The sequence below is a fragment of the Vulpes lagopus genome, chromosome 10 (assembly GCF_018345385.1).
Source record: "Vulpes lagopus strain Blue_001 chromosome 10, ASM1834538v1, whole genome shotgun sequence".
Lineage (NCBI taxonomy): Eukaryota > Metazoa > Chordata > Mammalia > Carnivora > Canidae > Vulpes > Vulpes lagopus.
The window spans coordinates 2,165,165-2,385,153 of NC_054833.1; the positions used below are offsets into that span (position 1 = coordinate 2,165,165).

The following is a 219,989-nucleotide window of genomic DNA, read 5'->3' on the forward strand; positions in this document are numbered from 1 at the left end:
TTTATGAATTATATAAACTTGTAACACTAAAAAGATTGATTTTTCTTTTTATGTTATATGTTTTGGGGGCACCTGTGTGACTCAGTGGTTGAGCATCTGCTTTTGACTCAGGTCGTGATCCAGGGATCCTGGGATTGAGTCCTGCATCAGGCTTCCTGTAGGAAACCTGCTTCTCCCTCTGCCTATGTCTCTGCTTCTCTCTCTGTGTTTCTCATAAATAAATAAATAAAAGCATTTTCTTACATGAGAGTATATCCTTAATTGCTTTCTTCAGTGAAGTTCCAGAACCAAGAGCATGGAATCCATGAGGAGGATTGGTTTCAAATAAATCCGGGCTGACATAGTGAGCATCTAGCAACACTTGTATCTCCTTCCTCTACTCTGCACATTTCCTTTATAGGATGTTTACATGTAGCTAAAATTCATAACCACCACTGAGTTGGGGTACTGGGGGAAGGTGGAGAATGACTCTGCTTGGTTTACTCATCCCAAACTAGGCTCTTCCCCTTCCTCACCAAATCGTCTCCCTTTGAGGGGGCCCAGACAGACTAAGTTCAGGTCCTAGAGACTCCTTACCTGCATACAGAGCCTACTCTGAGGTGGAGTTTACCCCAAGATGGACTACAACCATCCCCTGACTCTCTTAGTATAGCCAAATTCAATCTCAGACAGCCTCCCTTTCCAGGAATCTCCCACCCCTAAGACACCTCAACATCTTCAACACCATTCAGGGTTATGGAGGTGCTGTCATGTCCTTAGCTCAATGCCCAAATTAGCAGTGCAGGGATGAGAAGGCCATCAGCCCTTGGATTGGACCCTTTTCTGTGACTCCTATGATCTTCCACCTGTTTTAAACTCTACAGCCAAGAAATCTTTGGACCCCAGGGCCGCTTTGTAATGATGTTTAAAAGTTCAAGTAATCTTCAAAACACCTCCCCCGTACCCTTTAAGAACTCACTATTGTGAAAGATGAAGGGGCTGAGGAGCTTTTCTAGATTAAAAAAGACTAAAAGAAAAATGACAACTAAATGCAGTGTGTGATCCCAGACTAGGAGTGGGGTGGGAAATGTTAGGAGAGAACATCATGAAAACAGCTAGTGAAATTCAAATTTGGAGATAAAATGTTTAAGGATAGAGGGTAATATCTGCAACTTTACCTCAAATGGTTCAGCAATTATATATAGAGACACAGATCTATAAATAGATAGATGGGTAGAAGGAAAGCTAAGGTGGCATGATATTAACAATTGGTGAACCTACATAAAGGGTATTGGATAATTCTTTATATTTATCTCGCAATTTTTCTGTAAATTTGAATTTATTTCAAAATAAGTTTTTAGGGGTGCCTGGGTGGCTCAGTTCATTAAATGTCTGCCTTTGGCTCTGGTCATGATTCCAGAGTCCTGGGATCAAGCCCTGTGTCGGGCTTCCTGCTCAGCTGGGAGTCTGCTTCTTCCTCTAACCTTCACCCCACTCTCATGCTCTCTCTGTCTCTCTCAAAATAAATAAATGAAATCTTTCAAAATAAGTCTTTTAAAAAACCCCAAGTCCCATTGACCTTTGACCTATATGACCAGGCTCACTTTCAGTGAGGACTCTGTGCCTTCTAGGCTGTGAGATGAAGGGATCCCAAGGAGATAGGCTGCTCGGTTCTTCCCTTTGAGACTAGAGTTCTGTCTCTCTGTCTCTGTTTCTCAAACACACAAACACACACACACATACACACACCCCTCTGAATATCAAATCTCACTCTCACTCCCATGGTCTGGTCTATATCTCTCTCTACCCCCAATGGTTTATGTTGCCTTGTTTGTTTTTTTTGCTTGCTTGCTTATTTTTGAACTATTTCTCACTCTCTTTTTTTAAAAAAAAGATTGTATTTATTTATTTATTTATTTATGAAACACACACAGAGAGAGAGAGAGAGAGAGAGAGGCAGAGACACAGGCAGAGGGAGAAACAGGCTCCATGCAGGGACCCCGATGTGGGACTCGATCCCAGGACTCCAGGATCATGCCCTAGGCCAAAGGCAGGCACTAAACCGCTGAGCCACCCAGGAATCCCCAAACTATTTCTCTTTTTGCAACTGAGAGGAGAACTTTCAGAACAGCATGTTGTACTTCTAATCCATCCTGGGCATGGATTTTTTTATTCTGTTTAAAGTTTTCTGATTATCTTGACTCTGTATTTCATTGTATTTCATTGTATTTGAGATGATTTCAGTCCATATTGGTTCAAATATTTTTTTCCACTCTATGCTATTTCTCCTTTACTTCCAAGGCTCTGATGAACCAAATGTTAGAGCTATTCAAAATTGTCCTGCTGGCTTAACACAATGCTGCTTTTTTTTTTTTTTTTTTCTTGACCGAGCTTCCATAAATCCAAAGTTGAAGCATGGCTTAGCTGGGTTCTCTGCTTCAGGGTCTCACCTTAATGCAATCTAGTTGTTAACTTATTCTGAGGTCTCATCAAAAACATAACTCAGGAAATAGCTACTTCTAAGCTCAGACTGTTGGCAAAATCCAGTTCCTTACAGCTGCAGAACTGAAAGTTTAAATTTCTTAGTAGAGGTTGCCCACAGTTTCTTCCTATATGGGGGTTCCTAAATACAACCACTTGCTTCCTCTGAGCCTGCAAAGGAGAGACAGAGAGGCAGATCTGTTAACAAGACAGGGGATAATATAACACAGTATAATTGTGGAAATGACATCTCATCACCTTTGTCATATTCCATTGGTTAGAAGCAAATCAGAGGTCACATCCATACTCAAGGACATAAACATAGACATGGACTTGAGGAGACATGAGGGATCATGGAGGCATGTTTAAGTCTGTCTGCCACATCACAAAGGAAGCTGCAGACCAATCTGTAGCCTGATATGTCTAGGGCTACATGCTTTAGCAAGACATAGTCCTGAAGAGGTAGAGAGGCAAATACAGACTGAGGCTGGCAGCTAGAATCTCAGTTAAGCTTCCTACAGGATCAGAGGCCAGATTTGTGATGGCTGGAATATCATTGCAAGACAGGAGACCTGGAATGTTAGTATAAAACCTGGCATGGTTCTAGAATATCAACCTTAAAATGCAGGTGAAGGCAACACAAAAAAGTGCTGGGTAAGCCCCGAGGGAGAGAGAGAAGGAAGAGGAAAGAGATTCGGAGACAGACAAGTGAAAACACTGAAATTTTGTTTGCACACCAAAATTTCAAAATTCATGAGTTAACATAAACCAAAAAGACAAGGGATCCCTGGGTGGCGAAGCGGTTTGGCGCCTGCCTTTGGCCCAGGGCATGATCCTGGAGACCCGGGATCGGATCCCACATCGGGCTCCCGGTGCATGGGGCCTGCTTCTCCCCCTGCCTGTGTCTCTGCCTCTCTCTCTCTCTCTCTCTCTGTGTGACTATCATAAATAAATAAAAATTAAAAAAAAAAAAAAACAAAAAGACAGTGATCAAACTCAACAAATACCCTATGAATCTATTCCAGATGAAAATAATTTTAAAGTCAGACAAAGATAACTATGGTTAGGATGCTTAAGGAAATAAATGAAAGATTCACTTCCACATAGACACCAGAAAATTATGAAATTGAAATAGGTCAAAGTTAAATAAGAAAAACTGACTATTCTAAAAATTTAGAAATACTAGAAAAAAATATAGACCTTGAAAGAAGAAAGCTTATTGCTGAAATAAATCTTAGGCTAAATATTATTCCCAGACTGAATTATAGACAAAATATAGTGGAAGAGAGTATAAGAGCATTTCTACACAAAGTAGCAATGGGCTAATAACTTCAGGATAAGCATCATTCTAGAAGTTTCATAGAACACAAAACTTCAGGCTCAACCCACACCCACTGAGATACTCAACACTTTCACAAATTCCCCAGGTAATTCATATGCACATTGAATTTCAGATGTGCTGCCTTAAGGCAGTGGAAGAAAATTTTGAGGAATTTGCTCAGAATGCAGAACAGAAGAGAAAGACAAGAAAAACATGTATATGCAAATGCAGTTAAGAGTCAAAGATAGATAAAGGATTCTGTATGCCTGTTATAGGTCAATCCAGTAAAGCAAAAGCAGAAGTATTTGGAGAGACAATAAGTAAGAATTTTTTGGAATCAGGAACCTGGATTTCTCAAATTATAAGAACATTGCAAGTCCTGAGCAGGACAAATACAGATGATTTCTGTCTCTCCCTTGCTGCATTCTACTTTATTGTTGAGGTACTCCTCCATTGGATAAAAAGTTGTTCCTTTCATAGATAATCTGTTAGCTTTCCATGGTAACTTTTAAGAGTCTCTCTTTATCTTAAAATTCTAGCAAAAGCTGCTTTTTTCTTGGTATACTTGGTTGGTTGGGTATACTTGGACTTGGTTGGTCCCTCTTTGTCTCTTCTTGCCACCTGGGGCCTCAAAAGGTGTGATCAGGTTGCAGGTCTAGGGAAAAGGTAAGAAAGAGGTTCCATAGTCTCCTTTTCACCTGGAACAATGAGGCAAAATCAGCCTTTTCCATATGGTGCATACTACACCTGAGGTAGAAGCCCCACCCATAGGCCTATGGCCTTATAGAAATAATATGTGTTTACTTACTCAGAGAGCCCCTGGGGATATTTGCTTTCTGGACTTAAGGCAAATGTGGGCGATTGCTTAAATCCTTGGAGACTTTGATCTGGAGGCCTCTCCATTTATCAACTTCTTTCCACCTCAGTGTTATTTTGCAGCCAGATATATTTTTTTAAGATTTTATTTATTTATTCATGAAACACACACACACAGAGGCAGAGACATAGGCAGGACTTGATCCCAGGACCCCAGGATCATGACCTGAGCCAAAGGTAGGCTCAATCACTGAGCCACCCAGGTGCCCCTGCAGCCAGATTCTGAGTAAGTTCTATGATGTTCACTTAGGGAAGTGAAGTAGAATGACATAATCTGAAGTTCCTGTGGTCCGTTGTGTGTCCTCCTCATTGCTTATATCCATCTGCCTCCTGCTTGAACACAAAAGTCTGGTTTCATTCTGTTCCTCTCACTTTGAGTTTCTCACTTTGTAGTACTTTTCAGTTAGGGATGTACATACCATCATTCATCAGACATAACCACCAAATTAAACTTCCTAAAAGTATACACCTGATCATGCCGCACACTTGCTTAAAACATTTTAATAATTCCCAGTCATTTTTCTTTTTTTTTCTTTTTTTCCACTAGATTATTTTTTTTAAAGACTGTATTTATTTATTCATGAGAGACACAGAGAGAGAGAGAGAGAGAGAGAGGCAGAGACACAGGCAGAGGGAGAAGCAGGCCTCATGCAGGGAGCCTGATGACTTGATCCTGGTGTTCCGGGATCATGCCCTGCTGAAGGCAGATGCTCAACCACTGAGCCACCCAGGTGTCCCTCACTAGATGATTTTTAACTACAGAGTGGATCTGGGTTACAAACACACAAAAAAAGCCCAGCATGGACTCTTTTTTAAGTCTCTGTATTTTTCCGTGTAGAATTCATACAAATTTTACATTGACCAAAACTATTTAAGACACATAAACACGTTTCTCAAAGTATTACATAAAATCTGCCTTTCAGAAAAATACTTTGTGCTTTTCCTGTGGTCTCAGCACACTCCCCATGCATTCCTATTTCTGTGTCCACATAGATTTTTGTGTTGAGGAAGTACAAAAACCACGAGGTAAAATTCATGCTCTTGAATATTATATAAAAGGCCTTTGTGACCTGGTCTTGCTGACTTCTCCCACAGATTTCCCACTATTCCCTGACTTGGAGTGACCTGGGTGCTTTGGGTTTTTCTAAAATCAAAATGGGCTTTTTTTCTTTTTCTGATTACAGAACAAATAAATGCCCTTTGTATAGAACTTTAAACAATATAGGAAAAACCTAAGTAAGAAAGTCAGGCTTATCTCTGTCCACAGAACTAATTATCTTAGATATTAGACTGTAACTCTCTCGCTCTCTCTCAATATATATGTGTGTGTACATGTATGCATAAACATACATTCCCGTACCTGTGTATGTACATGCACACATCAACAAATACATACACATGTGTATTTATGCACATATACATGCATAATTCTATAGGCATGGGCTATAAATGCTGATTTTTTTTTTTGTAGTCACCTTTTTGTGTAGTTTTATAGTTTGTCTTTTTGTTTTTTTACCAACACATTAGTTACCCAAACCAGATAACCAAAGTTAACAGCCAGGTCTGACTCATAGAATCTCATAAAAAGATACTTAGATATTGGGTTTTTTATGTGTAAATATTTAGATAAACATGGACTCCCTTGGGACACTTGGGTGGCTGAGTGGTTGAGCGTCTTGCCTTTGGTTCAGGGCATGATCCGGGAATCCGAGGATTGAGTCCCATATTGGGTTCTCTGCATGGAGCCTGCTTCTCCTCCCTCTGTCTAGGTCTCTACCTCTCTCTCTCTCTCTCTCTGCGTCTCTCATGAATAAACAAATAAAAATCTTTAAAAGAAAAGAAAATGGATTCCCTTCCTATGTACTCTGCATCTGATTTACTCACTTAAATTATATGACATTATACAAAAGCATCCAAATCCAATGGTTTAGGTGAAACTGATTCTTTTAAACTGTTGCTCACTTTTTTTAAAAAAGATTTTATTTACTTATTCATGAGAGACACACAGAGAGAGGCCGAGATACAGGCAGAGGGAGAGGCAGAATCCCTGCAGGGAGCCCAATGTGGGACTCAATCCCATTACCCAAGGATCACGCCCTGACCTGAAGGCAGATGCTCAACAATTGAGCCACCCAGGCACCCCACTTCTTTTATATATAAAGGTGTATTGCAATCTGTTCAGTTGGTCTCCCACTGATGGGTTTTCAAGCTCTTTCCAGGTTGCCCTTCCAGTTATCCTTTTTGAATTGGATTTTCACTGAATATATTTATTAATTCTGAGAGGATTAATACTGTTATATTAAGTGCTCCCACCCAGCAATATAATACATAGTTCCATTTAGCCAGATCTTGCTTTATGTGCTTTAGTAAAGTTTTATTGTTTTCTTTTCCTTGAGTCACACTTTTCTTATTTGAATGATGTTCCAAAAACTCCTGCAATTTTTGTTGCTAGAGAACGTTAAAAACTCCTTTCTATTTCCATTCCTGGTTAGTTATTTCTAGTACTGGGAAAAGCAAATGATTAAAAAAAATCTTTCCTATGTTTGCAGTCAGTTCTCCAAATCACTGTCATGCCTTTGCACTTTAATCTCTGGTCCTGTTGAACAATTGCAATTCCCCACACTGAACCTCTGGGCCTTTGCTCTTTCCGGCCCAACATCACTGACTGACCCACATCACCTGTGGAGACTAATCACAGCCGTGTCTCCTCTTGGAAGCCTTCCCCTGACACCCCTGTGTTGTTGGCAGGGTCCTCACCTCCCAGTATCTCTGTTCCTGTGTCTTGTTTGTTTTCTTCACTTTTCATCCCAATTGTCTGTCTATGTATAGTCTTACTCAGTGGACTACAACCTCTGTGGAGTCACGGGTCAGATCTTAAATAAATCAGTGTTATCACATCTGGAACAGTAAATTCTCAAAAAAGAGTGTGGAATTAATCTGCTCTGATTGGAAACAGCTGTTAATGCCAGGCCAGAGAGACCTAACTTTCTAAGGACATCTGATCTTTTCTGCTACATTACACTTGATATTTATAAGTAATTTACAGATACTTGTTCTTTCTATACAGATCTCCCAGAGGGAATTGATTTAACAATACTTTGTTATGTGAAAATCATGAAGAGGGTGAAGGGCTTGGAGCAGCTACAGAAATCTTGATTCTTGATGGGGAGCATGATTCAAGAATTCATCCTCTCAGTAAATTAATGTTTAATGAATACATACTATAAGCCAAATGCTGTGCCAGGAGCTGTGAATATAGCGGCTTTCGAAACACACAGGATCCCTCCAAGGAGCTTGCAAAACTCAACTACACAATTACACTATTTAAACAAAATATGCAGCTTGAAGAATACAGTTTGAATCTTACTTGTGGCATTGGACACTGTGGACCATTTCTTTTTAGCACATTTACCCCTATTTGGGGGATCCGCTCTTTTCTACTTTTTCTTCTAGAACTACTGCCAAGTCATGTTGTGCCTTCGAGCAAATGAGAAAATCTCACATCTTCTTCTTCACTAGGCAAAAAAAAAAAAAAAAAAAAAAAGTCATCCATCTTCTTTTTAACCATTTTCATTAAACATCAAGTACTTGATGTATTTATAATAAGTCAATAACCAAAATTTTCATTAAAGGAAGGAAGGAACTATCCTTTCAGTTCTCCCTGCTACTCCTCCTTGCCCTAAAAGTGGACTGAATAATGCCACTCAAAGATTTCCATGTCCTAGTCCCTGGAGCCTGTCAATATGTCAGTTTGTGTGGCAAAGGGCATATTACATGTGTGATTAAGTTAGGGATTTTGAAATGGGAAGACTCTCCTGGTTTTTCCAAGTGAGTCCAATATAATTACAAGGGTCCTTATAAAGAGGGAGGCAGTGGGGTCAGAGTTAGGTTTTTTTTTTTTAATAATAAATTTATTTTGTATTGGTGTTCAATTTGCCAGCATACAGAATAACACCCAGTGCTCATCCTGTCAAATGCCCACCTCAGTGCCTGCCACCCAGTCACCCCCACCCCCTGCTCCTCCCCTTCCACCACCCCTAGTTCGTTTCCCAGAGTTAGGAGTCTTCCATGTTCTGTCTCCTTTCTGATATTTCCCACTTATTTTTTCTCCTTTCCCCTTTATTCCCTTTCACTATTATTTATATTCCCCAAATGAATGAGACCTCACCTCAAAAGAAAGAATCAGAAACAGTCCTCTCTCCCACAGAGTTACAAAATTTGGATTACAATTCAATGTCAGAAAGCCAATTCAGAAGCACTATTATACAGCTACTGGTGGCTCTACAAAAAAACATAAAGGACTCAAGAGACTTCATGATTGCAGAATTTAGATCTAATCAGGCAGAAATTAAAAATCAGTTGAATGAGATTCAATCCAAACTAGAGGTCCTAACGACAAGGGTTAACAAGGTGGAAGAACGAGTGAGTGACATAGAAGACAAGTTGATGGCAAAGAGAGAAACTGAGGAAAAAAGAGACAAACAATTAAAAGATCATGAGGATAGATCAAGGGAAATAAGTGACAGCCTGAGGAAGAAAAATCTACGTTTAATTGGGGTTCCCGAGGGCACCAAAAGGGACAGAGGTCCAGAATATGTATTTGAACAAATCATAGCTGAAAACTTTCCTAATCTGGGAAGGGAAACAGGCATTCAGATCCAGGAAATAGAGAGAGCCCCCCCCCAAAAAAAAATCAATAAAAACCGTTCAACACCTCGACACTTAATAGTGAAGCTTGCAAATTCCAAAGATAAAGAGAAGATCCTTAAAGCAGCAAGAGACAAGAAATCCCTGACTTTTATGGGAAGAAGTATTAGGGTAACAGCAGACCTCTCCACAGAGACCTGGAGGCCAGAAAGGGCTGGCAAGATATATTCAGGGTCCTAAATGAGAAAAACATGCAGCCAAGAATACTCTATCCAGCAAGGCTCTCATTCAGAATAGAAGGAGAGATAAAGAGCTTCCAAGACAGGCAGGAACTGAAAGAATATGTGACCTCCAAACCAGCTCTGCAAGAAATTTTAAGGGGGACTCTTAAAATTCCCCTTTAAGAAGTCCAATGGAACAGAGTTAGGTTTAAAGAGGTTTTGAAGATATAGGAAGGGGCCAAGGAAAGCTAGTGGTGACCTCTAGAGGCTGGAACAGGTAAGGAAATGGATTATCCCATAAAGCCTCCAATGAGTGTGGTTCTGCAGGCCTCTTGATTTTTGGCCCAGTGAAACTCATTTTGGACTTTTGACCTCTAGAACTGTGAGGATAAATATGTGTTGTTTTAAGTCACTAAGTTTGTGTTAATTTATTACAGCAACAACAGGAAGCTAATACAAAGAAACAAAGTAGCTAAACTAAGGTGCTGGCCCCAGTAGACTATTCCAAGAAGTATGGTGGGACCCATCCCACAGGGACAACTCAACTAAGGCAGTTCATTTTATAAGAGTCAAGTTGGAAATATCCAGTAACAACCATGGACCACAAAATAAAATTCATAAATAAGATGTAATCCAAGAATCAAGAGTCAAGCAGAGATTGGAGCACTTAAGGCTCGGATAAAAAACAGGAAGGAAGACTACAGGGTGTTGGTTTGTAGCCCTCTTGGGAGCATCCTGAGTATTATCTGAAACTGGCCCCTGTACTCTGAGGACAAGGAAAGACTGAACACAGAAGCAGGCCACTCCAGGTCAGCAGGTGGCAGTTTTAATATTAGCAAAGGGAAAGACGCTTATCATAGGAGGCAGCAAAATGAATGGATTTCTGCACCCATCTTCCAAATCTTAGAAGTTTATAAAGAGGCCCTAACTGGGCTCAGTCGTGTATCCTATAGGTAGGCTCAACACCACATCACCATCTCAAGGCTATGTCCTTAGAGCAGCCTCTGACAGTGGAAAAGGCAAATGGGACCCACATTCCCAGGAGATGCTGAGGAGCCTCTGAGTGCCCAGGCCCAGCTCATGGGTCACACGTCTTTGATGATGTTCCCCAACACAGGATAGCATCATCATGAGAAGATAGCAGTTTAGCCAAAGTGTATTAGAACATAGGCACTAAAAGCTTAAGGAAAGTCTAGACAACTTACCAGAACCTCTTAGTGGAAACGTCTCATTTATTGAAGACTGACTACCAGTTAGCATAATAACCCCATGAGTTGAGTGTTATAACCCTTGCTTTACTAGTGAAATTCACAGGGGTTAAGTGACTTGTCCAAAGCCACAGAAAATTCTAGAAAGGGGTGCCTAGATGGCTCAGTCAGTTAAGCATCTGCTTTTGGCTCGGGTCATGATCCCAGGGTCCCAGGATAAAGCTTGGCATCTGGTTCCCGGCTCAGCAGGGAATCTGCTTCTCTCTCTGACCCTCCTCCCTCTCATACTCTCTCTCTCTCTCTCTCTCTCTCTCTCTCTCAAATAAATAAATAACATCAAGAAAGAAGAAAGAAAGAAAGAGAGAGAAAGAAAGAAAGAAAGAAAGAAAGAAGAAAGAAAGAAAAGGAAAAGAAAAGAAAAGAAAGAAGAAAGAGAAGAAAGAAAGGAAGAAAGAAAGAAAGAAAGAAAGAAAGAAAGAAAGAAAGAAAGAAAGAATATGAGGAAGTGAAGGTGGGGTTCATATCATCTCTCCAATCCCAAGAGCCTTGGTCTTTCATCCATACCATGCCACCTTCCTTTCAGGAAAAATGCTTGTTGACTTTTTTTTGGTTGTATGCACAGTTCAAAGCAGAAAAACATGATGTCACCTTTTGAGATACTCATATCAGTAAAAACTTGAAAATTAGGTTAAAAATTAATCAGCAGAGTCAAACCCGGGCGCTCTGCTCTGAGGATGCAGGGCTGGACCTGAGGCTATCTGACTGCCACGTGGCTCATTATTTATCCTTGTGAAACTCTGTGGAATTATTGGAAAGGGAGGAAGGGACAGAAAATTCTTCAAGTAGCCTTATAGTCTAGGGCTTAAAATACTGGTTTAATGGTGAAGGTAAGTGCTTTTCTTCTTTTTGGGTCGGAGGATAATTACTAATCAATCAGAGATCCATTAAAGGGAAGGAACAGTCCGAGGGGGAATCAGAGGAAAACCATTAACAGCAGTTTAAGGATTCCCACCTGGAAACGGTTTCTGGTTCCAAAATGAAGAGACTTTCTGAAACATGCAATCAATTCAATCGATACTCTAGAGAAAGGTTTGAGAGGCCACCAGTGCCAATGGACACTGGGCAATGATGCCTTCTCTGAGGATTCTGTATTAACTGTGACACCTTGATGAGTTGGATGGGTTTCACTGTGGGATGAAATACTGGATCAGAACGAACAAGGTTTGGGGTTGGAGGCTGTGGCAAATGAGTCTTCTCAGATTTCTATGTACATTTGAAATTGTCTCTCAAGGAAAGGAGAATATGAAGTCATGATTAAGATTAAGGGCAAGAGGGGCACCTGGGTGGCTCCATGGTTGAGCATCTGCCTTCAGCTTAGAGAGTGATCCTGGGGTCCTAGGATAGAGTCCCACACCGGGCTCCCTGCAGGGAGCCTGCTTCTCCCTCTGCCTATGTCACTGCCTCTCTCTCTCTGTGTCTCATGAATAAATAAATAAAATCTTTAAAAAATATTAAGGGCAAGAAAAACATGTATGCTTGTAGAGCTCACCCTGTTTGTTGCCCTCATTGGACAGCTCAGGAGAGGTACCCAGAGAGATTAGTATGATGGTGCTATGATGGGAAGCCCTAGGTGAAAACGTTGTGAAGTTGCCTTCTCCCAACCTGCCAGAGAAGGTCCCTAGTCCAAAGCACAGCTGGGCTCTTCTCCTGGAAGAGAAGCCTAAGGTTGGAGGAAAGGCCCACAGGCACTCCTACAGATCTCCCGCTGAGCTGAGCTGTGAGTCCCGGGAGGCAGTGACCCAACTACACTGATTTGAGCGTTAGCCTGCTTTCTAGGATCACCCTCTATTGATGCTTGATACACTTTTTCTTTTCTTTTTCTCATGATTAAATCCATTAGTGAATTGACAGCCTGACATAAATGACCTACTGGAATAACCAGTCTTATTTCAGCAGTACTAATCTTTCAGAAAGGTAGACAGGTGATAAAAAGGGCCCTCAGTTTTACTAACATGGAAGACATTGCTTCTTCCTGAGTTCTCTGATGTTTGTAGCAAGATACATCCCTTCTTCCCCCATTTCCCAAGGTCTCATTCAGAGGAACCTTATTTTATTTTATTTTTAAAAAGATTTTATTTATTTATTCGTGAGAGACATACAGAGAGAGAGAGGCAGAGACACAGGCAGAGGGAGAAGCAGGCTCCATGCTGGGAGCCCAATGCAGGAGTCGATTCTGGGACTCTAGGATTATGCCGTGAGCCAAAGGTGACACTCAACTGTTGAGCCACCCAGGCATCCCAGAAGAACTCTCTTTTAAAAGGAAATGTTTGAAACCAATTGAACAATCGATCAAAAGCATGTCTACAGGAATGTATTTTATTTCTTGTAAATCTGTACTTACTAACCTGAGAGGGCCTTAGTGCCAATCTTGACTGTTGATTATTATTGCTATTATTGTTAATATCAATAACATTTATGATGCATATTTTACATTTAGAAGGCATGCATCATACCTTTTTTTTCCCACTCACAACAGTCCCATGAAATAATATCATCTCCATATGTGCTGTTTTTTTCCATTTCCTATTTAATTAAAGCTCAGGTAGCTGATGAAACCTGCCTTGGTTTACTCAGATTGTGAATGGCACAGAAAAGTTTGGTCCCTGGATGCCCTTTGAACTGCATGTTCATACTCTTCAACCACATGTAACATTTACTCTGAGTAAACTTGGGGACTTGGCTAACAGAGATGATGCAAGATGGGCTGAGGATTAGGAGAAATCTAAGAGCAATAGAAAGACTACTATAACAAAGTAATGAATTCCAGATGGAGGCAAATAGGAAAAAAGCCCTATTCTTTTGCTTGTGTATAAGCCATATTGTCTACATTATTAATTTTATATAAAATACAATTCTATACTGTATCATAAAATTATTTTTAAAAGAATTTTCATTGAATGTCTATTCAATTTTTCTATATTTACTTACAGCTTTGACACTGGGACTCACTAGTTTTTAGAAGTGTCACCCCTGAATGGGCAGGTCCTTAACAGTGTTTATGACTGGGCTTAGACTCAACCCACTGTCTCTGAGTGCTAGTCATAACAGGGCTGAGACCCATCATTTCATATGCTTTTGTGATTATGTTAGCAAAATAGTTTCTATTACTACATCACTTAGAAACTCTAGTTTAGAGTGATTTGTGATATCTGCTCAATTTCTCTATTTGTCTAATGCAAAGGAAGTAGGAAATTAACAAGTGAAATCAGCAACTGAGGCAAAATTCAAAACAGTGTGTGAAATCATGAAAACTATGATAACGATGATGACAACAGGTGGAAGGGGAAGGACGAAGTGAGAGGTTTGTGATATAATTCCACTAAAAAAAAAGTAAGAAAAAGTCATTTTTATTCTCTTAAAATTCAAAGCTCCACTTGAAAGTATTTTATCATCAAATTTTGTTCTGGAATAAATGATTAAAACCATTTAAAGCCATATAAATCCCCCCTGTAGAATACCTCAAAATGAAACTACCATATTGTGTTCTAAGCTGAGCTTAAAATATGAACATAAAGGGAAAGTAGTGTTAACAGATAGGATAAGCACCAGTCTGGGCTTTAGGAGACCGGGTGCTGGCTCTGAAAACTGTGTGACTTGGTGTCAACTCCTCAGATTTCTGCACAGCAGTTTTCTCATCAGTAAGTTGAATGGTTGGGCCAGAGGATCTCTGAGCATTTTTCAGCTCTAGAGTTCAGATTGATTGGAGAAGTTGCTGGGAAAGCTGTAAGTAGAGTATGGATACTAGTAGCTGCATGTACAGATAAGAAGTTCCCTTCAGGTAAGTCTTGGGGAACTCACATTAAGGGAAATCAGATAGAAAATGGTCCAAACTCTGGGTAAACTAGGTGTCCATTCCATTTTGCTTCAGCTAGGATCTGAGTGAAAAAGCACTGAATCAGGCTCCTGATATCATCCAGAAGTTAGCAAGACTCGAAAGCCTTCCACAGCAGGACAAAAGTCAACATGTTTCCTGGTGCTGACCTTCTCTTGCTTAGCAGCTGGGCATTTATTTAGGTCCAGGTAAATAAAAAAAGAAAATTTCAAAACTTAGAGGGGGAAATCTTAGAATTCTAGAGACATTTGGCAAGCAGGAAGAAGGTTATCCTGTCTTTGCTAATGAAGGCTAATTATCATTCTTTCAAATTAGCTTCCTCTGGGTATAAAATGAGTATCTATGATTTGTTTAAAAAAAAAACAAATCGCTAGGTGGATCTGAAAAATCATAAAGAATAATGTGACCACCAAGTTCTATAATGCAGAATTAGCCACTGCTGGCATTTGTATGAATCTGCTTCTTTTTCTGTGGATATGCAGGTATCAACTCAAGCACAGCAACTGCTTTGTACACTAGAGTATCCACATGTTGGGGACATTATTTTAATAATGTCCATCATAAGGATCAATTAACATAGACTCACTAAAAACCTTTTTGTTACGTTAATTTGTCTCCAGTATTAAGCTGTAATAACTAATACTGCAAAGAAACTTTGGATAAAACTCTTCATTTTTTCATTCCTTATAAGCCTCTATTCTAAAGTCACAGAATATGAACATACCTAAGGGTGCAGATATTTCTCGTTGAATTGATGTGCAGAAAGAATGCAGCGTTTTGAGTGATGAAATATAAGCATGACATATTACTTATAAAGTCAGAGAAGCTTCAATTTAGGGATGGCTGCAAAACTAACAGTATTCTGAGAATAAGGATATCTCCTAAAAGAAGTAAGTATATGTATCTGCAAAAAGAGTTTGATCAGTGTACAGATATCAAATTAAACATGTCCACTTGGGGATCATGAATTATCTTTTCCTGTCAAAATAACTAGATTTATTTGTAATTGTAGCAGAAAGCCCCACTCACTGTAATTTTATAGATGGTTTTCTTAGAATTCTAGATATGTTTGTGTGTCATGTTTTGGATTGTTGTTTTTCCCACAGATAAAAACCAGTTGTGGTAAAAGAGATTCAGGGCAGAGGGAAAGTCCACCACAGAGTGTGCCACCACTTCCCAAAGAAGCCAAATGGATGAGAAGTCTTCCACCAGGAAAGGTAAACCCCCCCCTTCCCTCTTGTTTGCAGACTACTTTAATGAAGAGTAGACACTTGCCTCCAAGGTTGTTCTTTTCCTTTCCCTTCTTGTTTGTTTGTTTGTTTGTTTGTTTGTTTGTTTAAGTCATGTCACCCATTATGAAAACTCAAAGTAAACTCAGTGTAACATTGGACCAACTCTTGATTTCGGCTCAAGTTAGGATCTCAGGGTCCTGGGATCAAGACCCACATCAGGCTCTGAGCTCAGTAGGAAGTCTACTTGAGGATTCTCTCTCTCCCTCTGCCCCTTACCCTGCTCTCTCTCTCCCAAATAAATAAATACATTTAAAAAATATGTTGTTCTTGTAGCATACTGAATACTCATCCAGTGCCATATCACTTACAAACTCAGTAAAAATGGTTCTCCACATTAGTTTTTTAAAAGCTGAACACATGTGCAGGCAGAGTCTAGTGACACACAACAAAAATGTTTCTAAGTGAACATCACACTAAGGAGTCAGTGGAGGTGTTCACTTAGGCATACTCTCTCTCAGATTAGAGATTTGATTAGCTTCCTTCAAAAGCAGTTATCCAAATACAAACATCCAAGCTTTGCGGTGAATAGATATGTAAAACAGATAGGACCTCTGACTTGCAGCTGGGTGACTTGGGTTTTGTCACTGGCTTTGTCATGATCTCCGCCATTCATTTGATTTTGGGAAAACATGACTCTTAGATTTTCCTATAGTTACAGTCTGCTTCCCACACCTCCAGAAAAAGTCATATTTGCTTTACTTGACTGTAAGATCCCAGATTGATTTTCTTACAGCCAACTGAAGAATATGACAAAGGAGCATTATAGTCATGGTTTTTTTGGTGAAAAAGGGCAGTAGAGCTAAGTGAGGTCTCTGATGTCTTTTTCAGGCTTAGCCATGGGAGAAGTGGAAAAACGGTGGCCTCAGTCAGGATGCTCATTGTGTACTTTCATATCGTCCTCTAGGTCCAGAGTTCTGTTCATTACGCTATGGACTGGCTTTCATCATGCACTTCTCAAACTTCACCATGATTACCCAGCGTGTGAGTCTGAGCATTGCAATTATTGCGATGGTGAACAGCACTCAGCTGCATGGTCTGCCCAATGCCTCCACAGAAGGACCTCTTGCAGACACCGTCAAGAACCCCAGCAGATCTATGGAGGAATTTAATACAGAGGTAAGTAATTATCATGGAGAATGGTGCTCTTTGTTGAGAGGGAAAACTCAGTTTGAACGGAAAGATCTTGATTCTATGCTTTAGAGAAGCATGAGGTGCCAATGACAAACTAAAATAAGACTGGAATTTTGTTTTTGAGATATTGTTTACTTCTGTGATAAAAATAATTCTTCATTGAAATTGTTATGATTACAAGGTGGGGAGACTATAGAAAAAAATTGTGAAACCGTCTACAAAGGAACAGAATATTAGGTGTCTTCCATGAAAAACTTGGCATGGAGCGCGCCCTTCTGCCAGATTCTATGTAGATTTCTGCACCTTTCATTGTCTTGGGGCTATTCTGCAACTCTCTAAGTTCTATATAACAAGTAGTAATGCAAGAGACTTTTGCTCATAGCTCTGCAAATGATTTTTGTCCTGTGGAAAATCAACTGATACTCTCCTCACTTGCCCCTCAGTTGAGTAAGCCAATTTTGCCATATATTTAAAATCGAATTCAGCATTAATTCCTACTTCTGTGTCTTTGAATTCCCTTTGGACCAGTTGTAACATCTTACCAATTTCCTCATTGATTACTGAGATAAATAAAAATCTTAAAAAAAAAAAATTAAAAAAAAAATCTTTATCACAATATCATATGAGAATCATGATTATATCCTATTTTTAAATTTTTCCTTTAAACTATCATTTACTGTACATTCCTAATGTCACCCTTGTATTTCACGATTTTATTGCCTTGGACCCAGCTTATTTATAATGACCCCTCTCCCTCCAGTCTTTTCACCATCATTCATTCTATGCATTCAAATTCTCATGCTTAATGTTCCAGTATACCTTCGAGTTGCCAAACTTCTTTCTTGATGTGCTGTGTTCCTCCAGAATCTGGCCTCTCTTCTCAGCACACTCATATCTACTATCAGTGGCCCAAGGAAGGTCTTTGAGCAAATCAGAGCCCTGATTAGTTTCTCATCATTTGATATAATTTCAAAAGTGACAAGTTCAACTTTTGCTCCTCAATAAAAATAAATTTTCCTATTTCTTTTTGTACAAATCATAGTCATTCTTCAAAGGTTGGCTCAAGTATTGCTTCCTTCCTGGGACCTTTGCAAATTGTTCCCCCCTCTTCTCAAACTTCCTGTTTTACTGATGTTTTATCCTCAAACTTGAATTCTGATGTGAAGCATATATCTTGCATTATTTATAGTTATTATAAGTAGATAAAAATAGTTCATTTTCATATATATTTTTTTTGTTTCTTTGCTTCAATTTATAGCCTGATGCCACATATCTACTTGGCTACCAAAAATTATTTATTGGCTTGCATCATGAGAAGAATGTGATTTTATCAATGTGTAGTATGTGTTAAGAAGTCATCTCTCCCAGGGCAGACCATAATTCCTAAACTTGATTTTAAGGCTGATTTTGATGAGAGTTTAGTAAAGTTGTCTTTTTCTAATTTTTGAAACAAGAGTCAACATGTTACCTAACTTCTCCCAGAAGCAAATAGTTAAAAGAAACTCTCAGACAAAATATCTCCCAATGGCTTCTTATTATTTATGTCTTCCTATTATGTATTTATTTCTTAACTCTTTCCTTCTTCATTTCTTTTGTTTTTACTCTCCCTCTGAAAAAAGCAGAGTAGGGATATAATTAATTGGTTGTTTGTTTGGAAGAAGTGGGATATTTGTTAGGTAAAAAAATTACAACTGATGAATCACTAAATCACCTCTGAAACTAATAATTCACTATTTGTTAATTAAATTGAATTTAAATTTTAAAGAAAATAAATAAAATCTTTAAAAACAAACAAACAAATACAGAAAGGTGATTTCTATACTAGAATCCCACCAACCCCAACCAGCACTGGTTTTAAAGTAGATTTTCCTAACAGAACTTCTCAGCAAAGAATTTTCTTTTTTTCTCCCACCCAGGCCTCTGTCTATGAATGGAGCCCAGAGACTCAGGGTATCATCTTTAGCTCCATCAGCTACGGGATAATAGTGACTCTGATCCCAAGTGGATATTTAGCAGGGATATTTGGAGCAAAACAGATGCTTGGTGCTGGTTTGCTGATCTCCTCTCTTCTCACCCTCTTTACGCCATTGGCTGCCGACTTCGGAGTGATTTTGGTTATTGTGATTCGGACAATCCAGGGCATGGCCCAGGTACCCAGCAACTTTCTCATTCTGAGTGTGATACAGGTGCCTGAATTCTACTTGAGATCAAAGATCTTGATAATTTTCATTTTAGGGAATGGCATGGACGGGTCAGTTTACAATTTGGGCAAAGTGGGCTCCCCCACTTGAACGAAGCAAGCTCACCAGCATTGCGGGTTCAGGTAACGATGTACATGTGAATTACAGCTTTGCAATCTGCTTAGCCCCAACACATCTTTCCTTCTCTGTGATGTGCACAGAGGGAGAAAGTGGTACCAAGAAATTTAACAGTGTGAGAAAATTACATAACACCTGTGAGAGAAAGCCACTGAGGATCAGAAACAGGAGACCATTGTGAGCTAGGGTGGTCAGAAAACCATTGTCGGAAAACATTTAGACCTTGAATTGGCTTAAATGCAAAAAGTTCAAATAAAATTAGGGGTGCATGGGTGGCTTACTGAGTTAAGCGTCTGCCATCAGCTCAGGCCTTGATCTCAGAGTCCCAGGATAGAGCCCGTGTTGGGCTTCCTGATCAGCAGAGTCTGTTTCTCCAGAACTCTCCTCTGCTCCTCCCCCACCTTGTGCTTGCTATCTCTTTTTAAAGATCAAGTAAACATATATAATACTTGATGGTGTATAAAAACACTATTTTAGCAAAGCTATGCATGTGAGAATTAAGACTATCAGATTTCACAGTGTAAGGAGAGAAATCAGTCTGAAAAGTTGAGTTTAAAGAGCCCAACTGACCTTGAGTTCTTTGCTATTCCAAGCTAATCTTCACAGCAACTGTCTGATAATTAGTTATTTTTTAAACTCTCATTTTACAAAAGAGGGAATTAACATATGCAGGGATTAAATAAATTACCCAAATATGAATAGCAGTAGGTGGTAGAGCTGAGATCTCAGCCCAGACAGCTTGGCCCCAGAGTGCACACCCTCTGTTGCCCTGCCTTCTGCCTCTCCACTGCATGTGATCAGATCACACCAAGGACTCAATGACTTTATCACTGCCATTTGCCCCAACTGGTAGCACTGAAAGTGTAGACTTGCAGAACAGAAGTCAGGTTTCTTTAAGGCTTTCACTCCGAGCTCCAATGCACGGCTGCATCCTAAGATTTTTACTCCAAAGCAGCCCTGTGTTCTGGCTCCTTCCATTGCAGTTATGCTGTCTTCTTTGTTTATAAATGCTCTCAGCCAGTTTTCCCTCTCCTCCAGCTTTGTTCCCTGGTGACCTCTCTTCCCATCAAAGCTAAGTTATCTCCTTAAAGCACAGTTAAGGCATTTTTGCTCACTTGCTTGGACTCCCATGTATTCCTCCATGATTGCAGATAAAGACTGGTCTCCTTATTGTGTGGATACAAAGACGGACTGCCATCTGGTCCCAGCCTGCTTTTCCACTTAGCATACTGCTGTAAGCAAGGCTCTTGTCACACCACCTACAATCTGCACTTCACTTCTCTCCGGCCCTACTTTATGGGCCCATTTTCCTGGAAGGTCCTCTACTTCCAGCTTCGTTTACCCCAAATACATTCATTTCACTGCTTAGCTCATGTAAACAATTTGTAAGTCTCATTGTCAGTTTTAACACTCTCCTCATGTATACATCCATAGCATACTATAATAAATCATTATAGCTGTATTCCATATCCTCTCCCTCCCCCCGCAGAGTGTAAATTGAGACCCATTCAGGGAGTCATTAAATCAATGTAATAGGTCAAAACCAGTATTTAAAAACAAAAGTGAATAGAATAGAGTAGAATAGAACATAATAGAATGGAAAATGTTGGAGTGCATTGCACATGGTGAGTCTAAGTACTAATTCATGACACTTTTGTTTAAGGTTTATGTATGTGTATGTATTTGTATACATATGGTGTTTCTGTGTAAAATGCATTTCTTATTGTGGGTCTCTATAAAATATGTTCAAACTCCAAGGTCTATATTATATTTATAAAAGTGAATTTTGCTCATGCTTTTCTCTCCAACTGGACTAAAGGCTCCTTGAGGTCAGGGACTATGTCTTATTAATCTGTGTAATTTTCCTTCCCTGTCAACCTTGTATTGAACCCTGCCAGAATGCAACTCTAATTATAAAGAAATACTGGTGGCTATGATTGTAGAGAGTTTCTATGACAAAGTAAGGGATTTGTACTGGGCTCATTGGTGTTAAAGAGCCACTCAAGTGTCAGGAGGCATACTATTATTATTTATCAGTTCTAAGTACTTCACATGACATTATTGGGAGAGATCTGTGAGCAGGAAGAGAGACTCTCCTCACTTAGTAATTTGCCTCCTCTCTGTTGAGACAATGTCCAGGGAGGCCACTCAGTCTCAGCCCTTTCCTGTTTTCATAAGTGCTTTTTTGTCCCTCTTCTCTTCAGGGGTAGCATTTGGGTCCTTCATCATTCTCTGCGTGGGGGGACTAATCTCACAGGCCTTGGGCTGGCCTTTTATCTTCTACATCTTTGGTGAGTCACTTCCCTTATAATCCCAAACCCTCTGTTTGCCAGCCATTTGGTTGGATGCCCACATTACCTGTCACCCATTACCATATGAGAAAATGGCCATTACTGAACAGAAGGTGACAAAGAATGTTGAAGATTGGTAGCCCCCTGACTCCAGTCTAAGAGATGAGCTCTGTGTGGTGTTGACTTTTGAGGATTTGGGAGTGTAGTGTTCCCCTCCCACCCCTGGCATCTTCTGTAGAATCTCCACTACCACCTCTAAAATACTAGATCTAGTTGCTCTGTGGTTAAAATGTCAGTGTCACCAAAAGTTGGTGAAACACACGTTAAACATGTCTTCATATTTTATTGTAATTACTATTTCTGCCAAGATGCTCTTAATCTATTCTCTACTAGGTGAATCCTACAAAGCTCGATTTAAATACACCCTTCCTGAGATGCCTTGGTGGCTCAGACAATTAATTGTCTGACTTTTGTTCTTGGCTCAGGTCTTGATCTCATGGTCATGAGTTTGAGCTCTGCACTGGGCTGCACACTGGTGGTGGAGCCTACTTAAAAAAAAAAAAAAAAAAAAAAAAAAAAAAAAAGCATCTTTCCCTAGGGAAAATTCCAGGGCTTATCCCATCAAATTCAGTCTTTAACTTCTTTAAATGACAGATCTCAGCAATGAGATACATTTCTGTTTTGTTGTTTAACCAAATGATGTCATTCAATATGGTTCTTGTTTGTATGACTCTCTCATTAATGATGTTAATCCCAGGTCATTTTGATCCATACATGTTAATTAGGTACTGTCAAGAAATATGTCTTCTGGAAATCCATAATGAATGTATTGTTTGAATACAAATAATACTGTCTTTTGCAAATGTGCTAGAAATTTGCCTTGTCACATTGATTTTCTGGCAGGTTGTTTCATGTATGTATGACTACTATCTTCTTCAATCCTACTCAGATCTTCCAAAATAAGACAATAATGAATGTAATAAGAAACTGCTGCTAAAGTCATATAACATTATAACTGAGTCCTAAGAATAGTTAACCAGCTGTGCAATGGTATGTTCATGCTTATGTTCTCTCCAGAGGGCTCTGACATTGACAAGTGGCACTCTGTATCTGAGATGTGGTATCTGGAGAGTTTTAGTTAAACAGAGATTTGTAGCCTGGGTGGCTCAGTCAGTTAAGTGTCCAACTCCTGGTTTTGGCTTAGGTCATGATCTCAGGATCCTGGGATGGAGCACTATATCAGGCTCTGTACTGAGTGCAGAGTTCAATTAAGATTCTCTCTCTCTCTCTCCTTCTGCCCCTCCGCTGTGCTATCTCTCTCTCAAATAAATAAATAAATCTTTTTTCAAAAAGGAGATTTGTAAAAGAATTGAAATAAAGAACTGGGAAAGTTTAGTTCCTTATGGTGGCATAACCATGAGTTGATATGTATGTTTTGAAGGGAACAAACAGGTGCCACTTCGGAGGAAACTCCTTTCCTCCAGCACACAAATCTATTAAAAAATTAACTGGATCTCGGCTTCCCAGGTAGCATTGGCTGTGTCTGCTGTCTCCTGTGGTTCACGGTGATTTATGATGACCCCATGCATCACCCATGCATAAGTGTCCAGGAAAAGGAATACATTGTGGCCTCACTGGCTCAACAGGTACAGTGCATCCCTTCTACCTATGGACCATGCAGAGATCTCCAGGGTGGGGGTGGGGCTGAAGCACTCTCAGGCCTGTTCTAACCCCACATTGATTAGATATTTCCTTTCAGTCCAGTTCTCCCAGACGATCTGTCCCCATAAAGGCTATGGTCAGATGCCTACCACTATGGGCCATTTTCACGGGTTTTTTCAGCCATTTCTGGTTATGCACCATTATTATAACATACCTACCAACGTACATCAGCTCTGTGCTCCATGTTAACATCAGAGATGTGAGTATACTTCTGGTACTTCTATGAAAACAATAATGGCAATAAGGAGAAATCGTTCCATGCTGCCTAGAGCATTCTGGCCTTGCACATAACCACTCATTTAACCTTCACAGTGACCTTGTGAGAGGCATGGTAATGATTTCTATTGTCCAGACATGGACATGGGACATGTAGAGGTAAGTCAATGTGCCTTGGATTACACAACCACTGAGTGGTAGAGTCGCTGCAGGATCTATGTTCTGACAACACTGAGCAACATCACCACATCAACCAATCCTTCAATGTCCCTTAGAGATTAATATTACTTTTCTATAGAGACCAGTGTAATACCATGGAACTGGCCCTCTTACCTGAGGCAGTGTTCTTCTCCTGTGGAAAAGGATGCTAATTTCCTAAAAACAACCTACCTGGGGTGCGGGGGGGCATGGGGAGCATGGTTGCCTGTGGAACTGATAAACATTGGTGCTGTATGCTCATCTGCAGTCACTGTATGTGTTTCTTCCCTTCAGAGTGGGGTTCTGTCCTCCCTGCCTTTTATTGCTGCTTCAAGTTGTACAATTCTAGGAGGCCAGTTGGCAGATTTCCTTCTGTCCAGAAATCTTCTCAGATTAGTCACTGTACGAAAACTCTTTTCATCTCTAGGTAAGAATAGGTGCAGGTTCTTGGTTAACTAATCCATTTTTCCACATATGGTCTGAGAGGGGTCCTAATGGTGTGTTTCATTGTCTAGGCCTCCTCCTTCCATCGCTATGTGCCGTGGCCCTGCCCTTCGTGGCTTCCAGTTACGTAACAACCATTATTTTACTGATACTTATTCCTGGGACTAGCAACCTGTGTGATTCAGGGTTCATCATCAACACCTTAGATGTTGCCCCCAGGTAAGGCCTTTACCTGTTTGTTCCCCTCACCCAAATTCTTCTGAGGTGTTAGGCCTCAGCCTTCTTCTTGCAACTCCTTCTTGTTATGACATGCACAAAATGATAGTACAATGACGACAAATAACTAGAAATGTCAGTACATGCCATGACCTGTGCCATTTTTAGAACAACAGTTCCTAATCTTGCCCAGTAATCATTTAGATATAAAGTTTTCCAAGCTTCCCCGCAACCAGAGATTGAACTGTGTGTTCTGGGAAATGGTCCACACATGTGTGTTTTGGAGAAGCTTCCAAAGTATTGATAATATCAGCTACCACATATGTATGCACCTGCCATGAGACAAGAGTATTTGATAGACATATATCAACACGTCTAATCCTCACAACAGCATGAGGTAGGCCCCATTGTTATCCTCACTCTAAAGGGGAGAATACTGAGTCATGGCAAAGTTAATGGACAGGCCTAAGGTCACACAAAGGCAGAGCCAGGCACTTTGGGTTCAAACCCAGGCACTTTGAATGCACTGCACAAATGGCTTACCTTGCTGAGCGGCCTCAGGATGGGGGTGGGGGTGGATCCTGGGCTCCCCAGAGACCGAAGTGGCCCCTGGTTGTTGATTTGGCAGAGGTGATTTCAGCGTAGGCAAACAATTACCCCAAATGTTTCTAGGTAAATGAAAAACTGCATTAGGCAAAATGCCTTTGCCTATGATCATTGAACTGCATTAAAGTTGAATTGCTGAAAAGCCCCAGGCAGCTTTCTGTATAAAATCACGTGTAAAATCATTGGCCCACAGGTATGCAAGCTTCCTCATGGGAATCTCAAGGGGATTTGGGCTCATCGCAGGAATCATCTCTTCCACTGCCACCGGATTCCTTATCAGTCAGGTTGGCCAGTTTATTGAACGTCTGCAAGTGGCAGGTATTGTTTTAGGCACTGGGGACTCACAGCAGGGCCTCTGCTCTCCAAGACTGTGTGGTCAGACAGAGATGGCAAGCACAGATTTCAACACGATCATTCTATTCACAGGGGACTCGAAATGACACTCTGTTAGGTCAGATTTCCCAGGGAAAAGAAAACATAAGCCAAACTTCTAAAAATGAATGGATGTTACATGGATGAAACTGAACAGTTTAGGTAGAGAGAACAGCACAGGTGAGCTCCTGGAGGAACAAAAGCATGAAACAGTTGTGGGTTATGACCAGAGTGAGTGATACATGGCAAGGAATGGTAAGACATGAAGACAGAGGAACAGAAGGGAAAGATTATGAAGAGCCTGCTCAGATTAATGCTAATTAGAAACAATTACAAAATGGAAACACAAAGGGTCCCAAGACCAGTTTAAATAAGGAGATGTGAGGTCATGATGCCAAGAGCATGGCTGTGAGCACGGGCCATGAGGCTCACTCAGGGTGAAGTGTGAGCTGGGAGGACAGAAGATAAAGCAGAACCAGTCTGTGGTGGAAAGATGACAAGAGTCAACTTATAAAATTTTTATTTTATTTTTTTTTAAAGAGAGAGAACAGGGCAAGGGAGGGAGGGCAAGGAAAGAGAGAGACAGAGATAATCTTAAACAGGCTCCACACTCAGCACTGAGCCTGACTCAGGGCTTGATCTCACAACCCTGAGATCACAACCTGAGCTGAAATCAAGACTTGGATGTTTAACCAACTGAGCCACCCAGGAAAGCCACCCACTTACAAAAAAGTTTTATTTCATTTTTAATACATCTTTATGTGATCTAGTTTCCAGTTTCATTTTCAGCCAAAGTGCTAGGAATCCACTGTGACTAAAATGCCAGAAATGAACTATGACTTACCAGGGCTGGGGGAGGAAGAACATTCTGGACAAATACAACTCACATTGTATTGAGATGCCCATCCAAAGGGCATTGGTGCTGACGTCAACAGCCAAAAACAAAACTAAACAGAGAGAACACAAGGATGAGACCTTAAAAATGTCATTTTAGGCATAATTTTAAATGAGTAATGTGATATTTTTGTGAATGTTGGGATCCAAGTTTCTAGAAAGCCATTAGCATAAGTTAATTCATTTTGGTTTAAAGAAAAATCTATCTCGACCTAGAGCCCAATGTTCATTTGAGTCATTCTTTCTCCAATAATTTCACAAAATCTTCTTCAATAACTTAAGATGTTAAGTGACTATTTCATATTGCCCCTGCTATGCTTAGACATCGATGTTGCAACGCACAAAATGGAGGATTTCTAGAGCTGGTGGGGAAGAAGCTGTGAAATTGATAATTCTGTGTTTTCTGTCTCCAGGATTCTGTGTCGGGATGGAGGAATGTCTTTTTCCTGTCTGCTGCTGTCAACATGTTTGGCATGTTTTTTTACATCACATTTGGACAAGCAGAAATCCAAGACTGGGCCAAAGAGAAGACCCTTACCCGCCTTTGAGGATACTGAATTGCAAACTTAAATGCAGTACTGACTGTTAACTTTTGCAACGTTTTTTTACGTATCATCATTCTTCATATTCTTGGCCATAGGCTCGGCAGTTCTCAACTCTGGCTGTGTGCAGGATCTCCCTGAGGAGTCTCTAAAACACAGGGTTGATGGGGTCTGTTCGCAGAGACTCTGAATGAACTGGCCTGTGGGAGAGCCCTGTTGCCACTAGTTGTTAGACACTCTGCTGGGTCTCTAACACACAGCCACATTCGACAACTTCCGCACACAGTTGAAAAGTCAATTCCTGTTGCCTTTGAAGTTTCCTCTTTGGAAAGTACTAGATGAATAAAAATCTATGTGAAAATAATCACTGATAAGTACCTTCATGGGGGTGATTATGGACACAGAGAAGATCTGCTAGGAGCTATAGTCATATGTTATAGAGCTCAGCATGGAACAGAAATTTGAGGCTGTAATCCACAGAATTCACTTTTTTTATTATTTCTATACATTGTGTGAAATATGGATGTTTATTTATGTGGTTAAACCTTATTAAAATTCACATGCTAAAATTAAATATATAATTTTCAAATTATTTAGATTAGGATCATTTCCAACAGGTGAAACAGATGTCTACTTATCCTTAGCTTCCATGGGATTAAAGACTGGGAAATGACCAGACAGAGATTAAATGAATGAGGTTAACTAGAAATCAAAGGCTAGAAAAGGCAGAATTGAAAAGCTCAAGGAGGTTGGGGGGCAAGATGGGGACTTCCAGAAGATACAAGGAGGTAGTTTGGACCATATAATGAAAACTGAAGGGAGACAACAGAGGTGCTTTCAAATGAAATGATGATTTATAAGGAGAATACTGAAAGTATAACAAGATGGATGAAAGCATAGACTGATCTCCCATACCAGAGAAGTTACTTTTTTGGGATTGAGAAAAATCATTTGACCTCCTTCCTATTTTCCCAGGACTCAAATAGTCATCATTGTCTCCAACAGGAATTAATTGTGGTTCCTATCTCTCAAAACACATCCTCTAGGCTGTGAGAGCTGACTCATACACAGATCTGATGCCAATTTTGCTGCAACTGTTCTAGAAGAGAAATTCCCAACATCTTTAAAAGCCCCACAGAACCACAGGGACCTAACCTTGGGATACCCTAGTGGATGAAGACAATCTCCTAATGCAAATCAACAGGTATTTTTGAGCAGGTGTTTCAGAGAAAACAGCTGGCCAGGCTCTAAGGATGATGCTAAGATGAGAACACTCTGGCTCTGTTCCCTGGTATTTAAAATATAAAGAGGAAGGGACTTTGCAGAGAACAAAAAGAAGAGGAAAAGAGAAGAGTCATATAATGGATGGATAAATCAAATACAGGAAAAAATAATTTAAAAAATGGAAGACAACCCAACAGAAACATGGGCCAATGTCTTCAGCAGAGACTTCATGAGAGAGAAATTCTAAGTGGCCTAAAGATATAAAAGGTGGTCAACTTCACTAGGCAATAGAGAAATGAAAATCAAAACCACAGCAAGATAGCACCACACACTTCAACAGGATGGACAGAGAAAGTGAGAGAAGAGGGAAACAAAGATTGGCAAGGGTGTAGAGCCACAGAAACTCTTGCCCCTTGTGTGTGAATGCAAATTAGAACCTCTGGAAGCTGTTTGGCAACCTCCCCTAAAGCCAGACATAGACATTCCAGTGGCAGACACTTAGAAATGTCCCTACACATTCAGAACAAGATGTGCAACAATGTTGGGAGTAGCCCAACAGGAAACAACTCAATTGTCTACCTAGAGAAGAACAAGAAAATACATAATGGCCTATTCCCACAGCAAGGAGAGTAAGGACCTCAGTATACAACACCATGGATGGATCACATGGATGTAGTATTAAGTGAAAGAAGTTGAAAATACCTTCTTTCAAGTACTTGCATCAAGGTTTTAAAAACAGACAAAACTAGTTTATCCTCTTAAAAATCAAGTTAGGAGGGGCAGCCCTGGTGGCTCAGCAGTTTAGCTGCCTTTAGTCCAGGGCCTGATCCTGGAGTCCCAGGATCGAGTCCCACATTGGGCTCCCTGCATGGAGCCTGCTTCTCCCTCTGCCTGTGTCTCTGCCTCTCTCTCTCTCTCTCTCTCTCTCTCTCTCTCTCTGTATTTCTCATGAATAAATAAATAAAATCTTTTAAAAAAAATCAAGTTAGGGCTTCCCCTCGGGTAGGGTGGACATAAAGGAGGCTCCTGGGTGCTGGTATCTCCTATTACTTGGGTGCTAATCACATGGTGTTTTTCCTTTTGGAAAGTGTACATGTATGTAGATAAAAAGTAAAACATTTACCTAAAACAACTTCAATGTTTCCTTCATCTCAAAGCCTCTCTTCTCTCTTCTCCTTAGGTTTGATAGATGGAGTGGGCAGGAAGGAACCACTTTCATGTTCTTCCTGGCCTTCCTCCTCATCCTTCTCCATGGGACCCTCCAGCATCAGAGCAGAAGGGAAGGCAACCAGATTATCAGTGCTGTCAGCTTTTGGATCAAAGTGTAAGTTTGCAAACAACAACATAAATGAGATCAGACTTTTTCCTGGAAGCGTCCAGTGCCTCGGAGGTAAGAACAATGGCTGTACATGCCCAGGACTTTCAGAGCAGTTGCTGTGATTGATTCCTGGCAGACAACATCTCTGTGTCAGGGACTTTGTACTGTTCCCCATTTCGTGGTTTGAAGACGGGTTACCATTTATGTTTCCCAGGGGCATCAGAATAGGCACAATTGTGAGCTGATCGGAAGCATCTCTAGTCATCCCCTCTTCTCTAAAGAGCTTTTTCTAACATTAAGTCATGTGAATTAATTCACTTTTCTCAAATTGTTTATTGATATCTAACAATTATATAATCTGCTTTTTCTCTTTTGAATTAAATATTATGAAGTATATGAATACATTTCTTAATGCTGAGAAAACTGTACCTTGAGTATTCTTATGATATACCATCAGATTTCATCCACTAATAGTTTATTTAGGCCTTTGGCTCCCTATTGATATATGACATTGGTTCTGAATACACATATTTTTTTCAGTTTTAAAATGTTTTATTTCACAGGTTGTAAAAAAATATTTATATGTACAAGACTCAAAGTAAATAGAAAGGCAGCTCTCAATCACAAATGGATGAGACAGGAGTCATTCAAACTCTACTGTGGAAGCCTATTTAAGGCACACACCTCATAAATAATTTTAACTATGCCAAGTTCTGGTTTTTATATCAGATCTGCAAAATAGGACACTGTGGTCAAATTTTAAGATTGGTAAAGTCAATTTGAAGCTGCTCATATACAGAGTACAGGTTTCACTACTACAAAGAGAAGATGTTAACTAACAAAATAATAGTCCTCAAAGATCTCTTTGTCCCCATGCTCATACATTTGTAATCTAATTTTCCTTCTTGTAGTTATTCCTCAAATTATAGTCATTATGCATTGAGTTCCCTATGCATCTCACCCATCTCCTTTATCTCAGCCTTCTCATACTTTGCCATTCTGTTCTTTCTGGAAATAATCAGCACAACGATTCCATCAATAACTGCTAGTGTCACAACCACAATCTGGATATGAAGCTTACTCAGAGTTCAAGAAAAGAATGAGAAAAATTAGAATGGAAATTGTATTATTGATTTTATTATCTGAGGGCTTAAAAGCATTGCTTATAAAACTATGTAGGTTAAAAATCATTGTGAGGAGACTCTGGATAACTCCCTCTATTACCTTCATGGTTATGAGCCAGTGAAGGGGTTTTCTATGTTTTCTTCCATAAATTTTAACAATTTATTTTATCTTGGAGAATCATTCATTTTATACCTAATTTAAAACATTTTGCAAGATATTGAAATATTTTATCACCTTATCTTTTTAATAATATTTTCATTTTGTCCTATATCTGAGCTATGAGCATCTTTGGGACTTGGACATGAGGCATGTGGGCTTTCTGCTTCTTCATCAGACCACTTAGTGATTTATTTATTTTAAAGATAGTTGTCTTTATTAAAAAACATTTATCTATTTATTATTTAGTGAGGGAAGGGCAGAGGGAGAGAGAGAGAGAGAGAATCTCAAGCAAACCCCCCTGGCGAGTGCAGAGACTGACATAGGGCTCAATGTCATAACCCTGAGATCATGACCTGAACCAAAAACCAGGATGCTTAACTGACTGAGCCACCCAGGTGCCCCCAAGATAGTTGTCTTTTTATTTTAGAATCTATTAGCTTATCTTTCATCAGTCTTACCTCCCAATTCCTTTAGTTTTACTTCTTATAAATTTTGTTTTATATAGTTCATTTATTTTCACTTTTATTTAATTATGGAGAGAATTTGAGACTCTGAAGACTTCTCCCCTAAGTCCTAATCTTCTGTAGGAAGATTACATTTTGCTGTGTTGAGCCCCCAGATTCATTATTTTCTTACTGCTTTATTTAAGTCAATAACTCATGGAGTAAAATAAGCATCTGTTGAGTTCTACCTGAGACATCTGGGCATCTCACTCATGTACAATCCCCCTGATTTCATTATGTTCTCTGAAATTGTGCTCTGACTTGTTGCAATTATTAATGTATAATTAATGTATACTGTTTCATTAATTCCTTTCCATACCAGAATTACATTCTGTTAAGAATCATTTACTTGTTACTATGATTTGGGTTTTGGGTTTTCTTTTTTTAAGATTTTATTTATTTATTCATAGAAACACTGGGAGAAAGAGAGAGAGGCAGAGACACAGGCAGAGGGAGAAGCAGGCTCCATGCAGGGAGCCTGACGTGGGACTTGATTCCAGGTCTCCAGGATCAGGCCCTGGGCTAAAGGTGGCGCTAAACCACTGAGCCACCTGGGCTGCCCGTGGGTTTTTTTTTCCTTAAAGATTTTATTTATTTATTCATGAGAGACATAGAGAGAGAGGCAGAGACATAGGCAGAAGGAGAAGCAGGCTCCCTGTGGGAAGCCCAATGTGGGACTCAATCCCAGGACCCTGGGATCACAACCTGAGCCAAAGGCAGATACTCAACCCCTGAGCCACCCAGGCATCCCTGTTACTGTGATTTAGATGTAATTCAAAGGCCCTAGGGTGAGACAGGCCAGGTGTCCAAGGAGCAACATTTAAGGAGACATTCTTTGTCAGGCTCATGTAAGCACAGAATTGGCACATGAGAGTGGGCACCTCTTCATTGTCACATCCTGGGCACCTCTCACTTACTTTAGTCTGGTTCTGGCCACTGACTTTTTAAAATTATAATTATTACCACCCTCCTTTCTCTTCTTCTCCTCAAAATATTTCAATGGAGATTATTTTGGGAAAGTACTTGGATAATCCTCTGAGTTCCAGGGACACCTGGGTGGTTTAGTGGTTCAGGGTCTGCCTTTGGCTCAGGACGTGATCCCAGGTCTGGGGATCAGGTCCTGCATCCGGCTCCCTGGAGCAGCCTGCTTCTCCCTCTGTCTCTGTCTGTGTCTCTCATGATTAAATAAATCTTTAAAAAAAAAAAAAAAAAAAAAACCTCTGAGCTCCAGAATAGCAGATAACTCCTTTCTTAATATGCCATACTAACATTATGGAGCCTTATACATTAAAATATTAAGTTAGCTGGGGAAAGTTTTGTTTCACAAAAATTTCCAAGTCCTATTGACTTCCTGTGAGTCTCTGGTGTCTAATGCAAGAAAGAAGTCTGATCAGCCAACTAAGTTTTGTAGGACAGGTGTGTGTAGGTAGGTGTTCTTTACCTACCTACTCTCCACAAAAGGGTGCTCTCTTTTCCCTTTTCCCTAAAACTCTATACTTTCACCAAGATGTCGTCCAAGCTGTGAATCACTTTAAATTTGACATTGCCTTACATGTCATGAGTAATTTGCTTTCCAGCTAGCAGCTAGTAGTCTTGGAATTTCCTTCAATTTAAAAAAAAAAGTTAATGATTCCTCTCTATTTGTTAAGAATCCCTCATCTACTTATCTGTACACTGGAACCTTGTTATCTATCTCCCAGTTTCTGCTGACTTCATCCTTAGATCTTCACTTTGCTTTCTCCCTGGATTTCTCACTGCTGGAAGCACACTGACACATTTCCCAAGCTCTTCTCCAACTTCCATAAGTTACAAATTATTTCTTAAATTGCCTGAAAATATGCCTAAGTCCACACTATTCTTCTTCACATTAAAAAAAAAGAAAGGCATCCACAACTTATTGTGAGCCGATGCCTAGCGTGTAAACACCTCTTGGTTGTCAACAAAGGGATGATTCCAAGTATCAGATTGGGGATTACCTGTTAATGATTAATATATTCACCTAGCTCTTGGCTTTCTTACCTTTCGTTGCCTTTTTTGTGTGTTTTTATTATAAGTGAAGATTGACCAGAGTTGGAACGTTCTAAGTTCAGAACAAGAGAGCACAACAGAGAACCAGTTATTTGAATTAAAGCTGGAATAAGTTTCAAGACATATTTGGCAAAAACCTCAGATGAGAAAGTTATGTGATTACTTCTAGATTTGGTATGAATTTTACAGTAAGGTGGTTCAAACCTCTATTAAAATCAGACTTGTCATGAAGTGTTTATTCTAATTGTAATAATTTATCCTCTTTGTCATATAAAATGATTAAAGTTTTATTTATTAAACAACTCATTTATATTTTTGATGAAAAGTTTTAGATGTCAAATTAAAAATGTTCAGGGGAGTAGCTAAAGTTTTCAAAATTCTTTTATGCAGTACACAATCAAAAAAACTTGAAGACTGCTTCTCTTTATAAATGGCCTATTTTTAAGCAGTATCCATTCTAATGATTACCATTTCTGGCTTTCTTTAAAAATTTCCTTTTTAAAAAAAAATATTTTACTTATTTATTCATGAGAGACATAGAGGGAAAGGTAGAGACATAGGCCAAGAGAAAAACAGGCTCTATGCAGGGAGCCCCATGTGGGACTCGATCCCGTGACTCTAAGATCACACCCTGGGTTGAAGGTAGACACTCAACTGCTGAGCCATCCAGACATCCCACTCCAAAAATCTCCATAACACTATTAACAAGAGTATCTTGTATTCGATAACGTTATTGACAAGAGTATTGCCCCCTTTTCTTCTTAGTGCAACGTTATATTCTGATTTTTATAACTTGCTTCATAGGATGTTTATTTGTTTTGAGTCCTTTTACAAAGTTTTAGGATTTTACTCTTATTCCCTTGAGAAAAATCTCAAGAAAAACGTGTCCATTCTCTATAGTCCATGGTATTAATTTCCTTTTTTTCATATTGAGAATTTTTTTTAAAAAAAAAGTTTGTGTTAAAAGGAGTTTTGGATTGCAGCTATAGACACCAAATGTATCATTTATGCCATCATTGATTTATTTAGTCAAAGAAACTGAAGTGGGGCTGCTCCAAATATCAAAGTGAAACCCAAAGAAAGGTAGCTTCAGAATGTCTCGTAGCTATAGCAGCTTGCTCCATTGCTGAAATAAATGGTTTCAACTTCTATATTCCCCATTCTCCCATCCCTCTTCTCAATATTTAAGGTCTCAGGAGAGAATTTAATTGGTGGAAGTTAGGTGAAATGCTCAATCTTTGGCTTTAACAGAGCCTGAAGATCTGATAGTCAAAGTCTCAAGTGACCCCTTCAGCTCAGAGGGAGATCGGAACACCAAGACTCATCACCACAATATGTTCTCATACAATGCGAAAGACAATTCCTCAAAATAAAATTGCAACACTAGAAAGAAGGGGTAAGGAATCTTGAGAATAAGTTTATATGAAATCTATTTTGTTTCCTTTTTAATTATTGCAGAATAGAATGAGTTCTATCTGAGCCAGCTGCTTGCCAAAATAAAGTGAGGATGGTTTCTCCTTTGGAACCACCTCTCTTGCTACTCTGGGTGCCACTACAATGCTTAGGACCTGAGCTCTGCCCCAAGTGATATCAGTTTATGCAATGATTATTTCAAATTAATAAGTATGCAGAGGTTGCTGAGTGCATGGACATCGCCAACCAGAATGTAATGGCTTTTGGTTTGTGTTGAAACCATGTTCTGAGTGGTCATGTCTAATTACTTTTCTTAAACCAAGGGAGTACCCTCTCCCTGTTGACTTGTGACTCTTCAGATCCAGAAAGTGCCCCCTAGTTTTAAGGGTGAATTATCCTCAATGGTCTAACACTATGGATCCAAATCCACCTCTACCCTTGGTCTCTAGGGGACCCAGCATAGAATTTGGGTGCCACAGACATAGAAGTCTCAGTGAAGTAGAGAGGCTGAGCATCATTGAAATTGGTGCACAATATCCTTACTTACAAATCTGTTATCACCCAGGAGCTTGAAAAGGCCAATTTGGCATTTGGAGCTATAAATTTTGCTAGGGTTCTTGGACACAATTCTGAGGAATGATTTTTTAGCTGTTTCATTGTATGGTACATGTAGATGCTATCACTCCAAGGGTGGATGTACATGGGTCTTTGGCTTCACACACATATATAGGGAAGAACTAAAATGTGTCAAACAGGTTAGATTAGTGGCCTAGAAAATTATAAGTAAGATACAATGAAGTGAGAGGCTCTTCTTCCCATGCAGATATCATCACTATTCATATATATCCTTTTTAAGAGTGAGTGAGAGAGAGAGAAAGAGAGAGAGAGAGAGAGCGCATGAGCAGGGGCAGAGAGAGAAGCAGGCTCCCCACTGAGCCCATGTGGGGCTCGATCCTAGGACCCCGGGATCATGAGCCGAAGGCAGATGCTTAACTAACTGAGCCCCTGACGTGCCCCCATATATTTCTTCAAAGTCAGTTATTATCAATCTTTATGAGTTTTCAACAGTAATTTAATAGTTCCTTCTCAAGAGTAGCCTCTGGTCTTAAGGTTGAGGCTCTCCATGTCCTTTCAGAAAAAGATCGGCTATCTTGTAGCCTGGCCTCTGGATGAGCTTTTCTTTTTTGTTCTTCATTTATGTAAGCTTTGAGCAATTTCTCTGTGTCTCTGGGTGAAGTGCTAGAGGCACAATGACAAGTGATGTCAATATTCTCCTCACCGTGGAAGCCCACATCCTAAATGGAAACACATTCCACATTCCACATATCCACATTCTGAGGATATATATCCCATGCCTGCTGTGGAACTCAGACTAGAGTACTGAGCAAAACGATATCATCCACATCCATATGGAAGGAAGCAAGGCAGTCAGTAAACAAACCACATGTTGAGTGATGGTAATAAGTGTTAAGGAGAAAAATTAAAACAGGAAAGGAAGACTCAACTGAAAGAAGACATTTGGGTAAAGTCCTAAAGAGGGGAAGTGAAATTGAGGAATGGGTTTTACGGGAGCAGCACTTGAGATGTTAAGTGGTAAACTCCATCATCAATCCCATATTACAATTAGAATGAGCACTAATGGAAGACAATGTCAAACGACAGGAGAGATTTGAGGGAACTAGGTGGCCATGGAAGACCCCATCAAGAAAGTGACATTGGCTTGAGCCTAGCTATGAAAGTTAACAGGAATTACTACATAAAGAAAAACAGTGAGTGTGTTCTAGGCAAAAGAACCAGCATGTATAAAAAGAAGGTGAATAATAGAGATAATAATATAACATAACCAACATTTGTGCCCTGCTTATTACGGGCCAGTTATCCTTATGACAACCAACCCAGTGGTGAGGGAGCATTATTGCCCTCATTTTAAAATGAGGCAACAGAGACAGAAAAGATATGTAGTAAGATTTAGCATACAGAGAGATTAGCTGGATCTCAATGATCAGGAAATCTTGCAAGATGTGATATGGTTCTTTTCAGAAATTGAAGAGTCATGATTTTGAGGCACACATAAATGAACACAATTATGGAAGTTACTAGCTTTTCATGCAGGGTGTTGAGAGCCTTCCTACCGTGTGTTTTAAGGGAACTTATAAAAGAATAGCAAACAGCAAGGAGAAATTTGATCCAAGGATAAATCATGCTTTAGTTAAAATGACTCCACTTACAAGACAGAAGGTTATTATCTGGCATTTGACTTCAAATGAAGGCTAATAAGACTGATGAAGTAAAAGCTTCCAAAACACAACAAGGAACCATATAACCAGAACTGGCATGCTCTCCAGGAATGCACAAGAGGAATACTGGGAAGCAGCCTGAGGTTCACCCCCACTTACCTTGCATATTGCTCCATTTCTATCCTAAAATCAATAAGTCCCCAGCATATCAGTTTATCAAGAACTCTAAGTAAATACTGCCACATTTGTAAGGAGCTGCTCTCACTTGCCTATTGCTGAGTATACTGTGAGGTGAACAAGCTCTATGCCTGGATCCACCCTGGCCAACTCTCTCTCTCCCAAGTTCCTGGAATCTGGAAGACACCTTCGGCCCCCTAGTAAGCTGAGTGGGTTCTCTTGTCTACTTTACTACTGAAAACTCTCTTCCCTGGGTTTTTATCCAGCAACATTTGATTTGTTTTCCATTATATAATTTGGCACTGAATATGTCGCTGGTGCTGGTTCAGCAATTCCAGGGTCATCGTCCCATTGCCCCATGGAAGGGTTTCATAGCATCTGCCGCTGTCCTCTTTATTTATTCTCTGATTTCAGCATTGCCATCTATGCCCTGAGATCCTGTGGCTCTCTTTCCCTCTCCCCATTTCTTACTGGCTTCCAACTATCTTCCTTTCCCTAGGCTTGTAACTTCCTTGCTTACCATCATCTCATGTGTGTAGAAGCATCTGCAAACCTTAATCCTTTGTAGGCATCAAACCCCAGGACTCTCCGCTAATCACAGTAAATACTCCCTGATTCCCAAGCTAGCCAATCTTTCATATTTATTTCCCACTGCATGTGCTTTCCCACCTGGAAAACTCTTAGCAAACAATCCCTCCCCTAGGATTCCAAGCAAATCAGTGAGCATAGATAATCTTGTCACACTTTATTTTAAAGTTCTGCACCTTTCTCTGTTCTGTCTGAAGGCAATCTCCTAGAAGGTGGTAGCCATGCTTTTCTTCTGGGTTCTTAACAAATAGCCTGACACCAAATAGATGTGGGATAACAATGTGTTGAATGACAGCTAATTATTATTATTTCAAGAATCCCTGGTGCTCTTAAAGTTTTGTAATAAAAGAGAAAAGGAAACGTCTTAAAGTACTTGCCTTAAAATTTTTCTGTACTGATGTCCAAACAAGTAAAAAGACAAGCGGGGTAAAAAAGCCAAGAAAAATATATATAGTTGACTGTTTTTGGTAGGTTAGGATGATGAATTTTTTTGTTTCCAATTTTTCTAAATAACAAAAGAAAAAATATATGTGCATTAATTTACTGAAAAAGAGCATGCCATACATTCTCTTAGAAAGAAAAAAAATAAAAATAAATAAATAAATAAATAAATAAAAAGAAAGAAAAAAATACTTCTAATTGTCTCTGAAAGTTATAAGGAGACATGACTCTGTTTTTTTCAAGAAGGAACTAAAGAACTAGAGAATATGGCTAAGCAGAATTTGTTTGGTTTTATTTTGGTTGCTTGTTTTTTATTATCTTTTCTGTAGATTTGAATTCCAAACCCTGTGAATGTGTTACATGTGCAAAATAATAAATTGTATTTACAATGGAGCTTTTGTTTCAAAATATGTAATAGTACTGAAGAATTCTGAATTTTAGAGCTGACAAGTACTTAGAGGAAAGACAGTAGCAATTATCTCATTTAAAATAATTTTTGTTGAAGTATTATTTAATATCCAGAAAATTACACATATCTGCAAGCCTCATAGAGGTGGCAATTATAGGATATCAATCATGTACAATTGAGATTTATCCCAAAAGGCAAGAACTGTATAATCTCACTTATACGTGGAATCTTAAAAAAACAAATTCATAGAAAGAGAGTAGATTGGTGGTTGCCAGAGGCTGGAAATGTGGGGAAAAGGAGACATTAGGGGACACCTGAGTGGCTCAGTGGTTGAACGTCTGTCTGCCTTTGGCTCAGGACATGATCCCAGGGTCTGGGATCGAGTCTCACATCAGGCTTCCCGCAGGGAGCCTGCTTCTCCCTCTGCTTATGTCTCTGTCTCTCCCTGTGTCTCTCATGAATAAATAAATAAAATATTTTTTTTAAAAAAGAAAGGAGACATTGGTTAGAGGGTTAAAAACTCCCAGTTATAAGATGAATAAGTTCTGGAGATCTAATGCACAGCATGGTGACTATAGTTAACAACACTGTTGCATATACTGGAAGTCTCTAAGAGAGTAGATCTTAAATGTTCTTACCACACACCCACAAAATGGTAGTTATGTGAGGTGATATGTTAACTAATCTTATTGTGGTAATAAGTTCACAATATATTTGTATATCAAATTATCCTGTTGTGCACCTTAAACTTACACAATGTTGCATGTCAATTATATCTCAAAGAGGGAAAAAATACAGATAATATTACTATTTCAGGTCTACTAACAGCCAAGGGAAGTTTGAAAACACTATCAATTTTAAGTTGCCCATGGATTTCAGAAGTAATAAAAAATGATTCAATGTGTGACTAAGAATCAATTAAATATTCTTTTAATGCAGCCTGTTAGTACACCCAGAATTTCCTAAAAACATCAGTATAGGAAAGAAACATGCTTGTTTACATATTCCAAGAAGACAAATAAATAAAAGACCAATTTTGAAACATTTATGTGATTTGGGCTGTCTATACTTGCAGTCATGTCAAACTAAAGTTCTCGAAGCTGAATTTCTCAGAGAACAAGTATGAGTCCATTGATGAGAAAGGTATATTACTTTAACTGCAAAAGAAATTGAGGTGGGTGATAGAATAAAGAGATAGAATGTAGAAATGGACACATAAACAAGTGAATTTCATAAGGAACAAAATGAAAACAAAGTTTAGATTTTAAAAATAGATGGAGAAACTAGTATATGTATTCACTACACCAATGTATGCAATAACAGTAAAGATGTTATGTGAGTGAGCAATCATTTGATAACACAACCTTTTTGAAAGACTAAGAAATGGCACCATTTACTGTGAAGAATACATTAAAGTGCATTAATTATGGGAAACTATTAATATAACTGAAATATAAAAACTGTGCAGCAGATGAGTTTTTAAAAACTTTTCTGATAATATTGCATAGTATAATACATAGTATCTTATTTCCATCAAGATATATTCATAAACACAAATGTAACCATAACAAAAATATTTATTTTTAAGTATTTATTTATTTATTTTTGAGAGAGGGAGAGAGAGAGTGAGTGAGCAGGGTGGAGGAAGGGAGGAGCAGAGGGAAAGTGAGAGAATCTTAGGCAGACTCCACACTGAGCGCCATGTTGGGCTCGATCTTACCACCCTGAGAACATGGCCTGAGCAGAAATCAAAAGTCAGATGCTTAACCAACTAAGCCACCCAGATGCCCTGAAACAAAAATATTTATAAAATAATTACCTTTATTACATGAGATATACTCAGATTTTCAATTCTTTTGAATAAAGCCTTGGTCTTTCCTATTATAGTTCATTTATCAAGAAGGTTCTTCATAGCCGTGCAAATTGATTTCACTGGTGTGTCAAGATTTGTGCTTTGCAATACTCTGGATCTATGGTAACAGCTACCCAGAACCCTCTAGGTGACCAAAGGCACATATAAGATAGGCTCAGCTAATGAGAGAGCTCTACCTAATGCCTCAGCCCTGGTATTAGGTCCAAGAGTTGGGCATGCAACCGGAACTGGACCAGTAAGAGTCCTTCATGAGACTCTCTGATCTAGAGCCTGGACAGGACACTTTTTCTTGTCTTATGGTGAAGATGTAAGGGTAAGATTCCAGACTGCCAGGCAAAGGATTTTTCCCACTTGAAGACTAAAAGAAGGAAAGTGATATGTAAGAAGACAGTAGAAATGAGAGCCTGGGGTTGTGAGGGAAGAAGAGAGGTTGGGGAGGTAGAGGAAAGAGGGAAACGATAGAAAGTGAGAGAGGGTCAGAGAGAGGCAGAGAGAAGTGAAAAGAAATGGGTGCCAATGGGGCACAAATCCTGATTTCCAGGCATATTGTCTGCAAAGCTGTGCTAGTTCATCCATTGTCCTTTCCATTCCATCTGCTCTTCCACCCTAGCTGTTTTCTGTCCTGAAGCTGGTCTCACATGGCCTTCTGCATGGTGATCCATATAAGTCTAACATGTGAGCTCCAACCTTTCACTTGACACCATGAAAACCACCCCTAGCACAAGAGCCAGTGAAGTGGTCTTAACCTGCAATCCTGATCCTCCTCCTCATGATGAGATTAACTTTGCTCTTAATCTCACTCAGTTGCTAGAGTATACACAGAAAGTAAGGGAGAGATAGAGAAGAAGCTTAAAATCCAGTGAAAGGATGAATTTTTGCTCTTTGTCAAAGTAACATAAAAAAAATAAAAGTTTATGATTAAACAGGACCAGTCTCCTTAAAGAGCTTGGAGACACAATCAGAGCATTCCAAATTTCATTTTTTTTAAGTTTTTATTTATTTATGATAGTCACAGAGAGAGAAAGAGAGAGGCAGAGACACAGGCAGAGGGAGAAGCAGGCTCCATGCACCGGGAGCCCGACGTGGGATTCGATCCCAGGTCTCTAGGATCGCGCCCTGGGCGAAAGGCGGGCGCTAAACCGCTGCGCCACCCAGGGATCCCCCAAATTTCATTTTTATGGGCACAGCTCTCTAATATTTGCCTCTGTGGCTCTGAGTCCATTTAAGGGTATGAAACAGGTAATTTGCTCAAGTCTTCCTCATTTTCCACTATTTTTCTAAAATTGATCATGACTACTACTTCCAAGGCCCTTCTTATTTCTCTACATTTTTACCAAAAGTGTGTTATCCGACTCTTAGATTTCTGAAATCTGGACATTAAAAATAGCCTTGCTGTTTTCTCTTACTATACATTAAGTTAAACATCCTTTAGTAAGTCATCAAAAATTACAGCCTTGTCTAGAAATGTCTTTATCTCACCTGCCCTCTTGAATTATAGTGTAGATATATATGGAATTCTAGATTGAGAAGGGTTTTGCCTTTTTTGAAAACAAAGTGTTTTTGCCTTTTTCAAAAGCAATTTCATGATGTTATTCCATTGGTTTGGCTCCTATTGTTAATGCTAAAAATCATAAATGTATTTCATGATATTAATTAAAGAAGAAAAGAACTGTGTGTCATTTAGAAGTTGTTAAGTGGATAGTTACTAATATTTTATATTTAATTTTCATTAATATCTGTTAGTAACATATGTCAAATAAGTCTGTATATTATCCTTGAGAAACGCAAATCCACTATTATTTTTTTAATCATTGGGTCCAACTATTAGACAATACATTTTGAGAAGAAATTTAACTACTGCAAGCAGTAAGACAAAATAATCCTGTAGTTTGTATACAAGAGTGGTTCTGCTATTGGCACCCTGTGACTCCGCACATCCCCACGTGGGCCACCAGGTGGGGCTTTGGCAGGACTCAACTGCACTGTGATCCATCTTGGCAGACTACCCTGTAGTCCTCCTTAGAGCATGTGAAGAGGCATTCACCAGGAACTGTCTCAGGTCCTTTCTCATCAGCCTCCCCATCTACATGTTGAGGGAAGCCTCTATAAGGCAATTTCTTCTTATCTGCCTCTCTGGTTCCAGGGAGGCATAGGACTTTCTATCTCTACCCTTTGGGCACAAATACAGGCTATAAAATTTGCTTGGCCATAGTTTAGTTGGCTTTTCAATGACAGACCAACCCAGTACTTGTGTCATTTATCATATGGCCGTTCCAGGTCCCTCTCATCCTGTGAAACTAGGAAAACAAGAAGGTGACACCATATTGATCTTGCTTCTGGTATCTGTATAAGCAATAAGGTGTTTACATCCATTTGGGCTATTGTCTTCCTTCTGACAAAATATATTAAAATATATTTAAATATATTATATAAATATAAATATATAAATACTGGCTCAGTCAGTAGAGCATCTGACTCTTGATGTCAGGGTTTGTGAGTTTGAGCCTCACACTAGGTGTAGAGATTACTTTAAAAATAAATGAATATGGAATCTTGTCTCACATTTAGATCTCTCATCCATTTTGAGTTTATCTTTGTGTATGGTGAAAGAGAGTGGTCCAGTTTCATTCTTCTGCATGTGGATGTCCAATTTTCCCAACACTCTGGAAAACTGTGTGGAGGTTCCTCAAAGAGTTAAAAATAGACCTGCCCTACGACCCAGCAATTGCACTGTTGGGGATTTACCCCAAAGATTCAGATGCAATGAAACGTTGGGACACCTGCACCCCGATGTTTCTATCAGCAATGGCCACAATAGCCAAACTGTGGAAGGAGCCTCGGTGTCCATCGAAAGATGAATGTATAAAGAAGATGTGGTTTATGTATACAATGGAATATTACTCAGCAATTAGAAACGACAAATACCCACCATTTGCTTCAACGTGGATGGAACTGGAGGGTATTATGCTGAGTGAAATAAGTCAATCGGAGAAGGACAAACAGTGTATGTTCTCATTCATTTGGGGAATATGAATAATAGTGAAAGGGAATATAAAGGAAGGGAAAAGAAATGTTGGGAAATATCAGGAAGGGAGACAGAACATAAAGACTCCTAACTCGGGGAAACGAACTAGGGGTGGTGGAAGGGGAGGAGGGCGGGTGTTGGAAGGGAATGGGTGACGGGCACTGAGGTGGACACTTGACGGGATGAGCACTGGGTGTTTTTCTGTATGTTGGTAAATTAAACACCAATAAAAGTTAATTAAAAAAAATGAATAAATAAGTAAAAATCTTTCTTTAAAATAGTAGAAAAGAAAAGTTTTATTAACTGTTTCAACTTTACAGGACCCTGGACAGTCCACAAACAGGTAATACCAAGAGATATTTGTATTAGAAATACAAGCACATTGGTAACTATGAACTGAAAATGTTGATGGCTCTGAAAAGAACCTTTGTCTTAGGTTGTTCAAGTCCTCTTAACAGCAGTTCATTTGTATAGAGCTGGAGTATTGGTAATGGCCTTAAGGTCTTCAGATATAGCCTGGTTAGTGAATTCCTCAGGTCAGAGCAGATGCATAGACAAATTGGTCCAGCACCTGTTACAATGAGCCAAGTGGGAAGCATACGCTACTGTGCACTCGAAGATTTCTCTTACAAAATAGTTCTCAATACACACAACATTGGATGAAATGCCCATGGTGGGGTATACCCGTTTCAAGATGTTACTAAACTAGACAGACATCTACTTGTCTCTAGAATATCTCTCCTGCAAATCTTCTGAGTTTTGGTGAAAGTTTTCTTAGATTTCTTTTTAGAGATGGCAAAAAATTTATCTTGGAGTCATTTATTGAAATACTAAAATCCTGAAATAAAGACCTAGGCATCATTAATCCAGCCTCATCCCACTACTTTAAGTAAAGAGAATGACATTTGATATCAAATGAGATCTATTTACAGTTGCTGTATTCAAATGAATATTGGTGCAACCCAGTCTCTGATTGGATGAAAAGCAAGAATGACAACATGTAAATGAGCTGTTTGAAATTCACTCTGATTGGATAGTGTTAATACTTGTTAGGCACAACCCAGAAAGCAAAAGGCAACCAGAAAGTTACACACAAACAGCTGAGTGTGACCTCTACCAAGAGCACTTTGAGAGCGCATTCTCTCTCTCTCCCTCTCTCTCTCTAATAAAAAAAAAAAATAGTAAAGGATAATAAATAAATAAATAAATAAATAAAAAGTAAAGGATAGAGATTACCATTTCATAAGTGATACCTTAGAGCACATGCTCATAGTACTTATAATACAATCTTGGAAACAAAAAACTGCAAAAAACCTATTTACTCATAAGAAAAGCTATTAAAGTTGATAGAAATGTATGTTAATTTACTAGTTGACTGGGTAAATGAAAACCAATGAATTATTAGCAAAAAAGGCATTAACTAGAACTTTAATTTTAAAAACTGAGATGGCTCTAAAAAACATCTTTGGTTCATGATATTCAAGTTCTGGTCAAAGCAACTGATTTGTAGTCATTATACTTGTTGATGGCATTGATCTCCTTGAACACTGCCTGCTTGGCAAATTCTCCAGGCAATAGGAAGCATACGGTCTTTTGAATGGCCTGGAGGTAATGGCAGTCACCTGTGGTGATGTGCCAGGTGAGAGGGGCAGCAGCCATCCGCTCAAAGACCCATTGCAAAAGGAATTGATAATGCACATGGCCTTGGACAGAATGCTAGTGTACATGCTTCAACATCCCGATCTGTCGTGAGGAATGCAAAACTGGAGTCCAGTGGAGAAATGGGTATATCTTACCATTAATCCTCAGAGTATTGAAATGCAATTACAAGCACACTTTGGAGATATTGTGAGTTCTGTTCCAAACCACCATAATAAAGTGAATATTGCAACAAAAGGAGTCAAATTAATTTTCGTTTTCCCAGAGCATAAAAAAGCTATTTTTATACTATACCAGAGTCTATGAGGTATACAATTGCATTATGTCTAAAAATACAAAGTACATACCTCATTTAAAAAATACTCTATTGGAAAAAAAAATAAAAAATAAAAAATAATAAAAAATACTCTATTGGTAAATAATGCTAACCATCATCTGAGCTTTCAGTGAGCAATAATCACTGATCACAGATCATCATAACAAATATATGTATAATGAAAAAATTTGAAGTATTGCAAAAATTATCAAAATATGACAAAAATACCAAGTGAGCAAATGCTGTTGGAAAAATAACAGTGACATATTTGTTCTATGCAGGGTTGCCACAAACCTTCCATTTGTAAGAAATGCAATATCTGTGAAGTGCAAAAAGTGAAGTACAATAAAATGAAGTATGTGTATGGTTAAGCAATTATTTTTATTTATTTTTGAGAGAGTGAGTGTGAGTGGGGAGAGACAGAGGGAGAGAGAGAATTGTAAGCAGTCTCCATGCCCAGTGCAGAGCCTGGTGCTGGGCTCTATCTCACCACCCTGAGATCATGACCCGAGCTGAAATCATGAGTCCAACGCTTAAGTGACTGAGCCACACAGGTGCCCCTGTTAAGCAATAATGTTTTTGGAGGATTCTTTCTTTCTTTCTTTCTTTCTTTCTTTCTTTCTTTCTTTCTTTCTTTCTTTCTTTCTTCTCTTTCTTTCTTTCTTTCTTTCTTCTCTTTCTTTCTTTCTTTCTTTTTCTTTCTTTCTTTCTTTTCTTTTTCTAAAACTTTGTTTTATTATTTTTTACATGAATAAATTGAATTTTAATGAATTCACAGGGGTTTTTTATTTTATTTTATTTTATTTATTTATGAGAGACACAGAGAGAGAGAGGCCGAGACACAGGCAGAGGGAGAAGCAGGCTCCATGCAGGGAGCCCGATGCGGAACTCCATCCAGGTCTCCAGGATCACGCCCTGGGCTGAAGGCGGCGCCAAACCGCTGAGCCACCCGGGGTGCCCCACTGGGTATTTTTTTAAGTACACTTGACATGTAACATTATACTGGTGTAAGGTATATAACACAATGATTCAATATTTGTATATATTATGAAGTGATCATCACAATAAGTCTAGTTACCATTTGTCCTCATACAAAGTTACAAAAAAAATATTTTTCTTGTGATGAGAACTTGCAAGATCTATTCCAGGCTAATCTTTTTGAAATGCCAGAGAAAAACATTGAATCTGAGAGATTTAATAAAGCAGAGGCATTATAATTTTAAAAAGCTTATAAAATATGTGTACTAGAAAGAAAATTTCAACCCTTTTGACCTACAGTAAATAGTATACATTTTTACACTGTGATGCAGTACTAACATACAGGTTCATTATGTAGATATGTGTATGTGTTTCAGAACCAAAATTTCATGAAACAATCTTAACTCTTATTAAGTAGGATGCATTGTCAGTCATTCCATTCTATTTTATCATAGTCTATTTTGTTATTAAAAAAAAAAAAAACAACACCTACATATGCTGCTAATGAAGCATTAAATTGATTTTACCAGAGTAGTGACCTGTAATTTGAAAAATCTTGGGATGTTGGGAACAGCCAATCAGAGTACTTGATGCTTTGGTTGAAATGGTGGCACAGTATCTTGTGCTTAGCAAATCCCACTCTTTCTGGGATTTCAGACCTGCAGCTTAACCATGCTGCTTTTTCTTTCTTTTTATGGTTATGAAGAATGAGACTCCAGAATTGCCTGAAGACATGTCTGTTGACTCTTGGAGAAGATTAAGAAAAGGAAGTGGAAGAAGACAGAAAAAATGAGTTTGACGTGTTTTGTTTCATTTTGTTTGGTTGGGAGAGATTTAGATACTGTCAGTGGTATCCAGCACTGTGCTTGTTACTACTGTGCCTCCTATCACAGTCTTCACCTTCTCTTTTTCCTTTCTTCCAAAACCATTTTAGTTGGATTCCTGTCACTTCGAAGCACAAGTATCTGACAAATAGAAGCCACAACTAACTTTTTAAATAACATTTTTAATAAAAAAAAAAACTTTTAAAAGATTTTATTTATTTACTTGAGAGAGTGAGGGAGCATGCAGGTGAGAGAGAGCATGAGGTGGGGGGAGGGGCAGAAAGAGAGGAAGACATAGGCTCCCTGCTCAGCAGGGATGCAGGGCTTGATCCCAGGACCCAAGATCATGCACGATGTTAGCTGAAGGCAGACACTTAGCCAACTGAGCCACCCAGGTGCCCCAAAGCCACAACTAATTGAGTACAATCAAAAATCAAGTTTGCAGTGCAATGGTCAATAAATGAGTTTGGTCCCTAATCCTCCTTTGTAGAAACAATGAAGGTCAATGATCTTGGTCCTCATCCTGGCTCAGCACTGAAAAAGAAGTGAGAATCTGAGCGGGAGAGGGAAAGATCAAAAGGGATTGAACCAGGGGCACCTGGGTGGCTCAGTGGCTGAGCATCTGCCTTTGGCTCAGGTTGTGATCCTGGGGTCCTGGGATCACGTCCCACATCGGGCTCCCTGTGGTAGCCTGCTTCTCCTTCTGCCTATGTCTCTGCCTCTCTCTGTGTCTCTCATGAATAAATAAATAAAATCCTTTAAAAAGGGGGGGATTGAACTGCTTCAAAAGCTTTAATATAAATTTTGGAACCTAAAAGAAGCCAAGTCAATCCTGAAGCAAACTCCTCATCTTCATAAAGATAGCAGAGGGCAAAGTAACAACAACAAAATGAAGATAGAAACTACCCTTCACACTTTTCTCCAAGATTTGAAATCTAGCTACACATTAAATGACCAACACGGTCACTGAGGGATAATAAACAAAAATGTTTCAGATAATATTTAAAATGCCAGTGTCTCACACACCAGGCCCAGTGACACATCCAATCTCTGCCCTTCTCTCCCAAGACAGGCTCTAGGAATCAGGAAGCCTGTTAACCCACACATAAGTAGTAATTCATACTTAGGTTGTGGAAATATATTCTTCCATTTGGAAACAACACCATCAACAGAAATCATTAAGCAAGTACAATTTGACGTCCTTAAAGATAGAGCAACAAAGTTAATAGAAAAACTAGTGTCCCCTCCAAATAGATGAGTATTAGTATAAATATTTAAATTACATAAATGAGTAACAACAGAAATATTTGGTGAATAATATTCTTTTATTAATTTTTTTAAAAAATTCCAGTATAGTTAATATGCAGTGTTATATTAGTTTCAGGTACACAATATTCAACAATATTTAACAATTCTATACATTATTCAGTGCTCGTCATGAGAAGTGTGTACTCTTTAATCCCCATCACCTATTTCACCCATTCACCCCAGAATGTTGTAATATTCTTACACCAAGAATTGGATGTAGGAAAAACAAAGTTTTCTTAGAAATGACAAATATACCCAGATCCCCAGGGTGATTGGATTCCCAATTCTATATCTAGCAAGTTACTTAACCTCTCTGTAAAATGGGCATAGTAACAGTACCTTCCATAGAGATTTGTTGTGAGTGAGCAAGAAAAATGCTCTCATGTGTAAAATGTTCAAAACAGTGTCCAGTACATATTTAGTATTAAATAAGTGAATCCATCTAAAGGAATCACTGAAAAAGGTGTGAAGGGTGGAGTAAAATAAAAATTGGAAAGTAAGAGACAACCACTCTTTATTTGAAAATACATTTAGCTAGCAAGTACTATGGAAAATCATGTTGGAATAGTGATCAGAATTGCGTTAAACCTGTGGATTATATGGGGAGACCTGAGATTTTTACATTTTTGAATGTTACTGTCCATGGAAATGTCATGTCTCTATACTTAGTATTTAGTTCTACTTTAATAGCTTGCAATAAAGTTTTACAATTTTCTACATAAAGATGTGCCATATTTTTGTTAGATTTATTCCTAGGCCTTATTTCCTTTTGTTGCTTTTCCTTATGTACTTTTATTGTAGTTGTGAATTATAGCACTTTTTATAAGATTTTTTTTGGAGTGCTGGTAACTAAAAATGCAATATAAATGTCACGTTGATATCTGTCAAATTTGCTAAATGCTTATGAATTATAATAATTTGTGAATAGGATTTTAGTTTCCCATGTGGACAATCATATCTATCAATAATTATAGTCTTACTTCTTTTTCAATCATTTCACATATCTTTCTTGCATGATTGTATTGGTTGTGCTTTCCAACACGGTGGTGAATAGATGTAGTAGTGAGCACCTCTTTTATGTACCTAATTTTAACAGTGGGTTCACCTTTGAGTGGAATGTTTGTTCTAGGTTTTATACTCTTTAATCTGAATTTAGTTTTATTCTTAGTTTCCAGGGGAATGCTTTTCCTTTTCCTTTTGGTGAATTGCACATAGTAATCTTGTTGAAATATTTCCTTGTCATAGATTACTACCTCTAACTTTTTAATTTAATTATTTTTGATTCTTTTGGATAAGTTAGATTTTTAATACCTTTCAGTTATGAGTAGCATTACATGACAGTTCAGAGGTGTTGTTAATAATAATAATGATGATAATGATAATAACAATGATAATGATAATAACAATGATGGCAATTGACTTTTCCTTATTGGTTTTCTATTACATGCAAGGTACACTGTGTGGTTTTGCCTAGTTGTATGATTTATCTTTGTTTCTTTCAATGATCTCCAAGTAAATGAGTGTCAACAGGTAAAATACATTTGTTCCAAGTCCCAGGCAATAAGTAAAGATGCCTAGATAAAAACTTAGTGTGATATATAAAAATTTATAACCCATGCTGGTCAGAAAATGTGATAGTTATAATACAATACAAATAGCCATTTTATTTTGTTTGCTATCCTATCTGGAAGCACATAACATGTCATCCCATTAGCATTCTTGATTTTCTTCCATATCTTCTCTTGAAAATTATATTTGTCATAATTGTATTTTTTTTTCCTATGGATGCTATCCTTCATAGTATATGATTTTGCACTTTCAGCTAGGTACTCCTGGTACTGGAGTTGCTAACATAGGAGCCATTGAAGCTGGAAAGTAGACTGAAAGAAAGCCATGTCGAAGGAAAGGCAAGGAGTATTTGCCATGTAGCAATCCAGCACATAACTGAATTCGTTGTATAGCTGACAGACCAACCATGCTGCTCAGCTGATAAAAGACAAAGTAATAGAGATGAAGTCTCACTGTGCACTTGATGACCACATTTACCCCAAACAGGAGTTTGACTTGGAGAGAAAAGGACTTGCCAGAACCATGATGAGGACTTAAGGTTCTAAGCAGACATAACTATAAGCATGTGGGTTCATGGTTTCAAGTGTGCTTCATGGGTGGCTCAGTCAGTTAAGCATCTGCCTTCAGCTCAGGTCATGACCTCAGGGTCCCCAGGTGGGGCTCCCTGCTCAGCAGGGAGTCTGCTTCTCCCTCTCCCTCTGCCCCTACCCCTGCTCATGTGTGCTCTCTAGCTCCCTCTCTCAAATAAATAAATAAAATATTTAAAAAACTCAAAGCGCATTTGCAAAAGCAGCCAAGCTCCAGAGAATAACCATTATCATTTTTAGTAAAGTCTTTTGCTTCAGGATTTAAGCTCATCTGATGTGTTTGCTTGACAGCTGCTGCTGCACCCCCTGGGTCACTGCTGGACATTAAGAGGTTTGGGGCAGAGTGTGCACAGGAGAGGTTATTTCCTCTGCTGAGGCCCCTCCTGGCTTTCTAGACTAGAAACAACAGGCTTTTTATGATCATGAAAGGATGGTGCACTGGAGTCCTAATGAAATATTATCCAGAATCAGAGCCAATATCATGCTGCATTGTCATGCGGCTAATTATTAATGATAGTTGTCTAAGTCTTATGAGAACAACCCTGAGGATAATGTGAATTCATATCAAAGGAGAAACATGCACTTTATCTTCTCTAATAATTCGCATGACTAAAACAAAGTAATTTAAAAACCAATCTTTTTCAAAAGCAAAACATAAATTTGAAAGAGGTGGATATTACAATCTATAACTTGAAATATTTCAACCTATATTCCAATTTTTAAAAATTAATTATAGGCGTTAGCAAAGTTGGATTTTTCCCATGCAACAACAGCACGAGTCTACTTCTACCCAGTCAGATCTGTAGAATGGAAGAACAACCAACCCACAGACATTTTAAAATGAAGTTAAAAATTAAATCGCAAAACCAAAGTCACATTTTCTGACTTGGATACTGATTCAGAGTTGCAATATTTCACATGATATTTGAATTCAGAAGTTGTTACTCATTTATTGCAGGGTCCAGAGTCCCTCAAAAATGACTCAGGGAAAAATCTTTTATACAGGAAGGTGAAAGTGACATCCCCTCCCCTGGCATAATGAACTTAGACCTCTGTGCTAAAATTCCCAAAGTGCAAGGGACAAATCCATTTTTCTTTTCTCTTCTTATCTTATAAAGACTATTAAAAAACTTATCTGAAGGAAGTATGAAGATGACATATAATGAATGAATGCTTGGAAAACAGTAGCTGTAAATCCCCAAGACCTGGGGTTCCTCCCTCTGAATTCCTGAGCTCAGTGATGGACTCTGCCAGGCTCACACTCCTCCCCCCCCCATCCCCCCAGGGTACTGGGAGATGGTTTACTTCCCCACAATACACTTCAAAAGGTATAAAATCAGAAGGAGATCTCCTCTGGGAGATCTAAGAAGGAACTTAAAATCAAGGTGATGAACAGGATCTGAAGTAAGGCAGGCTCCCAGAAGCGCAGAACTGGGTTTAATTTTCTATGGCTAGAGATGGACTCGAATGTTCTCACAGAGAAAGGTGTGCAGGCACTGAGCTCACAGGGAGCAGGAAATGAACTATCTACATAAAGCTGGAAACCTGAAAGCATTGCCTCATCCCTGAGATGAGGATAAGCAAAACTACCAACAAGTGTGAAAAGCAGTGAGGATGTTTTCAACCACATGGGAGTATAGATGAAAACGAGCCAAGCAAAAGAAATTGAGAGGGCTTGGCTTCCACTCTGCCCATGTGGGTGTTCCGAATTCATGTTGCTTATTGTCCAAAGTGAGTTATAGAAAAATCCATACCGCATGACAACAGGTATACAAATTGAGAAACAAGACAAAGCATTCTTTTATATAGTTTAGGAACACACCTATAGGTAGTAAAAATCAAAGAGTATGGAGAAATCTCACCAAATTTTTGTGAAATGTTTTTATTGTTGTGTCTGTGGGCGCATGCACACGTCCATGAGCACAAAAGAGGACCAAAGAAAGCAAGAATGAAATCCAAGTTTATCTGTGATATTATAACTCTTGTATTTCAAAGAAAAAAAATCAACAGAATTTCAAAGGGAAAAAACATATGCAAAATAGAAAAAAAAGTATTAGACTTTTGTATTTATTTTTTTTAAGATTTTATTCATTTATTTATTCATGAGAGACACACAGAGAGAAAGAAGCAGAGACATAGACAGAGGGAGAAGCAGGCTCCGGGGGTCACGACCTGAGCCAGAGGCAGATGCTCAACCACTGAGCCACCCATGCATCCCTAAACTTTTGTATTTAATTATAATCTTTTTCTTTCTCTCTCTTTCTTTTTCTTTCTTTCTTTCTTTCTTTCTTTCTTTCTTTCTTTCTTTCTTTCTTTCTTTCTTTCTTTTTTCTTTCTTTCTTTCTTTCTTTCTTTCTTCTTTCTTTCTTTCTTTCTTTCTTTCTTTCTTTCTTTCTTTCTTTCTTCTCTCTCTCTCTCTCTCTCTGTTTTTCAGAACAGAACTATAGTCATTAAAGATACCACAAAGCAAAGCAAAAACTGCATGTCTCAGGTTTTGAGGAGACACAAGATGCTCTCACACCAGCAGAGAAGTAGGCAGAGCCGCAGAAGGGCTTCAGATTCCAACTTCTCCAGGCACACATTTCTGAAAACTTCCTCAGAGGCTGCTTGACATGGAACCACTTTTCCTTCAACTTCTAATTTGATAAATTTGTTAATGATTAGCAGTCCCAGCCCCAGGGTAGCAAGGAGTCCTCAGCGGGTCTGCCAGCGAGGAAGGGCCAGAGGGCGAAGGAGGAGCGGGTACTAAGTTGAAGTCATCCAGCAGATACTAAGTCGGTAAGTCACTTGCCCTGGTGTTGATATGAAAACTCTCTAAAGGTCCTTTCTGTATAACAAACTAACAATTTTATAAACTCCCAGATTCCCAGGCTTTCTCATATTGATATTTGAAAAGGTGAGTGAAGATGTAACAACCCCTATTTCCTTAACAAGGCAAAAGAGAGGTATAAACTGGGAGCTAAAGTTCTGTGTCTGATCATCTGTAAACATGCTTAAAATGTTAACTGTGCAAGACACTTCCAAGAAACAGGCACTCTAGTGAGGTGTATAAGGGTTAATTTAGGGGCACCTGGATGGCTCAGTAGTTGAGTGTCTGCCTTTGGCTCAGGTCATGATCCTGGGGTTCTGGGATTGATTCTGCATAAGGTTCCCAGTGAGGAACTTATTTCTCCCTCTACCTATGTCTCTGATTCTCTCTGTGTGTCTCTCATGAATAAATAAAATAAAATAAAATAAAATAAAATAAAATAAAATAAAATAAAATAAAAGCTGAATTTAGGGGATTACATTCAGGGGCTTGGAAACAAGTATCAGCCCTTCTATTTATCAACTGGCTGACCTGGATAAGGAGGTCAAAATCTCCATTTAGGGTGGATGTGAACTGTTAGGTACAGTAATTAGCAACAGCAGCTAGCATAACTTGTTATACCAATAGCCAGCGGGACACACTGGAAGAGCTGTAGGATGTGCAAAGATATATTTCAGATAAGAAAAAACGGGAAACCACATCTCCATCCCTTATGTGAAGATTCGCTGTCACCAAGAGGTCTGTACTGGGCCTTTCATCTGAGAGACTTACTGTGGCAACAGACAACTCCTGGTGTCCCAAAGGACTCTGAGCTTTTGTAATCAAGTCTGTCCTCTTGATTTTCCTCCCACATCAAGTAGGTTCCAGGGCTTTGACACAGATAGGGCTGGGGGTGGTTCCGGTCCAAAATGGCATCTGGAGGAATGCTGAGTCATGAAGCAAGGAAATGAGGGAAAGCTAACCAAACCAAGATGGCAGGGGATAGAAGGGGAAATGTAGAGATGAGGTAATGAAGGTCACTAAGATCAACAGAAGATGGAGGATGGGCTGAAGGTAACTGAAAGGAGACAATCAGGGAGAGTTCGTAAGGCAGGAATATAGAAGTTGGAACCTTCTGATGGTACTTGTGACCTTACAGAGGGTATAAGTATGATTTTGTTAGCAGGAAACCCATAGCCTTTAAACCTAATGGTCTGCAGGAAGCTGACCTTCAGTGTGATTCCCTATGAACACTGCTTCAGAGCAAAAACATCTCAGGATGCCATATATAGCCTCTGACCCAGGAAACCAGAAATCTTCTGGGTAGTAGTGAAAAATCAAGGCAGCTTAATGTTAAAAATAATTGCATATAGGGGTGCCTGGGTGACTCAGTGGATTAAGTGTCTGCCTTCAGCTCAGGTCATGATCTCAGGGTCCTGGATGGATCCTCAAGTAGGGCTCAGCATGGAATCTGCTCCTCCCTCTGCTTCTCCCCTCCCCCCTTCTCATTGCATGTTCTCTCTCTCTCTCAAATAAAACCTTTTTAAAAATTGCATATATACATCTATATGTGTGTATATGTGTATACTGATATCTACACATGTACATATATAAAACATTTACATACAACACACATATATGACACATTGATATATATGTGACACCTGTAAGTTGCTTCTTTTGTACAGCCCTAGGCCTTAGAGGTTAGCCAGGGTCCAACTGTGTTACCATTGCAACCCCACAGCTGGGGCATCCAGCCACAATATCTTTTTGAGGTCACCAAGCCTTCCTGGAGTTCACATGCTTCATGGGCAGCCAAATGCTCTCAGAACTTTCCCTTATATGAATTCCTATTCACTGCCTCTGCACAACCATCTGCTTAGCTACGTGAGTAAAACTTATAAAATCTCCTGGGAGAATGGTCATAGATATGATCACATCTGCTGGGATTGGACTTTCAGGTTTCCAGGACAGGGCATGTCCTGGTTGTCTAGAATAGAGATAGTAGAAGGCTAAAAGTACCTGAGATTACTTTATCCAAGTTATTACTTAAGTTTTTGCTTCTATGAAAGCTGATATTTTGATCACATTGTTAATAAATACTGAGATTCTATTTCATGTTTATAAGTGTTGAAAGTAACTTGAAAATGGACTTCTATGGAATTGAGAGGGTTCACTGGGGCTGCCATCTTGGATAAATGGACTCAGATGGAGAGTTTGAGAACTCAGTCCTGCCATGATAGAAAGGCATACCTTCAAGAATAGGCAAAGTTGTGATAAACCAGGAATATGGCATCCCATAGTATTTTCATTCAGTGGAACTTAGCATCAAACCCAGCTGATAAGAAATTAATCTCCATCTTAAGGCCTACTATTAGGTAGTCCCAGCATTAAGCAGAGAATAAAATAACCTTAATCTCTAGATCACTCCGGAATTACTCTACGCTTTTGCTTGTCTGTGAAATAATTATAGCATCATGTGCAAAGTTTGGCTAGATATGATGTTATGACAGACTTCAGTTCATGAGACTCAAGGACACAATTCTTATGATGTCCCAGGAAACAGTGCAGAGTACAGTTGAAAGAAGCCACATAGAGAAGATTGCAGGACATTAAATCCAGGTAGTTTGAAGAACCCTGTCCAGGCAGGTAATGCCCTGATTGCTCATAAACCAAAAGGATGGGCAGTAAATTACACAGATCAGATAGCATCAGCCCTGGAAATGCCAACAAGATACAGGTACTGGGAAGGATCTTTGTTTCCTAGAATTGGTCTTGGAGCCATGGGTCAGTGGAATTGAATAACACTTGGAATTTAATTATGGTACTTGTGTAGGATGGAATCCCTCCTTATTGTTCTTGTCAGTGAGAACCACCACCTCTGTGGGAAGTTGGAGGACCTAATGAATCTCCCAATATACTCATCTTTGTAAAGGAGTTTGGTCTGAGTATCTTATGCTAGAATACAAAATAGGAATGAACATGGAGCCTAGGCACCCGATTTCATATCTATTCTTTCTGTAGAGAAACTGGCCCTTTGCTTCCTAGGGTGGGTCAGGGAGTGGGAGGGACACTTCCCTATTAATTGTGTCTCTGGAATATCTGAAACACGAGTGTCAAGTGATAGAAAACCGTCTAGGAAGATGTTTAAATGCTGGTGGCCAAATAAAAAATGTGGGTTCATCAATAAATGACTGCACCAATACAAAGGCCCAAGGGGGCATCAACGCATGTGTGATGCGTTTTCTTACCCTGATAGTATGCTGGTGAATATTTTACAACTGGCTTTCTGGGAGGGGGGGGATGCACAAACACATACAGGTATATTATAAACACATACAGGTGAATATTTTACAACTGGCTTTCTGGAAGGGGGGGGATGCACAAACACAGGTATATTATAAATTTTACTGATACATAGAATCTAAGGCACCCAGTTTATGAATAATAATAAGATATACAATACTGTTATTATAAATTCTATATAGTCAATTGATTCTCATAGGATATTGTGCTTTTTTCCAGGTCTATTGAGCTATAATTAGCAAATAGACATTTTACATATTTAAGATGTAAAACTTTCATGTACTTTTGCTACACTCTGTGTCTGTAGGCAGCCAATGGTTGAAATTCAACCACAATTTGACAAATTAAATTGAATCTTCGTCTGCCAATTCTTCCCAATATATTTGTTGTGATTAAATGTAATAGATGATCTACTGTTGAATTATTTCTCTTTCATACAAACTGTATTTATCAACCTGAAACCATTATCAATATCAGCACTCTGAATTACAATAGTCCAAAATTTTAAAATTATTTTTACCTTTTTATAAAGTTGCAAGGGTTGATTCTACATTACTACCTACAAAATGCATAAATTGTTCAAATTAACTTCATGTTAATAAAATTCACAGTGCCACTTGAAGGTTAACATAAAAATTTTGATACTAGTATCTTAATATGTCATTTTTAAAATAACATGTTTTAAGCTAAAATATTTACATTGTTTTCTAGTCACATCTAAAACTTCCGTATGGGGCAGCCCTGGTGGCCCAGTGGTTTAGTGCCGCCTTCAGCCCAGGGTGTGATCCTGGAGACCCAGGATCGAGTCCCATGCCGGGCTCCCTGCCTGGAGCCTGCTTCTCCCTCTGCCTGTCTCTCTCTCTCTCTCTCTCTCTCTGTCATGAATAAATAAATAAAATCTTAAAAAAAATAAAACTTCAGTATGATTTTCTATTTCTTGCAGAATTCAATCTGGATTTTTGCAATTCTATCATCAACCATAGGGCCACAATATCAGCAAGTAAATTTTTTATTAATAATTAGCTAAACAAAAACATCACTCACATCATCAATAGTGAGTCTAGTTCTAACATAATATTGTTTAATAAATTTCTTAAGTCCAGGAAATCAACAAATCAAGCCCAAATCTGTAGCTTTTGCCTTTAAAAAAAATTTTTTTGGTGTGAAATCTCCAATTGTGGCCAATTTCAAGCTACCAACACGACATCACTTAATTTAGAATTAGGAAGAAATATGCAGCTGCATGTCTTTTATAGTATTTATACTATATAGATGCAAGAGATATGACTTATCCCAAGAGTATACCTGAGAAGAAAATGTAGTGAAATAATTATGGAGTCATGAGCTATAAACATTTCTTACCTTTTTAAAGTATTATTTATTTAATTCTGAATTTATTTAATTTAATTGCCAATAATGGCTGTTTTCAAAACAAGCTTGCAAAATTCCTAAAAATCTAAGTCTGCTTTTGCAGGCCCATGTGATCTAACTCCAGTACCCCACTGCCCTATGCTTTACTCTCCTCTCTGAGGGAGCCATCTTGGGTTCTCTTGTTTTCTTACCTCAGTTCAGGTTCTCCCCTGCCTTAGTCTATTTATACAAATTTTCCCTATATAAATTAACATTCCCGAGGATGCCTATTTGGTTGCCATATTTTTCTTTTTAGGACCTCTATATAAGGTGCTTCTACAAAAAGCCAACCACCCTCCCATTCAGAAATTATTGAATTTCTTGGTAAGAAATTATCAGATGCCACATGGCCCTCATCAGAGTCAAAGAAAGGGAAAACTAAGAACATGATCCAACATCAAAAACCAAGAGAACGCAGAGTCTTAAGCCTCCATTTGTGGCAGCTAAAATGGTATATATTCAAACATGTGGGTGTTATTTTTGCTCTCAGTCCCAATTGCTAAGGAATGACATTTTGATCATCCAGTTTTATCTCCTTTTTTCCCTGCCAGATTATATATATGGTTTCACTTTTTTTATGCTATAGGTCAGTTAAAACCAACTTCACAATCCCAACTACCTTTTTTCCCCTCTTTTAAAGATTTTATTTATTTATTTATTTATTTATTTATTTATTTATTTATTTATTTGAGAGATTGAGCAAAAGAGAGCACAAGCAGGGGGAAAAGGCAGAAGGAGAGGGAGAAGCAGACTCCCCACTGAGCAGGGAGCCCAATCTGGGGCTCAATCCCAGAACCCTGGGATCATGAACTGAGCCAAAGGCAGATGCTTAACTGACCAAGCCACCCCGGTGCCCCCCAACTACCTGTTAATTAAACTAGAGGATATTTATAACTTTATACTAAACAGATCCTGTTTGGGACAGAAACACTGTTCATTTGAGGCAGTTTTGGGTCCAACATATAGGGACCCCAAACAACTACTGAGTCAAGATCTCCATGTTAGTTTTTTCCAAAACTTTGTAGACCCTTCATCATCTGTGGCCAGAAAATATATGAGATTAAAATGGTATCATCATATTCTGCAAATATGATCTCCAAGTATTAGTGACATACATACAGCAACACTTACAGTGGGTCAAAACGGGACACAGTATAGGAATCAGGGCCACTAGAAGCCAGGTTCTCAGGTACAGTAGAGGATTCCAGAGGAGCATAGCTCTGAGGTGACCCACATCTCTAGTGGCTCCAACAACAATGACAGTAAACCGTGTGCCAACCACTTGTTGAGTGCCAGGCACATGCAGTCTATTGAACTTTTGTTATCCTTGATGTGGGTTCTGCTTCTGTTGTGGTACTGGTTATTATTAATAACAGATGAGAAACTGAAACACACAAATTTGTACCTGGTGGCACTTGGCACATCAGGTAAATCATGAGCCTGAATTTGAACCTGGCAATGCCTGGCTCCAAAGCCAGTGCTCTTAAATTGGCACATAGTGAGCATTATAGATCCTAATAATACACAGTTCCATACCTTAGGGGTGGTGCACCTGTTGTAGTAGGCCAAGAGGGAGTAATGATCCTCATTATACCCCACCCAGATGGAATGGCCTGGCTTTGGTTTGCTTGTTGCCCACTGTTTACATGTTTTAAAGGAATCTCTTTCCCTTGGCTGACACCTGTGGATTGCATATTGCCCTGATAGGTGGAAAACACCAGTGGGAAAAAACACAATGGCAGAGTTGAGTCCCACTGCAGGGGAGAGTAACTACTCCCAAGATATTCAAGTGGATGAGAAGCTTGTTCCCAAGAAAGGTAAACTCAACTGTGACTGCTTGGTTTTAGCTTTTTATGGTGGGTTCTTTATGTGCAGTATCATAATATAAGAAATGAATTTACATCTTATAAGTTGTTTAATTCTTCTTAAAAATCAGGTAATCTTAATGTGTGTTTTTCAAATATATGAAGGAAATAAATACCATTGTTCTTAAAAACATGTCTTTTATTTTTGATAATTAATTATCTTTTATCCATATGCATTTACATTTTTTTGACAATTGCTACCAAATTTGTATATACTTAGTATTGTGTATTCCACTTGTCATTGCATGTAATATTTTAAATGTAATTGGATTGTTCAATTAGGTAAAGTAAGAAAATTTTAATTTGACCACACATACTTTTCCATTTGCTTTATAATACTCAATCATTCTTCCAAAAATGCATAGTATTGTTCTAATATATCCAATAGATAAAGCATTGTTTACCTGAAAAATCTTCTTGTGGTTGGATATTTATGTTATAGACTCATAGGTCTTGCCCCCATTCAAGTAGAGGGGATTACACAAGTATGTGAACACCGTGAGGTGGGCATCATTGGAGTCACCTTAACGTCTATTTGTCACATCAAATTAAAAAACAAGTCTCCTGGGGATCCCTGGGTGGCGCAGCGGTTTAGCACCTGCCTTTGGCCCAGGGCGCGATCCTGGAGACCCGGGATCGAATCCCACATCGGGCTCCCGGTGCATGGAGCCTGCTTCTCCCTCTGCCTATGTCTCTGCCTCTCTCTCTCTCTCTCTCACTCTGTGACTATCATAAAAAAAAAAAAAAAATTTAAAAAACAAGTCTCCTGGACTCTGATTGATTAGAGTAGTATTGAATTATTTGATATAACCTTCCAGTTTCAAAAGTCCATGATTTCATGGTGTCAATGCTCTCTTACAGTGGTTAAAACTATGCCTCCAAGATATTTATTAATTTGCACACATTCTCACACATACAAACTCACACATTCTCATGTAGCTAAGGGTATTCCTAGAAAATATTTTACAGCCAGCATGAGATTGGCACCAATCTATTAGGTGGACATGTCTGGAACTATTCATTCAAAACTGACACAAGATGGAAATAATCTTTAAGGACACATGTAGTAGCAAGGAATACTTAATACCCAGTGAGCATCAGGCTAAGCCTTTTAAATACATCCTCTAGTTAATCTTTCAGGAATCTAATAAGACAGATACTCAACTCTCTTGTTTGTGAGCCTTTAGGCTCCTGGTTTGTTTATACTACTTTTCACTAGACTTTGGTTTCTAGTCCCCCAGGGCAACTTGGAGAAATCAGAGACCACGAGAATTCATACATTATTAGTTGATTTGATTGAGATAGGAAGTCACCACTCAGCCCTGAATCAAGAGGGAAAGCCTTTACAAAATATTGTATTTGAGCTTCTCACTCTAATTTCAGCATGTTTTATAGTTTCTTCCAAATTCTGCTCCCCCTATTCAATTACTACAAAGGCTTGTGTTCCACTTAAAGAAAAAACAGTATGGCCTTTGTTATCTCAAGGCACCTCTTTCCTTAAAGGTGCCCTTGAGGACTTCCTGAAGACACAGGGTGTTGACCTCCAATCCCACATCATATAGCCATATAAACCCCACAGATAGGTGTACTTGGGTTACAGCAAAGGTATTCTCATAGAGTCATCTAGGACAAAATAAAAGCTGTCATATACTTTCAGTACAATGGTCAAGAGCATAGATACCTGATCTACACTGTTAGCTGGTCTCTCTGTACCTATGTTCTTCTCACCTATAAAAAGGAGGATAGCAGTAGTAGCTTCCTCAAAGAATTGGTGTGAGAATTAAGTGAATTAATTCTCAGTCATTATGTTACATGAGCTATCAGGACCAGCTGACACACCTGCTGACTGCCTCCTCCCTAAAGCCACTTTCCCCTTGGCTTCCAGGATACCACAGTCTCCTGGTTTTCTTCCAAACCCACCGACAATTCCTTTTCAGTTTCTTTCTTTCTCCCCACTTATTTGGCCTCTCTAAACATTAAAGAGTTAGAGTCAGTCTTTGGTTCTTCCCCCTCTGTGTTCTCTTTTCCCAAATATCATGGCTTCAAGTATCACATGTAGCTTACTAATTCCCAGTCTTATACCTCAACCTCTACATCTTTTTTTTTTTTTTTAAAGGAAGTGGGACATAAACTAGAATCTAATGTGTTCAGTATATCTGTGTGTCCTTTCCTCCTTCCTTTTCTCCCTCCCTCCTTCCTTCCTTCCCTCCCTCTTTTCTTTTCTTTTTTTTTATTATTATTTATTTACGATAGTCACAGAGAGAGAGAGGCAGAGACACAGGCAGAGGGAGAAGCAGGCTCCATGCACCGGGAGCCCGACGTGGGATTCGATCCCGGGTCTCCAGGATCGCGCCCTGGGCCAAAGGCAGGCGCCGAACCGCTGCGCCACCCAGGGATCCCCTCTACATCTCTTCTAAACTCTAGAGTTGTGTATCCAACAATGTTCTCAACACCTTCCCTTGGGTGCCTAAAAGGTATCTCTGTGGGTCCAATAATCTTGATCATCCCTACTTCCCCCAAATCTGCTTTTGCCACAGAACTCCCTTCCTCAGTGAACCACTCTTCTAGTTCTTAGAACAAGAACCTCTCCAGGGCCCTTCCCCCACTGGTCTATAAAACTGAAACCTTGATTTAGTGCGGGATTCATCTGGGATCTGATTACATTTTCACTCTTCTACTGCTACCACACCCAACCAATATTCCTCACTTGTCTTCTGCATTATTGCAGTAGCTTCTTTCCAGCAGTAGCCAGCTTTTCTAGAAATACAAAACTAGATTTGAATGCTATGTTCATTTCTTTTTCCACTCTTTTTGCTATATTTTTTCATAGTTTGTGGTTGTCAGTTTCTCTGAGAAACTCTTCCTAAGGGTTTAATTTCAAACTTTATTTTTTTTGGAAAGAGAAAGAGCACATGAGTGGGGTGGGACGGACAGAGGAGAGAGAGAATTTTTCTTTTTAAAGATTTACTTATGGGAACCCCGGGTGGCTCAGCAGCTTAGCACCGCCTTCAGCCCAGGGAGTAATCCTGGAAACCTGGGATGGAGTCCCAACAACAGGCTCCCTGCATGGAGCCTGCTTCTCCCTCTGCCTGTGTCTCTGCCTCTCTCTCTCTCCTCTCTGTGTTTCTCATGAATAAATAAATAAAATCTTAAAAAATAAAGATTTACTTATTTATTGAGAGAGAGAGCACAGGGAAGGGAAGGGCAGAGGGAGAGGCAGAGAGAATTTCAAGCAGATTCTCCACTGAGTGCAGAGCCCAACATGGGGCTCAAGCCTACAACCCTGAGATCATGACCTGAGCCAAGATCAAGAGTTGGACAGTTAACTGACTGAGCCACCCAAGGACCCTTAATTTTAAACTTTAAATGAAAGCTTGTCCTCAATGCCTTAAGACATGAGAGAAGAATAATTATGTACATTAAGGAAAAATTCCTTCAGAGTTTAAAAAATTACATTTTATGTATATAATTTATAACATAGTACAAATAAATTACATAAATAAATTAATTAAGCTCCATAATTTAAATATGTACATATACATATTTTTATCTATATGTATATAAAATGTAACTTCTACTGTATATATATTTACCTCTGAATAATTTCATCAACTACAGAATACAATAAGGAATGGGAGAGACAGAATTATAGGAAAGACAGATGCCTCAGAGCAAGTCAGTGTCTATCTAGCTGTGGTATAAAAACACCTTTGGTGCAACTCAGTGATTTCCTCCTTTTGTATCTTCCTTTCCTAAAGCCAGTAGAGTGCCATTTAAACCATCAGGTGATGGTCTATGGTACCCTTCCATATTAAAACTTGTGAGAAATAAACAATGGCTTAATAAAGAGAGCACTAATGTCATGTTATATTTCCAGGTCTAAGCTTATGTTCCACTCGCTATGGGATAGCCCTCATCATACATGTCTGCAACTTCATAGCAGCGGCACAGAATACTGTCATAAACATCACCATGGTAGCCATGGTCAACACCACAGACCATCAGTTCCAGTTTAATGGCTCCACTGAGTGGCTGCCTGGTGGCCCAAATAATGCCCCAGACAGTCTTCCTGCAGAGGTAGCAATGCAAGATTTAAGCTGTGCTCTTGTTTTTGCTGTTTGTTTGTCTGAATGTTTATTTTTTTATAGCTTATATATTAAAAAGTTTTATTTGGGAAAATAGTGATTGAAAGCAAGTGAAAGATTTAAAGATGTGTTTTCAGTTATGTGAACACCTTCCTGCAAATGGCTTACTGCAGCATTCTCTGTTTCCTCAAGGCTCCTACGTATGACTGGAGTCCTCAAATCCAGGGCATCATCTTTGCTTCTGCTGCCTATGGCATGACTCTGACAATGGCTCTTAGTGGATACCTGGCTGGAAGAGTAGGAACAAAGCGAGTGGTTGGTGTTTCTTTGTTTGCATCCTCACTCCTCGTTATCTTCAGCCCTCTGGCAGCTGAGCTTGGACTAATTTCCCTCATAGCAACTCGAATGGTCCAGGGGCTAGTCCAGGTATCCAGATATTTTATAAATATGAGCTGGATAGGAATTTCTAAATGGCACCACACACACACATCAAAAGCTCTAACTATTTTGATTTTCAGGGGTCAATATTTGGGGGTCAGAATGCGCTTTGGGAGAGATGGGGTCCTCCACATGAACGAAGCCGACTCTGCACCATTGCTTTATCAGGTAAAAACACGTAACTGAAATGAGTACGCTGCAATGTGACACTCTCACCCTGGATTATTTGACAGTTTTTCTGTTGAATGCTTCTTTGTCTTCTCTTTAGTGTTGACTAAGTATTTATAAATTAGGGAAATGGATCCTTTGCGGCACTATTTTCAGTTGTTTCTCCCCAGTATCAGTTGTAATATGACTTTGCTTATAATGATTTTTCCTATTCTTAAAAAGATCATTCTTTTCTTTTTTGGCTTCTAGATTTTGAATCACAGTTGGAAAGGTTGTGAAGGCAGCCACCTATGTTTTTTTCTGGAGCTTGAATAATTTCATTTTTTTATAGTTAAATTTCTGATATATTGGAGTTCTATTTTAGTATTCTATGTATAAGGTATGGGTCCAACTTAATCTTTTTCGGAATTGTTTTCAGTTGTTCTGAGAACTGATTTTTGATCATGATTTCCCTAGACAGTGTATCTGGAATGAACATTCTGAAGAAAGAAGTCTACATTATATTGGGGAAGAATAAAAAACAGAAAGAATAGGGCTAATAAACACAAAACTGATGAAGTAGGTACTGGGTAAGAAAAGTGTAAATCTTCAGCTAATTTATGGATACCAAGAGAGCCCGAGACTCTTCAAGCCCAGAAAACAAGGCATGAGTGCATGCATGTGCACACACACACACACACACACACACCCTGACTGACCTCATACCCCTGTAGAGCCCTTTCCAACCCTGGAGGATTATTTTCTGTCATCAGAGCTTATATTCACTGATAGGGGACTAGTCCACCAATTTGAATAAAAGAAACTCGTATCACTTATCACAGTTGACTAATGGAGCTTCTAAGTATAAATAAGGACTAACATCCCCTCTCAAATCCTCAAACATTTGAAAGAAAGCAAGAGTACAAAAGAGAGAGACCAAACTAAAAACTACAAGAATGAATCCAAATGAAGAAGAAATTAAAAGAAAAGTTTACATGATTAACAAATAACATGGGAGAGATCCAAGGGAATATGTATAATAACATTTATTTAAAAAGAAAAAGCTGTCAGAATGGCTAGTTTCAAAAAGACAAGAAATAAGTGTTGGTAAGGATGGAAAGAGAATCCTTATGCCCCATTATGGGGAATGTAAATCGGTGTAGCAACCATGCAAAACAGGATAGAGTTTCCTCAAAAAAAATAAAAATAGAAGTGCCATATAGTCCAATAATTCCCTTTCTGGGTATTTATCTGAGGAAAACAAAAACACTCATACAAAAAATATTTGCTTTCATATATTTGCTGTAACAAATAGCAAAAGATATGGAAGCAACCCAAGTGTCCATCGATAGATGGATGGCAAAAGAAGATGTGGTGTATACATCATGAAATATTGTTTGGTCATAAAAAAAGAATGAAATCTTTCCAATTGCAACAACATGGATGGAGCTAGAGTGTATTATGCTAAGTGAAATATGTCAGACAGAGAAAGACAATTACCTATGATTTCATTTACATGTGGAATCTAAAAAACCAAACAACCAAACAACCAAATAACAATAACAACAGGAAAGAGAGACAGACTCATAAATACAGAGAACAAACTAGTGGTTGCCAGAGGTGGAGTGAGAGGGTGGGAAGGACAGGTCAAACAGGTGAAGGAGATTAAGAGATACAAACTTCAGTCATAAAATAAATAATCATGGGGATGAAAAGAACAGCATAGGGAATATATCAAAATATATTGTAATAATTTTGTATGATGATAGATGGCTACTATATTTACTGTAGTATTTTGCAATGTGCATAATTGTCAAATCACTATCTTGTACACCTGAAACTAATATATGTCAACTATACTTCAATTAAAGATGTAAAAAAAGTAATTTAGAAAACAGATTGCTATAAATATAGTTGCTAAAAAATACAATTGCTAATATAGTTAACTGCAATGAATGGTCTGAACACCTAAATGAAGGGAAATGACTATCAAATTAGCAAGGTAGACAAATAAGTTGAGAGATTATCCCAGAATACAATATAAGAATCAGGAGATGGAAAGCAAGTTTAAAAATCTTGGAAGAAAGATAGTGACTTTATGGAAGTGGCAACTCCCCTCTCATTTCCTGTTAAATAGGCATAGAGCTACTGGAATAGGTCAACTGACTATCGAGGAGACTTAGGAATCTACAAGTCTGCAAATTCCAGAGGCTTCCTTGTTTTTGGTGTTAGGGGAATATCTTAGTGTCCCCAAGCAGGTAGTCTCTACTGGCCTCTAGAAACCTTTTCTGGTTCAGAGAACACAAAGCCAATGGCTGTCTGAGGGGCCAAGAGGAAGCCACTGGCAGGTGGAGTCAGCTAAGGCTACCCGCCTGCCTCCGTAGTTCTTATAGAAATGGCCACTTTTAGGGATCTGGGGATTCTCACTCAGCAGGCTACACTGGTGAACAGGATGACTCATTCAGCCCATGAGATGGAAGGAAGACTTCTTAGAAGGACATTTAACAGTGGAAGGGCCCAGGTACTGCCAGCCTCTGGGACAAAACATATTAAATCTTCCTCTCTGGGGTACCACAAAGACACGTGTATAGGCAAGAAACTTTGTAGCCACTTAAGGCAAGCAAACTAAGCAGATAAAACAGAACTGGCAGCTCATAATTGAGGTGATAGAAACACATGCACACAGTCTGAAGATGATGCAACAACACACACAAGTGAAAATGAAAAAAAAAAAAAAACCACCTGCAATTACATACAGCAACATGGATAAGTGTTAGAAACACAAATGTTGAATGAACAAAATACTTCTGTCATGGTGGAGAATCACCTTGATGCAATGTTAGCCCCAAGTACACTACCTGGCAAGCTATCACAGTGGTCATGGAACAGATAGGCTCACAGGCTAAATTAGGTACTCTCATTGTACAATTAAAATGCTTTAAAACACAGAGATGTAAGATGGAAAACGGGGTAAATTAACACATTTAAGATACACATTGCAATGTCCTGAAGAGAACATCCAGGATGATATCACTTTAATAAAGGTCAGAAAGTAAAAACACAGACTTTAGGTATACACTTACATACCTGGTACAAATTGCATTGACAAAGAGAACAATTGCAGTGACATATTTGAGCATTAGTTTACAATATGTATAAATGAACCATTAGCTATGAACTATGAGTGGAGATCAAATTATAGTCTGCAATTCAGTAGAAATAGGACAATAACAAGACATACCAAAATTTCTCGGGATACAGATTGTATTCGAAGCCCTTGGTTGAGTGTGACCGCTCAGAAAAGAAACCCAAGGAAATAGCTCCATGACCCTCCAATATCTGGGCCTCAGACAGAGGAGAGGCAGAAGGGACTGGGAAGCCTCCCAGGGAGTACTTGGACAAAATCTGAGGTGATGGCTCAACAGAGCCACCTGCTGCTGGCCTGGAGAAAATCACTGTGGATCTGGCAAGTGGGAGGTATTTAAAGGCCTCACAAGAATGTAAGGGCAGGAAATGGAGGCAGTAAGCATAAAGTTTGGAGAAGTTTTCTTCTACATTGAAAAGGAACAGAAAAAAAATGTCAATGTATATGGAGGGAGCTCTGAAGAGGTGGAAAGTTTTATTTTGTTTTGAGCCCAGGCTGTACGAAGAAAAGTTTGGGAATGGATGGGTGAGATCAAGGAGCTGAGGAATTTAGTGAAGATATAGATGTGAGGGCACATCCTCACAGTGGCCTGGGCCTAGGCCAGACTGGAGGAGACATGGTCTTGGAAGGATGCAGGAACCTGTCCCCTACTGTAACAGGATTAAAGGCAGAGAGTTCAGGGGGGATATGAAGGTTTGGTGGACTTCGTGGTGGAAAAGGTACTGATTTCCATCTTCATCTACTGTGCTCCAATGTCAGGCAGCCTGTTTTCAAAGGCTGCCTTTCTTTGTTCACAGAAGAAATAACAATTATAAACAAGGAAAAGACACTCGACTTCATCCTAAATAGAAAATAATAAGATAACTGTTTGCATGCATATTTGGAAGACTTTTTAGAAACTCTGAGGATATCCAAGGGTCTCAAGGAGATCAGAAGAAAAAAAACAATTATTTTTGGCAATTTGGTTTGGTATAGCCTTTTAGCAAGATACTTCAACAGTATCTATCAAAATTAAAAATGCACATAGTGTTTGATCTAGCATATCCACTGCTGATATTCTATTGTACCAAAATAAATTATGCTTATGTTCAGAAATGATGATTAAATCTATGTTCAGAAATAACAACAGCCCCATTTTGAAAAAGTTGTAAAAAAGGAAGTGTGCCCTACTATGGATGAGAATACTCTGTGAAGCCAGAGAAATTAAAAGTGTTATTAGCACCCTCACAGACAAATCTAGCTGTCTGCCTGTTGCATAATGCCTTTACAAAGAGGTAAGTGTGCATGTAGATGTGTATTATAAATGAGAGGAAAGGCATGCAACTCTGTGCCAATGTGGAATGGGTAACATTAGAGACAGTGGAAATGGGTTGGGGGACAAATGAAGGGAACTTTGGTTCTTTGTGGCAATTTACTCTTATAATAAGCATACATCACATGACTTGTGTAGTTAAAAATTAAAGTAGCATGAAAGGAAGAAGCATGGCTATCATCTGCAATGTTATTAGGGAACTGCCAGAAAAATGGATTCTCAGGAGAACATGTGAAGTGATACATCTGAAGTTCACGTGTTCCAATATGCCTGTCTCGTTGTGGCTGCTGATGCTGCATGTCATCTGTCATTCTGTCAGTGTCTCTCCAGTGGTGGTCCAGAGCCCTACAGCTTACTCTCTGTCTGCAGGAATGCTGCTGGGAACCTTCACCATCGTCCTCGTGGGTGGCCTCATCAGTCAAACCCTTGGGTGGCCTTTTGCTTTCTATATCTTTGGTAAGCAACTATCTCCTCATCCCAGGGGTTTCTTCCCAGTGTCAGTCTCTGATGCTATTAACCCATCATAAGCATTATTAGCACAATGTGGTTGGGCGTGCTCTGCCTCCCCTGCAAGCTGCAGGTGACAGGCTTGCAGAGTGGTGGGTCCTGAGAAAGAAAGACATGCAGCCGCTGCTGTGGGCTGTGTCTCAGGGTAAGTGCATCCATGCTGGGGTCCCGGGTCAGATGCCAGCTTCCTAAAGAGAGAAAACACTAAACACCAACTGGATGAAGACCATGAGGAACAATGACCTGTGAGAGGTAAGGTCTAAGGCAGGGCACAGGAAAAGGGAACTCTGCAGAAAAAGAATAGAGGAGACAAAGTTCAAAGCCCAGAGAGCATGAGACAGCAAAGAGCACCCATGGGAGACTACTGTGCAGAGGAAACTCAGTTATCCGCAGGGTCCCTCCTTGATCTGCAACAGCACACTTATCAGGGCATCATCTGAGCCCAGAGGGGGGAAAATATCACGGGTATAGGTTACATAGAAACAGTTTTATCTTTTAGGTCTTGTGCCCTCATGTTGTCAGAGGGACCAGAGCTTCCTCTGGAGCTAATTATCTCTCACTACCAAGGAAAGTTGATGGTAGTGAACTATAAGTGTTTTCAGTTGTCTTGTGGCAACAGGTACTAAGTATAAATGTACTATCTCTGATTCTCTGTAAGTACTGGATACTGTTCTTTAATCTATACCCGTGATTAACTGGAGCCCAGATAAAACCTTGAAAATATGTATAGGAAGACAAAAATATTCAGCACCCAACTAAATATAATTCACAAGATTGTTCCAATCATAGATTACCAGGCATGGGGGGAGGCAGGGAAACAGGCAAACAGAATCAGACTCAGAATCAGAATCAAATCAGAATCAGAATCAGAATCAGAAGAAATAATCAGTGAAAACCAACCTGGAATTAACACAAATGTTAGAATAGCAGACAAGGGCATTAAAATAGACAGTTATTCTAACTGTGTTATAGCATAAGTCAATTTGTTTGGAAGATAAGTGGAGACATGGAAAATCTTTTTTTAAAAGACCTAAATCAAACTTTTAGAGATGAAAACTGCAATATATGGATGGAGTTAAAGACAGATTAGACACACCATGAGAAAAGATTAGGAACCTAAAAAGAGCAGCATAAATCAGCCAGAATGGATCACCCTTGAAAAAAACAATAATAGTGGATGAGAAACAGGACGGAGCAGCATGCTCAGAGAAGAGGAGTGGTATGGGGGAACAGAAAAAGTCTTTGAGGAAATCATGGGGAAAGAGGAAAACTATAAACTCACAGACCCAAGAAGGTCTCTTGGCCTCAAGCACGGGAAACATGAAGAAAATGACACCAAGTTACATGGTAATCAGATGGCTCAAAGCCAGTGCTAAAGAGAACATATTAAAAGCAGCCAGAGCTAAAAACTACATGACACACAGAGGACAGAGGCAATAAAGGAGTGCAGCCTTCTAGGAAGCAACGCAAGTAGGAAGGCGGCAGTGGAACATCTTTCAAGTCCTGAAAGGGGGGGGGGGGGGGGAAAGAGGGATCTGTCAACATAGAATTCTGGAGCCAGACCAAAAAAAAATTCAAAGACAGAGGCAAAATAAAGGCATTTTTAGACATACCAAAGTTGAAAGAATCAGACATATTTATTAGTTTTTAAAAGATTTTATTTTTTATTTGTTTGAGAGAGAGAGAGAGATCACAAGCCAGGGAAAGGGGGAGGGGCAGCACAAAAGGGAGAAGCAGATTCCCTCCTGAGCAGGGAGCCCTACACCTGGCCTGATCCCAGAACCCTAAGATCATGATGTGAGCCAAAAGCAGACACTTCATGGACTGAGCCACCTAGGCACCCCAGAATCAGACATGTAAATTAAAGATAGCAGTTCCATTTTCAGTAGCATCAATAAATATGTAACATAGGGATAAATAGGACAAAAGATGTGAAAGTACTATACACTGAAACCTAATTCTCATGAAAAAAAAAAAATCTAGAATAGCCAAACTATTTTGCAAATGACTCACAGAGTTGGAGGACTGACTAACAGTGCCTGAAGCCAAGATATATGATATGTCACCAAAACAGGGTAGTATTGGCATAGAGATAGGAAGTAGATCACTGCAGCAGAATACAGTCCTAAATAGACTCACTCAGGGAAGGTGGACTAATTTTCCACACAGATGCAATGGAAATTTAATGGAGAAAAGATAAATTTTTTAACAGATGGTGCTCAAAAATTGAATATTCATATGTCCCCCACCCCCAAAATAAACCCCACACAAAATGACCTTTGGTCCATTTTCTTGTATCCTATACAAAAATGAACTCAGGGGCACCTGGGTGTCACAGCGTTAGGTGGGAGACTCTTGGTTTCTGCTCAATTGGTGATTTGAGAGTCATGAGATCAGCAGGCTTGGACTCGGGCCTCAGCAGGAAGTCCACTTCAGTGAGTTTCTGTCTGGCTCTCTCTTCCTCTGCCCCTCCCCTCACTGACATGTGCACATGTGCAGGTCTGCTCACATGCTCTCTCTCAAATAAATCCATAAATCTTTATATATTTTTAAAGATTTTATTTATTTATTCATGAGAGACTCAGAGAGAGGGGCAGAGACACATGCAGAGGGAGTAGCAGAGTCCCGGATGGGACTCAATTCCAGGATCCTGGGATCACGACCTGAGCCGAAGAAAGACGCTCAACCACTGAGCCACCCAGGTGCCCAAATCAATAAACCTTAAAAATAAATAAAGGAAAAAAAAACTCAAAATAAATCCTGTACCTAATTTTAAAATCTAAAGTTGGTATCCTTCTAGAAGAAAACCTGAGAAAGTCTTTGTAAGTTAGGCAAAGATTTCTTAGACAGGACACCAAAGGCTTGATCCATAAAATTACAGACTGATAGGCTGGATTTCATCGAAGTGAAAACTTTGCCTTTATGAGCCATTATTAGGATAATAAAGGCAGGGTGAAAACACTTGCAAAATACATATACAATTAGGACTTTTATCCTGAATGAGTAAATAATGTCAAAGCTTAATCATAAGAAAGCAACAAAAAATGATTTAAAAAAGGACAAAGAAATTTTACCAAAGAAGATCTAGAGAGGGAAAATAAACACAGGGAAAAGTGCTCAACGTCCTTAGTCCTTAGGGAAATGCAAGTGAAAACAAACAGGATACCTCTGTATGCCTCTTAACAATGACTAAATGGGACACAATAAGAAATGTATATGTGGTCTCTGCCCCCAGTTTCTGACACAGAGCTTCTAAAACCCTTGCAATTTCCTGAGTGATACAAGCATCTTCTGTCCTAATGAGGCAACACTTGGTGCCCCCTAGAGAGCTTCAAGATGAGGGCTGGTCACCAGAAAAAATTAATCTTGCTTAGAAGCTTGGAACCTAACCTCTAGGCCCATCCTCCATCCTCCAGGAAGGAAGGAGGCTGCAGAATGAGTTAATACTCGATTATGCCTACCTTTTGTAGCCTCTATAAAGATCCTTAAACTTTAGGGTTCTGAGACCTTTCAGATTGGTGAACATATCCATGTGCTGGAAGGGTGACTCATCCCAACTCCATAGGGAATGACCCTCCCTCTTTTGCTCAGAACCCTTTCAGACCATGCTCTGTGTATCTCTCTTCATCTGGCTATTCATTTCTCTCCTGTATAATAGCCTTTATAACAAACTGGTAAACATAAGTAAATGTTTCCCCGACTTTTGTGAGCTGTTCCAAGAAATTATCAAAACTGAGAGTGGACTGTAGGAACCTCCAACTTTGTAGTCAAGTCCGAGTGGGTAATCTGGGAACCCAATGCTTATGACTAACACCTGAAGTGTGGAACAGTCTTGTAAGATAAGCCCTTACCTTATGAGGTCTGTACTAATTACCAGTAGTTAGTGTCAAAATTGAGCCGAGCTGGGGGATCCCTGGGTGGCTCAGAGGTTTAGCACCTGCCTTTGGCCCAGGGCGTGATCCTGCAGTCCCAGGATTGAGTCCCACGTTGGGCTCCCGGCATGGAGCCTGTTTCTCCCTCCTCCTGTGTCTCTGCCTCTCTATGTCTATCATAAATAAATAACCTAAAAAAAAATTTGAGCCGAGCTGGTGTCCACAGAGAATTGGAGAATTTCTCAGTGTGAAAAACCCACATATTTGGTATCAACGGTGTTGAAAAAAAATGGTTTTCCTTTGATAATATTAAAAAGATTGAAATACAAAGTTTTCTGCCATCACTAGGGTCTGTGCTTTCCATAAACACAAATAATTGAGATGTTTTAAAAAAAAAAAAAAGAGGCTTCTAGAAAACTGTTATGTTCCTGCTAATTGGGGGGGGGGGGATGGGAAGGGGATGTTATGAGCATAGGCTTTGCCCAGGACCTGTACTCAGAAATGTCCCAACACAAAAGAAAAGCAGAAACCAGCTCAGTTACCAATTTTATCCTCTGCTTGCAGGAGGCATCGGCTGTGTCTACTGCCCTTTCTGGTTTATTCTGATTTATGATGATCCCGTCTCTCATCCATGGATAAACGTCACAGAAAAAGAATATATCATATCCTCCTTGGCCCAACAGATACACGTAAGGACTCCAACCATCTCCAGAGATCTTGTGGCAGCCTCGGGATTTCTCGGGGTCACATGAACATTAGCATGTTTCGGATCTTACTGTTCTAATCAGTACATTTGTTTTCAGGTCAGCTCTCAAAAGCAGCCTCTTCCCATCAAGGCCATGCTCAAGTCTCTACCCCTTTGGTCCATCTGTGTCTGCTCTTTCGGCCATCAGTGGCTAGTTGCCATACTGATTACATACACACCAACTTATATCAGCTCTGTGTTCAGTGTTAACATCAGAGATGTGAGTGCCTTTCCTTCTGTGCCATTCTCCAGTATGCACCACCCACCAATCACTTTGTCTTCATGAACCATTCCGTTCAGAAAAGTTTATCCTTTACACTTACCACAAAACAATCTGATATTTAGCATTAATGCCAGTAGCTTTTTCTAAGGATATGACTGAAGAGGCTACCGACTTTCTTAAAAGAGTAAGATTTCAGGGTTTGCAGTATGATGATCAGTGGTTTAACAATAAGAGGTATGGGCTCATTGTCCCTATTATAATGGTTTACTCAATTTTTTTCCCCTCAGAATGGGCTCCTGTCTGCCCTTCCTTTTATCATTGCCTGGGTCATTGGTATCCTGGGAGGCTACCTGGCAGATTTCCTCCTGACCAAGAATGTTAGGCTCGTTACTGTGAGGAAAATTGCCACATTTCTAGGTAAGAACAGGGCTTGAAGATCAGATGATTCACAAAGCATACAACAGCCAAAGATGTATCTCATGGTTGAATTTGTCTGTTCCTCATTCCCTAGGAAATTTCCCATCTTCGGCGCTGCTTGTGGCTCTGCCTTACCTTCCCCCTAGCTACATCACGACAATGACCCTCCTAACAATCTCCTGTGGACTAAGCCCCTTATGTCAGTCAGGGATCTATATCAATGCCTTAGATCTTGCTCCAAGGTAGGATGGTAATTTCCACTCTTATATACACCTGAAAAAGGTTTAGCCTGAAGTTTTCTGGGAGCCCCAAACTTTGGGAAATAATAAACCATGGATGGTCCTGTGGCCATTTTTTCAGGTATATGAGGGGAGGGGTATTATGGATTTGTCTTAGTGCCTCTTATTAAACATACACAGTGCAAATCCTTTTTGATGTAATTCGAAGAGCAAGGCTGAAGGATACTGTGAAGCATCTCTGGATCTAGCCTGGAACATTCCTGTCACCCACAGATATTCCAGTTTTCTCATGGGAACCACAAGGGGATTAGCAAACATAGCAGCTCTCCTGGCACCCACTGTCAGTGGGTTTCTCCTCAATCAGGTAGAATTTTCTTGTCACGGACTCTTAAAATGCTCTGCCAAATCCATTTATAACGGTAGTACCTAAAGATTGTATTTGCATCTTAGAAAATACGATTAAATTGTGGGTTAACTTTGTCATGAAGATTGACCTAGCAAAGAAAAATGTAGAACAATTTCTTTCATGACCTCAGTCTTGACTCATTTTGAAGCCAGGGACCCAATGCTCTACTGGTAATATTCAGTCTTTGAAACTGAAGTCATACAGCCATACAGATGTCATGAGATGATGATTCCATGCATAGACGCAACTTGTCATGTCTTCTGCAACATTTTGAAATTTTCATTTGCACAACCATCCCAAAGCAAAGAGATAATAAAAGCAGATGTGCTGAAGTATGTGACATATACAGGCATGAGTATAAGTATATTGTATGCAGTGATCTCATTTAATTACTGATTCTCACACCACTTATGAAAATGGTATATTATTATCCTGACTTCCTGATGATTAAACTGAAAATCTGATAGAATAAGTCTCTCCACTAAGAGGATGTAGAATCAGAATTCTTCCTTTTTAGTCCTCTCTCCAAAGCCTGCAATGTTGCCACCATGCCGTTGCAATGCAAGAAGAAAGCACTCATAGCATATTTTGTGTCATGATGATTTGCACAAAAGAGGAAATGTATGACACTCGGGTAAACAGCGACCAGTGCAGTTCTATAGGTTAATTGTAGTGTCCCATTTATTAAGAATATTCTAAATGCACTTAGAAATTTATTAAGAATATTTGTTAAGAATACTCTAAATGCACTTTGAAATTATTATTTTGTCAACTTGTGCATGGAAACCCACTAGCAAACATGGTCTTCTAAACTATTAATATGATGTCATAGAGAAAATGATGATGAAAGAGGTAATATTTACTTGAGGTTTTGTGTCCTCAGGACTCTGAATTTGGGTGGCAAAATGTCTTCTTGTTGTTGTTTGCCATTAACCTCTCAGGATTGATCTTCTACCTTATATGTGGAGATGCAGTTGTCCAAGACTGGGCAAAAGGGAGGAAACTCACTCGTTTATGAAGGTAAAGGATAGTGATTTCATCTATGGATTTAACAAGGGAAGCACTATTGAAATTTTTAATTCCACATCACTTTTCTTCCTTAGTTACTCCATCTTGATATGATGGAAAGTCACCGGACATCTTTCTTCACAAATGAGAAGCCTATGGTGATGAACACACCCAAAGAATTTCATTTGCTGCAGTTCTTTTCAAATCTGAGATCAGTTCTTTATTTTACTAAGATTTCTTTTTGAGGAAAATATAAGACGAATGAAAATTCAAATAAAGTGATAGCCAAGAACAAAATTGTCATCTTCATAGAATCACCAGTGGAATCGGAGGAATGGCTACATCAGAGTCAATAGGCCAGACTCACAGTTTCTGGATCTCAAAACAGGAAACAATGTTTGGGAAGCTCTTAATCCAGGGCAGTAACCTCACTACGATGATCATGTTTCCTATTTTAAAAGTGAATATTAATTTCTATTTGTTGGATGGATATTGTCCATATGCCCCTCCCTTTCTGTGTTCCACTCTTCATCCTGCTTAGGCCCCAGCAGGCTGACCTGCATGGTTTGTCTCCACACTGCTTTGTCCAGTGGCCTCTGCTGGATTTTCAATAAAGGCCAAAGAGTGAGGACAGGGAATATCTATCTCTAAGGTCCTTCCCTGTGGGATCTGTAGGTGGTTGATTCTTCCCCTACAATTCACAGTTACCAATCCCTCCACACATTCTGGTCACTTCTCTCTTTACTTGTGCCTTCAGGCCTTTTTTTTTGTCTTTGCCACATTCCCAGTCCTGTGTAAATTGTCTAACAGTGTCTTCAAAATACCTACTGTGAATCTGCCATACTTTCCTTCTGGGATCCAACTACTTCAGTGGTTTAATCATATATAAAGCTCAAAACATAAAAAGGATTGGTATTTTTGTCAAATGGTAATGTATGGGTTTCATTAGGTCAGAGCACATGCAGGGAGGCAGGGCTATTTTCTTAATTGGTTCTCTTGGTGATCCTTACCACATAGACAGTAGAGATATCACGTCATTTCATGTAGAGGTGATGTGATGGGCACAGTTCTGAGTGGAAAACCAGGGCAAGCAGACACAGGCCAAATCTGAATAAACTAAAAACCAATTACTGAGGTCTTATTCTTGTCTAGAAACTAGGCTACTGGGACACAAAAGCAAGCTAGACATAGTCACTATTCCCCAGTCTGATGTGGAGGACAGACAGAATGGCTGCCACAGCACTGTCTTAAGCACAATAGCAGGGGACATACAGGCCATTAGGGGAGATGACACAAGCAGTTCTGATCCCAAGTGGAAGAGCGTGGGGTGAGGGTGGGGAGATCTCATTCCACAAGGAACTCTTGAGCTAAATGGGCAGTTTTATGGTAAGATTGCCCCCACTGGAGCCCAACGCGTACAAAAGCAAGAAACAGGATAGGTTCTGAAAGGAATTACCTGCCTGCATGGCCAGTTAGGAAAGAACAGAAGATGAGGTTAGGGAGGTGGGTATGACCAGTGCACAAAGGTTGTGTTTGCCACATTAAGGAGCTTGAGGAGCACCCTACAAGTAATAGTGGCATGGAGAGAAGAGACACATGAATAATGCTTAGGAGGGAAAGTTGAAAGGTCATGGCATTTGGCTACTTGGATGCTGGAGAAGAAAGGAGTTAGGTAGTCTGGATCTCTAACCTGAGACACTACACAGAGAGTGTCTGAACAATTAAGCTGGAGAATGCAGGAAAGGAGTTCTTTTTAAAGGGAAGATAATGAGCTGACTTTGGACCATGTTATGTTAATGCTAATAATGAGATAATCAAATGTATGCATATGTATTAGTTTCCTGGGATGGCCATAACAAAGTGCTACAAATTAGATGGCTTAAAAGCAGTAATTTATTATCTCACAATTATAGAAGTTTGAACATGTCTTCAGAGTTGGTTCCTTCTGAGTGTTTAGGGAAAATAGGTCCTATGCCTCTCTTTTGGAAGCCTCAGGAATTCCTTAGCTTACAGATATCTTTCCCCCTGTGTCTTCATATCATCTTCCCTCTGCACATATCTGTCTCTTTGTCAAAATTTCCCCTTCTTATAAGGATGTCCCATGTTTGTTTGTTTGTTTAAAGATTTTATTAATTTAATTTGAGAGAGAATAAGTGTGTACATGTGAGGGGAGAAGAAGGAGAGAGAGAGAGAGAGAGAGAGAGTCTTAAGCAGACTCTGTGCTCAGTACAGAGTCTGACCCAGGGCTGGATCTCATGACACTGAGTTCATAATCTGAGCCAAAATCAAGAGTTTGACATTCAATTGACTGAGCCACCCAGGTGCCCCGCTAATGACAGGTTCCTAATGTTGTTGCTGAGAGTACTAAATGGATATGACCAATATGCTGAAGTCCCTGAGGCTCTGAGGCTGTGCCATACATTTTTGAGTCTTCAGTGTAGACACTTAATAAGTATCTTGTGAGCATTAATATAGGTACATTATCATATAAAGAAAATTCTATTTATTAGGAATCCAGATGTTTAACATATGAGAAAAATTCAAAAGCATAAAGTCAAGAAGTTTTAAAAATCACTCTAACATTCAATTTGAATTGGAAATATAAGACAGAATTCTTAATTTTTTTCTGAAAAAATACTTCTTTTAAGTTCTTCCACTGAAAGGGCCTAGAAGCAATGAGACCTAGGAGCAAGGACCATCTCGATGTCTAGAGTGTTATTTGCTAAAAGAAAACAGCAGTCTGTAAGAAAGCCCAGGTCCAAGAACAGAAAATACACTAGAGGAGCCTGGAATAGGGAATGTGCACGCATGCATGTGGCGTGTGTGTGTGTGTGTGTGTGTGTGTTAGAAAACACAGAAGCTATCCCAGACAATTAGGGTCAGGTCTTAAGGCCAATAGAAAAGGGCTTGGGGCTCCTGTGGTTGAGCATCCGCCTTTGGCTCAGGTCGTGATCCTGAGGTCCTGGAATCAGTCTGGTATCAGGCTCCCCTGGGGAGTCTGCTTCTCCCTCTGCCTGGGTCTCTTTTTCTCTTTCTGTGTCTTTTAAAAGGAGCTTGAATAGCTTCCTACTGGCCAAAGAAGGGACAATTTAAGCATAAAAAATAGGGACTTGACATACTGAAATACATCGAGTAAAACCCATGAGGTCATAATTTTCCTTGGTCATTTTTGTTAAGACACTAAATTATTATTCTACAACTTCATAAAGTATCCTGGCTTTCCTATTTTTTTAAAAAAGACTATTATTTATTTGAGAGAGAGCACGAGCAGGGGGAGAGAGAGAAGCAGGTTCCCCACTGAATAGGGAGCATGATGTGGGACTCAGTCCCAGGACCCTGAGATCATGACCTGAGCCAAACCCAGATATTTAATCAACAGAGCCACCCAGGCACCCCTGGCTTTCCCATTAAATCTATATTTCAGACTAACCAAATATTCAATTAGGCAAATTTCCTATTTTGCAGAAAATTCCAGTTCCTACATGAGGAAGGCAGGATAGAATTAGAAACTTCTAATAAAACTTCTAATAAATTAATGGATCTAGGCAGCATTTACTAACAACCATTGAAGGCCATAGGTGAAGGCTAATGAGAACCTCATTAGTGGACAAATCAAGCTGAGAATATCTGAACCCACTAAGCAATCCTATCTTACTAAGTGAGATAAGCTGCCCCTGTGGAAGTATCCAGCACCCGCACAAAGTATTCTTATCCTGGATCTAAGCAAGCCACTCCATTTACCAGCAGTTTCTAGGGCATAAGGATAAAAAAAATTCATCAAATGAGGCTCAAGGAAGCAATTAGCCAAATCAGCCATGAGAGTCACTCTGCACATGATCTCATTTTATTCCTCTGGTTGTTGTTGTTACTAAGTAACAGCAAATATAAACTGAAGGAAGGAATGGTTGCAAAGTTAAAGAGAGGTGAAAGCCATAACAACACTACATGCCACATGTGGATCTTGTTTGGATCCTTATTTAAGTAAGTATTGGGCAGCCCAGGTGGCTCAGCGGTTTATTTTTTTTTTATTGGAGTTCAATTTGCCAACATATAGCATAACGCCCAGTGCTCATCCCAAGTGCCCCCCTCAGTGCCTGTCATCTAGTCACCCCCACCCCCGCCCACCTCCCCTTCCACCCCCCCCTTGTTCGTTTCCCAGAGTTAGGAGTCTCTCATGTTCTGTCTCCCTTTCTGATATCTCCCACTCATTTTTTCTCCTTTCCCCTTTATTCCCTTTCACTATTTTTTATATTCCCAAATGAATGAGACCATATAATGTTTGTCCTTCTCCGATTGACTTATTTCACTCACTCAGCATAATCCCCTCCAGTTCCATCCACTTCGAAGCAAATGGTGGGTATTTGTCGTTTCTAATGGCTGAGTAATATTCCATTGGATACATAAACCACATCTTCGTTATCCATTCATCTTTCGATGGACACCGAGGCTCCTTCCACAGTTTGGCTATTGTGAAACAAATAAATACGTCAAGTATTAAAGTATAAAAAGATAACTTTGATGCAATTGGAAACCTTTATAATGATTAGCTATTAGATGATATTAAGAGATTATTGCTTAGTAGATGCACTGATGGTATGCTAGTTATGTTTTTTAAAGCACTAATGAGTCATATATCCATGCTGTACTTTTTATGGGAGAAATAACATAATATCTGAGATGTACTTTAAAATACTACAGAAATGGCACCTCGGTGGCTCAGTTGGTTAAGTGTCTGGCTGATCTCAGGGTCCTAGGATCGAGCCTAGCGTAGGGCCCCTGTTCATTGGGGAGCTTACTTTGCCCTCTCTCTCTGCCTCTGACACTCACCTACTCATGCTCTCATTCTCTCTCAAATAACTAAATAAAATCTTATTTTTATTTATTTTATTTATCTTATTTATTTTATTTAAAAATAAAACTATCTTATTTATTTTATTTAAAAATAAAATAAAATACTACATAAAAACCCCTGGAGATATATATATATATAGAGAGAGAGAGAGAGAGAAACAGGCAAGATGGCGGCAGAGCAGGGTCCCCAAGTCCCCTGTCCTCAACTAATTACCTAGAAAACCATCCAATCATCCTGAAAATCTACGAATTCGGCCTGAGATTTAAAGAGAGACCAGCTGGAACGCTCCAGTGAGAAGAGTTCGCGCTTCTATCAAGGTAGGAAGACGGGGAAAAAGAAATAAAGACACAAAAGGCCTCCAAGGGGGAGGGGCCCCGAGGAGCCGGGCTGAGGCCAGGGCGAGTGTCCCCAGGGCAGGAGAGCCCCGTCCCGGAGGAGCAGGAGCTGCACCGACCTTCCCCGCGGAAAGGCCTCCCGGGGAATTGGAGCAGGATCCCCAGAAAGGCGGGGACGCCCTCGGGCTCCCTGGGACAGTAACAGAGGAACTGCGCCCCGGAGAGTGCGCCGAGCTCCCTAAGGGCTGCAGCGCTCGGCGGGACCCGGAGCAGCTCGGAGGGGCTCGGGCGGCGGCTCCGCGGAGGGGGCTGCAGGGCAGGAGCGCGAATCCAACAGCGCAGGCCCCGGGGCACAGGGAGCCGGGACACAGCCCAGGATCCGGCCTCCCCCGGGACAGGCAGAGGCCGGGAGGGCCCAGGACAGCGAGGACGCTCCTGCCCGGAGCTGAGCAGATCAGCGGCCCCGCCCGGGAGCCCCCAGGCCCTGCAGACGGAGAGCCCCGGAGCTACTGCGGGAGCTGACTCCAGGGTCCCAGAGCTGCCCCCGCCACTGTGGCTTCCTCCCGGCGTCAACACCCTCCACTGAGCCCTGCACCAGGCAGGGGCAGAGCAGCTCCCCCAAGTGCTGACACCTGAGAATCAGCACAGCAGGCCCCTCCCCAGAAGACCAGCGAGACGGACCAGTTCCAGGGGAAGTCAAGGGACTTAAAGTATACAGAATCGGAAGATACTCCCCCGTGTTTTTTTTTTTTGTTTTTTTTTGTTTTTTTTTTTTGTTTGTTTTGTTTTGTTTTGTGCTTTTTTTTTCTTTCTTCTTGATTTCTCATTGCTTCCCCACCCCACCCCACCCTTTTTTTCTTTTTTCTCCTTTCTTTTTCTTTTTCTTCTCTTTTCCCCCTTTTTTTTTCTTCTTTCTCTTTTTTCTTTTTCTCTTTTCTTTCCTTCTCTCTCTTTTTCTCCTTTTCCCAATACAACTTGTTTTTGGCCACTCTGCACTGAGCAAAATGACTAGAAGGAAAACCTCACCTCAAAAAAAAGAATCAGAAACAGCCCACTCTCCCACAGAGTTACAAAATATGGATTACAATTCAATGTCAGAAAGCCAATTCAGAAGCACTATTTTACAGCTACTGGTGGCTCTAGAAAAAACCATAAAGGACTCAAGAGACTTCATGACTGCAGAATTTAGATCCAATCAGGCAGAAATTAAAAATCAATTAAATGAGATGCAATCCAAGCTAGAAGTCCTAACGACGAGGGTTAACGAGGTGGAAGAACGAGTGAGTGACATAGAAGACAAGTTGATGGCAAAGAGGGAAACTGAGGAAAAAAGAGACAAGCAATTAAAAGATCATGAGGATAGATTAAGGGAAATAAATGACAGCCTGAGGAAGAAAAACCTACATTTAATTGGGGTTCCTGAGGGCGCCGAAAGGGACAGAGGGCCAGAATATGTATTTGAACAAATCCTAGCTGAAAACTTTCCTAATCTGGGAAGGGAAACAGGCATTCAGATCCAGGAAATAGAGAGATCCCCCCCTAAAATCAACAAAAACCGTTCAACACCTCGACATTTAATAGTGAAGCTTGCAAATTGCAAATATAAGGAGAAGATCCTTAAAGCAGCAAGAGAAAAAAAGTCCCTGACTTTTATGGGGAGGAATATTAGGGTAACAGCAGACCTCTCCACAGAGACCTGGCAGGCCAGAAAGGGCTGGCAGGATATATTCAGGGTCCTAAATGAAAAGAACATGCAACCAAGAATACTTTATCCAGCAAGGCTTTCATTCAAAATGGAAGGAGAGATAAAGAGCTTCCAAGACAGGCAGGAACTGAAAGAATATGTGACCTCCAAACCAGCTCTGCAAGAAATTTTAAGGGGGACTCTTAAAATTCCCCTTTAAGAAGAATTTCAGTGGAACAATCCACAAAAACAAGGACTGAATAGATATGATGACACTAAACTCATATCTATCAATAGTAACTCTGAACGTGAACCGGCTTAATGACCCCATCAAAAGGCGCAGGGTTTCAGACTGGATAAAAAAGCAGGACCCATCTATTTGCTGTCTACAAGAGACTCATTTTAGACAGAAGGACACCTACAACCTGAAAATAAAAGGTTGGAGAACCATTTACCATTCAAATGGTCCTGAAAAGAAAGCAGGGGTTGCCATCCTTATATCAGATAAATTAAAATTTACCCCAAAGACTATAGTGAGAGATGAAGAGGGACACTATCTCATACTCAAAGGATCTATCCAACAAGAGGACTTAACAATCCTCAATATATATGCCCCGAATGTGGGAGCTGCCAAATATTTAAACCAATTAATAACCAAACTGAAGAAATACCTTGATAATAATACACTTATACTTGGTGACTTCAATCTAGCTCTTTCTACCCTGGATAGGTCTTCTAAGCACAACATCTCCAAAGAAACAAGAGCTTTAAATGATACACTGGACCAGATGGATTTCACAGATATCTACAGAACTTTACATCCAAACTCAACTGAATACACATTCTTCTCAAGTGCACATGGAACTTTCTCCAGAATAGACCACATACTGGGTCACAAATCGGGTCTGAACCGATACCAAAAGATCAGGATAGTCCCTTGTATATTCTCAGACCATAATGCCTTGAAATTAGAACTTAATCACAACAAGAAGTATGGAAGGACCACAAACACGTGGAGGTTAAGGACCATCCTGCTAAAAGATGAAAAGGTCAACCAGGAAATTAAGGAAGAATTAAAAAGATTCATGGAAACTAATGAGAATGAAGATACAACCGTTCAAAATCTTTGGGATGCAGCAAAAGCAGTCCTGAGGGGGAAATACATCGCAATACAAGCATCCATTCAAAAACTGGAAAGAACTCAAATTCAAAAGCTCACCTTACACATAAAGGAACTAGAGAAAAAGCAACAAATAGACCCCACCCCCAGCAGAAGAAGAGAGTTAATTAAAATTCGAGCAGAACTCAATGATATCGAGACCAAAAGAACTGTGGAACAGATCAACAGAACCAGGAGTTGGTTCTTTGAAAGAATTAATAAGATAGATAAACCATTAGCCAACCTTATTAAAAAGAAGAGAGAGAAGACTCAAATTAATAAAATCATGAATGAGAAAGGAGACATCACTACCAACACCAAGGAAATACAAACGATTTTAAAAACATATTATGAACAGCTGTATGCCAATAAATTAGGCAATCTAGAAGAAATGGACGCATTCCTGGAAAGCCACAAACTACCAAAACTGGAGCAGGAAGAAATAGAAAACCTGAACAGGCCAATAACCAGGGAGGAAATTGAAGCAGTCATCAAAAACCTCCCAAGACACAAGAGTCCAGGGCCAGATGGCTTCCAGGGGAATTCTATCAAACGTTTAAAGAAGAAATCATACCTATTCTACTAAAGCTGTTTGGAAAGATAGAAAGAGATGGAGTACTTCCAAATTCGTTCTATGAGGCCAGCATCACCTTAATTCCGAAACCAGACAAAGACCCCACCAAAAAGGAGAATTACAGACCAATATCCCTGATGAACATGGATGCAGAAATTCTCAACAAGATACTAGCCAATAGGATCCAACAGTACAGTAAGAAAATTATTCATCATGACCAAGTAGGATTTATCCCCGGGACACAAGGCTGGTTCAACACTCGTTAAACAATCAATGTGATTCATCATATCAGCAAGAGAAAAACCAAGAACCATATGATACTCTCATTAGATGCAGAGAAAGCATTTGACAAAATACAGCATCCATTCCTGATCAAAACCCTTCAGAGTGTTGGGATAGAGGGAACTTTCCTCGACATCTTAAAAGCCATTTACGAAAAGCCCACAGCAAATATCATTCTCAATGGGGAAGCACTGGGAGCCTTTCCCCTAAGATCAGGAACAAGACAGGGATGTCCACTCTCACCACTGCTGTTCAACATCGTTCTGGAAGTCCTCGCCTCAGCAATCAGACAACAAAAAGACATTAAAGGCATTCAAATTGGCAAAGAAGAAGTCAAACTCTCCCTCTTCGCCGATGACATGATACTCTACATAGAAAACCCAAAAGCCTCCACCCCAAGATTGCTAGAACTCATACAGCAATTTGGTAGCATGGCAGGATACAAAATCAATGCCCAGAAATCAATGGCATTTCTATACACTAACAATGAGACTGAAGAAAGAGAAATTAGGGAGTCAATCCCATATACAATTGCACCCAAAAGCATAAGATACCTAGGAATAAACCTAACCAAAGAGGTAAAAGATCTATACCCTAAAAACTATAGAACACTTCTGAAAGAAATTGAGGAAGACACAAAGAGATGGAAAAATATTCCATGCTCATGGATTGGCAGAATTAATATTGTAAAAATGTCAATGTTACCCAGGGCAATTTATACGTTTAATGCAATCCCTATCAAAATACCATGGACTTTCTTCAGAGAGTTAGAACAAATTATTTTAAGATTTGTGTGGAATCAGAAAAGACCCCGAATAGCCAGGGGAGTTTTAAAAAAGAAAACCATAGCTGGGGGCATCACAATGCCAGATTTCAGGTTGTACTACAAAGCTGTGGTCATCAAGACAGTGTGGTACTGGCACAAAAACAGACACATAGATCAATGGAACAGAATAGAGAACCCAGAAGTGGACCCTGAAATGTACGGTCATCTAATATTCGATAAAGGAGGAAAGACTATCCATTGGAAGAAAGACAGTCTCTTCAATAAATGGTGCTGGGAAAATTGGACATCCACATGCAGAAGAATGAAACTGGACCACTCTCTTTCACCATACACAAAGATAAACTCAAAATGGATGAAAGATCTAAATGTGAGACAAGATTCCATCAAAATCCTAGAGGAGAACACAGGCAACACCCTTTTTGAACTTGGCCACAGTAACTTCTTGCAAGATACATCCACAAAGGCAAAAGAAACAAAAGCAAAAATGAACTATTGGGACTTCATCAAGATAAGAAGCTTTTGCACAGCAAAGGATACAGTCAAAAAAACTAAAAGACAACCTACAGAATGGGAGAAGATATTTGCAAATGACATATCAGATAAAGGGCTAGTTTCCAAAATCTATAAAGAACTTATTAAACTCAACACCAAAGAAACAAACAATCCAATCATGAAATGGGCAAAAGACATGAAGAGAAATCTCACAGAGGAAGACATGGACATGGCCAACAAGCACATGAGAAAATGCTCTGCATCACTTGCCATCAGGGAAATACAAATCAAAACCACAATGAGATACCACCTCACACCAGTGAGAATGGGGAAAATTAACAAGGCAGGAAACCACAAATGTTGGAGAGGATGCGGAGAAAAGGGAACCCTCTTACACTGTTGGTGGGAATGTGAACTGGTGCAGCCACTCTGGAAAACTGTGTGGAGGTTCCTCAAAGAGTTAAAAATAGACCTGCCCTACAACCCAGCAATTGCACTGTTGGGGATTTACCCCAAAGATTCAGATGCAATGAAACGTCGGGACACCTGCACCCCGATGTTTCTATCAGCAATGGCCACAATAGCCAAACTGTGGAAGGAGCCTCGGTGTCCATCGAAAGATGAATGGATAAAGAAGATGTGGTTAATGTATACAATGGAATATTACTCAGCAATTAGAAACGACAAATACCCACCATTTGCTTCAACGTGGATGGAACTGGAGGGTATTATGCTGAGTGAAATAAGTCAATCGGAGAGGGACAAACAGTGTATGTTCTCATTCATTTGGGGAATATGAATAATGGTGAAAGGGAATATAAAGGAAGGGAGAAGAAATGTTGGGAAATATCAGGAAGGGAGACAGAACATAAAGACTCCTAACTCGGGGAAACGAACTAGGGCTGGTGGAAGGGGAGGAGGGCGGGTGTTGGAGGGGAAGGGGTGACGGGCACTGAGGTGGACACTTGACGGGATGAGCACTGGGTGTTTTTCTGTATGTTGGTAAATTGAACACCAATAAAAATTAATTAAAAATATATATATATATATAAAGTTATGATTGGCCAAATATTGATAATTGTTGAAGCTGGTTAATGGGTATATGGTTATATTAGAGTGTTCTGTCTTTCTCATAAGTTCGAAAATTTCTATACAATGTTAAATTTAAAAACTTAATTAGGGGCAGCCCTGGTAGCCCAGTGGTTTAGCACTGCCTTCAGCCTGGGGTATGATCCTGGAGACTCAGGATCGAGCCCCACGTCAGGCTCCCTGCACGGAGCCTCCTTCTCCCTCTGCCTGTCTCTCTCTCTCTCTCTCTCTGTCATGAATAAATAAATAAAATCTTTAAAAAAAAAACACCTAGTTAGAAAAGTGGGGTACCTGCACCCTAATGTTTATGGCAGCAATGTCCACAGTAGCCAAATTATGGAAAGAGCCCAGATGTCCATGAACAAATGAATGGGTAAAGAAGATGTGGTATATATATATATATATATATATATATATATATATATATATACACACACACACACACACACAATAGAATACTACTCAGCCATCAAAAAAATGAACTCTTGCCATTTGCAATAACGTGAATAGAACTAGAAGGTATTATGCTAGTAGAAATAAGTAAATCGGAGAAAGACAATTAACATATGATCTCACTCATACGTAGAATTTAAGAAACAAAACAGAGGAGCATAGGGGAGCAGAGGGAAAAATAAAAAACAAGATGAAATCAGAAGAAGATGAACTATAAGAGACTCTTAATTATAGGAAACAAACTGAGGGTTGCTAGAGGAGGGGGGATGGGGTAACTGGATGATGGGCTTGAAAGAGAGCACATGATGTGATGAGCACTGTGTGTTATATAAGACTGATGAATCACTGAACTCTACCTCTGAAACTAAGAATACATTATATGTTAATTAATTGAATTTTTAAAAAAATCAAACAAAAAAGTGAAAAAAAAAACTTAATATGAAAAACACAGAATCCAGATGTAGAATCCAGAAGTGCCTTTAAAGTATATCACAGAGCAACATAAAGCTTTGGAGCCACACAGAGGAAGACAGTTCCCTCTGAGTAATCAGTAACTAGAACCTGAGACATTGACATCAGATGGGAATGTTGTTTATTTAAAATACGAACATTGAGCAACTGCTGATCTGGGGCTCTCAATCACTAAAAGGCCTGAGAATGCCAGAAACTTGTCAGCTTTGGCATCAATCTGTACAAACATGCTGTAATAGCCAGAGCCTGGATTTCTGACAAAACAATCCAGCTGACTATATAAGACATCAAAGTCCTTTGGTCAAATAGGCTAAAGGTTTTCAAGATTTCTCTAGAGAGAAAATAACTGGTTCAATTAATAGAGTATCTGCTATGTGCCAAACATTTATTATTATGCTTTAAGGGCTATGTTCCTATTTGATCAGTAGGTTGCCTTCAAAGAATTACGGGGTAAAAGCACCCCTGGGTATTGCTATGACAGGTGGCAGGAACCAGGAGAACTTAGTCACTGCAGAAGCCTCGGGGGAAGTCACTTCCTTTGGAGGATATGCCTTAATAAAATGTACCTCTCTCTGAGTAGTTTGAATGTCAGACAGATGCAGCCTTTGCAAAAGGGAAAGAGAGGGAAGGTAGGGAAGGGAAGAAATGGAATGGAAGGGAAGGGGAGGAAGAAGGCAGGCAGGAAAGCAAAACATTAATAGGGCATTTAGGGGCATTTAAACAGCCTTGGCATGCCTGTCAGAGAGTACTGTATACCCAGAGCCATGCTTAAGAGAAAACATTTACTCTGGGAGCACTGACACAACAGGCTGGTTCTCCCTCCTGGCAGGAGGAAATGAGTGATGTCTGTTTACTATGGTTATACGTTTGACTGCCTATTTCTAGGAGGTTTCTAGTCCATTGGGAGGTGGTAAGACCCACACTCCTCCCCAGAAGATTCAAGGAAAGATGAAAAGTGAAGTTAAAAATTAAGCTTTTGACAGAGTGAAGTCAAAGGATTTGGTGAAGGATTAATGGACTAAAACTGGAAATTCCAGAAATTCAGTACATTTTAAAGTTTGAAGGCTTCCCAAGGGAAGACAGGATTGCTTCTCCTAAATCAGGTCAGTCTTACTCTTCAATTGCTACTCATGACATGAAACGAACAATTCCACAGAGTGATAAGGGAGCTTCTATGTTAAAGATCTTACCAAATATGTTTAGCAAGCTGGGGAAATTGGGGGGGGGGATCTATTTCCACAGATTTTTTTTCCCAAGGAAAGGTAGAAAGAACATATTTCTAGGGATTAGTGTGAGGCAGACAAAGAAAGAGAGGCATGTGGTGTGTGTTGTATGATGCTTGTGTATCTGTGAGTGATGTGGGGTGTCTGGTGTGCATGGTGAAAGATATGCATAAGTATGTTTGCGATGTGTGCAGTGTGGAGTGTGTAGTTTATATATATATATGTGTGTTGTGTTGAGCTGTGTTTGTATGTGTGTACAGGACATATGTGTATTATGTGTGTGGGTACGGGTGTTTTCATGTGTGTGTATTTTGAAATAAACAGCAGCGAAAAAGATGCTTCAGCGTGTGATAATGGTGGTTGACCAGCTACTCATTCAAAAATATTTTGCAAATCCAACCTTTGAGAATCCGTTCACACAAACTGATGTGGCCAAAGCTCAAGGTGTTGATGAGCACATGATCAGTGCCTGTTGGCTGGCAGTGGTTGGTGTGCCCAAGAAGGAGGGTGTGTGAGAAATGACCTGGTTCTCCTTGAGAAGGCAAAATTAATAGGTAGACAGTTAACCTTCAGCCTTATTAAGATATAAGACAGCTAATTTATTTTACCTTTACTTATTCCTTTTCCAACGTTCTTTTTGTACATTCAAATTTCTGACCTTGAGCCATCTATTCTTGCCTAAAAACATGTTTGGCATTCCTTGCAGGGCAAGTTTACCATCGGTGAATTCCCTCAGTTTTTGTTCATTTCACTTTTGAGAGATGTTTTCACTGGACATGGAATTATGGGCGGGCAGAGTTTTTTTCTTTTTAAATAATTTTAAATTTAAATGTCCATGTATATTTTTAATCAACTAAAAAAGCATAAAAGTGCAATGTTAAGGGAAGCAGATGGTTGAGTTAAATGGGTACTGGTGAACGGAGGAGGCATCCCTTTGATGCATATTTTAAATCTTTCTGATTTAAAAGGAGTACTGGGTGGTTTTTGGTCAGTTCTTCCGTGGGTTATGCTGACATCAAAGTGTTTTATACTTACAGGGAGACCAAACCCTTCAGTCAGAAGAGGAGAAACTGGAACCCATTATGCAAATGGACAACCAGATCACTCCCAAGAAAGGTAGGAATTATTCACTATCCCACTACATAGGCTTTCTCTTTCTTAAATATGACATCATAGGGGCACCTGGGTGGTCAGTCGGTTAAGCCCTCTGACTCTTGATTTCAGCTCAGGTCATGGTTTCAGGGTCATGGGATTGAGCCCCACATAGGGTTCTTCACTGGGCGTGGAGCCTGCTTAACATTCTCTTTCTCCCTCTGCCTCTTCCCCCCACATGCATGTGAACTCCCTCTCTTAAAAAGAGAGAGAGAGAGTGAGAGAGAAAGAGAGAGAGAGAGAGAGAGAGAGACATCATAGATTCTAGGTGAGAAGATTTTTTTTCATAAAAACGTATAAAGGGTTGGGGTGCCTGGGTGGCTCAGTCAGTTGAGTATCCAGCTCTTGATTTCTGCTCAAGTCATGATCTAAGGGTCATGGCATCAAGCCCCATATCAAGGCTCCATGCCCAGCACAGAGTCTGCTTGAGCTTCTTTCTCTCCCTCTCCCTCTGCCCTTTCCCTCACTCTTGCTCTCTCTCTCAAATAAATAAATAAATAAAATCTTTTTAAAAAACCTTATAAAGAATCTTAGAAATGTTAGGAAAGGAAGTGAAAAAAAATAATTCTGCTATAGTTTCCCATTAGAAAAACCTCAAATAAAAAAATTCATATACTTTAAGTCACTGTGATTCTTGTATACTTAGTTTAATCATTTGGTGGAGAACATGAGACAGAAGTGTACTATTTTTGTTCCAGCTCAAGGAGAAAGAGACAGATCCTTGGCACGATGAATGTTCTTGAGATCCAGCTCAAGGAGAAAGAGACAGATCCTAGGCAGGATGAATGTTCTTGAGTCATTCTATCCTTGGGCATCAATACTTGCATATCCTGAAAACTTTTTTTAGGCAGACTGTTTATTTTGACCAAGGCAGGGGAAGGACAATAAGAAATTATTATTTTCTTAGAGCTATATGTATGTGTCTCACCCCTCCCAGAGGTGGGGGTGGGCAATGAATTATATTCTTTTTCGATTTATCTAAAGATGAGTGGTCTATTAACTTTAAAATTTCTTCTTGTATTATTTTTGATATTTATTGATTTTGATAGTTTTCTATTTCTGTTTAATCTATAGTCAAACTTACATACAAGCTTATAAAACGTATGAACTGATATATATATCAATTTATATCTATATATAATTTATATATAATCAATTTACATATACATAAATTTATTTCTGCCCTTTTGCTTAACATTTCTTTTCAGTTCTTGGCTAACATTTCTTTCAGTTCCTTTATTAGTTTTCGGTCTTCAAATTCTCTTCTTTTTTGATAAATATCCTCAGGATTTTATCTTTGGCTTTGAGTATCCGTGAGTTGGACACACATTATCTACTTTTGCTCATCCCAAGCCCTTTGGAATTTCCCTTGTAGTTTACTTTTTATTTTTTTTTTATTTTTTTTTTGTAGTTTACTTTTTAACTCAAGGCTTATTTAGAAGTAATTCATGTTCTTCCTGGAGCAATGTGGAGGAGACAAGTGGATAAACTCAAAAGGGTGCCCTAACCATAACATCAAGTCTGCCTCCTCTGCACATGGTGAGGACTGTCTCCCCTTTGCTCTATAGAGGGTTTTTTTTTTTCCCCCTCACCTCCAAGGATTCCCTCACCCCTGGCAAGCATTTCTGTTAGTTTTCCAGGTCCATTCACCTTCCTTTTAATTTTAAAGATTAGGTTTAGAAAGCTTTGAAACAAGCCATCCTACTTGTAGGATGCCTACATGTGTGGTTGGAGAAGTTTTTTTCTGATGGCCCAAGAACAGTGAGTTTTAGGCTGCAAGCCAAAGGAAGAACTGGCTGATGACTGAATTTTTTTTTCCCCTCTGCCTAGCTCCATGGTTCATTCACCATGGGCAAGTTTCCATGGTCCCCCGGCAAAGTGGGGGTCAATGTGTTTGGCCCTCAACAAGCCAGTAGGTCTTTGGCATCTAAATGTCTGGGAAGAGATTCTCTTAATAGACTCTCCCATTGCCAGGCCTTGGCACTTGACTCCTATTGTCCCTGTGCCCTGGGAGGCAGAACAAAAGCAAAAACAAGTAAAAATCTCTGAGATCAAACGTCTTCAGAAAAAAATCTGCCTTCAATGATCAGTTCATGCCTTGAAAGCCTATCTGCACTATACCCTTAGCCTGAATATTTCATTCTTTCTGGCAGATCATCCATACTTTCAATGAAATATTTTATTTGATTGACTGATTAATTGATTTTTATGGGAGAGGGAGAGAGAGAATCTCAAGCAGCCTCCACACACAGAATGGAGCCAACACAGAGCTCAATTTCATGACACTGAGATCACGACAAAAACAAGAATCAGATGCTTAACCAACCAGATGCCCTGAAATGTATTTTAAATATATTTCATCTAATGTTTCTATCTATTTACAAAGGGAGATTAGTCCAGAAAACTAGTTTTCCAGGTATTAGTGCTTTTTTTCCCTCACTTAGCAGTAAGTCCAAAATTTGTCTAGCTGAACTTTAAAACTCTTAGGAGTCAGCAATGCCCTTTTACCCTCCTGTTCCCCCTTCTGGAACGTCTACAGCAATTGCCCAATGCCTGCTCCACCACTGTACTACCAGGAGTACTGGGGCCATAGAGTTTGCCTCTCCTTTCACAAGTCCATAGATAGAGAAATATTGTGCCCCAGCATGGATTGTTTCTAGGAACGCCATTCACATCAGTTTTAGATCACTTAGATGAAGAGATTTGTGACTTTGAGCTAACAAGATTTTGAGGAGGCAATGGAGTTGAGCTGATATTATAAGATGAGACTTTCAAAGAACCCTGGAGGAGGAGGAGTGTGTTTTGTATGTGGGATGAACATGGATCTTTAAGGACCAGAAGGGGGAAAAGGGGACTATGGTAGTCAGAATCCTAAGATAACCCCCAAGATTCTGGCCCCTGGTGTACACGCACCTTCTGCCAGTTATTTAAGCAAACCCTAAGCTAAGTGCTGCCTGAAGGGATTTAGCAGTTTTAAATATGGTCCTAAATCAGCTGGTCTTAAAATAGGGCAATTATCCAGGAAATTACCCAGCCCTTAAATCTGGAGTAGAGATCAGAGACCAAGCAGTTAGAGATACTCAAAGTGTGAGAGGGTTCAAGATAAAAGATCCTTTCTGGCTGGTTTGGGAACTGGAGGAGGCCATGTGAACAGCATCTTGGAACTGTAAGCAGCTCCCAGATGATAGCCAGCAGGGAGACAGCAACCTCACTACTACATTCATAAAAAAAAAACTGAATTCTTCCAATAACCTGAATGAGGTTGGAAATTGCTCCTTGCTTAGAACCTTCCACTGAGAACTCCTCTGGGCTGGTCCCTTGATTTTAGCCTATGAGACCATGACCAGAAAACCCAACCACACTATGCTAAACTCTATGCTCACTATTAACTTTGTGAGTTAGTAAAGGGGTGTTGTTTTAAGCCATTACATTTGCGGAAATTTTTTTACACAACAATAGAAAATGAACACACTTTGTAAAACCTATCTACAACAGAACCTTCAACAAAGCATTATCTGAAATGTAGAAACATTAGAACCACTCCATGTAAATCAGGAACAATGGTATAAAAGGCATGGATATGTGGTGCTCTCCACAATATACTGGTGGTTCTGACCCAATGAGAATATGAAATTAAAGGTCTGAGGTTAGCAAAAGAAGAAATAAAATCATTACTGTTTGCATATTCCCTACATAGAAAACCTCCCCAAATTAGCAGACATATTTTTAGAAACAACTGTAACTTTTGGCTAGCTGGCTGGATATAGTAGCTATCTTTAATATAAGTCTAATTCGGTTCTTTACACCAACCACAGGCAATTAAAAAAATGTAACTAAAGAGACACCAAAGTATCCTCCATTGGGTTGTAATGTAGGTTATCTCTTCCCTTTGGGGCTGGCCAGCAAATGTGCATTTTGATCTATGCCAATCTGATATGTGATCATAATTTCTCAATAGGTTTTTAAGATTTATCAAAATATAATTGCACACAACAAAATCACAGCTCTTAGGTGCATTTTAGATGAATTCTGACAAATTCATAGACTTGTGAACAAGACTCTTAGAACACTACATTACTTTAAAAATTCCATCAGGTCCTTTCTGGTTCTCTTCACCCAGAAAGAATTGTTATTATGATATCTAACCACACACATTAATTTTGCCTGTTTTTAAAATCATAAAAATAGATCTCTCTAGTACGCACTTTTTGGTGTCTAGCTTCTTAAGCTGTATATTTTTGCTGACATTCATCCAGATTGTTGAGTGTGTATTTCCTTCCTTTTTATTTTTGAGTAATGTCCATTGTATTAAAATAAAGTATGTTAATCCATTCCAAACATTCAGCTATTTTGAATAAAGCTGCTATAAGTATTTTGGTAGAAGTTTTTTTGCTAACTTATGTTGTTATTTCTCTTGGGATAATGCCATTTGTTGAAAAAGAGTTTATTTTCCTCCTCTATATTGCATCTTGTGCATTTATTCAAAAGCATTTGACCGGCAGCCCTGGTGGCTCAGCGGTTTAGCGCCACCTTCAGCCTAGGACAGGATCCTGGAGACCAGGGATGGGGTCCCACGCCTGGCTGCATGGAGGCTGCTTCTCCCTCTGCCTGTGTTTCTGCCTCTCTCTCTCTCTCTCTCTCTCTGTGTGTGTGTCTGTCATGAATAAATAAATAAAATCTTTAAAAAACAAACAAACAAAAACAAAAGCATTTGGCCATGTCTGTGCATCTGTTTCTGGACTGCCTACACTCTTCCATTGATGAATTTGTTTGACTTTACACCAACATTACACTGATTATTCTAGCTTCACCCTACCTTAAGAAGTACATTATATTTTTATTGCAATTTTTCTGTGCAATGTGCTTATATGACAATTCATAGACCACTGATACAAATTAGAGAATGAAACAGTTTCCTTGAAAGAAAATCTTTGCTGTTATTAAGGGAGCTTACTTTCAAGACTAACCCAGAGTATTTGTAAGTAGTTCCTTTAAAATAGGCATGAACCAAACTATCTGAAGGACTGGTTTAATTTTCTGGGACATTCTTGTTGGGATTATATTTTAGGGAGGCATGGGACTGCTTCTTATTATATCATAATTTCTTAAAGGCCATTAAGTACAATGAAATTTTAAATTAATATGTAGGGTTCCATAACATACTACTGTATGTCAGCTACACTTGAATATATATATATTCATATATATATGTATATATAATACATACATAATATTGTATGTCAGTTATACTGGAATATATATATTTCCCAATTTCTGCTTCCCATATATATATGGTTCCAAATTTCTGAGTGCCCTTCCTAAAGTTGCTGTATGGTTTTATCTCAGCTGTGTTAACAATGGACACTTTGTTTTACTTCTTAGTTCAAAGTTTTTGTTCCTTCCGCTATGGATTATCTCTCCTCTTGCATCTCTGTAACGTTGCATTAATGGCACAGAACATGTGTCTGAACCTCACAATGGTAATCATGGTGAACAGCACAGGTCCACACAGTTTGCCTAATACCTCCACAGAGGAGCACCTGGAAAACATAAAGGTATATGAAAAATACTATCCATAGTCATAAGTTTAAAATCCTATCTTGCTAATTAATTTGTGTAGAGATTGAATGTTATCATAATTGATGTGACAGTAATTACTAGAAAAAGAAATTCAGATCTTCATCTATTTTGCTAGTAACCTAACTGTTTAAACATGTTCCATGATTACAGCATGCCTTAATATTTGTGAAGGGCTTTCTTATGTGAATATTTCTATATGAAGAAGAAGAAAACCGAGCATTAGGGTCCCTAGAGAAGTTTGACCAGAAAAAAAAAGAGAAAGCATTTCAAACCAGAGTAGAAGTGAAGATACATTGTTTATTTTTTTAAGTTTTTGAATAGACAATATATTTACATGTTTCACTAATATTCTCTCTGGAAGATAATGAGTTGCTACCAATCAGAATATGTAGTACAAGAAAAAAAAGGAAATGAATGGGAAGAATATTGTTTATCTACTCTTTCTATGTTCTGTTATGAACGCACAGGCAAACAAACATACTTTCTTATTTTCACCTTTTTCTACATTAAAAATAACTTGATGTGCAATGTACTGCACCTTAATTTTTTTTTACATAATCATCAGATCTAGGCTTAGATATGACACATATGTAGGAATTCCCAGACAGGGAATTTAAAATACCTATAGTTAATATGTTAAGGGTCTAATGGAAAAAGTTGGTAACATATAACACTAGATGGGTAATGTCAATAAAATGAAAACTATGAGAATGAATAAAAAAGAAATAGAAATCAAGGCAACTATAACAGAAATAAAGAATGCCATGACAAATTCATAAGTAGTCTCAACATAGCTGAGGGAAGAATCAATGAACTCCAATATGGGTCAACAGAAATTTCTCAAGCTGAAATGAAAGAGAACAGGTGGGGTGGAAGAAAACTTAACAGAATATCTCAGAATTGTGGATAATATCAAGTGGCTCAGTTGGTTAAACCTTAAATTCTTGATTTCGGCTCAGGTCACGATCTCCTGGTGATAAGATTTGGCTCCATGTCTGGCTCCATGCTCAGCTGGCATCTGCTTGAGATTCTCTCCCTCTGATCCTTCCCTGTTCTCTCAAATAAACAAATTTTTTGATTAAAAAAAAGGGCATGTTATATAAATGGCTGGAATACCAGAAAGAAAAAAAGAGAGCGGTAAGAAGTAATATTTGAAAAATTAATGACTGAGAGCTTCCAAAATTACTGGCAGACACCAGACAAGATCGGGCATGTTCAGGGTGGTATGGCCATAGACAAATTATGGCAGACACCAAACCACAAGCCCAAGAAGCTCAGAGAACACCAAACAGTATACTAAAAATATAAATAATTAACAAGAAAAACCAACTAGACATAAACATATTTAAATTGGAGAAAACCAAGATAATCAGAATATCCTGAATGAAGACAGAGGGAAAAATGTCTTATCTACAGAGGAGCCAAGTATAAGAATTACAGAAGACTTCTTACCAGAAACCATCCAAATAAGAAAAGGGGGGGGGGGGGATCTTTCAAGTGTTGAAAGAAAAAGAATCTGACAAGTTAGAATTCTATATCCAATAAAATTACATCAAAAGTGAAAGAGAATAAAGACTATTTCAGGCAAATAAAAACTGAGGTAATTTATTGCCAGCAGGCCTGCCATAAAAGAAATGTTAAAAGGTGGTATATTTTAATCCAACTATATCAATAACCACTTTACTTATTTGTTTGTTTGTCTTAGAGACAGCCTGCGAGCTGTGTAAGAAGGGGCAAAGGGAAAGGGAGAGAGAGAATCTTAAGCAGGCTCCACATGGAGCCCAACTCTGGGCCTGTTCTCACAACCCTGAGACCATGACCCTGAGATCATAAGCTGAGCCTAAATCCAGAGCTGGACAGTTAACCAACTGAAACACACTGGCACCCCTCAATAATCACTTTATTTTTATTTATTCTTTTAGAGATTTTTATTTATTTATTTCAGAGAAAGAGAGAGAGAGAAAGAGAGAGAGAACATGGTGGGGAGGGGCAGAGGAGGAGATGAGAGAGAAACCAAATGCAGGGCTCAATCCCCCCTGACCCTGAGATCAGACCTGAGCTGAAATCAAGAGTCAGATGCTCAACAAACTGCATCACCCAGGCACCCCTCAGTAATCACTTTAAATGTGAATGGTCTGTATATGCCAGTTAAAAGACAGAAATTTTCAGATTTGATAAGAAAGGTCCTCAGATATGAAGTCTACGAGAAAAGTCTTCTTAAATACAAAGACTCCGATAGATTAAAAGTAAAGAGATAAAGAAAGATGCAAACATTATGCTACCATGAAAACACTAATCAAAAGAAAATTTAAGTAGGCATATTAATTTCAGACAAAGCAGAATTTATAGCAAGGAAGATTATCAGAGATAAAGGAGTACTACCTAATGATGAAGGAGTCAGTTCTCCAAAAAGACTTAATAATCCTAAACATGCATGTTCCTAACAACAGAGCAGCAAAATACAGAAGGCAAAAACTGTTCAAAATGAAAGTCGAAAGAGACAAACACAAAATTGGTAACTGTTTTCTATTTGTTACATCTGTTCTGTTTCCATTTTTTTTCATTTCATTTTTTCTTTCTCTGGGTTTGAGTATTTTATGTGATTCAGTTTGTAGCATTGATACCTTATAACACAGTATTCCCAATTTTGCTGTCCCATCTCTTATCACAATGCTGTTATTCATTTCACTATCTACATGCTATAAATACCCATATATGATTACATTATTACCTTAAATAGTTATCTTTTAGATCAACTCAAGATAAAATATTTTATGTTTTTTATTCTTTTCTGATGCTCTTCTTTTATATATATATATATATATATCCATGCTTTCAAGCTATCTCACTTTCTGTCTGCAGAAAGAATTTTTTTCTTTTTTATCTTTTTTTACAATTTTTTAAAAGATTTTATTTATTTACTCATGAGAGACAGCGAGAGAGGCAGAGACACAGGCAGAGGCAGAAGCAGGAGCCACACAGGGAGCCTGATGAGGGACTCGATCCTAGGACCCCCGGGGATCACGCCCTGAGCTGAAGGCGGGGTTAAACGGCTGGGCCACCGGGGCTGCCCTGCAAAAAGAATTTCTATTAAAATTTCCTTTGTTGGTAATGCTTTTGTTTTTACAAATAAGAAATCTTTGCATAGCCCAAGGAAAAAACTTTTTTTTTTTGCTGTGTTTTCTTCTAGAGGTTTTATAATTTTAGGTTCTACATTTAAATGTAGGATTTATTTAGACTTAATTTTTACATACATTGTCTTGAAGATTCTTTTTCACATATAGATATACACAATTGTTCTAGTTGAAAAGACTCTTCTTTTTTCACTGAATTGTCTTAGAATGTCTGCTGAAAAGAAATCAGTATTTATAGGACTAATACTACCTACTTGATTTTAAGACTTGTCATAAAGCTATAGCAATCAAAACAGCATGGTATAGCTTACAAAAAATAGTTGCTGAAATAGAATAGGAAGTTCAGAAATAGATTCACACACATAAGAAATCCTGATTTTTTTATGATCCACAAAAGAACAAACATAAAATTGGACTCCATCAAAATTCAAAAAAACTGTTGAGAGAATAAAAAGACAAACAGGAGATAGGGGTAAATGTTTTCAAATCATCTAATATAGGATTTCTATCAAAACTGAATAAAAATGAAACTAAAAGCTCAATTAAAGAAATGGGAAAAATGTGAACAGATGCTTTACCAAAGAAGATACATAGATGGATGGCAAATACTCATGAAAAGATGCTTTTCTACATCATTAGTCATTAGGAGCATGCAAATTAAACCACACAGGTTTATTACTACTATATGCAATTCAACTGGCTAAAATTATGAAGATTGGACATTCCAAGTGTTGGCAATCTCTCACATTGTTGGTGAGGATACAAAATGGTAGACTCATTTCAGTTAAGCATATGAGTACCATATGATCCTGCCATTTCATGCCAGGTATTTATTTATTTTTTTGTTTTGTTTTGAATTCTTGGGTCTTGTGCTTTATTTTTTTTTATTAATTTTTATTGGTGTTCAATTTACCAACATACAGAAAAACACCCAGTGCTCATCCCGTCAAGTGTCCGCCCATGCCAGGTATTTACTGAAGAGAAATGAAAACCTATATCCATACAGAGACTTATACATAAATGTCACAGTTGCTCTATTTGTAATAGCCAAAAACTAGAAACAAGTATGTTCACCAATAAATGCATAAACTGGTACATCTATAAAACAGAGTACTACTTAGCACTAAGAATAAATGAACTAAGGACACACAGAACATCATGGATGAAACTCAAAATAAGTAGGCTGAGTGGATTAAGCTTAAACAAAAAAGTTATATATATATATAATATATTATATTTTATATATATAGCACATATATACATAGCATATGACTCCATTTATATAAAACTTCCAGAAAATAAAAACTATGCAGAGTGACAGGCAGATCATTGGTGAAAGAAAACCAAGAGGGAGGAATTACAAAAGAAGTAAGGAAACTTCTGGAGATGGAGAATACATTCATTGCCTTGATTGTGGTTATGCTTTTGTGAGTGTACACATAATTAAAAATTTATCAAGTTGTATGCTTTATGCCAAAGAGTTCAATTGTGACAATTATGCCAATAAGGTTCATTGTGACATCTGTACTTCAAAAATTTGTTAAAATCTTTTTATCTAAATTTTGAATAATCTTGAATTACATTCATTGTAGCATTCCATTGCTTTGGTTTAAATATTGAGAACCCCATGTTCTAGAGAAATGGCTATTCAAAGGGGCCATCTACTGAATCCTTCACTATAGCAAAAAAGGAGAGAACTTGCACTGTGGAGGCCCTATAGAACCTCTTGCTGTAATCCAAGGAAACTGATCTCCTTCAAATATGAGTCACAGAAAAGGAATTCTCTTTGCTGCCATACAAAGGTATTAGATGCAAAAAATGAGAAAATATAGCATGTAATTATTCCAAAATATGAAGACTCACCAGAAAACTGTTTCCACAGAGCAGATCTAATTGTAACCTGAAATTACAAAAGGAACCTAAAAGCCATGAAGCAATTATAGTTAGGGAAGGAGCACCACAGGGCAGTACATACAGGAGCTCAAAGCAGAGACCGTCAGGCAACAGGAGGCGATGCTCAGGCAGTAGGCAAATGAAGACAAGTTCACAGAACTCAGGGAAGGACTATGGGAAAACAAGACAGAACAGTTTAGAAAAGAAGAGAAACCAAGCAAAAGAAAAGAGAATTGGCCTTCTTCCTTCATTGTGTCATCCATTATTTCCACAGTTCAGCGTGAGACTTTCTCTTTGTGATTTGATCTATCATTACTGTTCTCTCTGGGAGTAGTATTTATGTGGGGGAAATATTGTTTTGTGAATGAAGTTAATATAGAGGAATCAGAGGAAGAGAAAAGGCAAGAGGACATTAATGACTGCGGTAGGCATAGTACTCTACAGAAGAGTTGACATATCATAGTGATGTTCAAGAAACAAGTATTAAGTGTCCATGCTGCTGGGGGTTCAGAGGGTGTCCTTGACCACAAAGACTTTACATTATAGTTGAAGTTACCACTAGTACATGTCAGGACACACAAGAAAAGTTTTTATGGCAGGACAATAAAGATCCCATGATAGAGAAAGGGGCAGAGGGGGAGCTCCTTTAAACTTAGTGGGCTGGCAAACCAGTTACCTTGCATCCCTGAATATTACAGTAACTCACTAGGATCCAGAGTGGCTCCATGTGTCTCCTTATTTCTTTCAGAACCCCGTGTATAACTGGAGTCCTAAAATCCAAGGCATCATCTTCAGTTCCATCTTCTATGGTGTACTCATCACCCAAATTCCTGTTGGATACTTGTCTGAAAAATACTCCATCAAGAAAATGATTGGCTTTTCATTATTCCTCAGCTCTCTACTTAGTCTGTTAATGCCAATGGCAGCTGAAGGTGGTGCAGCTTTCCTCCTGGCATGCCGAGTAGCCCAGGGAGTAGCCCAGGTATTAAGATAACACAAAAACTGAATAGGGTTTAAATTCACAGGAAGTATCAGAAATCAGCTGTCCCAATCCTTCTAATTGCAGGGGTCGGCATTAATATCTCAACACATGATATGGGTCAAGTGGGCTCCTCCCTTGGAACGAGGCCGACTTACTACCTTGAGTCTATCAGGTAATGACTTAAGGCCTAGAATGTTTGAATCCCATTGTCATTTCATTATATCATGTTCTTCCTAGAGCTATAAAAGATGTGTGTTTTGAGGTGTCCAGGGCTTTGGAAACCAACTGTTCCAGCATCTTTGTTTTAAAGATGCAGTAATTGTCTAGAATGAAGAAAAGGCTTCTTCATCTCAAACAGCAAGGAAAAAAAAAGAGAGAAAAGCAAATATTTTATTATTTTCTTCTGCTCAGTGTTATGCTTTACAAATGTATTTCACTGAAAATTGTTGATTGCTACTGTGAGGCTACATTATCTTTATTCTCAGGTGTCTGTGTTCTTTAGGGGTTTTCTTTGTGTCTTCTGATTAGGAAATCTGCTGGGGTCCTTTATTGTTCTGCTTGTGACTGGATTCATCTGCCAGTCCCTGGGCTGGCCCATGGTCTTCTATATTTTTGGTAAGTCTCCTTCTATAACATCCCAGTCATTTTTCAGAATTGAAAAAAATTAAAAATAAAAACTGACTATAATGTCAGTTTTATAAATAATTTAATTTATATAAAGCTAATGACATCAAAAATCATGAATTTCATTGAAGGAAAGGGAGAAGTCAACATTAAGTCCACATTACAAGCAGAACTAATACATATGTCATTGTATATAACCTCCACAATTCTATAATGTAGGTACTGGAGATCCATACCCCTTATATGAAACCCTGGGGGAAAGAGATGACCCATTATTGTTCATAAAAAGGAGTATACTAACTGAAGCAATGCTAGGAAGGAGATACGTAGGGGAAGACACCCCAATCCCACTCAACTTTCTCTTTCTTACCTTCTTCTCAGGCTGCTTGCCTAATCTATCTAGAAAATAGATGACACAGGGGCCTGTTGATGTTCATTCAAGCCAGCTATCTGTGAGCAAGGCAGGATACAGAAGGGTAAAGAATGAAGGGCCTAGAGGGACAAACAGAAGACAACTAATGCATACTGCGAACAAATGGCAAAGTCATAATGTGAAAACATGCCTTCTGTCTTCCAAATGCCACTGATCTTCATCACTAAATTAGTCATCAGTAGTAGGTAATGAGTAGCGACAATATCCAAACCCTATACCAGGAAAGGGGCTGATAACACTGGGACCGTCTAGTCTGGTAAAAAGAAAACTTGAGAGAACATGCGTAGAAGAGAAATGCACCCCTGCTCTATATTACAAAATGAAAACTAATTAGCAGAAATTACAGGGAGGTGAGGTTTGTGCTCCAGGAATGACATGCTCAATAATTAATGCTGCTTACCAGTCCTGATCAAAGGTTGGATGACCTCTGACATTCACACTGTATTCTTATTCCAACGTCATATGCATGTGTACAGCAACATATGTCATTTGCAATTAGCATAGGTGGCTCCAGGAGCCTCAGAGAAAAGCACTATGCATTGTACTAGGATAGCAGCTTTCCCATGAATTGCCTCATATGGAGGCACCTGGAATGGGGGGAAAGGCTTAGAGAGTAGCAGGGTAGGGATTCAGGCGGCTGCCTCCACAAATCTTTACCTTGAGGCGTCACATAGTGCCAACCAGATGCTAGATGGCCTGCCCCTGCTGGTGACAGAGGCAAGACTAAAACCAAGAGGTTTTGTTTCATTTGAATATTTTTCTTGATATAGTTAAATAAATCTGGATCCACACTGCTTTAAAGAACAAAATAACATCTGCCTTTGAGCAGCTTCTAATCGCTGTAGAAAATATCCCAAAAGAGCAAATGGCTTACAAACTCACATTTGTGCTTAAAACAGCCATCCATCCTGCTATGTTTCTTTTCACTCAAAACTTCTCAAGTCTCCTCAAATCTCTAAAATGGCTCCCTTTCTTCTCTGCTTTCTCTCATGTCACCTCCCTTTGAACACCTCCTTTTGAGAATTTATTGCTCAATCTGTCTGTACCCACTGCTTCAACCTCCCAGATTTCTTTCTTTTTTTAAATTTTTATTTATTTATGATAGTCACAGAGAGAGAGAGAGAGAGAGAGAGAGAGAGAGAGAGGCAGACATAGGCAGAGGGAGAAGCAGGCTCCATGCACCGGGAGCCCGACATGGGACTCGATCCCGGGGTCTCCAGGATCGCATCCTGGGCCAAAGGCAGGCGCCAAACCGCTGCGCCACCCAGGGATCCCCACCTCCCGGATTTCTACGCAACTTCTATCTGACTCGTGTCTGACCCATTCTGTCATTGAGACAACTCTTGATCATTTACAGCTTCCATCAGAGTTGCCCTAAGTCCGCACTGAGCCCATTCTGGCGCCTCTCCAGCCAGACCCTCTTCATGAAGCAGAGTCTGTGGGTTTGAGATTATATGCTCATCAGAGCCCATGGTCATATTCCTAGTCATCACTCCCAGAATTATTTGCTCAAAACAAGGCTTTTCAAATCTAGCAGGATTCTTCTGCACATCTATTGAATTTAGACTTGGTTGAGGAGGGGCAGGCAAAACGGCTTGCAGAAGATGCAAATGGAACATGATAGGGAAGGTACGAATTTCTATACACATCCAATTAAAACATCTAGTAATATGGGAATGGATCTGGGTAGGAACAAGAGATTAAGCCTCTGACCACAGAGACCAGGGATTTGTGACCAGCGGAATCTAAGAATTCTAACTTTAAATCTCATTCTTTCTCTGGTTTCTTTCAAAAATTTTCTTTGTCTTATATTTTCTGTAGTTTGAATATAATGTGCCTTGGTGTAAATTTTTTTGTTTACCCTGTTGGTGTTCTCTTGAGCTTCCTATATCTGATTTGGCATCTATCATTCATTTTGGAAGACTCTAATTATTACTTCAAATACTGCTCCTGTTCCTTTCTCATTCTTCTCTTTCTGATAGTGTCATAATGTATATATTACACCTTTTGTAATTGTCCCACAATTCTTGGATACTGTCTTTTTTATCCTTTATCTCTATCGGCGATTCAGTTTTGGAAATTTTTATAGACATTTCTTCAGGCTCAATGATCCTTCCTTGGCCATGCCTAGTCTATTGATTAGCCCATTAAAGGCATTCTTCGCTTCTAGATTAGTGTTTTTGATTTCTGGCATTCCCTTTTGATTTTCTTTAATATTAGAGTTTTCTGTCTCCTTACATGAATCATATATTTTTGTATGTTGTCCACTTTTTTCCATTAAGAGCTCTTAGTAATATTAGTCACAGTTGTTTTAAATTCTTGATTTGATAATTCCAATATCTTTGAATTGGTTCCAATGCTTGCTGTCTTCAAACTATATTTTTTGTCTTTTAGTATGCCTTATGATTTTGTCTTTTAGTATGCCTTATGATTTTGTTGTTGTTGAAAGCTCACCAAGATGTAGTAGGTAATAGGAACTGAAATAGTCTTTCAATGTGAGGTTTTATGTTTATCTGGCTTGGCTAGGGGTTAGGCATTGCTTACTATTTGCTATAGCACTAAGTTTCAGAGACTACAGTTTTCTGTTTTTGTGTTTTTACAGACTTCTTAAAGTTTGACACATGCGGCTTTTTTTTTATTTGTATTCCCATTTATATACAGGGAACCTACTGATGTGGTGGTAAGGTGTATGTTGGGGGGGATAATAGTATTCTATAGTCATATGATTAGTCTTAGTCTTTCTGGGAGCCTGTGCCTCTGGGCTTCACTTTCAAAAGTCCTTCCCAGTGTTCCCCCCATTAAAGTAAGATAGGAAGGCCAGCGGGGGATGCAGGTGGTATTTCCCTTCCCTTAAGCTGGTTAGGCTCTGGTAAAGGTTTCCCTTGACAGCAGGCTTTGTTAAGAACAGAATGCTCTGGACATAATTCAAAACAGCTACTTTTCCTTTCCCCTCTCTGATCTTCACTGTGAGAACCTGGTTAGGTCTCCGGGAGGTAAAACTCACAAAAGTATGAGGGTCCCTCCAGGACTCCCTCCAACTCCAGATTTTTTACCTCTCAAACTTGTCCACACAGCCTACTGCAATTAACCAATTGCCAGGTTTTCCTACCCTGGTACTGGTTCCCATGCAGTTTTCTGCTTCTGAGCTTCTGTTTCAGGAAGTTATAATTCTCCATATCCACTCATTTGTTTGTCCAATTTGGGGGAAAATAGCTTGCCCTATGTCCTCAATTTTCTGATGGATAAAATAGGAGTTGTCGATTTTTACTTTATTCAATTTTCTTGTCACGAGGATGGCTTTCAAGTTCCTTACATGCTGAATCAGAAACCAGAAGTCTCTATCCAGGTCATTTTGAAGTTACATTTCTCAACATAGTGTGAGAAGACATATTTTATTTAAGTTTCTTAACAAATCCATAACTTGATTTATAACTCTTAAATGTTCATGTGAGTTTCCAGGCCTCATAAACGTTAGAGTTGCCCAAACCTCCATGCCCATAAATCAAGCAGAAGTTCTTTTTTTTTTTTTTTTTTTTTTTCAAGCAGAAGTTCTTCAGTACACATTTGACCTGACCTCTTAATCACATCCACCACCATCAATGGTGCCTTTGCCTGACTCTGTGCATTGGATTTTGTTCTTCTGGTCATTCTGTTTTAGTCTTTTGCAGACTTATCCTCTTCCATTTGTTATTAACTCTTGTCTTCAAAACTCTGCCCCAGGCTACTCCTCTAGGACTGTATCCCCACCCTAAAAATATAATTCATGCTAAGTATCAATTACCACTTATTAACCATATGTCCCTGGGAAAGGATGTGGACCCTTCTGAACATCAGTGTTCTCATTTTGAAAAAGAGCTAATAGCACCACATGAGTTTCTGAGTTGACAAAAATAATACATAGGAAGGTACACATTGCACATGTATTTATTAGGCATTCACTTCTATCCACTTACATTTCACCTTGGGATTGGGTTCTCAGGTCACAGAATGATATGGAAATGGTATATTGTAGAAATACCCTTTTAATGCTTTTTAAAGAGTGTTGTAAAAGTCTCAGATCTTACAGTGGCTCCAAATTTCCACATGGTCTGATCCCATCAACTCTTGTCCTTATCTTTTCCCACCCACCCCCCTGCCTCCCCTCCAGTCACACTGGCCTCATGACCTCGGCCTTCGGCACTCTGCTCCCTCTGCCCCACATCAATGCCCCAGCCTTCACTGAGCATGACACTCCTCACTTCCTCCTCCTGTAACAACTCTCCATAGCTCTTGTCACTGATATCTAATAACTTATTTACTTTACTTCATCTCTTTCATCCACTAGACAGTAAACTCTATGATGATAGACATTTTTGTATTTTATTCATTGCTACATCCCCAGTACTTAGAATAGTGAATGGTACATAATGGGCATCTAATCAATATTTGTCAAATGAATGAATGCATTCTGGAAGACTGACTGATGAATTCTACATACTCCCTGTCTTAACAGAAGATTTCTCACAGAGGACATGTATAATCCCTCTGGCCTGGGCTATATCTTAGGAGCATAGCCAAGACCTGGCTCTCAAAGCTAGGTGATTGCCAAGCCCTGTAAAAGCTTAGTTGTGCTATAGCTTCACAGTGGAACACACTGGCAATTTGTAGAGATAAGGGCCTAAGAACAGGGATTCCCACTATCATGAGCAGAGGGATACAGAGTTTGGATCAGGAGAGACAAAAGGGCTTACCGTCCTTCCTGCAAAATTCATTCTGTAGGCAGAAGTAGCTACAGATACAGAGAGGACATCAAAAATGTAAGCCTTGTTGTAATGTTCTAAAGAACAGGGAGGTCCAGGTTCTGTGAGCAATAATGACAAATGCCTATTTGGGAAAGAGCCTTTACTATAATCAGAAACCATTTCGATTTTAACCTGTCCTACTTTGATAGGTGCTTGTGGCTGTGCCCTAAGTCTTCTCTGGTTCGTTCTCTTTTATGATGACCCAAAGGACCACCCATGTATAAGCATCAGTGAGAAGGAATACATCTTGTCCTGCCTCAACCAGCAGGTAGAACACAGATGCTCCACTGTGGTATCTCCCAGATTCTGTGCCAAATGAAAGTGTATTCCAGCTTGTCCTACTGTGCTAATAGTTTTTTTTTTTTTTTCTCCAGGTCAGCTCAAGCACACAGTCTCTGCCAATCAAAGCTATGATTAAGTCTCTTCCATTCTGGGCCATTGCTTTCGGTTCTTTTGCTTTTCACTGGACAAATACCATTATGGTTTTGTACACTCCAACGTTTATCAAGGCCAAGCTTCACGTGAACATAAAAGAGGTAAGTCTACCTGTGTTCTCCAACTTTATGAAGGACTCTACTCATTTCTTTGTTTCTTATCTAATACTAGCTCTTGACTGCCCCTACACTGTTTAGCTGATGTTCTGTACCTGGAGATTCACTGTTTCTAAGTCTTATGTTAACATTTCCCAGGAAAAAAAGGTGTAAGCAGTTTCTGGCACTCCCACAATAGAACACACTCACTCATATTCCCACAGGTTCCCTACCTCCCATTCAATGCACAATCACCCTAAATAGTAGTACTTATGGCTCAGGACCACCATTTCCTACAGAGACTAGGATCCTTCCCTGTCACCCTGCTCAGCTCACTCCCAATCTGTCTCTTGGGATAAGGTAATGAGTCCTGGGTGGAGAACCCATGACTCAGGTCTTGCTTTGAAAGGATGGACATTCTCATTGCTTGTCTGACTTGGAGAATCAATATTCCCTGAACCTTACATTCAATGCCATGATAGCTAGAAAAGACTCCTATAGGAATAGAATGCCCAAAGTGCCATTCATCGATCAACCTCCAGTAACTCACCCCGGGGGCCAACCTAAACAGTGAGGTCCCTTAAGCACTCTCTGATTCAGTGTTATCCTTCTTGAGACCACAGAGAGGTTGAAGGATTAACAGCAGTGGTTCAGCATAAGGACTGTATGAATGTCTGTAATTGCCGCTATTGCTAGTTCTGCCATTTCCCCCAGGGCAGGCATTCCCCATTCCCAAATGTAGACTTCCAATTTCTATTCTCCAGGACTTTCAGGTCCTGTGACTCTAAGAACAGAAAACTAGACAGGCTCTGACAACTCTTTCTGACCCCCAAACTATTTTCCTCTTTCTTTTGGGTGGTGTGGCCCCAAGTATGAATTCTGAAGTTGCATGTTGATGGTTTCTTGTGTGGTGGTACAAATTTTAGATACTGAATTTTAGTTTAGGGATGACTCTATCATACTCACCTTCACAATAACATTTATTTTCCAGAATGGGCTGCTGTCGGCTCTCCCCTATTTGTTTGCCTGGAGCTTTGGCATCCTAGTAGGTCACCTGACAGACTTCTTCCTGTCCAGGAATATCCTCCGCTTAATTACCATCCGGAAACTCTTCAACACTCTAGGTAAGAACAGCCAGGACATTCAAGGCCCTTGAGGCCCTTCGCCTCACCTAACCGCATGTCTGAATCTCTCCCCAGGACTTCTCCTGCCTGCCTTCTTCAGTTTGTGTCTGCTCTACCTGAGTTCCAGCATTTATAGCATGATCATTTTTCTGATACTTGCCAGTTCAACAGGAAGCTTTTGTATGGGTGGAGTACTTATAAATGGCTTGGATATCGCTCCCAGGTAGAGTTTTAAAAATCTCTTTCTTGTATTCAAACTCTCCAGGGTGTTTTAAGATTTCAACTATTTTGGAGTTCATGGCCAACAGTCCAAAATGCTTCCTGAAAAAGCATCAATATAGTTCAGATATATAATGTAAGTAATCATTATGTGCCTAATGATATATTAATGTTTGCAACTCATAAATACATATGAAGTATAGCCTAGTGATTCAGAACACAGATTCTCAAGTCAGGTTAGGTTTTATTTTTTAATTTTTTTTATTTTTTAAGATTTCATTTATTTATTCATGAAAGACACAGAGGAGAGAGAGAGGCAGAGACACAGGCAGAGGGAGAAGCAGGCTCCATGCAGGGAGTCTGATGTGGGACTCGATCCTGGGACTCTAGGATCACGCCCTGGGCCAAAGGCAGGTGCTAATCCACTGAGCCCTTCAGAGATTCCCCAGGTCAGGTTTTAATGGCAGCATGACCATTCTCCCCAAGCAAATCATTTACCTTCTCTGTGTCTGTTTCACACCAATAAAATAAAATAAAATAAAATAAAATAAAATAAAATAAAATAAAATAAAATAAAATAGGAGTAATAAGGGAATACTTACTTCTGTGGGTCATTAGAGGATTAAATAAGTTAATTCAGGTCAAGTATATAGAATAGTCCATGGCACATAGCGAACACTGTATAATGGTTACCTGTTCCTCATGGCTATTGTTATTGTATGCATGTTTATATATTATGAATCCTCATGACAACCCAACAGATAGTAATACTTATTTTATAACTAAGGAAACTGAGGGTCAGATACTTGTCGGCCTAAGATCTCACCACTGGTTTGGGATCTTATCTAGGATTTTAATCTAGATCTGTCTGGTAAAATCTTTTGCTTTTACTGTTATACCTTTTTAAAAGATACATAAGTATGGCTGATGGAAGCAGCCCTGCCATTTGCATAGTTCCAGGGGGGCACTGTTTACCTTGTACTTTATAGGGCTAGTAGTCCCTGGGGAACATGCATCCATCAGGAACAGAATTCTCTGAAATTTAGCAAAATAGCGGCTGTAGGGTAGAGAGGCAGAATCAAGAAAAAGAATAATCCATATTCTGTCTCAATTCTTATAAAGAATCTTGCCCATGATATCCATACAATGTGAGTGCCGGAGTAATGAGGACAGGTATCCATTTGTTTTATTCAGTTCCAAGGCCTTTCTTAAAAATGCTCGCAGGAGTTCTGATTACTTGGAATTATATAAAACATGTAAGGATTATTTGATGTAGAAGGCACAACATCAACTAAGCCGCAGGCATCTTGAAATCAAGAATATATATGGTTCTTTCTGCCCATGGATGCCACTGAGGAAGCACTGTTAAAGTCTCCCCACCGACCACTGTCATGTCTAAGCCAGAGTTTCCCAAAGAGCCTGAACAGCTGCAGAAGCTCTTCATGGAAGGTTTGAGCTTTGAAATGACCAATGAAAGTCTGAGGAGCCATTTTGAGCAACAGGGAATGCTAATGGACTGTGTGGTAATGAGAGATCCAAATACTAAGGGCTCCAGAGGCTTTGGGTTTGTCACATATGTCGCTGTGGAGGAGGGGGATGCCTCCACAAATGCAAGGACACACAAGGTGGATGGAAGAGTTGTGTAACCAAAGAGGGTTGAATCAAGAGAAGATTCTCAAAGCCCTGGTGCCCACTTAACTGTGAGAAAGATTTTTGTTGGTGGCATTAAAGAACACCAACTAAGAGATATTTTGAACAATATGGGAAAGTTAAAGTGATTAAGATCATGACTGACCAAGGCAGTGGCAGAAAGAAAGGTTTTGCTTTTGTAACATTTGATGACCATGACTCTGTAGACAAGATTGTCATTCAAAAATCCCATACTGTGAAGTCACAACTGTGAAGTAAGTAAAGCCTTATTGAAGCAAGAGATGGGTAGTGCTTCATCCAGCCAGAGGTCAAAGTGGTTCTGGAAACTTTGGTGGTCGCTGTGGAGGGTGGTTTTGGTAGGAATGACAACTGTGGTTGTGGAGGAAACTTCAGCGGGTAAGGTGGTTTTGGTGGTAGTCGAGGTGGTAGTGGATAGGGTGGTGGTGGAGATGGCTATAATGGATTTGGTCATGATGGAAGCAACTTTGAAGGTGGCGGAAGCTGTCATGATTTGGGCAATTACAACACTCAGTCCTCAAATTTTGGACCCATAGAAGGAGGGAAATTTGGAGGCAGAAGCTCTGCCCCTGTGGTGGTGGAGGTCAATACTTTGCCAAACCATGAAACTAAGGTGGCTATGGTAGTTCCAGCAGCAGCAGCTAGTTCCAGTGGCAGAAGGTTTCAATTACTTCCAGGAAACAAAGCTTAGCAGGAGAAGAGAGCCAGAGAAGTGACAGGGAAGCTACAGGTTACAACAGATTTGTGAACTCAGCCAAGCACAGTGGTGGCAGGGCCTAGCTGCTACAAAGAAGACATGTTTTAGACAATACTTATGTGTATGGGCAGAAAACTCGAGGACTGTATTTGTGACCAATTGTATGACAGGTTATTTTAGTTTCTGTTCTGTGGAAAATGTAAAGCATTCCAACAAAGGGTTTTAGTGTAGTTTTTTTTTTTCCACCCATGCTGTTGATTGCTAAATATAAGAGTCTGATCATGACACTAAATGAATGTGTCTTTAAAAAAAGAATGTATATAGAAATAGGGGCACCTGGGTGATTCAGTCGGTTAAGTATCTGACTCTTGGTTTTAGCTCAGGTCATGATCTTAAGGTACTGGGGTCGAGCCCCACATGGAGCTCCATGATCGGTGAAGAGTCTACTTGAAATTGTCTTTCCCTCTCTTTCTGCCCCTCCTGCTCATTCTCTTTCTCTCTAAATAAATAGATAAATCTTTTTAAGAGAGAGAGAGAGAGAGAGAATATATACAGAAATAGAAGAAATTATAAATAGCTAGGATTTTTTTTATTTACTCATGAGAGACAGAGAGAGAGAGAGAGAGAGAGAGAGAGAGAGAGAGAGGCAGAGACACAGGCAGAGGGAGAAGCAGGCTCCATGCTGGGAGCCTGACATGGGACTCAATCCCGGGACTCCAGGATCATGCCCTGGGTTGAAGGCAGGCGCTAAACCACTGCGCCACCCAGGGATCCCCAATAGCTAGAATTTATTGAGCATTTTTTATGTGCCTGTTATGACCCAGCATGGATGAGAAACTGTCCATTATAGTATGGCTGAGGAAACAAAAGACCAGTAAAAAGAATTTATGTAAAGTCACACCGTAATAAGCACTGAGGGCTCATACCTACATGTCTGCTTCCAACTGACTAGCTGTAGTCACTCCCTCAATAGGGCTATTTGCTAGCATCTGGTCAGGAGGATGCAGAATAATCTCAACCAGCAATGGCTTGAGTAACATAGGACTTAGTCTAAGTTGCATCATTCCAATGGACCCAAATTCCATGTAAGCCAGGTAATTTTGTAGGGCCAGAGAGAATAAATATACTAATCTACAAAGTGGAAAAAATTCTTAGTTCATCCTCAATTTTGGGGGCATATGTGTGTTACAGCTCAACCATATCAATTTGTATTGCTTAAACTTATCTTTCATTAATTAGATAAAGACCAAACTTACTTAAGCAAGAATGTTCCTAATCATATACCTCCCTCACCTATTAAAGAGAGTTCCCTTAGAGAATAAATTTCTAATTTGTCTTTTTAGGGAAATTTAGTCTTTGTTAGAACTAAAGAGTTCTAAGTCAGGGATTATATAGTTTGGAGCAAAACAAAGGTGCAGGAAAAAAGGTCTGGAAGGTAAAAGAAACAAGCAAATGTGATTTTGTTGAGAATATCATTTGGGAAATAAGATTGAAAGAGGGAAGACCTAAGAATGTAATAGTTTCCATCACTTTGGTGCAAGAATAGAAAAGCACAGAGAACTCTAGAGATGTTCTGTAATGCATTAAGAAGAAATTGTCATTGCCTTGACATTCTTAAATGGAGGCTCCAAAAAGACTTCAATAGCTTTTAATTATTTTTGACTGATTGGATGGATTGTACACCCTTGAATTTCCCTCCATGTGGGTCTGAACTATAGTTCAGACATCAGAATCCTATTCAGGCTCTACTAAATCATAGTATGCCAAAATATATAATTAATAAAATTGAGAGTCTACTTTAATGACTATTTAAACTTCCAAATGCCCTTTACCATGGGCTGTTGCAACTGAAGGATGAGCAAATTTAGAGCTGATTGTTTTCCAGAAAATTACCCTGCATTAGACCAACCTTTGTTTTCATCCCCCATATCACATACTTACTGTTTGAGGACTGAGTGGCATGAGGATAAGACCATAAAACATTGTCACCTACTCTAAGGTCAAAAGAACTGCTCCATCCTCTGGATGTGTAATGGTTTTCAGAGGAATTGTCAAAATACTCAGGATTCTTGGCATTGAGGATACTGTTTGTTTCTCTGACTACAGAATGAAAGCATCTCTTTTAAGTAAAGCCATAGCATGCTAAAGACTTCTGAATCTGGGAGGAGAATACAGTCATTAAAGATGTCATAGTTAGGGGCAGCTTCTGTGGTGCAGCGGTTTAGTGCCGCCTGCAGCCTGGGGTGTGATCCTGGAGATCCGGGATCAAGTCCCACATCGGGCTCCCTGCATGGAGCCTGCTTCTCTCTATGCCTATGTCTCTGCCTCTCTCTGTGTGTTTCTCATGAATAAATAAAGTCTTTAAAAAAAAAAAAAGATGTCATAGTTACCAACATATAATAGGATAAATATAAAGAAAACCACTCCTAGACTTGTCGTAGTAAAATTGCTAAGACTAGAAAGGCAGAGAGAGAGAAAAAGAGATCTCTTAAGCACAGCCATAGCAAAAGGCACATTACTTTCATTTTTAAAAAAGACTTTATTTATTTATGTATGTATGTATGTATGTATGTATTTATTCATGAGAGTCACACAGAGAGAGGCAGAGACATAGGCAGACTCTCTGCAGAGACCCTGATGCGGGACTCAATCCCAGGACCCCCGGATCATGACACAAGCCAAAGGCAGACATTCAACCACTAAGCCACCCAGGTGCCCAGGCACATTGCTTTCAAAGGAGAAATAATAAGACTGGGAGCTCCCTTCTCAACAGAAACAATGAAAGCTAGAACCCAATCTTCAATACGGAAAAAAAGAAAATCATCATTAATTAGAGGTCTATATCCAGCAAAAAGTTCCTTCAAAGAATTAAGGTAATATAAAAATATTTTCAGGCAAATTGTGAGAATTCATCAGCAAAGACCTCCAATGAAAACTTTTTAAATGGGGGATCCCTGGGTGGCGCAGCGGTTTGGCGCCTGCCTTTGGCCCAGGGCGCGATCCTGGAGACCCGGGATCGAATCCCACGTCGGGCTCCCGGTGCATGGAGCCTGCTTCTCCCTCTGCCTGTGTCCCTGCCTCTGTGTGTGTGTGTGTGTGTGTGTGACTATCATAAATAAAAATTGAAAAAAAATAAGACCTTTTAAATGGGAATTCTTTGGGCAGAAGCAAAATAATCACAGATGAAGTATAGAAATACAAGAACAAATAAAGAGGGAGAGGGAAAAAAGCAGAGTAAATCTAATAATTACTGAATTTGCAAAAGAAAACAATACCATATAAGGTAAAAAATATATGTAGACTAATATGTAAGACAATAAAAAAGACAAAAGATGAAAGGGTATAAATGAATATTGTTCTAAGGTACTTTCATTAATGAGAATTTGTAAAAATAGTCATTTATATCAAACCAAACTCAGTCAAAAATATATGTTTTAATCTCTAGGGCAACTATTGAAGGATAGTAAAAGTGTAAAGGAGATGATATTTTAAAAACACAGTGAAAAAGGATCCAAGAAATGAAGTTTAAAAAGGAACATAAAATAGGTGGAAAAAACAGAATGACGATCATATTAAATTAAATGCAGCAGAAAAACATAAAATATAAAAGGACTATATCTTCCAAATTTTGAGTTAATCTGGATGGGAATAAAAGCAGTAACAAAATGTAACAGATTAAAAGAAAACTAAAGGAAAACAGATCAGCCAATGTAGACTTTAAGGCAAGATGCATTACTAGAGATAAAGAATTTTTTAATAATTACTTTAATTCACTAGAAGATATAATACACTAAATTTCTGTGCACCTAACATTTTAAACTGTAAAGCAAAATTTGAGAAAACTGTTCAACTTTAACATAGGATTGGGCAAGCTGTGAATGATTGACACTCCAGCTGAGGGAAATTTGAAAACGCTAAATACCAAAAGTAAGGGCACCTGGCTGGCTCAGTTGGTGGAGCATGTGACTCTTGGTCTCCGGGTTGTTCAAAATCACCATTTGAGCCCCACATTGGGTATAGAGACTATTTTTTAAAATATCTTTAAAAATAAAATAAAATACCCAAGGCATCAGACAGCAGCAGAGGCCAATAGGACCAAAGATACAAGAGGATAGCACTTGCAACGTCAGCTGACAACTCCCATCACTTTTTCCTTGGGGTTATTTGCCAATTAGCAAAAGGCTGGTAATCCAGATTTGGCCCTAGGACAAGCCTGCTGCTCTGGATAGAGAAATTAGTCCAGCGTTTGGGTTGCAAAGGGCTGGAGTGACAATACTGAAAGTTAAGGAAATTTACACATAAAGTCAGCTTTTCCTTGAGATATTTGTTGAATTCTGAAGTTCATTGGGGCAAATGGCAAAAATCTAAACCAAAACCATAAAAGAAGCATGACAGAATTTCCTATACTGTCTATACTAAGGAGACAAGATCTAATGAGGCCTGGAGGGACCTGGCTGGATATACTGAGCTCTCCATTTAATAGTATGGAGGGTATTACTTAATGAATTGGAGGATACTACAGGTAAACTGAGTCTTATTACAATTGCAACCTAACCTCATCTTAGTTCATTCAATAATTAGATTAAAGTGATCACACCCTCCCTTCTAAATCTATCTATTAGAGAAAAGGGTGAATCTTTTCTTGCAAAATATAACATATTCTTGGAGTCCCTATAGTTCTTACTCACCATGTCCAGAATTTAGTAAAAATTACTAGGCATAACAAAGGATAGGGCCATGTGATAAATAACCATAAAATGGATTAGAAATTGTCCTACAATCAATACAGGTATTGAAATTGCCAGGTAAGAAGAACTTTGAAATATCTATGATTAATATACCCAAGAAACCCGGGGAAAAGCTTAAGAGAAGATAAAGAATTTGATCAGCACTGGAATCTATTTTAAAAAATGAAAGTTCTAGAACTGAAAAATAAAATGTCTGAAATTAAGATCTTAATAGACAGGTTTGACAACAAATTAGGATTGATAAATAGGAAGACATATCATAAGAAACATAATGGAAATGTGGAACAAAATGCAAAGGCTAACAAATCTGTACTTGAGTCTCAGAAGGAAAGGACAGATAAAACATAACATAAGCAATATTTTAAGAGAAAACAGCCCCAAATAATCCAGTAATGATTTGTATGTGTGTGTGTGTGATGCATACAGCTCTGTGAATTTCAAGCACGATGAAATGTAAATTGTAATTTATATATATAGTAAGAATGCTGAAAACTAAAGACTAAGAAAAAGATCTTAAAAGAACTAGAGCAAGAAGGCATGCCACTTTCAAGTAGTAGTAATAACCTTGACATCTAACTTTTCAACAGAAACTATGAAAACCAGAAGATAATGATATGAGCTCTATAAAGAGCTAAAAAATAAATAAATGTCAATCTCAAATTTTATCCCTACTGAAAATATTCTTCGAAAATCAAAGCAAAATAAAAATGTTTTTAGAGAAATTGTCACCAGTGGATCTTCACTAAAAGATATACTATAAAGAAATTATTTCTATTGAAATCTGAATATGTTAGAAGGACTGAAGAGCAATTAGGCAGGGTAAATATGTGTGTAATCAGAGGCTATTGATCCATATAACCAATAGAGAATAACCTGTGAGTTGAAATGTGTATCGAAACAAATTACATTAAGGAATTAAAATACAGGATGAAATAATGCAAAGAGCAGCAGGGAGATAAAACAGAAATGTCAAAATACTAAAATCTTAAACATGTTCTAAGCTCTGGCATACAAAAAATAGTAAAACTGTAATTTGTAATAAACTTAAGGAAAGAGTACATGTCATAATATCTTCAATGCTTGAGAAGAACGGTGAAATAATATCATGGAAGGAAAAATAAAATGAAATGGATAAATCTAGAAGAAAAAGTGGAATATAAAAGAGGAGGTCAAAAAGAAAATAAATAGTGAACAGATAAGGATGATCACAAGTATATTAGTAATTATATTACTATATATGAAATATTTCAAGTAAGTATCAAGATTGTTAAACTCAATAATAAAGGAAATACAGCTCTATGCTGCAAATAAGAGACATATTAAACATGAGGACACAATAAGGATGCAATTAAAGGATAGAAAGAAGTATTCCAAACAAATATTAACCAAAGGAAACCTGAAATAACTATGGAAGTATCAGAAAAAAATAGAACACTATTAGAAATAAAGAATGTTAGTTCATAATATCAGAATTATGTCTCTGTTTGAACCCAATACTATAGATTATAGATCATATAAGATCATTATAGATCATAATGAATATAATTATATTCATTATGAATTGAGAGAACTCAAAGAACTAGACAAATGTACAATGAAGGAAGAAACTTTCATAAGCTCTTTCAATGGCTTGTGCAAAAATAGAGGTAGACAGAAAGCTAGTAAGGATAATGGAATAAAGAACAAAATTAACAGAGTTGACTTAATTGACATCTGTGGAACACTATGCTACAATCAACAAGGAGAGGATTCAAGTTATTTTCAGTTGCTTATGGGACAGTTACTGAAATTAATGATATGCTGGGTCATAAAGCAAGCTGCAGTTGATTTAAAATGCTTGAAATTATTCAGAATATATTCTTTGATCACAGTGAATTAAGGTTGCCATTGAAAGCAGAAGATACATAACCCCATTGATTTGAAAGTAATGTTTAAGTTAAAGAAGAAATCACAATTAGAATTAGAAAATACTTTAAAGTATAATGAAATAGGACATTTCAAAGCATGTGGGATGCTTTTAAAATCATGCCTAGAGAGAAATATGTAGCTTTGAACATATATATTGAAAAACATTTAAGTCTTAAAGTCAATGATTATGTTTCTTATCTCAAGTAGCCAGAAAAAAAAGCAGCAAATTAACCCCACCCCTCAAATTATGAAGATTAGGACAAGTAAAATCAACAATGTCAAAAGTTGGGTCTTTGGAAATTAATGAAATTAATGAAATAATGAAGACTGATTAAGAAAAATAGAGAAAAATTATCAATACCCATAATGACAAAGCATGCATTATGGTAAGCCTTAGCATATAAAAAAGAAATAACAGAATATTATGAACAACTTCATGCCAGTAAATCTGACAATTTAGGTGAAACTGACAGGCACTGAGGGGGCACTTGACGGGATGAGCACTGGGTGTTATTCTGTATGTTGGTAAATTTAACACCAATAAAAATTAATTAAAAATAAATAAATAAATAAAAAGAAAAAAAAAAGAAAAACATTTAAGGTTATGAGCAATCATAGGTGCAGATTGGGATCGAAACCACCAATTGTCCCCAGAATTTAGTTACCTGATTAATTTTAGCAATAGGACCCCTAGGATTTTTGTGGGAATAGGGCCACTTATGCCTTTTCTAAGCCTTTTCTAAGCCTCGTATTGGGAAAAGGAGAAAAAGAGAGAGAAGGAAAGAAAAGAGAAAAAGAAAAAAGAGAAAGAAGAAAAAAAAGGGGAAAAAGAGAAGAAAAAGAGAAAGAAAAAGAAAGAAAGGAGAAAAAAAAGGGTGGGGTGGGGGAAGCAATCCGAAATCAAGAAGAAAGAAAGAAAAAAAAGCACAAACAAAACAAAAACAAAAAGACAAACAAACAAACAAACAAAACCACGGGGAGTATCTTCCGATTCTGTGTACTTTAAGTCCCTTGACTTCCCTTGGAACTGGTCCGTCTCGCTGGTCTTCTGGGGGAGGGGCCTGCTGTGCTGATTCTCAGGTGTTAGCACTTGGGGGAGCTGCTCTGCCCCTGCCTGGTGCAGGGCTCAGTGGGGGTTGTTCACCCCGTGAGGCCCCGGGAGGAAGCCACAGTGGCGGGGGCAGCTCTGGGACCCTGGAGTCAGCTCCCGCAGTAGCTCCGGGGCTCTCTGTCTGCAGGGCCTGGGGGCTCCCGGGCGGGGCCGCTGATCTGCTCAGCTCCAGGCAGGAGCGTCCTCGCTGTCCTGGGCCCTCCCGGCCTCTGCCTGTCCCGGGGGAGGCCGGATCCTGGGCTGTGTCCCGGCGCCCTGTGCTCCGGCGCCTGCGCTGTTGGATTCGCGCTCCCGCCCCGCAGCCCCCTCCGCGGAGCCGCCGCCCGAGCCCCTCCGAGCTGTTCCCGGAGCCGCGCAGCCCCCTCCGCGGAGCCGCCGCCCGAGCCCCTCCGAGCTGTTCCCGGAGCCGCGCAGCCCCCTCCGCGGAGCCGCCGCCCGAGCCCCTCCGAGCTGCTCCGGGTCCCGCCGAGCGCTGCAGCCCTTAGGGAGCTCGGCGCATCTCCCCGGGGCGCAGGTGCCTGTTACTGTCCCAGGGAGCCCGAGGGCATCCCCGCCTTTCTGGGGATCCTGCTCCAATTCCCCGGGAGGCCTTTCCGCGGGGAAGGTTGGTGCAGCTCCTGCTCCTCCGGGACGGGGCTCTCCTGTCCTGGGGACACTCGCCCCGGCCTCAGCCCAGCTCCTCGCGGGCCCCTCCCCCTTGGAGGCCTTTTGTGTCTTTATTTCTTTTTCCCCGTCTTCCTACCTTGATAGAAGCGCGAACTCTTCTCACTGTAGCGTTCCAGCTGGTCTCTCTTTAAATCTCAGGCCGAATTCGTAGATTTTCAGGATGATTTGAATGTTTTCTCGGTAATTTGTTGAGGACAGGGGACTTGGGGACCCTGCTCTGCCGCCATCTTGCCCCTCCCCCTTAAATGTTTTTCTTTATACGTTAGAACACACTCTTCAGCTCCCCGTAGAAAGCAAATCCAATTTCCATCCAGTGACTGCATACAGCCCAACATGCAAGGACTCTCAGCCCATGTGTGATACCCCTCTGATTAAGGGACAGAGAAACTAATAGATAAACTATATATTCCCTCCCATATTCAATAGCAGAATAGGAATAAAATAGACCTAGGAAATAAAATGCACGGAGCAAAACAACCAGATAACCCTCACTCTCACAAAACAGAAGAAAAGAAAACATAGAACTTTTAATGGTGAAATGTATTGAACAGGAAAGGCAAATACTCCCCACCCTGGAGAGAACTACTTTCTTAGTAAGACCAACTGATTCTGCTCTCCAAAAGGCACTTCCTCGTTCTCGATGACTGATGGATTTGACCCCTACTCTATCATTCATTCTCTGTGACTTCCCTGCTTTTGTAGTTCACTTTCTGCTTAACTGGGTTTGGGTACCCAGGACTGGCCAAGCACAGTTGCTTGGAAACCAAGCTTCTGGCTTCCTCATCTGAACATTGGGAGCAATCGCTGGGGCCAGTAGCTCTGGGACCGTGGGCATAGACCAGGTGAACAGAGTCCTTTGATTTTGTGTTAACCTTAAATCAGTTCCCATCACCAATAAGCATCACTTTCGGAATTTCTCAATTGTATTCAGAGATTTTCTAATCTTGCTCACTTTCTCAATCTCTTAATAGTTTTTACTGTGAAAGCCAACCTTCCTGACTTTGTACTGCAACCAGAAAGTTACTTATATCCACATAGTTTTTTGATATTTTAATGAAATTTGAAAAACAGGAATGAAAAATTCAGGAAATCAAAATATATCTCTGTTACTTCTCATTTCATTAGGTTAAATTCTCCTGTAGCATTTGTATGACTTTACATCTGTCTTTTTTACATAGTTTTTACGGATTCCTTAAAGGAGTTACAGCTGTAATTGGGATGATAGGAAGACTAATTTCTTCTACTCTGTGTGGAGTGATCCTTAATCAGGTAAGGAGCATCCAGATATGGGTGGTTACTTTTCTCATATCTTATACAGAGAAAGAAGGTGATATATATGCAAACAATTGTGGAAGTGACATCAGTAGGAGGTGAGTAATGACATTTCTCTCACATTAAACTTGGTCAGATCAGGCATCCCTCTGAATCCATATATAATATGATTTCTCATTGGATGTCAATTAGTTGTGCTGGGAACATTTTAGTCATTGGTCATGGGAACAGAAATACATCTGTGTGATTTTTAACAATGAATGTGTGGCTGGATCCAAACAGGAATTTGGCTGAGTGAATGGCAATATAAATAACAAGATTCAGTTTTGTTAGAAAAGGAATGAAAAATCAGGAGCAAATAGAATTAGAGATCAAAAGAATTCCCTCTATAAAGGCCAATTTGTGTTTCTATAAGTGTGGGGGACAAGGTTACCTGAAATCTTCTTAAGAATGCTAAAATGCTCTATGAAATTTAAATAATCATTTTCAATGCATACCTGATCTTGAAAAAAGATGTAAGAGAAAAAATTTCAGAGATGAAAAATGAAGGGGGCAACCCACTTGGCTCAGCAGTTCAGTGCTGCCTTCAGCCCATGGCATGATCCTGGAGACCCAGAATTGAGTCCCACATTAGACTCCCTGCATGGAGCCTGCTTCTCCTTCTGCCTGTGTCTCTGCGCCCCCCCCCCCTCTCTGTGTGTGTGTGTGTGTGTGTGTGTGTGTGTCTCATGAATAAATAAATAAAATATTTAAAAAAGAAAAAGAAAAACGAAGGAAGAACTTGATCCCAGAGAGGTCAATGCCCACTGAAGCTTTGGGTTGCCTTGGTTCAGTAACCCTTGCTGGTTGATCTGTAGCTTCAGCTATGATGAACGAACCAAGAATAAGAGAGACTATCCCAAAACCATTCTTTAAAAAAAAAGTCAGACTGGAAGCACTGGCACAAATCTATAATCACAAAGAACTATACCTTCACATTACTAGTACCATATAGCTTATATACAAGCTTGGTTTATTTGGAGGAAAATCCTAAGGTGAGAAGTAGTAGAATCCTAAGGTGTCATGTTATCCCATGACATGGACCAAGGAGAGATGGTTTGCATTCACCATAGTCAAATTTCCCAAAAAGAAGAACTCTCCACCATCATGATCTATGTACTTATGGTATCAGAAAGGCAGGAAATAGCACTATGGAAACTCCTTGGTCAGAAAAGTGGTCTCAATAGAAAAACAGAATTCCAGGAAACCAAGCTGTTTTCTCCCTGAGTATAGAGCCCACTCAGCCTGTTCTTCCATTTAACTCACTTGGATATGCTGAGTAGACCTCCAAAAGTTGCTAGGTGAGCTAACTTAACTTCTCTGCTGACTTCCAAAAGGTGGGAGGAAACAATGGCTTCATAACAGTTCAAAGTTGTGTCTGCCCAGATGTCTCTGTCCAGTAAGGAAACTTGTTTCACAGGCTCAGCTTCAAAGGGAATGGAAAAACTGAATAAAGACTCCTCTGGACATCTGGAACAATAAACCAATTTTCACAAGGGTTTGAGGCCCAAATTCAAACTCTGTTTCAAATGCCATAAGCCAAGCATTGAATTTCAAGTAGTCCCCAGATGCCTAGTGGAAGCAAGTAAAATTTTTTTGGAGAAATGCACTCTAAATTCATACTCCATGATTTTCTCATGTGTTAGGGTTTATTGAAAATGATTTTATAATCAATCAAAAATCACCAAACATGTAAAGAAATAAGGTGTCTTGTGAAAGAAGAATAAAAAATAACCTTGGAATCAGGCCCTCAGAGACACTGGAAATCAATGCATATGTATAAAGAAGCAAAAGAGAGCATTGAAAATATAAATAAGCACAAGATTTGACAAAGAACCAATTAAAAATATAAAAACTGAAATAAAAAATTTCAGATGAAATATAGCTAATTAGTGAGATTTCTGATTCCATTAATGACAGTAAGTAATTTGGGTTGATTCTCTTAGTAAAGGCAATTTATTTTTATTTTTTTAAGATTTTATTTATTTATTCATGAGAGGCAGAGACACCGGCAGAGGGAGAAGCAGGCTACATTCAAGGAGCCCGATGCAGGACCTGATCCCGGGACTCCAGGATCATGCCCTGGGCCCAAGGCAGGCCACCAAACTGCTGAGCAACCCCTGGCAATTTAAAAGGTTGGGAAAATATAAAGAGTCTTCAGAGAAGAGCCTTAGAGAACCCGGGACATGGAAAACTTTAACAGGCAACATCTGGAAGAAGTCAGGAACTGAAAGAATTAAGCCAAGGACTACAGGGTATTTTGTACTGGGATGAGGAAAGCAGATTTTTTGGTTACTTTTGAGGGTCTACCAAGGATGAGGACCCTAATAAACTAATTCTTATTTGAGTCTGAGACCTTCCAAGTGTTGCATGGAAGGAGTAAAGGTGAACAGAAATAAAGCAGTCCTTACAGGCTGCTTTGAGTCATCTGGGCAGACCAGAAAATATCCAACCTTACTTAAGGGGGTTATGATTTGCTAGAGTCGCAGATGAATCTGGAAGCAAAAATACCACTTGGGAGGAGAGGCCTCACCCACTCAACCATCACCAGAAATAGTTTTCTTCAAGTGCAATCTCCTGCAACAACAAAGGATAACCAAGCACATGCTTTACATCATTGTCCAAATCAAACCCGACTAACCTTGACTTCAGGGGGGCTGTGAAGTACAGTTGTATCGTGTACCAGGAAGGAGGACCAAAAATGTCACATGGGTTCACTCTTCCAGTCACCCAACATTCAGTTCATTCTCCTTTGCACAAGTGTAAAAATTTCACTTTCTCCGGAAAGGAGGCAACATAAACCCAGAGTCCCACCTAGTTGTGGCATCGGGTGCAAAGTGCAGCACAACCATCCATCAGCCGTCATAAATACTTCCTTTCATAAAAATAAGATTAGGAGACAAACAGGAGCTACTGGTTTACAGTAACGCTGGCACTCTGCTAGGTGGACATTTTGAGAGCAACCTCTCGGTGTGCGCTTGAGTGTTCTTTGATCAGATCCTAAAGTGAATGTAGGGACTGGTAGGCTTTGGAGTGGTCTGCTCTGATTAGTGTGTTCTGTGTGGAGTAAAGTGAGTGAATCAAATATTTGGTGATGAAAAGAGTAGACTAGGAGCTACTTATTGCAACAATAATTTTTTTTCTGGTTCTTCTCTTGGCATTTTCCCACTTCCATGAAGTTAAATGTATTCATGCAAGTTATTTTGGCCAATGATGTATGAGAAGTAGTTATGTATGTTAATTCTGAAAAGAAGTGTTAAGAATCAGAAGGCCATTATCTCCCTATGACACAGCGACTGGTAACAATCAGAATGGTGACTGTATCTCTACCATCCTGGATCTGGGGATGAAGAGATGTAAAGCATAGCTCCTAGCCAACCTGCTGTGCACCCTAGTATAACCAAAAAAACCAAATCTCTGCCATTAAAAGATACAAAGATAGCTACAGTGAGAAATTTTAATATACCACTTATAGTAATTATTGCAGCAAGGAGAAAAAAATCTGTAAAAATATAAAAGAGTTGAACAACACAATTAACATACTTGGCCTAACTGACATATATGGAATGCCACACTGAACAACTACAGAATCCTCATTCCTTTCAAGGTATATAAATGTCCTTGAACATTTACAAAAATTGACTATATACTGTGCCATTATGTAAATCCTAGAAATTGTAACAGGACTGTAATTAGACAAAATATGTCCTCCAATCACAATTAAATTATGATGGAAATCAAAGATAGAATAGATAAATAGAAAATCCACTCATATTTTGAAAGTAAGAAATAACATTTTAGACTGTCAGTTGCCTGTATTGTCAAACTCAGTGATTTAGCTCAGTTCTTCCACTGAGAATAGATGGCAAATCAGACTTCAAAGGATAAATATTCTATAGAAAACCAAAGTGCAATAACATTAGAAACTATGACCAATAGGATTTCTAAAAAGATCACATATGTTTATAAACTGAACAACATGACAGTAAGTAATTTTTAGTTTTAAAAGAACATCAAAAAGAGAATTCAGTAACACTTAGAAGTAAAGGACAATGAAATTGTTACATGTGGAAATATATTGGACATTTAGGGTAATTTATAACTTGATATATTTCTAAAATAAAACACGAGAAAGCCAATCAAAAATAAATAAGCTAAGCATTCAACTCTAGAGCTCGGGAGGAAAAACAAGGCAAACCCAAATAATAAGAAAGATTAAAGCAATAAGGGTAAAAGAAATAAATTCTACAGTTAATAAAACAATAGAGAAGAAACACAAAACTTAAAATTGGTAATTTGGGGATCCCTGGGTGGCGCAGCGGTTTAGCGCCTGCCTTTGGCCCAGGGCGCGATCCTGGAGACCCGGGATCGAATCCCACGTCAGGCTCCCTGTGCATGGGGCCTGCTTCTCCCTCTGCCTATGTCTCTGCCTCTCTCTCTCTCTGTGACTATCATAAATAAATAAAAATTTTTAAAAAACATTTAAAAAAGTTGGTAATTTGAAAAGATTAATTAGATAGACAATCTTTCTGGAGTGGGATACAAGAGACAGATTCAAATGTTCGAAATACCAAATAAGAAAGAGAAACTTTTGGAGAGACACTATAGATTAAAAGCTAAGAATATTAAGAACAACTCTATGCTAAAAGTTTGGGAAAACTGGATGAACAAAGATATTCATATTCCTAAAAATATTTACAGTGAAAAAAAATCTACAGTGAGTATTCAAATCTCAACTCAGCTACTTAAAAGCTATGCCACTTGGAAACACTTCTTACTCTAAGTCTTGATGTATCTAGCTATAAATGGCCAAAATGACACCAAAACCTTATGAGGGCTTACCAAATCAGATCTGCATGCAAGTACCAGATGTTCATGTATTCAACCATAACAGCTATTTATAACATCATGTGCATACCCTTCTAAATGCTATCTTATTATGCAGCATTCTGAAATACTAGCAAATGCAATTGGTCAAGAAAAGTAAGTCACAGGTTTATATGATGTAAATGTAGAAGAACAAAATAACATTATATGTAAAAAAAAGACTGTCCTGGAAGAGGGTAGAATTCAAAGTTAGATATTATATTGTATAAAAGTCTAAAGCCAAAAAATAAAAAAATAAAAGTCTAAAGCCCAGTATCTTTTTTTTTTGAAACTCTATTTTTTTAAAAGGTTTTATTTATTTATTCAGAGAGAGAGGCAGAGACACAGGCAGAGGGAGAAGACACAGGAGGTTCCATGCAGGGAGCCGGATGTGGGACTCGATCCGGGGTCTCCAGGATCACACCCTGGGCTGCAGGCGGCGCTAAACCACTGCACCACCGGGGCTGCCCTAAAGCCCAGTATCAACCAATATTACAAAGTACCTATGGGAAAAAAACACTGAAAATCATGCAAAATCCAAATGAAGAAAACCACACACATATGAAAGCAAAATCAGTGAAACTACATGAAGAGGGAGTCATATCATATTTTGGACTTTTGGACTTCAGGTCCAAATCACAGTGAATTCTATTAACTGAAAATTATTGAAACTTTATTATCTATCATTAAATTTCTGGGCACATCTCGGTCCTTTTCCTGACTTTCTGTTTGCTGTCCTGTCAAGCTTGGCATGCTTTAATTAGAGAAATCACTATAATTACATATGTTCAATTTCTCATCTGAAGGAAACAAATAGTTTTATTTTGTAAATGTCTACTCTTAATTATATTTTATTTTGCTGACTTTAAATTTTTTTTGAGTGAAAGAGAGAGAGAGAGCATGCAAGTTAGAGTGGGAAGGGGCAGTGGGAGAGGGAGTGAGAGAATCTTAGGCAGGCTCCACACCCGGCACAGAGCCATTGACCTGAGCAGAAATCAAGAGTCAGATGCTTAACTGACTGAGCCACCCAGCAACCCTACTCTTAATTATATTTTAAATAAGACTGATAATGATTTGGTCAAGTCCTGAAAAAAATACATTCTAAATGATAAAGTTTCATTTCAAACCAAAGACAGTGGCTTTATTTTTTAAAAAAAACCATAGTGGGAAGCCAGCTTATAGAAAAATACAATTATAGTCTGTTCTTATATCTGACAACAAAATTAATTCTAGATGATTAAAAATGTAAATGAAGAAAGGAAACTATGAAAATACTAAAGTAAAATAGGACTTAATAATTATATAAACTTTGGGTTGGACATCCTTCAAAAGCTTGGCACCAGACACCTAAATCCCATCATGATGCATTATACATTTAACTATATAAAATTTAATCTCGGCTGATAAAAAAGGTAAAAGGCAAAATAGTAAAACAAATCTCAAACATAATTAAAATTCAATGTCATCTTTGAATATAGATGCAAAAATGAAATAAATTACCTGTACATAGAATCCACCAGCATATTAAAATATATGCCTATGACACCATAATGAACTAAGCCATTTTCTATGAAAGTAAAAGTGGCTCAATATTATAAAATCTATTAATGAAACTGATCAGATTAATCGGCTTAAAGAAAAAATGCTATAATTAAGGAAAAGGTATTTGATAAATTTTATTCAAAAGCAATGATGAAAACAAACAAACAAAAGCATTGATGGGTATGTAATGAACTACCGAGATATTCAGATTTATAGCAGCAAAAAGTGAAAAACAAATATAAAGAAATAAGGGATATTTTATAAGTTTTATAAATCTAAACTCTGGATTACTAATCACTCAGTAAAGGTTATGATATAGTTGAATATTTCTTGATATGCAAACATGTTTATAATAAATTTCTCAATAAAAAGCATATGCATTCTTGGCTTAAGCACTATGTACATAGTTACATCATTTTTCTACAAGAAAAGTTATATGTACATAGACATAAATCAAGAAGTAGAAAGATAGGGAGCACCCAGGTAACTCAGTCGGTTAAAGGTCTGACTTGGTTTTGGCTCAGGTCATGATCTATGGGTGGTGAGATTGAATCCCAGCTTGGGCTTCTGCTTGTCCCTCTCCCTCTGCTCCTCCCCTGCTCACTCTCAAATAAATAAATAAATAAATAAAATCTTTTAAAAAGTAGAGAGATAAATAGTAATTATCCTTGTAGAGTGAAATTACAATTTTTTTTCTCCTTATGAGTATATTTTTCCATGTCTGTTAAGTGAGCCTAGACTAGTTTGAATATTATATTGGAAGTGTTGCAAAGTACCTCAAGACTGCTAATTTACAATCACTTTGCACTATAATCCCTCAGGATCCGGAATCTGCCTGGTTTAAAATTTTCATACTGATGGCAGTCATTGATGTGTTATGCCTACTTTTCTGTCTCGTATTTGGAAAAGCAGATATTCAGGACTGGGCTAAAGGCAATCAAGAGCACACACGCCTCTGAAGGTAAGAAGTGATCAGCCTGAGGTCAGATTTTGCAACTGGGGGTGCTAGAGAGGGTGGGGTTGAGGGTGACCCCTGAGCAAACCACGGTGCTGCTAAGGAGTTTGGTTTTGGGGGATGAAGGGGGCCACGGAATGTCTGAAACTCTCTGGGATCCTGACAGGGAGGTGGGTGCGTCCCAGAGGAAGTGCTGCTCTGAGATTCTGGGGAGAGACTGAGGCCGGGATAGAAATTTTTGGAAAGACACAGGAAAGCTTTCGAGGGGATGGGAAGGGCCCTCGATGGAGCAGGAAGAACAGCCAAAGCATGTGGCATCTCAGAAGAGGAGTGAAAAAGGTGGGCCCAAGCACCCCTGGCAAATGCTACCAAGGGATTAAAGTGCACAAGGTCTGAGAATTTACCAATGGATTTTACCCTGACTAGAATGAATGACGGAGACAAAAGGTCTGTTAAAGTTCAGAAGAGAATCTGATATTGTGCCTTTCTTCTCTAGACTCTGTCAGGAGTAAATAAATAGACCTTTCTCTTATAGAATTATTTCAGCTAATACATAAATAAGAATTGATACACGTAGAATATCCTCAGTTTGCAAGTTCTAGGGAATGAAAGGATCCAGGTTTTATGCATCAATAGCTATTAACATCACACAGAGAGATACAGACACATTTTATACATCTCGATGAAAGAACACAAACACACCACCACCCAGGTCTTGCTACACACACCAACTGAGTACAATCAAGCCTTTAGAGATAGCTACTGTTTTGTGAGAAATGCAGAGACTACAGAATGCAGAACACGTTGAATTGAACTAAATCCTAAGGATGTCATCAGCAAATCTAAACTGTGGGAATTTTACAGGTCAAAGGACCTAAATTTCTCAACAAGTAAGTTATTAAGCAAGAGAAAAAGGACAGAACAGGAGCCTCTAGATTAAAAGAGACTTAAAAACATTAAATTTTTTAAAACTGGCAAAACTACACCAGGAAGGGGGAGGGGGACACATATGTGGTTGATAAATCTGTAGAGCCATGCAGAGAAGACATGGTTCTCAATGTCCAAGTAGTGGTTACTTTCAAAGAGAGGAAGATGTCATGATTAGGGTAGACCACATGGAAAACTTCTGAGGTTCTAGAAATATTCTACTTTCATGCCCATGGCAGTGATTAAAAGAGCAATTCACTGAGTTACCTGTTTGTTTTGGGCAGTTTTCTCTCTGTTTTCTAGGGAAGGAGAAAGGAAGGAATGAAGGGAAGGAGGGACGGAGGGAGTGTGAGCTGAGGAGATGAGAGACGGCAAGAATAAGAGATCAGATAAATGGCACAGAATCTATAGGGGAATGTGGATTGTTTGTTGCCTGTGTTAGAATTAGGTGCAATAGTGTGTAAGCTGATGGTATAATTCAATAGAGTAATTTCCTGATGCAGGAGAGATAGCACAGATGCTGAATGAAGGTATTGGAGTCATCCAGAGGGGATGAAACCCAAGCCCAGAGCAGAGGTTGGCCTAGAATATAACCTAGAATTTATTCATTGGAGTCAAGAGAAGGTGGGATTTATGGGCCAATGCGCTGGGTCAGTGCATGGGTTGGTATTTTATCCATGCAAGATGCAGTGGAATTTTCACTAAAGAAGACGGCGTAGAGAGAGAAAAAGCAAAAAATCAACTCTGGAAAAGTGTAAAATTAGCATTATGGGTGAATGACATGATCACTTACCTAGAAAACCAAAGTGGGTTGAATGGAAAGTCTCATACAGTAAACACATGCAGTAAGTTTCCTGACCAACCATTCCTGACCCCAGAAAAAAAACTTTTTCATGTTAAACAATAATAACTAGTTAGGAAAATTTATTGAAAGGAATGACCCAAGTGATGGATGGAGGGAAATCTGATCATATCAATAAAAAATTAAATTGACTCTGTATTGCCAGGAGTAGGAATTTCCATAATGGGGCATCACAAAAATTCATCAAAATGCATTTACCCAAGATTGCTGATTAGAAATGACAAAATTCTGGATCTGGAATTAAATGTGTCTTAGTTACTAAATTTTGTGTAAGTGAATGAAATATAACCAGCAGCTGAAAAATATGGGAGGGCATACAAATATTTTAATGTAGAGATTAATGAGGTTGTCCTTATGAATAAGCACCTAACAGCACTAGGAAATATTCCACAAGAATTAGCAAAGATTTGGCCTCTATAGCCAAGGTTCAGAGTTGGGCAGAACTATGGTAGTGATCATATTACTTTATTTGGACCTTATAAATCTTATTTGGATTATATATTGACCTTCTAAAATCTAAAAATTAGACTTAAGTTTTCCATTATAATTTCTATTAATTTCTGTTTACACCAAGCAGTTACTATTAAACACCCTGAGGTTATCTTATACAATATCAAAAAGATTTGGATATATATATCTTAACTGGAAATCTAATTTTTATTTTGCAAAATTGGCCTTTTCCATTTTATGATTCCTACTTCTGTGTGTGTGCATCTGCTCCTGATTCTGGAAGAGAGTTCTATCACCTTTAAATTCTACCTTTCTGAGTCATTTCACTTTATATGTGTTTCTTACCAATATTTCATCCACTCTGAGACCTGCCTCCTTTGTAGAGAGGAGTTTAATCCAACGGTATTTGTTACCCTTACAATTTCTGTCTTCTGACTTCATTTTCTGTCATTTGATTTTATATCCCCTTCAAACAGTATCTTCCCTATTTTGTGGCCCTCTTGCTTCTGCCCCCTTGCCCCCCACTAGTTAATTCTGGCTTGTGGTGTATTTTAAATGCTGGTTATGCTTCTACATTCCGATTAAATCTTCTTTGAAAATGTGTCCACTTTTCAGTAGCATGCAATATTTTTTTAAAGATTTATTTATTTATGTATTTATTCATGAGAGACACACAGAGAGAGGCAGAGACACAGGCAGAGGGAGAAGCAGGCTCTCTGCGGGGAGCCAGACGTGGACTCCATCCCAGGACCCCGGGGGATCACGACCTGAGGCAAAGGCAGCCGTTCCAACCACTGAGCCACCTGTTCAACCACGGAGCCACCCAGGCATCCCTAGTATGCAATATTTTGCTGCCTTCTTTTCCCTTCCAAAATATCTCATGCACTGGACTTTTCTAGTAACTTTTCTCCTGCTGGGAGGGAGCCTGCCTGAGCTTCTAACTGCCCAAACACCTAACGGATGCAATCTGTCTCCTGTTCACTGTGGTCGCCCTTACATCCTCCATCAGATTGGCTCTGTAGGGCTGGGAGCTTGAAACCCGTCGTGAGCACCTCGGCGCAGGCGACAGCCGGTGTGGGGACCTGGCACAGGTGTCAGGGCCCTGTCTCCCGTGGTAGAGAAAAGAATGAGAGGCCTCTTCCACAGCCTGCATCTTCAGAGCTGGGGCCAGTAGGCAGCGCCCAGACAGTTTGCACAATCAGCGGTGTTTCCCGGGCACAGACTGACACGTTGTTGCTGCAAAATGGGTCAATCTCAACTTTGCATCTTGATTGCAGAAGCTGGGGTGGAGGGTGGGAATTGGAAAGGGCTGAGTCATAGTCACGTGTCTCTCCTCCGGCCCAGAGCCAACGTAAGCTAAAGGGCTTGGGCCCCCATAATTGCTAAGAGCCAGGATCTGTGGGGTCCCTAGGTGCCTGGCAATGCCTTGCAGCCCCCGGCCTGCGGCAGGCCCCTCCTGCTTCCCCACAGGAAGGAGTGGAGCTCCGGAGTCCGGAGGAGGTTGTGAGTTGACCCCAGTGTCACCTTTTCTCTGGATCCTCCTTGTCTGGAATTTAGCAAACAGCCCTTGTATGTACTGGCATGAGTTCCCTCGTTTTCCTGCTTTTCTGTATCTGATCAGTTGCCTATTTTAGAGGTGGGTGTGGGGTGGGGAATTCCTACAGTAAGATTTTTCCTATAGGACTTCCTCTAGTAATCACTTTACTGTGGGTAAACCAGTCAGTAAGGCTGTCCAGTAGTTTACATAACAATACAAAACTTGAATAGAGGGTTTTTAAGTGAAAAGGTATAGTTACGTGCGTGGGCCTCCAATCTTTAAAAATTTTGCATGTTATATTTTGTTGATATAAATGATTTTATTGAACCGATAGATTTAGGTGAATGCGTTTGGGCCTGTAAAGAGAAATAGACTGTCCAGTTCTGCAGCTCTCTCTGAAGCTGGAGACAGAAGGAAACCACGGGAGTGACAGAAAAGGTTCTCCTCCCCAGCGCACCCTAGAGTGGACTGGGTCATTGCACCCAGGTGTGGACTGGGTCCTGTGGCTTCTCCCTTTGAAATTATCACAGCTACCTGGCCAATTAGCCGGGAGGTTACTAAGGACTGTTGGCAGAGTTTAATCTCCTTCAAGCTTGTTATTTTATTTTTAACATTTATTTATTTATATTTTTTTAAATTTTAATTCTAGTATCGTGAACACAGAGGTTATATAAGTTTCAGGTGTACAATACGGTGATTCCACACTTGCATGTATTACTTGCTTACTCCCGCAAGCTTTATAAATAGGCTGTGTCAGCCAATTAAATAGGGCAGTCCTTTGTCTTGCCACCATTAAGAAGCTGTGAGCCCACAGGGTCAGAAAAGGAGAGAGAGGAGTTCATGAAAATTCATGGTATCTTTATTGTCTTTACATCACTTACAGATGGTTAATGAACAGCTTAGTAGGAATTTGGATTTGTTTTCCAAGTGAATGAGTTTTACCAAAATCATATTTTTTTTTAAGATTTTATTTATTTGTTTGTTTGTTTGTTTATTTATTTATTTATTCATGAGAGACACAGAGAAAGAGGCAGAAGGAGAAGCAGGCTCCCTGTGGGGAGCCTGATGTGTGGCTAGATCCCAGGACCCTGGGATCACCACCTGAGCCAAAGGCAGATGCTCAACCACTCAGCCACCCAGGTGCCCCAACATCATCTTTTTTTGAATATTTCACGTTTGTTCCTCTGATTTAAAATACCAACCTTCCAGGGCACTTGAGTGGCTCAGTGAGTTAAGCTTCTGCCTTCTGCTCAGGTCATGATCTCAGGGTCCTGGGATCAAACCCCCTATAAGGCACCCTGCTCAGTGGGGAGTCTGCTTCTCTCTCTCCCTTTGTAACTCCCTGCTTGTGTGTGCTCTTTCACTATCTCAAGTAAATAAAATCTTTAAAACAAATAAAATACCATTTGGTAAAACAAACACCAATATATTTATGTTTCTGGGCTTAATATAGAGTTTAATATCTATTGTTGCTGGGACCTGTTATGTACTATATTGATTGGTCTACATTTTTAACGTATGTATCAGGCTAATCAGGCAATCTTTATCACCTTTATTTTTGAAGATGATACTGTGTAATATCAGCTGTTTATTATCCCAGGAAAGTTTATAATCTTTTGGCTATTTTAAAAAATATTTTATTTATTTACTTGAGATAGAGATAGAGCAAAAGTGGGGGAAGAGGCAGAGGGAGGGGGGAAGCAGGCTCTCCACTGAGCGGGGAGCCTGATGCAGGGCTCTATCCCAAGACCCTGAGATCATGAACTGAGCCAACAGCAGACGCTAAACTGAGTAAGGTTCCCAGGCACCCCTCATTGGACTATTTTAATAAAGATTTAACTGCAGTATTAAAATGCACCACATTGTAATTTAATCACGTTAGATTGCACTAAATCTATTTGGGAGAAACTAAGATCCCTGTATTAGTTCAATCTACCTTAAGAGAACATAGTAAGACCCCATCCCTGCATGCTGAACGTGGATTCAGTTTTTCTTGAGTCCAGTGCTCCAATTTGCTTCATGTGTTTAGTATACATTTCTTATAAAATTTAATTTATGTATACTGAATATTACTTTCATTTATTGTATTTTTCTTACACATTTGGGCTGGGATACAGGGGAGGTATTGTTTGAATATATTTATTTTTTCACTGAAAAATGTAACTGTGGCCAACCTATCTTGTTAAGGTGGTTTGGGAATTGATTTCTGGTTTCTAGGTAAATAATCGTATCACTTGCAAATAATAATAATAATAATTTTCTTTCCTCCCTTTTGATATCTTATATCTTTCTTTCCCCTCTTGACTCATGGCCCTTAGAATTTCCAGAACAAGCTTACATAATGGGTTAACACTAGTATTCTTTTATTCTTTATGGCTTTAAACGCATACGCTCTACTTTTACTCTAATAAGTTGGTTGGTAGTTTATTTTCATGTAAATTTTTTACATAATTTGATAGTTCTATTTTTAACTTTCTGAAGAACTTCTGTACTGTTTTCCATAGTAGTGGCACCAATTTGCAATCCCACCAACAGTGCATGAAGGTTTTTTCCCATCCACATTCTTGTCAACACTTGTTTCTTATCTTTTTGATCATAGCCATTATGAGGTAATACCTCACTGTAGTTTTGATTTGTATTTTCATGGTGATATTAAGCATCTTTTCACGTATCTGTTGGCTATCTGGATGTGTTCTTTGAAAAAATGTCTATTCCAATCCTCTGTTTTTTAACTGAATGGTAGTTTAAAAAAAAAAAACTACTGAGTTGAGTTGTAGGAGTTCATCATGTATTTTGGGTGTTAACTTATCAGATACGCCATTTGTGAATATCTTCTCCTATTCAGTAGGTTGCCTTTTTGTTATGTCAGTGGTTTCCTTTACTGTGCAAAAGATTTTTAGTTTGATGTCATCCTATTTATTTTTGCTTTTGTTTCCCTTGCCTGGGGAGATGGATCCAAAAAAATACTGCTAAGACCAATATCAGAGAGCTTATTGCCTGTTTTTCTTTTTTCTAGGAGTTTTATGGTTTCGGATCTTATATTTAAGTCTTTAATCTATTTTGAATTTATTTTGTGTATGATACGAGAAAGTGGTGCAGTTTCATTGTTTTGCCTGGAACTATCCAGTTTTCTCAGCACCACTTATTGAAGTGACCATTTTTTCCTCATGGTATATTTTTCCCTGCTTTCTTACCCATGCTCCAACACCCTACTCTGAGACACCCCTCCTAGATCATGGAAAGCCTCCTCATTTCTCTTGGGTGCTGACATCTTACACTAAGATCCACGATAAACAAAGCTAGACGCTATTTAAAGTGGTAAGGACAGATTTTAATGAGTAATGTACTGTTGCAATAGGGAAATGAGTCTAGAGGGATCCTAACTCAAATTTTTATTCATCAGAGGTGAGGGACATTTTAAAGGGAGGCCAAGGGAACAGGGACAGGGGATAAGTGAGAGCTTAGTAGAGTCAAAAAGGTGACTAATTACAGAAAGCAGGAAGGTTGGCCCATTTGAAACTCCCCTGGATTTGCTAACTTGTACTTATGGACATTGGTCTTCCTCACCTGCCTCAGCTTCAGGCTTTGTGCCAGGCTGTCACCCAGCACAGATGCCGTCTGTACCCTGGTCAGACTTAAGCATGTGATGCCAGGATGTTGGGTACCAACCGTCCTTACCTCCCATGGCCTCTGACACTCCTCACCCTGCCCTGCTCTGCAGCTCTAGGCTAGTCTGTTAGGCAAAGGAAGAATGTGTCTCGGCATTTACTCTTTCTGATTTATAACCAGGTGAGGCTGGGTTTCAGTCTGGTTTGCCAGAGAGCACTGTGCCAGTTAGCATAGGTTCCACCAATGTGTTCTTTGAAAGGATCCGTGATGTTATCAGCAGGACCAGAGTGTGGGGGAGGGAGGAGCACAGATCAAAGTCTTCGCTTCACTTTCTTAGTAACAAATTAGTTTAAAAAAATAGGTATTTGCTGAAGTACAAAAAGTGTGCCTTGTTATTGTTGTAGATAAAATGTCTTATTAGAGAGGGCAGCTGTGGTAAACAGCTTGTGCTCTAAACCCCAGGATGTGCAATGTTGGAGGATACTACATAGACACAGAGCAAATGATGAATGGTTTTATATTGTGTGCCTGGACCTAGCACGGTGTTGGAATTGTTCACCAGACAGTCATATTTATTTTTATGTCGGGAGGAAAGGAGTGTAGCAGATGCCTAGGATGCTTATCCTTGTCACCAAGACAAGGAAGACAGATGGAGAAAAATCAACTTGGCCAGACTATTCCTTTGAACTGTGTTAAAGCTTTCCTCTATCTGCCCGGTATAAGGACTCATCAGTGACATTTGCATGCACTTTTTTCTTTCTCTACAAAACTTAGTGTAAAACAGAACACTAAGAGAGCCTGGGAATGACCTCCTTGTTGAAGGGAAGAGGGGCCAGCCTGGTACCTGAGACTGAGAGGCAGTCAGCGTCCCAAGGAAGAAGATGGTATGTGCCTTCCTCAGAGGCTCATCCTGTCGCACACCCTGGGCACATTTCCTTTGTACCATGTATTGTTCATACCATGTAGCAGTTCTGAATTTTAAATGTGGGTTTATTCCTCTTCCACTCTGCATCAGTTGCTTTATAAATGGTTGCAAAGTTAACCAATAAACAAGCATAAGAAAGTAAATCTTATTCTAAGATTTCACGAAAGACCTGTCCCACAACTTTCAGCCTTCACTCTTCTGTGTTATAGATGTGTGGCTTCAATGGAAAATCTGAGATTTCTGTACTTTAAGGAAGCCCATTCTGGGGAAAACTGTACTAGTCAGTCCCAGTGAGAAATCAGACTTATTTTCAGAAGCAATTAGAAGTGACAGATGAGGAAAAAACAGAAGAGTCCACAGAAGGAAAGGAGAGGAGAGGAATACACATCCACACGGGTGGCTCAGAAACAAATCAGAGACTTTGTGCCCTGATGTGATCTTCGCTGCTGAGAGCCTGGAGTTAGCGGTGTGATTGCTGGAGAAGTGGAAAGAACAGACTCGGTCTCTGGATCTCAACACTGGATGGGATGAGGAAAGGAATTCATAGGTTTAGATAATTCTGTGCCCTGGAAAACAAAGGAAATGAAAGAAAAATTGGATCCCTTACCTTCGCACCCATTTCTTCCCCATGCCACCACAGACTGTTCTATTTGTTGAGCCACACAGTGATTGAACGAACACACACACACACGCACACACACACACACACACACACAAATATCTTGACACTGTGGCCAAGATGAGGTTCTTGTGTGTTAAAGATCTTACAAAGTAATATGTGTCATGGTCCCTGCACTTCAGGAGCCTACAGTCAGAGGGGGTGGAGGGGAGTGTCATGAATAAATTGGGATGGGGGGAGGAACCAGGGGAGGTGTTGGAGGTGCCATTTTCTGACAGCTGCAAAAGGACAGGAGTGGCCCTCACACATCTCTCACCATCTACCCAACTGTGCTTCAGGTCCAAGTCCCTCCCTTACCCTCAGCCTTCTCAGGAACCTGCATTTGGGTGTGTTCTTTAGCAGAGTCCATTTTTTTTTTCCAACTAAATTCTTCCCCCAGGTTTGAAACATGCTTGCCTTGAGATCCTTTCTTGATGCCATGTCCTCCTGCGGCTGCCCCCTGGTCTCTCCCCTCCCCTTGGCAGCCAGACATAGCAGCAGCTGGCTCCTTGCCACCACCTGCCCCTTCCTCTTGCCTGATCCCTGCAGAGGGCACGGGTAACTCCACTCCTTTATGAAACACATGCTCTTTTCTTCCCTCTCTTAGCACCATATTCTCTTGGTTTTCCTTCTCTCCTTCTAATTTTTTCTTTTTTAATTTTTCTTAAAACGACAATTATCCGCCAGGCTGGCCATTCAGTGTTGGAGTTCTGTGAGGCTCATTCACAGGCTTTCCCTCCTTATGCCCTCCTGTCACTCAGGGCAGCATCCACCATGGTAAGCATTTCAATCACCAGGTGTATCTAGACGCTTCCTAGATTTATATGTGAAGCCAGGATTTCCCATGCATCTACTTTCCTTCTTGTCATCTTCACTGGGGTGTGACCTCTGCCTCAGTGGCATCTCCACCCATCTAGTAGCAAACCGAAACCTAGGAGTCCCCCGGGACACCTGCTCCCCATTCAGTATGCCAGTTTGGTCAGGTGCATCTCCTACGGCAAGTGATCCGTTTACCCCTCACCACATCCCCGCCCCCGCCTCCAGGGGCCAGTGCTTGCTCCTGGACTACATAGTGGACTCCTACTTCATCTTATTCCTCGGTGCAAAAACCTTGGAACACTAGGACCCTGATTACGACCCCTCCACTAACATTTGTCTTCTTGATTTCAGGATGGGATGAAAGACCAAGACATTTCCTGGCCCATCATGTGTTCTCACTCCTCCCACTCTCACAGCCTCCTCACCAACCACACAGCGCACATTCTTTGTGCCCTGGCCATACTGGGTTGCTCCTTCCTGTCACCAAACCTTCGCTGGTGCTGTGTCCTCTTCCTGCAGTGCACTTGCCCGTCTGCCTCCTGCATCTGTTAACATTGGTCCTTCAAGTCTCAGCTCAGTTGAACCCGTGGGCATGGTGGCTCTCTCTCCCCCTCCCACCGGAGCTGGTGCTCTTAACATCCATGCTTGTAACCAGTGTCTCCCTTTTTTATTTTATTTCCCACAGTGGTCATCCATGTACATTTGTGTCATTTACCTTCCTGAGATGTTGTCCTTCCTGAAGCTGTATCTGACTTTGGTTTCTGCCATTCCCCGTGTTATATGTTCATTAATATTCAGCGCTCAATGCTTTTGCTTTTTTGGTGTGGTGCCAATACTGCCCATTTGGGGGATTAAGGAAAGCGGACACATCGTACGTACACACTCTCCAGACTTTGGAATGGGGTCAAGCCAGTGTAGGTCTTCAACACACATTTTAGGAAGCAAAGTCAAGTTAGTGAGGTGACTGCTGAGAAAGCCTTGCTGAAGGCAGGCAGGGTTGCAGTGGTCAAAACAGAGAAAGGGCATCCGGGGGAGGTGTGGCAGCTTGGACAGACGTTCAAGGGCATAGAAAGAATGCTGGACAATGTCTGTTCAGTAAAGTGCAAGGAATCTATATGGATTCACAAACCAGATGCAGGGCAGAGTCAAGATGGCCAGAGAGAAGGAGTTGTGAAAAGTGGAGTCTCAGGGATGCCCGAGCACTACATGCGTGATAGAGGCAGCTCTGGTTCCAATGCCAGCATCTACAGAAAGCAAGTTACCTGAAATGGTCGAAGTTTCCTACCCCACTGGCATTAGCTGCAAGCCTGTGCATTTCTCTACACATGATGGATTCAGTCTTCATTGTCTTTTCCTCCTTGGTATTTTACACTGGGGCATCTTACTTTTGCCACACTTCAGAATGGTCTCATTTTCCCGCATCACTTGATGTGAGAGCACCTTGACTTGCTCTGACCTCCTGGCCTGGGTCACTGGATTGTTTATACACTACGACTTCCATTATGGGGGGCTTTCTTTTGAAGATAGCTCTCAGGGTTCATCTTCTGGATGTTTGGACACAATTCCTCTTGTGAGTCTCTGGTTCCAGCTTCCTTTTTTTGCTTTGGTAAGAAATTGTCCTCTGGTCCCTGATGCTTTTACCAGGATAACTGAAAGAAAATGCTTTCTGTACTCAACACTTCTGATGGTAAATGTGTAGATTTTCCACACTAAGCAGTTTTCTCATTCTCTGTGGGCACCAGCTGTGTGACCTATAATAGAAATCAATTCTGACACTAACTACCTGGAATTAGTGCAGCTCCCACAGGTTGAGGAGTCAGTCTACAAGGCTGCCCCCAAATTCAGAAACCAGTTATTATTTTTTTAAAGATTTTGTTTATTTCTGAGAGATAGAGAGAGGAAGAGAGCACATGTGGGCAGAGGGAGAAGCAGACTCCCCACTGAGCAGTGAGCTCGATACAGGGCTCAATCCCAGGACTTCTGAGATCAGGATCTGAGCTGAAGGTAGACGACCAACTGAATGAGCCACCCAGGTGCCCCTTCAGACACCAATTAAAGTCATGGGTGCCCGAGGTGCCCATGGTTGCCCATGGGTGCCCAAACCCCTACTTCTGTTTGACTTAGTTTCATAGTTGTGGGTTCCCATGACCCCACCCCCCTCACATTTGGTAATTTGCTAGAATGATTCACAGAACTCAAGAAAACAGTTTGCTTACTGTTACTGTTATAAGCAGAGGGAAAATATGCCTAGGGCAAGGAATATTGGGAGGAACACATAGCTTCCCTGTCCTCTCCAGGTCACCACTGTCCCAGCACCTCCTGATGTTCATCAAGTCAGAAGCTCTTGGAACCATATCATTTAAAGTTTTATAGAGGCTTTATTGCATAGGCATGATTTAGTTAAGTGGCAATTGATGAATAACTCAATCTCTAGCCCCTCATTCCTCCCTGTAGGTGGGATGGTGGAGCTAGAAGTTCCAACTTTCTAATCATGCCTTGGTGTTTTTGCTGACGAGCACCCCTCCTAAAGTTGTGGGTGGGTCCCCAGCCACCAGTCATCCCAATAGAATACTATGGAAGGCACTCTCGTGACTCCAGAAATTCCAAGGGTCTTAGAAGCGCTTGTGTCGGGAACCAGGGACCAAGTCCAAATATTATGACAAAAGGTGCTCCTATCATCTCTCACTCAAGAAATCTGAAATTTCACTTATCTTAAATTCTGGAGCTCTGTGCCAGAAAGTGGGGGCAGAGACCAAATATGTGTTTCTTATGAAGTCACAATAATAGTGGGCAGAGTGGGGAACACATAAAAATTCAGACACACTTGTGCTTTCAGGAGCCCTCAGTTGAGTAACTAGGCTTCCCCAGCTGCCACCCACCATTGCAAAATCTGCAGGCAGAACCTTCAGGATTACGCAGCCAAGCTCTCTGAGAAGATATTAGAAACAAAGCGTCTTCAAATTAAATGGCTATCCAGTGAAGCAGGTACTAAGAGGGAATGTCCATGAGGGCAAACGGTGCATGGCTGAGCAGGAGGATGGAAGGTCGGGTTTGCTCAGAACTGAGTGTCTGCCCTGTAGCCCAGTCCTGGACCTCTGCTCTGCCGAAGATGATGTAGAAGACCAGGCCCAACACGTAAATAGAAGCTGAAGTCAAGAAGACATTTCTCCAGCCTAACTCTGAATCCTGGAAGCCGGAAATTACAAATTGTTAGTGATCTCCTGGCTCTTGCCCTTCTGTTCGGAAAGGTCCTGGCGTTTGTCCTGCCGCCAGCCCTGTTCTGCTCAACCTCTGTGCGCTTCCTGGTTGTCCCTGGAATATGCGGGTCATTTCCTGTGCCCTGGCCTTTCCTTCTGCTGGAATAGTCCTCCGCCTGATAACCATTTGTCTCACTCCCGTGTTGGCTTCCAGTCCATACTCAAATGTTATGTTTCCATTGAGACCTTCCGGGACCACCTTATTTAAAACTGAACTCCCACTCCCTCTTACGTACCCTCTTCTCTCCTGCTTTATTCTTTTCTTAGCACTATGCCACCATTCCATTTACTGCATATTTCACTGATTTCATTAGTTTTCCATCAGTTTCTTTCCTACAATATAAACTTCACCAGGGCAGGGACTTCTGTTTGTTTTACGCACTTCAACAGTGCCTGGCACAATCTAATGTTGAATTAATGAATGGATGAAGGAAGGAGTGACAAGGGAAACAAATTCAGTTTGAGAATATCGATATTAAAAGCCATTTTCTGACAGTGTGCTAGTCAGCGGCTGGAAGGGAAACCCCTCAATCACCGGCAAACCAGAATGTTTGGCCTCTCTTACTTCACAAGAAATGACAAGAATATTGCTAGAAATGTTGATGATTAGCAGGAAAAACTTCTTTTCTAAAAACTCGTCAATGGGGCAGCCCGGGTGACTCATTTTAGGGCGACCTTCAATCCAGGCTGTGATCCTGGAGTCCCAGGATCGAGTCCCACGTCGGGCTCCCTGTATGGAGCCTGCTTCTCCCTCTGCCTCTCTCTGTGTCTCTCATGAATAAATAAATAAAATCTTTAAAAAAAATTTTAAAAATAAAAAATAAAAACTCTTCAAGCCTAAACTCATAAAACTGAGTGCTCATCGTCGTTCCACACCCTAAACGTGGTAATTGTCCTGCAGGAGCTGAGCTGAGGGTGATATCTTGAGGATGCTCAGAACTCTCGAATTTCAAGTTGAGCCACATTGACGAGGGAAAAAAAAATCTTCAGACTAACTTCTCCTGATTGACCCCTATAGGTTTCTCTTACAAATATTTATATCAGAGCATTTGACCTCACCTGATTAATTAAAAATCCAGCAATAGCAGAAGAAATGGCTCCCGATAGGTGACCAAAGTCTTGTGACATGCCCCTGAGAAAGCCGGTGTACCTGAGACAAAACATTATTACAGTGGAAGCAAACTGTTCTTCTCAGCTTACTTGTGGCAACTCTCTGCTTGTCTCTAGGAATGTCTGGAGTTGACCCTTGGTTAAGCCTGAGTGAAACGTGCTGACTAGTGATTAGTATAGTCCCGTGGGATGGTCTGAGACTCCCAAGGGTAACCTGTACTAGTCAACATCGTTTATACAAAATATACAAATTGATGGTTTGCATCTAGGTTATGTTCTCTTAGTTTCTGCTATGGAACATGCTCTTGCAACCTTTTCTTTGGGCAAAAACAAGACTCCTCACTGGATGAGATGTTGGCTCCCCTGAGGCCAAGACATCTTCCATGGGTCACTGTGGTTGGTTATCTGAAGATAGAATGTGTTCTACTGACTGAAAGGATCCTGTGAGCTGTGTTTGGAAGTCTCAGGCATCTTTGATACTACCTCTGCCAGAGGTCAGCGTTTCTCTTGCTATCCTGTTAGTAAAGCTTTCCCTTTATTAAAGCCTTCTGTGTGCTGGCACCATGGGGTATTTTGGATCTTTCAGTGACCTAGCCCCATGTGACTGCTGCATCCTCCAATAGAGATATTGGTGTGAGCTGTCTCCTGTCCCTGGTTAAGCTATGAGCATAGCCACTATATCCTCGTTTTCGCCTAAAAAACTCAGTTCACAGTAGTAGACTAGTTTTGGGCTCCTTCCAGGAATTATTTGGATATAGGACTAGTGCTGATACGTCCTGTAACCCCTGGCACGTATCCTTAACATGTAACTGGTGCATCAGAGCAAGTTTAGGGCTGTTGGACTTGAGCTGAGCTTCTGTGAGGATGAAGCAAAGGGGGTTCCTACCGAGGAGCAATATCCAAGAAGTTAATGAGGGCTCCTGCATAGCAGAAAGTGGTGGTAGCAGAAGATAGGGCCAAGGAGACCATACTGGTGCTGAGGTTGGATCTGACCCAATGCAGAGACACGAGAACCACAGATGGGAAGACAACTGCTACAGCAGGAGGGCAAACACAGAGTGAATAAAAACCTCCCTGAGCTTCCCACATCCATCCCAGGATACACCTCAGTGCTTACCTATGGCAGTGGAGAACTTCCTGATGGTCATGAGTCTGAGAATTTTTCTGGAAAGAAGAAAATCTGCCGTAGACCTCCAAGATAGTGCTGATGAAGGCAATACTTATCAGCAGGGCTGACAGGATTCTACTCTGAGGACCAGAGATTAGTAAGGTTCATACCTCACTGCCCACATGACGACATAGATTGATCCTTGGGCGGCTTATCTATGTGTATAGCTTTTCTTTATATACGTATCTCCTTTAATACAAATTTCATATTACTGGAATGAGCCAACACAATTTTAGTGTCTGAGAAAAACTATAGTTTTTCAATATAAGTTCAATTTGCCAAAAAAAAAAAAAAGACTAATGTTCTCTTTATATGTAAAGATCATCTGGAAATAGATTTTTAAAAGATCAAATTCAGTAGAAAAATAGGCAAAAGATATGGACAATTTACTGAAAAAGGAAAATAAGTGGTTCCTGAACATATAAAACGTATCCAACCTCATAGTAAAAAAAGCCTACTTTTTCATGGCTCCAACTGGCAAAAATCCCACAGATTTTTGACTTGATCTGCAGGGATGCTATGAGAAACTGGGTACTTGTAGATATTATCAATGCCCTGTGGAGAGCAATTTGATAATAGATCTAGAAGTTTATACTGCATTTAACCCTTATCTCAGATATATAGAAACAGTTGCACAGATGTATGGCAAATGAGCACGGTTTTCACTGCAGCATCACTCAAAGATGGGAAACAACCCAAATGTCTCTCAGTATGGTTCCCATGTGCTGACTGGAAAGATCACCATGGTGTAGTATACAAAGAATAGCAGCATATACAGCACATACTGTTTTTGTGTAAAAAAAAAAAAGTGAGAAAATAACAGTAATGTTTTGTGTAAAAAAAAAAGTGAGAAAATAACAAGATACATTCATGTATGCTTGCATCCTCATAAAGAAACAGTGGAAGAATATATAAGGAATGAATAAAAAAGAGTTATCTGTGGCTGGGAGGGGCTGAGAGAACAGAGCAGACTGAGGACAGGAATGGGAATAAGATGTTTTCACTCCTACCTCTCTATATAGTTTTTAAAATATTGAGCCCTGTTTTGATCCCTTCACCCTCTGTATTACGGTACTATTACAGAAAAGGTGAGGAAAAGAATGCTGTCCTTTATTGTGTATAACCCCCAAACGGAAAGGCTTAACTGTCACCTTGTCCCAACTCTTTATATTATGGATGCGTAAACCAAAACCAAGGTTTTGTGACTTAGGGAGAAACCATCCTGAGAGCAATGGGAGTCTGACTTCCCAGGCTGGGAAAGCCTACTGTCTGGTCTCAACTGATCTTTCCAGTCATTCCCAACAGCTGGCCTCGGGGACGTCTGGGCCTCATGTACCCTGGTGGCTTCACCGGAGGTTCTGGTTTCATTGCCTGCTTCTGGATCTCCTTTTGTGAAGACCCTTAGGCACTCAGCCCGTGGGCTTTCTGATCTCTGTACCTCCAGCCTGCTTGCATGCATGCACCGGGACTTCAGCTCAGAAAGTCAGCTCTCTGTTGGCCAGTTAGCATGTTTTCAACCAGAGGAGCCCAGTTAACACGATAACACTGCTTTTTGAATACAAAACACAAGAATGTAAACAGCAATTCAATAACCTTGGAAGCTGCTACTAATAGGCTACAAAATCTGATAAGCTCGTTGCCATTTTTAAGACCTCCATCTTGTGGGCATTGTCCTTTCTGCCAGTCAGAGCGTATGTTCATTTTGTGAAAAATCAGAGAGCTGTACACATACATGCAGTTTTCTCTGTATGTGTCATACCTGAATTTTAAAAAAATGTAGAAGAACATTATCTGCAAGATTTTGGTAGGAGTCCTATTTGGGACTTTATGTCTACTAATCGTCTCTTGTTTTCAGCTTGTGTGTGCTTCTCTCGAAGGCAGAACTTGTTTTGTTAATGCTGTATTGTTTATGCTGCCAGCAGAATATCTTGTTTACAAATGTTGATTGGATTGAACATAAAAGTTTGCATAGGTCTCTTAAAAAATATGACATTCTGTGAATGTCACACTTACCTACAACCACACCAGTCTTCCCCAATAAGCTGTAGGTCACAGTGAGATGAATCAGAATTCATGCAACCAATTTGCATTTCCTGCATGAAGATCCTGGACCTAATCCCCTGATTTTGTGGCCCAAAGTGAGACAGAGGATTATATAATGTAGCATCTAAACAGAAAGACAGGATAGACTTTCTCTATACTTACATCTCTGAGGTTAGCTTAAAGTACAGAGCTAATGTATGTTGGCATATATGCTATGAAAAAATAAAAAATCCAATATTCACTGAAATAAAAGACTAAAATGCCCCAAAGTGGTAGGGATTTGATCATAGCCTTAACGGGAAGAGACCAGCCTGGTGAACAGTCCTGGAAGAAAGCAGATATCAATATCCCTCCATCAGAAGACAAGAGCTTTGCTCTAATGCCCTCTTCACCCCTGAGACGCCTGGGCAGACAAGGGAAATGGCAGATAAGTTCATCAAATGTACCTGTTGAGCCAGTGAATACATGATATATTCCTTCTCACTGGTACTGACAGATAGATGATCTATGGGGTCATTATAAACAAGAGGAAACCAGAGAACAAAACAGGCACAGCCAAATCCACCTAGGAAGAGGATCCAGTTAGCCCTTGATAGGAGTTGTTTTAGCTGGCTGCACTGAGGTGATTCCTGTGGTTGATAGAATGACTGACCCTAATATTCCACTCCTACCTGTATCCATACTGCGGCCCTATCATTGGCAGGGGGTGCTTCCCCGCCACTTATATTGGACAACCCAATGTTATCGGTATTGAGCAGAAATAAAATTCATCTTAAAATTGTCTTTTTTTAGAATCTTAAGAAAATCTTAAAAGCTCTTTATACTTGCTAGCTTGTCCTTAACACATTCCTTCACAAAAACAGAGTGAAGAGCTACCATAGAGTATAGAACTACCGTGTACCAGGCAACTTGATAGATTTTAAGAGCATTAAGAATACAAAGATACAATTTTGCCCTCAAGGAAATTAAAATCAAGTAGGGAAGAATAAATATGAAAATTACCACTGTTGTACATCAAGGGTAAAGTATGTCAATAAATACTTTACTGAGTTCCTTCTTTGTAGATACTGCTTATATTTCTGAAAACCATGAGCAGAGTAAGCCTCTCTCATTGCTTGAATAACTTTTGTAACCTGCCCTTCGAAGGTTCCTTGACAAAGCCTTCGCAGGTTGCCATGCTAAAGCAATCAGTCTTCACACATTTTTTTTCCTAGTAAATATATTGACCTGATATTACAGGAACCCTTGATACAAGAATATTATCCTCTGATGGAAGCACCAGTGGTGCTCCCTGATCCTACTGAAATCACATGGTTTGCAAATGGGATTTCAGAGAATGTTTTAAAACTCAAATACCAGGGGCACCTGGGTAGCTAAGTGGTTGAGCATCTGCCTTGGGCTTAGGTCATGATCCCAGGGTCATGGGATTTGGTCCTGCATCAGGCTTCCCTGAGGGAGCCTGCTTCCCCCTCTGCATATGTCTCTGCCTCTCTGTGTGTGTGTCTCTCATGGATAAACAAGCAAACAAACAAACAAAAATCTTTTTAAAAAAAAACAAAACTTCAAATATAAACATTAGCTGCAAGCAACTGGGCAGATCTCAACAAGGTCTGGATAAAGGCAAAATTGTGAAGTAGTAGAATATTGCTTCTGGAACACTCCATGTGTCTTTGGGACCTTCCACAGCATTTCTCAGTGCATTCTGGCCCTCTTGAGCCTCACACCATCTGCCCTGTCTTGCAGGTTCTACTAGTTGATTCCCTCTGCATCGATCAGCATTTTATGATTAGGTCACAGTCTCACAATTTTCTGGTTGCAATAATAATAGGAGAATTTTAAAAAATGAAGTAAATAAGCCTAACTAAAAATATCATCCCACCAAGATACTGTTTTCAACATCTTTTTAAGAAAATATATCCATCCTTGGATATTTGATTTTGTTTTATTTTTTTAGTATTTTTTATTGGAGTTAGATTTGCCAACATATAGTATAACACCCAGTGCTCATCCTATCAAGTGCCCCCCTCAGTGCCTGTCACCCAGTCACCCCATTCCCCCCACCCACCTCCCCTTCCATTACTCCTTGTTCATTTTCCAGAGTTAGGAGTCTCTCATGTTTTGTCACCCTCTCTGAATGAGTGTTTTCAACATCTTAAGAAAGAAAGAAATCCCTATGGGGCTCATTGTGTGTCCAATTTAGAAGCAGGACAGCATGTTATGATGCCTTTAAAGCTATTAGGTTATTCTAGCTACACGTTCAGGCTGCTGAGATTTAAATGTCATTTTGCAAGATCTACAACATGATTAGCTCTGAACATTAACAACTTTATGTAAATATTCCTATCTATAGGATTTAGTTAACCATAGATGACTTGCATCACAAAAATCATGCCCAGCATTTTCTGTCATAAAACAAAATCCTGAGATTTGAGAAGCCCAAATTCACCAGAGATATAGAAGATAGAAGGTTACCCTTTGGTCTGGCAGAGGAAACCGCTGCCAAGCCAAGTATTGAAGGATCCCAGCACATCCCGTAAACAGAAGAAAGGATGTTTTGGGTGAGTCAGGGTAGTGCTTTAGAGCAAAGAGACAGGGTAGTTGGAGTGTTAAGTTCTTGCTTCTGTTGATAGGCCATTACAGAGTACTCTTGGACAGTACATATAAGCTAACAATTTAGTTTCAATTACCTGATACAGCAATGCTGATGAGTTGATTCTTTTCTAGTGGGGGAGCCCATTTGACCCAAATTTAATACTGTCTTGTCAATACCATAACCTGGAAAAAAAGAAAAAAAAAAAGAATTCCATTCTTAGTTATCTGAGGTCATTTGGAACTCATACTCAGAAAGCATTTTAGTACCTGGGCTATTCCTTGAACTATCTGAAGGACCATGAGCAAGGCCACTCCTGCATCAGCTGCCAGTGGAATGAAGAAGGTCAAGATGGAGGAAAAAAGCAGGCCAACACCAACCAAATACTTAGCTTCAAAAATTCTGGCTATATACCCAGTAGGAATTGGAGCCAAGATTGAGACATAGTTGATGGAGCTGAGAATGATCCCTTGGACTTCAGGACTCCAGTCATATGTAGAAGCCTGGATGACAGAGAATCTCACTGTTTATCTTTGGCCAGAGAGTTAACAGTTTTTATTATGTATCCTAGAGAGGCAAGTTCTCTTTTCTTCTACTCCTGTCCAGTTCCTCCAGGCTACCAATTTCATTAAAAACCCCCAGCATATGCCCAACACACTTTTTCCTTTTATGCAGTTTCCCTGGTTCTACAATTAACTGACGAATGAAGAGGTACGATCCCATAAAGAAAGAAGGGCTATAAAGAAGAAAGCATTATAGGCAAGGTAACTTCAAAAAAATATGTGAAGGAAGACAGTAAAAGTAAACACCGTGAAACTTATTTTGTGATTTTCATACTTGTAGGGCAAGAATGTATGTCCACTAAAGATTAAAATGGTGTCTTGCATGCTAACTTAGTCCTGCTTACACTCATAGACACTAAATAGAGATATAATCTTAGCTACATATTATAATCTCATGTAGGGTAGTTCATTGAACATATTTGACACTTAATAACCCTTTAGATCAAACCATCTGAGTCAGAGAAGGGGTCTGGAGTCTCATTCAACTTACCACTGCCGGGCAGCCTGGGTAGCTCAGCGGTTTAGTGCCACCTTCAGCCCAGGACCTAATCCTGGAGACCTGGGATCGAGTCCCACGTTGGGCTCCCTGCATGGAGCCTGCTTCTGCCTCTGCCTGTGTCTCTGCCTCTCTCTCTCTGTTTCTCTCATGAATAAATAAAATCTTTTAAAAAATGAAATAAATAAAACTTACCACTGCCTTGAATTCCTATAGAGTTTCATTCCAGCTGTCCTGGGAGTCTGTGGAAGGCCTTTCCATGGAGGCATTGAGTGGGCCAAGCAGGGTTGTGTTGTTCACTGTAGCTGGCATGGCAATGCTCAGATTCATTTATTGTGAGAGAATCGAAAAATTGCAGAGATGCACAATGAGGGCCAGCCCATGTCGGACCAAACAAAAGCCTGAGATAAAGGGGCACAGGAAGTCTCATAACTGGGGTGCTTTTCTCCTCCAGACTTTCCTAAGTCTGGAAGAGGGAGAAGACTGCAATCTGTGGAGCAGAAATAGAGAGACAGCAGATGTTGCTTTGCAAATATCTAGTGGACACCTGTCCCCCTAGGAGGTGAGGGGGTCAGTAACTTCCTCAGAATCATTACTTAAGTGAAGACTTGAAGAAGGTGTGGAACTGGCCAGAGCAAGTACTAGGAAAGTTTTCCAGGCAGGGCTCTAGGATGAGCTCATGACAGTGGGAGTGGAAAAAAGTAAAATTGGACAGAGAACTGGCTGGAGTTGGTGGTTGATGGGAATGGATAATAAGAGAGAGGAGTTGTTAGAAATGACTTCAAAGGGCCCCAATCTATTACCCAGGAACTCGGCAGATTAACAGGCTGGGAGGAGACAAGACTTGAAAGGTAGGCTAGATCAGACTTCAGAAGCATTTCAACTTCATCTCAATACTGTAATCTGGGCTCGCACAAAATTTGCGTGATCCATGAGGGGCCTGGGGTTAGCCCTGGACTCAGTCCAGGTACATTAGTTTGGTAGCAGGTAGAAGGATCCATCGACTGTCCTTCTAGAGAAATTCTAGAGGTAAAATATGTGATCCTGTCTTCAAGGCATGTAGTTGTCCCGTTTCCTGGCTCCTGCAAGGAAGCACATGCAGATAAAATGGCCAGCACTGTCTCCTGTTGTGTTATGACAGACCCTCACCTTTGGTTTAACTCTGGCAACATTCACTTGAGACTATCCCCTCCCCCATCCACATGAATTTACGTTGGAGGTTTGATCAATATCATATAGATACGGCAAATGACATTGCGAGCAATTGCCACGTGTACAGTGTTGACTTCTCTCAACCAAGAATACGGGGCTGCCTATGGATTCATGTCTTTTTCTCTGGCCCAAGCTGGAATTTTACAGTTAGTTCTCTTCAGTTAGAGTCCACACAAGTTTCTTAAGAGACTTTGTATTGGGATCCCTGGGTGGCGCAGTGGTTTGGCGCCTACCTTTGGCCCAGGGCGCGATCCTGGAGACCCGGGATCGAATCCCACGTCGGGCTCCCGGTGCATGGAGCCTGCTTCTCCCTCTGCCTGTGTCTCTGCCTCTCTCTCTATCTCTCTGTGACTATCATAAATAAATAAAAATTTTAAAAAAAAAGAGAGACTTTGTATTGTTTCTGTAACTGAGTCCTTTCTCTATTATTTTCATATTTCCTTTCTTTGAGTTTAGACCAAAAAAACCAAACCCACACACAGGTGTTAAGTACTAATAATGGAAAACAATATATGATTATTCTTGTCATTTGTAACATTTCATCCTCTTGGAGAATTTATTCACTAGCAGTCTATAGCCAGTTAAATAAGAGCCATGGGAGCAGGCACTCCTGCCATATCTGAATTCACTGAGCAGGTTTCTTACATCACACCATTAAGTGTGCTGCTGGGACTTATGTTTGTTGGTGGGTCTTGCATTTTTATTGTATGAAGCTATCCTGTTCCCGTTTCTTATTATTTTGATGTGAATGCATGAGCTTTATGAAATGTATTTGAATCATAGAGTCAGACACCTGGATCTGCTCTACATACAGCTGTGTGTTCTTGGGCAAATTACTGAGTCTCTGAAGCCTCAGTATTCCACCTGTAAAATGGGGTTAATAATAGAGCCATCTCAAGATGCTGTGGTGATTATTGCGTATGTTTATGTAGGCTCATTATAATTCTTATGAATAGTATTTGACTGTGCTTACATTCTTGAAATGATCTTTTTTTAAAAGATTTTATTTATTCATTCATGAGAGACACAGAAAGAGGCAGAGACAGGCAGAGGGAGAAGTAGGCTCCCTGTGGAGAGCTCGATGCTGGACTCAATCCCAGGACCCTGGGATCATGACCAAAGCCAAATGCAGACCTTCAACCACTGAGCCACCAAGGCATCCCAAAATGATCTCTTCTTAATAGGCGGTTGACCAAGGTGTTGACCCACCTTGGTCAGTGCTCTGCTTTTCAAAGGTGTTATCTTATGAAAAGTCTGTATCCATAAGAGAATTAATGAATCACATAATTATGAACCATTAAGAGTTTAGAGGAAAATAAGGTGTTCAACGGGTTTTCTTATGATATATTATAGAAAAACACTAAGTTGTAATATAGGCAACATGGAGGAGGAAAAATGACTTTTATGATGGAAAGGAAAGGAAAAGCCTGTTCTCTTTGAGGTAGGTCTGGATCTTTATGAGCAGAGAGATCTAATTGGATGCTCCTAGACTTAGAATCAGAAAAACCAAGACTGGTTTCCATATTTTCTACTTAGCATCTGCTCTGAATTTTTTCATTCATCTATAAATAATGTCTTGATATCTACTTGTCCTCTATACCTTCAAGGTTTCCTGCAAGAAGTGAAATAATTCTCCATAAAAAAATGCTTTATAGCTATATAGAATTCTTGGCAATAGGTGGCAGCATCATGCTATATATCACCGAAAGGAAAGTAGGGGTTTTATCCATAACCAGTACATGATTTTACCTTTCCTAGAGATTGGCGCTTGAGCCACGTTTAGATTACCATCACTGGAAGTATCTCCCACTGTCTTGGCGTCTGCTCTAATAGGCGTTTTGGTTCTCTTCTCCCAGAGACTGCTATTCACCTACTGAAATAAAAGAATGCCAAAGCAAATACAGGGTGACAAGTGTCCTTTATCACACATGACACTGCCCCAATTCTAAGAATTAGGAGGAAATATTTGAAGGGAAAAGTGCTAAATTAGGGTTCAGGAGACCTCATTTGTTGTGCAGACTCTATCACTAGCCAGTTGTGTGGCCCTGGGAAGTAACTCACAGTTACCCTGAGTCTCAGTCTCTGCTTCTCTGAAATGAAGGGTCTGGTCTGGATTGCCTTCATGGACTGTAGTATCCTTTCCAGTGCCATGTTCCTATGTCTCTCAACAGATACATATATCAACTGGATTTTAAAACTTGACAATCTCCTTTGAAATTTCATCTGGAAGATTTCAATTTCTTAAATTACCTGAATGTTATAAAACATCTAGATATACCACATAAAATATGGCAAACATCTTTTTAAATATATGGCTCCAAAGATAGTAAGAGCTATCCCCATGGATGTAATGAAAATTTTGCAGTATGAACAAACTTCAGTGACTTTGAGACTGGGGTGGGAAGCAGACATCAGTTTCAGTGATGCATGGTCTTAAGATCTAGGTCTCTGGGGATGAGGGATGAAGTCTTAGACCTCTGCTAAGAAGGCAATTATAATGGAGATCTTATTATGAGCCAAGTCCTCACACTCAACACGTAGCAAGATCAACTTTCTGAGAACTTCCAAGAGTAGGATAAACTGATAAATGCCTTATATAAGCATGCTTAAAATAATAGAAGAAATAAAGGCTAGACTCTAAAATGTAAGAAGATACCCAAAAGAACAAGCAAATTTAAGAAAGACACTACTTGTGGGAATCCCTGGGTAGCTCAGTGGTTTAGCACCTGCTTTTGGCCAAGGGTGTGATCCTGGAGTCCGGGGATCGAATCCCACATCGGGCTCCCTGCATGGAGCCTGCTTCTCCCTCTGCCTGTGTCTCTGCCTCTCTGTGTGTGTGTCTTTCATGAATGAATGAATGAATAAATAAATAAATAAATAAATAAATAAAATCTTTTAAAAAGTCACTACTTGAAATACAAAAGGCAAATTTAGGCATTGAAATTAGAAACTAAGTCATTAGTCATTAGACAACTAGTTAATGACTGAATAATTACAATAGAAGCTGCAACAGAATTATACAGAATAAAGTAATTTATACAGAACAAGTTTTACAGACTAAATTATACAGAGTAAAGCTCAGAGTGATAATGACTTATGGTAGCAAAGTTAGGGGACTTGGAAAATAGGGTGAAAATGTCTGGTATATGTTGAATATGACTTTTGGAAAAGAAAATGAATAGAAACAAGGAGAGCTAATGCTTTAAGAAATAAAAGGACTTTTCCAGAATAAGTGAAACAATATTTCTCAGATTCAGGAATCACAGTGAGTCTGAAGCCAGAGAAATTAAGTTAAAGCTATACCTAGACATATCATAAGGGTCCTCTGGGATACAAAATACATGAAACTTATCTGTAACGATAGATACCATAAAAGGTCATTGGCGGGGGTGGAGGGATAGAAAGTAAATACATTATGATATCAGATAAGAAAGCAGTGTTTTTTTAACCTTCAAGATAATAATAATTTTTTTTAAAGACAGTATAAAAAAGTAGGTGAAGAGTAGGAACTATCAGTACAATACAATACAGAAACACAGATGAAGAATAGACATGGCAAAATGCACGCTGCCTTACTATCAAAGACATGGATATTAGAAGAACAAGATCTTATTATTTCTTACCTGTATGCTTCCATAAATATTTAAAAATATTTAAAAGACTTATCCAGAGTTTAGACAAAAATGTGGGGAAATAAGCTATTGTTTGGGCGAGTCAGGGCATCCTTCCACTTGGTACTGCTGCTTCATGGCATCTGCCAGGGAATAACATGCACAGACACACAAACGCTTGTCCCAAGATAATCCTTGTAGCAATATTTGTAAAAGTGAAAAATTAGCAGCTAACTAGCAGCCATTAACGTTTGAGTAGTTAAATAAAGTAAAGTACATATATTTTTGGAATATGATATAGTCATCAAAAAGAACTAATAAAATCTTTCGTATTGAAGATTTAAAGGACATATTAAGTGAAAAAAGCAAGTTGTAAATTCAAAGGGATGCATGTACCTCTATGTTTATAGCAGCATTATTACAAGAGCCAAGATATGGAAGCAGCCCCCTGTCCATCAATTGATGATTAGATAAAGAAGAGGTAGTGTGTGTATATATATTATATAATATTGTATATGTTATATATGTTATATTATATATAATATATACATAATGAAATATTACTCAGCCATAAAAAAGAATGAAATCCTGCATTTGTAACAACATGGATAGAGCTAGAGAATATAATGTTAAGTAAAATAAGTCAGAGAAAGAGAAATACCATATGATTTCATTTGTATGTGGAATTTAAGAAGCAAAACAAGCAAACAAAGGAAAAAGAGAGAGAGAGAAAGAAACAGACTTTTAACTCTAGAGAAAACAGGATGTTCACCAGAGGGGATATGGGTAGGGGATGGGTCTTAAGGAGGGCACTTGTGATGAAAATGGGTGTTGCATAAAAGTGATGAATCACTATAATGTACACCTGAAACTAACACAACCCTGTGTGTTAACTAATTGGAATTAAAATAAAAATCTAACAAAGAGAAAAAAGCAAGTTGTAGAACAGTAAGTACCAAGGTAATAAAATAAGTAAAACATACATCTGCATAATTACCTTATGTAATTTATGTATTTATAAGTGAATGGAAAATTATGAAAAGAAAAAAATCACATTGAGACAATGACAGCTCTCATCTACATTGTCCCAAGTTCTGGTTTTAAAATTAAGATACAGGGGATCCCTGGGTGGCGCAGCGGTTTGGCACCTGCCTTTGGCCCAGGGTGCGATCCTGGGGACCCGGGATCGAGTCCCACATCGGGATCCCGGTGCATGGAGCCTGCTTCTCCCTCTGCCTGTGTCTCTGCCTCTCTCTCTCTCTCTCTCTCTCTCTCTCTCTGTGACTATCATAAAAAAATAAAAATTTAAAAAAAAAGAATTAAAATTAAGATACATTAATCTGGTAATGCTGGTCAAATATATAGAAGGGAATGCAGACCAGACTGAGGATCTGTTTTGGAGTGAAAGCCAATAAGAATTGCTAATGAGGTGGGTAGGGGATGAGAGAATGGGAGAGATTATTGGAGACTTCTAGATTTATGGCTTGTACAAATGACTAAATGGTGTTATACTCCACAGAGATGGGAAAGCAAGTGGGAGGAAAGCAAGTTTCCAGAAGAAAACTGGGAGTTTCATTCTGCAGTTGGTGTTGAGATGACTGTTAGACCTAGAAGGGAAGATGGTCGGTAAGCATTGTGTCTATGAATCTGTAGCTTGAGACAAGGGGGCTCAGGCAGAAATATAAATTTGAAAGTCCTCATTTTTATCTATTTACTTACAGACTAAGTAAATGAGGAACAAACCTGCAAGGATATTGAATGAGTCATTCTATCAATTTACTGTCCTACTCCCTGGTCAAGACTGATTCTGTGTTTATTCCCTTTGCATTAACCCTTGTCTTGCTCTTCTGCTCTTCACTAGTTCACCCTGGAGTGAGACTCTTCTATAAGATACCCTTGCTGAGCTATTAGTAGCTCCCATGTTTTTATATCTGGTCTCAGCACTGAACATTTCCTCCATATAGGAAGCAGCTGGTGGCTCATATTCATAACTCCAAAATCAAAATCCTTTGCCCCAAATTCTTCACCCAGTAACTACTTCCCAAAGTCACAGGATTGCATTTTGTTTTGCTTTTCCCCATGCATAAATTCACTGGAGAGGTCTTATCTGTTTTGGTTAATTTGATCTTTTAGTCCTGATAAAAATCTTCCTTTGCCCCAGAATTCAGCTTTTGTATTCATTGTCTCACCACAGATGTGGTCAGTGCTTTATTATTATTATTATTATTATTATTATTATTACATCCCACAAAAATAAGCCCAATAAAGAATCTTAAGCTAAAGGTATCTAGTCTGGTCCCAATATTTGGGTGATGTTAACCCTTAAAAGCATAGTTTAAAATTGCTGGTTCACCTCCACATGCTTCAGATAATTTGGACTCTGGCTCTGAAACTGTTCTTTTGGATGAATTTATTCCCCGAAGTTTTATTCTCTGGAGTTCTGGGCTTTTGTTTCTTTTAGAATAAGGTGATATCCTCCTTTACTTTTCAGAATTATCTTAGGAAAGAATTCTTTTCCCTACCCCACAACCTCCATCCCAAGAGAGCAAATGAGAGAAAGACCAATTTCCATCATCTCAAAAGCAGAATATTAAGGGGAAAGATTGAAAGCTAATCTCAGGGAGTTAGAGTGCGAGGTCTTTATTCCTTTCCAGTAGATTTCCTTAAGCTTTTCAGAATTTTCTGCATTGCCCTGTATTGCTCCAGGAGGTAAATGATTACCTCAAAACCTTTAGCCTTTATGTTACTTAATGGGAAGATTGTTTTGGGTGAGTGGTTTAATTTGTAACTTTTATTAATTGACTGGTAGACCAAGCTCATTAGACCTTCCTCAGGTTCCATGGCCAACTGAGGTCACTTTCATCTTGCCTAATCTCCCCACCAGAATCAGTGTTCCTGCTTGTAGGATCCGGATACCCCATATCCCCTGTTTGCAATGTTGTTCACTATGCTCCTCATTAGGATAGGGTATGTCGTGTCCCCTTTGAGTCCTGTCTCCACCAGGACCTTTAGTAGAAGTAGGTTCTTCACAGGGCAAAGACTTAATATCCATTTTGGTTGACTCAAATGACTTTTGTGGTTTTCTGATGATAGCTATTGGCACAAAGACCATTGAGCTTTCTGGGAAAATTCACAGCCTGTGATTCTGCTCCCTTCCATAACAGAACATTTCAGAAGACTCACATATACTTGTGTTCCATCCCCTTGGCTCCAGTTCTTTCTTGAGCCTACTTGAGACAAGAAGGCCCTTGGCAAAGCCATCAATGACTCCCATTCTGGTAAATCCGGTGGCCAGTTCCAAGGCTTTATCTGGTAAGGCTGACAGCTTTCTGTCACTCATTCCTTCCCTGGATTGTTTCACTTGATAGTCACCCATGATTCAGGCCTGATTTCCCTCATGCCTTATTGGGTCCTCCTTCTGAATCCCTTTAGCAGGTTCTCATGTTTTCTGTAACTTCTCATATTGGTATGCCCAGGACTGTGACCTTGAATTTCTTCCTTATTCAGACTCACTCCCAAGGTGAGCCTACAGTCTCTTTTCTTTACCTGCTCTTCCTCTGACTTCTTCCTGAGCCAGAACTTCAGCTCTTCAGCCTTTCAGCCACCCTCATCTCTCCTTGAGTATCCAGGAAGCATCTCAGTCTTCACATGAAGGACTCCTAAACCCCCTCCATTACTACCCTTGTCCCAGGCTCCCCATCTTGGCTGATGGCATCACCATTTCACCAATTAATATTGCCCCAAACCTTGGAGTCTTCATTAATTAGTCTGCTAATTAGTCTTTCCCTTAGTGAGTGTTGAATCCACCAGCATGTTCTATCAGCTCTGCCTTCAGACCTTTTCCCAAGTCCCATTGCTTTTCATTTCCTCCATTCCTAATGCAATCACCTGCCCCTGGGGTAAATAAAGTAGACTCTTACCGGCTCCACTGTTTGTCCTCTCTCTTTCAGCTCATCTCCCCACAGTAGAATGTTGAAAATGTAAATATATATATTATAATTTACATAAATATGTAAATCCACTACTTACTGGTTTAAAGTCTTCCAAAGCCTTCTCAGTGAAATTAGGACAAAATGGACAAAATGGACCAAATTTCATCTCTTTAAGGTGCTTCCAGACTTTACAACTTGGCCCTGCTCCCTGCTGACTCTACTCCATCCACTCTCCCTTTGCCTCCCCCTGAAAGCCGTTCCTGCCTTGGGGCCTTTACACTTACAGTTCTACCAAAATGCCCAAATCCCCAAGTTGATTTCAAATGTTTCATGATGTTATTTAAAAAGTAAAACATGGGGCAGCCCAGGTGGCTCAGCAGTTTAGCTCCTGCCTTTGGCCCTGGAGTCCCAGGATCAAGTTGAGTTCCCTGCATGGGGCCTGCTTCTCCTCCTTCTGTCTGTGTCTCTGCCTCTCTCTCTCTCTGTGTCTCTCATGAATAAATAAATTAAAATCTTAAAAATAAATAAATAAAAATAAAAAGTAAAACACTTGAAAATATTTTTTCCAAGAAACCTCTAATATGATGTTTGGATAGTAATCCCAGAAGATTATTAAGAGGGAAAAAAAGGTTGAAGGATGCAACTCCAAACACAAATCTAAAGAAATAGGTTCAAAAAACATGAATGCACATCTGTAACCTGGGCAGGATGGATGCATGGAACAGTTAGTTGAGAACACTGAAAAGTGAATAGTAGCAGACAGGTTAGAGAAGAAGACCAGATTTGAGCAAAGAATTTTACTTAAGTTATTTTACTTGTAATAAACTATAAAAATTACAAACCATAGGTAAAGTTTCTAAATTTCTATGTCCTAGATTTCTCTACCATTAATGGCTATAAAAACAAAAACCTCATTTTTGTGCTTTCCTTGGAATTACACATTTCTGGCTGTTGACCAATTAAAAAAAGTAGGCCTATGCCTTGTCTTTTTTTCCTTTTTCTCTGTCTTGACGGTAGGTGTAAGGTCTGAAAGTGTAGCACTGTGGGAAGACCATAAGATAGCAAGAATAGGATAAAGCCAATAAACTGATAGATTTTATCAGTCAGGATTGGGATGAGGTAAGAAATGGCCCCAAAATCTCAGTTACTTATAACAACAAAATTTATGTGATGTTGGTGATTCATGTCCACTGTATGCTGGCTGTAGCTGTGCACCATGTTTTCCTGACTCTAGGACTCAGTTTTATGAACGAGGTTTTATCTGGAACATGGCTGGTCTCTGGCAGAACTAAAAGTAAATCATGGTGAACTGGGTGCTGGCTTAAAAAAAGTTTTACAGGTTTTGCCTGGATGTCAGTTCTACTCACATTTCATGGGACAAAGCAAGTCATGTGGCCAACCCCAGGAGAACCAAGGTAGAGAAATATAATCCTTTCCAAAGGAAGGCCAGGGAATATTTTTGAAAACTAATACAGCCTATCACAGTCCAGGCTTCTGTTAAACTGTGTTCAGTGAACTCTCCTTTCTGCACACAAAATATACTTTCTTCCTTCCTAAGACAGCCTACTCAAAAGTCTCATTTAACCAGACAGCCAGGCCTGATGCTCAAGATTCTTTTTTTTTTTTTAATTTCATTTATTTATTCATGAGAGACACACAGAGAGAGAGGCAGAGACACAGGCAGAGGGAGAAGCAGGCTCTACGCAGGGTGCCCGATGTGAGACTTGATTCCGGGTCCCCAGGACCACAACCTGGGCCAAAGGCGGCGCTAAACTGCTGAGCCACGCGGGCTGCCCCGATGTTCAAGATTCTTCTGATATTATCTCATCCATCAGAATGTGGCTTCTTGTTCCAGAAACCCATAGATTAACAAGATGTCTTCTGCTCTACACCTACCCACTGTGTAAGCTAGAACATGGGTAAGACAACTGCAAACAGAGTGAACACACAATAGTAGCTAGTTCAAAGAAATTTGAAATCATGTAGGTAGCTATTTCAAGAGATGGCACATAGTCTCTAATGATCCTTCTGTACCTGGGAGATACAGCAGTACCCCCAGAACATCTTTCTTCATGGCTCTTGGCTTTACCCTCTGGTTGATTCATCCTTTTCTGCATCCTCTTTGGCCATATTTGAAGAGTCCTTATAGACTGAGCAGATTTCTTGGCCCACCTCTGACAATAAAAAAATGAGTGGTCCCCAAGTGACACTTTAACCTATGATCACTCACAGCCACTTTAAAGCCTTTTTTATCCAGGTTGGTAGCTCTTTGATATTCTATCACTCAGAATGTTAATCAGCTTTCTTGTATATTTGGTTCTGATGAGGGAACAGAAGGCTAGATGAGGACAAAGCAGAAGCTTACACCCCATAAACGACCCACCCCACCTAGGTGGGATGTGTGTGAAATTCCTCAGGCACTCCTGGCTGCCCTAAAGCTAAGGGAAAGGAAGAACAAATTGTTAATTTATAGAGTTTATAGTCCTATAGACATGAGTCTCCCTCAGTTTACAAAATGTTTTAGTGACTTTACAAGGAAAAAAGCATTCTTATCAATAACCTAACTTCCAAAAGGAAACTCCCAACTGTTAATGCTTTACTAGAGGGAAAAACAACCTTAACTTGACAATGACAAGGACCCCAGTATCTTATAGGTCCTCTTAAGCATACAAAAGAGCCTCTTGAAAACCTCTCTTTTCGGAGGGGAACTGAGTGGGAAAAATTAGAGAGGGAGACAAACCATGAGAGACTCCTAACTCTGGGAAACAAACAAAGGGCTGTGGAAGGGGAGGTGGGGGTGAGGGTGGGGGGTGTTGGGGTAACTGAGTTATGGGCACCGAGGAGGGCACTTGATGGGATGAGCACTGGGTGTTATACTGTATGTTGACAAATCGAACTTAAACAAAAATAAAATAAAATAAAGAAAGCCTCTCTTCCTCCCCCAACTCCAAGGTATATAATCAGCCACCCCTCACAAACTTGGGGCAGCAGCTTTTCCTGCCTGCAGGTCCTGTCCCTGTGCTTTCATAAAACCACCATTGTGCACTAAAGATGTCTCAAGAATTCTTCCTTGCTTGTTGGCCCCAGTCTTCATCCCCCCAAACCTCACCTATATTCCAAAACTTATCAGTTACACATGCCAACAGCCATACCCATAACTCCTCTTGACATGTGATTCTCAATGTAATCTCTCCTTCCCTCCCCCCCTTCTTTTAACCCGCTCTTCTCCTCCTACCTCCCAATTTTGGATACTTTGAGCCTATTACACTTCAATAGGAAAGCCATCACCTTAGTTTCGTTTTCTTGGGCCATTTTGCCAACTAAAGTTATTTACAGGACATTTTCTTGGTCCACTGAGGGATTTTTTTGAAATGGTCACACCTTGATTTGGTAGTTGCAGAAGGCCAAGCTTAAAAAGGACTTTCTTACCTAAATCATTTCTCTATTTTACCTTTTCAGTGTTGCAGTTGAGAATTTTTAGTTTCTCCCTCAGTTTCTTTCATTCCCATTTGCAAACTGGCTGATGGCTTTTCAGATTGTCCTCTTTGTAATTCTGTCAAACGTAGTCAGGAGCAAATCACATGGTTTGCATTTGTTTTGCCAAAAACTTCACCAGAAATAATAGGCTTGATAGGGAAATTGCCTGTAAATTATCATAAGAGAAAATTTCTAAATGTTTCACGAGTGCAAATTAGGGACAACTGTCCTATTAAACCTTAATAACAGTTTCTTTTTCCCCATCCCATCCCTGAAGCCAATGCCAAAAACTGGTTATGCGTGTTTTCGTTTTCAATCATCCTAGGCTACGCTCTGCACTAAATTCCGTGTTGGTTAGGAGAGGTGCAGTTATGCTGTGCTAACAAGTGGAACCTTCGTCCATGATGTCTTATTTCATTCTCCATGTTACATATGTAACACAGACCGGCTGCATCTCTGTTCCACATTATCTTCATGCTGAGGCCAGGCTGATGGGCAGCCTCCATCTGAAATATTGCCAGTCTGGTGGCAGAGGAAAGAGAGTACGTGGAAAAATGTACAGCTGGAAATTAAACATGTTATTTCTGCTCAAATTACATTGATCAAGGCAAGTCACATGATCCAGGTGGACAGCATATGGCAGAGAAGTACAATCGTTCCTCCAAGGAAGGCCACTAAGTATCTGTGAACCATCATGTATTCTACACAGAAGTAGAATAGAAAAATAGAAAAAGCCTATTTCCCTGTGGCTTCGTTGAGCTACTGAATTAATATTCAGCTCTGTGCAACCTCAGGAAGATGACAGGACAATAACAACAAAGAAGCCTTGGGGTAGAACTGCCTGTCTCACCTCCTCAGGTCCTTCTGAGCCACAGTGGCAAGAATTGGAGATAGGGACCCCTGGGGATGCTGTCAGGAACTCTCTGAAGCTTCACATTTTTCCTCAGAGAGGCCAGCCAGCCCTACCAGTCATTGATTCTATTGCTTTCAGCTGCAGTTACCATTGGCCTGCTCTGGGGAATGGACTTGGCCCTTCTTAAATGTTAGACCTTTGTCAGCTGGCACAGAAGCCGCATCAGACAAGGACACTGGAGAGACATTATGGAGGAGAAGCATTTGCTTGCTGCATGTGGCTGCCCACGCCCGCTCCCCAAGCTCCAGGACCACCTTGGGCTTCTCCAGAAAGGTATGGAACCTCTGTAGCTGCCTGTCTTCTGAACTGGCTCCCTCAGGGCACAGCTGCCTGCAGGCCACCAGCAGACCCTTCCCAGTGAGGAGCATTCCCTCACACCCCAGAGCCTGGATTTCCAGCCAGTCCTGCAGGTACAACGCTCCAGAAGCTTCTCTGCAGTCCACTGAGCTCCACGTGCCCCATCACTGGTAAGGTCTGGATCTCCATCCCTAGTACTTCCTTTCAGCCTGAGGGGTGGCAGTGGGCCGTTTCCTCTGCTCCTCGAAGCTCTGTGACTTAGAGTTCTCTTCTTTATCACTAGCCATCTTCTCCTTTCTCCAGGCTGTTGAGTTAATAATTCTTCATATTAAACTTTGCTCATTCAGTTCACTTTGTGGTTTCTCTCTCCTGACTGGATGGACTGATACAGCTGTAGACTTGCCTTTTTTTGTATTATTGAATATTGAATCATTTGGATCATAGTTTGCTCATTATTTCCTGTTATCCCAGAGTCCCAGAGTGGATATCTAATCTTTAAGGCAGGAAATACATTGATCAGTATCGACCAATTTTGAGCATGTTCCTCACTAAGTTGACTGTACTATTATGTTTTCTACATAAATAAAAATGAAATATGTTTTTGTGTAATTCATCTATGATTCCATTTTCTTTTCATATTTTCCATAATTTTTCTATCTTTTTTGTGAAGGGAAAAACCCCCACAGCTAACACACACACACACACACACACACACACACAGAGATACATACACACAGAAATACATACACATACACACAGAAAGGGAGAGAGAACACTTATTTCAAAGAACAAGTGACTTTCATAAGTGATCATTCTTAGCTATCAAATGATGTCATTTCTTCTAATCTTAGGTTAATCTTCTTAAGAAGCTGTAGACTTTTCTTCCCATTACTACACATTTTTGTTATATGTGCCCCAAATCTCCATAGCTTTTGGGTAAATGTGATAATTTGTTGGGTATGTGGATTCCATTGTTTTACCTCATAGCCTCATAGTTAAAAAAAGAGTATTTTGTGTTTGTTTTCTCATAGAAATGTCTTTGACTGCTTTGCTAAAATGGTCATTTTTGTTTTGTTTTGTTTTTAGATGTTTATATACCGTGCAATAAGTAAACTACCTGGAGAATTCCTTGATTAATATTTCTAAATAAATCACAAAATGTCATCAAATAGTGATGGTGATATAAAGATTTAGTGTTGCAGCCCATCTCTCCTGGAAACAGTATGATATTTTGTCATCAAACATCATATTGGACTTCAGGTTGAGATATATTTGGCCCATATGTTATGAATACTACTAGTCTTATTTTACTAAGTGCTTTTTTCAGTGAAATAAGTAATAACTAGGCACAGATGCCCTTTGAGCAAATTTTGAATTTAACACTTTTTGGGGATCCCTGGGTGGCGCAGCGGTTTGGCGCCTGCCTTTGGCCCAGGGCGCGATCCTGGAGACCCGGGATCGAATCCCACATCAGGCTCCCGGTGCATGGAGCCTGCTTCTCCCTCTGCCTTTCTCTCTCTCTCTCTGTGACTATCATAAATAAATAAAAATTAAAAAAATAATAATAATAATAACACTTTTTGGGTCTTGGTTTTTTGGTTTTTTTTTTTTTTTTTTTTTTACAAATGTTACATTTGATTTGAAAGCAAAAGCCCTGTTAAAATCTATGGTTTTTTAATTTATGTTTTTAAAATTTAACAATAAATAGTTAATAAAATAACATATAAAAAGTGAATGAGAGGACTGGGAAGGAGATATTAGATCATGAATTTTTAGGTTAAATATAATTTTTTGGTTTACTACTTGAAATCTCCATGTAAATTTCATACATTATACATATATATCCAATTTGTTTTCTGGAAAAAATAGACTAATTTATCAAGTCAATATTAAAGTCATATCCAAAAATATAGCCCCCCCTTCATTGAACAGCAGACTTCATGACATTGTTTTGGAAGGCAATGAAATAAGTGATTTATTTGTGTGCAACTCAAGATATAAAATGACTTGTGAAGATAAGTAGGGTATTCTGAGGGACTGTAGCATTCATGTGAAAAACAATGAGCAAACACTTTTAGAAACAATGTTAAAGTAAAACAACTCCAAAATTTATGAATATCCTTCTACCAAATATAGAAACTTTTTTCAAGTTTTTATTGAAATTCCAGTTAGTTAACCTACGTGCAATATAGTGATTAAACACTTACATATAACAACTGGTGCACTTACTCCTTTATCCCCATCACCTATCTCACCCATCCCCCTCCCACTTCCCCACTGGTAACCATTAGTTTGTTCTCTAGAGTTAAGAGTCTGTTTCTTCATTTGCCCTCTCTTTTTTTTTTTCTGTGCTCATTTGTTTTGTTTCTAAAACTCCACATGTGAGTGAAATCACATGGTATTTGTCTTTCTCTGACTAACTTATTTTGCTTAGCATTATACTCTCTAGCTTCCATACATGTTGTTGCCAACGGAAAGATTTCATTCTTTTTGATGGCTGAGTAATATTCCATTATCTATATCTATCACATCTTCTTTATCCATTCATCAGTCAATGGACATTTGGGCTCTTTACATAATTTGGCTATTGTCAATAATGTTGCTATGGGCCTCAGAGGGCATGTATCTCTTCAAATTAGTATTTTACATTCTTTGGGTAAATACCTAGTAGTGCAATTTCTGGATGGTGGGGTAGTTCTGTTTTTAACTCTGACACTGTTGGTGGAAATGCGACTGGTGCAGCCACTCTGGAAAACAGTATGGAGGTTTCTCAAATGTTAGTTCTGAAAGAATTGAGAAGTTTTGTACCTGCTGGTCTTAGATATCACTCTTGCCCCGACCACTCTGCTCCCTAGTCACTGCCCTCTCAAATGAGATTATGTCAGAGAAACTATTGTCATGTAACTGTATTTTAAGTAAAAATTTTAAATTTTTAATGAAATTGATTCTTTTTGAAAGAGCAAAAAATAAAATCTCATTAAGGAAAAATATCAGAAATTTGGCATATATTATGTGATTTTATATTCACTGTAGCCGTAGGACCAAGTGTAGTAAACTGTAATCACACTAGTCACCTGTGATTTGATTATACCTCCTCACCACTTGTAGGGTTTTGCTTTTTCTCTGCTTTAGCTTCTCTTCAAATCACTAATCTTTTACTTTTTTTTCCAATAGGAAGAAAGTACATTTTATTTACATAAATCTGAGACCATTTAAATATAAGATTCTCTCTCAGACTTGATGACCAATATATCAAAATTACAAGATAACGTTACGTTCTAATATTTACCCAGAACAAAACAGTCCTATAATTCTCTTGACTGCTGTCTCAAGAGCCATAGGCCAGAGCAAAATTAATTTTTATGGTGAATAATAATGAATAAAATGGGAATAAGGACCAGCTCTAGGTTCTAAATACTATTGGTGATGAATCGAAAGGAAGTATTATGGTTAGGCATTATAATTCCCCTATTATATATTTCCCCATGTTAATATATACTAAATTCCTTGAAAGGTTACTCCTGACTAGAATATACTTGGAGAAATGATACAGTCTGGGAGGTAAGGCAGTACTGGTCATGTACCACCTCACCTAGTGTGGTAATCAGCTTCTAAGACAGTGATGCTCCTTTGGTGATCAGGTTGTAATAGATAATACAGTTTCTTTTAGTCAGAAAGCATCGGAACATAGCAACTGTCTAATTCCCAGCAACAGGCTTCCCTGTACCACCTTGTGGGGTACTCTGCCATGAGGCAATTGAGCTAAGACTAAAAGTTTACATGCTTCCTTCCATTGCTTGCTAATCCCATCACCATGTAAGCCCAGGTCCTTACATCATTGAAAGAAAAGCCCTAAAATAAGGTTTCCCCACCCAGCCACTATTGGCTACATATTTATTTTTCTTTCTCAAACACTGTGTTGTTATCATGATGCCAAAAACAACTGTATTTTGCTCTCTTACCCTAGGATAGCTCCACAAATGCCCTAACCAAAAAACATGGCCAGTGCTGTTCAAGACCCCATTGGGTGGGCTGTTCTCCCTACCTGCCAGAGGTGCCAAGGTAGGTCACTTCCTACTCTCATCCTCTGCAGCCATGGGCATCAGGAGTTCCTCTGTCGGTGATAATTCTCAGTGGACTACTTTAGGATGCCTTTGTCATTCAAATCAAGGATTGTTTTTAGAGTACTGTGAATATATAAAATAAAAGTTGTGATAAATAAAAGTATCTCTTTATATCGGCAGTGCTGCTGAGAATCAGACATTTGCTATGTTCTGATGCTTTCTGACTAAAAGAAGCTGCATTATCTATTATAACCTGATTGCCAAAGGAGCGTTGCCATCTTAGAAGCTGACTACCACACTAGGTATACAGTTAAATCATGGGAGAGTATGATTGTCTTAGCGATGGCCATGGTTAAATGCCATACTTAATCATTTTGTCTAATATTCCACAACAAAGACATAAGGTGGTGACAAGAATTGTTTTTCACAGGTTCTTGCCATTAATGACAATAAAACTATTATTTCGCTATCGAACATATGATGTTAGACTTTTTTAATCCATTCAGTAATAATTTTTAATATTTATCCCATTATCCTCAGTTTATTAAGAGTGTTTAAAGTACCTATAGTGAGCATTTTCAGATGTATTTTTAGTAACCATTGTTATGAATATAGTGCTGTAGCACTATATATTGACTTACTAATTTGGTCAATCACTTTTATGGATGTACCAGTATTGAATCATCTTTGTGTTCTGGGGCAGAACCAGAACCATGTGAGGCAGTCCTCGAGGCCTCCAGCTGCAGATAAACTACTTAAACATCGTCAGAAACTAAAGTGTTCTCAAAAGATCTAAGTTTGCAAAATACAAGCTGTGATTAACTATGTCTTCTTTGTTTATAATGGCTCTGAATCACACAGTTCCTTTGATAAGATCTGATGCATCTTCTGGATGAATTTATTATTTACAGATGTGATAAACACTCGAATTCACCAGGTTGATTACAATTAATTCTACTTATTTTTAGGATTGCAAAATATGCTCATGAGTACTCCCCTCTGTCTTTTAGTCAAACATGTGAATTTATTTCCAGGAATGTCTTTCAGCTCTTCTGAAGCAATCTTGTGCAATGGCACTGTTTCTAGAAAGACTCTAAGGATTTGTTAACTGGAATGGATATGGGAGAAACAGTTTCTCAAACAAAGGAGGAGCTCTAAGGATAAAAACCTATAAATGCTCCCATGTTGATACAGGAGAGCTTGGTCCTTGTCTCACAGAGTCAAAGAATGAATCTCGTGGACAACCGAGAGTGAGCAAAATGCTAGAAGCTTATTAAGCAGAAATATAGAGAAAGCTCTTAGGAGTGAGAGGGATCCCCAGCAGGGTTGCCACTGAGGGCTTTTATGGTCTGTCTTTTATTGAAAACTGACCAGGGAACTTGGCAAATTTCTTATCAATATCAGGGTGGATATTTAGAACAAACATGGTGGACTTTTAACTATCATAATAAACAAGATGTTTCTGCAAATATCATGAGCATAAACAAAGTTTTCCATTCTCTCAGGTTAATATCTCCTCTATAACATTTCTCTACATCTGGGATTTTTGTGATGACTTAGTAGCCATTAAAAGGGGATACTCCCTAACATTTTGGAGCTAGGGAGCTAGGTTTATTTTTTTCTGTTTTTAAGGTCTTAATCTCTGTTTTCTTGGGATGGGTAGGAGCCTGACTCTGGGCCTTTCCCTGCCTAGCCCCATCTGCCCCAAAATCATTCCTACATCAATGGTGCCCATGCATTTCGGTCTTTAAGATTTTTCTGCTGTAAGACCAGAGTATTGTGAGCACTGAGTCAGTCCTTTTTGAAAAGGTACCATATCATCTGTTTTCACTACTTAAATGATTGCTATTCCATAGGTCTGAGATACAAGGATTTAGAGCCTGGGGAAAAGCCTTCAATTTAGAAAAGTCTATAATGGGAATAATGAGCAGACTTTATTTCCAATCTATTTTCTTTAGTGCAGGGAAAAGGAGTTCTTCCCTCCTCTCAGGAAACAAATTACGATTTGAAGCCAAAGAACAAGTGAGTGTTAAAAAGTATTCTTTTGCCTCTCCTTGTTCTGTCACTGTGCATTTCATTTAGGGGCCACTCTCAAATGTATGGTTTTGTCAACTTTAATAGTAAAACAGCCACCTGTTTTACCAGAAAAATGGGTTCATTTGGGAATAGAGAGGAATTGTAGTTTGGGACACACAAACTGTGGCAAACCATAGGCAAGTCCAGAGATCAAAGGAGAGGAACATTACTGGGTAGAGAAAAGGAGGAGGCTGGAAGGGGCTGCTTTAAAGGGAAGCCCATTGGAGGAAAGTGAGAGTTCAGGGTGGTGATAGTTTTCATTCGCTGAGTTGTGGTCTTTTCTTATTGGCTGAGCTTGTTGCTGGGCTAAGAGAAAGTCTTCCTTTCTCCTGCTGGTGTAGTAAAGTATGCTTCTTCGTGTTGGGAATGCAACAGAGCAGAAAAGCTAGAACATGAGAGTTCCTCCTTCTGGCTTCCAGACTCCATTTTTAAATGAGGTTTCCTAAAATAAAATAAAATAAAATAAAATAAAATAAAATAAAATAAATGTTGTTTCCTTTCACATTTTAGACAGGGATGTGCTGGTAAATATTTAATGACTGGCTTTACGAGAAAAATAAGTGCCCCACACACATATATATATGTGTGTGTTAATAAAATTCATGATACTGCTTGAAGGTTGATGAAAAATGTCTATTAAATATTTCTTTATATAGTTTTAAAAATAAATTTTAAGCTAAAATGCTTCCTTGATTTTCAGGTTAGATATATAACTTCAAATGAGTTGCTATTTCTTGCAAAGTCTACTATCCATTTTTATAATTTTATTGCTAACAAGAGTGTCACAAAATCAAAATACAAATAATTGCTTGACTACTATCCACTTCATCACAGAAGTCACTCACACCACTGATCAATGAGTTTAGTGCTGACATAAATGTTGGCTGTTTTCTTTTCTTTCTTTTTTAAAAATTTCACCAAATCAGAAAAATGTATGTCAGAATATTACTCAGATGTCAGTGACATGAGCAACTACCTTCCTGAGTCAGATAGTTTTTGAATACTGGAGAATTTTTTTTCTTAATATTTTATTTATTTGTTCATGAGAGGCACACAGAGAGGCAGAAACATAGGCAGAGGGAGAAGCAGGCGCCTCGAGGGGAGCCCAATGTGGGACTTGATCCCAGTACTCCAGACCCTCGCCCTAAGCCAAAGACAGATGCCCAAACACTGAGCCACCCAGGCCCCCCCGGAAGAATATTTTTAAAATATTTTGAGCTATGTATAGTATAATAGCTATGATACGTCCCACTCTTAGGTTTAATCCATGCTTTCTCCAAGATGTTCTAGATAATCAACAAAATCTTGTAGTTGGATAGTCAACAAAACAGTAAGTAAAGTCCTGATTTATAGCATTCATTGATTCCCATGGTGTAAAGAATGCTACAAGGCTGATTTCTAGCTACTAGCTACTGGAATCAGAGTTGGAAAGAGATATGCAACAGTATGCCATTAAATGGCACTCTATCATTCAGAGAGAATTGGTGAAAATAGCTTTAGAAGCAGAGATAATAGTAAATGTTGGCAAATAACTGGGAAGTGGTGAGTATTTTCACCCATTATAAATTTCTTTAATTGCAATTTTATGTAATTTAACTTTTTAATAATGGTGTCATTGGATAAACCAACCTGCAAATTTCCTAAAATGTAATGATTGGGCCTTATAAGCAGGTTTGCACTCACTGGAGCCAGCTCTGGCACAACCAGTGTTGTGGTGACAACTTATAGGGATTAGGACACCTCAATGCCTTTGATGATGCTCTTCTGTCTCCCTCACTGGACCTCACCCTTTTCTTTACAGGGCATTTAGTGACTCCCTCATCCAGGCCTGGCTCAAATAGTCTTGTCCTTGGAGAACTTTTCTCACCCTGCCTGCCTCTAGTCGGAACAGGCTCTCAACTCAACTTGGTAGTTCTCAAACATTTATGGTAGTTCTCAAACATTGGTAGTTCTCAACTCAACTTGGTAGTTCTCAAACATATATATATATATATATATATATATATATATATATATATATATATATCTGCTATAGCAACAGCTTTCTTTAAGCTCTTATGATTTCCTGAAATTATCAGGTTCATTTATTCACTTCCCTATCCATAAAGCTCCCTAAAGGATTGTCTAGTCTGCCGCAAATTTCTCAGGGTCAGGAGCAGTATCTAGCACATGGGCATGCTCAGTAAGCCTCAATTAATGAATGGATGGATGGCATTTTAGGTCCTTAAGTATATTGGCACTCCAAGGCTAACTCGTATACCTCCACAGTTTACTTTTCCTTAAAAGTAGCACTTGGTTCATTTTTATATTATTCTGTTCAGGACTTTTGCATGAACTCTAGTAATTGCGATTGATTTCAAGTTTTCCTGTGCTACTTTTGTCAAATTTTAATTAGAGTAATACTAGCTCACAGAACTCCACAGAGGTTACTATATTTTTAAATCGGTATCCAAAACCTGGGATTTAAAAAAAAGTTTCCAACAGAAATAGAAGGCATCTGATCAAAAATGTATCATCAGAGAACTGTATTCAAAAGTCATTAGAAATAATCTACTCTGTTGACCGTGTTACACAATTGACATACAATTAGTCTTACTCATTTCATTTTGTTTTCCATTTCAGAATTTGCTTATTTTCCTTTAGATTTTATTTTACCCTTTGAAACATTAACATGGTCCACATTTCCCTCTTTTTTAAACAAAAGTAGCACTCGATACACAATTTTTCTTTCTTTCTTTCTTCACTTCACAATATGTCATGGAGCTCTTTCTCTACCAGCACAAGAAGACTGTATTCCAACCAGATGAGAATTCATCCACCTGGTACGCAGCAAGCCAATAAAAACTGACATGAAGCTTTTGCAGTGAAGGAAGACAAGCTATTTATTGATTGGTGTAGTGCCACCCAGGAGAACAGGGAGTTCACACTCAAAAGCTGTGAACTGCCTGATGGCTTACAAGCTGAGAGGTGTAAAGGGTGAAAATTCAGGGTAAGGGTGTCAGAGTCTTGGACCAATGTCTTGATTCATTAGGGATTAAGCCAGGTGAAATATTTCCTTTCTTGATCATCTTGTCCCTTATGGTGTCTTCCATTCTGGTTTTGGTGTGATTGTATTGAGGTGGTCATTCTGCTTCAGAATAAGAACAGAGGGGCCTGATCCTTGTGCTTTGGGGACCCGGAAGTGGGAAACATTCTCGGTAGATTGTGGTGGTGATGTCATATCTAGAATACAGGGACAGAAGTTCTATATCCTGTGACTTTTATTTTTTTTAAGATTTTATTTATTGGGCAGCCCTGGTGGCCCAGCAGTTTAGCGCTGCCTGCAGCCCGGGGTGTGATCCTGGAGACCCGGGATCAAGTCCCACGTCGGGCTCCCTGCATGGAGCCTGCTTCTCTCTCTGCCTATATCTCTGCCTCTCTTTCGCTCTCTCTGAATAAATAAATAAATAAATCTAAAAAAAAAAGATTTTATTTATTTATTCATGAGAGACAGAGAGAGAGAGATACCACAATATATTACCACATATATTAATATATGTGGTATATAAATATATATATTTATATATAATGTGGTATAAATATATATATATTTATTTAATATACCACATATATTAAATTGTTTCACACTCATCAGCAATGTGTTAGTGTGCCCATTTCTCCTCAGCATTGTCAACTGGGTGAGTCATAGGATTTTTCACCTAATAGACAAAAATGGATATTCCTGTATAGTTTTAATTTGCCCTTTATTTTGATTATAAATGAACTTTTTTTCCCCATTTAAGGGCCATTTACCTTGTGTTTCCTCTGTAAACTTTCTTTTCATCTAGTTAAATAAGAATAAACTGAATTTGGCTTCTTTAGGATGTTATGTCATTCTCTCCATCTTACTTATTCAAGTCTACTTTTGAGTCTTTTAGGAGTGTTTAAAGGTTTTTTTTTTTTTTCAGTTAGGTTTCACATGCACATACACATCATTTTAATGTGCTTCACTTTGTTGCACTTCACAAATACTATGTCTTTTATAAATTGAAGTATTGTGGCAACTGGTTCTGTGTGGAGCAAGCCTATTGCACCATTTTTGTCTTTTTGTGTCTCTGTGTCACATTTTGGTAATTTTTGCAATATTTCAAACATTTTCTTTATCATTACTTTCATTTTGGTGATCTGTGACCAGTGATTACAATTCGCTGGAAGCTCAGGTGATGCTTAGATTTTTTTTTTTTTAGAAATAAAGTATTTTTTAATTAAGGTACATTCATGGGTTTTTTTTTTAGACATAATGCCACGTACTAAAAAATAAATGTTTCTCTTAAATTTTCTGTATTTTCCTTCCTCTTCGTTCAACCACCTCAGCATTCTAATTTGGAGACAAAAGCAAGAGTACTTTCTTTTTTCCTTCATACTCAATACTCTTTTTAGGAATATCGGGCATAGCTTCAGAATCTGCATGAGTACTTTCTGTTTCACCCATTTACTTAATGCTTTTGAATGGATTCAATGCCTCGGATTCCTGTGTCTCCAACTGTGATTTTCATCTCTCTTTGAATGAAACACAAGGATTAAGAGCAAAGACATCAGTATTGTTGCTACAAAAAAAGAGGGGCAAAAATTAAGGCATTAATTTTCTGTTATGCTAGCACATGGTAGGTGGAACTTTCCGTGGGCAGAGTTAGTTGTGGCTTTGATTTGTCAGTCTCTTGCAAGTGACAGAAGTCAAACCAAAATAATATTTTTTAAAGATGGGCCAAAAGTGGGGGCGAAATTTAGTGCTCAGTAGACTGGGCACTTAAGCTCAAAAGTTAAGGGCCTTTGGAACAAGCACAGTGGCTGAGATTTGGTTTATTTTTTTTTATTTTTTATTTAAAAAAATTTTTTTTATTATTTATGATAGTCATACAGAGAGAGAGAGAGAGAGAGGCAGAGACAAGGCAGAGACATAGGTAGAGGGAGAAGCAGGCTCCATGCACCAGGAGCCTGACGTGGGATTCGATCCCGGGTCTCCAGGATCACGCCCTGGGCCAAAGGCAGGCGCCAAACCGCTGCGCCACCCAGGGATCCCCAAGATTGGGTTTAAATGCTGCTCCCTCTCTTCCCCACCCCGAACGTCCGAAAATCATTTTTCTTGTTCCCTTTCATTTTACTTTTCAATATTTTTAAAGGGTCAGGAGACCCTTCTTCAGCAGCTCCAAAGTCTTATTCACGTCCTCATAAAAGAAAGAAAACGTGTACTCAAGGGGCAGAGCTAAAAATCTCTGAAACTTCTTTCATTGGCTCAGCTCAGGCTCTTTTCCCACCTTGGGGGGGGGGGGGGGTTGCGGATAATGTGTCCCAGGAGAGCAATTCTACTGACTGCGAGGCTGAGGCAACTAGAGGAATGGGCACTTCTGTTTTGGCACCCATTGTCCCAACATTTTTCAAGTCACAGTGTTCTGCTCCACCCGAAATCCATTTAGTGGGCACCTAGAGCTTTTTTAAAAATTACTTTTATTTTTATTATTATTTTTTTTTAATGAGAAAGGTTAGAACAATTAAAATCTAATGACAAAGTTTCAGGTAAAACCCCTTCTCACAGAGTAATTTATTGGAAGGTTATCAAGAAAACATTTTATCAGGGGCACCTGGGTGACTAAGTCGGTTAAGTGTTTGCCTTTAGCTCAGGTTATGACCTCAGGGTCCTGGGATGGAGCTCAGGGGGGAGTTTGCTTCTCCCTCTGCCTGCTGCTCCCCCTACTTGTGTGCTCTCTCTCTCTGTCTCTGTCAAATAAGTAAAATCAAAAAAAGAAAGAAAGAGAGAAAAGAAAGAAAGAAAGAAAGAAAGAAAGAAGAAAGAAAGAAAGAAAGAAAGAAAGAAAGAAAGAAAGAAAGAAAAAGAAGAAAGAAAGAAGAAAGAAAGAAGAAAGAAAGAAAGGAAAGAAAAGAAAAGAAAAAAAGAGGGATCCCTGGGTGGCGCAGCGGTTTGGCGCCTGCCTTTGGCCCAGGGCGCGATCCTGGAGACCCAGGATCGAATCCCACATCAGGCTCCCGGTGCATGGAGCCTGCTTCTCCCTCTGCCTATGTCTCTGCCTCTCTCTCTCTCTCTCTGTGACTATCATAATTAAAAAAAAAAAAAAAAAAAAAAAGAAAAAAGAAAAGAAGAAAAAAAAGAAAAGAAAAAAGAAAAGAAAAGAAAGGAAAAAAGAAAGAAAAGAAAAGGAAAGAAAAGAAAATTATTTGAATACCCCGGGCTATAAATGAGAACCTCTTCCACCAAGTCCTTGAAAGTCATCAGTCTTGGAAGGCATCCTGTGTTCCCGTCTTTGATTCTCCAAGAGGTTTTCGTGAGTCTCTAGCGAAGGCAATTAGAAAGAAATACGAAGACCACAAATAGTGACGTTACAAGAGGAGTTGTATTTGTTGGGTGAGATCCTAGAGCAATTTTGCCCTAAAGTTCAGCCGTGGCCGTGGGTCCCTCTGGGGACACAGGCAGTTGCCAGAGGCAGTGCTGCTTCTGCTGTCCTGGGGTCATTATTGGGCAATCTCACTGGAAGCGAAGGCTTTCTTCAGACCTCGAAATTCTTTCAAGTGGGTGGTTTCCTCCTGTGTGCTGACCACCAAGGACTCCAGCTAGATAGAAGTGAACACTAATATACACTCTATAATTTTATTTTGAAATGTCATATAAATGAATCATGCCATATGTAATCTTTTAAGATTGGCTTTATTTTCATTCTGCATAATTCTGCAGAGGTGAATCCAGGTGGTTGCATGTATCCGTAGCTTTTCCTTTTTATTACTCAGTAGTATTCCATGGTAGGGATAATTAACAGCTAGTTTAACATTCATCTTCCGAAGGGCATTTTAGTTTTTTCCAAGTTTGACTCTTATAGAATAAACAAAACAAAAATAAACAAACAAAACCCTGCTGCGAACATAGAGGTCTTGGTAGTGTAAACCTTAGATGTATTTCACTGGGATGATTGCTCAGTAGAAGGAGTATGGATTATATGGTAAACATATTTTTTTGCTTTTTAAGAAACTGCCAACAAATATTCTAAAGTGACTATACCATTTTACTTCCTCATCAGCAATGTATGAGATATGGAATTTCCCCACATTTATGCCTGCTTTCAATGTTGTCACTATTTTTTATTTTAGTGGCCTAATAGGTATATATTGATATCTCGTCATAGTCTTAATTTGCATTTCCCTAATGGTTATTAATGTTAATGTTTATTACTTTCCATGAAATGTCTCTTTGTGACTTTTGCCCTTTTTTTAATGGGATAGTTTGGTGTGTTTGCTTACTATTGAGCTTTGAAAAGTATATTTTTCTAAATACAATTTTTTGTTATATTTATAGTTTGCAAATATTTTCTTTATGTCTATAGCTTGTCTTTTTGATTTTTTTATGAGACTTTTGCAAAACAGATGGTTTTTACTTTTGGTTAGATTTACCAATTTTTTTCTCTCGTGGATAGTTTTGGTTTTGTGTGTAAGAACTTTTTTTTTTTTTGTAAGAACTTTTTGCATAGCTCTAGACCCCAAAGATTTTTCTTTCTTTCTAAAATGTTTGTGGTTTTACATTTTATATTTACATCTACCATCAGGGCAGCCCGGGTGGCTCAGTGGTTTAGTGCCTGCCTTCAGCCCAGGGCGTGATCCTGGAGACCTGGGATCGAGTCCCACATGGGGCTCCCTACATGGAGCCTGTTTCTCCCTCTGCCTCTCTCTGTCTCTCATGAATAAATAAATAAAATCTTTAATAAATAAATGAAGCTACCATCAGTTTTGAGAACATTTTTGTGAAAGGTGTGAGGCTTAGGTTTAGTTTCCTATTTTTGCCTATTGGTCTAGCATCATTTGTTGAAAAGATTATTCTTCCTCCCTTAAATTTCTTTTTCACCAGTGTCAAAAATTAGCTGGTCCTACCTGTGTAGGACTATTTGTGAGTTCTCCGTTTTGGTCCATTGATCTATCTATCTATCCCTTTTCTATTACTACACAGTCTTGAACACCGTGTTATAGAGTAAGTCTTGAAACTGGGGAGAGTGGTTTCTCCCACCTTATTCTTTCTTTTTAAAATTGTTTGATATTCTAGTTCCTTTACATTTCATTTCTTAGTTTTAGGAGTTTTGTTTTGTTTTTTTTTGTAGAGTCCCTGTGATTTTTCTCATGGACAATCCCATCATCTTCAAATAGAAGGAGTTCAAATCCATATGTCTTTCATTTCTTTTTGTTTTATTGTAATATGAAAGACTTCAGAAGTTGAATGTAATGGGGATAATGAATATCTTGGCCTTTTTCCTGATCTTATGGGGAAGCATTGACTCTTTTCATTTGTATGATGTTATCTGTAGGATATTTATAGATGTCCTTTATCAGATGCAAGTTCTCTTCTATTCCTCCTGTTAATAGTTTTTAATTAGGAAAAGATAGTTAATTTTGTCATTTTCTCTGCATTCATTACTATGATCATAGTTTTCTTCTTTATACTGTTAATATGGTAGATCACATTGATGGATTTTGAATATAGAACCTGTCTTGCATTCCTTGATCTTTATACATTGTTGGACTTGATTTGCTATTGTTTCTTTTCTATGTTCTTAAGGGTTATTGGTCTGGAGTTTTATTTTGTACTGTTTTTATCTGAATTTAGTATTGGACTAATTTTGGATCATAAATTGAGTTGGTAAGTATTTTTTCTTTCACTTTCTGGAAGAGATTGTGTAAAATCAGTACTATTTCTTCTTTAAACATTTGATAGAATTCTTTAGTGAAACGATCTGGGTCTACAGTTTTTATTTGGTGAATGTTTTTAGTTACTATTTTCATTTCTTTAAAAGTTATAAGAATATTGCATTTTTCTAATTTATCTCAAATGAATTCTTTTAGTTGGTGGTTGCTTGCAGTATTCCCTTATTATCATTTTAATGGTCTGTTATATCCCATTTTATTTCTGAGATTGGTAGTTTTTCTCTTTTATTATTAGTCTTCATAGAGATTCTCAATTGTATTGATTTTTTTAAAAATAAGAAATATCTTATTTCCATGGTTTTTCTATTGTTTTTCTGTTTTTAATCTCATTGAGTTCTCATATCTTTTTACTGATTTGAGAGAGAGAGAGAGAGAGAGAGAGTGAAAGAGAGAGAGAGAGAGTGCACAAGCAGGAGGGGCAGAGGGAGTGGGAGAGACAAACTCAAGCAGACTCTGTGCCAACTGTGGAGGCTGACACAGGGCTGAATCTCATGACTCTGAGATCACAACCTGACTCAAAACCAGGGGTTAGATACTTAACTGATTGTGCCACCCAGGTGCCTCAATTTCTTTTCTTATCTTTCTTTCTTCTTGCATTGAACTTACTTTGTTCTTCTATATCTTAATGTGGAAGTTTATAGTAATGATTTGAGAACTTTCTCTTTTTTTGAGATGAGTATTTAGTGCTGCATTCCACTCTCAGCATGACTTTAACTGCATCCTACAACGCTTTTTAACTCAATTTTTTGAGATAACTGTAGATTCACGTACAGTTGTAAGAAAATATTATAGATACCATGTAGTGTTTAACTTTGTTTCCCCAAAAGGTACATCTTGCAAAAGTAAGTACAATATCACTACCAGGATGTTGACATTGTTATAATCAGTATAGAATAGTTCCATCACTGCAAGGATCCCTCTTATTTTCTTTTTTATAGCACAGACACTTCTCTGCCACCCACACTCCCTTTTGACTCTAGGGCCGCTAATATAGTTTCTGTTTCTTTATGTCATCTCAAGAATGTTATGTAAGTTGAATTATATAATAGGTAATCTTTTGGGGATTGTTTCTTTAAAAATAGACTTTATTTTTATTTTTTAAAATATTTTATTTATTCATAAGAGACACAGAGAGAGAGAGAGAGAGGCAGAGACACAGGCAGAGGGAGAAGCAGGCTCCATGCAAGGAGCCCAACATGGGACTCAATCCCGGATCCCGGGACCACACCCTGAGCCAAAGGCAGATGCTCAATCGCTGATCCACCCAGGCGTCCCAACTTTATTTTTATTTATTTATTTTTTTAAGATTTTATTTATTTATCCCTGAGAGACAGAGAGAGAGGCGGAGACATAGACATAGGCAGAAGAAGAAGCAGGTTCCTCACAGAGAGCCTGATGTGGGACTCGATCCTGGAACCCCGGGATCGCGCCCTGAGCCAAAGACAGACGCTCAACCGCTGAGCCACCCAGGCACCCCTGGAGTTTATTTTTTTTTTTAACAACTTTATTTTTTTGTTTGTTTGTTTATTTATGATAGTCACACAGAGAGAGAGAGGCAGAGACACAGGCAGAGGGAGAAGCAGGCTCCATGCACCGGGAGCCCGACGTGGGATTCGATCCTGAGTCTCCAGGATCGCGCCCCGGCCCAAAGGCAGGGGCTAAACCGCTGCGCCACCCAGGGATCCCGCCTGGACTTTATTTTTAAAAGTAGTTTCAGGTTGACATAAAAATTGAGCAGAAAGTGCATATACCTCATATGCCTCCTCTGTCTCTACATAGTATGGTACATTTGTTACAATAATGAACCACTATTGGTATATTATTATTAACTAAAGTCCATAATTTACATTAGGGTTCACTCTGTGTTGTGCAGTTAGTTCTATGGGTTTTGGCAAATATATAATGTCACATACTCACCGTATAGTATTATAGAGAATGGCTTCCTAAAAATTTTCTTTGTCCTAAAAATCATCTGTGCTCCATCTCCTCATCTCTCCTCCTCCTACCACCAAAGTTTGACAACCACTGATTTTTTAAACTGTTTTTATAGTTTTGTCTTTTTCAGGATGCTATTTGACTCATGCAGTATGTTGTCTTTTCAGACTTGATTCTTTCATTTAGCAGTATGTTTTTAAGATTCCTACTGCCTTTTCATGGCTTGATATCTCATTTCTTTTTATCACTGAATAATACTTCCTTATATGGATGTACCATAGTTTACTTATCCAGTCATCTACTGAACTGAAATGTGAATAAAAGTACTATAAATATTTGGGAGGTTTATATATATGTATCTCACAATTGCTGGATCAAACAGTAGGCTAATGTTTACTTTTGTAAGCAACTGTGTCTTTCAAAGTGTATCGTTTTTCACTACAACCAGCAATGAACAATAGTTTCTGTTACTGTAGCTCCTAGCCAGCATTTGGTGGTGTCCGTGTTTTGGATTTTGGTCATTCCAGTAGGTGTGTAGTGATACCTCATTGTCAAGGTTTTAATTCGAAATTACTTAATGACATATGATATTGAACACCTTTTCATGTGTTTATTTACCATCTGTATATCCTTTTCAGTGAAATGCCATTTATGCTTTTCATCCACTTTCTAAATGGATTATTGAGCAGTGTTTTACTGCTGAGTTTTGGGAGTTCTTTATATATCATAGATATTAGTCCTTTATAAGATATGTGCTTTGTAGCTATTTTCTTTGAATCTATAGGTTGTCTTTTGATCCTCTTAAAAGAGAGGGTATTAGTTTGTTATGGCTGTCATAACAAATTATCACAAACTAGGTGGTTTAAAACCACAGAAATTCCTTCTTATATAGTTCAGATGGGAAGAAGTCAAAATCAAGTGTTAGTGCAACTGGTTCTTTTTGGATGCTCTGAGAGAGAATTTGTCCCATGCTTCCCTCCTGGTTTCTGGTAGCTTCCAAGAATCTTCAGTGTTTTTTGGTTTGTAGTCATATCATTTCCACCTCTGCTTTCATCTTTCACATGATCTTCCCTCCTCTGTGTCTTCTCTTTGGTCTCTTATAAGGACACTTGTTATTGGATTTAGGCCCTACCCAGGCCTCTTAAGATGATACAAGATCCTAAATTGCCCAGAAAGAACACAGATAGCAACCTAGAATCTAAATAGAATCTGAATGGCTAGGATTATGGAGAATCAAAAGAAAAGTATTAGGAATGAAATTATTTATATCACATAGGATTTAATTTCTCCATGATAACAGAGGGAGAGAAGATTCATTGGGGGAATTCCAAATGTTGCTGCCAGATTTTAAAGAGGAAACTGTCAGTGATCTAATAATATTATATTCCAGTGAGTGCAAGAGGTTTAGGTCTTACTTCCAGCATTATGTTATTTGGGTGCCATTCTTATGTGATGGTCATATATTATTGATAAGATACTGGTGAGTTTAGTTGGGCTGTGCAAGAAATATAGTTTAAGACGGGAAGCTACTCAAATGTCAGTTTTATTTCTACTAGGTAGAAAGTTAAATGTGGTCTAGTTTTGATAAATTTCAGGATTTCAGAGGACTCATGGGGCAAGAGAAGAAACCATAAGTGACAGATCAGCCTATCTCACTGCTCTGTTATGGATTATAGCAGCAGAGCATGGGATTGGATTGATCCCATGGAATAGAGTCACAGTTGTTCCAGAGTCTCAAAGGGCCAGCCATACTCCTTGTTTGGTGCTAAGTTTGTCTTTTAGTTGCCTTATAAGAAGAAGAAAAATTCCATCCTTTAGCTAAATTTCATGGTGCTTCTCTGCATCTCTCTCCTTATTCTCCAGTTATCTCTCAGTGATATGCCATGACTAAAAACAAGGCTATTTCATTTCACTGTAAAGAGTACTGTGATGGGGGAGCCAGGATTAAAGACCAAATGCATTTAATTGACCATGGTGCTGGAGGTAGGATTTTTGTTGGACCACTTGAATTTGGCAGACAAAAATGTGCTTGCAAGTAAAAGAAACACATGGCTGAAATAGATTAAGTACAAAGGGAGGAAGCCATTAAAAATCTTCTGCTGTAGTAACCCTTAAAAGAGAAATAAGGGTCTGAGTTCTCCGAGAATGGAATCTCAGAAACACAGGCATTCCCTCTCTCTTTCAACAGCAGAAATTTCTGTTTTCTGATGTCACCTTCATTTTCTTAATTTTCTCTAAGAGCTAAAGACTCAGTCGTTGGCACTTCTGGATTAATTTTCTAAAGTCTTCAGATTGCCCTGGATCCCTACAAATGTGTCCCTTCAATCTCTAAGTCTGGGCTTCATCATCAAGTTTTGTTTGACCTAGTTCTTTGCCAGTATTATTTGTCTTTAGTCCCCCATGGTCCCCATTTTCCATGGTCCAATTCCAGTGGAATATTACATTTATTTGACTGTTTGCTCTAGTTTTCTGACTTTGTAAATGAAAAGCAGCCAATATTAACCAAAAAAGTCCTATTTATTTTACTTTTACAGTTTCTCATAGAACACAGTTTGTGTGAACTGGAGTTAAGGACATTAACACCAAGGCTTTGAGTAGCTATAATTAATTGAATATTTCTGAAATACTGTTTTTTGAAACTTGGCCACAGCTTCTTCTCTGAAAGTGTCAGTGGCTGTGAAGAGAATTGTTGGTTTCCAGTATCATTATTTACCACTTAATTGTGAGGCATCACCCTACAGGTGTTAACTTGTACCTCATGTTATTTTCCTTCTTCTGGTATAGCAGAATCCTTTTAATATCCTTTTTAAAAAGATTTGTCTAGTACTCCAGAATAATATTAAATAATAGTAGGAAGAATAAATCCTCTAACAGTAACTACTAATGTTCCACTAAGAAACAAAAACTAGCCTACTAAACATACTGGCAAATAACTTTTAAGCATCTCCTGAGTTTAATGAAAGATTTCCTTTTTCCTTTAACTTCATAGAATTAAGTTTTATTTTATTCAACATTCCAATAACCTTACATTCTTAGGTAGATCCCAATTTGTCATTATTTGGTAATTTTTTAAGGGCTGCCAGAGCTAGTTGTTTACATTTAATGGAAGATGTATTAATTAATTGACACATTGCAATATACTAGAGCATGCTTTCTTTATTAGATTTTATCATATTTCTTCAAAACATGAGACTTTTTCAGAATCTGGAATCATTTCATTAGCTATTGACTTGTCTTTTCCTTAAATGTCTAAGAGGATACACACTTGGAAACCTAATTTTTTAGGTTGGTAGCTCATCAAAGGCCTCAAATTTTCACCACTTATCTTGGTTCTCACTTACTTATAGGTTCAATTTAGCAATTTAGATTTTTTTCAGAAATTTTTACATATCATCGGTATTTTTAAATAAGTAAACATGAAAGAAAATGTGTCCTTATCATTTTAACACAATTCAGTTCTATAGGCTTGGACAAAAGTATTGTTAAAATAGGGGCACCTGGGTGGCTCAACTGAGTGTCCAACTCTTGGTTTTGGCTCTGGTCATGTTCTCAGGGTGGTGAGATCAAGCCCCATGTTGAGCTTGGCACTGAGCATGGAGCCTGCTTGAGATTTCCTCTCTCTCAAATAAAAAATAAAAATAAAAATAATTTTTAACTTTGTGAATGTTTAAGGAATTTTTGCAGTTTTTTATAAATGTGCAGATTTTATGCTTTGCATTGTGTTTGGAGTTTTAATTATTTCACTTTTGTATAAGACTTGCATTTGGCTGCTCTCCTGTCTTTCAGTTGTTTCTGTGGGTTATTACTCATACGTAGTACTAAAGGATCAAGAAAATATTTGCTTCATTTTCAGTGGTTAAACCTTTTGAAGAAATCAGTTCCTAGTATTCTTGAATAATTGATAGAAAACTGTCTTATCACATTACTGACTCTAATATTGCTACTAGTATTTTACCATCAAAATAGTATTAGGGGGCACTTGAGTGGCTCAGTCTGTTGAGGGGCCCACTCTTGGTTTCTGCTCAGGTCATGACCTCAGGGTCCTGGAATTCAGCCCATCGCCAGGCTCTGCCATCAGCAGAGAGTCTGCCTCAGGATTGTTTTTGTCCCTCTGCTCCTCCCACTTACTCTCTAAAATAAATATATTTTTTTAATGGCATTGGGCATTTCTGAGATACAACTAACACACTAAGAAATATACCCCATACCCATTTTTACTGTTTTTCACATAAATAGTAGGTATGAGATATTTGTGCTTTTTATCTTTTGGCTAATTAACAAGTCATGGTTACAGATTTCAGGAGATAGAAGAATCCTAGAACTCTTGGAAGGAGATCCTTCCTTACACAGGCACTTGAAAAAATATGCATGCTGATTTGTTACTTGGCTGACCTCCTGTAGGCATGCTCTACAAATCCAAGAGTTGAGTTTACAGATCTCCTTCCTTTGCTTCTAATCCGTTCATGCAGTATAACTGTACCCTCATGAAAATGCAAACCCTAAAATAAGACTCTACATCTTTACTTTTTCACAGGGATTGTGTTGTCCCTACAGCCCTAAACGAAGTTTGCTCTTCTCCCAAGAAGAATGGCACTTCACCCCGGGACCTGCTAGATGGTTGTGGTCTACTCCAAAGGCCTAAAAAGATTCCATCATGAGTTCTGTTGTAAAAAGTACTGCACATTCAGTGAACTACTTCAGAGGCCTCTGTCACTAGTAACTAGAGAATTTTCAGTCCTTTTGAAAGAGTTGTGGTCGATTAGATCCTTAAGTGTTGGGGTTGAATCAGTTATTGTTCTAAGTTTTTGGTAAACGTAAGGTTTTTTTCTCAGAAATTGTGAGTGGCTCAGAAAAGAGCCTGTGGTTCAGTGTGGGTTTGTTTCCCCTCCACTCCAGAGGCTGGGGTCACCCTCTAGGCTTTAGTGCTTGTGAGGTGTTACTTCCCCTTGGCCTTGTGGTGGCTCTCGGTCTTCTTGGGCAGCAGCACGGCCTGGATGTTGGGCAGGACGCCGCCCTGCGCGATGGTCACGCGGCCCAGCAGCTTGTTGAGCTCCTCGTCGTTGCGGATGGCCAGCTGCAGGTGGCGCGGGATGATGCGCGTCTTCTTGTTGTCGCGGGCCGCGTTGCCCGCCAGCTCCAGGATCTCGGCCGTCAGGTACTCCAGCACGGCCGCCAGGTACACCGGCGCGCCCGCCCCGACCCGCTCCGCGTAGTTGCCCTTGCGGAGCAGGCGGTGGACGCGGCCCACCGGGAACTGGAGCCTGGCCCGCGACGAGCGCGTCTTGGCCTTGGCGCGAGCCTTGCCGCCCTGCTTCCCGCGTCCCAACCCGGCCTAAGAACTGATACATTATAACGGGAAAAAAAATCCGTTAGGGCTGTACCTGGCCTATTTATAGTCCGACGGTAGGTGGTGAGTTGCTATTTGATTTGGCTGATAGTCTACCAATCAGAATGTTCCTGGAATCACCTTATTTACAAGCACAGCCCTACCCATAGCCCAATCAGATGTTGGCTGTCCAATACGTCATTGAGCGCTGCGCCTATAAATACCACCTTCGGCGTCCTGGAGTGCCAGTTGTTAGGCTCACTGGAGTTTAATCAGTGATGCCGGAGCTGACCTCGAAGGGCACTACCATCTCCAAGAAAGGCTTCAAGAAAGCTGTAGCCAAAACCCAGAAGAAAGAAGGAAAGAAGCGCAGGAGATGCCGGAAAGAGAGCTATTCTATCTACATCTATAAGGTGCTGAAGCAGGTGCACCCCGACACGGGCATCTCGTCCAAGGCCATGGGCATCATGAACTCGTTCGTCAACGACATCTTCGAGCGCATCGCGGGCGAGGCGTCGCGCCTGGCGCATTACAACAAGCGCTCGACCATCACGTCCAGGGAGATCCAGACGGCCGTGCGCCTGCTGCTGCCCGGGGAGCTGGCCAAGCACGCCGTGTCCGAGGGCACCAAGGCCGTCACCAAGTACACCAGCTCCAAATAAGACGAGTCAAGTTACCAGACAAGCTTTATAACCCAAAGGTTCTTTTAAGAGCCACCCACATTTTCCAAAAGACTGTTGGCTCTTAGTTGTAATATATGTGGGTAGGTCTAATGACCTAGAAACCGTTGGTCTTCTGATTGCAAGGTTTATTTTGCTCACACCATCTACTATGTTTGAGAAATAAGGTCTTGCATGACTAAGTGCTTGCATGACTATCTTTTAGTTCTTAATACCTTACTGCTTTGTTTATGCATCTACAGCATTTTCAGTGGGACTTGAGATCTTAGGTGAAGCAGTTCAGAGAAGGGAGTTATTTCAACAAGTTCAGATGTGTCCTCCTGGAGGTCCTTCCAAGGGCTATGAAGGCCATGAGGCATATGGCTTGCCTTTCTCCACAAAACCTTACTATATAAGTACTTTGTATCAGATGACAGCCAAAGGAGCCTAGAGCTGTGGAAAGACTTTACAGCCCTTAGGACAGTCTAGGGTGGGAGCATTAGTTGGAGCTGTTTTGCTTCCTCTTTACATTGGCTGCAGTGTGTGAAAAAAATTCCTGTAGGTCAGGCTAACTGCCCATAAGCTACTATTTGAGGCCCAAGGCCCAGAGTTTCTTGGTCTGATTTCATCTAAACATTTATTCCAGTTTCTAATCTGTGCTATTTGTTGAGAACAGGTTCAGAGTGTGTGGAGATCTTGCTGTGTCAACTATAATTCACACTAGAACACAATAATCTGGCTAAACCATCAATTGGCAAACAAGTAACAGTAACAGAATTAACTTTTTTTCATAATTTCTTACAGGTTATAATAGAGTTACTTGTTTTTTTGTTTTGTGATTGGATCGTTAAAATTGAGTTTGTGCCCTGAATTACTGGACACGAATACCGAGATGTTCCAAATTGTAGATACTGGTAATACAGTATTTATCAAAATAGGATGCCCAGTACGCAAGTCAGAAGATTGGGGGTACAAGATCTAATCTGTCATAATCATTAGACTCTTCTGAGCCTACAAGCATTTTTTAAAAAATCAGTGAAAAAGGCAAAGGAAATTAACAAAAAAGAAGGGATCAAATTATTACTACTTCCCAGAAACCTGTAGTCAGCTGGAATCCTCAATTTGACTGTTAACTTTTATTTTTATTCTTCCCTTTTTAAAAAGACTTAATATATATACATCTTCTTTACAAAAAAATTAAAATACAAGCAAACTTTAATACCATTTGATTGAATATGTATAGTAAAAATTCATGGGAAAAAAAGGGTCACATGCTTCTATATATAGTGAGACAGCCCCTGCAGAACCTCTGGATGCCTTAGCTGGGAGTCCTTGAAGGAGCTAATAGATGGTACATCTGTGCCAAATTGTATAGGAAGGAGGCATCATCTTCAGTCAGGGGTCCCAGCTGCCCTGATAAAACCTCATGAAACAGCACAGGTCCCACATTTTTATCAACTTCTGGAGTTGAAAAGTATTGTTTTTCAGGCTGGTTCTTTCCCTTAGCAGCATGTATTTAAGATTTATCCATTTTTGTTATGTGAATTGATATCTTGTTCTTTTTTATCACTAAGTAACTCTTTTGTATGGCTATACCACAGTTTGTCTATTCATTTACCTATTTCAAGGGATCTTGGTTGCTTCCACTTTTTATCCATTGTGAGTAAAGTTGTTATAAATATTTGTGTGCAGGTTTTGTTGACATAACTTTTCAAACAGTTAGGTAAATATCACCAAGAGCACAATTGCTGGGTTGTATGTGTCCCTTTATAAGGAATTGCTAAACTGTCTTCCAAAGTGGCTGTGTCATTCAGCATTCTCACTAGCAATGATTGAGAATCCTTCTTGTTCAATACCCTTGTCAGCATTTGGTAATGTCATGTTTTAGATTTTAGCCATTCTGACAGGTGTCTAATAGCTTATTGTTTTAATTTGCATTTCCCTAATAAAAGTTATGTTCAGGATCTTTTGATATGCTTATGAGCCATCTGTATATCTTTTTGGTGAGATGTCTGTCCATATCTTTTGCCTATTCTTTTCTTTTTAAGATTTTATTTATTTATTCATGAGAGAGAGAGAGAGAGAGAGGCAGAGACACAGGCAGAGGGGAAGCAGGTTCCATGCAGGGAGAGACGCTCAACTGCTAAGCCACTCAGGTGTCCCTCTTTTGCCTATTCTTTCATTGGGCTTATTTTGTTACAGTTGAGTTTCAAGCATTTCTTAAAATATATTCTAGATACAATCCTTTACACATACATGACTTGCAAATATTGCAATATGAAATGAAAGGCAGACTTTTCATTCTCTTACCAGTGTCTTTAGCAGAGCATATGTTTCTAATTTCAAAATATTTTGAAATTAAATGCAAGCCACATTATAATGAAATATAACGCAAGTCACACAAATATTGGCTACATATGGAACTTTACGCTTTCCAGTAGCCACATTTAAAGTAGAAAAAATAAACCAGTGAAATTAATTTTAATCAAATATTTTATTTAATCCAATATGTAAAAAAATGTTACAATTTCAACATGTAATAAAGGTAAAATTATAGCAATTTACAGTTTTAAAAATTAGGTCTTTGAAATCCAATAGGTATTTTATACTTATAGCATGTCTTAGTTCAGACTTGCAACATTTCAACTGCTTGATAGCCACATATGGCTAGTGGCTACCATACTGGACACTATAGCACTAAATTAACTCTAGGCAGCCTAAACCACACTCCTTGCTCTAAACACCTATGGCAGACTCACAAATTTGTAACTGCAATCTAGGGCTCTCCATGAATTCCAAACTAGTAAATTCAACTGCTTTCTCAACATCACCATTTCAACATTGTGCAGCCACATCAAAATTCTCTCCACAAGGGTTCACAATCTCTCTTGACAGTGTTTTCAATCTCCATGGTTCATTGTATCCAAGCCAGAAATATGGTATTTTTTTCCTTGTTAGCTCCTTTTTTCAGTTCCCACTTCAATCTATCTACAAGATATGTTGATTTTATTTCCTATGTATTTTTGTTATCTGACCGCTTTTCACCTTGTCCACTGCCACCGTTTTTGTCCAGACCCTGTCATCTATCTCATCACATCTGGATTATTGTCCCTAGCTAGTCTCACTATTCTTAATCTTGTCTCCTTAAAATCCACTCTCCACTCAACTGACAAATATTAGATGAGAAAAATTTTTGTTTTCACTAAACAATAACTGAAATTTAGCATTCCTTTCAATTATGAATACTGCATAGCAAACAGACCTGTCATACTAGCCATACCTGTGGCTATGTTGACATTGGAAATCACAGCCATATTCCTAGCACTTTCCTGTGGTTACAGATATCTCAAAATATTGTTAATGCTCACGAGAACCTAAAAAATATTATAATTGTTATTTTACTCTGAAGTGCCAATGAAGAAGCACAAATATAACTATATCAAACATTTAAAAATATTTTGAAAAAAATAAAAATATTTTGAAAACTATTTCAATCTGGTGTTGTTTTATTATTAAAGCTTATATTTTGGGGTGCCTGGATGGCAGAGTCTTGGTTTTGGCTCATGATCTGGGGTCCTGAGAGCGAGCCCTGTGCTCATCGTGGAGTCCACTTGAGACTCTCTTTCTCCCCACCCACCCACACTTTCTCACTCTCTCTCTCTCAAATAAATAAATAAATCTTAAAAGAAAAAAGCTCATAATTTATTGTATTTACTCAGATATTTATCCTAAGATCTATATAAGATCAACTAGACTTCCAAAGAAATCTATAGTACAGTAAGTTAAGAACCACTGTCTAAGGATTCCAGCAAACATCTTACTCATAAAGTATACTGGAGACAGTTATAAAAATCAGACGACAGAATTCCACTAATTATCCACTTGGGGTCAGATGACTGAATTTTAGCTTTTAGACTGATTCCTTCCTCCAGGATGCAGACTCTCTGGCCACAGAGTCCTGGGATTGCTAGGCTATGCTATTACATCCATGCATGAGTGTCTGCCAGAAACACACATCATTGTTTTTATCAATGAAACAATTACATTACTTCTGCTATCAAACCCCTATTGTGAGTGGAGATGAAGAGCTGAAGAACTTGTAGGTCAGATGGTAGCTAACATTATCTGGAAGGTGAATCTTTATGAGGAAATTCCACTTATCGGTTTCCCTAGGGCAGCTGCAACAAGTTACCACAAACTGAGCGTCTTAAAACAATAAATATTCTTTCACTGTTTTGGAAGTCCAAAATCAGAGGGTTGGCTCCTTGTGGAGGCTCTTAGACTCTGTTCCATGTCTCTCCCTGGGCTTCTGGTGGTGGCCAGCAGTCCTTGGTGTTTTGGGCTTGCAGCTGCATCACTCCAGTCTCTGCCTGCCTCCGGCTTCAGATGTTCTGTTCTGCATCTCTGTGTCTGTGATGTCCTTCTCCTTTCTCTTATAAGGATACCTTAAATCCAGGATAATCTCATCTCAAGATTCTTTTTTTTAAGATTTTATTTGAGACAGCATGAGAGAGCATGAGCTGGAGGAGAGGCAGATGGAAAAGGAAAGGAAGACTCCCCACTAAGCAGAGAGCCTGATGCAGGGCTCCATCCCAGGACTCTGGGATCATAACCAACTGAGCCACCCAGGTGCCCCTCAAGATTCTTAATTATGCTCTATTTCAAGGTCACATTCATAGGTATGAAGGGTTAAGACTTGGACATATCCTTTTACAGGGCACAGCTGAACCCATTACATATCACAAATTAACAAACTGCCCCTAAGGTTTAGCCTAACACCGATTCACACAAAATTTACATTATGCTATCTGGGCTGAAGTGATTTATTGACTGATGAGTGGGAAAACAACTCTATTTTGTTTGGGGTTGGCAGGTCCTGTCTCAGAACCTTTAGATTGCTTCTTGATGCCAGTGGGCTTGGTGGCCTTGAGCATGTTGAAGTACAATGGTCTTACTCAGGGGTGGCAATTGTCTACTGTGATGATGTTACTGATCTAGGCATCCATAAAGCAGGAGGACAGGTAAAGGGACATGTTCTTATGATGTTTCTCTAAGTAGTTGTAATTTCAGATGTGGTAGAGGCAGTCTTTCTTGATGACTAATGGTCCTCTTTATCTTCATCTGGTCACCACGCCAAACACCATTCACCCTCAAATGGAGACACTGCCAGTAGAGGGGCATTTCTTGTTAATGTAGGTGGCCTCAATTGCCTTGTTAAGCATCTGGAACCCCAGACTGATGTTCTTGTGGTATCATAGGAGCTTCTTCTTGCCAGTTTCTCCAAGCAGGACTTCTTATTTTGAAAGATGGTTGGCTGCTTTGAGTAGGCAGGCTCACTCTGAATGTCTATAGTCTTCCTGGTCACCTGAGAAAAAGCTGGACTGAAGTAATTTAGACTAAATTACAGACCACACAAAGCCTTTTTGGGGGCACCTAATTATCTCCCTCATTCATAACTGAGCAAGACCTTGTGAGTTTATGTCTGCATCACTGACTAGAAAGGAAACACAATGAGAGCAAAGACTTTCTGTCTTATTCTCTTACACACACACATTCACTTATTGAGCAAATGTCTGAAGTATAGAGGAAAAGGAAACAATTTTAAAATCTTTTTTGGAAAACAAAATAAAGAGTAATAACAAAATGTAGCCACTTTCTCTGACTAGCCCTCCACTAAAGGGAGAGCCATACTTGCCTACTGGAGCAGTACAGTGAGGACTTAAATTGATCTGGCTCATTCTGGTTCAGCTCCCTGGGTTTCCTTTGCTCTGCATACCTCATGGTCCCATCTGAGATGAGACTGGGAAGTTACTCCTTTGAGAGCTGAACCAACAGAGGTCTTTCTCCTGTTCTGGGTTCAGAGGTATTATAGCTTTAGGGGAATTATACCATGTTGAGCACCTGAGCACAACAGGCTCAGGTGCTCTGTCCTTTTTCCAGCCCTCACCTTATTGGCACTTGTTATGTTTTCTGCTCTGTAGCATAGTAACACCACAGTCTAGAATTAAGGAGAGACCACTAATACCTCTCCTGCCTCCAGGGCACATCTCAACCAGTAATCATTGCTGTGATACAGTGATATTAGGGTGAAGTAAACAGCTAGAGGTGCTTAGAGTGGGGAGCACCTTCAGGATCTGCTTTCCCCAGTTCCCAAACCCAACATCGCTGTATTTAAAGCAGAGCCCTAGCTCTGCTGTGGCCCTTTCCACAGAAAATTCTATCTTGCCAATCCTCTATTACTTGAGGTTTGAGATGCCAACAATAGGCAGGCAACACCTTTCTTAAAACACACATTTTAAAAACCTGAAATAATAATAACAACAAAAAACCCTGTGTTCTCACTGCTTTCCCATAGATTGTCTTGGACTAAAGCTTTCCTCTTATTTGTCTGATATTATGCTAGTCTTCCAAGGTCTCAAATCCATTCTGACCTCCTTTGTGCCACCAAGTTCCTGAAAGGTGGGTTCTTGGTCTGCATTTGGTCTGCAGATCTGATCTAAAGAAAGAATTTGACCAACTGCTTTGCTTTTCTAATAACAAATGTTTCCAGGTTCCTAGTGGAAAATGAAGAAATTCATACCTCTCAGCAACTCTTACATATTAAGGAAAATTAAGAATATTTACAGAACCTGTGGGAACAAGGGGAAACAGAGCTTACAGGAAAAAAAGATAGTTTAAATGTTTACATTAGGGAGGAGGGGCAAGATGGCGGAAGAGTAGGGTCCCCAAGTCACCTGTCCCCACCAAATTACCTGGATAACCTTCAAATCATCCTGAAAATCTACGAATTCTGCCTGAGATGTAAAGAGAGACCAGCTAGAACGCTACAGTGAGAAGAGTTCGCGCTTCTATCAAGGAAGGAGGACGGGGAAAAAGAAATAAAGAAACAAAAGGCCTCCAAGGGGGAGGGGCCCCGCGAGGAGCCGGGCTGAGGCCGGGGCGAGTGTCCCCAGGACAGGAGAGCCCCGTCCCGGAGCAGCAGGAGCTGCACCAACCTTCCCGGGCAGAAAGGCCTCGCAGGGAGGTGGAGCAGGACCCAGGAGGGCGGGGATGCCCTCGGGCTCCCTGGGACACTAACAGACACCTGCGCCCCGGGAGAGTGCGCCAAGCTCCCTAAGGGCTGCAGCGGGCACGGCGTGACCCGGAGCAGCTCGGAGGGGCTCGGGCGGCGGCTCCGTGGAGGGGGCTGCGGGGCGGGAGCAGCTGGGGGGGCTCGGGTGGAGGAAAAGGCTCCGCATGGAGCTGCACGGCTCAGGGAGCAGCTCGGAGGGACTCGGGCAGTGGCTCCGCAGAGAGGCGCTGAGCCACCGGGAGCAACAGCGCAGGCCCCAGAGCACTGGGCACCGGGGACACAGCCCAGGATCCGGCCTCCACCCCCGACAGGCAGAGGCCGGGAGGGCCCAGGACAGCGAGGACGCTCCTGCCCCGAGTTGAGCAGATCAGCGGCCCCGCACCGGAGCCTCCAGGCCCTGCAGACAGAGAACCCCGGAGTTACTGCGGGAGCTGACTCCAGGGCTCCAGAGCTGGCCGCGGCCACTCCAGCTGTTCCTCCTGGGGCCTCACGGGGTGAAAAACCCCCCACTGAGCCCTGCACCAGGCAGGGGCAGAGCAGCTCCCCCAAGTGCTCACACCTGAAAATCAGCACAGCAGGCCCCTTCCCCAGAACACCAGCTACGGACAAGATCCAGGGGAAGTCAAGGGACTTAAAGTATACAGAATCAGAAGATACTCCCCCGAGGTTTTGTTGGTTTTTTTGTTGTTGTTGTTTTCTTTTGTTTTTTTTTTTTTTTCTGATTGCTTCCCCCACCCCCTTTTTCCCCTTTCTTTCTTTTTCTTTCTTTGTCTTCTCTTTTTTCCTTTTTTTCTTCCTTTTTGCTTTTTTCTTTTACTCTTTTCTTTCCTTCTTTCTCTCCTCTCTTTTGCTCCTTTTCCCAATACAACTTGTTTTTGCCACTCTGCACTGAGCAAAATGACTAGAAGGAAAAACTCACCTCAAAAGAAGGAATCAGAAACGGTCCTCTATCCCACAGAATTACAAAATCTGGATTACAATTCAATGTCAGAAAGCCAATTCAGAAGCACTATTATACAGCTACTGGTGGCTCTAGAAAAAAGCATAAAGGACTCAAGAGACTTCATGACTGCAGAGTTTAGATCCAATCAGGCAGAAATTAAAAATCAATTGAATGAGATGCAATGCAAACTAGAAGTCCTAACGACGAGGGTTAACGAGGTGGAAGAACGAGTGAATGACATAGAAGACAAGTTGATGTCAGAGGGAAACTGAGGAAAAAAGAGACAGACAATTAAAAGACCATGAAGACAGATTAAGGGAAATAAACGACAGCCTGAGGAAGAAAAACTTATGTTTAATTGGGGTTCCCGAGGGCACCGAAAGGGACAGAGGGCCAGAATATGAATTTGAACAAATCATAGCTGAAAACTTTCCTAATGTGGGAAGGGAAACAGGCATTCAGATCCAGGAAATAGAGAGATCCCCCCCACCAAAATCAATAAAAACCGTTCAACACCTCGACATCTATAGTGAAGCTTGCAAATTCCAAAGATAAAGAGAAGATTCTTAAAGCAGCAAGAGACAAGAAATTGTTGACTTTTATGGGGAGGAGTATTAGGGTAACAGCAGACATCTCCACAGAGACCTGGCAGGCCAGAATGGGCTGGCAGGATATATTCAGGGTCCTAAATGAGAAGAACATGCAACCAGGAATACTTTATCCAGCAAGGCTCTCATTCACAATGGAAGGAGAGATAAAGAGCTTCTAAGACAGGCAGGAACTGAAAGAATATGTGACCTCCAAACCAGCTCTGCAAGAAATTTTAAGGGGGACTCTTAAAATTCCCCGTTAAGAAGAGTTCAGTGGAACAATCCACAAAAACAAGGACTGAATAGATATCATGATGACACTAAACTCATATCTGTCAATAGTAACTCTGAACGTGAACGGGCTTAATGACCCCATCAAAAGGCGCAGGGTTTCAGACTAGATAAAAAAACAGGACCCATCTATTTGCTGTCTACAAGAGACTCATTTTAGACAGAAGGACACCTACAGCCTGAAAATAAAAGGTTGGAGAACCATTTACCATTCAAAAGGTCCTCAAAAGAAAGCAGGGGTAGCCATCCTTATATCAGATAAACTAAAATTTACCCTGAAGACTGTGGTGAGAGATGAAGAGGGACACTATCTCATACTTAAAGGATCTATCCAACAAGAGGACTTAACAACCCTCAATATATATGCCCCGAATGTGGGAGCTGCCAAATATTTAAAACAATTAATAACCAAAGTGAAGAAATACTTAGATAATAATACACTTATACTTGGTTACTTCAATCTAGCTCTTTCTATACTCGATAGGCCTTCAAAGCACAACATCTCCAAAGAAAAGAGACCTTTAAATTATACACTGGACCAGATGGATTTCACAGATATCTACAGAACTTTACATCCCAACTCAACTGAATACACATTTTTCTCAAGTGCACATGGAACTTTCTCAGAATAGACCACATACTGGGTCACAAATCAGGTCTGAATCGATACCAAAAGATTGGGATGGTCCCCTGCATATTCTCAGACCATAATGCCTTGAAATTAGAACTAAATCACAACAAGAAGTTTGGAAGGACCACAAACACGTGGAGGTTAAGGACCATCCTGCTAAAAGATGAAAGGGTCAGCCAGGAAATTAAGGAAGAATTAAAAAGATTCATGGAAACTAATGAGAATGAAGATACAACCGTTCAAAATCTTTGGGATGCAGCAAAAGCAGTCCTAAGCGGGAAATACATTGCATCCATTCAGAAACTGGAAAGAACTCAAATACAAAAGCTAACCTTACACATAAAGGAGCTAGAGAAAAAAACAGCAGATGGACCCTACACCCAGCAGAAGAAGAGAGTTAATTAAAATTCGAGCAGAACTCAATGAAATCGAGACCAGAAGAACTGTGGAACAGATCAACAGAACCAGGAGTTGGTTCTTTGAAAGAATTAATAAGATAGATAAACCATTAGCCAGGCTTATTAAAAAAAAGAGAGAGAAGACTCAAATTAATAAAATCATGAATGAGAAAGGAGAGATCACTACCAACACCAAGGAAATACAAACGATTTTAAAAATATATTATGAACAGCTATAAGCCAATATATTAGGCAATCTAGAAGAAATGGACGCATTCCTGGAAAGCCACAAACTACCAAAACTGGAACAGAAAGAAATAGAAAACCTGAACAGGCCAATAACCAGGGAGGAAATTGAAGCAGTCATCAACAACCTCCCAAGACACAAGAGTCCGGGGCCAGATGGCTTCCCAGGGGAATTCTATCAAACGTTCAAAGAAGAAATCATACCTATTCTACTAAAGCTGTTTGGAAAGATAGAAAGAGATGGAGTACTTCCAAATTCGTTCTATGAGGCCAGCATCACCTTAATTCCAAAACCAGACAAAGACCCCACCAAAAAGGAGAATTACAGACCAATATCCCTGATGAACATGGATGCAGAAATTCTCAACAAGATACTAGCCAATAGGATCCAACAGTACATTAAGAAAATTATTCACCATGACCAAGTAGGATTTATCCCCGGGACACAAGGCTGGTTCAACACTCGTTAAACAATCAATGTGATTCATCATATCAGCAAGAGAAAAACCAAGAACCACATGATCCTCTCATTAGATGCAGAGAAAGCATTTGACAAAATACAGCATCCATTCCTGATCAAAACTCTTCAGAGTGTAGGGATAGAGGGAACTTTCCTCGACATCTTAAAAGCCATCGACGAGAAGCGCACAGCAAATATCATGCTCAATGGGGAAGCACTGGGAGCCTTTCCCCTAAGGTCAGGAACAAGACAGGGATGTCCACTCTCACCACTGCTATTCAACATAGTACTGGAAGTCCTAGCCTCAGCAATCAGACAACAAAAAGACATTAAAGGCATTCAAATTGGCAAAGAAGAAGTCAAACTCTCCCTCTTCGCAGATGACATGATACTCTACATAGAAAACCCAAAAGCCTCTACCCCAAGATTGCTAGAACTCATACAGCAATTTGGTTAGCGTGGCAGGATACAAAATCAATGCCCAGAAATCAATGGCATTTCTATACACTAACAATGAGACTGAAGAAAGAGAAATTAAGGAGTCAATCCCATTTACAATTGCACCCAAAAGCATAAGATACCTAGGAATAAACCTAACCAAAGAGGTAAAAGATCTATACCCTAAAAACTATAGAACACTTCTGAAAGAAATTGAGGAAGACACAAAGAGATGGAAAAATATTCCATGCTCATGGATTGGCAGAATTAATATTGTAAAAATGTCAATGTTACCCAGGGCAATTTATACGTTTAATGCAATCCCTATCAAAATACCATGGACTTTCTTCAGAGAGTTAGAACAAATTATTTTAAGATTTGTGTGGAATCAGAAAAGACCCCGAATAGCCAGGGGAATTTTAAAAAAGAAAACCATAGCTGGGGGCATCACAATGCCAGATTTCAGGTTGTACTATAAAGCTGTGGTCATCAAGACAGTGTGGTACTGGCACAAAAACAGACACATAGATCAATGGAACAGAATAGAGAACCCAGAAGTGGACCCTGAAATGTACGGTCATCTAATATTTGATAAAGGAGGAAAGACTATCCACTGGAAGAAAGACAGTCTCTTCAATAAATGGTGCTGGGATTTTGGACATCCACATGCAGAAGAATGAAACTGGACCACTCTCTTTCACCATACACAAAGATAAACTCAAAATGGATGAGAGATCTAAATGTGAGACAAGAGTCCATCAAAATCATAGAAGAGAACACAGGCAACACCCTTTTTGAACTTGGCCACAGTAACTTCTTGCAAGATACATCCACAAAGGTAAAAGAAACAAAAGCAAAAATGAACTATTGGGACTTCATCAAGATAAGAAGCTTTTGCACAGCAAAGGATACAGTCAACAAAACTAAAAGACAACCTACAGAATGGGAGAAGATATTTGCAAATGACATATCAGATAAAGGGCTAGTTTCCAAGATCTATAAAGAACTTATTAAACTCAACACCAAAGAAACAAACAATCCAATCATGAAATGGGCAAAAGACATGAAGAGAAATCTCACAGAGGAAGACATGGACATGGCCAACAAGCACATGAGAAAATGCTCTGCATCACTTGCCATCAGGGAAATACAAATCAAAACCACAATGAGATACCACCTCACACCAGTGAGAATGGGGAAAATTAACAAGGCAGGAAACAACAAATGTTGGAGAGGATGCGGAGAAGGGGAACCCTCTTACACTGTTGGTGGGAATGTGAACTGGTGCAGCCACTCTGGAAAACTGTGTGGAGGTTCCTCAAGGAGTTAAAAATAGACCTGCCCTACGACCCAGCAATTGCACTGTTGGGGATTTACCCCAAAGATTCAGATGCAATGAAACGTCGGGACACCTGCACCCCGATGTTTCTATCAGCAATGGCCACAATAGCCAAACTGTGGAAGGAGCCTCGGTGTCCATCGAAAGATGAATGGATAAAGAAGATGTGGTTTATGTATACAATGGAATATTACTCAGCCATTAGAAGCGACAAATACCCACCATTTGCTTCAACATGGATGGAACTGGAGGGTATTATGCTGAGTGAAAGAAGTCAATCGGAGAAGGACAAACAGTGTATGTTCTCATTCATTTGGGGAATATGAATAATAGTGAAAGGGAATATAAAGGAAGGGAAAAGAAATGTGGGGAAATATCAGGAAGGGAGACAGAACATAAAGACTCCTAACTCGGGGAAATGAACTAGGGGAGGTGGAAGGGGAGGAGGGCGGGTGTTGGAGGGGAATGGGTGACGGGCACTGAGGTGGACACTTGACGGGATGAGCACTGGGTGTTTTTCTGTATGTTGGTAAATTGAACACCAATAAAAGTTAATTAAAAACAAAACAAAACAAAACAAAAAAAAAGAAAAAGAATGTTTTCCATATTATCTTTATGAATTGAATAAAAATTTATACAAAAGCTGAATAATACCATTTCATTCAAAAAAAGGAAAATAGAGATGATTTAATTTCCAATATTGAAGTATAAATTGTAAATAATTTATTGGCAACCAGAATTCAACAGAACATGATGCCCAAGCAGGATTTTGTAAATATCCTTGCATAAATGCAAGGATAACTCAGCATTAGGAAGTTTATTAAAATAACTTATGTGTCTAAAGAGGAAAGGCTTATGATCAATCCCCAGTGATGCTGAAAAGGCATTTTCTAAAACTCAGTATCCATTCTTAACTTACAGCTCTCAATAAAGCAGACATAGAATTCTTCCTCATTATAAAATACATCTAAGGAATCTGCAGAAGATTCTTCAGCTAAATGAGGGAAAAACAAGAATGATTGATTTCTTCATTGCTATTTAACATCATTATGAAGGCTCTGAGCCATTGAAATCAGATAGGAGGAAGAAATTAGAAGCAAACTAATTAAAAGGAGGCAGTAAAATGTTTACTTTCAGATATTATCACAAAAACAAAAAACAAAAAAAAAACAGAAAAACAGAATTTACCAGAAAGGCAGTAAGAAGTCAATTCAATAAAGTATAATAGAATATAAAAATGATGCACAGAAATAATATTTTCACATACAATTAAATGCTAGATTTGAATAGGGAAATACACCATTTACAGCAAGAGCAAACCCAGAATACCTAGAATTTCTCTGCCTTCAGTCATCCCGATGAGTGATTTTACTTACTACATCCACTCATTTAGTGCTTCCTGTTATTTGCAGCCAAAGCATAATCTGAGGTAAAAGCTGTGTCAGGTTTGGTCTGAAGACCTTTTTTTAAAGATTTTGAGAGGGCACAGAGGGGCAGAGGGAAAAGCAGACTCCCCCTGATGAGCAGAGAGCCCGGCACAGGGCTTGATCCCAGGACCTGGAGACCATGAGGCAAACTGAAGGCAGAGGGTTAACACACTGAGCCTCCCAGGCACTATTGAAGAGAGGTTTTTATCAGCACTCTTACTTTTTGCCCAAGTAACCCTGAAGCTTTGGATATTCAGGGTAGCTTGTAGAGTGGTCACAAGCTACCCTGAATATATACTGAATACTCTACCCTTGTAGAGTGGATATTCAGGGTAGCTTGTAGAGTGACAGGGATGTGGAAGCTATGTGCTATCTGCTGTTTGCCGGTCTTCCTTGGTTGACTGGGATCCCAGTTTAGAGATGCCGCTCTTAACAGCAGGATAAGACCCTCCAGGTCAATTCCTAGAGGGAATTCCAGTTAAGGTATGCAAGCTACTCTGCAGAGGTGAGCTCACTGTGCACAGAACTGTGGAGCATTTTAGTTTTACAACTTTTGTGTGTCCAAATATTTTATCAAGTGGTACTAAAGCTTATTTAATTGCAAAGTATATCTACATTTGTAAATCATGAGAAAGTGCTTGGATTCCAACCTAAATCACAAAGATTTCAAAAGGGCCAGCTACATCCCTTGTGAGCCGTCTTCCCAGCAGCTACGTAAATTTGTAATTACAAATACTCCAGATAAATGTTTTTCAGAGAACTCTTGTTGGGAGAATTGCTCCGGATTTTTACAAGGTCAAGGTTCTACTGAAAAATACGGGACAGCCTTAGGATGAACATGCAGCTGAGCACCGTTGGGAAGAGTACTTGCATAATCAGCTTCAGTTACAAGTATTGCACATCGCTATTTGGCCCTAAAATGGCTATGCAAGTTGCACTGTTCAAGCAGAATTAGCAGCTGAGCTTGGCACAATCTGTGACCTTTCAGAGGAAAGCCCACAGCCCTTCTCCAAAAAGCATGTAAGGGGCTCTGAAAAGAGCCTTTGAGTTAGAGTTAGCTGCAAAGACGCTTACTCCGACACGTTTACTTGGAGCTGGTGTACTTGGTGACGGCCTTGGTGCCCTCGGACACGGCGTGCTTGGCCAGCTCCCCGGGCAGCAGCAGGCGCACGGCCGTCTGGATCTCCCTGGACGTGATGGTCGAGCGCTTGTTGTAATGCGCCAGGCGCGACGCCTCGCCCGCGATGCGCTCGAAGATGTCGCTGACGAACGAGTTCATGATGCCCATGGCCTTGGACGAGATGCCTGTATCGGGGTGCACCTGCTTCAGCACCTTATAGATGTAGATAGAATAGCTCTCTTTCCGGCATCTCCTGCGCTTCTTTCCTTCTTTCTTCTGGGTTTTGGCTACAGCTTTCTTGAAGCCTTTCTTGGAGATGGTAGTGCCCTTCGAGGTCAGCTCCGGCATGGCGAGTGCTCAGCTCTAGCGTTACAGCGCCCTAGCTCCAGCTCTAACGACTCAACTCTCCGGTTTGCGCCGAGTAACAGAAAAGCGCTTAAAGCCTTGGCAGAGCTGTATTTATAGGCACAGCGCTGAAGTGACGCACTGAGCAGTCACCATCTGATTGGCTAGTGGATAGTGGCGTGAATGTAAATGAGGTGATTCTGGCCAGGCTTTCTGATTGGCCAGATGGCCATCAGCCAATCAGATAGCAACTCACAATCTACAGTCAGGCTATAAATAGGCCGCATAGCGCTCGTAGCGGCTGTGGTCTTCCTTGGTAGATCAGCTGAGTGATGTCTGGGCGCGGGAAGCAGGGCGGCAAGGCTCGCGCCAAGGCCAAGTCGCGCTCGTCCAGAGCCGGCTTGCAGTTCCCGGTGGGCCGCATCCACCGCCTGCTCCGCAAGGGCAACTACTCGGAGCGGGTCGGGGCGGGCGCGCCGGTGTACCTGGCGGCCGTGCTGGAGTACCTGACGGCCGAGATCCTGGAGCTGGCGGGCAACGCGGCCCGCGACAACAAGAAGACGCGCATCATCCCGCGCCACCTGCAGCTGGCCATCCGCAACGACGAGGAGCTCAACAAGCTGCTGGGCCGCGTGACCATCGCGCAGGGCGGCGTCCTGCCCAACATCCAGGCCGTGCTGCTGCCCAAGAAGACCGAGAGCCACCACCACAAAATCCAAAGCAAGTAGCACTTCCAAGGCCTGAATTCCAGTGAGTGATCTGAACGTTGTGAGAAGAAAAACCAAAGGCTCTTTTCAGAGCCACCCAAGTGATCAGTGAAGGCTGTGCATGTGCTGCCATATATGTGATGTCTATACATGCGTGTACCTATGCAGTGAATCTTGGTAAAAATCCCAGCATACTGAAATGACCGTTGATTCTACTAACTGGGCTCTCCCCAAGCCTTCCTGATAAGTGGGCAGAGTTAGATTTTTTAAAAGGGTAGGGGTAGGGGCAGAGAAGCTGAAGCAGGCTCCAGGCTCTCTGTAGATCCTTCTGCAGGTTTTGATCCCAGACCCCGAGGGGAAACCAAGAGTCCTTCACCTAAACCGACTCAGCCATCTGGGCTCCTGGAACAGCAAGGTGTTTAGTTACCACATACTGGAGTGAGAAACCACAAACTCTTATTAAAACCACCACTTCTCTTCTCAGCTAATGTAAACAGGTGACTTTTTAAAAATGTTTTTAGAAAAAGAGTGAGCCTGGGCATGCAACAGAGCATGGGGGTGGGGCAGGAGGGAGAAAATCCCAAGCAGGCTCCACACTCAACCGAGCCCTACCTGGGCTTGGTCTCTAGACCCAGAGATCGTGACCTGAGCCGAAAACCAAGTCCCTTGCTTAACAGATTGAACCACCCAGGTGCCCTGCAAACAAGGCAACTGTAATGCTAATATTTCCGTGAGTTAAGGACTATAATTAAGTGATGATTGAATAAGAACAAACAGGAGGGGACGCCTGGCTGGCTCAGTGGCTGGAACATGCGACTCCTCTTGATCTCACTGTTTCGAGTTCTAGCCCCATGTGGGTGTAGAAGTTACTTAAAATCTTTTTTTTTTTTGAAGGTTAAACTTTTATTCAGCAAGGCTCAAACAATTACATGCTAATTTCCAGCTAGGTTGCACCAAAAGGGATTTAAAAATTTCCTTTAGGGGGGATCCCTGGGTGGCTCAGCAGTTTAGTGCCTGCCTTCGGCCTACTGCATGATCCTGGAGTTCTGGAATTGAATCCCGCATGGGGCTCCCCGCATGGAACCTGCTTCTTCCTCTCTGCCTGTCTCTGCCACCCCCCTCTCTGTGCCTCTCATGAATAAATAAATAAAAACCTTTAAAATTTTTTCCTTCTGGTATCCCTGAAGAATTGGATCCCTGTTATATAAAAGCTTCGTTCTTTCTTTAGACCTACAAAGAAGTATGTACAGTTGACTTCACCAAATGATTTATTCCCTTTTCCCATATTTAGAAATCCCTTATGATCCCTCAGTTCCTTCTGGAGCAAGCTTCCTCCTTTCCCCCAGCCAGGCCCAGTGGGTTCACCTTTATAGGCTCTGGGACTTACTTAATATCTTTTAAAAAAAAAAAAAAAGGCAGGACAAGTGAAATCTTGTAGCTTTAACTGGTGGCAGTTCTATAGCACATAGATCTAACAAGGATGCAAGGTTTTCTTAAAGTATCCTCTAAAAAGGAATTTCCTTTCAGACATGCTAGTATCATTCAGTATCCTGAAATCTTCATACCTATTAGTAAACCAAAACATAGCAAGTTAATCTTAAAATATAGGGCATATGTGAATATTCGATCTGGGTGGCTTCACACACTTTTAATATAAAGGAGAAGAATCATTTCTTAAAATGTAGAACAACATATATCAAAACAAAGGTTGGTGTGATGGAGAGATACTAATGTCAGTCTTAGAAGAGTGAGGAATATGACAAGAATTTCATAATTATTTGAAATTATTAAGAAATTTTGGCCAACCTTTTCAAAAATTTTTACAAAAAAATAGTTTTTCAGTTCATTTGTTTGTACTGTGAACACTAAGAAATTGGAAAACAAATGAACATTTAGACTATCAAATGCAAAATTACAAAATATTCAGTAGTTTACCTTATCCAAAAGAAAAATAATCTCATTGGTTTTCAAAAAAAAAAAAAAAAAAAAGAGGCCATTCCAGACACTTGAGATCTACACATAGGGTATGTATAGAGGCAGATTTGAAGGTATAAAGTTCTATAAGAAGTTAAAGGATGAAAAAAAAAAAAAAAGAAGTTAAAGGATGAGACCAAAGTACATAATATGTTGATTAGGGGAAATTGGGTTATGAAAAAGTTAACCATCTCTTGATTTAATGTACATAAATATTGATTAAGACATGCAGTTGGGGAGGGTACAAAAGGAAGGAAAAATTTTGAAGACTGAAAAATTGCACAGGTTTGTTGAACAAAATTAGATAATGTTTAGATCACAACAATTACAATTTGTATGTGAAATTTTAAAATCAAGGAAAAATAATGGTATAATAGATAATCGTCGAGGGATATGTGAAAAATCTAAACAGAAAAGTTCTAAATAATTTATATAGATACACTTCCATCAAGCCAGTAGAGTTTAAGACCCCAGCCTTAAAAAAACAAAAAACAGCCTTGCCAAAGCACAGAGTATGGAAAGGCAGAGGAGAAAGGAAGTGACTTTGTAGTAGAGAAATCTAGCAAACACTATCTCAGCCAGGTGATCAGTGATAAGCCATGTTGATAGCATCTGCCTTTTTCCCCCCACTTACTTACTTACTTACTTTATTAATTTATTTATTATTTTTTGATAGCATGTGCCTTTAGTATGATATGTTGAGAAGGACATTTCACTTATTTGTTATCCTCCCAACAACTCCATAATCCCAATTAAACCATGAGGAAAATACCAAACAAATCCAAGTTGAGGAACATTCTACAAAATATTGGACTATAAATCCTCAAAATTATTAAAGTCATCAAAACCAAGGAAATTCTGACAAATCTTAGCCCAGAGGTGGCTAAGGAGACATGACCATTAAATATCATGTATTTTGGGTTGGATCCTGGAACAGAGGAAAAAAAACAAGACAAGTTAGGTAAAACCTATTGAAATCCAAACAAAATTTAGAGTTCAATTTACTGCAATGTACCAATGTTAGTTCCTTGCTTGTGACAGATGCACAAATATTGACAATAGGAAAAACTGGGTGAGAAGCATACAGGAACTCTATCTTGACAACTTTTCTGTAAATCTAAAAAAAAAAAAAAAAAAAAACAGGGAAGAGTTCTAAATCCAAACACAACAACAAAAAATAAATAAATAAATCCAAAACCAGATGAAATATAGCTCTTAATGTGACAGTATAATTGGCTCTGAAAAGAGTGTGGTTTAGGATACTCTAGTGTCCTCCTAAAAAAACTTTGAGGGGTGCCTGGCTGGCTCAGTTGGTTAAGCTCCTGACTTTTGATTTCAGCTGAGGTCATGATCTCAAGGTCGTGAGATTGAGCCCCTTTGTCAGCCTCCATGCTGGGTGTGGAGCCTGCTTAAGATTCTCTCCCCCTGCCTCTCCCCACCCCTGCTTGAGCTTTCTCTCTCTTAAAAAAAGCCTCTCATTTGTAGCTGGTGTACTTGGTGACAGGACACAGTGCCCTGCCCACTGTGTGCTTGGCCGGCTCCCCAAGCATCATTAGGCAGTAGCTGTCAGGAATTCCTTGTAGATGATAGTCAAGAGCCCATTATAATGAGCCACTAGTGAGGTGCCCTAAAGTCACTAGCAAACAAATTCTTCACTCATAGGGTTTCTGTAGAGATGCTAGTTTGGGGATGAACCTGCTTTAAGACCTTAAGTGTAATAGGGTATCTGTAACAACTCTGGCATTTCCTGCTGAGTTAGGGACAGATGGGGCTAGGCAGGAAAAGATAAGGGAAAGGCCCAGAGTCAGTCCCATCAATCTCTGGGCTCCTGTAAATCCCAAGGACACCGAGAGGCCTCAGAATCAGGCTCCTATAAATTCCAAGGACACTGAGATACAAGAAAAACAGAAATAAGGAAGTAAATGTGGCCCCCTGGCTCCCAAACGTTAGGGAGTATCTTCCTTTGATGGCTACCAAGTAATTACTGAGACTCAAAGACACCTATATGTCATTCACTCAAGATGGCACAAGAAATCTCAAGGCCATAAACTCTCTAGTCAGGTTTTCTATAAAAGGCCAGCCAGGGCAGCCCGGGTGGCTCAGTGGCTTAGCGCTGCCTTCAGCCCAGGGTGTGATCCTGGAGACCTGAGATCGAGTTCCACATCAGGTTTTCTGCATGGAGCCTGCTTCTCCCTCTGCCTGTGTCTGTGCCTCTCTCTCTCTCTCTGTGTCTCTCTTGAATAAAAAAAAAAAAAAAAAGGCCAGCCAAATAAACCTTTGGTGGACAACCCTGTCAGGACCGCTCTCACTTCTGAGAATTCTCTCTGTATCCCCACTTAATAAACTTCTATCGGGGATCCCTGGGTGGCGCAGTGGTTTAGTGCCTGCCTTTGGCCTAGGGCGCCATCCTGGAGACCCGGGATCGAATCCCACGTCGGGCTCCCAGTGCATGGAGCCTGCTTCTCCCTCTGCCTATGTCTCTGCCTCTCTCTCTCTCTCTCTGTGTGACTCTCATAAATAAATAAATAAATAAATAAATAAATAAATAAATAAATAAATAATTTAAAAAATAAAAATAAAAAATAAACTTCTATCGTTTTACTCACTCTCCTTTGTCCATGAGTTTCATTCTTCGCCTCCAAGAGACAAGAACCTGGCTCTCCCACTTCACTGCCATTCTTCTGTTATCAATGATGGCTTCTTGGAGCCTTTCTTGGACATAATAGAAATCTTAGAGAAAGACCTGGAAGTAAGAAACACAGCCTCCCACAACGTGAGGAAAAGAGGGTAGCAGGTTGTAAAGCCATGGGGCTTATTAATACACCATGTATTCAGATGAGGTATTGGGCAAACTCAATTTCTGATGGGAATAAAATCAAAAGGCAAATGAATAGAAATGAGATACTTCAGGTCAACTTGGATTGAACTAGACTCTTAGTTGCATGGGCCACTCAGAAAGCAAAAGATTGTCACCTGGGGCTTGGATTAAGAGCAGTTTGAAGAGGAGCCCCATAGAGCTGCTTAATTTTGCAGATCTCAGCCTCAGCCTCTTGGAGAGACACCAACTGCCTTACCCAAGGTCCAGATTCCTGGAGGAATGGACTTATGTCCACTCACTGTCCCTCCATATTAGAGGGAGGACGATGATATTGGAAAACAATGCATCTGGGTCAACAACATCAATGTGTTAGGAGGACTATCTACTTTCCAGTGTTTCCTGATGTGGAAGAGTAACTGCTTATCTTTGCCTGTTTTAAAAAACCCTGTCCTGTGGCAGAAGTGGTTCTAGTCTACCACCTGAGCAAGTGAAGGTGATGCTTTGCTGTTAGAGTTACTAGCCTGAGTGAATTTCTAATTTTGAGAAAGTGAGATGAGGCATCATTTCATGTTGAGTAGCTTGTTTCTGCCTCCTTTGGTGCAAAAAGGTGTTTCTTTATTACAACATGGGGAGAGGGCCCATGGGCAGAAAAAACTGGACTGAGGTTGTAAGGAATGGCTGATTATATACCTTGGAGTTGGGTGGGGGAAGTAAAAAGGAAAGGGAGAGTCCAGAATGATTTTCATACGCTATAGAAGACTCTTAGGATCCCAGAGGCCTAGCTATTGTCAATCTAAGGTTGTTTTTCCCTCTAGCAAAACATTAATATGAAGACAGTTGGGAGTTTCCTGGAGGTAGGTTCTACTCTGCCAATCTCTAGTATTTGTCACTGAGCTGTGGGCTATAAGGGCGTTTAATTTTATCTACGTTTCCTTTTTGCCTTTGTTTCCCACATGGATGACTGTTTCCTGAACTGGAGGCTGTCCTGGGCCTGGGGTTGCTGTTGCTGTGCTTTTGTTTAACTTTGTATTGAGGTCCAATGGCACAGCACTCCTGCTGAGTGTGGGACAGGCAGGGCTAGGTCTGAAGATAGGTAAGGGGCCCCAGAATCAGGCTCACGAAAATCCCAAAAATGTGGAAGTGAAAGGAAACCAGAAATAAACAAACCAGACCATCCAGTCCCAGGTGTCAGAGGTGGGGTCTTGTTACAATGGATGCTTGTGACCGACAGAGAATTACTGGACCCTAAAAGGGAAATGGGCCATTATAGGTGTTATCACTAGCCCTACTCAAGGGTGTTATCAATAAAGATGTTAAAAGGGCTTAGATTCACTAGCTGGTTTTCAGTAAAAGACCAAACGTTGTAGGGGCCTCAGTGACCTGAGCTCTCTCTGTATCCTTGTTTAATAAACTTCTATGCCTTTACTCACTCTCCTTTGCCCGCAAGATTGATTCTTCAACTCCATGAGACAAGAGCCTCACTCTCCCACTTCAGAGCATCCCAACCACCTTTGTCACAGGCTCTCCGACCTTAATCTGCAGCACTCATCCCCTCCTAGTTTTGCACACTGGCATGCTAAGGTCTCCACCACCGTCCTGCTCTCCGACCTTGCCTGCCAGCCCATCCTTCTCTATCCTCGGCTCTTCTTCCAACTTTCTAAGTGGAGCTACAGCCTCCGGTTGGGTATTGGTAGCTGTCGAACAGCCCCCTGTGGCAGCTACTGCTGTCCCTTCTTTGTCGCCCTGTGCTGTGCACAGTTCCTCAAACAAATGCATTGGACCAGCTAGTGTTTTCAGGGCATCCCCTGTACTCATGCAGCAGTACACAGACACCTGACCTATGTGCCACCCCTCCCTGCCTGCAGGGCCAACCTGGGACTTCCCCCTCAGATGCTTCTTTCCCAAGACCCCATTTCTTTGATCCCCTAGTTGGCTCACCTATTGTTGCCTCACAACTTTGGGAGTTCCCTGAGTGAAAATCAAAACTAGTCCCAGAGGGCAAGGGAAGACTGAAGGAAGAGATGGGCCACTCCAGGTCAGTAGGTGGCAGCTTATATAAGCAAAGGACCTTGCATCCAAGGCTTGTTTTAGGCAGCAGTAAGACAAGTGGATGGCCACACCCTCCCACCAGAATCTTAAGAGTTAATTTAGAGGCCATATCTGGGTTCCATCTTGTGCATCATTCTGATGCTCCCTCAAGGCTATCTATGTCCTTGAAGGGACTCCTAGGAGAGGAACAGTGGGGAGAGACATACATTCCAAGGACAGGGGAGTGGGTAAGTAGCTTCCAATTGTCCAGGTCCAGTTTGAGGGTCAACCTGCAGTCACATGTCTGTCAATGGCTCACCCTAGCTTTCAGGGCAAAGCTCAGAATCTACAGTTTAGCTGTGAGATGTAGCTTCTGCCCACATCACTGGGCTCTTTTAACACTCTCTCATGTTGTGGTTTTATCAAGATACTTCAGTTCCTTGGACCCATTTTGCTTTAATTCACGTTTGTCTTTCCTAGTTATATTCCCTCCCTGGAATGTTCTTCCTTCCCCTCTTGATTTAATTAGTCTTTATAAATCCTTCAAGATTATTCTTATGCATTACATCATTTGTGAGGCTTTCCCTGACCATCCTCCATCTTAGGGCCATTTAGATGTTCCTCTTTGGTGACCTTGAATAGCATTTAATATGCTGCAGTAGAAGTTGTTAATTTTTATGCCTGTTTCTTTTACTGAACTATAGACTTTTTTATGAGGTCTTCATTGTTTTGGATGTCACAGTGCTTGAAACATAAAAGACATCAATTAATGGCTAGTTGAATGCATTTATAAATAAATTTTTGTCCTGGGTTCCAGTTGCTTACTATTTAGTCTTTCTTTTTTTAAATGTATCCATCCATTTTAGAGAAAGAGAGAGAGCATGTAAATGGGGGAGTGGCAGAGGAGAAGGAGAGAATACTCAAGCAGACTCCCTGCTAGCTTGGAGCCCAACTCAGGGCTCAATTGCAGGACCCTGAGATCGTGAGCTAAGCCAAAATCAAGAGTAGAATGTTCAACTGACTGAACCACCCAGATGCCCCATTATTTAGTATTTTTGTGACAAAATAATAGCAACATAGAAAATTGAGGGGGAAAAGGCATCCATGACTTCAACATTTTGACAAATTTAATTTATTTATGTTTTCCACAAGCCTTTATTAATACAGAATATTCTCTATTTTCAGGATTATGATTTTTTAAAAACACATTAGTTTTTTTCCTAATTCTTATTGTTGGGCCGGTGAGATCAAGGGGGATCGGGAGGCACCAACAAAATGGTGGCAGACCCCCCACCTTGTTGCCCCCACCTCAGAACTTTCCCATCACCAGCAGACACCCCCCACCCCAGGACATGTCATCAGGGGGGAGACTGGACCTATGCAGGAAACCTGAACCTACTTTACCCAGACCCCATATAAGGGCATGGACAGTTATTGCCCTAGGCCATTCCACCAGTAATATGCCTAATACCTATCATCCTGTACAGACACCCAACCTCTTCCCCCTTCCCCCTTAAAAAGCCCGCTTGCCCACGCCTGCAAGGGACTTCCCTGGCCCACGGTTTTCCCACTCTCTCCCTCCCCTGAAGGCTGCAGAACCTGGGACGGAGCACATCCCATTAAAAGCCTATTTCGACCAACTTTTGCCTGGCCTCTCTATTCCATTTCACTACCGATTGGATTAAACCTGACACTTATTTTCACTAGGTACATGAAAGTCCATCAAAAAACATTTATTGAGCACTTACTATGCATCACACACTGTTCTCAGTGCTTTATGTACTTGATATTGTTTAACTTTAAAAATAATCCTTTAGGTAGGTGCTATTATACCCATTACGCAGATGAAGAGATTAAATCTGTTTAAAACCACAGAGCTAAAAAAAAAAAAACAAATAAATAAAAAAAATAAAACCACAGAGCTAGCATTAGAGCCAGCATTTCACCCCAGATGTTATGACTCTAAAGCCCACCTTAAACACCACTATACTGGAATGGATAATTTACCATAATTTACTTAAATATACCATTCTTCCATTGTTGCCTATCTAGGCTGTTCCCAAGATTTTATTATTACAACCAGTGGTCTAATGAACATCCACATGCAAATAGCCTTTTTCTCCATCTAAAGTATTTGCTCAAACCATTCCTAGGTATAGGTTGAGTGGGTCAAAGAGTATGCAAGACTTTTATGGCTTTCTCCATATTGTTCAATTATTCTTCCAGATGGCAGCATAAAAAAGCCATCAGCAAATCCTCAGAGTATATCTTTTCTTTTGCACTCACAGAATTTGGGGTTCTTGAAATAAAGATTTGCTTAGTTGATAAGGTAAAGTACTACCACATTATTTTAATTTGCATTTTTAAAAATCAGAATGATATTAGACATTTTCATTCATTCGTATATACAGATAGACACTGACAGAAGCATTGACAAATGTATATTTGTTTTGCCATGTAGTCCCATCTTGTGAAATGTCACTTTGGGTCCTTTAAAAAATTAATTTAAACAACAAATTCAGATTTGTTGTTTTCTAACCATATAAAACTTAAGTTATATGGTACACCCTTCTTAGAATACTTGTAAAGTCTGAATAAAGCAATTTTACAGTGTAGTCATTAAGAGCCAGTCGGATTTTTGAAACTACCCCTTAAGGAAGAACGGATTCCTCATTAGTGTGAAATGTGGTCACACAGGAGCTCCTTTAAAGTCAAATATAATCTTAACTGACACCAGAGAGAGCCAGCAGACGTTCCATGGGAAAATACATCCAATTTTTAATAATGTTTCTGAAATGGCACTTTTGAAAATGTACAGTGAAATTTGAATACTGCACCTAATAGTACTGGGAAGAAAAATAGAAATCAATACTTAAAATATTCATTCAGACTTCAACCTTTCTGTGAACTAGGAAAGATATAAAATAAGAATGGTAATTAAATGAACAATTGTAGAACACCCACAGATGGCTGTTCAGGCCTTTTTTCGATGGCTCTTTCTGGCTCCTGTGAGCATGGGAAACAGACCGACCTGCCTCAAAACCCAGCTGTGCTGCTTCTAAGTTGAACCAGCTCCCTGGCCTCTCCCCCTTGCACACTGTAATGCCTACTTCGCAGGGGAATGAGAAGCCCAAGTCCTAGATCACATCATTACAGCGTCTGGCACGTAGCACATGCTTTAGATCAGTTAGTGCTTTTCTTCATCTATGGTGGTTCTCAACCAGGGGTGAGTCTGCTCCCCATGGAACAGTGAGTAATGTCCGGGGATGTTTGTGGCCAACGGAGCCTGGGAGAAAAAGCCCTCGAGTCAGGTCTGGGTTTGAGTCCTGGCTCTGCCGCTTTCTGCCTGGGCAACAGGGAAGGTCTCTTGACATCTCAGGCCTCCACTCATCTAGAGCATCTAGAAGGGAGAACCTCTCATGAGGTTTATGTGGATTTTACAAGTGTAAATTGTAATCTTCTCTCCTTTGCTTGTCAGGCTATACCTGGCACAGAGGTCCCCTGGCCAAGCTCAGAAATCTGCTGCAGAACCACCCTCCTTTGGCTTCAAGTTTCCAGCTGGAGGCAGGTGGATTCACACTATTGATCACCTCGTTTGTGAGGATTCTGTATTTGACACTCCATGCCCATTGTTTATGACGCAAATGTGGAAAAGCGTCCTAAAGGAGGCTTCCTGCCCATGAGCCCACTTCCTGCTTCCTCTCCTGCCTGCACTGTCTTCAGCTGGCCAGAAGCTTGCCACACACTTGGCTTCTCAGCTTCCTGTCAGGCTGCTTTGGGGCCCCATTTATCTACACAGAGAACAGACACCCACACTACGTGTCTGAAATTTGTACGTGAAATGTGTGGTTATGGGTCTCCCACCAGATCTCAAAGTTCCTGGAGACCATTAACAACAAAGTGAGGAACCCCAGTGTGACTAGCTTTATGGGCATCCCTCTGAGCACTTTCTGAAAGAAGTTGTGCACAACTGAAAATCACTTGCGATGTTTGGGGCCACGGCAAGGAAGGCAGCTGATGGCTGTCAGCAAGGGGCCGCAGCAAGTCTGTGCCAGGGTGGGGACACAGATGGAGTCTGTCTCCTCCCAGGCCTTCGCCCCCAGGGAAAGCGCACCCTAGAATCCGGCCTGCTATCCCTAGAGTAGACCGGGAAATGCAGAAGCATCTCAGGTAAGCAGGCTGTCTTTAAATGAGATGGGCTGGGAAATGAGTGTGCGCCCGGAGAGCACTCTTCTTTTGGCCTGCTCTCCTGACTGCCTGGCCGCAGGCAGGCCCCATGCCCCATGCAGCTGCTGAAGAACGCAGAGGGCAGCCAGTCTCACCTGCAGACGTTAGCTCCCGCGAGTCTTCCCCCTCCCCCGCCGAGTGAAACAGAAGGAAACCAAACAACACCTACTTTTCACATTTGGCCCAGATGCATCCAGAGGTAGAGGGCACAGGAGAGGCCCAGTACTTTGTGTGCTTCCTGAGTTGGGCTTCTCTGCATCAACACAGAAGCCACCAGGGTCAGAGACAGAGCAGGGGCCTCCTGCCTCCTGTCCTCGTGCCTATCTGCAAACATGTGTTGCTTCAAATCCAGAGTTTTTTTGAGTCACCTGCTACCAAAGGCAGTTTTTCCAATGGGAAGCCCAGCCGCTCCCATCACCAGGGGGAAATCTGTTCTCATTCCTACCAGGAAAGACATCACTGTTTCTGCCAAGTATAACCGAGCACTGCTTATAGGGTTCACTGGAGGGGGTCCTGTTCGCTGTGGCATCCGGTGGCAGGTGGGTATAAAAGCAGGTGATACCTCTGTTGGTGTCTGGCCATCTGCTCATTGGAGCTCTGGGGCTTCAGGGGTGAGATGGTGGCAGAAAGGGGGAGCCAGACTTGGGGGGATTCTGCTTTAGTGAAGACCTCTTTTAAGTAGAGCAAAATCCCCAGTGAGATGAGCAAAGGTTGAAGAGCAGACATTACCGCCTCCCTTGCGCTGGCTCCCAAGCACACTGTTGGTTAACTGCTCTCCATTTATGCTCTACAGCAGTGTTCCCTAAACAGGGAGGGGGTGGGTGCTGCGTAGAGCTGGGGTGTAGTAAAAGAGGGTTCTCAAACCCACTCTCGGGGCCTGCTGCCCAGGATCTGGATCAGCCAGGGAGCAAGCGGGCGAGGAGGGCAATGTTGGGCCAGTGGGATCAAGGGGGATCGGGAGGCACCAACAAAATGGTGCGGACCCCCCACCTTGTTGCCCCAACCTCAGAACTTTCCCATCACCAGCAACCCCCCCCCCCACCCCACCCAGGACATGGCACCACGGGAGACTGGACCTATGCAGGAAACCTGAACCTACTTTACCCAGACCCCATATAAGGGTATGGGCAGTTATTGCCCCAGGCCGATTCCACCAGAAATATGCCTAATACCTATCACCCTGTACAGACATACAACCCCTTCCCCCTTCCCCCTTAAAAAGCCTGCTTGCCCTCCCCTGAGAACGACTTCCCTGGCCCCCGACTTTCCTGCCCTCTCCTCCCCTGCGGCCGCGGAACCTCAACCAACCGAGAGCACGTCCCATTAAAAGCCCATTTCGACCAACTTTTGCCTGGCCTCTCTATTCCATTTCACTACCGATCGGATTAAACCTGACAGGCACAGAGCTTGCTGAGAGGTTCGTGGACAGAAATCACACACCAGACCTTGGTATCTGTCATCCAAGATGTCCTCTTTGAATGACATCTTTATTTGCTCTTTGAGAGGCTGGCTCCCTTCAAGAGTGAGATTTCTGTCTGCTAAGAGCACATTTTTTCAACAAACCTTCCCCCAAGGGGGAAAAGCCTTAATTGGCAGCCAAGGTAAAATTTCAATAAAATGGAAACTCTAAGAGAAAGGAAGTTGTATTCACATACTATTTATTTTCCTAATAAATTACCATAAACCAAGTGGTTTAGACAACACACATTTACTGTCTCACCATTGTGTAGATTCAGAAGTCTGACCTGGGTCTCACATGGCTAAAATCAAGATTTTGGGGAGATTTGCCCTTTCGTAAATAATCTGATAGCAAACATCTTTTCTCATAGACATCTGTCATGTGTTCTCCCCTTAGGATAGACCGCTAAAATTGAGACTTTTTCTTTCCCCCAAGAAGTTAGTTTTCTTTCTTTTCATAAAATACCTCTTCTTGTGGAACTAAGTTTGGGGCAGTTTGATCTCTGTCAAGGGAACTGACTCGCCACAATTGATGTAGACTAATAATCTAAAATGGGATGGATGCAGGAGACCAACGACAGGTCTGTGACAGTGGATGAGATCACCAGGAAAGCCAATGGGCAAAGAATGGACCCTATAAACACCAAGATTTAAGAGGCAAGTGAAGAATATTGAGAGATAAGAGGAGAACAAAGAGAGCTTGGTATCTTGAAAGTCAGAAGAATGGAGTTCCAGGAATAGGTAGTGATGAATACAGTTGGATGCAACAGAGGGGCCAGTGGGACCAGGGCTAAAATGTACTTGTTGGGTCTAGCAGGCAGGTAGTTATTGTTGACATAGCCGGTCTCTTACAGAAGAGTAGCGGGCATAGTAGACCAGTTACGATGGGCTGAGAAATCCATGGGAGGTGAGGAAGAGCAGAAAACGGTCCAGAATATTCTTCTGAGATGCAAAAATTGGATGGGGGGGAAGGGATTGAGTGTAGTGAGAAAGGGAAAGCACAAGTTGAGAACCAGCCTGTATGAGCATCTGGGAGTCCTTGTCATCTCCCTTTTGGCCTTCATTTTTCTCTTAATTATAGTTATCCTGAGTCTTTGGATCTGCAAACCATTTTCCTTGGCTAAAAGGATAAAGGTTTGTTGGGAGATGGAAAGTTTCCACCATTTGCCCATTGCTGGCAACTTCATCCATTCATTGTCCCTTAGCTCTCTCTTGGATCTGAACTCCACATCTTCTCTTCATAAGAACTCAAAAAAAAAAAAAAAGAATAAACAAACAAACAAACAAACAAAACACACCACCTAGAAAGGGATTTTCCAGCCTTATCTTATTGGGAGCTGTTGTAGTTTTGGAATATAGGTGAGGTTTGGTGGGGTGAGGCCCAAAACCAATGACCAAGAAAGCATTCATTATTGAGATGTCTTTAGTGTGAAATGGTGGTTTTAGGAAAGCAGGGAGACAGGACCCAAGGGCAGGAAGAGCTGCTGCCTAGGGATTGTGAGGGAAGGCTGAAGATATACTTGGGAGCTGGGGGAGGTAAGGAAAAGAAGGTTTTCAAAGGATTTTCATATGCTAAAGAGGACTTGCAAGATACTGGAGGCCTTGCCATTGTTAAGTTAAGGTAGTTTTTCCCTCTAGTCTGGCATTCAAGAGAAGACAGTAGGGAGTTTCCAGGAGGAACATGACACTCCACCCACTTCAAGTATCTGTCAATGGGCTGCAGGTTATACGGACATTTAATTGTCTACATTTCCTTGTGGAAGCTAGGTTATTGATAAAAATGCTTTATTCTTGAAAATTGCTAGGGCATTTGTAAATTGAGGGAGACTCTTGTCTTGCAGGATTGTGATCTCTGTAAATTAACTATCTGTTATTTTCTTTCTTTAGCTTTAGGCCAGCCAGGAGTACCCGAGGAATGTCACACACCTTCCACCTGGGGCTGGGGGAGGTGGGGGGGGGGGGTTGGTATGCAGAGTGTCAGCTTCTGTTTTGTCCTCAGCTAGCCCTCTGCTCCCCTATCGGGGGCTTTAATTTGTTTTTACACACTTTTGTGTCTTCACAAAACTGATTTCCTACTGCCTTTTATAAGACTCTTTTTAGACATGAATTCATCAGAGCTCCTTGTGCTTCCATATTATTATTATTTATTTTATTTTTTAGAAACCACTCACCTTTCTTCTTCTCCAGGATCATTTGTTCTTTTAATGTAATTACATATATTTGTGCCAAGCTCTCCAAGAGCTCTCGTAAGGTCTTTGGAGGAACTAAGCCCCGAAAAGGTTATGAGAGAGCCTTCATTCCCTAAACCATATGCATTGCAGAACAAAACTAAGTGTTTTAGCGATAAAATTATACATGTGTGCTGAGACTAAAATAACTTCTTTCCATTTTTTTTTTAATTGCAATATTCTGGGCAAGAACTTACCAAAGCTGCTCTCTCCTCATCTGGGGGCGTGTCTGCTCTTCTTACTTGCCAAGCAAAGTCTGTATCTCCGCTGGGTCCTCCGGCACTGTGCTCCTCTGCAAGTTCTAGGCTTACAGCTTACAGTTTACAGCTTACAGCTTCTGTCCCTGCCTCAATAGGTGCCTGATTGAAGGAAGCCGCCCCGGTGTTCCCATTGCCCCAGGGAAGAGCCATAGATTATGTTTGTGTCCTGTCTGCCCTCCTCTTTCCTTCCTCTCTGCTTCCACTCACAGTTGTAAGAAGTATAATAATGATGGAGAACAGAAGGGGCTAGCTGAGGACAGAGCACAAGCTGCCATCTGACAAACGACACTCCACCCCACCCGCCACCCCACCCCCCCACTCTACCCCCGCCAAAATAGGATAAGTGTGACATTCCTCTGGAGGTTCCCAACTGTCTTAATGTTAATGTCTCGCTAGAGGGATAAATAACTTTCACTCAACTACTGGCCAGGCCTCCAGTATCTGTAGGTCCTCTTTAGCATATAAAAATCCTTTTGAAAACCTCCCTTTCTTCCCTGCCTCCCCCAACTCCCAGATATATAATAAGCCACCCCTCACAAGCCCAGGGACTGCAGCTCTTCCAGTTACAGGACGTCTTTGCACCAAAGACGTCTCAAGAATTCTTGGTCGTGGCTCTGGAACCTCACCTCATCAAACCTCATCTATATTCCAAAACTACATCAATAGGTTGGCAGAAAATAGAAATGATAATAGAGGAAGTTCAACATATGCAGCAGCAGTTCTAGGTAGTCGCATGCACTGATCCTTGTAGAAACTGCAAACTGTTACTGCTGCCTTATCTCTGTTTTATAGGTGGATACTGAGAATGATTTGGCCAAGGCACCTGTAACGGGTTGAATTGTGTCTTCCCAAAATTCCTCTGCTGAAGTTTACCACCCAGTAGTTCAGAAAGTGACCTTATTTGGAAATAGGGTCATGGCAGGTTTACTTAGTTAAGGTGAGGTCATGCTGGAGTATGGTGGGCCCCTAATCCAACACAGCAGGTGTGCTTATAAAAAGGAAACCTTTTGGACATGAAGACAGACATATGCACACAGGGGTAACTAACTCCATGTGACAATAGAAGCAGGAATTGGGGTGATGCTTCTACTAGCCAAGAGACCCCAGTTATTGCTAGCAAACCCCCAGAAGCCTGGGGAGAGGCATGTTACAGGTTCTCCCTCACTGCCCTCAGAAGGAACCAACCTTGTTGACATCTTGATTTCAGACTTCTAGCCTCCAGGATGGTTAGGAAAACATTTCTGCTATTTACACACTCGCAGTTTGTGGCACTTTTTTACAGCAATTCTGGAAAACTGAGTGAGTTCCTCGCAAAGCTAGGATTTGGGTCCAGCCTTTCTGACTCTCGGTCTAACGCTCTTTTTCTGATAGGTCAGTTGTCACACCTCCTGAAGGAGCAACTACTTCCACCTGGATAGTCTAAGACTGCCCCTGGAAGAGGTGGGCTCTGTGCTGTGCTTGATAATCAAGAGAGTGCTAATGTGTGGAAGGGGGAACCAGGAAGGCAACAGGTCAGTGTGGCCTGAAACAGAGAACCCATATTAGGAAGCACCTGGTTATAACTTTTGCATATTCTGAGTATTACAAATATGATCTTCTAAGAGGTTGTAAATCTGCTGGAAATAAAAGTCGTGGCCAATAGGGAGCCACTTAACATTTCTGTGAACCTGAGCATGCCATTAATCAAAGGTCAGGCTTCCACAGAAGCAAGCTCTTTATTTGGCTTGCTGGCAGGCAGGTTGGGGAATGGGGAGGGAGAGGGTCATTGGAATATATCAATTAGCCCAGTCATGTAAGCAGACACCTCTCTCCTGGGTAGGTTACCTGATCTTCAGAGATTGGCAAGCCTCTGTGTTAGTTAGATCACTGTGTGT

The 219,989-nt window shown here is 40.0% G+C and overlaps 8 protein-coding genes and 1 pseudogene across 28 annotated transcripts; 5 read left to right on the forward strand and 4 right to left on the reverse strand.

The window, feature by feature from the left end:
* Positions 1–11,479: 11,479 nt before the first annotated feature.
* On the forward strand, positions 11,480–27,441 carry SLC17A2 (solute carrier family 17 member 2). Of its 4 annotated transcripts, none has more exons than XM_041772627.1 (13): positions 11,480–11,620; positions 14,662–14,813; positions 15,732–15,842; positions 16,822–17,033; positions 18,965–19,198; positions 19,284–19,371; positions 21,571–21,657; positions 23,185–23,303; positions 23,417–23,578; positions 24,088–24,220; positions 24,309–24,456; positions 25,253–25,377; positions 26,739–27,441. In XM_041772627.1, the coding sequence occupies exons 3-13, from the start codon at positions 15,815–15,817 to the stop codon at positions 26,912–26,914; spliced, it is 1,512 nt and encodes a 503-aa protein (XP_041628561.1). In that variant the 5' UTR covers positions 11,480–11,620; positions 14,662–14,813; positions 15,732–15,814; the 3' UTR covers positions 26,915–27,441. The 4 variants fall into 4 exon arrangements, with proteins under 4 accessions (XP_041628561.1, XP_041628564.1, XP_041628562.1 ...); XM_041772630.1 differs by having other exon boundaries at positions 25,253–25,343; XM_041772629.1 differs by having other exon boundaries at positions 11,490–11,620; positions 14,666–14,813.
* A 25,825-nt stretch (positions 27,442–53,266) lies between these two features.
* SLC17A3 (solute carrier family 17 member 3) lies at positions 53,267–77,172 on the forward strand. Of its 3 annotated transcripts, none has more exons than XR_005990417.1 (13): positions 53,267–53,406; positions 59,840–59,949; positions 63,875–64,074; positions 64,275–64,508; positions 64,601–64,688; positions 69,494–69,580; positions 74,068–74,192; positions 74,307–74,468; positions 74,759–74,888; positions 74,983–75,130; positions 75,401–75,491; positions 76,475–76,553; positions 76,637–77,172. XR_005990417.1 is itself a non-coding variant. In XM_041772384.1 (13 exons), exons 2-12 carry the CDS (start codon positions 59,868–59,870, stop codon positions 76,549–76,551), a joined length of 1,482 nt encoding a protein of 493 aa, XP_041628318.1. In that variant the 5' UTR covers positions 53,267–53,406; positions 59,840–59,867; the 3' UTR covers positions 76,552–76,553; positions 76,637–77,172. The 3 variants fall into 3 exon arrangements, 2 of the variants coding, with proteins under 2 accessions (XP_041628318.1, XP_041628319.1); XM_041772384.1 differs by having other exon boundaries at positions 76,417–76,553; XM_041772385.1 differs by lacking the exon at positions 59,840–59,949 and having other exon boundaries at positions 53,284–53,406; positions 76,417–76,553.
* Positions 77,173–89,531: 12,359 nt separating this feature from the next.
* On the forward strand, positions 89,532–164,869 carry SLC17A1 (solute carrier family 17 member 1). 15 transcript variants are annotated; one of them, XM_041770081.1, is made up of 14 exons: positions 89,532–89,822; positions 90,980–91,058; positions 92,506–92,633; positions 96,477–96,649; positions 102,450–102,683; positions 102,768–102,855; positions 103,212–103,298; positions 108,671–108,789; positions 108,896–109,057; positions 110,043–110,175; positions 110,251–110,398; positions 122,371–122,461; positions 129,733–129,872; positions 138,026–138,319. In XM_041770081.1, the coding sequence occupies exons 3-13, from the start codon at positions 92,543–92,545 to the stop codon at positions 129,868–129,870; spliced, it is 1,464 nt and encodes a 487-aa protein (XP_041626015.1). In that variant the 5' UTR covers positions 89,532–89,822; positions 90,980–91,058; positions 92,506–92,542; the 3' UTR covers positions 129,871–129,872; positions 138,026–138,319. The 15 variants fall into 15 exon arrangements, 10 of the variants coding, with proteins under 10 accessions (XP_041626015.1, XP_041626016.1, XP_041626017.1 ...); XR_005990134.1 differs by lacking the exons at positions 89,532–89,822; positions 92,506–92,633; positions 138,026–138,319 and adding exons at positions 90,528–90,664; positions 157,223–157,329; positions 163,438–164,869; XM_041770082.1 differs by lacking the exon at positions 92,506–92,633 and having other exon boundaries at positions 89,534–89,822.
* On the reverse strand, positions 142,642–153,899 carry SLC17A4 (solute carrier family 17 member 4). The gene is given in 12 exon segments (XM_041771146.1): positions 142,642–142,839; positions 143,970–144,060; positions 144,907–145,054; positions 145,138–145,214; positions 145,216–145,268; positions 147,394–147,555; positions 147,678–147,796; positions 149,678–149,758; positions 149,913–150,006; positions 150,091–150,324; positions 151,076–151,281; positions 153,842–153,899. Coding segments are annotated over 11 exon segments (1,392 nt in total). The 5' UTR covers positions 151,211–151,281; positions 153,842–153,899.
* A 21,182-nt stretch (positions 164,870–186,051) lies between the features above and the next one.
* Positions 186,052–186,624, reverse strand: LOC121499902 (histone H2A type 1-E-like). The gene is made up of 2 exons (XM_041771147.1): positions 186,598–186,624; positions 186,052–186,462 (listed from the first exon to the last, which is right to left on the reverse strand). Exons 1-2 carry the CDS (start codon positions 186,622–186,624, stop codon positions 186,067–186,069), a joined length of 423 nt encoding a protein of 140 aa, XP_041627081.1. The 3' UTR covers positions 186,052–186,066.
* LOC121499471 (histone H2B type 1-A-like) lies at positions 186,377–190,578 on the forward strand. The gene has a single exon (XM_041770087.1). The coding sequence runs from the start codon at positions 186,735–186,737 to the stop codon at positions 187,116–187,118; it is 384 nt and encodes a 127-aa protein (XP_041626021.1). The 5' UTR covers positions 186,377–186,734; the 3' UTR covers positions 187,119–190,578.
* Positions 190,579–202,010: 11,432 nt separating this feature from the next.
* Positions 202,011–202,445, reverse strand: LOC121500817 (histone H2B type 1-A). The gene has a single exon (XM_041772921.1). It carries the CDS (start codon positions 202,416–202,418, stop codon positions 202,035–202,037), a length of 384 nt encoding a protein of 127 aa, XP_041628855.1. The 5' UTR covers positions 202,419–202,445; the 3' UTR covers positions 202,011–202,034.
* Positions 202,446–202,747: 302 nt separating this feature from the next.
* Positions 202,748–203,147, forward strand: LOC121500816 (histone H2A type 1-H). Of its 2 annotated transcripts, XM_041772920.1 has the most exons (2): positions 202,748–202,828; positions 202,934–203,147. In XM_041772920.1, exons 1-2 carry the CDS (start codon positions 202,748–202,750, stop codon positions 203,141–203,143), a joined length of 291 nt encoding a protein of 96 aa, XP_041628854.1. In that variant the 3' UTR covers positions 203,144–203,147. The 2 variants fall into 2 exon arrangements, with proteins under 2 accessions (XP_041628854.1, XP_041628853.1); XM_041772919.1 differs by having other exon boundaries at positions 202,748–203,147.
* A 1,279-nt stretch (positions 203,148–204,426) lies between these two features.
* Positions 204,427–204,506, reverse strand: LOC121501064 (annotated as a pseudogene).
* Between the last annotated feature and the right edge of the window lie 15,483 nt (positions 204,507–219,989).

Coding starts and splice junctions, on each gene's coding strand:
- SLC17A3 (XM_041772384.1), top strand. CDS start 59,868: ATGGCAGAGTTGAGTCCCACTGCAGGGGAGAGTAACTACTCCCAAGAT. Junction 59,950..63,874: donor GAAGCTTGTTCCCAAGAAAG/GTAAACTCAACT, acceptor TTATATTTCCAG/GTCTAAGCTTATGTTCCACT. Junction 74,469..74,758: donor TCAGTGTTAACATCAGAGAT/GTGAGTGCCTTT, acceptor TTTTCCCCTCAG/AATGGGCTCCTGTCTGCCCT.
- SLC17A1 (XM_041770079.1), top strand. CDS start 90,629: ATGTTTGGCATTCCTTGCAGGGCAAGTTTACCATCG. Junction 103,299..108,670: donor CATGGTCTTCTATATTTTTG/GTAAGTCTCCTT, acceptor CTACTTTGATAG/GTGCTTGTGGCTGTGCCCTA. Junction 109,058..110,042: donor TTCACGTGAACATAAAAGAG/GTAAGTCTACCT, acceptor TTTATTTTCCAG/AATGGGCTGCTGTCGGCTCT.
- LOC121499471 (XM_041770087.1), top strand. CDS start 186,735: ATGCCGGAGCTGACCTCGAAGGGCACTACCATCTCCAAGAAAGGCTTC.
- LOC121500817 (XM_041772921.1), bottom strand. CDS start 202,418: ATGCCGGAGCTGACCTCGAAGGGCACTACCATCTCCAAGAAAGGCTTC.
- LOC121499902 (XM_041771147.1), bottom strand. CDS start 186,624: ATGGGTAGGGCTGTGCTTGTAAATAAG. Junction 186,463..186,597: donor GGGCTGTGCTTGTAAATAAG/GTGATTCCAGGA, acceptor ATCAGTTCTTAG/GCCGGGTTGGGACGCGGGAA.
- LOC121500816 (XM_041772919.1), top strand. CDS start 202,748: ATGTCTGGGCGCGGGAAGCAGGGCGGCAAGGCTCGCGCCAAGGCCAAG.
- SLC17A2 (XM_041772627.1), top strand. CDS start 15,815: ATGGATGAGAAGTCTTCCACCAGGAAAG. Junction 19,372..21,570: donor CACCAGCATTGCGGGTTCAG/GTAACGATGTAC, acceptor TCTTCTCTTCAG/GGGTAGCATTTGGGTCCTTC. Junction 24,221..24,308: donor AAAACTCTTTTCATCTCTAG/GTAAGAATAGGT, acceptor TTCATTGTCTAG/GCCTCCTCCTTCCATCGCTA.